Source organism: Vulpes lagopus, chromosome 1 (genome assembly GCF_018345385.1).
Source record: "Vulpes lagopus strain Blue_001 chromosome 1, ASM1834538v1, whole genome shotgun sequence".
Classification (NCBI taxonomy): domain Eukaryota; kingdom Metazoa; phylum Chordata; class Mammalia; order Carnivora; family Canidae; genus Vulpes; species Vulpes lagopus.
The window spans coordinates 182,787,361-183,075,718 of record NC_054824.1 but is presented as its reverse complement, the minus strand read 5'-3'; the positions used below and the strand labels follow the sequence as shown (position 1 = coordinate 183,075,718).

Sequence of the window (288,358 nt, the reverse complement as noted above, 5' to 3'; positions counted from 1 at the left end):
TTAAGATGAGTAATTAAAAATTCTAGACCACTAATGCATTGGCTCTGAAAAAAAAAATTTCCCCCCTATTTTTAGAACCAAACCTGCTTTCAGTGTACAATCTGGATTGGCACTTAGATGAGTTTGGGATAAGCAGATAATCAATCACAGCCAGATAATAGACATCAGTGATATTGCTTTGCAAGGTATATGCTCTGATTTATGTGAGTGGATTGTTGTTTATGATACCTTTAAAATATTTGTGATGGAATAAGGCTTTTATAACCAAGCAGCAAAGACAAAGCCATTATTTTATTTATTTATTTATTTATTTATTTATTTATTTATTTAAACAAACCATTTATTCCTTATACTGATTAAATTTGGATGTTTGGTGTGGTCGTCCATAACCATAGTGTATGTAATTCATATACATGAGTGGCTCTCAGGGTGAGCATATTAACCAGTTGGCAACACAGACTTAAGCTGTTGGTTTCAAAACTCATTTTTGAAATGGGTCTGTCATTGAAACCTTTGTGTATCCAGTCTAACGTGGGAGGATTAAAGGCATTATTTTTACTGACAATTTCCTCAACCTATTTTCAAGAGTGAGAGAGTCATTTTAAGTGTCTGCAAATATGTCTCCTCCGTTAGCTGCTTTCATGGGTGTGCCGTGTCAGTGTGCAAATAAATACTTGTATTTAGAAAGTTAACCTATCGTGGTTCCTGCAGCAGCTTATTGCTGCCCTCCAGTTTTATTTCCCCCTTTTATCTCTTGTCCACCGTGGTCCCTAACTTCATGTCACGTGTGTTCCTGCTACTATAGACAGCGAATACCCCTTGTCTGAGCATGCCCTCTTTTCTTGGTACCAAACATGTATGCGTTGTCTTCTCGTGGGCACTGCTTTGTCATCCCCATCCTGCCCAAGGGCCTGCCGATCTGTACTCTGAAGCACGTCACCTCCCACCTTCCAGGAATCCCACGCTGTTTATTTCTCTTCTCTTTTTGTTTATGTATTTATTGTTTAAACTGTTCTGATGTTTGGTTTAATTGATGGGATTTGAGAAAATCTGAGAACCTACTACATGGGTCAGCAGTACTCCTGCAGTCTGCGGTGGGTAACAGGATCTAAAGTATGATTTCCTTTTTCTCAAGCATTGTCACCCTTCTCTTAGATTCTTTCCATCAATTTTTAATCATGCTTAAGTACCTCCAATTAAAAACAAACCTTCACTTGATCCATCATTTCCTTCTGTTTCCCTGCCTCATCAGTCATCTTTCTTTTTTACAGCTAAGTTCCCTTAAAAACTTGGAAAAATTGTCTATTCTGGCAGTCGAGTTCCTCACCTTCTTCTTGCCAGCCCACTCCTACTTCTTTTCCCATCTTTTCTCTGCCTCCTGTATGGGTTGCCCTCTTCCATGTGGTTATGAAACACTGAGATACATCGAGGCTCTGTCCTAGACCTCTTTTCTTCATTCTCTCTGCTGTCTTTAGCCCTACTGGAACAGCAACTGGCTTCTCTCAAGAAAAAACCTGATACTGTTGCCAGGATAAGGAAAATGGACACTGGAAGCAGCTATTAGGTAAGCGAAAAATAAACAACAGAACAAAACAAAAGCAGACTAGAAGTCTATCACAATGAGCACTCTTTTATGATTTATCCTCAAATTTATCATTCCTTCTTTTTTTTTTAGGATTTTATTTTTTTATTTATGAGAGACACAGAGAGAGGCAGAGACACAGGCAGAGGGAGAAGCAGGCTCCATGCAGGGAGCCCGATGCAGGACTTGATCCCAGGACCAGGATCATGAGATCACGAGATCATGACCTGAACCAAAGGCAGAGGCTCAACCACTGAGCCACCCAGGCATCCCCGTCATTCCTGTTCTTTCTCAGCCATCCTGCACCCAACCGTTTTGTGGCCCCTTTCCCACCATCTATTACTTCTGTGCTTTTGAACTACTTAACACACATTTGGAATTTTTGTTTCTCCCCCAAACCTGCTAAATGAAATCCTACCCACTGCCTGAGACCCAGAAGCTATCTTCCTGGAAACCCTAAATTAAACTTCTCCTTCTATGTGTTCTCTTAACTATTTACTTCTCTGTTTGGGCACTGATTACATTCTAATTTATAGTATAGTTACTTCTGTTTTGCAGTCCAGTTCTCCGCTAGAGTGTAAGCTCATTAAATTCTGTGGGGACAAGGACTGTACCCTGTTTACCTTTTTTTTTTTTTTTTTTTTACCCCTCATAGGCTTTAATGTGTCGCCAAGCTCATTAAGTGCTAAGTAATTTTTTTGTTGGTTTGATGATTGTTGTCTTTCCTAGTGAGTCATAAGCAGGCATATTGGAACTTTACAGAATTAAAGAGAGACATAAGGAAAAGATGAAGTTTTATTTTTAATACTCTGTTATTTAAATAACAAAATCAGTCAGAATAGGCATAGATTTTAGATTCCGAGAGCTGCTGTGTTACAAGAGCTCCTTATGTCTCATATTGTTACATAGAGAAGATAGCCTAATACTAAATATTGTGAGTTTTTCCTGTAGTCTGGTTTTATCTCTAATAAATGACCTGCCCTTTGGTTGTTTGTGTTGGTCAGACATGAGCCTCATGTCCTAAACAGATGCAAACAATTTTGGAATAACCTCTTTCAACAACCAACTTCTAGGAAAATAGAATCGCCACTGTGATAATTTGGAAAGAATACTGATGACCTTCAGCTTCAAAACAATGCAATTGCAGCATCTTTCATGTATTATTTATGAGAACACTCATTCTATAAGTCATACGGGGAGGGGCATGGCCCATGTTTATACCCTAGAGGCGCTTGCACTTTCCCAAGGATGGGTTAGGAGAACATCACTGCTCTTATCTTTTTCTAAACACGGTGTAGGTCTGAGGTGAATGTGACCTCAGTTTTTTCTTCTCCAAGACAGTTGTGCTTATAGGATTCTAGAACAATAATTTCAGCAGAAGTAACTTTCCAATCTGAACATAAGACCCTGACAAACACGGGTGCTTCACATTGGGCTGACTCAGCATTACGTCACACAGAAAACTGTTTCTCTGACAATAGCAATGGGGAAGGAATTGATGGAGATAGAGGTCAGGGACACCATGAAGGGTAAGTAAAGTGGCCTCTGTTAGTGGCCCTTAACTCTGTGCGTGGCGAATTTCAATTTCCATGCAGCTCTGGATTTCTTCTTCAGACCTACCTTGTACAGGTCGTATGTCCAGAAATACAGCATTGTCATTTCTCAATCACCTGGCTCCTACAGTCTTTGAGGTTATTTCCTATAAACATTATACCTTCTGCCAAAAACAGAGTAAGACCTTAATATATCATATTTAAGAAACAGAATACACAGAGTCGATTATATTCTGGTTGGTTAAAATGATGTCTGGGAAAGGCAGTATTTTATCCTCATTTATTTTAATGTCTTTGTCTTTTAAGATAACTGACATTCATCACTTTCTTTGCTGCCTTTTTTTTTTTTAATCAACATGTGTTTCTGTGTTGTTTGAGCCAGAAACAGACTTATGTGGGGATGATTCTGTTTTAAAATTATGCTTTTTTAATGTGTAGAGTACTTTCAGAAGAGTATTGCGCAGAAAGGGCAATAATTAGGGCATAATTGTTTTACAAAGAGGATCTCTGCTTTACTAAGTTACCGTGACTTCATTTAAAAAAGAGGCCTACTTACTAGTGGTTGTCTACTCAAATAATTACTTGCTAGACAGCCTGGCTCGAAGAGGATTTTTAGGTTATTCTTTACCAATAGGGTTACCAGGTAAAACACAGACTGCCCAGTTAAATTCAAATTTCAGATAAACAACAAGTAATTTTTTAGTATAATATGTTCCAAATATTGCATGGACATACATATACTAAAAAAGGATTACTTGTTTGTCTGAAATTCAAATTTAAGTGAGTGTCTTGTATTTTCATTTGCTAAGTCTGGCAAACTTACTTGGGTAGCAGAAACCCTTGAAGCATTGATGAACGTTTCATCACAAAATTTCAACTTGTAAACAACCATTCTTTGGGTAACATTTCTCTCTTTTGCATTAAAGGTGATTTATGTTAGACAATACACACAAAAGTTCTTTGTGAATTGAATATATGGGTATGGAAGTATTGTTGATGTGCATTAGAAACAGCATCATTCAAGAATCTACAGGGCATGACAACAAAGGCTTGTGTGGAGAGAGGAAGGTAAGAGGATTTTTTTTTCTTCCGTATCATTTCAGTCTTCCTAAACTGCCATGACTCTGACACAAACTCTCTTAGAGGGACAAATACAGGAAGTAAGTGGTATTGGAGCTAAGTTGAAAACAATTAAAAGGAAAAGAGAAGAAGCAGAGAGAGCCAAGGCACTGCAAAAGGCGACCTGAGTTCAAATTCTACAGGCACAACTCAGAAGCTAACGTTACCTAACTTCTGGTTGTTACTGTTTCTTTTTCTTCTTCTTCAAAAGTCTTTATTTATTTATTCATGAAAGACACAGATACAGGCAGAGGGAGAAGCAACTCCACATGCAGGGAGCCCAATGCAGGTCTTGGTTCCAGGGCCCCAGGATCACGCCCTGAGCCAAAGCCGGGCGCTAACCCGCTGAGCCACCCAGGGACTCCTTCCTGGTTGTAGCTGTTTCTGTTGGCCCTCTAGATACATGGCTTTTTGCCAGAAGCAGCTGAATCCTATCAAGAATAATTATTGGTAAGGAGGTAAGAGAACAACAATGATGAGAAAACAAGGAAGGGGAAGGACAGGAAGGAGGAAGGAGAAAAGAGGATAAAACTTAGAAGTCTTAAAAAATTTCTTAAAAAGTAAGAGGAAATGTAAACAACCATCCTTACTTCCCAACAATAACAAAATCCCAGGGTATTGCTTCACCTTCAAATTCTTTCCCCCAAGTCCTGCTGTGATTAATGCAACACAGTTGCAACTGGTTAAACAATTATTAAAGTTTGTCTAATGAATGGAAATATTCAAAACAATTAAAAGGAGGTTATCCAGCTCCCACATTTCCAGATGAGAAGAGGAGAACTAATATTTTGAAATCTCTAGCTAAGTAACACTGTTTTGGCCAATTGTTTAAATCATTGGTAGATTTTTTTTTTTTCAGTTTTTAATCTTCCAACACTAATACGGTCTCGTTTTTATACCACTTGCTTTGTGAAACATACAATTGATATTTAAAAAGAGCAGTTGTACGTTGTAATAATGTCCTATGGCGACAGATGGTGATTACCCTCACCAATCCCTTTGTTGCACACCTGGAACAATATAATATTGTATGTGGACTATATTTCAGTTAAAAAAAAAAAAAGGGAAAAAACAGAAGGCATTAGCACAAGGCAATCTCCTTTCCTGTGGAGTGGTTAATAAACATACACCTCCAGACCCTAAGATGTAAGAAAATTAAAAGGATCCTGCTTAAAGAATATTAAGGGGTATCATTATTTTTGTATAGAGAACAAAGGAGGTTTTTTCCTAATAGTGGGAAAACTGGACTCGAATCGAGGTGCCCCTGACACCTATATTTTGGGAGAGCCTTATAGATAAATCAGTGAGGTCCCATCACGATTAAATGGTGTTTCACCCAAACGTTGTCGGTGTGTGGCAACGCATCCATCAGTCAGCTCCGGCAGGTAAAAGTCTCTGGGAGCAGGAACAGGCCCCGGGCTGGCTGGTCTGCGGGGGGGGGACCGGCCCAGCCTCGAGCCCCTCCCGGCTGTCCTGGGCTCTTCAGGCCGTGATCGTGGCCCGCGGCCTCCGCAGCCCTCGGTCCGGGCGTCGAGCTCGGGATGCAGATGACGCCAGTGGATCCGCTCGAGCTTCCAAAGAGCTGGTTGAGGCGGGGCCCTCAGCCCTTCCCAGGGGCTCGGGACCCCGCGACCGCCTTGCAGGGGGAGCGGAGGGGAGGGGAGCGGAGGGGAGCGGAGGGGAGGGGCGGGGAGGGGAGCGGAGGGGAGCGGAGGGGCGGGCTGCGCCGAGCGCCCCGACGGCCTGGACGGCCTCGGTTGTTCGGGGGCTGGAGGGGGAGGGGCCGTCCCGGAATCGGCGCTTCTCTTTCATCTCCGGACCGAGAAAGCTGCGCCTCTCCCCGGGAGGCCCTGAGGAAGCCCCCCTGGTCCCCCACGCGAGCCTGGATCTCGCCCTCACCCCGTGGGCCGCGGCCTACGCCGGCACCTGCCAACGTCTCCCGTTGTCGCGGTTCGCATAGAGCGAAGGGATGTTCGTGCTGCGCGCAGGGATGAGCCCAAGGGGCTTCGAGGTGTCTGCATGCGGCCTGGGGGGAATCTCATTATTCTTTGTATTCAATGATTATGAGAAGAGAAGAACTTACCAAGCATTAGTGGAGGTACCAAATATTAAAAAAAAAAACAAAAAATAAAACATTTTCCAAAAATTTTTACGATAGGAACGCGGGGGTGGCTCAGCGATGGGGCAGCCGCCTTGGGCTCAGGGCGTGGTCCTGGGGTCCCCGTCGGGCTCCCCGCCAGCAGCCTGCTTCTCCCCGCCTCCGCCTGTATCTCGGCCCCTCTTTGTGTCTCTCATGAATAAATAAATAAAAATTTTTTATTTTTAAATTTAAAAAAAATTTTTATTTATTTTTTCCAAGTAGGGAAACTATGGCTTTCTTTATTGTTGCTGTTTTTTTTTTTTTATTGGAGTTCAGTTTGCCAACATACAGCATATCACCCAGTGCTCATCCCATCAAGTGCCCCCCTCAGTGCCCGTCACCCAGTCACCCCAACCCTCCACCAACCTCCCTTTCCACTTAAACAAATTTTTATGATAAACTTGCTTTCATGCCCACAAAATTTTAACATCAGGTGTTATAGTTGAAATGCCATTTCTGACTAAGACTTTTTATTTTTTTATTTTTTTATTTTTTTAATTAATTTTTATTGGTGTTCAATTTTGATTAAGACTTTTTAATAATAATTTCTTCAATATATTCATGGTCAAGTTTGACAGTAGACTCTTCCTGCAATTATATGATAAAAAAATTTAATAATAAAATTTATAGCACTTGAATTATGATTGAAATAACAGTTTTTCCTTCTCCTTACAAACGTGATTAATGTTGATGTCTTAGGATAACGTTTCTGTAAAACTTTTTTCTTTTTTTTTTGTTTTTTGTTTTTTTTTGTAAAACTTTTCCTATCGGATATTTCGACATAATAATAAAGTTACATATTACAGGTTGCACTTGCATTGTTAGAGCATGCAGTGGCAAAGGGGCAGAAGTATCTGACTTGTATAATGACAGAGATTTAAGCTGATAAGCCCAGTGTCCTCCAAGAGCCCCCATCCGACCTCCTGAAACCCAAGGGGCTCGTGGAGCTACTTAGAAGAGTTTATGTAGAAGGTTCTGAAGGCGTATTCCTGTCCCTGGTGTTAGGGTTGAAGGTGGTGCTGAGGCGGATAGGGCTTCCAGCAGGCACCCGGAGGGAAGCAGCTTGCGTCTTTGTCACCATGCACATTGGACACATCTGTCCGTTGGTACTGATGTGTTCTGAGTGACCCCTTTAAAAAGCCAAACACCGTCCACAAAATAGCTATATTTATTTTGAAACAATCTAGATAGCTGGCTCCTAGAAATTAATATCCAGGCAGGAGTCCGCCCTTTGACCACGCTTAGTGAGTGATAGAGCAGCAAATGCCACATACAGTCATTTTGCTTGTCCCCTGCAGGGGCTTCTGAGATGTGTCAGCCTCTGAGGATCCCCGCAGGAGGCTGCCTACGGATGGAGGGGATGGCCTGGGGACAAGCCAGTGCAGTCGCCCTGAGTTTCGAGGGGTCTGTATCACTCAGCACAGCCGTGATCCGCTCGCTGTGTACCAGGGTGTTTCGGCACCTCGGTTCGTGAGCCGTCGTGTGGATAATGTTGGAAAAGGACATCCCTGCGTCCCGTTCCCCGTGCCATGTATGTGCCTGACTGAGATGCTCTGGGAAGAGCCCGACTGTGACCAGGAGACCCTGAAATTCTGCACTTCCAGCAAAGGTCTGCGGAAGCCACTTCCCTAGCTGTCTCCCGCAAGGCCACAGGGGTCAGGGCCGGGAAATACCCAACCGTGACCTGCCGAGTGGTGAAAAATGGCATTTGTGCAGGCGGGCCGGCTTCTGGGGTGTGTTGGTCCACAGATGCTGCTCCTGTGGGTGGAAGGAGAAGGTGGAGATGAAGGACTCTGCTTTGAGACAGGAGTGTACACTCCCTGACATTTGAGGTACAGAATCACTCGTGCTGACTTTGACCCTCCCTTCCTTCTTGCTCAGAATTGGGACGTGGCTGTGCCCGCTGCGGCAGCACCTGTACCAGAAAAAGGAAGTCGAAACATTTCTTCTCTCAAGGTCAGGAATAAACTTCCCATCTTTGCTTCTTAGCCCTTTCCTCTTCACTTCTTATAGGGCCTCATTTATTTCTTTTCCACCTTAAGCTTTGAGCGGTTCCCCCTTCTCTGATTTCTTCTTTTCAACCTTGCAGTGTTTTGTTTTGTCTTTATTTTGCTTTTTCTTCCTAAAACAACTCTCTTGTCCTTCCCCTGGCTGCAGTTCAGTTTTTTCCTTTCTCTTCTATTAATGCCTCTGAAGTATGACAAATTTCACTGCGTTTCTCAAACACTTGAATTTGTCTTCTGCTTTAACTGCTGCACTGAACTGATCTCATTATGGTCCCCACTGACCTTCGTGTTGTTAAATGCAGTATACATTTCCCAGCTCTTAGTGATCGCTTTACTGCATATGCTACTGTTAATCATTCCTTCTTGGAGAGATTAAAGAGGTTCAAAAATTCTTTGACACTCCTATCAAGAGATGTTTAATTGCTGTTAAAACTAGTGGTACTTATTAAAACTAGTGGGCCACAGTAAGGCAAAGTAGATGACAGTTGATGTTTATTCCCCGCAGAATTATCTGTATAACTATAACTTTTCATCTCTAACTCAGAAAAAAATAATAGATGCCTGGGAATTATAATGATAATATATTGATAAGGAAATATCAAACCTACGGTGATTTTATGTCTGAGATTTTTTTGGGAAGATTTTATTTCTTTATTTGAGAGAGAGAAAGGGAGCATGAGTAGGGAGAGGGGCAGAGAGAGAGAGAAGCAGGCTCCCCAAGGACCAGGGAGTCCCATGTGGGGCTCCAACCCAGGACCCTGTGATCATGACCTGAGCCAAAGGCAGACGCTCAACCAACTGAGCCACCCGGGTGCCCCCATATCTAAAATATTATTCACAAATGTTACTAGTTCATTATCTGTAATAAGTTATTTCTAGTCCACCTCTCAAGTGGCTCTAGTCATGACACCATGGCTAGGAAAAGTTGCTCTAACCTAACCCTGTGATGAACTGTAACCTGTAGAGCCACTGTGAAGAAATTTTGACCCTCTGACAGTGAAGTCAATGATTATGGACCTTGAAATAGTACTTGCATGTCCAATACATTTTGCTACCTCGTTTCCAATATCAATCACTTTTATTTCTCTTGGGAATCCTCTGGCTGAAGTTCAAGGCCTTTTTCCAATGCCAAAATCTAAAATCTTCATTTCATCAGCTTTGAATGTATTTTTAAAATGTCAGAATGCATTATGACAACTTTATTTATGGGATAAAGCCAGAAAATCCTTTCATTATCTTCCAATACTCAGAAGATATACCGTGTAAAAGAATATCAGAGATGTTTCTCTGGAAATCTTTGTATCATGCTTGGACCTGCCAAAAATTTGCATTATAGTCCCACAGTCTAGATTGGGAGTTGGGGAGAGAGGGATATTAATAGGTGGTGATATAATATAAAAAATCCTGTAATCTGGATCTCTGGGTGGCTCAGCGGTTTGGCGCCTGCCTTCGGTCTAGGGCGTGATCCTAGGGTCCTGGGATTGAGTTCCACGTCAGGCTCCTCCCATGGAGCCTGCTTCTCCCTCTGCCTGTGTCTCTGCCTCTCTTTCTCTGTGTCTCGCATGAATAAATAAATACAATCTTAAAAAAAAAAAAAATCCTGTAATTGAAGCACCATGTAACACTGTTTGAGGAAGTCTTCCCAGAAAGGAGGAACTTTGAGGTGGGCCTTATAGGATGAGCTGGAGTTTGTGAAGGGAAGAAGAAGTCTAAGGGTCTTTCAGTCAGAAGGAAAATTGTGTGAAAGCACTTTGGGGAGTAAGAGGTTTGGGAGAAATGCAAATTGTTCCATACACCTAAGTTAAAAGGAGTATGTGACCGTTTTGGCTGGAGTCTCGCTTACATTTTATTTCTGAGGATACACTGTGGTATCTCTTTCCATCTGCTGCTTTCTGAGAGTTAAATAAACGCTGATCCAAGACAGGCTCTGCACCTAGTAGCTTTCCATACTCTTACAGAGTGGGTTAAGATAAATCTCTAGGATATTTATAGATGATACCTTTAAAGCACTCACAGTATATCGACTAAGACAAACTAGAATCATTCTGTATCTGTTTACTTGTGGTGGACGTGGGGAGGGAACTAAAGCATAGACAGCAGTGAAAGATTTGTTCAGGAGGGTTTAGAGTATTACTCAGGATCCCTGACTTCCAGGAAAGGCCTTGGTTCATACCTACACACCACCCAAGATCTCCAGACACTATTTTCCATAGTATCCAGGTTTATCATCATCTTAAGGGAAAGTACATCAAGAGGGCAACTATCTCTGCCTTACAGACCCTTTTTAGTATGAAAAGAGTCACCACTTGTACCACCCACCAAGAAAGGAAATACTTCATAGCTCAGTCTTGGGTATCTACTGAGCCTCATGCTATACTTAGCACAATCTAAGGGGAATTAGAGATTATATGTTCTGCATCCACTCTAACGAGTGGGTTTTTTTCCCTGCACACCAAGCAATTCTCCAGTACCAGCAAGGTGTCCTACAATTCAACTCAATTTTCACCACCTGAAGACAGTGTCAGATTCCACAGATTAAAGGTTCAGTTCTATGAACTGCATCCCTTCCTCATCCCACACCCCAGACACCACCTGGGCTTCTGACCTACCATCTATAGCTTGGAGGTTTCAAGGACCCCTTCCTTGAGTTTGATTAATTTGGTAGGATGGCTAACAGAACTCAGAGAAACATTTAAATTACTCACAAGTTTTTATTTACTCTACTCGGCAGGTTGTGATAAAAGGATATAATTCAGGAACAGCCAAATGGAAGAGATGCATAGGGAAAGGCATGAGGAAAGAAGGCAGATTTTTCATGCTTTCTCCTGCCACCTCCATATGTTCACCAACCTGGAAGCTCTCTGAATCCAGGTTTTATTACATAGGCATGATTGATCAAATCATTGGCCGTTGGTGATTGAACTCAATCTCTAGCTCATCTACTTTCCCTGGAGGTCCAATCACATGATTGGCTCCAAGAGCTACCAGCCTCCATCCTTAGTTTATCTAGGGACTTTCCAAAAGTTACCTCATTAACATAGTAAAAGACCTTTGCGCTCTTATCACTTCGGGAAATCTAAGTGTTTTAGAAGCTCTGTGCCAGAAACCAGGACAAAGACCAACTATATATTTCTTATTGTGAATCACAATGTCACAGATATCTATAAAACTCTTGGAGTTCACAGTCAAGGTGACAATATGGCCCACTTGGAGCTTAATTACATAGAGTTGGCTCTAAGTCTTAGAATTCTTTGTTTTCCTGAATAATCTCATCCATTCCCATTAGCATTAGCTCAAATTTGTGATGCACTTTGAAAACTCCCAGAACTTTTTTTTTTTTAAGATTTATTTATTTATTCATGAGAGAGAGAGAGAGAGGCAGAGACACAGGCAGAGAGAGAAGCAGGCTCCTCACAGGGAGCCTGATGTGGGACTCGATCCTTGGACCCTGGATCACACCAGAGCCAAAGGCAGACGCTCAACCGTATTTGACAGATTCAAAATCAAATTAGTTTTTTTTTTTTCCTAAAAGCCCATTTTAGATGTTGTTCTATTTAAATATTAGTTAATGGTATTATATGCCATTGAGCAACCAAGGCAGATACCTGGGAGTCATATTTGATTTCTCCCTATCCTTCACACCTTAATATCTGACCTGTCACTAAGTCCTGTTCATTTACTTTTCAAGATAATATTCCATTTTCTTTTGTAGTTCAGTGAGAATGTAGCATTCTACAATTCATATTTATACTTGGGTAGCAATGGGTGGTGGTTTTGGAATATCTATTTGACAATATATATTGGCTCAGTTTCATCCAGGTTCTGTATTAGGTTAACTTAGCTTTTTTTTAAAAATTATTATTATTTTTTTAAATTCAAAAAAATTTTATTTATTTATTTATTTATTTATTTATTTATTTATTTATTATTATTTTTTAACTTAGCTTTTTAAGAGTTCTTTCCTCCATTGATTTCTTCTCAGAAAGCATCTGGGTGGAGGAAAGCTGACTTACCTCACACAATGTGAGACGTATGTATATACGTGTGTGTGCACGTGCACTTGTTTGGGGCAGTGGGGTATGTGTGTGTAGGAGATGAGATCCACATGCCATAATTTGATTTCTTTTTTTTTTTTTAAAGATTTTATTTATTTATTCATGAGAGACATACACCGGCAGAGACACAGGCAGAGGGAAGAGCAGGCTACCTGCAGGGAGCCCGATGTGGGACTATATCCCAGGACCCCTGATCCTGAGCCAAAAGCAGATATTCAACCACTGAGCTACCCAGGCGTCCCCATTATTTGATTCCTTGCAGGTCTCCAGCTGAGATGTCCTTCTGCCTCTCCCTGGGCATTAACCTCTGTCTTCACTGAACCAGTGGCTAAGAAGTCTTAGCTGGTTTTTGATGGTGTTAACATCCACTGTGGCCAACCATAGGCCCCGCCATTATCCTCAGTCCTGAAGTACCTGCTCTTTGTGGCTTCTGCATTTTAACTCCAGGTCCGTGACATTTTAGGGGTCCTCTCAGCATGCCTTTGCCTCCATGGCTGGTGGAAACTTCTGGATCTTTTGTGTACTAAGCTCTATGTTGACTAAACGTATCTTTCTGATCACCTCTTTCTGCCAATGCCATTTCTTTATCTCTACCATGAACTGTAGTGCTCTCAGATCTAGTCACATTTATCTGAATTTTGTATGCATCCCTTTGAGTTCTGAGCTCTCTCTTTTTTTTTTTTTTTTAAGATTTTTTTACTTATTCATGAGAGACACACACAGAGAGAGAGGCAGAGACACAGGCAGAGGGAGAAGCAGGCTCCATGCCGGGATCCCGATGCGGGACTCGATCCCCGGACCCCAGGATCACGCCCTGAGTGGAAGGCAGACACTCAACCTCTGAGCCATTCAGGCGTCCCGAGTTCTGAGCTCTCTGTTCTACCTCTGGAAAGTGAAGGACTTTCTTTTTTTTAACCTCTTTTTGAGCAGGTTATATTTTCTCCATATGGAGGCAGCATTTGACATCCTTTCCTTGGGGCCATAGGGTGCTAGGACTATGGGGGAATATAATTTACAGAGCTAATAGACTACATTTACTATTTTCAGAATAATATTCTTATGCAAAGACTCATTTATACATACATTATTAAAACAAAATTATACTATACATATTTTTCTGAAATTTTATTTTATTTTTAGATCTTGGGATCCCTGGGTGGCGCAGTGGTTTGGCGCCTGCCTTTGGCCCAGGGCGCGATCCTGGAGACCCGGGATCGAATCCCACGTCAGGCTCCCGGTGCATGGAGCCTGCTTCTCCCTCTCCCTCTGCCTGTGTCTCTGCCTCTCTCTCTCTCTCTCTCTCTCTCTCTCTCTCTCTCTGTGACTATCATAAATAAATTAATTAATTTAAAAAAAATATATTTTTAGATCTTATTTATATAAAGAGTTTCTACATCCAACATGGGGCTTGAACTCATGACCCTGAGATCAAGAGTACCATGCTGTTCCAGCCGTGCCAGCCAGGCACCCCTGAAACTTCTCTTTTAACCTAATAATATATTTTGGAATATTTTCCATGCTTAGATATTCAGATGTATCTAGTTCATTTTAATGGATACATAGCACTCTATTTTATGACTATCATAAGTTGTCTGGTTGATGGACATTTAGTTTGTATGCTGTTTTTTTATTATGGATGTTTCTGCAATAGCTATCCTTGTACATTGTGAACAAAAATTTTAATTTTTCTATTTCCTTTATAAATTAGGTGTATTCTTCCCTGCTTAAAATGTTTTTTCTATTTCAAAACCAAAAATGTATTTCTTTTTTACTTTCTTTTATGGCTTTAAATGCTTAATGCATTTGGATTTTATATTTTACATGTTCTGTGATATAGGCAGCATTGCTATTTTCCATGTATTTTAAAATTGTGTATTTTTAAAAGAAAACTGTTTTTTTTTTCCCCCACAGAAAAATTTTCTGGTTGAATTGGTTCCATTGGGAAAAATTTAGGTTGAGGGATGTTCTAATTGACCTCAATTTCACACTCAACATTTCAGTTCAGATTCTTTTGTCTCAGGCTATAATTGCCAATTGTCCTAAGCCTGTCTTTAGAATAAGATGGATATAAATTTCCAGCTCCTCTGTTTGCAATTGTTAGGTGGTTAATTATCCAAATACTCAATCTCCGTTCACAGATCCTCACTGCAAACATGATGGTGTACAAAGTTAGGTCTCTTTAAAATATATGTAGAATCCCAAAGTGAACACCAACAGGTAGAATTTGTGCAGCTCTGTCATCAGGTTAGACATATTTTCAATGATATGTTTGTAATAAAATATAAAAACAGAATTATCAGAGTCTGCATTTTATTTTAAAAAATATTTTATTTATTTATTTTACAGAGAAAGAGTGAGAACACAAGTAGGCAGAGCAGCAGGCAGAGACAGAGGGAGAAGCAGCAGGGAGCAGGGAGCCTGATGTGGGGTTGGATCCTAGGACCCCGGGATATGACTTGAGCCGAAGGCAGACGCTTAACCTCTGGACCACCCAGGAGCCCCGAAAGCCTGCATTTTAGTGATATTTGTGTATACTGGTATTTTTTGCAAAAAGAGCATGTGTTTCTTTTTTTCCTAAGTACCAGTATTCATTTTTTAAGAAATTGGGAAACACAAGACATGTACAGAGAAGAAAATGATTCACTGGCACCTAGAGAAAGTCATGCTTAATGTGTTGGCCTGTTTTTTTCCTCATGTTGTACCTATATAATCCACTCATGTTTCTTTATATAGAGAGCGAAGGAACACCAAATTCATTTTGGCCAAATGCTGAGAGATTGACTATTAAGATCAATATTCAGCGGAACTGAGACCAAAGGCAAATATAACCATCAAAAATGAATTTACTGAGGTAGATTCAAGATGAGGTCAATAAACTGAACTATTACTACAGTTCCATATTCAAATCTTCATAATATAATTTTGGCAGTTTGACATTTTGGTGCAGAAGCGTTACCGTCTACCTAGACATCTTAGTTGCTGGCCTGCTCACGGGCCTCAGACTCCTCTTGTGGCTTCTAAAGAGATGCTCATTTTCAGCTCAGTTCTGTGGGGGACGTGATGTTTGTTCCTAATGGCCATGCTGCCACTAAGGGATTGAATGTTTGCTTCTTTGGAATTGTAACCAACTAAGGTAAAAATTCATCTACTGTTCATATTCTGCCTTTGAAGATTCGATCATTGCTAATTATGCAATTTTATTGAAGCAATTTCACAAATTTAAGTGCTTTGTTCAATTGGAGAAAAAATAATAAAGTATACGTTTTTAATTAAAATTTTTTTGTATACACAAGATTTTTTTTAAAGATTTATTTATTTATTTATTTATTTATTTGAGAGAGAGAGAGAGAGAGCATGAAGTGGGTGAGTGGTGGAGGGAAAGAATCTTCAAGCAGACTCCCTGCCAGGCGCTGATATGGGGCTTGATCTCAGTACCCATGAGACTATGACCTGAGCCGAAATCAAGAGTTGGACGCCCACCCAATCGACACACCCAGGTGCCCCTACACATGATATTTCATATAATCACTTGTGCAACTTTCTTAAGTCTTAGATCTAGAAAAGTGGCAGTAAAGCAATGTCATTGGCTTTCAGTTTAGCAAAATTTTCTTTGACTTTCCATCTGCATCTCAGCTTTCACTGCATCTTTAGTGGAACAGCATGACCTGAAGCTCTTCACAGCAGGTATCATCACGTAATACCTATCCTTCCATGGCAAGCTTCGCCTGAAAAACCACCTTTCCCTGCAAGGAACTACTAGTTGTTGCTAGTGCATCCTGTATATCTGCATATGTTCATCTCTATAAAGTACAATGATAATTAACCCTTTCTTTTGGAAAGCAGTTTAAATGCTTTTCTTTGTTTTTTTTTTTTTTTTTGAAGACATTGAGTAGCTATTAACTCTCATTGTTTGATCATGTTATATGAGTACATGATTAGGCAGTTCTCAAATTTTTTATATGCCATATTGTTGTCTGTGGCTGCAGAAGAATTTTGGATGTGGTCACAGTCTTGCTGCCGATAGGCAGTGTTTTTGTTGTTACGCTCTGCTAGAATGACTTCCTGAGCACACACAACTGAAGGATGTGAACAGAACATGTGACTGGGTTCCTGAACCACTCAGAGGTTTGTCTGTTGTATTGTCAGTGACAACAGCGTGATTTGCCATTCTATAGAGATTCCTTTAGTAAGACTGACCTGAACGGTTGGTGTTCAAGATAGAGAAATTACTTGACGAGAGTAAAACTGAACCCATGTAATTTACCATTAATCTATGGTGCAGACATGTATACAGAATACTCCTGGCTGTTTATTTATTTATTTTTTGTTAAAGATTTTATTTATTTACTCATGAGAGACAGAGAGAGGGAGGCAGAGACACAGGCAGAGGGAGAAGCAGTCTCCATGCAGGGAGCCCGACGTGGGACTCAATCCTGGGACTCCGGGGTCACGCCCTGGGCTGAAGGCAGGCCCTCAACCGCTGAGCCACCCGGGGCATCCCATCCTGGCTATTTCTAAAAGTTTGTATGTCTAATTTAAAACGTGGAAGATGTTTAACAGTATCATTAACCATTTATACCAAGTAGAATATAATTCAGGAAAATATTTTTCAGTAACATAAGTTTTAGAATTCATACCCTGGTCAAATTTCAAAAATCACCCCCCCCTTTTTTTTTATGTCTGAAAAATCATTGACTGTCTCTGGCAAACAATTCAATGGGCCTTTTGTTTAATTATTTTTTTTTTTAAGATTTTATTTATTTATTCCTGAGAAAGACACAGAAAGAGAGGCAGAGACACAGGCAGAGGGAGAAGCAGGTCCATGCAGGGGCCCGATGCTGGACTTGATCCCAAGACCCCAGGATCATGCCCTCAGCCAAAGGCAGATGCTCAACCACTGAGCCACCCAGGTGCCCCCATCTTAATTTATTTCTAACTTTGCTCCTCATTTCCCTTTTCCCTCACTTTACCTGCCCTAGGATTGTGTCTCCCTGCGTAAAGAATTCATGCTTAAGTCATGTTGCAGGCTCTGTTTTCTAGAGAATCTTGGTTAACACATTGGCTGTTTACTTTCTCCTCCCCCCCCCCCTTTTTTTTTTTGAGATTTGCCTATGTGTGGCCTTTGTCCATTTTCCTTCCTGGATATTTATATTTTGTTGAATGATTTGCAAAAGCTCTTTGTTAGATGAAGAGCTAATACCTTTGTCACTTATTTTAAATTTTGTTTTATTATTTTTAAATTAAAAAGTACTTTCAATTTTTATTTTTCTGCACTTTGGCATACATTTTTGTTTTTATAGTTTCTTTATGTTTTAGTTGTGAGCTGTGTCACACATGTAGAAGGATGTCTAAAACAGATCTCTTTTAGATAATATAACAAATAATAAAACAAACCATAGTTACTTCTATTAAGAAACTGGTCATCCACTGCACTACAGAAGTCCCCCACCATGACCTACTTTAATCACATACTTAAAAAAAAATTATTTATTTGAGAGACAGAGAGAGACAGAGAAAGAGAGACAGCCTGAGCAAGCAGAGGGAGAGGCAAAGGGGGGAATCTCAAGCAGACTCCCTGTTGAATGGGGGGCCCACTTGGGGCTCTACCTCACAATCCTGAGATCATGACCTGAAATGAAATCAAGAGTTGGACACTCAACTGACTGAGCCACCCAGCTTCCCCAAATCAGACTTTTTCTTCTTGTAATCATTCTTGTGATTTCTGTTTTTTTGGTACTCTGTGTGTGTGGATGTGCATGTGTGTGTGTGTACATATGTCTCTGTGTGTATCACTATTTTCAACTCCTTACCTCTCATCTTTTCAGTGTTGGCTCCCACTCCTTTCTCATCCACAACAGAATGCCATCTCATGTAAAATGTGGAAATATAAGGTAGACGCAGGAAGACCAGATGGTAGATGATGACTCCATTAACACAGAATTCAAGCTAAAAGGAGAAACGAGCAAGACTGACTGAAGTCATGAAAGTTGAAGAAAACAGTCACTAATATTCGTAAAATGCTGTAGGATCAGTTGTGGCTACAGCTACTGACGTAAGTAGGGAAAGAAATATCAAATCAATCTCCTAAGCACAGCACAGTATTTTGTGGACTGAGAAATAGAGGTAAGATAATGAAAGAAGAATTACCCAGAGACATTCAAATATACATGATATATATATATATAATAAATAGATACATATTCCTCTGTTGCATGCCATCTTTTTAATAGAGTCTAACCCCTTCCCTAGTATAAGGTGAACACAGACATATGAGACTAGAAGTTAAACATGGGGTCATAAAACGAACATTATGTGTTTGGAAGTGACTTTATTCCACTCATAGGCCTAAAAACTTTGGGGCAATATCAATTCCATTGTCAAGGGCCATCATCGATCTTGAACTTTAGGGTATCTTCTTTGTTCTTGACTTCTCTATAAGTGATTTTCTTGTCACTTAGAATATAAAACTCTCAGAGAGAGCTTGTATGTCAGTTTTAGAGTAGGAACTTAAATGAGTTTTGGTTAGCCTAGCTAAAAGTTTGTCAATTTTATTGATACTTTCAAAGAACCAATTTTGTTTTCATTGCCTCTTCTCTATTGTTTTTCTGTTTCCAATTTCATTTATCTCTACCCTAATCTGTGTTATTTCCTTCCTTCTACTTGCTTTGAGTTTAGTTTGCTCTGTATTTCTATTTTCTTAAGGTGGAGTCTTAGATACTGATTTGAGGTATTTTTTTCTCTTCTAATTTTGGTGTTATAGCTAAAAATTTCCCTCTAAGCACTGCTTTACCTCTATCTAATAAATTTGGATATGTTTAAAAATGGCACTTGATAGAACATCTGAATATATAACGCCATTGTCATCTAGCTTCCAGTATTGTTGTGAAGTTCAAAATAATTCATGTGGATCCTCTCTTTTTCTTTTCTTTCTTGCAAGTCTTTTTTTTTTTTTAAGTAGGCTCCATGTGGGGAGCCCCTCTCCAACGTGGGGTTAGAACTTAACCACTCTGAGGTGGAGACCTAAACTATGATCAGGAGGTAGACACTTAACCAACTGAACCACCTAAGTTCCACCCTTGCAAATCTTTTAATTGTCCTCAGAGTTCTGAAGTTGCACACACATATACCACATTATGGCCTGTTTGCATCCATTGTCCTGAATAGGTGATAGCTCCTTTCTTTTTTTTTTTTTTTAAATTTTTATTTTAACTACAATTAGTTAACATACAGTATAATATTAGTTTCAGGTGATTAAACACTTCCATACAATATCCAGTGCTCATCTTGACAAGTGACCTCCTTAATCCCCATCACCTATTTAGCCCATCCTCTCACCTACCTCCCCTCTGGTAACCATCAGTTAGCTCTTTAGAGTTAAGAGTCTGTTTCTTGCTTTGTCCCCCTCTTATTTTTTCCCTCTTTGTTCATTTGTTCTTAAATTCTACGTAGGAATTTAAGATACCATGTGATTTCACATGGCATCTGTCTTTTTCTGACTGACATTTTGCTTAGCATTGTAACTCTCTAGCTACATCCATGTCATTGCAAATGGTAAGATTTCATTATTTTTTAAAAAATATTTAATTTATTTATTCATGAGAGAAACACACACACACACATACAGAGAGAGAGAGAGAGAGATTGAGAGAGAGAGAGAGGCAGAGACACAGGCAGAGGGAGAAGCAGGCTCCCTGTGGGGAGCCCAATACAGAACTTGATCCCCAGACCCGGGATCATGCCCTGAGCTGAAGGCAGATGCTCAACTGCTGAGCCACCCATGTGTCCCTAAGATTTCATTCTTTTTTATGGCTGAATAATATTACATTGTGTGCATGTGTGTCTATGAATGCTTTATCCATTTATTATCAGTCAGTGGATACTTGGGCTGCTTCCATAGTTTGGCTATTGTAAATAATGGTGCAGTAAACACAGAGGTGCATGTATCCCTTTGTTCTTGTATTTGTGAATACCCAGTAGTGCACTTGCTGGATCATAAAGTAGTTGTGGAGCCCATCTTGGGGCCTGATCCTACAACCCTGAGATCATGACTTGAGCCAAAATCAAGACTTGGATGACTGACAGACTGAGTCACCCCTTTATTTTTAAGGTTTTGGGGATCCTCCATACTGCTTTTCACAGTAGCTGCAAGTTTGCATTCCCACCAACAGTGCATAAGGCTCCTTTTCCACATTTTTAGCAACACCTGTTGGTTTTCACATTGTTCATTTTAGTCATTCAGACAGGTATGATATGATATCTCATTGTAGTTTTGACTTGCATTTCTCTGATAATGAGTGATGATGAGCATCTTTCCCTGTGTCTGTTGGCCATCTGGATGTCTTTTTTGGAGAAATGTCTGTTCATGTTTTCTGCCCATTTTAAAAATTGGATTGTTTTTTTGGGTGTTGAGTTTGATAAGTTCTTTATAGATTTTGGATACTAACCCTTTATTGGATATGTCATTTGCAAAAATCTCCCATTCTCTAGGCTGCCTTTAGTTTTGTTGATTGTTTCCTTCATTGTACAGAAGCTTTTTATTTTGATGAAGTCCCAATAACTTATTTCTGCTTTCGTTTTCCTTGCCTAAGGAGATGTGTTTAGAAAGAAGTTGCTATGGCTGATGTCAAAGAAGTTACTGCCTGTGTTCTCTTCTAGTACTTTTTGTTATTTATTTATTTATGATTTTATTTATTCACAAGAGACACAAACACACACACACAGAGATAGAGAGAGAGAGAGGCAGAGACACAGGCAGAGGGAGAAGCAGACTCCCCATGGGGAGCTTGATGTGGGACTCGATCCCGGGACTCCAGAATCATGCCCTGAGCTGAAGGCAGATGCTTAACCAGTGAGCCACCCAGGCATCACACTTCTAGGACTTTAAAAAAATACTTTACTTATTTATTAGAGAGAGAGAGAGAGAGAGAGAGAGAGAGAGAACATGCTCATGTGCTTGGGCAGAGGGGCAGAGGGAGAGGGAGAGAGAGAATCTTAAGCAGACTCCTTGCTGAGCATACAGCTAGATGCAGGGCTCGATCTCAGGACCCTGAGATCATGACCTGAGCTGAAATCAAGAGTTGGATGCTTAACTGAGCCACCCAGGCACCCATCTTCTAGGATTTTTATGGGTTTCTATCTCACATTTAGGTCTTTAATCCATTTTGAATTAATTTTAATGTATAGTGTAAGAAAGTGGTCCAGTTTCATTCTTTTGCATGTTGCTGTCCAGTTTTCCCAACACCATTTGTTGAAGAGACTGTCTTTTTCCCATTAGATATTCTCACCTGATTTGTTGAAGATTTTTAAAAAGATTTATTTATTTATTTTAGAGACAGAGAGAGAGGGAGAGAGGGAGAGAGAAGGCAGTGGGAGACACAGAGGGAAGGTAAGAAAGAGAGAATCCCAAGCAGATTCCATGCCCAGCATGGAGCCTGATATGTTGCTTGATCTCACAACCCTGAGATCATGACCTGAGCCAAAAACGAGTGTGGTGCCAACCTACTGAGCCACCTAGGCACCTCTGTTGAAGATCAATTGACCATATAATAATGGGTTTATTTCTGGGCTTTCTATTCTGTCACACTGATATATGTGTCTATTTTTGTGAGTTGATGGCTTCTTTCAGTCTAGATACCCAAATCCTTCAGTTTTGAAGAATTTTCTTGTACTATATCCATGATGATTTCTTTACCTCCATTTTGTTTTTCTCCATTTCTATAATTCTTATTATTCAGACACCCAATATTTTGGATAAACTATCTTTTAGTTTCCTTAGCTTTTCTTTACATTTTCCACTTTTTTTTGTTCTGCTCTACATACAGCAATATTTCCTTAATTATATTTTTCAGTTCTTCTGTTGTGTTGTTTAGTTTTGCACCCACACTTTTTTTAATTATCAAGAGTTCTTTATCTTTGACCAGTACTGTTCAATAATAATTTCTTATTTCTTCCAGCAATATACTCTCTTATGTCTCTGAAGAAATTTTAATAATTTCTTTGAAATTTTTATTTTGGCACAGTCTAAGTTGCTTTTATTTTTTATTATTTATTTCTTATGCACATGAATGCTCTCTCTCTCTTCTCAGGTTGGACAATTTCTCCTTGGTTATCTAGTGATTTTTGGCTGCTGTTCATATTAAAGAATGAGGTACAAAAGCACTGACTGGAAGCTCTGTGTGCATTGCTGATTCTTGTTACCTGTGCACTTTGTTCTAGGGTGATCTGACTGGGGTTTTTATTTTTATTTTTTTTTTTTTAATTTTTTTTTTTTATTTATTTATGATAGTCACAGAGAGAGAGAGAGAGAGAGAGAGAGAGAGAGAGAGAGAGGCAGAGACACAGGCGGAGGGAGAAGCAGGCTCCATGCACCGGGAGCCTGATGTGGGATTCGATCCCGGGTCTCCAGGATCGTGCCCTGAGCCAAAGGCAGGCGCCAAACCGCTGCGCCACCCAGGGATCCCTGACTGGGGTTTTTAATTGGGTAAGCACTACTATTATTGTCTTTTTTGTTCCTTGGAATGGTCAGAGAATAATTAAATCCTTCTTGTCATGAAAGAGCAATCCTTAACCATTTAATGAATTAGAAAGCAAACTTTTTTCAAGAGAGACTAAATAGTGATATATTGTACAGATTAAATAAAGTATTATCAGTGTAAATAGAATACACTGACATTACACAAGAAGTAGGCTGTATTTGCATGTCATAAATTTCATTGTTCTGACTAAAGCTTAAACACATGTCACTCTGTAGAGTGTATTGCCAAATACTTGACATCAGCACCAGAATTTTGCCATTACACTGCAGCGAATTTTAAGAGGTCCATAACTTAGCTGATACTACTTTTTGGGGGGGGCAATGGATGTTGGGTGCATCATTAGGAATATCAAGTTGTGGGCAGCCCCAGTGGTGCAGCGGTTTAGTGCTGCCTGCAGCCCGGGGCGTGATCCTGGAGACCCGGGATCGAGTTCCGTGTTGGGTTCCCTGCATGGAGCCCACTTCTCCCTCTGCCTGTGTCTCTGTGCCTCTCTCTCTCTCTGTGTGTGTGTGTGTCTCTATGAATAAATAAAATCTTAAAAAAAAAAAGGAATATCAAGTTCTCCCAATGATTTGGAAGGAAAGCCACCAGCAGGAGAGAGAGGTCCAATGGTTCTGGTGTTGGCCATTACCTTAAAAGTCTTTAACTCTGCTGTTTTATGCTTAGGAAAAATAATACTTTGGAAGGAGAAATCAATTTGAGATTTGAGATTGGACTTGGGAAATGGATTAAGCAATTTTCTGGATGTTTGCAAGGATTATTCCTATTTTCATGTTTTTAGAGACTTCCAAAGCAAATGGTTCTATAACTATTCTCAGAAGCATATTGTTGCATAGGGGTTGGGTAGGGAAGTTCTTCCTCCTACTTCACTTTTGTCTCTCTCTTTTCTTTTTTCTTTTTTTTTTTTTAATTTTTATTTATTTATTAGTCTCACACACACACACACAGAGAGAGAGAGAGAGAGAGAGAGAGAGAGAGGCAGAGACACAAGCAGGCTCCATGCACTAGGAGCCCGATGTGGGATTCGATCCCGGGTCTCCAGGATCGCGCCCTGGGCCAAAGGCAGGCGCTAAACCGCTGTGCCACCCAGGGATCCCCGTCTCTCTCTTTTCTTTCTTTCTTTTTTCTTTTTTTAAAGATTATATTTATTTATTCATAAGAGACACAGAGATAAAGAAAGGCAGAGACACAGGCAGGGGGAGAAGCAGGCTCCATGCAGGGAGCCCGAGGTGGGACTCGATCCCAGGTCTCCAGGATCAGGCCCTGCGCTGAAGGTGGCACTAAACTGCTGAATCACCCGGGCTGCCCCATCTCTCTTTTCTTATGTTCTCCATGGGATAAGAATTAGAAGTGTCTCTTGCCAGTGATTCCTCAGTTTTCCTTTTCTTCTGATGTCTAAATTCTGACAAGAAATCTGAGTTGAGTTAATTCCCTTTTAATATTATTAAAATGTAGAAGAAGGTGGCTAAATACTATTTTAGGCTGGATTTTTTTTGTTGTTGTTTGTTTTTACATCAGTGAGGTTATACTAATTTACTTAAAAATATACTTACTTGTGTCTACCAGAAAAATTAAATAAAAGTTAGTATATGTGCTTATGTGCTATATTTGTGACATTTTTCTTGCTGATATTCATTTTGTCATGTCAACAAGCACTAATCTTTATATTTCCAATTCCTGTATCCCCCCCAAAAAATATTAGCTGAGTTACGGGTTGTTTATTGGTATCTTAGTATTCATTCATTTGTTAAATGCCTTGTTTGTTTGTGAAGGCAGAGGTAGGGGATATTAAGATATGCTGCAATGAGGATCCTTGATTCACAGATAATAAAATTTGAGATTTCAGAGAAGAGGGCCTTGAAGGTGGGCTTCTACTGGTTGAGAACATTTTTATGGAAGAGGTATGACTTAAACTAGGTCTTGAAGCAGAGGCAGGATTTAAATGGTTGGAGAGGCAGATGCCAGATCAGGTTTGGAGAGTGGAATGGATTAGAATGAGCTGTATGAGTATGAGTGATGTAGAGTTCATTCTGAAGAGGCGGGAGTTTGTGCTAGAAATACTAAAGTTGGTAAGGGAGGCTGTGGTTAGATTATGAAGGCCTTGAAGATTGCTAAGGATTTGATCTGTGGGGAATGTGTTTTGGGAAAGAGGGTGACCCAATATTTTGAGAAAATGAATCTGATGATCCTTTACAGTATAGCACAGTGGTAAAAAGCATGGGTACAGAATCAGAACCATAGCCTTGACTATTTATTTGCTGTATAAACTTTGGCAAGCAGTTTATCCATTCTGGGCCTTAGTTCTCTCATTAAAGAAATTAACTTATTAATTTTTATTTTTAATTGTGGTGAAAAACACTCTTTCTCCATTTTAAAAATGGAGGCATTAAATAATAATGCCACCTACCTCTAGGGTTATTGAGAGGAGTAAATGAGATGAGGTATGTAAAACATTTGGTACTTTCATAAATGCCTGGTACATAATCTTAGCTAAAAATATTATCTAACAGGGAAGAGACTTATGCCCCCCCCCCATGGTGCCACCCCGGGGGACCTTGCAGCTGACCAGAGAGCAGCACAAGGAATGGCAAGACCATTTTCACCTACTTTACTGGCTCTAAGGACTCTGGAGGGAAGAGCTAGCACCGACCGCATGCAGGCTGAGCCAGTCGTGGGAGAGGGGCTGAAGTATTAGTGAAGGATGTGTGTTCATCTACTGATGAAAAACCGTATTGGAAAAGATCCAAATAATGACTTCAGAAAAACCTTGAAAGTAACCACAGTGCCTTCCCTACTTAAATATGGAACGCCTCAAAACTGGTCGAATCTGAGTGTCTTCCGGCCAATCTGGTGGAAATGTTATTCTCTAAAGATTAACATTTGCTGATAGCAGTTGTGTCGTGATTTCCTGATTTGCTCTGGGATAAAAGAAACTGCTTGCTTGCTTTGAGTTCATGTTAGCAATAAATAAGTACATAATAATGTAAAAAAAAAAAAAGGTAGGTCCAAATAGAAAGTGCTATTGAGTGCTCATGAACCTTCAGCAAAAATAAAAGGGAAGAGAGGCTAGGGACGGTGAGAGAGGGGAAACTGACAGTAATTGAATTGTGAGTTGCTCAGGCGTTTTTTCCCCTGTAAATATTGCCACGGTTATTTTTTGTCAAACTGTATTACAGCTGGCCCTTCAATAAGGTGTGTGTGTGTGTGTGTGGTTGGGGGGGGCATTTCGGGGCACTCCTCCCTCAGGTTAGAAATCTGGGTATAGGGCAGCCAGGGTGGCTCAGCAGTTTAGCCTGCCTTCAGCCCAGGGCATGATCCTGGAGACCTGGGATTGAGTCCCATGTCGGGCTCCCTGCATGGAGCCTGCTTCTCCCTCTGCCTCTCTCTCTCTCTCTCTCTCTCTCTCTCTCTCTCTGTGTGTGTCTCATGAATAAATAAATAAAATCTTAAAAAAAAATCTGGGTATAAATTTTGACTCCCCCAAAACTTAACTCCTAATAGCCTACTGTTGACTCGAAGCCTTGTTGATAACATAAGCAGTCAATTAACACATATTTTATGTTATATGTATTGTATGCTTTAATCTTACAACAGAGTAAGTTAGAGAAAATTATGTTATTAAGAAAATTATAAGGGGGAGGTGCCTGCATGGCTCAGCTGGTTAAAGATCAAACTCTTGGTTTCCACCAAGGTCATGATCTCAGGGTGGTGAGATCCAGTCACTGCAGGCTCCCCACTCAGTGGGGAGTCTGCTTGAAATTCTTTTCCTCTCCTTCTGCCCATCACACTTGTGCTCTTTCTCTCTCTCTCGAATAAATAAATAAGTAAAATCTTTTTTTAAATAAAGATTTTATTTATTTATTTATTTATTTATGACGGGGGGGGGGGGCAGAGACGCAGGCAGAGGGAGAAGCAGGCTAGGCTCCATGCAAAGAGCCTCATGTGAGACTTGATCCCAGGACTCCAGGATCACACCCTGAGCCAAAGGCTGATGCTCAACCACTGAGCCACCCAGGGGTCCCTAAATAAGTAAAATCTTAAAAAAAAAAAAGTGCCAGAAAAAAATAAAATTATAAGGAAGAGGAAAAATATACTGACAGTGGTGTACTATAAAAAAAAAATTAATGTACAGGCAGATCCACAGGGTCTGTCTCCTGCCTCAGTAGTGTATGGAGGGAATGGATCCAGGGACTCAGCTTCTTCCAGCTTCCCACCACCCTCCCAACTTCTTTTCCAGTTGAAACCTTCACCACCATCTATTTACCATCTTCTATGTCCGAGGCCAGCCAGCACGTTTCTTGTGTTTATTAGCACCTTATTGCTGATCAACCGTGAGCTCTCAGATTCATCAGAATTACTCCACGGAGGTGGAGGCTCCTGGACCTACCACCTGGTCAGAGTGCTTGAGAGGGGCCTGGGCACCTACCTCTCTCTGGGTTCCATGCCCTCCACCCCCAAGGATGTGGCTCTGGAGGGCATGGTTCACATTTTCTGCCAGAGGGCATCTGGCTTGTGGATGCCCAACTGGCGCCTCGCTGTGCCCTCCTCCAGGACAGACAGAAACCCTGGTGGTCACTTCTAACTCACTTGCTGCTCTTTCCTTCCCACACTTCTCTGTGTTGTCTTTAGTGTATATTTTCTCTGTCTCTCATCTTTCTTCCCTGGTATACAACAAAATCAAGGATTCTCTAGCCCGTGGTGCACCGCCTCCTGAAGAGCTGAGATTTTTTAAAAGATTTTATTTATTTATTCATGACAGACACAGAAAGAGAGAGAGAGGCAGAGACACAGGCAGAGGGAGAAGCAGGCTCCATGCAGGGAGCCCGATGCGGGACTCGATCCCGGGTCTCCAGGATCACACCCCAGGCCGAAGGCGACGCTAAACCACTGGGCCACCTGGGCTGCCCAAGAGCTGAGATTTTGAGCGGTAACTGTGAAGGTGGTAATTGCAATTTAGTAGAGCTGTGTGTATGGGGAGGCGGTATCTACTGTTTCTCTTGGATCTCGAACCAAAGAATAATTTCCTTTGGAACATGTTGATAGTTTGCACTTTGGCTTCTGATTATGTAGAATATTTTGGTTATGGCGAGATGAGAGAGAGGTAAGAATCTAACTGTAACGTGATCAAGTCGGTTTTAGATGAAGCCTAGAAGAGTTAATGAGTTGTACTTCACAGAAGAATTTCTAGGTAGGAGGGCCTTTGTCTTTCAGGTGTGCATTAACATGGGCCAGGGTAGGCCTGGTGTATAGTGTAAAGGGCATTAGTGGGATAGGTAGAATTAGAAAGAACAGTGACCCGAATTTATTTATTTATTTAAAGATTTTATTTATTTATTCGTGAGAGACACGGAGAGAGGCAGAGACACAGGCAGAGGGACAAGCAGGCCCCATGCAGGGAGCCGGATGTGGGACTCGATCCTGGGACCCCGGGGTCACGCCCTGGGCCGAAGGCAGGTGCTAAATCACTGAGCCCCTGAGCCACCCAGGGATCCCTGAGACTTGAAATCTGTTTTTCTTCCCATTCCACTGCTTTACCATGATCTATCCTGAGGAAGATCAAATGAAATTGGAACCTGAGTGATTTTCAGCTGGTGATGGTTGAGTCAGAAGCAGTACGGAGGTTTATTTTGCTCAGCGAACAATTTATAGATAACACACATTAAATATGTAAACAAGACCTGAGGGTAGGATGAAATTTTTAAGTTGTTCAACAGAATACATGGTTTGAGGCACTTAAAAAAAATCCACTAAGCACTGCTTAAAACACGATTTATATGTGGATAATTGATGTGCTAATTGCAATTTGAAATCTCATTAAACTAATTTCCAAACATCTCTACTGGGTGATTTTTTTTCTCTAGTTTATGTTGTTTGTACTTGAAAGGAATGAAGCTGTATTTCAAGAATGTTTATAATTCAGATGCTTCACAAATTCCAATTGTTTTCATCATTAATTAGTGATGATTGATGGTTTATTTCTACCTTGTTTCAAGAAACTCCTAAAAGAAGGATTTCTATAGAAGATCTGTTGATATCTCCCTAAACACACACACACACACACACACACACACATAAAATTTACTTTCAGGCAAATATATATAAGTATATATATGTACACATAAATATAAATTTAAATATGTGTGTAGGTGTATATATGTGTATAAATATATATATATATGTATTTATGGTTGGGCATTTCCAAGTTTCTGTCTGCTAAGAATTCCTCTCTGCTTTTTAAACTTTGAAAACAGGCTTAAAATTTGTAAAAAGACAGAACATTATTTTTAGTAGGCTGGATTATTTTTTTTTCCACTCCTTCACTCCCTATAGTTATGGATTATACATCTAAGCCTTTACTGTGTGGCCTTGCAGTCTCTCCTTTTAGAAGAGGAAGAGCATACATATTTTTTTTTATCTCATCGATTTACTTTGGAAAACGGAATCTTATTTTTTATTGAAACATAATTCATTTACTATAAACTTCACCATTGTAGAGTGTAGAGTTCTGTTTTCAGCATATTCACAAAATTGTGCAGCCGTTGCCATTATCTAATTCTGGGACATTTTCATCACCCCCGGAGGAACCATATGCCACTTAGCAGTCTCTCCCTGAACTCCATACAGCCACTAATCTACTTTCTGTGTTTATGGATTTGCCTATTCTGGACATGTCATATAGAATTTAGAGTCATGCATTATGTGATCTTTGATATCTGGATTCTTTCACTTAGTACAATTTCTTTTAAAGATTTTATTATTAGAGAGAGAAAGCATGTGCACATGAGTGGAGGGGCAGGCACAAAGGGAGAGAGAGAGAAAGAGAGAGAGAGAGAGAGAATCCCAAGCAGAGTCCTTGCTGAGTGCAGAGCTTGATGTGGGGCTCCATCTCACAACCCTGACATCATGTCCTGAGCTGAAAATCAAGAGTTAAACCTTTAATTGAGCCACCCAGGGGCCCCTCACTCAATAGAATGTTTTAAAGACTTATCTAGGCTACAGCATGTACCAGGACTTCATTTCTTTTTATGGTCAAATAATATTCCTTTGTATGGATATACCACATTTTTTTATTCATGCATCAGTTAATGGACATTTCAGTTGTTTCCACTACTTGTCTATTATGAATAATGCTGTTAAGAAGTTCATGTACAAGTTTTCATTTTACATATTTATTTATATATTTATTATTACTTTTTAAAGTATTTTATTTATTTATGCATGAGAGACACACACAGAGAGGTAGAGACATAGGCAGAAGGAGAAGCAGGCTCCCCGCAGGGGACTTGATTCCAGGACGCCAGGATCATGCCCTGAGCCAAAGGCAGATGCACATCCACTGAGCCACCCAGGCATCTCATGTACAAGTTTATTTTTTTTAGGTACAAATTTTTATATGCGCAAATGGTTTTAATTCATATGCATAGGAATAGCATTGAGGAATAAGATATCTCTATTTTAGAGAACTGTCAATCTGTTTTTTTTTTTTATAGCAGATGCACCATTTTATGTTCCATCAGTAATGCATGGATTCCAGTTCCTCCAAATCTTTGCCAACATTGTTATTGTCATTTTGATTATAGCCATTCTAGTGAGTGTGAAGTTGTATCTTCTTGTGGTTTTGATTTTCATTTCCCTAATGGCTAATGATGTTGAACATCTTTTCATGTCGTGGTCAGTGAAATTTCAATGGCTGTGATGTGAGCAAAGGTTTTAAATCTTCCTGTGTGATTTGACTTGGCTTCTTGTGCTTCTACCAGCTAACACAAGAACATGCCCCGGGTAGCTGCTGATCCAAAGAGCATGAGGAGACATTAGAAGTAGACCAAACCCAGTTCACAGTCTGCAGCCAAGAGGAGCTAAGCCCTACACTCTTGAGCAAGACTACGGGTAATCTCTATTTGTTAAGGCATGTCCATTTTTTAAAGCAAATTATGTATACTACCTATACTAGCAGAAAAAGAATTACCTTTACTTAAACACTATAATGAAATATAATAAGTTAGGTAGCAGGTCATAAACTTCTATGTTGAATCTATTCTAAAAGTTAAAAATCAGGGGACTTTGGTCCACTCTACCATCCTAGAATGATAGAGCCACAAGGAGATTTTGTAACTATATAGTCCGGGCAGCCCAGGTGGCTCAGCGGTTTAGCGCCGCCTTTGGCCCAGGGCCTGATCCTACATCCGGTGCCCTGCGTGGGGCCTGCTTCCCCCTCTGCCTGTGTCTCTGCCTCTCTCTCTCTCTCTCTCTGTGTCTCTCATGAATAAGTAAAATCTTAAAAGAGAGAGAGAGATTCCTTAAAAATCAAAGCGAGTTTAAATATTTGCCCCCATGAGGGTAGGACTGCCTCTGCTTTTTCATGGCTGTATCCCTGGTGTGCACCACTGGTACATAATAGGGGCTCAGGAGGTATTTCTTAAATGAGCAAATACATTTAATTTGCACATAATTTAAATTTATATTTTATTAGCTTTCCCCTCCGGCAGCAAGAAAAATCAGAATGCGAAATAACTGACAGGGAGGGAGAAAACATGGGGAAGGCATCCTTAGGTAGAGCTACAGGAAGTGGATGCAGAGATAGGGGGCGGGTAAGTACACAGGGGCCTTCTCATCCCTCTGCTCTTCCCCCACGAGGAGAAGGCGCAGAGGGAGCGGCGGGGCTGTTTACCAGCTTTCCACTGTGCTGGCCGGTGCAGCCTCTCAGGCCCATGCAGTGGCCGCCACTCCGGCCAGGCTCCCTGCCTGCTCTAGGCCCCGTGGCCATGCACAGCAGCCTCTGCCCTTTCTCTCTGCTTTTTATTTTATTTTTATTTTTAAAGACTTATTTATTTATTTATGATAGACATAGAGAGAGAGAGGCAGAGACACAGGAGGAGAGAGAAGCAGGCTCCATGCCAGGAGCCCGACGCGGGACTTGATCCCGGGACTCCTGGATCGCGCCCTGGGCCAAAGGCAGGTGCTATACCGCTGAGCCACCCAGGGATCCCCTCTCTCTGCTTTTTAGACACTCGTCCCCATCCCTAGGTGGGGGGTGGGGGCAGGAGTCAGCGGCTGCACGGCGCTGCCCTGCAGGTTGGGTACAAGTCACTCGTCCTCAGTGTCTCCACTAACGTGGAAATGGAACTCCTGTGTCACCTAAAGAAATCATAAGCACTAAACATCTGCAAGGTTTAATGAGCGACTCTAGAAAGTAGGAAGTTTAGAAATGCAAGACTTTATTCTGGTTATCACCCAGTGGCTTTAAGCCCAAGGTCTCTTGCTTCCATTTCAAGTTTCTCTTGTAGTCAAACCTGTAATTGTCTCGAGCAAAAGTTTTTACTTCCCCACCTTTTTAAAAAGGGTTTTATTTATTTGCATGAGAGAGAGAGAGAGAGAGAGAGGGAGAGAGAGAGCGCCCGCAAAGAGTAAGGGTGAGAGGGAGAAGCAGACTCTCCGCTGAGCAGAGCCTGGCGTGGGCTCCATCGATCCCAGGACCCTGAGATCAACCCACTGGGCCACCCAGGTGCCCCTCCCCCACCTTTTTAAAGACCATGAAATCTTTGATTCAAACAAATTTCCTGTGAAAACTCCATGTATGCGCCCCGGGAGTAGGGGTGTCTGGTGCTCTCCACGAACCCAGCAATGTCACTGTTTGCAGCAATTCAGGCCAGCGCAGTACATGGCGATGAATTAGCTAAGACAGGTGCAACACAGTTATTTCCTCAACAATTACATTGTGGGTGCCTCAGAAAATGACTGCTTAGCCGGATGCTCATTTCAAACAGTATTAGGGAAAGGAAATAAAATGGAATCAAATATTGAGAACAAGGGAAGCTATTTGTGCTTCGATTTCTGAAATACTGGTTTTTGTTTTTCCCCGCCCTGGGGATTTTAATCTGGCCACAGGCAGAAGGTGGTCATTAGTGAGAGATGGTATCTTCTTTTTTAAATGCTCTGCTACGCTGTATGTACATGGTCGTAATTGGCTCTCGAATGCTCACTGTGCACAGAAATAAGGAGGATGAAAGTGGGTCCCGGACAGCACCAGCTTCGGTAAAGGTCACGCTGCAGAAGCAGCCCAGGCCGCCATAGGAGGAGCAAGAGTTCAGGGGTAGAAGACTGGTCTGTGTGCTGGTTGCAAGAGCTAAGGCTTATCTCTTGGCCTTTGGGACCTTCAGCTTTCTAGGTGAAAGATGGGGACACTAATCCTTGTTCTGCCTTCTTCATGGGGGATTTCTTCCAGGAAGAAGCAGGAACCTCAGGGAACCTGTTTCCTTTGAGCATCTAGTAAAAACTTGTACTCTCTTGTCAGTGACCTTCATTACCCGGTAACCTAGGGCAGGGGCTCAAGTCACATAATGAACATAAGAGTATTTCAGCACGTTGGAAACAAACATGAGCTTTTCTTATGTTAGCATTTCAAAAATACCTGTGGATGAGGTGCAATTTTTTTTTTTTTCTAAGGTGCACTGTGTATATTAGACTGTCTTAGGCCCCTTGGGGAAGAATGAGACCAGTAGATCGTGCATTTGGGAGGCAAATGATCAAACGAACCCATGAATTGAAAAGGGCATTATTAGCTGCGTTGGTTTGTTGAGCATCTTCATTGCGTCGGGCACGGAGACAAGGGATCTCCATGACCCCTTGCTAGGTAGGTGGTCTCTTGTTACAGGGGAGGAAGCTTAGGAGCTGGGAGTTTACAATAAGTTGCACCAGGTCATGCAGCTTCGGAGGGTCGGAGCCAGTACTCAGACCTCTCCCTCTTCCTCCCTTTTTCCCCCCACCCTTCTCTTCATCTTCCTTTTGCTTGCCCATCCCCTTTCTTTCCTCCTTCTCCACACACACACACACACAGACACACACACACAGACACACACACACACGCCCATCCCATATTTAAAACTAAGCACAGATTCTATTATTAGCCAATTGGATTAGTTTTCCAGTTACTTTATAGGAGTCATACCTTAGTGTTTTAATCTCCATGTTTTTAATATTTTAAAATAGATTATCAACTTCCAAATAAGACATCTTAAAAGCACAGGTTGTTGGAGCTGACATCAAATCTATACTTTAAAAAAATACGACCGGTGGAGTAAACTAAGCCTGTTTCTCTCAGTGTTATATTAAATCTCTGAAAATTGGGTTTTTCATGTAGTAGAAAGTCCCCTTAGAGAAAAAAGCATTTCAGTTGTTACTAAAACTTGGTGTGACAGCCATTAGGTTTGTTACTCTTACTGAGAGCATTACTCATAGCAGTAGGGGTAGAGCTTTCTTTAACCACGCATAACGAACACGTTCAATACAGATATCCTCTGCGAATTCCATCTCAGCTTTATACGTAGCCAATGTGATGTAGTAGATTTAGCGTTCCTAGGTTGCTTTATAACTTGGTGTGGGGAATAAGGTACGTGGTAAAGGTGAGAATTTTTAGCAAATACCACGTCTGAATCTCCTCAATTTCTCTATGGGGAACACATGTATGTTGACGTAAACGGGGCTGCTAATTATCTAACTAGAAGTATCATGTGTTTAGTGGGCAGTCTGTCATGAGCAAGTCCCAAATATACATGAAAAAGAGTAACTTTTCAGATAATCCTTTGGAATATCTAAACAAAAATACATATTTTGAGTAGCACAGATTGGAACAGTGCATGAAAACTTATGCGTATCTCACTGTCACACCAAGGGACATGCACCATTTTTCAAATCAAGATTCATGGGTTCAGGTTCTTGGGGTGCCTCGGTGGCTCAGTCGGTTAAGTGTCTACCTTCAGCTGAGGTTGTGATCCCAGGGTCTTGGGATGGAGTCCCACATCGGGCTCCCTGCTCAGTGGGGAGTCTGCTTCTCTTTCTCTCTCTGCCATTCCCCCTGCTCATGATCGCTCTTTCTCGCTTACTCTCACAAATAAATAAATACAATCCTTTTTTTGTTTTTAAAGATTTTATTTATTCATGAGAGACACAGAGAGAGAGAGAGAGAGAGAGAGAGAGAGGCAGAGACACAGGCAGAGGGAGAAGCAGGCTCCATGCAGGGAGCCTGACACGGGACTCGATCCCGGGTCTCCAGGATCAGGCCCTGGGCTGAAGGCAGCACTAAACCGCTGAGCCACTCAGGGTGCCCAAATAAACAAATTCTTAAAAAAAAAAAAAAAAGGATCCATGGTTTTTTCCCTTAAGGTTCAAGGAGAGAGTAATTACTTGTCAAATAGGGGCTTGGAGGGTTACTTTCATATCCTAAAACATTTAAATTTATATTAAAATTCTATATATGAAGTATTCTTTTTTTATTTTTACTTTTTTAAAGACTTTAATTATTTATTCACGAGAGACAGAGAGAGAGAGAGGCAGAGACACAGGCAGAGGGAGGAGCAGGCTCCAGGCAGAGAGCCTGACGTGGGATTTGATCCTGGGTCTCTAGGATCAGGCCCTGGACTGAAGGTGGCACTAAACCTCCGAGCCACCCGGGCTGCCCTAGAATATTTTTTATTCTAAGTTCTGTGCACCTGGGGAATATTTTTTTTATAAGTTTATTAATTTTTTTTAAAAGTAATCTCTGTACCCTACAAAGGGCTCGAACTCACGACCTGGAGATTGAGAGTCACATACTCTTCCGACTGAGCCAGCTAGGTGCCACTGATGGAGGAATACTAATTTGGAATTACTATATTCAATGTTGAAGTGTGTTTTGGAACATTAAAAAAGTTCATGTGTAATTTTCATCTAACGATATGTTGAAATGTTTGCCAAGGATTGAGTTTACTGCACATCACTGATAAGAATACTTGAAGAAAATACTTCAAAATTAATTGTACAGACTGTGATTGATTTAAACATTTTTCATTGCATCCTCAAAATAAATGCTTTTATTTTGTTTCTCACGTGTAAGTGGCCAATAAAAGTTTATCTTGAGGTGTCCGTCTGAGTAACAGAGACACACACTCCTCTTATGAAAAATGTTTAGAAGAATAGACTGAGGTCAAGTTTTTCATTAGCTTGAGCTTCTGGGTTTCTTTTTTTCTCCCCAGTTTTATTGAGATATGATTGACAAAGAATGTGTATATTTAAGGTGTACAGCGTGTTGATTCGGCACACTTACATGCTGCAGAATGATTATCTCCATAGCACTTAGTTAATACCTTAATCACATCAAATAATTACCATTTCTTTTTTGTGGTGACAACACTGAAGATCTACTTTCTTGCAACTTTCAAGTATATAATACAATTTTATTAACTATAATCACCATAGTGAACATTAGATCTCCAGAACTTATTTGTTGTATAGCTGGGAATTTGTACTCTTTGACCCAACATCTCTCCATTTCCCCCATCCCCAAGTTTCTGGCAACCACTCTTCTCGTCTCTGTTTCTACGAGTTTGGCTTTTTTTTAGATTCCACATATAAGTGAGATCATACAGTATTTATCTTTCTCCATCTGACTTAGTTGACTTAGCATAATGCCTTCAAGGATCCTCCATGTGGTCACAAGTGACAAGATTTCTTCCTTTGTAATGGCTGAATAGCATTGAATATTTAACATAACGTGTTTATATATTTAATGTTATTAAACATATATTATTAACATACAATATATATTTAATATAATATTAAGTGTTTATACATGTCTTGGCTTTAGTGAATAATGCCACCATAAACAGGGGAGTGCAGATATCTCATCAAGATTCTGTCTTCATTTCTGTTGGATGTATACTTAAAAGTGGGATTACTGGATCCTATGCTAGTTCTATTTCTTGAGGAGCCTCCCATACATTTTTCCACAGTGGCTGCACCAATTCACATTCCTACCAACAATGCACGAGGGTTCCCTCTTCTCCACATCCTCAATAACACTTGTTATCTCTTGTCTTTTTGATAATCAACAGTCTAACAGGTATGAGGTGATATCTTGTGGTTTTGCTTTGCATTTGCCTGATGACTAGTAACATTGAGAGCCTTGTCATGTACCTGTTGGCTTTTTTGTAGGTTTCTGGAAAAATGTCTGTTCCGTTCCTCTGCCTATTTTTTAATCAGAGTGTTTTTTTTTTTTTTTGCTACTAGGTCCTATGAATTCCTTATAGATTTTAGATATTAAGTCATTATCAGATATATGGTTTGTAAAATGGTTGCCTTTCAATTTTTTGATGGTCTTCTTTGCTGTGCAGAAGTTTTTTAGTTTGATGAAGTCCCATTCGTTTATTTTTGCTTTTGTTGCCTCTGCTTTTGTTGTTAAATTAAAAAATCGTTTCCAAGATTGATGTCAAGTAGCTTATTGACTACATTTTCTTCTACATTTTCTCCACTGCCTACGAGTTTTCATGGATTCACGTCTTATGTTCAAGTGTCTAATCCATTTTGAGTTGATTTTTGTGCATGATGTAGGAGTCCAGTTTCATTCTTTTGAATATGGCTTACCATTTTTTCCAGCATCATTATCCTTTCCCCACTGTATATTGTTGGTTCCTTTATCATAAATTAATTGACCATATATGTGTGGTTTATTTCTGAGCTCTCTTTTCTATTCTGTTAGTCTGTGTATCTGTTTTTAAGCCAATACCACACTGTGTTGGTGACTGTAGCTTTGTAATATGGTTTGAAATTAGGACATTTGCTATGTCCAACTTTGATCTATCTATCTTTCTTTCTTTCTTTCTTTCTTTCTTTCTTTCTTTCTTTCTTTCTTTCTTTCTTCTCTTCTCTTCTCTTCTCTTCTCTTCTCTTCTCTTCTCTTCTCTTCTCTTCTCTTTCTTTTCTTTTCTTTTAGATTATTTTAGAGTGAGAGCGTGTATGCATATATGAGCATGCAAGTGTGGGGAGGAACAGAAGGAGAGAATCTCAAGCAGGTTACCTGCTGAGTGTGGAGCATGACCCAGAGCTTGACCTCACAACCCATGAAATCATGACCTGAGTTGAAACCAAGAGTCAGACGCTTAATCTACTGAGTCACCCAGGTGCCCCCTGGCTTTGTTCTTTCTTCAGATTGCTTTGGCTATTCAGGTTTTTTGTGGTTCTGTACACATTTTAGGATTGTTTGTTCTATTTTTGAGGAAAAAAGGCATTGGGATTTTTATGGGAATTGCATTGAATCTGTAGATTGCTTTGGACAGTATGGGCATTTTAACACTATCAGTTCTTTTAATCCACAAACATGGAATATGTTTCCATTATTTGTGTCTCCTTCAATTTCTTTCGTCAGCATTGTATAGTTTTCAGTGTATAGATTTTTCACCTCTTTGGTTAAATTTATCCCCAAGTGTTTTATTCCTTTTTTTTTAAAATTATTCTTTTTGATGCTATTGTAAATTGGGTTGTTTCTTAATTTCTCTTCTGATGGATTATTAGTGAATAGAACGCAACTGATTTTTGTATATTGATTTAATTTCCTGCAACGTCATTAAATTTGTTTATTCTGACAGTTTTTTGGTGGAGTCTTTAGGATTTTTTTTTTTTTTTTTAGTTAATTCTGTGCCCAACATGAGGCTTGAATTCACAACCCCAAGATCAAGAGTCACATGCTCTATTGACTGAGCCTTCCAGGTGCCCCTAGGGTTTTTTTTTTTTTTGTATAATTTTTCAGATATAATTGCTCATGATTGTACTTATGATCATATATATTTTTGTGATAACTACTGGAATATCTCCTTTTTCACTTATAATTTTATTTATTTGAATTCTTTTTGCCCTTGATTAACCTAGCTAAAGGTTTATGTATTTTGTTTATCTTTTTTTTTTAAGATTTTATTTATTTTCATTAGAGACACAGAGAGAGAGGCACAGACACGGGCAGAGAGAGAAGCAGGCTCTTTGTTGGGAGCCCGATACGGGACTCGATCCCAGGACCCCTGGATCATGCCCTGAGCCGAAGGTGAACCCTCAACCACTGAGCCACCCAGGTGCCCCTATTTTATCTTTTCAAAAAAACAGATTTCAGTTTCATTAACCTTTTCTGTTGTCTTTTTAATATTTATTTAATTTATTTCCACTCTGTTCTTTGTTTTTTTTTTTTTTTCTTCCTTCAGCTAATCTTGGGCTTAGTTTGCTCTTATTTTTCTGGTCTCCTTTAGTTGTTTGAGATTTTTCTTTTTTCTTTTTTTTAAAATATATTTTTCAAAGACTCCATATATTTATTTGAAAGAGTGAAAGAGAGCAGGCACAAGTAGGGAACAGCAGAGAGAGAGAGAGAGGGAGAAGCAAGCTACCCCTGAGCAACGAGCCCGATGTGGGGTTCAATCCCAAGACCCTGAGATCATGACTTGAGCTGAAGGATGCTTAACTGACTTAGCCATCCAGGCACCCTCTTTCTTTTTTCTTAGTGTAGATGTGTATCACTTTAAACTTTCCTCTTCACATTGCTTTTACTGTATCCCATAAGTTTTAGTGTATTGTTTCCATTTTCTTTTTTTTTTTTTATTGTTTTCATTTTCGTTTGTCTCAAGATATTTTAAAAAATATTTTATTTATTTATTTGAGAGAGACAGAGTGCAAGAGAGAGCAGGAGTGGCATGAGCAGCAGAGAGAGAAGCAGACTCCCTTCAGAGGAGGGATCCTGATGCTCCATCCTGGGACTCCGGGATCATGATCTGAGCTGAAGGAAGACACTTAACCACCTGAGCCACCCAGATGCCCCTCAAGATATTTTTTTATTTCTTTTTTGATTTCTTCTTTGACCCATTGGTTGTTCAAAAGCCTGTTGTTTAATTTTCACATGCTTGTGAATTGTTCAGTTTTATCCTTTTAATTAATTTCCGGTTTTATACTATTGTGATTGGAAAGGATGCCTGGTATGAGTGAAAATGATACTCTGTGCAAATGGAAACCAAAAGAAAGCAGGGGTAACTGTACTTATATCGGACAGAATAGACTTTAAGCCAAAGACTGTGCAAAAGACAAAAAAGGTTGTCTTATAATGCTAAAGAGACCAACCCAATCCAACAAGAGGGTATCACATTTGTAAATGTTTATGCATCCAACATAGAAGCACCTAAAAATATAAAGGAAATATAAACAGATTTGAATGGGGGAATGCATAGAAATACAGTACTAGTAGGGTAATTCAATACCTCACTTTCAACAATGGATAAATCATCCAGTTAGAAAATCGATAAGGAAACATTGGACTTAAATGACATGTTAGACTAGGTATGCTTAACAGTTATTTACAGACATTCCGTCTAACAGCAACAGAATACAGTCTTCTCAAACACACAAGGAACATTCTCTACGATAGATCATGTTAGACCACAAAACAAGCCTTAATAAGTTTATGAAGTTTTTTTTTTTTTAAGATTTCATTTATTTCTTCATGAGGGACAGAGAGAGACACAGGGACACAGGCAGAGGGAGAAGCAGGCTCCCTCCGGGGAACCGATGCGGGACTCGATCCCGGGATCCCAGGGTCACGCCCTGGGCAGAAGGCAGATGCTCAACCACTGAACCACCCAGGCGTCCCAGAACTTTTCAAGTTCTTTATCTGCCAAATTTGGTTTCCTGAAATGGTCATTGCTAATATTTGGTTAGTGCTTACTCTGTATGTGTATGCTTATTATCTACATGCTACATGTGAATTGTCTTTCTGAATCCTCACCACCCCAGGAGGGATTTGGTGTAATTATTTCCACTTTACAGATGAGAAAACCCAAAGATTATCAGGCTGGTAGAGATAGGAATCTGGAATTGAACCTAGTATTCTGACACCATAGCCCATGCTCTTAGCCATATTATTATCTATGATGTAAGGTAGAATTGAGGAATGGACTAGGAATAGACTAATATTTACTCCTGCTTCTCATCCTTTCCTAAGTCAGTATTGGCTCATGTTCTTTTTAAAGGTTTTTTTTTATGATTTTATTTATTTATTCATGAGAGACATGGAGTGAGAGGCAGAGACACAGGCAGAGGGATAGGCAGGCTCCATGTAGGGAGCCTGATGTGGGACTCGATCCCGGGTCTCCAGGATCACACCCAGAGCCGAAGCCACCCAGGCGTCCCAGCTCATGTTCTTTTCAATTCTTTGTTATTCTCCTTAAGGTTTTCTATCTCATGGGATGTCATATAAATGTCTCCTCCAATGTAGAATATTGCTGGGGTAGGGTTCTCTTTTGGGCAGTCCCAAAGTGATGGTTTCTATGAAGGGATGACGATTTTCCCTGACATAATCCTGTGGTGTCCCTGGTGGATGGGGCACAGATCCTTGCCCCCTTAGTTGTGCTCCTATGTGAGAGAAAAGCAAGAGGATGGCTGCCAACCAGGCACTGTTTCTGGACAAGTGTCACTTGATAGTTCTGCAGGGTGGAGAAAGGGGCAAGTGTGGGGCCTATCAGGGGTAGAGGGAAGGAAGCAGGCTAGTACATTTCTATAGAAGTAGAATCAGCCGAGGGCTGATAGTCTTTGGCAGCAGGAAATTGGGTATTATTTCTGGAGAACACTTCCTGTCCCCAAAGGAAGAATTTATCCACTTTGCACATTTTCCTAGTTACACCAGGGGCTTCCTAAGAAAAAAAAAAAATACTGTTGTGGCTTCATGTCTCTCTGTTCAGCCAGGGGTCTGTGATAACTATTTTCCAGGAAGTCCTCTGGGGGAACTCACAGGACAGGAGAGAGGAGATTTATCTTTGATGGAGACGAACATTTTCACTCTCTTCCCTATTTATCACCCCCCATTCCACTGATTTGTCTTTAAGCTAATTAGCTTACTAATTTTTTTTAACTGTCATTTACTGAAATTCTGTAGGTTTTAGCCACATAGAATTCAGAAGGTCCCAGTGTGGGCTGGGAAGTTCTGGTCAGTCCGCCCAGCCCCAAGCTTATCCCTTCTACCTGAGGGACCTTTGAGGGGTGATGGTGATAGGATTACCAGTGAGACCCCTGCATGGTTCAGGCTGGTGAGCTTGCACTCAGATACTCAGTGCGCTTGCTCCTTGAGAACCAGATCTTACATTTTTCTGCCTCCTTGATATTGTACTCTGGTCCCTTTGATCAGATACCCCTTTTCCCATCTGAAATACAGCAAAGCCCCAGTTCTCATCATTTCTAGGAATAGTATTGCTGATGTAACTATCTGGGAGATTCCATTGACCATTAATTTTTTTTGGATATCGACTTTTGGGCTGAATTGTGCCATCCAAAGTTCATAAACACTACACACTGTACCGGCCTAGCTCCCTCCAAGCCCTTGTGGAAAGTTCTGCACCAAGTGCTTGATCCAAAGCAAGGAGTGTGGTACAAAGTCAGGGTGGTAGTATAAGGCATCACATTTTATGTATTAAAATCAACTCTTTGAAATAACATTTAAATCTTAATAGGAGTATTTTTATACTACTACAAAACATGCTTTTAAAAAGGAATATGTAACCTCATTTATTCTTTGCAGACTTATTTTATTCACCTCCTTCTTTTTCTTTGTTGTAAACAACCGTTTCTCCTTAGTCGCTCATACAGACAGATGGTCTCAGTTATGTACAGTGGCTGCCATCCTCTGTGTTGCTATGCAACAAAATGCATCCTATCTGCGTCCTTTCTCTGTTGTATCCCGTTTCCGTTCAACAACTCAAAATAACTAGCCGCGTGCTTCAACATGCTACTTCCTCCTTTCTACAGAGTTGAATATCTATCAAGTATCTTCCTGGGCTTCCTATCTCTTCCTGTTACAGCCTTGAAAAAAATGTGTTTGCCCCAAATTGATTTTCCTCATCACTTCCTATTTACATCAACCCACTCAGTGCGAAGGCAGGCAAAACATACAGCAGTGAGTCATGCAGCTGTTGGCCCATAGGGGGGAAAAAAACCGGGTCAGCCAATTGTGTGATGTTTGAAAGCAAGATTTTTTTTATTGTGGTCAGGTGTGGGGTTCCTTCCTGTTTGTTCTTTTTATCATGGTGTTTCCCAGCAGACACTAGAAAGTTAAAAAAAAAAAATTAAAAACCAACTGAACAAATATCAAAGCTCGTATCTGGGCTTAAGAAAGAGGATGATAAGCTTGGCAATTCTTACAAAATAAGAGGCGAGCAGGAGACATGAAAGTGTTCTGCATTTTGAAGATAGGAGTTCAGAATTAAAAGAGAAGCCCATGCCAAAAACCAGAAACAAAAAGTCTTTTTTAAAGATGGTAGGTCATGTTGGGGTTCTCTTTCTCTTTTTTGTTTAAGCACTAGGAAATTAGACTCATTTATGGATTCTTTCAAAACTCATTTCATGCCCCCTTAATTCATGCCATTTTTCTTATTCCTAGCAGTCACAAAACTCAAATAATTAGACTAATGTTGACCTAACTAAGAAATCAGTGGATGTGGAATGGGAGAGCTGGTAACATTGAGGTTGGGGCAGTTGGGGAGAATATATTCATCACTCCTTGCTCTTTAGTGATTCCAAATTCCACTATAGGAAGGAAAATCTAATGTCAAGTGGAAAAGCATGCATGTATTTGAAGGCTCAGAGAACACATGTGATTCACATTAGTGTTATCTTTCTTAATTTTAAAAACGAAGGTGCTACAACCTCGCATGATTTAAGTGAAGTGTAAAACATAATAGAATTATGATGCAGTACAATTACTATAAATTCAACAAAAACATTTCAGTTACCTTAAATTTATGTGAAATTGTGCAAAATGTTCCCTTCAGAGGTGAGCACATTGATCTTTTTTTCTGGGACCTTTTGGTTTCTCAGTCAAGTATTCTCTGGGGAGTCATTGTAAATTTCCTTTTGCACTGGCGGGGGGTGGATGCACTTTTCTTCAATCCTCATTGTTTTTCATGCCTGTCTTTACTACATTTATGTTGGCCTCTTGCCTGAAGAAGATTCTAACGGCATACACTGATAATTATCAGAACAGATGATTATTGTGGCCAGGTCTCCCACCACACTGTTCATGTGGATACTCAGAACACTGAGAATTATTGTTCAGGTCTTGACCACAATCGAAGCTAAGTAACCATGAGGATCTAAGTGTCATAGCACTACTCATTTGAGGTTATGGTGGTTTTTTTTTTTTATAGGACCTTATCAATATCGCCACAACCCCATAGGTCCCCTTTGAATATTCTGGCTATGTTATGCGTGTGAACAGAATAAAGTGAAGCACCGGCCTTACGTAGTGACAGTGTCAGGTTGGACCCAATGGAGAACAGTGGAAGAGGGCTATATCTGTGCCTTGAATATAGATTGTTAATGATGTTAATGTTCATGGGTGGGGGTGGGATTCTGAAGTCATTTGCTAGACAGATGGTGGTCATATAAAAAAGGAAAAGGAGGGCACCTGGGTGGCTCAGTTGGTTAAGCATCTGACTTCAGCTCAGGTCATGACCTCTCAGGGTCCTGGGATCGAGCCCCACATCTGGCTCCCTGCTCAGTGGGGAGTCTGCTTGCCCCTCTCCTGGTAATGTGGATATGTTAAGTTCATGTATACATATATATATGTATTTGTGTGTATATATATGCATTTAAGATATGTATATGTGTATACATATGAGTATGTGTGTATATATATATATATATATGTATTTATGTGACAAGTAGGTAATAAAAATGATTACAACCGGGATCCCTGGGTGGCGTAGCGGTTTAGCGCCTGACTTTGGCCCAAGGTGCGATCCTGGAGACCCGGGATCGAATCCCACATCGGGCTCCTGGTGCATGGAGCCTGCTTCTCCCTCTGCCTATGTCTCTGCCTCTCTCTCTCTCTCTGTGTGACTATCATAAATAAATAAAAATTAAAAAAAAACTTAAAAAATGATTACAACCACTCAAAATAATTTTAGCTCATTCTTTCAACATGTGCATCAAGTACTACCTTTCATTCCAAATTTATTTTATCTGTGTTTTATTTTTTTTTAAGTAATTTCTACATCCAGTGTGGGGCTCAAACTCAGTACCCAAAGATCAAGAATTGCATGCCCTTCAGACTGAGCCAGCCAAGGTGCCCCTGTTTTATCTATGGTCTTAAAAAAAGTTAGGTAAAATAACTCTTCTCTACTAGATATTTATAATATTCAAAAATTTGTTTAAACGGTTATAATACTATAATTTCATCAGATGTCCAGATTATTATTACTATTTTTTAAAAATTCTGTGCTTGAGAGAATCTCCTGTCCTGTGGTTCATATCATACTCAGGAAGAGTAAATAATAGAATCAAGTAAAAAGAAGCTCCCTTGTACTTCATTTTGTTTTGAGGGCTCAGGAACATTCAGTTCACCTTCCATCATTCCTTTTAGAATATTTCATTGTATCATTTAAAACTATGAGTCTTAAAAATCGTTTCCATCTTGACCATGGTGCACATTCCAGGAAAGATAGGCCATGGAGTGCAAGTCCTCATCTCCCCCAGGCAGAACTGGCATTGGGCACATGAGGGGAGCAGTGAGGAGCAGTAGCTCATTGACTTGGAGTAAAGCAGCCTAAGTTATGTTAACCTTCTAGCATCGCCGTGGTGACTGAGTGTCCCCAGAATTCATGGAAGCAGGCATAGGGATTAATATCGCAGAGAATATTTCTTTCCTCATTTAAATAATAAGTTTTGTTTTTTCTTTTAATACTGGAGTAAAACATGTTTATTGTAGAGATTTTTGAAAAGCCACAGGGTGAGAAACACTTTTTGTAGATTATCACCAGTAACCTTGGAATGTATTTTCTTTTCCCTCTGATTTTCCTTCCTTTGGCGTATGATTGTTCTGCATGTGTTTTTCTAGTTTTTTCCCCCCTACTTATGAATGGTTTTTCCATGTCATTAAATATTTTGAATTCTGATTGATAATAGCTGCATATTCCATATAGAAATAACTTTGGTTACTTAATAACTTTATTTAATAGCTTTATTACTACCAAGAGTAAATTCATTTTTCTTTTAAAAATAGCTCAAAATTTTATTATGAAATAATACAGAATAGTGAGAAGGGTGCATTTTGTATCTGGTACCTACCCACCTCTCTGATACCTCATTTTATCGTGGCACACAGCACATAGAACACCCTCACAATGGTAGTCTATTCAGGCTCACCTCTTGTAGAATGATCTGACACTTAAAACTTAAACCTTTCTATTTTTTTTTAAAGATTTATTTATTTATTCATGAGAGACACAGAGAGAAAGAGGTAGAGACATAGGCAGAGGGAGAAGCAAGATGTGGGATTTGATCCCAGAACCTGGGGTCACACCCTGAACCAGAGGCAGACGCTTAACCACTGAGCCACCAAGGCGTCCCAAAACTTAAACCTTTCTTTTGAACTCAGTTGAGGCTTTTATTTTAGGAGTATCTTTAGAAATTCTATTCTTTTTTTTTCTTTTTTTTTAATTTTAATTTATTTATGATAGTCACAGAGAGAGAGAGAGAGAGAGAGAGGCAGAGACATAGGCAGAAGGAGAAGCAGGCTCCATGCACTGGGAGCCTGACGTGGGATTTGATCCCAGGTCTCCAGGATCGCGCCCTGGGCCAAAGGCAGGCGCCAAACTGCTGCGCCACCCAGGGATCCCCTAGAAATTCTATTCTTTCCTAGATATTTGCACTTCAAAGAGGATCCGGAAAATGTAGATAAGCAAATCTCTTATAGAATTTTGTTTAGTGCATCCTGAGTCTGTATGTGGCATCTTTTGGAGAAGATATACTCCTCTGTCAGTATATTTGTGGCTGGTTCTGCCTTGGGATCATAATTGTTTCCCAGTTATTTTATAATTTTGGCACCTGTCTTCCCAGTATCAGTTGTCAGTTTTTATAGTTTTTTTTTTTTTTTTTTGCGGGGCGGGTGGGGATGGGGATGGAAAGTGGGGGAAGGAGAGAGAGAATCTTAAGCAGGCTTCACACCCAGCATGAAGCCTGACATGATGCTGGACCTCACAACTCTGAGATCGTGACCTGAGCTGAAATCAAGAGTTGGACACTTAACCGATTGAGCCACCCAGGTGCCCTGTCAGTTTTTAAAATAAAAGTCCAGGGAAGAAAACTTCTCTTGTTTCTGCTCAAAAGTTAGCCCAATTCTTGGCATGTTGCTAATAATAATAATAATAATAATAATAATAATAATAATAATAATAATTTTAAAAGCAGTTTACTTAATCAGAGTGGTCAGACGGGACACTGATATCTTAAGATCATGGGATGCAGTTAGTCTCAGCAATGAAGGGATGTTTCTTTTTTTTTTTTTCAGCTGAGAAGATTTATTTTTGTTTTAATTTTTTTTAAATTTAAATTCAATTTGCCAACATACAGTATAACACCCAGTGCTAATAATTCCATCAGGTGCTCTCCTTATGCCCATCACCCAGTCACCTCATCCCCCCAGCCTCCTCCCTTTCTGCAACCCTTTTTTTGTTTCCCAGAGTTAGGAGTCTCTCATGGTTTGTCTTCTTTTCTACTTTTTTGAAGGGATATTTCTTATACAACTATTCCCAGGACAGAAGTCATACGGAAGATGGCTAAAAGAAAAATGAATATTTTTACATCATGAGAAAGAGATTGGGTGCTATTCAGCAGAATAATTAAGCTTATGTCTAGGGTTAGAACATTTTGAGTACATTAAGTAAATTTTGAGATAACGTACCTCAGAGTCATAACGGTGTCAGAATTTTTAACTAGTATTGGCATTCTTTTCTGTTGAACCATATCCAGCTAAACAGATAGTAGTGGTCATCAGAGACGCGTTTCCCTGAGTGGGAAGATGAATAATGCTCTCTTTTAAGTAATGCAGATAGGAACAAGCTCTGAGGCTACATGCCTTTGCCATTACTCTTCCTCTCTTTAATGTATTTTTTGTCTTCTTCTAATGAACTCTTACTTATCCTTCATGATTCAATGCAAATATTGTTTCAGACACTTACTGATGCCCCTAGCCTAACTCTACACATCCTAAAACTTGTACTTCAGTGCTTTTACAACTGTTCTATGTTTGCAAATATTTAGTTATCACAGATAAGCATTATGCCATCATTGAATGTCCGCTCATCTCCATTATCCTTGAATTTGTCAAGTATGGGACCATATTCTATTTTCCTTTGCATTCTGGGGACTTATCACGACCCATTGCTCATATGGTATGTGATAAATTTTATCAGGTAAATGAAGAATTACCCACAAATCATGTTGCAAGTTATTGACAAAGCTCATAAAACCACGTACAGCGATGTGTTTTCTTATGCTATCTTTTTTTTGGCTATCTTGATCAAATGCACAGACAAATTGGGGAATTAAGCCTCAGCCCATGACATCTACAAGGCCCTGTTTCCCTTGTGGTCTTTTCTTTGCTAAGATTATCCACCTCAAGCCGTAAGGGCCAATATCTTTTTTCTGACTGTACTTGAGTACATTCCTATCACAGAAGACTTTTCTCTTTGGTTCCCTCTGTCTGGAATAATTTTCCTCCAGCTATTTGCATGGCTCAGCTCATCACTTCATTATGTCTTATATCCTCCAAGGCCACCCTGTTTAAAAGACCAAACTTCTCAACTCCATCACTTTATCCTAATTTATATTTCACACTGAACACTATTTGACATTATAATACACATTTTAAAACTTACATATTTCTTGTTGTTATCATCCCCTAGAATATAAACTCCTCAAGGGCATGGACTTTATTTTATTCATTGCTCTATGCCCAGAACCCAGTACAATGTGTGTTTATCCAGCTTGTAAGTAAATATTTGTTGAAGGTTTGAACTTCTCTGCTCTGAGAACTGGGCTGATAGTTTAGATGTGCTGAGAGTTTGCATTGGTATGCAAGAGAAACAGTTTTTCTTAATAAGAAAAATCAGAATTATGGATCAACCATTGAACCTTGTTTGATATACGCTAACCCACCAATATATTAAGCTGTCTGCTGTTGACAGTTTGCTTTGTAGCCAAAGTGGTCTGTTTTTGGCTTAACTTACTGTTTGTAGATGTAACTATTATTCTTTTTTTTTAATGTTTTAAAAATATTTATTTTTTTTAGAGAGGGAGAACATATGTGTGCACAAATAGGTGGAGTGGTAGGAGGAGGGAGAGGGAGAAGCAGGTTTCCCTGCTAAGCAGAGAGCCCCACTCAGGGCTTGATCCCAGCTGGGACCCTGGGATCATGACCTTAGCTGAAGGCAGATGCTTAACTGACTGAGCCACCCAGGATCCCGTGTGATTATTCTTTTGAAACTATCAATGTGTTCTAGGATCTGATAGCACTCTCCAGGATAGAAAAAGCTCTAGGCCTCTAACAGGACATTTACAATACAAGTGAAGGAATTTCTTATTATAGAATAAAAATAATAGAAATAGAAATTTCAATATTTCTCATTAAAAATCCTATTGAAAAAAAACTTTTATCCCACAAATATTTTCAGGGATTTTTGACTGCAGCACAGAAGCAATTAATTCAATGGCAGAAGAATAAACTTTTATTTTAATTTAAAGATTTTATTTATTTATTCATGAGAGACACACACAGAGAGAGAGAAAGACACAGGCAGAGAGAGAAGCAGGCTCCATGCAGGGAGCCCGACGTGGGACTCGATCCAGGGTCTCCAGGACCACACCCCGGGCCAAAAGCTGTGCTAAACTGCTGAGCCACCTGGGCTGCCCAAGAATAAACCTTTTAACAAGTGGTACTGGGGCAATTGGAACTCCATAAGCAAATAAATGAACCTCAGACTGAACCTCATTCACTCAAATGTATCATGCAAAACAGAAAATGTGAATCTATCAGACTTTCAGAAAAAAAAAGTAGGAGAAAAATCTTTGAGACCAAGGGCTAGGCAAAGAGTTTATAGACTTGACACCAAAAGAATGATCAATAAACAAAAATATTGAAAAATTATACCTCATCAGAATGAAAAAAACTTTTGCTCTGTAAAAGATTGACTCTATGACAAGGATGAAAAGGTCAACTACAGGTTGGGAGAAAACATTTGCAAATCATATATCTGGTAAGTGCCTTTTATATAGGCTAGTCCTAGTAAAGGATTCTCAAAATTCAACAGTAAAAAAAACTTTATGATTCCAATTAGAAAATAGACAAAGATATGAACAGGCATTTCACTGAAGAGATATATGGATGTCACATGACAAATTGTGTAATATCATTGGTTATCAGGGAAATGAAAATTGAAATCACTGTAAGATATCATTACACAATGATCAAAATGGCTAAAATAAAATGTAGTGACCATACCAAATACTGAGGAGGATGTAGAGGAACTGGATCATTCATACATTGCTAATAGGAATGTCAAATGTTACATCTACTCTGGAAAATAGTTTGGCAGCTTTTTTTGTTTTTATTATTTAAGTAAACCCTACCCCCAATGTCGGGTGGGAACTCGAGACTCCAAGACCAAGAGTCATATGCTCTATAAACGGAGCCAGCTAGGTGCCCTATAGTTTGACAACCTTTAAAAGAACTACTTTTGCACTTATCAGACAACCCAGCAGTTTCACTCTTGAGCATTTAATCCAGAGGAACAATAACAACAAACCTTACATTTATGCACAAATCTGTCTGTAAATATTCATAGCAGGTTGACTTATAATAGCCCCAAACTGAAAATAACCGAATGTCCTTCAGCAGGTCAATAGTTAAACCAACTGGGGTAGTACCACCACACCATGCGGTACGACTCAGCAATAAAAAGGAGTAAACCAGTGATACGTACAATAACTTGGATGGATCTCAAGGGGATTTTTCTGAATAAAAAAAGATTGCATACTGTATGATTCTGTGTATTTAACAGTATTGAAATGACAAAATTGTAGAGATGGAGAACAGATTAGTGGTTGTCAGAAATTAAGGAAGGGTAGGTGAGGTGGGGGTCATTGCAGCTATGAAGGAAATGGAGCCTTAATCCGATGGAGCAGCTCTGTATCTTGATTGTGGAAGTGATTACATGAATTTACACATATGATAAAACTGCTTATAACTAGACACACAAGAGTGTACATAAAATTGGTGAAATCAGAATAAACTGGTGAGTTCAGTGGAGGATAAGAATGTCAAAGAGCATAATTATTATTTTTAAAGAGCATTTTTAAAAATTTAGATATAATGGACTGAAGACAGAGGAATTAGCTTATCAGTTAATATATTAAGGTGTTACAGAGACAGAGAAATACATGCGCATCTTTGCAAAATGGTACCTGCTTATAAAAAAGGGACATTTCTTAATAGCTTGTTGTAGTAGTTTCCTAGGGCTGCTGCAGCAAATCGCCACAAACTGAGTGGTTTAAAACAACAAAATTTTATTCTTTCACAGTTCTCGAGGCTCATAGTTTGAAACCAAGGCGCTGGCAGGGCAATGCCCCATCTAAAGGGTCTGAGGGAGGTGCCTGTAGTAGCTTCTGGTCCTTGCTGGCATTCTTTGGTCTCTCTGCCTTTCCTTTTACAAAAACACCAATCATTGGATTGGGGCTCACCCTAATCTATTACGATCTCTTCCTAATTTGATTATATCTGCAAAGACCCTGTCTCCAAATAAGGTCACAGTTAGAGGTACTAGGGTTTGGGACTTGAATATGTTTTTTTTGAGGGTACAATTCAACCCACAATGGCTGTTATTGTTTTCTTTAGGAGGATAATGAAGGATACAATCTTGTACCAATCTTGAAACAATACGAACGTATTAGCCGTGGCCAGTTTATTATCTGAGAAAATATGTATGTCTCTCCACATGGAAAGTATTGGTGACCACTTGCTGGGTTTTGGGGGAGTAGTAGGACAAACTACTGTTCACATCCCATCCTTTTATTGTTAGGACTCTCCCTCTTGTCTGCTGTAATACCTTTGACCCACTTCGTACAGCCTGTTAGTAAGAGTCAAAAGACCAGCATTTCTGTGATTCAAATTTAGCAACTTAGTTTGTCCCAAAGAATTTCTCCCTTTGTAGGCATGTGTGGATGTGACACTAGCTATTATCACTGGTGACTTTGCTTTTTGAGTCAATATAGACATTCATTTTATGTGAACTTCATTTATAAGGTGAAAAATGGGGATGCAACATGTTTTATACCGCAGTGCTTTTAACTGGGGCAGGAAATCAAATCAAGAGTCCGAAGCACATTCCTTCTGGAAAATCTGTTAAAGGAAGGAAGTTCCCTGAGGGATTTTTAATCCTCTTGCACAGGACTTTGTTTTTTTGAGGGTCATTCAAAAACAAATCTGTACAAAGTGCCCTATAGGGCACTCAGGACATATTTGGGGAAAATTTATAATGCTACAGCATTATGATGCAAAATGCCCTTGTCATGCTAAAAGATATAGGATTTGCTGTCCTAGTTGAGTAAGAGAAGAGTAGCATTAAGAAAGAGCAGGTGTGCTCAGAGTTTCCGGCTTATTAGAAAGAGTTCACAGGGGCAGGGAACAGCTTACTTCAAAAGTTTTGCAAACAGGAGTAACCCTGAGGAAACAAATGAGGATGGAGTAAGGCGATAGGGTTTTTTTTTTTTCCTTTTCTTTTTGTCAAGGAACATTTTTTAGTTGTTATATTTCAGGAACCCAGGAACCCAAGAGGTTGAGTCCCTGCTGGCTTTCCTGTTGATCCTTAGCGGCCTGTGTGGTGAATGCATTCCTCACATCACAGGAAAGACTTTGGAGCCGTGGTGGAAATATTAGCAGAGCTGACAGTTCTGTGAGATTCTGAGATAGGAAACTTCAAGCTGCTACCGCAGCTCACCTCCTTAACCCAAAGAAATAGGTTCTACTAGTTGGCTCAGGTGGTTAGTATGTGGTACCAATGAGACGGAGTTGTTGGGTTCGTTCTCACCAAAGGTCTCACTCTCCCCCTGGGGCTTGGCCACTGGCTTCTCTCCATAGTCCGTCCAGTCATTCTGTGTTTTCAAAGGATCACAGGGTGTTTCCTTGCAGAGCATAGCTGGATGGTGCAGCTACATGACGGAATTGTAGTGGGGTTTGGTTATTGTACGGACTTTAATGGGCCGCGAATATAAATGGAATTACGGACAGTGCCTGACAATTTCCAGTATTAAAAGTCTGTCCAAAAAGTATGGAGTATTTTCTTTATGAGATCTCTTTATAATTAATGAAAACTTTCTGCTCTTGGCTCAAGATTTAAGCATCTCATTTTTGTTTTCATTATTTATTATTATTATTTTTAAGCATTCCATTTTAAAAATCTTCATTCAGTGAGTTCCAGATATAGGTCTATTGTTCACATGTATGAAAATGAAAAAAAAAGTTATGAATGAATACGCTTGCTCTTGAATATAAGCAGTGCTTCTCTATTAGGTGGGAGAGAGGAGGAAAAGGTGGAGAACCAGAGTCCTTATCAAGAGCAGGGTAGGCTGGTCATACCCGGCTCCCCAAGGAGTCAGGCCCAGCTCCTCCTCCTAGGTGCTTACTCCGATAATCACATGTTGTCCTGTGGAGTCACCATTATTCACAGAAATCTGTTAAACCCCTTTACTTTATGGGGAAGGAAAAAAGGTTGAGATCATATACCCATTTTAGTCCACATTCCTTCTAAGAGAACAGAATCCTGACCTTTTCCCCCATCTGGAATTGGTTTCACATCCTGGTAGGGCAAAGCATTGCATTTTACCCATTAAGGATATATTTTCATTACAATTGCATAACAACAATACTAATTAATTAGTGTTAACAAAACATTTTTACCAGCTAGGGTTCTTCTAAACCGTCTCCTTTTTATGGAGTGAGCATTCACTTTAACAACGATTGGTCAAAATTTGAATCACAAATGGAGGCACAGACTCCTGCCCACTCTCTGTCCTTCAGTTGGACTCTGGGAAACAGTACTTTCTTCTCTCTCCCAAAGATTTGTGATGGCTTACTTATAGCTTAAAGTCAACAGTCCAATATATTGCCTCTTTTATTCTGTTTTTTTTTTTCATTCACATTATAAAATTCAAATACATAAATTGTTGGATAGACTTATAGGCTTTGTTTTTTTTTGAGCCAGAATGCCTTCTTGAGGCAATATTCTCCCTGACAGCAGCAACATCCTTCCTATCTCTCACAGTCCCTAGGTTAATACCTTGAAATATCTGGCACTTATGGATTATTTTGGGTAAATAAGTCCTTGGGAGGCTGGTGGAACTGAGGATGAGGGTTTCCCAAATTTGTGAGGATCTTCAAGTGAGTGAACTGTAATAATGTTAGCATCCATTTCATTTTTTTTTAAGATTTTATTTATTTATTCACAAGACACACACACACACACACACACACACACACACACGAGAGAGAGAGAGAGAGAGAGAGAGAGAGAGAGAGAGAGAGAGAGATAGAAGGCAGAGACACAGGCAGAGGCAGAAGCAGGCTCCATGCAGGGAGCCCGACGTGGGACTCGATCCCGGGACTCCAGGATCATGCCCTGGGCCAAAGGCAGGTGCTAAACCGCTGAGGCACCCAGGGATCTCCAGCATCCATTTCATTTGTTCAAATTATTTATAGAGCATGTCCTAGACATTTTGCTAGGAAACCACAGTCACATACTTACAATATGCCACCAATGTCACTAGGGACTATATAACACTCCTTGGGCAAGAGGCAGGAAAAGGACAGGGCAACAGGGCAAAGAACACCCCAGAGAAAGGTGAGTAAGCTTCAAAGTGGATAGTGATGGAGATAATGATACTTGAATTTTTTTTTAAGATTTTATTTATTCATGAGAGACAGAGAGAGGGGGGCACAGACATAGGCAGAGGGAGAAGCAGGCTCCCTGCAGGGAGCCTGATGTGGAACTCGATCCCAGGACCCTGGGTCACGACCTGAGCCAAACGCAGAGGCTCAACCACTGAGCCACCCAGGCGTCCTTGATAATTGAATTTGAGGGGAATATCACTCTATCAGTCATAGTGTCAGGACGAGCTGGAGTAAGTCGTCTGTTCTATAGGCAGATTGAGGCTTGAGAACTAAGTTGAGTTCAGTTATTGAAGATAAAGAAACTCCCCCTTCTGCACACCTAAGTTATAGTGAGCATACTTTGGCCTCTTTACTACGGACATGATGCTTTCAAAAGTTAACTTGGACTCCTGTGAACAGAACAGGACAGCAAGAGTGAAAATAGGAAGACAATTACGGGGACCCAACATGGTGGTTTGAACCAAAGAGGGTAACCGTAGAGAGAGAGAAGTGGATGGATTCAGGATCTATTTTGGAGATAAAGCAGGCAGGATTCACTGTTGGATTGAGTGGATGTAGGGAGCAAGAGAAGGAGTAGACTTAAAGGGGCCTTCGGGGTCGGTCTTTGGAGCAAAGGGGTAATATTGCCTTATACTATTATTACAAGGGGAGGGGCAAGTCATGGTGGAAGGGACATGGCATCTCTGAGGAACTACAGGCAGAAATCTGACTGGATGATAGAAATGCGGGGGAGAGGTAGCTTGAAAGTGTGGTTACAGTTGGACCATCAGGGCTTGTCTTTATTCCCAAGGGAAGCGAAATCTTTCTTCCTTTAATTCTCTGTGCTCCCTCTCCCTTCGGATGATTAGATATAATTAGAGTCTTGCTTCTATGGTGTTTCTCCTGAAGCTAAAAGTTTTCTGTTCAAGGATATTAAACAATTGTATTGCCCCTCTAATTAAAAAAAGTTAAATTATGTTATCCTATTCAATCCTTTTGACCAAACTAAAGAAAAAACCCAGAAAGGGATTATTATTTTTTAAAAAAATATTTTATTTATTTATTCATGAGAGACACAGAGAGAGGGGCAGAGACCCAGGCAGAGGGAGAAGCAGGCTCCCTGTGGGGAGCCCAATGTGGGACTTGATCCCAGGACTCCAGGATCACGACCCGAGCCAAAGGTAGATGCTCAACCACTGAGCCACCCAGGCGTCCCTTATTATTATTAATTAATTAATAATTGAGACAACAGTGTCCAACATAGCTACATGATATACCCACATTCATACCGAAAGTGGCAGTGTCCTGCTAGATGCCATACCTCCCTGTTGCTTGCTATAGTATAGTGGGTAGCTATTACCAAGGAATGAATGAAGAAAGGGCCTACTTTGCCTCAGATGAAGAGACTAAAAGGACACCTGGTAGAAACCTTCAACAATTTGGAGGGCTCTTACCCATAAACTGCCGTTGTCATCTGTTGCTCTTAAGAGCACAACTAGACTCAGACCAGGCAGGTCAACACAATGAGATCTGTGATTTGAGAGAGAGATTGGTCAGCTTATATAAGAGGTCATGGGGTCTCATATGGGGACAGCAGTTAGGAATGAAGAGAGGGCACAGAGGGAAGGAACATTGAAGAGGCAGCCCCAAGGCTTTGTACATGATGACCTGAGGCACGCAACTGTGAGGGGGTGATAATGTGGGTTTCTGGCTTGTTCCCTGGCTAATTAAATGCTGATGGCATCCGTCAGGTGTAGGAAGTATCAAGTGTATACTTATCTCACCCCAATTGCGAAAATAAGTATATACTATCACACTAGCCATTTTCTCAAGATTTACAAATTTCATTCTCATTAATTTGTTTATTTTTCAAAGATACGATTCGGAAATAATGGTGCATGTCTTGAAAACAAAGATTCCTTTCTATTACTGATATATTAGGGTGACAACAAGCGTATATAGTTCTAATTCTTTTTTCCCTGGACCATTCAATTTACCCCTTTTAAAACAATAGCATTCGTAATTCGTTACCAGGACTGTTATGTATGACTGTGTTTCACATTTAATATTTGACAGCACGTGGCGCTTTAAACAGGTACAGATTAGTACTGATGTTATATGCCTTATGAACAGAATTTGAGTTCTCTTCATTTGCCTACACATCTACATACCACTAAGATCGATGGCTAATTACAGTGGTTGGCTGGCTCCATTACAATGTCAATAACAAAGTTAGTGCCCCTTATGGAACACTTCAATATAATTGACATCTGTTTTAAAATCTGGTAGAGTAAACTTCCCTTACTCTTCTATTTATGTTTGTGTTGGAAAATAATCAGGGAGATCTTGAAAACAGACCATATGTTCAATGACAATAAATGCTTCAAATAGTCTCTTTGGACACATACTTCATTTGGAGCACAGCAAATGATTAATGCAGATTCTTTTACAATTTCCATGTGGATAAAAGGATTTGAGACACACTTTCTTCTCACCTCAAGTGCGTTGTTGACTGACATGCACTTCTGTTGTTTATTACTACATAAAATAAAAGAGCAGGACATATGTTTGCTGAGATAGCAGTCACAGAGGGGCGAGGCAGCAGGTCAAGAGCTGATTAAGATTTATTTCCTCTGCATACTTGCTGCACAATTATTCTTGTACTTATTTGGTTGTTTAGAGGAAGAGAACTTAAGACTCTTCCTGGAATGGTCTCTTTGCCCCAAACATTCAGAGTTCAAGAAAATATGCAGTAAAAAATGTCTGAGAAAGGAAAAATGTTTAACAACAGCAATTGTAGTCAGTAAATGATTCCTACTACTAATGATGAGAGTAATGGCAAGACTTTAAAGACAGAAGATTAACAAAGCTGGTTTCATAGGATGTCTGCTTGTTTAGTCCTTTATTCTCCATTTGCATGTTAAAGATCTCACGGCAATAACATATTTTCTGACATCCTTTCATCTCTTGGGTTTGTTAAAATAGTTGCCTTTTAATATTTAAAAATATTTTTATAATATTCTGAAATATCAGCCTAGTAGATTTTTTCCATACCTTATTTTTTTCTTTTTTTTTCCATACCTTATTTTATATCATATTTACTATCTTGAATTTCTTCTCAGAGGGAGTTGACTCATTTTCTGTGGGTGTCAATTTGCTAATCTGTATGACAGAAATCTTAATATTTCCCTTACAGGGACGGTATGAGCACAGAATGCAAGAATGGTGTGCCAGTGCTTGGCATAGAACGGTTTTTAAGTTAAAAGTTTTTCTCCTTCCCTTCTCATTTTGCTTATTTATTTTGTATTTCCTTTCTTCATTCTTCCCTAGTTGTAAATCTTAAATCCATTATTTTCTAATGATACTATCTTTCTCAGGTTTAAATGGTGACCATGGATTTATCTCAGTCAAAATGAAGAGTAGTGGTTCTTTTTGTGGAATGATTGGTAGAAGGAAAAGACGGAGGGAGGGTCAGAGGAAGAGAGGAAGACTTAAAAGGGAAGAGCTTCTCTTTATTAACAATAGTGATAGTTCAGTTTTGTGTTTTGTTTCATATTTTTCTATTACTTAATAAAAAATAGACTTGGTGAAATATAGTTTAACATTCTAGAAGGTAAAATTCTACAAATAAAATGGTGTTCCATATTGAATTAATGTCCAGTTCTTTTTAAAAAATCTACTCTGCAATTATTGTGATCCAGGCATAGACTTATCATGTGTATCTAAAATGTAATTAAAAAAAAATAAACTCATTATTTTTGAGATAATTGTAGATTCATATGCCATTGTAAGAGATGATGTAAAGAGAGCCTGTGTACCCCTTTACCCAATTTCCCCAAATTGGAACATCTTGCACAACTCCAGTACAAAATCCCAACCAGGATATTCATATTGACGGAATCAAGATAGACAACATTTTCATCAACACAGGGATCTCTCTTGTGGTCCTTTAATAGCCATACTCATGTCTGTTTCATTCCTCCTTCCTTAACCCCTGGCAACCACTAATCTATTCTCCATTTATATGATTCTATAATTCCAAGAATATTATACAAATGGAATCATACAGTATGTAACCTTTTGGGATCGGCTTTTTTCACTTAGCATAATTCTCTGGAGATTCATCCAGGTTATTGAGTGTGTCAACAGTTCATTCCCTTTTATTGCTAAGTCGTGTTCCATTGACTGTACCACAGTTGTTAAACCATTCACCCATTGTAAGACATCTGTTTGTTTTTTTCCCCCTACTGTTCTGCTATCATGAATCAAGTTGCCATAAACAGTATAGGTCCTCCTGGACTCATGATAGGGTTATGTTCCGATCAACCCCTAGTAAGTTGAAAATACTGTAAGTTAAACATGCATTTAAAAAATACGTTTAATATACCTAATCTACCAAACATTATAGCTTAACCTAGCCTAATTTACTTTTATTTTTTTAAAGATTTAATTTATTCGTGAAAGACTGAGAGAGAGAGAGAGAGAGAGAGAGAGAGAGGCAGAGACACAGGCAGAGGGAGAAGCAGGCTCCATGCAGGGAGCCTGATGTGGGACTCGATCCCTGGTCTCCAGGATCAGGCCCTCGCTGAAGGCGATGCTAAACCACTGAGCCACCAGGCTGCCCATCCTAACCTACTTTAATGTGCTCAAGAACACACACACACACACACACACACACACACACACACACACATATATATAGCCTACAGTTGGGCAAAGTAATTTAACACAAAGGCTATTTTATAATAAAGTGTTGAGTATCTCTTGTAATTTATTGAAAACTGTATCTAAAGTGAAAAGCAGAATGGTTGTAAGCATATTAAAAATATGTTTTTTAGGTTGTTTACCTACGTGGTTGCATGGATGACTGGGAGCTGTGGCTCCCTGCCCTGGCTCAGCATCACCAGAGAGTTAGACTGCATATCAGGAGATGGGAAAAGATTAAAATTCAAAATTTGAAGTATGATTTCTACCGAATGCATATAACTTTGATACCCTCATAAAACTGAAAAACTGTAGTTGAACCGTCATAAGTTGGTCACTGTTAGTAGTATTTTGTGTGAATATAAGTTTTCATTTCTCTGTGATAAATGCCCAAGAGTACAAATCCAGGGATTATATTGTAGTTTCATGTTTGTTTTTAAAGGATCTACCAAAAAAAAAATAAATAAAAAAAATAAAGGATCTACCATTTTCTAGAATTGCTGTACCATTTTATATTCTCACCAGCATCTAGCATGTGATGATGTTACTTTTTTATTTTGGCTGTTCTGATAGAAGTATAGTGATACCTCATTATGGTTTTAATTACCTTTCCCCTACATCTAATTATGTGATGTGCTTATATGCCATTTGTAAATCCTCTTCTGTTCTATATTTAGCCTTCAAACCTATTAACATATTATGTCTCTTTAGATCTTTAAAAATTTCTTTTATCAGTGTTGGGTAGCTTTTAGAATACAAGATCTTTTTTTTTTTTTAAGATTTTATTTATTTATTCATGAGAGACAGAGGGTGAGGAGAGAGAGAGAGAGAAAGAGAGAGGCAGAGGCACAGAGACATAGCAGAGGGAGAAGCAGGCTCCATGCAGCCCGATGTGGGACTTGATCCTGGAGTTCCGGGATCACACTCTGAACCAAAGGCAGATGCTCAACTGCTGAGCCACCCAGATATTCCAGAATACAAGATCTTGGTCTTGGTAATCATTCTAAAATGTGTATGTATAACTAGTCATCGTCATGTTGTACACTTTTACTTTTAAAGATTTATTTATTTATTGAGAGAGAGAATGTGTGCACATGTGCTGGGAGGGTTGGATGGGGCAGAGGGAGAGAGAATCTCAAGCAGACTCTCTGCTGGGCATGGAGCTTGCAATGAGGCCGGATCTCATGACCCTGAGATTATGACCTGAGCCAAAATCATTTGGATGCTCATCTGACATAGCCACCTAGATGCCCCATATTGTATGCCTTTAAATATAGAGAATTATACTTATCAATTAGTCTACAATAAACTTAAAAATATGTATATAACTCCTGTATCTGTTTTGTGATTTTTACATCCAAGTATTTAATTATTTAATTTCTTTTTTTCTAAGTACTTAATTTCTTTCTTTTTCTTTCTTCTTTTTGTTTTTGTTTTTGTTTTGTTTTTGTTTGTTTTGTTTTTTTTTGTAACAGAAATGGTATTGTATTTTTAAGCTAGATACATGTGTTCATTGCTAGGGTATTGGAATACCATTTTTTTAAAAGATTTCATTTATTTATTCATGAGGGACAGAGAGAGAGAGAGAGAGAGAGAGGCAGAGACACAGGCTGAGGGAGAAGTAGGCTCCATGCAGGGAGCCCGATGTGGGACTCGATCCTGGGTCTCCAGGACCGAAGGTGGCACTAAACTGCTGAGCCACCCAGGCTGCCCCTTGAAATACCATTAGTTGTGTGTTTGTCTTGTATCCTGAAACCTTGCCAAATTCACTTAGTTTTAGGAGTTTTATTATAGATTCAAGATTTTCTACATAGATGATCATATTATCTTCAAATAGGGATGATTTCATTTCTTTCTTTTTGATCTGTTTGTCTTTTATTTTCCCTCATTACCATCTTGCCAGTGGCAAGCTCTGTATTAAGTAAAAGTAACAAGTGTGGACATTCTTGGGTTGTTCCCAGTTGTAGGAGCAAAGTGTTTAGTCTTTACCATTAAGTAAAATGTTGACTGTAGTTTTTTTTTGTAGATACTGTTTATTAAGTTAAGGAAGTTCTGCTATCTTTTCTGAGAATTTTTATCATGACTGGATGGGGAATTTTATGAGATTTTTTTTCTTCATTGATATGATCATGTGATTTTTTTCTTAGCTTGTTAATATGTGGATTTTATTAGTTGATTTTTGGATATTGAACCAGCCTTGCATCCCTGGGAATAGATCCCACTTGGTCATGATAAGTATTCTTTTTATGTATTACTGAATTTTTTAAAAAATATTTTCTTAAGGAATTTTACATCTCTACTGTATTGTCTTACCTAGTTTCAGGATCAGGACAATACTAGCTTTATGAAATTATTTGAGAAGTATTCTCTCTTCTGCTACTTTGTGAATACTGGGTAAGATTGGTGTTAATTCTTTACACATTTGGTAGAATTCTCCAGTGAAACCCTCTGTATTTAGAGATTTCTCTTTTTGGGAGTTTTAAAATTATAAATTAAATTTCCCTAATAGTTACAGAACTATTCAAATGGTTTATTTCACGTTGGATATTCATTATAGTTTATGTCTTTTGAGGAATGGGTCTATTCTGTCTCGGTTGCTAACCGTATGTGTGTAGAGTTGTTTGTGGTAGTCTATTATCTTTAGGTGTCCTCTCACCTGTTTTATTTCTAATATTGTTCTCTCTCTCTTTTTTTGCTCTCTTTGTTTATGTCAGTTTTGCTAGAAGTTTGTCAATTGTATTGATCTTTTCAAAGAACCAGCTCTTTGTTTCATTGGTTTTCTTTATTGTTTTTCTGTTTTCAATTTCATTGATTTATGCTCTTTATTATTTTTCTCCATCTGTTTGCTTTGGGTTATTTTACTCTTCTTTTTCTAGGTTCTTGAGATGGAAGCTTGGATTATTGATTTGAGACTTTTTTTTTAATGTATGCTTACTTATTTTTTCTTCATTCAGTTTTAGATTTCCTGGTTCTTGGTTCTTTTTTATTAAAACCTGGACATTTTGGATATTAAGCTCCAAAATTCAAGATCTTATTTAAACTTTTTGTTATAATTGGATTTCTCTGATAATACTTATCAGAGGAAAGAGAGACATTGCCTCCATACTGCTAGGTTAAAGAGGAAATCTAGTTTTCCATTTGGCCTCTATTGACAAGAGATGTCAAGGGAGTCTGCACTTTGCTGATTGGGAGTGGAAATTTTTTTTTAAGATTTTTTTTTTTAAATTAAGTAATCTCTACACCAAATGTGGGGTTTGAAGTTGCATTCTCTACCCACTGATCCAGCCAGCAACTCTGGGAGTAGAACTCTGAAAGGCCTTAACTGATACCTCCCTGACTAGGAGGAATAGGAGTTCCTTATTACTGTTCCACTCTCCACTCTGCCTCCACTGACAGCATGGGAGGGGTTTGACCTCCTTACTTCTTGTCAATGACAAAAGTCCTGACTCTTCACTAGACTTCCTCTAACAAGCATTGAGGAGGAGGATGCTTCATTGCTACCAACCAGAGATGGAAGTCTATGTAACCATGTAGTCTCCATGGACTCCTTGGGTGGGGGGTTCATTTTTGGAAGGTGGGACAAAATGTCTCAGCTTCCTATTTGGTCTTTTCTGACATTCCTGAAGGCATGTTGTTGCATCTTGGTACAGGCTTTGAGATTGCACTCTGGGTTCCCCACTTGGCCTTTGCTGTTATGGGTGGGACCAAGGTTTTTCCAGTGGTATTTGACTAGAATAGAGTGATTATTGTCTAAAAGTTTATTTGTTTGTTTGTTTTGTCTTGCTAGACTGACCCTCTTCTGGACGTTTGGCTAGAGGGAGCAGGATTTTCTTTCCTTTTGGGGGGCAAGGATCCTGCATTGGCATGTGCAGATTGCTGGCTTCTTTAGCAAGTCTGGAATTATATAAGACAAAAAGACAATTCAGGAAAGTCACCACTGTGTTCTTGGGTTCTGTGTTCCTTCACTGGTTTGCCTGACTCTTCTCTCCATCTTTCAGCTTTATGTTTATTTTATAAAATGTCCAGGATTTGTAGTTTAACTTAGTGAGAAGAATAGGGAAAAATAGATCTACTCCATCTTCCCAGAAGTTGAAGTTTCCTAAAATAGAAGTCAAAGTACACATATTCACTTGATTTTGTTTAGAGCCTCCCTTAGATGGCTAGGCAGAAATTCCAAACATTGCAATCCATATATATTTTTTAAAGATTTTATTTATTTATTCATGAAAGCCACAGAGAAAGAGGCAGAGACATAGAGGGAGAAGCAGGGTCCCTGTAGTTGGGACCCTGGGATCACAACCTGACCCAAAGGTAGATGCTCAACTCCTGAGCCACCCAGGTGCCCCACAATTCATCTTTTGACCTTCTCCTTTTCCCCTGACATGTTTTTTTTTTTAAAGAACACATTCATTTGAAGTTAACTAAAGACAAAGTTATAGTACAGCTTATAGATGTTCTTATTATATTTTAGATTGGCTCTGAATTCTTCAGTATAATACTTGTTAATTATTAGTTAATTCTGTTAGGGAGGATGGTATTATAAGTAATAACATGGATTTTTACCTGTTGGTAATATTTAAGATTATTTTGCATCTAAACATTATTGAAGTTGCTCACAAGGGACAATTAATTTAATATTGACACAATCTTAAATAAATTGAAGAGGCATAAATCAGAGTAATGAGATTCAAAAAACTGTTAATATTAATGGGGAAACCTTTTGGGAAGCATAGTATGAAATCAAAGAAACTAGGAATCCTAGATGTAAATGATGAAACTAGTTAATGATTAAAAATTTGGTTATTTTTGTTTTAATTTCTTTTCAAGTCAGGCTATTCTATGTCCTTAAAAAAATGCAAGTCTTTATAACTATAATCAGAAAATGGGATGCAGAATTCTCAGAAATTAAAAAAAAAGGATTGACATCTGTAGAGAATACATCTGTCTTTTGGTTTTGTATATAAGGAATCAAGACAGCGCTAAACTTTATTTATGAAATAAATATGTGAGCTGTTTCCTAAATAACAAGTTCATAAATATTTATTAATAAGTAGTGGATGTATGTCAGAACACACAAATGCACATATATACTGCTGTGTTTAAGGGGTTTGGCAATTTATTAATCTCTGATTTTATTTTATTATTATTTGTATTATTTTTAAGAAAGATTTTATTTGACGGAGAGATAGATCCAGAGAGCACAAGTTGGGGGGAATGGCGGAGGGGGAGGGAGAAGCAGGCTCCTCCCTGAGCAAGGAGCCCGACATTGGGCTCAGTCTCCACAGGTCCTAGGATCATGACCTGAGTCAAAGGCAGATGCCAAACCAACTGAGCCACCCAGGCACCTAAGAGGGGGTTATTTTTAAACATAGAACAGGACTAATTGGATCTATGGCTCCTGGTCTAATTATTTTTGATAAGCATATGTGATCACTGAAACCAACTTATGAGCTTAAAAATAAACATTTAACTCTTTGTTTTAAAATCTTGATTTCTACAGCCTTCTAAACATATTGTGACATCTTAGAAGCTACTTAATGAGGTGCTTCCTGACCTTTCTGTGTGGCAGATATCCCTTTGCTCCTATGTCTCACACTCCTAGCTTTAATCATTCCCTTCAGATTTTCTGACTCTTCAGTAATTCCACAACCTTTCTCCAAGCAATGTATACATCACTCTTCCTCATCTTTTTATATCAGCCTATGTATCTTTCTAAGGCATAATTTAAATTCATCATTTATTTAAATTTATTTTTGTTCCCTACTATCGGGTAGGGAATGTGAGGGATCTATAAATAGTAGACTGAATGGACTCCTGCCTGGAAGTAACTGTCACTCATGCAGAATAAGTCATGTACACAGATTGTTGTCATACCAACTTGAAACAGTGTGGAAGTTTTTACTTACTGTAGAGGCAATGAAATCAGAGACATTGAAAGAGGGAGCGATCTCCTCCAGGTAAGGGCTAGAAAGGCCACTTGGTAGGCAAGGGGGGCCATTTGAGTTGGGTTTTGAAGCTGGAGTCAAATACAGATTTGATTGAGAACTGTTTCAGGTGATGAAAGAAAAGCAACAAAGTGATGAAATGAGCTGTTGAACAAAACAGACAAAACTCCAGGTGAGAATTGTTTATGTTTCACATATATTTTGAGAGTAGTGCTGTCATGGCTTACCACAGTTTTGAATGTGAGAGGAGAAAGAAAGAGAGCAAAGATGATGCCAAGGGTTTTGGCCTGAGTTGTTGGAAAGCAGGAAATGGGGAAGGCTGCAGGAGGAGTAGGTTTTAGGGGTTTTAGATTGGGAGTTCATTTTTGCATACATTGAGTTTGGGAGTGACTGTGAGTTATCTCAGTGGAGATGTGCATAGTGTAGAGAGTTGGATATCTGAATGTGAAATTGAGGAAGAAGAGCTAGACTGGAGATAGATATTTTTGAATCTCTGGAATTAAGATGATATTTTATAGTCATTGGATTGCACAAGTGTAAAGCAAGAGAGTGTGAGTAGATAAAGTGAAGAGGACCAAAGTTAACAGCAAAGCTTGCATTCGCTAGATGTAGAGAGTGTTGGTGCCTCAACAAAAATAGAAAACCCAGGAAGGTAGGTGGTGAATATAATTTGGGATATTTGAATTTGGACTTGATCGTTGGAGATCTCTGTACAATGGTGAGCATATAAGCCTGGAACTTGAGAGAGGAGGAAGATCTGCTGAGAGATGAAGGCAAGTCAGTGATAAGCTTATCAAGGGAAAGAATGGAGAAGGAGGCCAAGGGTCCTAGCAGATATTCCATAGAAATAGCTGAATGAGTCCAGGCTAGTTTGGGAATAACAGAGAGGCCATCAAGGGGCTGATGTAGTATGTAAATAAGTAAGAAGTTGGAAACTTTGACTGTGGAGGAAACTAAGTCCTGTTGGCAAGTAAATTGCTCAGGGACTCACCATAAGCCAATGGTGTTACAATTCAATCTCAGTTTTATGTGCTTCCAAAATCTGTTCTCTTTCCTCTACAACACAAAGGCTTTGCTAATTCATTCCTCTTATTCTATAGAAGAGTTAACTAATAAGGTCATACAGTTAGGTAGCATTTGAGATGGTTATAGAACCAGGTTCTCTGATTCTCTTGTGTTGTCTTCACCATAACAGAATTTTAATAAAATCTCAGCTGAGATATAATCCAATAATATGTGTGCTTCATAGTCCCCCAACTGTTTATACTGTTTATAATAAAACGCAGTAGGCTGTTTCAAATTTTACTAAATTCAACTTTAGCTGTTGGAATTCTAGATTAAGGCCAAGTATTCTGCAGATGCTTAGAATTCCCTAAGAAGACAACTGGACATGTCAAGTAAATTTATGAAAATCACTGAGTCATTTTCTTAACCTAAGTACATTGATAAATTTATTTATGATTGCATTATTAGCAGCCACTAGTGTGTTGAACAATGACGATAGACTTTCACAGTACTGCTCTTTTCAGCAATAAAATTGGTAGTGTTGTTGAGGTTTCACTTTTCACCTTTGACAGCTTCACAGGGAATATTCTCAGAAGTCACAGGCATCAGCTTTCCCATTGGCTGTGCTATTACTGGAGGAACTGACTTAGGCTACTTCTATATAAACCCACAGAAAAGCTGCTTTAACAGATTTACAGTGTATTGCCTAGGTCTCCAGTCAGTGAATCAGGAAGTGAGACTCTTACTGTTAACAATCTAATAGGGCCCTCAAAAACCATTAAAGTGGAGAGTTGATATAGCATCCATATATTTCAAGAAATACATACTTTGGTTTGAAATACTTAGTTGAGAGTTTCCCTTTAAAACTTACTGAAAGTGGTCTCAGTTTTGCTTTGCCAAATAATCTATTTTATGGCAGTCTATTTCCATATTTTTTTTGCAAGAGCTTCAAATTTATCATATACTCTATATTTCTAATCTCCACAACACTATTTGGAGCCTTGGAGTCCTGCACTATTACTGGGCTTATGTATTGCCTCATGGGAAAAACTCAGAGGAGTCATTCCTTAGCTTGGATAGAAACCATTTCCATTGCTACTTGCTCATTGTTTATCTGAATGTGTTTGCTATCTGGCTTTGTGGATTTATCCATACCCTAGAAAATACTTGGTTTTCTAGATATCTTCATATCTGTAAAAGATATGGGAATATAGGGATGTACATATAGAACATATATTTAATTACCCTGTACCTGTATAACTTATGCACAAGTCTCCTGCTACCCCCTGCCATGTTGAATATATTGACAATTATATGTCTGTCTACAAACTTCCCTCCCACTTAAAACATCTCAGTGAAGAGGGGCATTGTATACTTTCTAGAGAAACTCAACAGTTTTGCTTCAGTTCGAGCATAAAAGAGTTTAAAAGTTTCTCTTATTTTTTTGTCCATGAGCTTAAAGAGATTAAACCAGTGATTTTCCTTGGACAGTATGTTTCACTTTCAGAAAGCTAGGACAGTAGGGAATTGTCTTTGTCTCTCTTATTTTATAATGATCAGTTTTATTTTTATTTTTTATTTTTTTTTTAAAGATTTATTTATTTACTCAGAGAGAGAGAGAGAAAGGCAGAGACACAGGCAGAGGGAGAAGCAGGCTCCATACAGGAAGCCCGATGTGGTACTCGATCCCGGGTCCCCAGGATCACACCCCAGGCTGCAGGAGGCGCCAAACCGCTGCACCACCAGGGCTGCCCTAATGATCAGTTTTAAAATTTGAACCAGAAATGAACCTTCTTTGCTTTGTATCATTTATTTTTTAATATAAAAAAATCCAGAATAACCTATATATAGATATAATATGCAACTGTGTGCAATACAATTTACTTGAAAAAAAATCTTTTAAAAAAATTAAATTCAATTAATTAACATATAGGATATTCCTAGTCTCAGAGATAGGGTTCAGTAATTCATCAGTCTTATATAATACCCAGTGCTCATTACATCTTGTATCCTCCTTAAAGTCCATCACCCGTCCCCCTCCCCCTTTGGAAAAACATTTTATTTTTATTTTTTATTTTATTTATTTTTCGTTTTTTTTTTTGAAAAACATTTTAAAAAGCACACTTTTTATTTATTTAATCTAAAACATACTTCATTGATAAGTTCACTGTTGTCTCAAATCAAGCATCAATTCAAGCAATAAAATTACTTCTTCTTCGTCAACAAATATATCACTGATAGCAAGAATGACAACTACCAAGTGTTATAAACAGGAGCTTATTTATAGAACAATTCAGTTAAAGAAAATTATTCTTTTAGATTGATTGGGAATTGAGCCTTGATAATTTTAAGACAGAATATCTCTTGTATAAACATATTTTTAAATAATAATTTATTTATTTATTTATTTATTTATTTATTTATTTATTTATTTATTTAAGATTTTATTTATTTATTCGTGAGAGACACACACACACAGAGAGGCAGAGACACAGGCAGAGGGAGAAGCAGGCTCCCTGCAGGAAGCCCGACGTGGGACTCGATCCTGGGACCCCGGGGTCATGCCCTGAGCTGAAGGCAGACAATCAATTGCTGGGCTACCTGGGTGCCCCAAGAAATCCTTTTTTTAAAGAAATAATTTTTATTTTTTTTCCTTTTTTATCATTATTTTATTATTATTTTTTTATTGGAGTTCAGTTTGCCAACATATAGCATAACACCCAGTGGTCATCCCGCCAAGTGCCCCCCTCATTGCCCGTCACCCAGTCACCCCAACCCCCCGCCTACCTCCCCTTCACTACCCCTGTTTATTTCCCAGAGTTAGGAGTCTCTCATGTTCTTTCTCCCTCTCTGGTATTTCCCACTTATTTTCTCTCCTTTCCCTTTATTCCCTTTCACTAGTTTTTATATTCCCCAAATAAATGAGACCATATAATGTTTGTCCTTTTCTGATTGACTTACTTCACTCAGCATAATACCCTCCAGTTCTATCCACGTCAAAGCAAATGGTGGTATTTGTGGTGTCTAGTGGCTGAGGAATATTCCATTGTATACACAGACCCCATCTTCTTTATCCATCATCTTTTGATGGACACTGAGGCTCCTTCCACAGTGTGGCTATTGTGGACATTGCTGCTATAAACATTGGGGTGCAGGTCTCCTGTCATTTCAATGCATCTGTATCTTTGGGGTAAATCCCCAGCCGTGCAATTGCTGGGTCGTAGGGCAGGTCTATTTTTAACTCTTTGAGGAACCTCCACACAGTTCTCCAGAGTGGCTGCACCAGTTCACATTCCCACCAACAGTGTAAGAGGGTTCCCTTTTCTCCGCATCCTCTCCAACATTTGTTGTTTCCTGCCTTGTTAATTTTCCCCATTCTCACTGGTGTGAGGTGGGATCTCATGGTGGTTTTGATTTGTATTTCCCTGACGGCAAGTGATGCGGAGCATTTTCTCATGTTGGCCATGTCTATGTCTTCTTTGGTGAAATTTCTGTTCGTGTCTTTTGCCCATTTCATGATTGGATTGCTTGTTTCTTTGCTGTTGAGTTTAATAAGTTCTTTATAGATCTTGGAAACTAGCCCTTTATCTGATAGATCATTTGCAATTATCTTCCCCCATTCTGTAGGTTGTCTTAGTTTTGTTGACTGTTTCTTTTGCTGTGCAAAAGTTTCTCATCTTTTTTTTTTAAATTAATTTTTATTGGTGTTCAATTTACCAACATACAGAAAAATACCCAGTGCTCATCCCGTCAAGTGTCCGCCTCAGTGCCCGTCACCCATTCCCCTCCACCCCCCGCCCTCCTCCCCATCCACCACCCCCAGTTCGCTTCCCAGAGTTAGGAGTCTTTATGTTCTGTCTCCCTTCCCGATATTTCCCAACACCTCCTTTCCCTTCCTTTATATTCCCTTTCACCATTTTTCATATTCCCCAAATGAATGAGAACATACACTGTTTGTCCTTCTCCGATTGACTTATTTCACTCAGCATAATACCCTCCAGGTCCATCCACGTTGAAGCAAATGGTGGGTATTTGTTGTTTCTAATTGCTGAGTAATATTCCATTGTATACATAAACCACAGCTTCTTTATCCATCATCTTTCGATGGACACCGAGGCTCCTTCCACAGTTTGGCTATTGTGGACAAGTTTCTCATCTTGATGATGTCCCAATAATTCATTTTTGCTTATGTTTCTCTTGCCTTCATGGATGTATCTTGCAAGAAGTTGCTGTGGCCAAGTTCAAAAAGGGCGTTGCCTGTGTTCTCCTCTAGGATTTTGATGGAATCTTGTCTCACATTTAGATCTTTCATCCATGTTGAGTTTATCTTTGTGTATATGGTGTGAGAGAGTGGTCTAGTTTCATTCTTCTGCATGTGGATGTCCATTTTTCCCAGCACCATTTATTGAAGAGACTGTCTTTTTTCCAGTGGATAGTCTTTCCTGCTTTGTCAAATATTAGTTGACCATAAAGTTGAGGATCCACTTCTGGATTTTCTATTCTGTTCCATTGATCTATGTGTCTGTTTTTGTGCCAGTACCACACTGTCTTGATGACCACAGCTTTGTAGTACAGACTGAAATCTGGCGTTGTGATGCCCCCAGCTATGGTTTTCTTTTTTAAAATTCCCCTGGCTATTCGGGGTCTTTTCTGATTCCCCACAAATCGTAAGATAATTTGTTCCAACTCTCTGAAGAAAGTCCATGGTATTTTGATAGGGATTGCATTAAACGTGTAAATTGCTCTGGGTAACATTGACATTTTCACAATATTAATTCTTCCAATCCATGAGCATGGAGTATTTTTCCATCTCTTTGTGTCTTCCTCAATTTCTTTCAGAAGTGTTCTGTAGTTTTTAGGGTATAGATCCTTTAAGCTCTTTGGTTAGGTTTATTCCTAGGTATCTTATGCTTTTGGGTGCAATTGTAAATGGGATTGACTCCTTAATTTCTCTTTCTTCAGTCTCATTGTTAGTGTCTGGAAATGCCACTGGTGTCTGGGCATTGATTTTGTATCCTGCCACACTGCCAAATTGCTGTATGAGTTCTAGAAATCTTGGGGTAGAGTCTTTTGGGTTTTCTACGTACACCATCATGTCATCTGCAATGAGGGAGAGTTTGATTTCTTCTTTGCCAATTTGAATGCCTTTTATTTCTTTTTGTTGCCTGCTTGCTGAGGCTAGGACTTCTAGTACTATGTTGAATAGCAGTGGTGAGAGTGGAAATCCCTGTCGTGTTCCTGATTTTAGGGGAAAGGCTCCCAGTGTTTCCCCATTGAGAATGATATTTGCTGTGGGCTTTCTGTAGGTGGCTTTTAAGATGTTGAGGAATGTTCCCTCTATCCCTACACTCTGAAGAGTTTTGATCAGGAATTAATGCTGTATTTTGTCAAATGCTTTCTCTGCATCTATTGAGAGGATCATATGGTTCTTGTTTTTTCTCTTGCTGATATGATCAATCACATTGATTGCTTTACGAGTGTTGAACCAGCCTTGCATCCCGGGGATAAATCCCACTTGGTCATGGTGAATAACCTTCTTAATGTATTGTTGGATCCTATTGGCTAGTATCTTTTTGAGAATTTTTGCATCTGTGTTCATCAGGGATTCTGGTCTATAATTCTCCTTTTTGGTGGGGTCTTTAGTTTCGGAATTAAGGTGATGCTGGCCTCATAGAACGAGTTTGGAAGTACTCCATCTCTTTCTATCTTTCTGAACAGCTTTAGTAGAATAGGTATGGTTTCTTCTTTAAACGTTTGATAGAATTCCCCTGGGAAGCCATCTGGCCCTGGACTTTTGTGTCTTGGGAGGTTTTTGATGACTGCTTCAAATCCTCCCTGGTTATTGGCCTGTTCAGGTTTTCTATTTCTTCCTGTTCCAATTTTGGTAGTTTGTGGTTTTCCAGAAATGCGCCCATTTCTTCTAGATTGCCTAATTTATTGGCGTATAGCTGCTCATAATAAATTTTTAAAATCGTTTGTATTTCCTTGGTATTGGTGGTGATCTCTCCTTTCTCATTCATGATTTTATTAATTTGAGTCTTTTCTCTCTTCTTTTTTATAAGGCTGGCTAATGGTTTATCTCTCATTAATTCTTTCAAAGAACCAGCTACTGGTTTTGTGGATCTGTTCCACAGTTCTTCTGGTCTCGATTTCATTGAGTTCTGCTTGAATCTTTATTAATTCTCTTCTTCTGCTGGGGGTGGGGTCTATTTGCTGTTTTTTTCTCCAGCTCCTTTAGGTGCAAGGTTAGCTTTTGTATTTGAGTTCTTTCCAGTTTTTGGATGGATGGTTGTATTGCGATGTATTTCCCCCTCAGGACTGCTTTTGCTGTATCCCAAAGATTTTCAATGGTTGTATCTTCATTCTCATTAGTTTCCATGAATCTTTTTAATTGTTCTCTAATTTCCTGGTTGACCCTTTCATCTTTTAGCAGGATGGTCCTTAATCTCCACGTGTTTGAAATCCTTCCAGACTTCTTGTGATTGAGTTCTAGTTTCAAAGCATTATGGTCTGAAAATATGCAGGGTAAGATCCCAATTTTTGGTATTGGTTAAGACCTGATTTGTGACCCAGTATGTGGTCTTTTCTGGAGAATGTTCCATGTGCACTTGAGAACAATGTGTATTCAGTTGCGTTTGGATGTAAAGTTCTGTAAATATCTGTGAAATCCATCTGGTCCAGTGTATCACTTAAAGCTCGTTTCTTTGGAGATGTTGTGCTTAGAATATTATAGAAAGTGCTGTGTTAAAGTCACCAAGTATAAGTGTATTATTATCTAAGTATGTCTTAACTTTGGTTATTTTTTTTTAACTTTGGTTATTAATTGATTGATATACTTGGCAGCTCCCACATTTGGTGCATAAATATTCATTATTGTTAGGTCCTCTTGTTGGATATATCCTTTAAGTATGATATAGTGTCCCTCTTCATCTCTTACTACAGTCTCTGGGATAAACTTTAATTTATCTGATATAAGGATGGCTACCCCTGCTTTCTTTTGAGGACCATTTGAATGGTAAATGGTTCCCCAACCTTTTATTTTCAGAATGTAGGTGTCCTTACATCTAAAATGAATCTCTTGTAGATAGCAAATAGATGGGTCTTGCTTTTTTATCCAGTCTGAAACCCTGTGCCTTTTGATGGGGTCATTAAGCCCATTCTTGTTCAGAGTTATTATTGAAAGATAGGAATTTAGTGTCATCATGATACATATTCGGTCCCTGTTTTTGTGGATTGTTTCCTTGGACTTCCTGTTTCTTTTACAGAGTCCCCCTTAATATTTCTTGCAGAGCTGGTATGGTGGTCACATATTCTAAAGAAATAATTTTTAATGCCCGCCAGTTACATCAGTCAAACCCTTTAAATAGAGAGGAGGGACACAGTATGGTCCTCAGTGATACCCAACAGTCCTACTTCATTGAATTTCCTCTTGGTCTTTGTGTGTTGACTAGCTTATTCTGCTCACCTTCCCTCATCTTATATTCCTATCCAATCCATCATTCAAATCTCCTTCATTAGGTTTACTCGGGCCTTCTCAACTGGTTGTAATTTGTACTATCTTTCTTTTTAGTCCCTAAAATATTTCCCTTGTAGTCCTGAATGGAAGAAGATAAGGAAAAATTAGAAAGCTATTGTCACAATCCAGGTAAATGATACGGTAGTTTGGATTAGGGAATTAACAGTAGAGATAAAAAGAATAGATAGTTTTGCGAAGGATTTTCGAGATAGAATTTACGTAGATTGCATGTGAAGAATAAAGAAAATAATAACTCCCAGATTTCTGACCTCTGAGATTACATGAAAGGCAGTACCATTTTCTAAATTAAGGAAGGTTGATGAAGACAAGTTTGGGTGGAAATTGTGTTAGGTTTGGGATTCCTATAAGAAAACTATGTTAGTTTGGAAGGCTAACTGCCTTTTTCACTGGAAATTAGATTTAAAAAATGTGTATTAGCCTAAAGAGTAATTTTTTTTCACATTTAACACATGGGTAAATAGAAAGACAGTGTTCTTTTATGTACTGGTTCAGAGATCCAGGCTGACAAAACTTTGCCATTCTCAACATGTCACATGACTCCCACATGACTTGGGAGGTTTTTATGGACCAGGAAGGAAATTATACACCAATTACTTCTGCTTATATTTCATTAAAACACAGTCAGATGGCTACATCTGCCTAGGAAACATGGTCTAGTTTTATGTCCACATATGATTTGATGAGCAGGAAATGTCACCACATCCAATTAGAGACTTCAAGTAGGCAGGTGGAAATTAAGTCTAGAGCTCAGGGAAGTCTATACTGGAGATGTAAGTTTTGGAAATATATAACATAAAATAATATCTAAACGTATGAGACAGGGAGAGAGTCATCTGTAGACATGGCCTAGAATCAAGTGATCCCTGACATTTGTGGCCAAGTATTATTAAAGAGTAAATCCACAAGAGACAAAGTAGAATTAGATGCGGGCTAACACACCACCATCTGGTGGAGGAGAACATTAGTCTTCCCACTCTGAGCCCTAACAACCCATGGGGGTGGTCAGTACCCTTGGCAGGAAGAAGGAAGACGTTTTGATATAGCTTTTACCCTGAGGACCAGAGAGACCAGTCTGGAGCTGTGGAAGACGAGAAGGAAATTGGACTGGACTGTTGAATTGTGTATTTCTACTCTTTAAGATCTGAAAAGAGAGGGAAGGAGGACAGGTGGGCCTATTTCTGAGTCATTCATTTTAGCTTTAGGCACTTGTGCAAGTTACTTAGACTCCCTATTTGCTCATTTGTAAAATGGAGATAATTATCATACCTTTTACCTAGGGTTTGGGAATTCAGTGAGATGAGGCACCTGAAACATAAGCACAGTGACTATCACATAGGCAGGGCTCAATGTGGTCTTAGTTCTTTTTATTTCAATATCTTTGAGAAGCATCTATATATTTGTAAATGGCTATGTATTATCACTGGTATTCAACAAATGGTAAGTATAGATGTAGTAAAGTCAGAGCAAATCTTAATGCCATTGGGAGATTATAAAGATAAACCTTCAAATAAATGTTATGTGAAGAACATTGTAGTCTTAGGGATAAACAAATATCCCTAAAAACAAATATTTTTAGGGATAAAAAAATATATCAGTATACCAAGACACTCAGGTAAAATTTTAAGCCACTTGGCAAAATCATTTCATAATTTCTTTAATTTAGTGTTTTGTAAGCGGATTTACAACAAAAGACATTTTTTTTGGTTAAAATCTTATAGCAGTAGAAATTGTAGACATTTCATATTTTTCTTACGTTAAAAAATTCTGTAGTTAATTCTTATTCAGGTATAACTGACAGGTATACATCAATACTATTTTCAGTTCTCAAATCAATAGCCTGGATGTTTTTTGGAAAAAAAAAAGTCTAATTAGTTTCACTGAGGGGTTTCCTTCTAACACAGGGGAAAAGCTCACTGCTCCTGAGGTATTGACTGGGATAGAAACCCTTTTTAACGGCCCCCTAAGAGGTCAATTTAAGGGCTCTGGGCAATATGTGGGAACTAAAGTAGCTGTAAAGACAAGTTCTGTTCTTTTGCCCAGCTCAGTTAGTACCATTTTGTTTACCTTTGGTAGAAAATATGCTTTTCACTTTGGGTGCTAGTTTTTTACAAGTGGGATGTTGTTGCCCAAGTAGACATGAATCATCCATGAGCAGAACAAAAAATGTCTCAATATAAGTCCTGGGCCATTATTAGTTCTTTGGATATATTCTATTGCATACATTCCTCTTAAAATATCTTTCCCTGTCATTTTCACGTATCAACCATATACTTCTCTTTCAAGATCCAACTCAAATGTCACTTTCTCTTTGACTCTTTTTTTCTCCTGTCAGACTAGCCTTCTCTATTTTGCTACTAGACTATTTTGTGCTTGTTGAGACTAGCACTTTCCCCAGTGCATTGCAAATATTTCTTTGTGTGTGCGCCTGTGCCTCACTGGGTTATGGACTCCTTGAGGACCTGGTGCATATCATATTTAACTTTGAATCTTCAGAACTTAACACAGTACCTGGCACATATTTATCCAGTAAAAATCTTTATGTGAAACATCTTTATCTCAACACGTAGATTTTTGTTGAAGGCCATCAGGTCTCAATGCTATCATACACTGAGAACAGTAGTTCTCAGCTGGAAGTGATTTTTGTATTCCCTACATCTCCCCCATCCCAGGGATATTCGGCTCTGGCTATAGACATTTTCAGTGGTCACAACAGAGGAGGAGAGATGGTGCTACTGGAATCTAGTGGTAGAGGCCAGGGATGTTGTTAAACATCCTACCATACCCAGGACAGCTCCCCACCCCATTCCCTAAATATCAATTGTGCTCAAGATGAGAAATCCTGTTCTAGAAGAAAAGAAGCCTATATAATCACATTTTCTATTAAAACTGTAGTGATAAAAAAACCAAATACAAAAACCAAAAACCAAAAAACCCATAGTGATCTACATAGTATCAATGACTATTTATAAACTGCTACTGCCAAGCAGTATCTCCAGCCCAAATGTGTATATTCTATGCTCCTGACCCATACCTATCTTTCCACTTTTTTCCTTCTCTTCCTCCCTCCTTTCCTTCTCTGCTTTGTTTTCTTTTTTCTTTCTCTCTCTTTCTTACCATATTTGCTCATCATCTCTACCTGCATGTCTCAAGTCACTTCAAACACACATCAAAAATAAAAGTTTTCATTTTCCTAAGACATTCCTTGTTAGCTGTATAAATTCTCCTAATTAGTGCTCTTTCTCTCAACTTAGCTACGTAAGCTAGAAAACTTACATTCAACTTCTGCATAAAATTAGATCTTTTAATAAATCCTAAGTCTTCTCTTCTGTCCAGGTCCTTATCACCCTCTTGTCTTGGCAGCTGCGGAGTCTCCTAATTGACCTCCCTGACCCTCTACATCCCCTTTCACATTACTACAAGAATACACTGTTTTAAGGAATTGCTTCTTCATGATTATAAGATTAATGGGCAATCATTGTAACAATTTGGAGATACCAAAAACAATAAAGAGGAAAATGTAATTCATTTTTTGGGGTAATACAACCTAGTACATTTCTTTTAGTTTCCTCTTCTATGTAAATATTCTGTATTTCTTACACTAAATTGGAAATACATAAAATATATAATATATAATTATAATGTCTTTTTTCACTTTTGTTAAAAATTCTCATATCATTAAATATTATTGAATATATTTGGAGGTATGTGTCTATTTGAACTTTGTTCTTATTATCCAGGAAATCACTTGGATTGGGCTTTTCTGTCTGAGAAAGACTGTGTATAGTAAATGAGGTCTATGTCCATGCCTAATAGTATTGTAGTAGATGTAGCACCCTAGAATAATGTCGTATATTGAATAATATTGATTGGATGGGCTCCTCTGGCCCAGAGGCAGTGGCCTGTAGCATTTTCTAGATTTACGTACATGCAGATCTACGTTTGCCTTATATAATAAGTTTCATGATAGTGTAGGTAAAAAATGGTCAAATGTCAGCAATTTCATACACTATAACCTCTCTATGAGGCTGAGCTTGGAAGTGGTACAGCCCAAGCTTCCAGGATGTCTGATGGGGACCCTTACTTCTTTTAGCCTTATCATTTGTACCTGTGACCTTCTGATAAGGTCTTTTGGGGGACTTAGCATTTAGCACTCTATCTAAAATGTTCAGTGATTTCCTTCTAAATCTTCTTGATTAGAAAACCTTCTTTAATTTGCCAATGTGGTGTCTATGTCTAGTTTTTCATCTTGAGATGACTATTGACATTTGTCATCTTTCATATTTTCCTTATTTTTGCTCAGCTCCTTCTGTCAAGGGATGTCTCAGTTGCTTCCACATATCTCTTCAGTACTGGTGCATACTATGTTTTGTTATGGCAATGTGAGGTGGATGTGTCCTGCCCATGGGTAATGTGAGGATGATCGATATCATGTCATACCACTGATTCCCTTTTTTTTTTAATTTAAAAAAATTTTCACATCAATTCTTGTTACAAGTGGTGATGAGGAGCTCCACGTCAGTCTGGTGCTTCAAGCATTGAGCATAACTCAGGCTCCCCACCTTGCATGGATCCCTTTCATCTTTTCTTTATATGAAGTCAAATATAGTTGAGTTTTGCCTTTTCTGAAAACCAAATCTGAAAATTATACTGTTTTAATGAGACAATTGTACCTTTGGGGGGTTACTAGTGTGTTTTATCTTTTACCATTTTATATTATGTGTTTTTAATGGCTTCCTTGGTTTTTCTTTTACTTTTTTTTTTTTTTTTTAAGATTTTATTTATTCATGCAAGACACGGAGAGGCAGAGACACAGGCAGAGGGAGAAGTAGGCTCCCTGCATGGAGCCCGATGTGGGGCTCGATCCCAGGACCCCAGGATCATGACTTGAACCAAGGGCAAATAGATGTTCAACCACTGAGCCACCCAGGCACCCCGGGTTTTCTTTTACTGTGTAAATTTGTTTTGTATTTGGTTTTTCCCCACTCTGAACCTTTGAGTGCAAGAAATTTTTGAGCCTGAACCATGCATTGCTCACCAGAGGTCTTTTTTTTGGCCTTGCTTATATGGCATTCTTATTTATGGTAAGTTCACTTCCCAGGATCTGACATTGCCACACCATCCACCTACCATCTCTGTCCTGTAGTTTTCTGGGAGTTTTCATTCTAAGATAAAAAGAAAGGTAATAAAGGCTGGATGACAGTTTTCAGACTGGTTCAGATTGTAGATATTTGAGATAGGGAACAGAATTTGCAAGAGGGATTAAATACCTATTTAAAACATTTCAAGAAGGTGTGCTTGATTTTATCCTGAAAACCAAGGAATCTGTTAGGGGATTCTAAGCAGGGAAAATGCATCGTTCAAATTGGCGCATTAGCGGGTGCCTCTATTGCCTGGCCTGAGTGACAGATATTCATTGTTCTCCTCCAAAGTGTGTGTGGCGTGTGCAGTAGTGATAGAGGGAATCTAAGTAATTCTAAGGATTTTTGTGCTTTTTAATGTTTTATTGATATAGATATCTAAAGGCAATTTTCTATTCCCTGACTTCCCCACTTTTTAAAGTTTACAGAATGCTTTTTAGATATTTTCCATCTGTTCTACCAGAAATTTCTGAATTTCATGTCAAGTTCTATTAAATGTATCTGAAGAAGTCATTTAACATATAAAAGAAGAAGAAAAAAGTTAGCCTCCCATGTTCTTCAGCTTGGGTATGTGTCTTAGACATACTAATGAAATGGATAGAAATTTATGAGTAGTCTATTAAGATAGCCTATTAAACAATATGTTGTACATCCATAGTTTATTGACATTTGATGTTTATAAGGAGGCTCCCAAGCCTCCATAAAACTCTTAAGTTATTTCTGAATCATCAGAGAAAAATTATTATTTTCAATTTATTTTTGTGTATGTTATAGTGTGTTTTAAATTTTAAAAATATTTGTGATCTTTGCCTGTAAATGTAATTCTATATTTAGTAGATTTTTTTTTTGATGAACTAGAATATCTTCATGGGAATTAGTCTCCCTTCCCAAGTTTTACAGTTTTATCCTCATTATAAACTCTCTATACTCTGTTTTGGGTCAGAGCTATTTCAACATGTGCCTCTTCTCCTTGATTTATTATTATTATTTAAATTTATTATTTATGTAATTAATTAATTTGCTCTTTACCTTACTATTTTTTACTTTACTATTTATTTTAGTTTATTTATTGTAGCAAGATAGTGGATGACCTGTTCTATTAATGGAATTGCAAAATCCTCTCCTTCCCCATCCACCTCTATCCCCTGTGTTCCTGGTTCCTAGTGTCTGCCTGTATGGAATATTCAGAAAAACTGTGGAAAGGTTCTAAAGTTCCATTCAAGTATTCTCACAACTGTATTGCTGGTTTCTGAAATATTACAAGCAGAACTTTGTTGCTTTAGCATTGATTCAAATGTAAGTGCATATGTATCTGAGAAGGATTATGCTTTAAGGTACTAGGGTCTTTTGCAGTCCACTATGAATAAAGGAGCAAAGCATATCTTTTATAGCATGGAGAAGAAAAAGCCCAATTAGGGGCAGAGATCTAGATGCCAGGGGTACCCAGGAAAAGCTTCTCCACCATGGCATTGTGGCCCAAATCTTGGTGTGCTCTCTGGTAATGAACTATCACCAGGGAATGAAAAACCTATGCAAAGATTCACTAATTCTAAACTTCTCCCATCTGGCTGAAATCACTCTAGTTTGTAATTTAAATTCATTGTACTTGTTAGTGGAAGCAAAAGACAACTTGATCAAGGGTTCAGTGATGTCATGGCTTTCCTCCTCACATCTCTTTTTTAGGGGAATTTTATATTAATTCCATTAACCTTTAATCTGTTACCCAGACTTTTAATTATTGCTCTGTTCTCTCAAGGCTTTTCTCAAAGATTTCTACAACCTCCAGGGCTCAAATGGAATGATGCCCTGGTGAATGAGCATCAGGTAAACTCTGTTTTCAGTGGGGTGTGATTTCACACTCTTTCTTGTACTCTTGTCTATATAGTTCATATTTGAAGCCTTGTAATCCCTTATATAACATTGTCTTGGCGACTGTACTTTTTCCGAATTTCATGTTTCAGATACAGAACTCAACTTTGTCACATGGTGTTTTACACAGCATACTTTAAAGGCCATCTTGCCTAAGGCCTGCAATGATGTTATCAAGACCCTTATAGAAGCAGGGGAATAGGGATAATTAATTTCTTTTTTGGAGATTCATAAAAAGTCCAGTATCTACTAGAAAATTACAATGAGCCCAACACAGCAGAGAATTGCAGTAAATTCCTATGTTCTTCATATTCATAGTGATCTGGTAAAACCAACCTGCTTATATATCAACATGCTTCTCTGTAAAATTAGGTTAATGATATTTGACTTCTCTTGGCCCCACTTTGGGATTTATGAAAAGTAAAGAAATAGAAAACATGACTGTAAAATATTTTGAGCTGAAAAATATCATGTGTAATTGTTGGTTTATCTGAAGTTAATGTTGGTATCACTAAATTTGTCAAAATAACTTCTGTCATCCTTTCTTCATTCCTGTCTTCATACTTGTCCCATAAACATGCATGTAGTACAACATGTACCAGGTACGTGTCTGCGTATTACATTGATAAATAAGATGGTGAGATCCTTGCTGTCATGGAGTTTACATTCTAGTGTGCCTGAGTGTGTGTATTTGTTTGAGGAGAGACAATAATAGGTACGTAAATGAATATAGAAGCGAGTACACATTGTAAACATTCCTGAGTAGGAAATAGAGTGATGTAATAGAAAATAGCCGGGGGTGCAGAAAAGGCTGATGTAGCTGAAGAGTGGTAGGTCAAGTGGTGGGTGGAAGACGGTGAGGAAGAGGCTCTATCCTATAGAGTAAGGTTGTTTTTATTTTAGGAGCAATGGGAAGCACTCAAATGTGAAGAGTATCTTGAGCTGATTTAAATTTTAGAAAAATCACTATAGTTGCTCTTTGGAGGATCCAGATGCTTTTTGGAGGTGAAGGTGGAAGCAGGGAGCCCAGCCAGGAGGCTATTGCAATTATTCAGATGGGAGGCAATGATGGCTTGAACTGGGGTGATGGTCCAGAGGAATATAGAGATGAGAAGACACATTCCAGGTATATAGTGAAAATAGAACCAGCAAATCTTAGTGAGGGATTTCGCTTGGGGGATGAGGAAAAGGACATCAGGGATAAGTCCTGTATTTTTAGCTTGAGGATGATGGTGTCTTTTATTGAGCTACGAACATGTTTGAAGGGGGGATCAGCAGTCTTTTCAGGTTTTTGTTTTTGTTTCTGTTTTATATTTGAGAAGCCAAATAGTAGTAGGTATCCAAAGGGAGAGGTCGAGTAGGTTCTTACACATTTAGGTTTGTTTCACAAGGGCAAGGTCAGCTCTGGAGATATCTAGGAGATGTTAATATACAGGTGTGTTTATTTATTTATTAAAGATTTTATTTATTTATTCAATTGAGATTGAGGCAGAGACACAGGCAGAGGAAGAAGCAGGTTCCATGCAGGGAGCCTGACGTGGGACTCGATCCTGTGTCTCCAGGATCACACCCCAGGCCAAAGGTAGTGCTAAACTGCTGGGCCACCGGGGCTGCCCTATATAGGTGTGTTTAAAGCAGAAGATTGGATAAGATTCTCCAAGGATAATGTACAGAGCAAAGATAGTAAAGGTTAAAGCTGAGCTGGCAAGGAGGGGAGCACTTCTATATTTGTCAGTCAACTGGAATAGAGGTCAGCAAACCACAGCCTGTGGACCAAATCCAGCCTGCGGCCTGTTTGTGCATGGCTACCAGCTAAGAAAGGTTTTTATATTTTGAATAGGTTGTAAGGAAAATAAGAGAAGAATACACGAGATTGCATGTGGCTCACAAAGCCTGAAATATTTATGATCTAGCCTTTTAGAGAAAAAGTTTGCAAAAGTTAAAGAATCTGAAGCCAGTAAGGGAAACTGAGAAGAAATGTGCAGAAATGTAGGGGGGAAATCAGAAGAGTGTGATGTCATGGACATCACAAGATGACAAGAGAGTGTTTGAAAAAATTTTCTGAGAGGCTACTAAACTGAGGACAAAGAATGACCTGAGTATCGGAGATGATCTCATTAGTTAAGGAAGGCAACATTAGTGTCAATAACAAACCACACCAATATTTCAATGGCTTTGCCACAATACAAGGTTATTTTTCATTAGTGCAATTTTCAGTTGACCAGAGGTGCAGAGGTAATATGCTCTGTTCCATATATCTAAATGGGGACACAAATCCTTTTCTCCTGTGGCTCTGTAATACTTTTGGGCTCTGAAATATGAAGCTAGATCCATCAGGTCTGCAGATGGAGAGAGAGGAGGGATAACATGTAAGAACTTTTTGATGGGCCACATCACTTTTGCTCACGTTTGGTTGGTTAGAGCTTAATTGTATGACTCTGCTCAATGGCAAAGGAGGCTGGAAACTGTTGCTTAGCTATCACTTGGATCATGAAGTGGGATGGTAGATGGAGAGGAATGTAGGGTCAAGAGAAGTTTCCCATGAAGGAAGCCTTGTGTTGTAGTAGTAATAACAGTAAGGGTAATGGTGATGAGGATACTAACAGCCATCGGTTTTTGAGTACTTACTATGTACCAGACATGGTTCTAAATACTTTTCCTGTGTTAACCCATTTAATCCCTGCAATATTCTTAGTAGGTGTTCTTGTTATTCCTATTTTAACAGATGAGGAAGCCAAAGAAGAGCCAGGTTAAATAATTAGCCCAACATCACATAGTTGTCAACAGAGCCAGCAATAAAATTAACGTGATTCCTGAGTTAATGTTAGCTATAATGCTTGGTAGGGAGAGCACCACTTTTAGAATCAAATGGACTTGGATTTGAATTCTTAACCTGTTTCTTTTTTAAAAAATTTAAATTTTCTATTTTTATTTATTTATTTTATTTATTTATTATTTTTTATGGTTAAAATTTTTTTTTCAAATTATTTAGATTTATCACTCAGTTTAGATGAGTCCAGTCTGATCAAGGTGTTGACCTTGGCAGCATCAATGTCATAGAGCTTCTTCACAGCCTGTTTGATCTGGTGCTTTTTGGCTCTGACATCCACAATGAACACAAGTGTGTTGTCTTTTATTTTCTTCATGGCTGACTCAGTAGTCAGGGGGAACTTGATGATGCCATAGTGATCAAGCTTATTTCTCCTGGGGGCGCTCTTTCGAGGATATTTGGGCTGTCTTCGGAGATGCAGGGTCTTGGGTCGTCGGAATGTAGGTGACATATGGATCTTTTTTTGTGACTGTGCACACCTTTCAGCACCGCTTTCTTAGCTTTCAAAGCCTTTGCGTTGGCTTCAGCTTTGGGAGGGGCAGGGGCTTCTTTCTTCACCTTCGGCGTCATCTTCGTGAAAGGTAAATTTTTTATTTTTAAAGATTTTATTTATTTATTAGAGAGAGAGAGAGCATGAGTGGGGGTAGGAGTAGAGGGAGGGGGACAAATGGACTCCACGTTGAGCGTGGACCTCAAAGTGGGGCTTGATCTCATGATCCTTAGATAATGGCCTGAGCCAAAATGAAGAGTCAGATGCTTAACTGACAGAGCCACCCAGACACCCTTTGACCCCTTTCTCAACAGCTATATGACCTTGGGAAGTCATATAACTTCTCAGCTTTCTTATCAATATAAAGAAGATAATGACTAGTATAGAATTATTTTAAATGTTAAATAATATATGTAAAGCCCATAGTATTATGCCAATATTTACTAGACATATAATAGATGGTGACTTAATATACTAATTATGAAAGATATGTCTGAATAGATTTTTTTCATTGTACATATTTCTTCTTCACTTTCTAAAAAATTTAGAAAACTTGCTCCTGTTTATAGTCCAGTAGATATGAGTGAAAATATCATTATGTATAAGTCTTTTATAAGTATTTTAAGTATTTACAGGTATTCTCAAGCATTGAAAATCAAGTTGTATATGATTTTAAATGTATATACTACTTTATAAGCTCTGTAACACCTTAGGGGAAACCTTCACAATACAACCTGCTGTCCGATAGCAAATTGATGTTCTGTGCTTTTATTGTCATTTATCCCCTTATCTTGAATAAATGTGCCTTGTTTAAAAAATTCTAGAGTGGAGGGATAATCTGTTAAAAGACCTTTCACATTCAAAAGGTCACTTGCATTTTATAAATACAAATAAACGGATATATCATCTAGTCAGAAAGATATTTCACCTATCAAACCAGGGCCTCTGTCCAGAGAAATGTGAAACCTCCTAAATTCTCTGAACTTTTTAGAGCAAGAGAAAGAAAGCAGATAATGCTATAACTGGTTGGGAGTGTTGTCAGCTAGTAACACTTGCCAGGTAGCAAAGCTATCTTTGCCACTTTAAAATTTCTAAAAGAAAAAAAAATGTCTACCACATTTGGAAGCGGTTTTAAGTAGTTTTTCATTGGTGGGATTTGTGTGAACAGAGTATGTCTTAAATCTAAGACAGATTCATTCCTGAAAGTGAAAGACCTCACTATAAGGCAGTTATAAGATATGGGCCCCACGGACAGGGTTCCAGGTACTATACAATTTTACATTAGAGACTCTAAGCCATTAATGGCTTTCCTCTGGAAGAAGCTGTCTTCTGGGTTCTAACTCCTTAAAGAATTAACATGTCTTAAGAAGAGATACATGGAAACATTCACCTGGCTCTGTTCTCCTGCTCCTTTTGGGAATTCCAGACCAACTTCAGTCTTTTCACAGCTGTACCAGTGATGTGCAGGCTGATAAGGGCTGATTAGAGTCCTCGGGGGCACTTAGAGCATGTGCCGCTTGGGATTACATGGCCCCAGAGCCAAAGACTTTGCAGCATAGCTATTGGTAAAGAGCTGTGGATTCAGATAATTTTCTAGTGATCTTATCATTTACCAGAGGCAAACTTATTGAATCTCTTTCAGCTTCACTGTCCTCTTTGCAAAGTGTGGCTATTTATGCCTCTGACATAGAGTGGCTATGAGGGTAAATGAAACAATGAAGGTAAGGTGCATTGCACCATTTCTGGCAGGGAAGTCCACCAAAGATGGAAACCATTATGACTACTACTTAGGCGTTAGTAAGCAGTCTACTCTGATAGATCTGGGACTTGGGTACTGCTAAGGTGATTCTCAATCTTGGAGACCAAATGAGAGAAAAGAGTTAAGACAAAAACTGGATACTTCCTGCTCCGAATTCTCTAGCTCAAGCACAGCCTTTTAGGGGGTTGGGTCTGAATGGGAAATCCAGAGAGGGGAGTCAGCCTAGGGGCTCTAATATGATCCTGGGTAGGAAAAAAATGCTCACAAGGTAAAAACTGAATTCCAACAGATGTGGAATTGGAGAGAATCAAAGGCCCTGTCAAGACATGGGATGGGGACTGGTGGATCATTCCAGTCTGTGGCCAATTGGGTGGAGAGTTTTTCTTCAGGCATAGAGAGTGGGACAGCAATGACAGGTGGGAAGCAGAACAAGAGAGGCAGGAGGTAGGTGAGCTCAGAGTAGAGGAAGAGGGTCTGAAAGGGAGGGAGAATTTAGGACCTGGGGAAAATCAAGCCGTGTGGATCCTTGGTTAATGCTCTTTAGTCACAGAGATGGGGAACTATGGGCAAGGTCTGATCCACAGATCAGAGAGATAGGGTCCCCAAAGCTGACATTTAGGCTAATGCAGTCAAGCCTCTAAAGGCAGAAATGCTGTGGGATGGGGACAAGGATGGTGTCACTAGCTAAGGGAGAGGGGAGATTGGGAGAGAGTAGGACCTATAGTGATCAGACTCTGGGAGGGTTACCTTATGTTTGCTCTTGTTCATTGTTAAGATGTGTCCTGAGGATGGGGCTGGGCTGAGCCTGTGCTTGGGGTAGGAATTTGTGATTTATGAATCACATAATTGTGAGATTCATAATTGTGAATGATGAGGGCAAGGCCCTCACAACTACTGGGTGATCTTTGTAAGAATGCAAATTTGATCCTAGTTCTCCTCCTCATAAAGCCATTTAGTGGCTCCCGTTGTCTGTGGGATAGAGTCCAACTTGCTTAGACTGGCATTAAAGGCCTGCTGCGATGGAGCTCCAGCCTCCTTCCCAGGTTCGACATTTCCCCCTCAGATATACTCTGCTCCCCACCCTTGCAAAGCTACTCATCCTTTCCCAAACATGGCTCTGCCAGACTCTCATGCCGTGTGACCTCCCATTGTCTATAAATCCTACTTGAATTAAAGTGTAATCTTATGAAGAAAGCAAATTATAAGAAAAATAAAGCGGTAGAAATCCAACTGGTGTTTTGAATTTATTTCTTGAATAGTAAATCTGTAAACGCAAGTACTTAAAACGTATCCTTCTTCTTGGTGAGGTCTTAAAGAGATCCTGTCTCCCCGCCTTCGAGCCAGATACCCTCCTTGGTGTTTCTGCAGAATCCTCTGCACATCTGTTATGGCATTTGTCACACTATGGGATGCTTTTGTTTTCTTCTTCATCCTCGTAATCCTGATGCTAAGCACAGCATTTAACATGTAGGTCCCCATTTCTGAAGTATGGAGTGACTATTGGAGCAGCTGTGAGCATCCTTCCCTCCACACTTCTGTTGTGCATTGCACATGCCCTTTTGTAACCCTCCTCTGATTTGCACAGATCACCGGTTTCCACGAGAATGTCATCTTTTAACTATAAGCTCAGCGAGGCCAGGAGCTGTAATTTTTCTCTCTGTATTCCTTGCACCTGGCACACAGAAGATGCTCAAACAGTATTTGCTGATTGAAAGAATTCGAGTAACTTTCAAAAGACAAGTGACCTCTGTGCAGAACCTGTAAAGATTATGTTCCAAAATTGTTACTGTCCATTAAAAGCAAGTAGTCCCAGAAGATTTCTAGCTGCATAAAGGTTTTCCCATTATTCTTTAATTGGTGCCCCGTAGCTGAAACTCCTGTTGTTTTGTCTATGTCCCTGTACAATAGATATGGATTCTCTTCTGGGTCTCCCTGAAGTGAATAGCAGTGTGTAAACATCCTATAGCTTCAATATATTGATTGAAAAACTGGGTACTTTATATAACTTCTATCTTTCTTACTACTCCTATTATCTTAAGGGTTATATTTATATGCAGGTTATGTGTGTAAAAGTTCTGAATGGCACTATGCTTGAGTGGGGATGGGAAAGAAATTTCTTAGCTCTCCTGGAATTAATTCTAAAGAAACTGTATTGTAGTGCTATAGATAATTAAATAGTATTATGTTTTAGTCAGCATCTTGACTCTGGGGGGAGAAAAAAACTTTACACTGTAAGTTAAAAGTATTCTAAACATAAAAATACTGAGAAAAATTCTCAAGTTCACCTTCAGAAAATTTACATAGAAGATTTTAGTGGCGTTTTCGTCTTTCATTGGTATGTAACAATTTTTTAATGAATAAAAGCAAGACAATTATTAAACATCCAGAAGGAGCTTGTTTCTATTAACTCAAGGAAAACCATTCAGCTTTGACTTACAAAGTATGTCTTTATGTTGACATACTTTTAGTCATTTTTAAAGTTGAAATTCCTTGAAATATTTTGAAAAGTACATTCTCACAAAGGAGAATTATAAAATAATTAAAGCAGTGGAAATGCAGCAATTGTTTTAAATTTGTTCCTCGCATATGAAATATGAAAATATAAGTGCTTTAGCACATTTGAATTTTTAACAAATTTATACAGCAAAAACAGAGTGATTGCCTTCAAGTAATGGAAAAAATTTAGAGATAAATAAAAGCAAACAGCTGTTATATCCTGTATAAAAAAAAAACAAACCTCTCTCTGTATTACAGTATCACAGTGCTATTAGTATATTCTTTTAAAATTTGGACCAAAGACAATGAGATTGTGGAATTAATATATTTTATGCTACTAATATTTTTGTGTATAAGAAACTTGTCTATTGGAGTGCATGCAGCAGTGGAGGAAAGATATCTTGAGCAGGGTGGGTAACAGATGTTGATGGTGATCAGTGATAGATGAGTTTCAGGTCACTGAGGCACAGGCCGGAAACTTCAGGGTGGCCTCTTTGATGAAATCCCAAGGGGCGTGGAAGAGGGAGAAGGGAAGAGTGGGTCCCCCACTCAACCTCTGCAGTGTTGATTGGCCAATCAGGAAACCATGTAATCCAATATATCTTTAAGACAATCTCTGAGTAACTTTAGATGTGATTAAAAGAGATCTTTATATTAAGGGAGATAAATGAAGCAAAACCCTGTTTACTTGGATGATCATTTCTTATTACACATCTGTTTAGCTCCCCTGTACATTGCTTGCAACATCCTACAACTCTATTATGTTGCCTACAGGGAACAGAGGATGAGAAATGAAAATTTTTGCTTTGTGTCTAAAAAAATGCCATACAATTAGTTTAGAAGTGACAAAATCAGCTGCTTGGTGGATTGTTTTGTCTGTGTCAAGGACCTCAAAGTGCTGTCTATCCACAGGTGGTCCACAGGATGGTAAAGCCCAAGGGAAAGAAGCCAGAAGTATGACCAGGCAGTCCTAGTGGTTGTAAAGGTAAGGCAATGAATTCATGAATATTCACATATTCAGAATGAATTTCCTGGCCAGAGAGGAGAAAATTCTGGAGATGGACATTCTGCATTTACTAGGGTAGGTCTGTGTCTCTTGACCCCTCATTTTTTCCCTTTGTTCCTTTAAAATTTCTCCCATTGATAAATCAAGGTGAAGGGGGAGAGCATAAGATATCATGAAAATATTATTTATAGGCCATTTTATTTCACACACACAATTTTTAGGTTCAAAAGAGACATAGAGAATGAAGAGGAAGAAACATTGGTTTATGTAACTCCGGAAAAGTTGGTAACTTCAGAGCCGCATAGGAAAATAAGATCCCTAGTTCTCATTTTGGATTTCAAAAAATTTTCAACAGTAATTGTTACGAGCTTCTAGTAAGTCCCATTTTATGTCTAAAGGTAAATCCTGCTTGTGGAGTCTGGTTTCCAGAATTCTTAATCAGTTTTTATCACTAATGAGATATATGTTTTTCGGAAAGTCTTTTTTTATTCCGACATTTACTTTCTTCATTTTCAAAATTAGATGGTGTACTAAATAATTTCTAAGGTCTCTTCGACCTCTTGACAGTCTCTTGATATAAGAACTTTTGACTAAATTGAATTTCCTTCCTTTTCCCTGTTGGTCTCATCAATGTGCAAAGAAAAGATTTTAGTATCTAGTGGATAGCGAAACAAGACCCTTTGAAGACAAAACAAGTCACAAGACTGGAAACTCCTCCATAACAGATTGTCTACACAGAGTTGCTTCAGTTGTTTTGAATAACTTGATCTCTCAATGAATTAGTAGCCTTCTAATTCATGATGGAGAGGTTGGGAAATAAAGACCCTGATATTTAATTAAGCTGACCAGTCATGGTGCTGGTGGAATGTCTGACGAGACCCTATGGAATCTGATTTCAGTTAATGCCACATTCTGGTTTTATTTATCAAGCTCTGTCTGGAAGTGGCTCTCTAGGCCAGAAGCTATCAAACACATTCTCTGTTGGGAGCAAGGAGGAGTTCCCCTACATTTTCCCTCTTGACGGTACCTCTCTATGGCTTAACCTCAGCCAGTCAAAACACCGATCGATGTCACCGTGACAGATATTTTTTCTACCGTTATAGTGTCTGTAAATCAAACACCATCCGGGTATAAGGGAAGATATCATGACACTACATCATCCTTTGCAATTCCACCAGTGTCAAAGAACAATAAGCATTACTTTAAAGGAAAATATTTTTTGAAAATAAATTGACGCAATATTTCAAAAAGTTGAATTTCGTAGTGCAAAATATGGTTGGAAATATGGTTCTTGGTTCGCTGCTGGAATGCACGTCCTTTTCTTTTCTTATCTTTTTTTTTTTGGTTGTAAATGAGCGTGGGAACGGGGATAGTACCCAAGTAACAAACTGAAGATGCCATAGGGAAGACAAAGAAGAAAAAAAAGATGTTTCTCCCCTGCTTACCAACTAGTAGGAGAAATAAGATGTGATCTGAATAATTCTAATCCAAGACAAAGAGTGATGTGATAGGAGACTCCAAGCTGTCTGAGCTAGCCTCCAGGAGAGACAGAAAACGGAAGAAGCTGGGATTGGCAGAGAAGAAGGGAAGGACTTCTTCCTCCCAGGGATGAAGAGGACTTTGGGTGGTAATTGTGGCTTGAAAACAGAATTTTCATACAAAAGACTCTTGAAAAGAGCATGAATGACCAGAAAGGCCTGGAGAGGGGCTGGAGTGAAGACAGGGAGGCCGTTCATCTTCCCCGGGTGGGAGAGAACATGAGCTGAGCTGTTCAGAGCCCACTCTGGTGACTTGTATCTAGGGCAGGAGGGATCTGCAGAGAGAGACACAGTCATCGGCAAGCTGGCGTGTCGTGCTGCCATCCTAACACAAGTCAGGGAGCGGGGGGTTGTGGTCATCAGGTGGCTGTGGGTTATCCTGAGGTGCTAGTGAGCTGGGGAGCTTCCTTTTCCTCCTGGCTTCACCTCAGGGCTGGCATGGCACAGCATATTGCTGGAAAGCCTGTTTGACTGGGTTCAAGTCCCAGCTCTGCCATTTACTAGTCATGCAACCGTTGAGCAAGTTTTACGATGACTCTCTGCCTCAGTTTTACCATCTCTAAAATGGGCATAATGACTTGTACCTGCCTGGGAAGGTGGCTGTGACTAAGCAAGCCCCTGCTGGCGGAGCCTTCTGAGTGGTGCCCTGCACTGTGGAGCTGACTGTGAGACCTCACCATGTGGCCTGCCGTTGCATTTTGGGTGCGACTTCCCTGCCCCTCCTCGCTTCAGTTGCCTGCAGCCCACGAGAGGTGTAGGTGACAAAACTCGAGCTCCGCATTCATAAGGTATTTGAGTAACTGCTCAAAATACTTTGATGTTCACAGAAAAACACTTTGCCTGGGGTCATTGCTCACGTTGGGACAATGAACTCTCTTAGGGCACGGCCAGGAAAACCCCTTCTGTGAACCACAGAAAGACCTAGGATCATTTAAGTATCCCCGATTTGTGAGGAAGTACAGAGCCTTATATTAAAAAAGAAGAAGAAGAATCTATTAGAGTCTGCGAGAAAGCTGATTACAGATGAGGGCAGAGAAGAGAACGTTAAGAAGATTAAGAGGGCCCTGCCCAGGCCCCCTTTCCCACAGGGATATTCTAATGCCGACACCATCCCAATCAGTAGTACCCAAAGGCGATGCTCACACCTCTCTGTGCCTCTCCTGCTAAACAGTGAACTCAGGCTTTGGCCAAAGGTAACAATAAATATTAAAACCTTTATTATCAATGTTTGATAGCAGCATGAAACATTTATATTTATGTATTATTTCGTTTGCTGCAAAGATGCAGGTGGTTTTAAAGATGCTACCGCTAGGCCATCTTTAAAAAGAAGATCTAATTATCTTCCTACCCATTTGCCTTTGTTTGAGGCGAGCAGAGCGCATTAGACAAAGAAAACCCATGCTGCAAGGAGGGCTGGGGTAATGCTGCCTTACAGCTGCATCATTTGTTCTGAATCAAGGTCGACAGTCTAGAGGCTGTTGCGTTTTGCCTGTTTCTTAATTTTCTATTTAACTTCCTTCACAATCTTTCTGTGATTTAGAAGCAAATGCATGAAGACATTTTGGCAATTACAAAAGCCATTTTCAAACGATGGAAAGCGCTAACACGAGCTAAGACATTAAGAATTCCTTTGGCGTGGATGTGGTGAGACCTCGTGTCCCATGTAGCCGTCTTTGTGCAACACAAAACGAAGGGAAACCGAGCCCTCCACCTGCCACCCTTGTCCGTATCAACATAATTACGCCAGTCATTTAACATAGTTTCTTATGAAAGATGTTGGACATACACGAATGTTTTAAAAATGTGTGTTGTGATGGAGTTAGAAAAAGAAAATCCCACTTATATTTTTAATCCTAAATCCCTAACTGGCCCAAAGAGGTGGTCGGACCTTAGGAAGAACATCGGTTTTAGCGAACCAGGGTTTGAATTCCCACCCTCCCACTCACCGCCTGGGTGATCCTGGGTATGATGTTTTCTCAGACTTAGTTCCTCTGTCCATAGGACAGAGATGATGACATCTACCTTCCTGGACATTTGTGAAAATGAAATAAAATGATATTTATAGAGATTCTTAGCAGGATGTTTGGCACAGAGGAGTCTTGTTTCATAGTAGGAGTTTTGCCAGTATTAATAATACTTCATTTCCTTTCTAGGTTTAGAGGTGAAAATAATTGTGTTTTTTTTCTCTACGTGTATTTTTTCAGGTTACTTTAAAGTTGCATTTTTTTATATGTTAAAGAGTTTCTGTCTTCTGAGAAGTGTTTGTTTTTTTATTTTTTATTTATTTTTTAGATTTTTGTTTATTTATTCATGAGAGACACACACAGAGAGAGAAACAGAGACACAGGCAGAGGGAGAAGCAGGCTCCACGTGGGGAGCCCAATGTGGGACTCGATCCCCAGGACTCCAGCATCAGGCCCTGAGCCGGAAGGCAGACGCTTAACCGCTGAGCCACCCAGGCGTCCCTTAAAAGTGTTTAACTATTTCTAAGTGCAAAATTTACTATAGCCTTCTCTGAATTCCACTCTTTTTTGAAGATGTAGCTTTGCAGATCTACACAGAGACAACAGCTTGTATGTATAGGTGGCATGTGATTTCTGACCAGTTCTTCTTGTATATGTGTTAAATATTTTTATTCTTACCTGGCTATGCTTTAGTTAAAGTAGCTATGGACAGATTTTAGATATCAGCTCTAATCTGCTTAATAATCTCTCCTACTGGGTGTCTGGAGGTCTGACACAATGTAAACCATACACTTAATAAATAATTAAGTACGTATCTTTAAAGGAGCTGAAAATAACACCCCTGATAATGACTTCTCAAAGTACAAAGGACCATTCAACCATCTAGTTGAAACACATGTTAATTAAAAATTGAAAGTCATAAGTAATTGAATATTGATTTAATGTTTCTACCCTGCAGGGCAAGTTGAGGAATTCTGGCAAATTTATATAGGAAGGAAGCTTTCTGCAGGCATCCCAGGGGAGGAACATGTCTCTAGAAAGCCCCTGTTGAACTGAATTTTGTGGGTGGTTCTCAAGCCCTCATCCAATGGCTTTTCTTAGATTTTCCCTCTTTATGCAGCCTTGGTATTGTCATTGTATGGAGTGCTCGGTGAGATAGATCACATGCTTATTCAAGGAGGGCAGCCTGAGGATGCTGGAAGGTTGTGGATGGGATATCAACAGAGTGAGATGGTCAAGAGTTAAGTGAGCAGCATTTCTATTACATGGGACAGTTTATTATTATGCTCACTGAAACAGAAAGAATATAATTTAAACAATTTCAGTTATAAAGAAGATGTGTTCAGCATTTCAAATTTGGAAAAATAAAAAAAAACATACAAAAAATCACTTATAATCTTATTATCCAGTAGCAGTGTCTGCTAATGTCTTGGTAAACTTCTTTCTAGTCTTTTTTTTTTTTTTCTTTTCCTTTGATAATGTTGAGAGAAGAAGACATGAAAAGGAGAAATGAGAAGAAAACTAATGAATAGAGCCAGATGAGTGATTCTTTTTTTAACAATTTTTTAAATTTAAATTCAATTTGCCGACATATAGTATATCACCCAGTGCAGATGAGTGATTCTTGTATTTGACAAAATAATCCCAAGGATATGGAAATTAGTGTTCTATTCTCTATTTACACAATACTTTTCATCTTAAACCAAAAAAATGTATCTGTGAGTTATTTGTTTTTTCACATATGTGAGCAAGGGACATGTATTATCATCTGCTCTTTTCTTCCTTTTTTTTTTTTACAACAGGTGTCCCATGAATAGAAACTTCATCTCATGATTCACACCTCAGAATTCTATATTGCTTTCTAAATCTTATTTGTTTTTTCTGGAAATAGTACCATAAAAGGAGTGATGCCATTTTTTAAAACAGCTGAACATTAGGGATGAATTACAGAACAAGTATTATATAGCATCATGAAAATTCATTTTTTTTTCATCATGAAAATTCAACTGCTTTTGATGATTGGAAAATTGAGTGTCAATAGAATTTTGCATAATTTAATACTCAGGGATATCAAATGGATATGTTTATTAATTATTTGCTTATAAAACAACTCTATAGAAGAGGGGGAAGATATTGAAATAGTACTGTATGTTTTATATTTTCTCTTATTTATTCCAGATTTTGAATTCTGTGGAAAAAAAGGAAAAAAGAAGGTGTTTGTTTTGATACATCATAGGGCTGACCCATTGGATAAAAAAAAAAAAAATCATCTCTTTTAAATAAAACTGGTGTGATAAGAATTAAAACTCATTAAAATGGGAAATTAAGTCTTCTCAGTCTTAAGTGAATTTCTCACATATTTTAGGCTACTGGGGATTTTCTAGTTGCTCATAACTTTACCTATTAAAATTTTAACACCCCACATCAATATATTTTACAAGCTATGTAGAATTTAGAGCACATCCTTTGGTGTCTTCTTTTGAAGGCGATGTGCTTTCTAGCTTAGGTAAACCATGCCTAAGCTTCTCATTAAGCAAATCCTCAGAACTCATAAATTTGATCTGAACCACAAAAGAGAGATCATCTTCAGAACTGGAATTTTACCAGACCCTTGACATACTAAAAGCCAAACATGGCTTGTTTTACAGTAAAAATAAAATTCAAAGTGATAAATTGTTTTACTTGTAGGATTATTTAGAATCTTGTGTAGGTTAGGCTTAACAAAAGCCCCAAATTATTTAGATTAAAGCACATCAAAATTTTCAATTATTTCATCCCGATCTTCTGGCACTGATGTAGATGAGGAAGTATGAGTTCAAAAGATTTTCTTTTTCTCTTTGTTATTTATGCATTTATGTCATCGGATGTTTACCAATTCCATACTTTCAGGAAAATTTCCTGATTCATCACTTATATATAACACCCAATGCTTTTATCTATCTATTTATCTATCTATCTATCTATCAATCTATCTATCTATTTATCTATCTATCATCTATCTATCTATTTACTTAAGAATTTTATTTATTTATTCATGAGAGACACAGAGAGAGCGAGAGAGAGAAGCAGAGACACAGGCAGAGGGAGAAGCAGGCTCCATGCAGGGAGCCTGATGTGGGACTTGATCCCCGGTCTCCAGGACCACGCCCTGGGCTGAAGGCAGATGCTAAACCACTGAGCGGGTGGGCTGCCGCACCCAATGCTTTTTAAATTAACAACTAAATAACAGATATTTGTTAAATACTTGGTTATGTGCAAGGTATTGTGATAAGTACTACAGCGAGTAAAAAGTAAATAGAGGTTAGCTTTTTGGGGAACTTAATGATTGCCGAGGAGCATGAGACATTCGAATAGGAAATTATTAGAGACAAAGCAGTTTATGGTAGAATTATCAAATAAACTTTTGAGAAGAATGGTAATTGCAAATAACTAATAAGATATAGGAATTATTTATCTCACTAGTGAAGTTTTATTATTTATTTTAAAAACAAATAATGAAAACCAGTATAGTTAATAACTGTAGGTAGCAAAAACTTTGTGTGTATGTGTGTACACATTTACATATGTAGAGTTTTCTCTGCTATCAGAAAATACAGTGTTCCTATGAAACTTATGTGAGCTCAAATGGCATAAATCTAAGAAGCAATTACCACTAATTTACGTGGAAAAATTTTTGAGCATTCCCAGACCCCAAAAATAACCTGTCTTAGACTTTTCTGATACCTTAGGACACATCTTGCTAACGGATGCACAAAATAAATCAGGATGAAGTGCAGATGCTCACAGTGTTCAAAGCTATGGTGGCTTGATGCTAACAGACTGAGTGTAGTTCCGGGGGTAGAAGCTTGGTGGGACCACTCTTGATAATAGGAGTGCACGCTGCCTCATCTAAACAGATGGCCAGTGCTATTTTCACTTTCTTTTCATCAAAAGAGAAAATTATCCTCAGATTTCTTTTTGCAAAAACAAGTTCTAATGCAGGTCTTTTCTAGAAGCAAACTGCCATAGGGTGAACTTTCCAAAAGTGGGGATTCCTGCACCTAGTAGTAGGAAGGGATAGGTAAATATATGCATATATATGAGAATATATCTATATATAAGGTATCAATAAGTAAAAGGAAGAGTGAATCAGAAGAAAAAAATTTACATTGTTTGGCATTGTTCATGAAAATTCAGTTAGACATGAACTCTGAAAATATAGAAGAGGCTCAAATGAAAGATCAGTTGTGTAAAGTATACAGAAATTAGGTAAGAAAAGATTTTGCATGAATCTGAAAACTCTGTAGTAAGACTTCTATGCAATGTGTACATCGTAATCTGTTCAGGCTGCTAAAACAGAATACTAGAGACCAAATGACTTATAAACAACAGAAATTTATTTCGCAGAGTTCTGTAGGCTGGCAAGTTCAAGATCAAGTCACAGGCAAATTTGGTGTCTCTGATAACAGCCAGCTTCCTGGTTCACAGGCAGGTCCTCACATGGTGAGTCCTCACCTTCTGAGTCCTCACATGGTGGAAGGGGAAGGGAGCTCTCCGGTTTCTCTTATAAGGGCACCGATGCCATCCATAAGGACCCCACTCCGATGACTTAATCACCTCCGAAACACCCCACCTCAAAGGACCATCACACTGTGGGTTAGGTTTCAACATGTGAATTTTGGGGAGACATAAATATTTAAATGATGGTGGTGCCTATGATAAAAATTAAGTGTGTGCCTGCCAGCTCCACTGCCGGCATGGAGAGCAAATGCCCATAATACTCAGTAAGAGACAAAGAGTGGAAAGTGATGAGAGAGGAGGCAGAGGTCAAGATCTCTAGACGAGGTCTAGAGATTAATGCCAAGAAGTTTTTTCTGGAGAAAATAGTGGAAAGTGACTAAATATGTCTGAAACTTAAGCCAGTATGTTAACCTATTTTGGTCAATAACTTATTATTTAAGTGATAAGAAAATAACCTACTCTTTAATTAGAATGTTAAATTAGAAAGTGCTTTAAATGCATACGAGGGTAATAAGTGATCTGTAAAAAATCAAGGTGCTCTCAGCTTTATCTCCTGTGATATGAAAGATCAGAAGATAGTGTAATAGCGTCTGCAGTTTTGAGGGAAAAAGACTCTGACTTTGAAATGTTGTATCCAGACACATAATTCATGTTCACGTGTTCCAAATTCTATTCTTCTTACTATTTTGAAAAAAAAAATCGCTTACATCTGTCACCAGGTAGATGAAGCAGAATTAAGAGTTCAAGGATGGAGTCTTTGTACTGTAAAAGAAATGGCAGTGAATATCAAAAACATTCACATAGAGAATTTAGAATAAATTTATAACTTTTGGGGATAAGTTCAATGCCAATACAAATGCAACTTTTAAAGAAAAGATGCAAAATGTAACAATTATTTTGTGGCAATAACCTGGGGACTGGCGGAGGTGGAGGTGAGTGGGAGGAAACCAGTCTGGTTCTGAGAGCTCATCAAAGTCTTATGTGAGGGAGACGCAGCTGATAGCCAACAAAGCACAATTCATATGGCAAAAGGTAGGAAAAGAAGTCAGAGAAGAATAAATACAGAGTAAAAGCAAGTGTTTTAGTAATCAACAATACAGGAGTTAAAATTCAAATTCATAGAGAAAATTTCTCAGATAAGGCTCAAAAAAATCCCAGAGTATATTATTTATAATTTCTACAGAAGGGTTCAATTAAATGATGAAAGAAATTCATTATAAAAAGAGATGGCCATGATAGCTTTGGATTTATTAAAATGTGAGACAAACAGAATAGAACTGGATGAAGATGATTAGTATTTATTGGTAAAATACAAGATTCACAAGCATGATACAATTTACGTTCAAGTACAAGAAAAATTTAAAATATAAAACCAGATTATTGTTGGAGACATCACTTTTCTTAGCTTTGGATAAATCAGATAGCCAAAACATCAATTGGAATAAAGAAAATATGAAAAATATAGTCATTACAGTTGAGTATTCCATGGGACATTTTACATATATTTTCCCAAATGCTTATTTGGCAAAAGAGGAAGTTAAAGCCACAATGACCAGTTTTAAAAACATAAAAAAATGTTTGTCATCACTAATGGATTTTTTGCCACAAAGTGGTAGAGAAAAATTGATTTATAAATGATTTAAAAATAAAAAGAAATAATGAAAATACATCAACTACACATTCAACACAAAATATTAGAAAACAAATAATAAAGGAAACCTTAGGAAAAAAGGAGAAGCCATAACAGAAGCATGGATAGAATAACATATCAGAAACAGGAATGCAGAGACTTGAAAAATCAGTCTAAGACTTGGTTATTTGCAAAAATGTTGAGAAAATTCTGGCTTCTATTTAACAACAAGGGAAAACAATATTAAATGAAAGTATACATGAGAAAAAGTGTTGAACAGCACACAGAGAGGCAAAAGAGTATTTGCAATTGAACACTGTAGAGAAGTTCATGGTAATCCACTTGAAAATAATCGAAGAAATTCTTATACACTTACTACAAATTCTTGTAATCAAGAGGTAAAAGTCTTGAAGAGACTAATAACATGAGAGAAACTTAAACTGTTATTACTATTTTGAATAAACAAGGTTGAGGGCCTAATGTTTTCTTTCTAGTGACTTGTTTATTTTTTTTTAAGAACTCTGGAAAATTATGAAAATCTTAATTTTTAAAATGTAAGCATGATATAAAACTTTTCAAAGGACACAAAAAAGGAAAATGACAACCAATTTTGCAGATTTTATTTTTGAATGTAGATACAAAAAAATTTCAAAGTTACACTAACATAAGAAGAACAACTAATCTATAGCAAAGAGAATTTATATTTATTATCAGGGAGTCTATTACAGGTATCATCAAATATGTGAAAAAAGATCTTCACAAAAGATGCCAAGGTGGTATTAACAGCATTCTATATTGATTCTTTATGATGATAAACTATTACCAGAAGTATTCTTCTTTGGTCCGATTAAAATAAAATATCTGGAACCAACAGTCAACATTCTACTTAACAGAAACATTAGAACTATTTCAACTAAAATTAGGAACAAGGATGGATGGTAATGATTATTGTTATTTAATATTATCCTAGAAATTCTAGCCATTTCAATAAGCATGAAGAAATTATTAAGAGTTATAAGCTATTAAAAAAGAAGAAAAAATACACTTACTTTCAGATTATTTTTATGGTCCCTCCAAAAATATTCAAGACAATCAACTGAAATAGCCATTAGGAAAAACTATTGGTAATGTGGCTAATTAGCTAATCATCAAAACCAATAATTTTTCTATAAACCTATATAACAAATTAGAAATATGATGAATAAAATGTCTTCCTGGTAGACACAATACTGAGTAAAAATGGCTATCATTTATTTAAAATATATCTATATTTTATTTAAAAATAAAAAACATCACTCTTGAAATTATAAACCCAAAAGACAAATAAAAATTAGGAAATCATTTATCACTGGTGTTGGAGAGACCAAGGGTTAATATATTAAACATAAAAAGACCTCATCAAAATGGATTAGCAAAAACACGAGATCCCCGAAATGAAAAAAAGAAAATGGGCAAAAGATATGGTTAGGCAAGGCACAGTAGGAAATAATCACCTGGAAGTAAACTAAGAAATATATTCAGCACAAAGAGGTATAAACTTAATCATATGCCTTTTCTATTTATTAGTTTGGCAAATATGAGAAAAAAAAGTGATATTTGATGTTAGCAGGCATTCAGAGAAATGTACTCTTCTAGGGCTGGTGCGCATGTAAATTGGTATAATCTTCCTGGTGGTAACATGGCATGAAAATAGTTCTGACCCTTTGATTCACTAATTCCTCTCGTAAGATATTATCCTAGAGAAATAATCATAGCTGTAGACAAAAATTTATATGGCCTAATATATAATATTAATAAAATTGAAGATGAGAGAAAAGCATAAGTTTTAGAGTGTATATATAATGGAATATTGTGTGGTCATTAATACTAATGTTATTAAACTATATTTAAGCAGATGGAAAAATGCTTACAAAGTTAAAGAAAAGGAAGGAAACTTAAACAGGCATAAAATGATACTAATTGTAAGTCTCTGTGTATATCTATGTAAATATGTGTTTACATAAAGAAAAAATAGTAGGAAATAAAATGTCAATAGTATATGTCTCATGGTAGCATTTCTTATATCTTTATACTTTACTTTACTTAAAAAATTTCTACATTCCAGATGGTTCTGTATACTACAATTTCATCTAGGTAAATTGTGAGTGCTTAGTGTGAATAATGTATAAAAATAAAGAGTTGTGTTAAGGCCGTAGGCTCATGGGATTCATTATTACTTTAAATAATTTTAATATGCTATTTTTAAATTTAAGAAAATGTGAATTTATGGAGAGTGGAAGACAAAGATACTTTAATATTTCTGAATCCTCTAATGGATATATTTTTTTTTGTTGGAAAACTATCATAAGATAAAATCCAGGCAAACACATAATAAATGTGGCTCCTACAATTGTATTTTTGCTTGCCTGGGTTTAGGAATAAGTTTCAAAAATTTTGAATCATATTTCGCCTGAAAGATCTTTGGATAGCTGCTATACATCTTTAAGTTGACATGTACAATTTTGTTTTACATTAGTGGCTGACATAGAATAGTAGCAATTTCTGATGAATTATAGATGTTTAAAACTTTATGTTGGTTAGATTACTTTCTAAATGTATTCAATGGAATCAAAACAGCTTAGCCCTAGTCTTGCTATGTGGCCCATGGACCATGGAGTTATGAAGATTGTTTCAGGTTATCTGCCAGATTAATGATATTTTCATAAAGATAATAGACACTTATTTGCCTTTCCCACCAGGTTAGCCTTTATACTGAGGATGCAAAAGCAATGGTGGATAAAACTGCTGGCATTTTAGCAAGAACCCAAGATAGGCGCTCAACTATAGTTATTAGTGAGTGTATACCTCCTTTCCACAAAATCATGATTTAAAAAAAATGCCAGTTGCATTTAAGAATGTTTTTTAATTTTATTAATTTTTGACCCTTGAGTCTACATATTTTTGATATTCTGTGTGCCAACATGGGAACACACACAGTTATTTTAAGAAAAAGCATTTTGCAATTATTTCAGTGGGTAACTAAATCAATTACTTTTTTTTTTTTTTTTTATCATGAACCACATTTTACCTGAAGGAGCTATTGACGGAAAAACTATGGTTCTTCAGACTCGGATGTTTGTTAGACATTTTTTGAAAAATGAGCCAAGTGAGTCTATCATGTCAAGAAAGACAACTGATAGTACTTGTCAGAGATACAAGTAAAGTTTTCAAACAAAATGTAGATTTTGGAAAATTTGTGTTTGCTACTGGGAACATGGCAGCTTCCCAAAATGTCAAGTCTTTTCTGGAGACCAGTGGCGATAGCTAATGTGAATTTTTGATATTGCATAATGAAATGTCTCAAACCCCTGGAAAATCTGCTTACCTAGGTGAATACTTATTTTCTAAATTACCAGTGTAAAATGTTCCAAAATCATGCACAGGAGAAACACCATTCAAAGCCCAAGATAGGTCAATGGTATTTAACAGAATATGAAGACTTCACTGATGCTTTCAGATTCACATTGCAACTAACCTTTAAGGAACTACCACTTGTTGAGTTTTGGTGTAGTGTCAAAAAAGAATATCTGCAATGATATTAAAAGGTTAATTAAAATACTCTCTCCTTTTCCAGTTACATATCTTTGAGAGACTAATTTTTCTTCATTTATTTTAACCAAATGGATTTTCAAATAGGTTAAATGCAGAAGCAGATATGAGAATGCAGTTGTCTTCTAAGCCAGATGTTAAAGATACTTGCAAAAATGTAATAGAATCACCCTTCTTACTAACTTGTTTTGTTTTTGAGAAATGTGGTTATTTTTCATAAGACATGAAAAATATGTTAACATGAATGACTTTATTATTTTTAAATGAATTTTAAAACTTATAATAAACAGCTTGCATTTTGAAAATGTTAATAAAATTATTAAAATAATAAACTCATTCATGTTACCATATTTTTAAACACCTTCTGGGTTGAAACATTACTATTATTAGTGCATGACTGAGTAAAACAATAAATAATCAATAAATACATCTCACATTTTGGTAAATACTAAACATCAAAAGTAAAATTTTATTGAAATAGTATCTCTTCAGATGATGGATGTGGTTTTCTCCTTCAATTAGTTCATGTGTCTTATAAATAAATACCACATTTGCTAGTTGAGACAAGATTCAATAAAAACTAACCTTAAAGGAAGAGAAGTTATTGGACTATTAATAAGTGCAGTGCCTACAAAAATTGCCTTGGTGATTAAATTTTAAGAGCAATCATAACATTTGGATCCACAACATCTTCCTATTGAGTTCATTTAAATTCAATAAATGAATTGGAAGAGTAAATAGGTTTCAGAGAAATGGTTGATGGCAAACTGGAGACAATCCCAAGGAGGAGAAATGAATATAGCACTATGATACCCAATATTCTTTTGGAAAAGTAATGAACATGTTTCTTTTATGAGTTTGAATACATGGCCAAGGAAATATAACCATCAGTTACCTTTGACATATGTTATTTCTACCCAAGATGTAGTGTTGAACTGTCAAAGGTCAATGTGAAACTTTTTACCGCCTCGAAATCATACAAAATACACAACTGAAAAGCAGGCTCATGTCTTGATTAACAGAGGCTTAGTAGACATACATATTTCATATTGTCCCTTTGCCACCTCAAAGAATTCATACAGTGTAGCATAATAAGATTCAGAAAGGGCAAGAAGTGTCTTTCTTTTGTAAAGGGGGTAAAGGGCAATTGTGCAAGGAAGATGGGAAAGGAGGATAGGTGAGGTGCCCTGACCAGGATTCACTCTTAAGCAGATCAGTTTAGGAAAGTATATATGGAACACGTGGGTCTGGAAATGGATTACCATAAAACTAAAATAAATAGCTACATCATTCTTTTAAATGTATCCTATGGAATCTAAATATCAGAGCAATTTGCTACTCATTATCATTCGTTTTACAAAATACATGGAAAAGCTCTTCTTTTATAGTTGAAATTTATCATTTCATTTCTCAATTAAATTCATATTTTATCCTTTACGCTTGAAAGCTTTTTACTAATCACTCTGCAATGCAAGTGCCGTCCACTGGGGAGTACCTGGACTCTGTGTTTGAAGATCTCTGTCTAAGAAATTCACCATAGGAATGTGAGCTACATCTAGTGAGACATCTAGTTCTCTTGATGCCTTCTTTAAGGCTGCCAAACATTGCAATGGGATTCGTTAATTTTGCTTTTAGTTTTGGTGGGTTTCCTACTTAAGAATGAAGGTCGACTTAGGACTACTTACACTTTCTGCAAATTCCCTTGACTCTGATTTCTATTTCAAATATTAAAGGCAAAGGTTTTTTTTTTTTCTCTTCCTCCGTTTTCCATAACTTTAAGGAAAGGAGGGAGGTATTGACTCAAGTTATCTGTAGACTGATCTTAGCATGAATATAAGAGGTTCATGCTTTTGAGCTTCTTTTGATCTTAATCCCAAATGCCTCCCTATCCAGAGCGTTGGTGCCTAAAGTTCTCTCCCAAAGGATGCTTTGCCTTAGACTGGCAGTCTTGTTGCTTTTTTCTTTACCAGTGAAGTGATAGGGTCAAAAAACCCAGGATGGCTGGTTGTAAAAGAAGTATTGAAGGAAGATAGCAACTTAGAGAAGAAGAGGGAGCTGGAGTTCTTAAGAATGGAGAGGAGGCTCTTTTGAAGTTCTAAGACCAATTCCAACATCTGTGTCACCAGGTAGTTCTCAGACACCTAGCAAGGTATCCTAGAATTCAACTTAGTTCAGACACTGCCTACTAGAGATAGCATTAGATCCTGCAGGTTGAGGGTTCAGTCTTTGAAGACTGGCCCCCCACCCACAGACACCTCAGAGAGCAGTCAAAAGCCCAGGTTGTCAACTGTACTTTTGATAAACTGGCTATAAATCAGAGGTTCCTATAATCCCCCTCTTTGTGTTCGATTACTAGAGTGGCTCATAGAACTCAGAAAAACATTTTACATACTGGAGCACTGGTTTATAATAAAAGGATATAACTTAGGAATGGCCAGATGGAAGGGACACACAGAGCCGGGTATGGGGAAAAGGGCAGGGCTGCCATGCCCTCTCTGAGTGTGCCAATGTCCCTAAATCTCCATGTGTTCAATAATCCAGAAGCTCTCTGATCCCTAGTCCTTTTGGATTTTTATTAAGAGGCATCATTACTTAGGCATGATTGATTAAACTAATGGCCATTGATGATTGATTCAAGCTTCAGCCCCTCTCCTATCCCTGGAGGTCAGGGGAATGGGACTGGGACATGGTTGATTCCCCTGGCAATAAGCCTTCATTCCTTAGGTGAAGTCCAAAAGTCACCTCATTAGCATAATGATAGATATCTTTATGGCTTTCATAAGGAAATTCCAAGGATATTAAGAGCTATGAGCCAGGAACTGTGGAGAAGACCAAATATATATGAAATATCTGAATGACGAAATATATATATTTTTATAAATCACAATGCCTCATAGACCAAACATAAAGCAACCTGACTTCATGATTTTGCCTCAGACTAACTATGAAAATATTATAAATTAGAAAGACTAGTGTTAGAGTCAAAGTTCCATCAAGGAGGATAGTGCAGAGAGGAAATTTTGGATGGGATTCCTAATATCTGAGTTAAACTCATTAGTCAATGCACTCGAGCAGCCTTATATTTATATTAAGGGAGTTTTGAATGTCTTATGTCTTATAACAAGGCTTTCTGAGAGGACTCTGTGGATTGTGTTTAGAGACAAAACCGATTTGACCATTTTAACTTAATTGAAGAGTTTCCCATCTCAATTGACTTGCTACCTATTAAAAGATAGAAATGTTAGTACAGGATGTCAATGTTTAGTAATGATTTTCCTCTGAGGGCTGCATTTTCGTGTGTTCCAGTCATTTTTATTGCGTACATGAAAAAGCTATGCCACATGGCTTATATATATATACAGGTGTTGCTTTGAAGGCAAGCGCACATCCTCACCTGATAAGCCTATGTTGGAATTTATTTAATTCATAGTACAGAGACTGGTGACCAGAAAAGACTGTCAGATTCACACGTCTCTATGGAGATTCGTTTAAGTGAACTGGGTCACACATGAATTAATTTTTAGGGAATGTTTTGAAATATTAAGATTATAGGAGGGAAGTTAAGGAAGTCCTTAACCCAGGAAGTCCTGGGTTTGAATTTTGACTATGCCACTTGCTTTGGACTTTGAACAGATTAACTTAGTTTCCTTTTGACTCAGTTTCTGTATCTGTAGAGTGGGGGGATATTAGAGATCCCTCAAAGAGATGTTATAAATGTTAAATGACATAATACAAATGAAGTGTCTGAGATACTGAGTGTTCAGTATACATTGCCTAAATTGTTTTTATTTATAAATTAAGAATTTGAAACAAATTGCTTATTTTTTTTTGCAGTAATTTGGAGTATATCCCCCAAGTAATGCTGGAGATAGATATATTCAAACATCTTATCTTTTCAGTTGATGCCAAGGGTAAAGAAATGCATATATATTATGTCTAAGTAAATGGGTCAGCATAAACTAGAGGCTCCGTTAAGCTCAATGAGCTGATATGTATTAACCTGATTATGACGATGTAGTTGCCGTGTGGGAACAAGGCCAGGATTCATGGAGACAAAATTAAGTCTTAAGGTACCAGGCTTTCAACTCACACAGAGTGAAAACCTCCCCGTTACATTAATGCCTAATGTTTTTTTTTTTTTCCAATTTAATACAGATCCATCTCTTTTTATTTTTTTTATATGAGCGGGGGAGAATATTATAATCATTCTTTATAGAACACTACATTGTAAAGACTTTTTATAAATGTCCACAGGCGTCCTTAGCTGAGAATGAATCTATTTGAATAAAACCAGTAATCTGAAGGTAATTAAAGTAGTTTTGTAAGGTGCAATAAACATCCATTGTTGGGTCTACAGAGCATTAGTTTATGCTATTGTGAAGAAGATGTCTTTTTAGGTCCTGAGCTGTTTTGAAAAATTTCAGAGGCCACAAGTCTGAAAAAAAAACAAGGACAAGATAATGACTGGAGACACAATTAATCCTGGTGCCTCTGTATGGTACAAACTGTTACAACAAGCAAAGAAAAAACTGGGCAAGGGTTATAGAAAGAGAAGTTAATGCATAGTCTTTTTTTTTTTTTTAAATAAAAGCTTCTATGTAGAGGACTAAACGGGTGGAATGAACAATAGCTGAGAAATTAAAATAGCATAAGATAATAAATACATTGTGTTATAAAGGAGGAAAATGAATTTATGTTTGCAGAAAATATGAAATATAATTTGTGTCCATGTGTATGTGACAACAAGATCAAATTTAGGTAAATACTCTTGTTTCTTTAGGCATGACCTCAGTTGGTGTCAAGATTTCAAAAGCCCATGTAATACGTCACACATTCCTGACTCAAAATCCTCGCCTCCCATGTAAAGGGGTTGCACGTTACAAGGAGCCTGGAAGAAACGGCCGGGGCACACTCTGAAGGTCAGCTCTTATCTAGCAGCAACTTTTTACTTTTAACTCTTTTTAGACTTCCTTCACAATGGCCTATGTTTATGAGGGTGAACAAGAAAAAAGCAAGACGCTTTCTGGGTCTGACTCCTACCCTGGTGGCCTCTAGATCGGATTTCCCGATTTTGGAAATTAAATATACCCTTTAAATATGAAATAGTTGGGCAGCCTGGGTGGCTCAGCGGTTGAGCGCCTGCCTTTGGCCGAGGGCCTGATCCTGGAGTCCTGGGATTGGGATTGGGATCGAGTCCCACATCGGGCTCCCTGCATGGAGCCTGCTTCTCCCTCTGCCTGTGTCTCTGCCTCTGTCTCTCTCTCTCTCCGTCTCTCTCTCTCTCTCTCTGTCTCTCGTGAATAAATAAATAAAATATTTTTTTTTAAAAAAATATGAAATAGTTAACTTCACCACCCTGAAGCTGAATGCTCACGCAGGGAACTTTCAGCTTCTCTGCTGCCCACCCCCTTCCTCCCAAAACAGATTCAGTCAGCGTTTTAGGAAAACCTCATTTTTTATCTGTGACTGTTTCATGTGGGATTTAAAATAAAACAACGGAGTATTCAGTTAGCCCCAGTGACCTCTTCTAGATTCCAGGGTGGGCTTTCAATGTGTGCAATTATTTGAACTCCTCCTAACTTCAGACAAGTAAGAAGTGTCTTCCTGCTTCTGCATCAAGTTGGGAGAAAGGCAGTTGGCTGGAGCCGAGCTCAGTTAAAACAACCCTTCTCTGAGTTGTGTAAAGTACATGTACTAACCCAAATCAAGTATTTTCCCCTCATTCTCACCAGTCACGTGCTAAGTTTTACACATGGAGACAATTGCGTCAATCCACAGATCTTGGGGCATATCTTTTCATATCTATCTGCAGCCACTATTCCTTTTAGGTTGGACACAGAATGGCCCCTGAAGAATCAAGCATTGATCTTCAGGAAAACCAGGATGCCTCACCTGCATACCTATGGCTTGAACGTACCATTCACATCATATACTGAAATCCGTTGTGCATGTAATAACCATATTTTTCCAAATGAGTCTCTGGCTTCTCAGTCATATTTTTCATCAAAATAGCAGTGGTTCTGGGCTAAAATTCTAATGTTTGCATTCCCTTGGAAGAGGGCTGCCAAATTTAGCAAAAGGCAAACAACAAACAGCAAATGAAGTAGGATGCCCAGTTAAATTTGAATATCAAGTAAATCTTGTTTTTTTTTTAATATAAGAGTGTATGATACAATCATAAGGACATGCTTATACTAAAAAAAATATTCACTGTTTATCTGAAATTCATATTTAACCAAGCATCCTGTATTTTATTTGGCAACTCGATCTTGGAACCATGATGGATTACAGTTAGGAAAGATGGTCTCTATTTCACAACTGAAGAAATTGAGGCATAAGGGGCAAAAAACCCCTTTACTTCAATATCCCAGAGAGTTGCTGCATTTGGTCACTTCATGCTGTATGGCACCCTTCAGGCACAGTTGAGAGGAGGCAAGGCTGCCATGGGCATTTTCTCATGCTCTTATTCTTTTTGATTTTTCCGTTCTTGACTGCCATACCTGCCACAAAAAATACATATTAGGATAACTGCCAGCCGAGAAAGCTCTATTATATTATTGTGCCATTGTGGGTAAATTATTGACTTACTGTCTTATTTACTTTTTTCTCATGAAATGAAAGCATATTGGTGGAATTTCAGGCATCAGTTTGTGGTAAATGAGAGAAAAAAGTTGAGGTTGTGATGTGGATTCTTAAAATATTATTACATTGGGCCAAATTTCAGTATCCTACGTATCAATGCTATAAACCTGCAGCTGATGTCTGTTTAAAAAGTCACTTGGCAAACCTAATAATCTAACAATGTGTAGATAAATGGCAAGTTTATTTTAATTTTTTTAATTAATTTTTATTGGTGTTCAATTTACCAACATACAGAAAAACACCCAGTGCTCATCCCGTCAAGTGTCCACCTCAGTGCCCGTCACCCATTCCCCTCCAACACCCGCCCTCCTCCCCTTCCACCACCCCTAGTTCATTTCCCCGAGTTAGGAGTCTAAATGGCAAGTTTATACCTCTTCCCCCAGTAACTCTGGGATAGGGGATTCAGAATATATACTTTACCTCCAATATTGTTTTATAAGATTTCTTGAATACAACAAATTTGAAAGAATTATACACTTGAGTAGCAATATACCTTCCACCTAGAGTCTACGAGGAACATTTACTATATTTACTTTATTGTGTCTGTCTTTCCATCCCTTTCTCCATCTATCAACTCATCTTTGATGCATTTCAAAGTAAGTTAACATTCGTGTACTTCATGCCTAAACATGTCAGCAGGTATATCATCAACTAGAACGCATGTATTTATTATTTTTAAGGTAAAAATTACATATAGTGAAAGGCACAAATCTTAAGTGAACCATTTGTTACATTTTGATAAATATACACACCCATGCAACCTCTGGGTGACACAGATTATGTCTGTGTAAGATACAGAACATTATCATCACAGTAGAACATCTCTTTAGGGCTCATTCCAGGATAAGTGATTACTGTTCTGACTTTTTTCATTATAGATTAGTTTTGCCTGTTTAGAACTTCATGGAAAGAAAACCACCCAATATATATTCTTGTGTGATACTTCTTTTGCTCAGCATGGTTTTGAGATTTATCCGTGTTGTTGGCTGTATCAGCTGTTTGTTTCTTTTTATTGATGAGTAGCATTTCATTCTATGAATATACCACAGATTGGTTAGCCATCCCTCTGTTGAGGAATACCTGGGATGTTTCCAATTCCTGGTTATTATAAATCCTCTAGTATATGTCTTATGGACATGTTTCCTCCCCCTCCCCCTTCTAATTCCTCCCACCTCCCACCTCTGGAATAAACAGGAATGGCGGCAACCAGGTTTGGGAAGCATTTTGCTAGCCTATGCCATTTTGAAAAATATTGGTCATCATATTGATTACCGACTGGCTTTCATAGGTAAATGTTTCTAGTTTGCAAATCTAGATTGTCTTTAATTTTTCTCTTAGCTTCTTACTTTGCTCTTAGATCTCAAAGGATCTAGATCTTCTCTAAATTGTTGAGACCAGTCAAGGGCATTATTGAACCCTGAAACTTGCTTAGAATAAGTCTTCATTCTGTTCTGGATGTGGAACACTTCTGGTAGGGTCTTTCTCAGAATCATGTTATAGCATGAGGATGAACGTATCATTGACTTACTTTCATATTCACTGAGCATGTGTTGAGTGGAAGCCATATGCTGTTCCCTGGGAATATAAAGATGATAAAGCTTGGTCCCTGATTCAAAGAGCTCAAGATCTATAGAGATAGACTAGAAAAATGGCCATTTCAGTACAAAGTGGTAAATATTTTGATAGGGATATTCACAGGGTGCTGTGGGAGGACCTTGAAAATGAACTTGACCTAGGGTAGGGCGCATCAAGAAAGAGTTTCCAGGGGATCCCTGGGTGGCGCAGCGGTTTGGCGCCTGCCTTTGGCCCAGGGCGCGATCCTGGAGACCCAGGATCGAATCCCACATCAGGCTCCTGGTGCATGGAGCCTGCTTCTCCCTCCGCCTGTGTCTCTGCCTCTCTCTCTCTCTCTCTATGACTATCATAAATAAATAAAAATTTCAAAAAAAATAGTTTATTTAAAAAAAAAAAAGAAAGAGTTTCCAGAGGATATGAAGACCAAGTTATGTTATGATGGACCCAGGAGCAGTTAAATAGCAGATAGTAAAGGGAATGAATGTGTTTCAGGCACTGGGACTATGATGAAGTAAGTGTTAGGGGCAAGGAGACAGTGAGTTGCTTTGAAAGTTCAATGCCAATAGGTGAGGGTAAAGAAAAAGGAGGCAGTACTTTTAGATGGGCTTTTAGGTTAAGTTAAGGGTGACTGGGACACCTGGGTGCCTCAGTGGTTGAGCGTCTGCCTTTGGCCCAGGTCGTGATCCCATGGTCCTGGAATCGAATCTCATATCGGGCTCCCTGCAGGGAGCCTGCTTCTCCCTCTGCCTGTGTCTCTGCCTCTCTCTCTATGTCTCTCATGAATAAATAAATAAAATCTTAAAAAAGGATTAAAGAATGTTAAGGATGACTTTATATTCTGAAAAGTTTGTGGACCCATCTGTCTCTATGTAAGGAGTAGGTCATAGACCACCGGTTATTTCTGTACCCATTTTGATAAACTGAAAAAGAGCCTCAATTCAGTGGCTCCAGTATGTGTTCACTCTTCAAAATAATGTTCACGAGTGTAAGATGTCTTACTGGTAAGGCTGCATGAGATTTTCTTTCTTTCTTTCTTTCTTTCTTTCTTTCTTTCTTTCTTTCTTTCTTTTTTTTAAACTCAGTATCAGGCTGTACTTGAAGGGAAATTTCAGGATCTTTGCTACAACTGGGTAACTGCTGACCCCAGCATCCTTAAATTAACCTCTCAGGAAATGCAAGATTTATAAGTTGTGGGCTTTTTTTTTTCTTTTGAAAAAAGGTCTTAATAATTCAAAGAACTTTTTAATGATTTTAAAAGTGCATGTTAAATACTTGATGGATTGGATCAATTCAGTCTTTGTAGTGCTGTGTGTTGACATCCTCCTCTCTACATATGGAAATTCGACAGATGTACAGAAATGCTACACAGGATGGGATGTTTCTTTATGACATTTCCTTGTGCATTTCGTTGGAGAAAAGAAATGTGTATATGCGCTTTATAGTTAGTCATTAACTATAAAAACAAGCTTATTCACAAACCTGCTTTGATCTGAATTTCCTGTGATTTATCTTTGGTGTCTTAGCATGTACTGAACTCCTGATTGTTATTAACTCCCCAAATATTTACATCACTCCAGATAATCAATGCTTATCACAGTCAATACAGATGTTACAAGATCCTGGAAGAAAGATAGTGTCAGCATAACATTTTAATTATGATAGCATGTGCTTTTCAACTGTATCTTTTGTTTACCGCATCAGCTAACACAGCTACTGCGTCTACCTAATACACAGAAAGTATTAAAATGGTAGAACTTGTAAATTATAGCTTTTGCACCAAGTGCTTACCCTTGAAGCAATGGTGTGCAAATGCTTGAAGGTATTAACACTTGTTTAATTAATTTAAATCATGCTGCTAAGACCATATTTTCGCTTTCTGTTCCCCTGAGCTTGCACTCTCTGCATGGTTGCTCAACTGTTAGGTAAAACAAATTTGCTTGTGGATGTTAAATGATACAAAATATCTGACTTGACTAGCGTTTCACTTCTGTTAGTGAAATCACAAGATGGACTACTGTGAGGAAAAAATAATTTCACTTTATTTTATCTGTTTGGCAAAATTCTGCTTGAATTGTACATTTCGTTTTCAGGCATCGTGCTTCAGTTTTTACTCTTGAGAGCGACGTGCTGCCAAGTTCTGTGAGACCCGTGATATATATTTCTCCGACCTCCCCCCCCCCCCCCCCCCCCCCCCCGCCCCCAGAGCTTCACAGCCACCACTCCTGCAGAGGGCAAACCTGCATTTTGGAGAATGGATGAGCAGAATCAGGTGGCTGGTGCAACACCGTCCAGGGGTTCCACTGTCACCACCGTCCTCGTAAATGGTGCAGGTCTGCCAAGCTAGGGCCACCTTCGCTCTTCCTGGAAGAGCTGCGGTTTTATATCAAGCATCTGTGCCAAAGCTAATGGCATGAAAGCTGTGCTGTGTGGAGGGTTCCCAGTGGACGGGTGGGCCTCACGCAGCTCCATCAGAGCATCTTCACCTGAAAGCTAGATGCAGGGGGCAGTGAGAACTTGCTGATGGTTGAAAGTTGAAGGTCTGGCTTCTTTTACTTGTATTTTACGATGAATACTTGCTCTGATAAAATGAAATGCCTGTGCCCTTTGCCCTTTCTCAGGTATGAGGCTGGGCAAACTGCATCTTCTATAAATAAGAGATATCACAGGGACTCAGTCTTTAAAATGAAACACCAGGGGAAATATATGGTAATATCAAAGCTCAAGTTTTAATGGGAAGCCTGTGATGATAGCTAAGAATCTCCCCCGTCCTCAGCCCCTTATTTTTGTATCCACTGAAATAAGGGCTTAAAGAAAGATGCTGTCTCTAGAAAGGAAGGGCCTCTGTACCGGGGAAGACTGTGAGATATATTCTGCTTTCTAGGCCTCCTGTCCTCTCCAAGGACCTAACTTGGTCACACTCTCTCAACTAAATGTGTTTGTGGATAATTTCCTTTTGTCAGGTCAAGATGCTGAATATGTGGATCTTTTCTTTTTTAAGATTTTATTTATTTATTCATGAGAAACACAGAAGAGAGAGAGAGAGGCAGAGATACAGGCAGAGACACAGAAGAGAGAGAGAGGCAGAGACACAGGCAGAGGGAGAAGCAGGCTCCATGCAGGGAGCCCGACGTGGGACTCGATCCCAGGACCCTGCTCTGAGCCAAAAGCAGACGCTCAACCACTGATCCACCCAGGCATTCCATGTTGGATCTTTTTGCAAGGAGACAAAGATCGTGATATTGGGGGCCCTTGGGGACTAGTGCAAGAAGATCAGGAGTTAGTGGAGGGTATCACAATAGGCCTCTACTGTAAAGGCAATGCAGAGAACATAAATCCACGCTAGCTTCTTCCTTATGGAAAAGTCCTATCACAGTAGTGCAAGAAATCCTGTGCTGAGAGGCCATGAAGACAGGTGTTGGCACCTTACATTCTTGAAGGAGCTTGAGAATTTTATCAAACTCATGCCTTTGACAAAGTACAACTAAATAGAAGCCATTGTGGAAAAAAATGGGTATAACATTTACTTAAATTTAAAATAAAAATAAGCAAAGTAGAAGCCTCTAGGGAGACAATAACATGCTCCACAGACTCTCCATTCTATCCCATAACCTACCATCATCACTAGGTTCCTTTGATTATTATTATTATTGGGGTTTTTTTTTTGTTCCTTTGATTATTTTACCCAAGCCAGAATATTGCACTTTGTTTCTGAGAGTTTTGCCTTTGGTTCAGCCATTCATTAGTCACTATTTTTTGAGCTTCCACAGCTCAAATTTATGAACAAATAAAGAGATAATGATAAAGTGAGGGAAATGGAATAACAGAGGTGTACATTAGACATTACTGAGATAGAGGTTGGGCCTCAAGTCCCACTGGGAGCAGGAGAAGTTGGTCAAGAAAAGCTTCCTAGAGGTTGGTTGGTTTTGCTGGAGTATGAAGAGATAGATTGATGAGGGGAGAGAGGTAAGACTGCTTTGTGGACGGGACGTCTTGCAGTGTAAGGGCTTTCCCAATAACATCAATTCATAGTATTTTTTCTAGATTTATTTTTATTTATTTATTTTAAAAGATTTTATTTATTTATTCATGACAGACATAGAGAGAGAGAGAGAGAGAGAGAGAGAGAGAGGCAGAGACATAGGCAGAGGGAGAAATAGGCTCAATGCAGGGAATCTGACATAGGACTCGATCCCGGGTCTCCAGGATCACACCCTGAGCAGAAAGCAGTGCTAAACTGCTGAGTCACCGGGGCTGCCCAATTTTTCTAGATTTAAAACTACAATGTACTTACATTTGAAAGAATTCTATACATAATAGAATGGAAGACAAGAGTTGCAATCACTTGATGGGATTGAATTTCAAATATGTTAAGTAGCAAAGATTTTTTTGGATCACTCTTCACTAAGTAGAACTACATTACCATATACCTTAAAGTCTCATGCATTGCCTCTATATAGAAGAGTGATTCACCAATCACCAATCGTCAATGTGTGAATCAGTTTTTTAAGTGAATCAAGTAATTTACATATGCCCTGTTTTTCTTTCATGATTATTTTGAAATAATCGTAATAGTTATCAGGATTTACTAAATTTTTATTATTTTGGACTATATGAGCTTGTAATTAACATTATTACTTGGGGTAATTATAACAATTTAATAATATTATCATGGGGTAATTCTTAAAATGAATAAAACTGATAATAACAAATTAACTGAAAATAGTTTACATATTAATTTAAAACCATTACTATTGCATTTATTAAAATTAGATCTTTCAGGGCATGGATTCCAAAGATACAAACCATGTTCTTCCAAATGATGAATTTGCATTTCTTTGGAATATTTCATACTGTAAACTTTTCTCCAAGTCAAACTTATTTTTCAATTTACAATACTTTATTTATTTCTCTTTTGAAGTATTTAAGTTTTCTGTATTACATATGGAATAGATGTTGTCTATATGCTGTAAACCTCCAGGTTTAGAGAAATCAAATACGGGGTTGTGGGGACAGTCCCTTCGGCCTTACGTGGTGCAACTCCAGGGGGCACCATATACTAAATAGAACTTGAAAGGCAACCAATTTTTGGAATTGTGCAAAGTGGCTGCCCTGGGGGCTGGGATGTGGGGCGTGGGGAAGGATGTTTTCTAAAAACTAAACACCCTCGCTGAACCAACTGGGTATTTAATCGATAGGTTTTCCCAGATTCTTTCTGAAGAAACCCTAGATAAAAGGGATGTTTAAAAGTGTTTTTAGGGATCCCTGGGTGGCGCAGCGGTTTGGCGCCTGCCTTTGGCTCAGGGCGCGATCCTGGAGACCCGGGATCGAATCCCACATCAGGCTCCCGGTGCATGGAGCCTGCTTCTCCCTCCGCCTGTGTCTCTGCCTCTCTCTCTCTCTCTGTGACTATCATAAAAAAAAAAAAAAAAAAAAGTGTTTTTAAACCCAAAGTTTCTCTAGTTTAAGTTTGAGAAATCCTGGGGTAAACAAGTTTTTCACTGTAGGATCTCCCATAGTTTTAAAAATGCTAGTGTGCTCTGTGAACCTATAAGTGAAGATTATAATAGGTATTATTCCTAAGCTTATTTGATCATGGAAATGTTTATTGGCTGATTTTGTGGTACTAATGTTTAAGGTCTTATCTATCTGGTGTTTGGTCATCACAGAGCATCAGAATGACACTCAATTTCCATGGCTCCGAAAGAATAGGCAAGGAATATAGAGTGGGAGACAATTCTGAGTAAGAACAAGGGAAGAATGCTCAAGTTCTCTAAATTGTAAAAGGAAAATGGGCATTTGACTATTTTGTTCTCAACTCTTTTAAATCCTGCCTTCCTTAATGATGCTATATTGTCTATAAAGATACATATACATGTGATATGATATATATTATATTGATATATTCACACCTGTTAAAGGATAATAATAAATCTGAATAAATGTAAAATCCAGTGTGCTGTTAACTAAAATATAAATTTTACATTAAGATACACACACAAAGGAATATATGTGAATTGTAGATAATTTGGGTTAATATAATACTTTTGTTTGTAGTATTCAGATCAAAGACCTCTTTTGTTCCTTTCCCTCCTGTTTGGTCACAGTAAGTATCCTCAATTGTTTAAGAAACAAAATGACTTGAAAATGATTTAGGAAACATGGGTCTTCAGTTCCCAAGCTTTGGTTTGTTAAATGAAATGTCCACGCAGCCAGTCGTTTTTGTCACATGGCCAGTCTCGAATCAGAGTGCAGTGGCTCTACATGTGGAGAACAGTCCCAGGCTGCTCAGTCAACCATGGTGGCTTCGACTTGAGACTTTCTATTTCACATCAGATTATAACTTTTTTTTTTTTGAGTGGCTAAGAGTGAAGTTTTGTTTTGAACAATCAATAGATACCTCAGTTCTCCAATTCCGTGATCTGCTCACTCGTGTAAAGAAATCATTATTTTATGATTGCATACTTTCATTTTTGTTCACTCAGTGATTATGGTTAGTTAAGGATAAAGCCGTTTATCACTTGAAATGCCACATGTATTTAACAATTTTCTGGATTGTTTTCCTTTGACATTGTGAAAGGGAACCCACATTTTTAAAAATCACACTCCAAACTATTATAAAAATGAAGTGTTAGAAATCAATTCAAATGTTAAATACAAAGGACATCCTTGGCTCATTAAGTAAAAATATCTCATTTAATGAGCAGGAAAGCACTGGAGCACACTGAACCCTGACACAAAGCAAATTATTTAAGTGATAAATTATACTTTATGGGGAGTGTAAAAGTTAATAATACTCAGGGGCACGGTAATAAATGCAGAGGTGTAACTGACTTCATCGACTGCTTTACTTACAAACATGCCATATGTACTTAGTTACTTGGGATGATCATAAAAAGAAAGGATCGGCACTACCCAAAGATTCCTAAAGTGATCTTAGTATGATTGTTTTTTAGTTGCATCCCCGACATTGTATTATTTCAAGAGGTCCTTTCTCCTTTTGTTCCTGTCATTTGCAACATTCTGCTTCCTTCATTTTTGTTTTCACTTTTGGTCAAGTATTTGACCTTGTAGCAGTTAAAGCTGCAGCCTGCTCCTTATCTCTTGGCAGGCCTCATAAAATCAGCCATGCATTCATCCTCCTGGTGGCCCACAAATGACCTCAGACCACACTTCAAGAGGACCAACATGTCGTATGAAGAAATGGGTGGGTTAGCTTTTGTATTGGCACCACCCTGGCTCTTTCCTAAGCAAACATTTCTCGGTAGTGTTGACTAGATCTATAAACAAATGTGGACAATAACCTCCGTCCATGCTTTGCTCAGATGCGCAGAGTTGTGTTTGCCAGAGCTATCTCCACACCAGAGGAGAGGAGACGAGGGAAGAGTGGCTGCACTTGTCCGGATGATTAGGGCAGATTGAGGGTGAAGTGCAAGGAAAGGAGCTGCTTTTTTTTTTTTTTTTTTAATTTAAATGATACCTGTGTTTTTTTCTCTTTTGAAATGAAATTTGTTCCACAATTCTTTTTCTTGACCCCTGCCTGGTTTTGGGTCTGAGCAAATCCAAATGCCATATAATTTTGTTTATGTAGAGGTAGATTCTAGGTGATGTAGCTTACTGATGCTGTATGAGGGCTTTTTATTCCCCCTGGATGTGGAAAAATAATATAGTTTAGAATCCTTGTTCAAAGTTGATTTTAGGGGCAGCCCGGGTGGCTCAGTGGTTTAGCGCTGCCTTGAGCCCAGGACCTGATCCTGGAGACCTGGGATTGAGTCCCACGTCGGGCTCCCTGCATGGAGCCTGCTTCTCCCTCTGCCTGTGTCTCTGCCTCTCTCTCCCTCTCTCTCTCTCTCTCTCTCTGTGTGTGTGTGTCTCATGAATAAATAAATAAAATCTTTAAAAAAAACCAAAAAGCTGATTTTAGTTTGTAAGACCACTTTGAGGTGAGTTGCAGGATAAGTAGAGAATTCCCTTAATGCCAGAGCACATATGACTTACAGTGGTGTTTCACACTTCTGAACCTTTGCATATTCTTTTTCTTCCCACTGAAACAATTGGATTTATTAAGACATATATGAGCTTTGGAGACCAGGCCATTGAAGACCTAGCACCAATCTCATGTGCCTTTGCATATTCTATATTCTCTGCCTGGTTGCTTTTTCCTCTTGTCCATTCGGCAAGGCCAACTGGGTTTCAAACCCGGCTCAGAAATGGATTCCTCCAACTACTCTCTTCCTTTCTCTCTTCAGGTTAATTAATTTTTTTTTCTAGGTTACTTTTTAAAAAAAGATTTTATTTCTTTATTTGAGAGAGAGAGAGAGAGAGAGCACGAGCGGTGGGGAGAGCAGGGACAGAAGGAGAGGGAGAAGCAGGCTCCTCCCCTGAGCAGGGAGCCCAGGACCCTGGCATCATGACCTGAGCCAAAGGCAGGTGCTTAACTGACTGAGCCACCCAGGCGCCCGCGTTCTATGCTACTTTTAAAAAACATGTTTATGTTACTGTATTTTCTTCTTGTATAATAACTATTCATATTTTCTATTATGCTTTAAGATCCACAAATATAGAAACCCTGCCTTGGTCGCCATTGCATATCTAACACGTAGACAGATAGTGGCCCATAATGATGGAAGCAAGGATGAAAGGAGGAAGAGAAGGAAGGAAAGAAAACCTTTGTTATTACATATGGCATCCTTGTTCAGCTATTCTTTTAGAAAAAGATTTCCCTTCCTTAGGACTGGTAGAGCTTTGAGCCAGGGTACAAGGCTTGACTAGTGGAGAACTGGTTGGATTTTAGTCCTTGCTCTTTGTCTCTTAAGACCGAGGAAAATAGGAATAAAGAGAGGGGCTGGTTCAGTCAGTAGAGTGTGCAACTCTTGATCTTAAAGTTGTGAGATTGAGCCCTACATTGGGTGTAGAGATTACTTAATAAAATCTTAGAGAGAGAGAAAGAGAAAAGGAGAGACAAAGGAGAGAATGAGAGATAGGGAGATGTGTCTCTCTTCACTCCTATACTGTGTACTCCCTAAGGGGCAAAGACTATGTGTCTTCACATTTGAGTTTGAGAGCCTTGCACATAGTAACACTTTATACATATTTGTAGGATTGAATTGGATTATTGATATTTGAGATTGTGTGAGGGTGCTTTATATGTAGCATGGAACTGAAAGAGGAAGGATTATGAAGAAAATGGAGAAAGGTTAGCATGGCAGTTGGAGGAGAGTTTGGGCAACTATGATAACTGTTGGTCACCTCTGGAAGGCTGAGTTGAGTGGCCGAGCCCTACTTATGATAAATGCCAACAATTGCTGCCTTTTTGCAGAATAAGATCATTAATTTTTTTTCAGATTGTTTCTAGAGGTTGAAATTATTATTTATATTTTTAAGATCAAAGAAGACCATCTATAAACAAATTGGAGAACTAATAGATAAGATATTAATTGGTTATCCTATGATGATGAGTCTCATTGATGACTGTGTTCACACTTTGGGTATTTACTACCTGAAATTGGATTTATTATTTAAGTATTTTCAAAGTGTCTTTCTTGGTTGGTCTGCATTATAATCATCTTTAAAAGTAAATATAGATAGAGTTCTTTTTGAATCATTTGATCCTTTGAAAGTAAAGGATCACCTGGTTGCCAGTCACCTATCACCTGGGTGCCAGTCCCATTTCTGCTACTTAATGGGGGTGACTTTGGGCAATTTAACTCCCTCAACATATGCTTTATTCAAACCTAAAATATGTATGGCCTCTACCTAAGAGGTTATGTGGTCTAGATAAGATAATGTTTGTAGTGTGCTTAGCATAGAGCTTGATGTTACTAATATTATTATTATCACAGCTTAAATGACAAAATATTTTGTAAATACTTTTTTTTCATATGTATACTTTTTGTTTTTGCCTATACTATCTATTTTACTTTGGAAAACTACCTCTCTCTTACTCTCAGTTCATGGGGTGTCTGTGGAGGTAATGGTATCCCTTGGCTACAGTGGTAGACACTTTCCAAAGCCAATTCAGTTGGAGCTAATGAGTATCAGCGTGGAACTGGTGTATGAGGTGTTTCTTTAGCTAGAATTGCTAACTCAAGCTGCTGGTGAGCATTTTTTCACTTCACATGGAGGACCTGGCTGGAATAATTGCCTTTGCAAAAGATGGCAGAGCCACGTGTTTGCAGAGAGAGAGAATGAGGTAGGTAGGTAGATAGATAGACAGATTCTAGTTGATATTGTTTGAGCGGCTGGATCCAGACCTAACTGTAGCTAGAGCTAGAAGCTAGAATTATCTCTGGACTTTTTAATATGTGAACTTTGATTATGCAAGTTTGAGTTAGTTTTTTTTTTTTTTTGATTTGCAGATGAAAGAGTCCCAAGTAATTGTAATATGATTATGGTCAGTCACAGTGGAGTATTCATGGAAATGGCCTCCTTCCCCCTCTATGCTTGTGACTGTGGGATTCTTGACCTCTTCCTACTTAATGTCAATGTACCCATTTTTATTATCCCCCTTCTAGTTAGGTTAGAGTTAGAATCCGTAATGAAAATGAAATTTAGTATTATCGGTGATGATTCATCTAGAATAAGGCATTAGCAATTAGAGGGTTGTTATTTAAAAAAATATATATATATGTTTTAAATAACATAATATGTGCTTACCAGACTTGTTCAGGGAATCTTCTCCAGGGAAGGGACTGTGTCTCACTTATTTTCGTACACCCTGCCTTGGGAGCAGTCCTACCAGTTCACAGGTGGTCACTGAACATTCATTGATTTCAATACACTTTGACTACATCAGATGTGGAAGATAGGCCCCTCCCTTTTCTTCTCCCATCCTCCTCTGTCCCTTCCTCTCTATTTCCTCCCTCCTTTATAAGAAAAATTTAAAAAATACTAAAAAGTACAAAGAATTGTAGAAGAAGCATCCATGTTTTAACCTCACATTAACAGCAATTAATATTTTGCCTTTATTTTTTCAGGTCTTTAATATTCCATTTGACCTTTTCCAACCTTTTCTCTTATCACCTCTTCTGGATAACCATTATTGGTTTTGTGTGTGCCTTTCCAGTTATTTTCTGTAACATTATACACCTGTGTGCTTCCATTAATGACATACAGTATATCACTGTTTTATGTGTGCTTAGTAAATTTAATTAATGATATAGGGCTGTGTACATACTGTCCAGTACATCCTTTTCAATTAACATGCTTTTGTGATATGTCCACTTTGATTCCTTTTAAGTACAGTCTAATAGTTCATTGAATTAGTTTATTACATTTAACTTATCTTTTGAGGAACATGTAATGTCTTTTTATGGTAGGGATATATTATAAAACCTGCTTTTACAAGCAAAATCTTATGTTTGAAATTCATAATAATTTCAATGTAAATTTTTGAATTGAAGCATTTCAGAAGCAATTATAAAAACTAAAATAAACAGAAATTCCATATGATCAATTTCACCAAAGACAGATTTTCTTACTCTGTTTTCATATATTAACTGTCTGTACTGATACAGGTATATATTTATATTTTCTTTTTAAAAATGTTTATCTCTGAAAAGAATTTCATCATCATTTGCTCTGGCCCTTTGTTGTTCTTTGAACACTCCAGGCACTCCTATCCCAGAACCTTTGCATCTGCTCTCTCCTATGCTGGCAACACTTCCCCAGACTTCACATGGCTTTGTCCTCATCTTCTTAAGGTCTCTGTTCATATGTCATCATCTCAGTGAGGTTTACTCTGTCCCATTTAAAATCACATACTTGGAGCACCTGGATGGTTCCATTGGTTGGGCATCCCACTTTTGATTTCAGCGCAGGTCATGATCTCAGGGTTGTGAGATCTCTCCCGCTTAAGATTCTCTCTCTCCCTCAGCCCTTCCCCCAGCTCAAAACCCGCCTCCCCGCGCTCTTTACCTTCTTGTTGGCATTCTCAACTCCTGTTTTTTGCTGAAATTTTCTCTATAACATTTAATCCTTTTCTCCCATACTATATATTCTAATCTTGTTTATTGTTTATCTTCTTAAAGAGGCAGAGCTCCATGAAAGTAGGGAGTCTGGGACTCAGAAGAGAAATCTGGGTTGGAAATACACATTTAGAAGTTATTGTAGTATCTCTAGTGAATGAAAAGAGGCCTTTGAATTAGGTGAACTCTAACAGTTAATGGAGGAGGAGAAAACAAAGGAGTGTAGAGAATATAAGCTGAAGGGTTAAGAGGAAAGCTATGAGGATGTGATGTCAAGATCCAAAAGAAATCGTGTTCAGAGGAGAAGGGAACAATTAGCCATCAGCTGCTGTCGAGAATGCAACTTTCTCCATTTGGCACAAAGCGGTTGTAAATCAGGAATCTGTTGTGCATGACAGCATAGAGGCCATTAGCCGTCTACAGATGATCCCTAACTTACGATGGTTCGGCAATTTCTCAACTTTACAATGGTGCAAAAGGGATATGCATTCAGTAGAAACCGTACTTTGAATTTTGCTCTATTCTTGGGCTAGCAATACATGGTAAGACCCTCTTTCGTGATGCTGGGCACTGGCAGCAAGTCACAGCCCTCAGGTAGCCACGCAATCACAAGAGTAAACAGTTGACACACAGTCATTCTGTACCCATACAACCCTCTGTTTTTCACTTTCAGAACAGTATTCAATAAATTACACGATCTAGTCAACACTTTATTATCAAATAGGCTTTGTGTTAATGATTGTGCCAACTGTCAGCTGATGTAAGTGATGAACATATTTAATGTAGGCTAGGCTAAGCTATGATGAAGGTTCAGTGTATACGTGCATTTTTGACATAGATATTTTTAGCTTATGATGGATTTATGGGGACAAAGTCCAATTATAAGTTAAGGAACATCTGTAGAGGATGCTGTTGCATACTGTCCAGGTTCCTTTTACCCGGCCATTGCATCTATACTCCTGATACTATGAGATGAGTGCTAAGGACCCACAATAGACCCCTTCTCCAAAGAATTGCCCTTGTCCAAATGGAGGCATTTGCATTCCCCACCTCTACCTCGATGGTGTGTTTGTAAATCTTTAACACTCAGCTCTCTGGAAAAGAAATGTATGCCCTTATCTGTCTGTGTCTATCTCTACTTTTATTATAGTTTTACTGGTATGAAAGATGTATGTTATGCAGTAATAGTAAAATATCTAATACTCTTTAAATTTAGTATAGCTAGTTGATTCTTATGGAATGCTTTCCTTTTTTTCTTCTTTCTCTCTTTTATTTTAAAACATTTTATTTATTTATTCATAGAGACACAGAGAGAGAGAGAGAGGCAGAGACACAGGCAGAGGGAGAAGCAGGCTCCATGTAGGGAGCCTGACGTGGGACTCGATCCTGGGTCTTTGGGATCATGCCTTGGACTGAAGGCAGTGCTAAACCGCTGAGCCACCTGGGATGCCCGTCTTTTCCTTCTTTCTCTTATTCTTTCTTTCTTCTTTTTTTCCCCCTAAACTCTTGTATGCATAGCCAACCTAGGTATTCAACTGGCTAACCAATGTAGTTATGTAAATGCTGGTTGATATTTGCGTTTATGTTAATGAGTAGTTTGGAAATGAAGCAGCAAGGATGTGTGTCAGAATTTCACTCATTTATCAATGACACAACTTCTTTGCTGAATCACATAATACTTTTCAGATACTCCAAGAGTATTTGGTTAATTTGTTTATTCACAATGTAATGGCTACTTCATTAATATTTTCTCCATCATCTTTTTTTAAAAGATTTTTATTTATTTATTCGAGAGAGAGAGAGAGAGAGAGAGAGAGAGAGAGGCAGAGACACAGGCAGAGGGTGAAGCAGGCTCCATGCAGGGAGCCCGACGTGGGACCCGATCTCCGGTCTCCAGGATCACGCCCGGAGTCGAAGGCAGGTGCTAAACCGCTGAGCCACACAGGGATCCCCTCCATCATCTTTTTAAAAGTACTTGATCAAGAAGTAAATTGAAGCCCCAATTCATACTGTTTGTCAATTTATTATTTTTTTAAAGATTTTATTTATTTACTCATGAGAGACACACAGAGAGAGGCAGAGGCACAGGCAGAGGGAGAAGCAGGCTCCCTGCAGGGAGCACGGTGTGGAACTCGATCCCAGGACCTGGGATCACAACCTGAGCCAGAGGCAGATGTTCAACCGCTGAGCCACCCAGGCGTCCTGTGTCTGTCAATTTCTATCTAAATACTCATATTATGGCTGATTTCAAGTTACCACTGTGATGTCACGAATCTGAAATTGGAAAGAGATGCTCATTAATAAACCATTATATAATATTTCTGCCCACAGCATATAATAGATGTAATTGACTTCAGGAACATGGATAAATATAAAATCACCTGAAGTGATTCATTTTGAGTATTTTATTACCTTTGTTTTTAACATACTTTAATTGTAAATTTATATAATTTACTTTCTAATAGTAGCTGTGTTTAACAACCAGCTTACAAAATTTTGAGAAATTTAAAAATTGGTCCTCACCAGCCATACAAGCCAGCTTCAGTGTACCATCCCAGATTCCACTCTCTATGCAGCCTACCACCACCACTGACTGACATGAAGGTAGAGAAGCCCATCTCTTTTGCCTCTGTGGGGCAATTCACAGGACTCCCTGTGGATTTGGCTCAAGCTAGTCTCCAGTTGAGATGACATTCTTGTTTAGACTTTTTCCCCTCTGCCCAATTATACCTCTCTCATTCCCTTTCTCTGAGAGCATCCCATGAATAAATCATTGGCACAAGAATTCCCATCTCGGGATCTGCTTCTGGGGAATCCACCTAAGACATTGTCTTATTAAGAATATGTGTGGTAGGGCTAAAACCTAATTGAGAAGAGTGAGGAGTGAATTGTAAAGTGAGGAAATGGGGACAGCCCTTGTACACAGATTGAGAAGAGCAATAATGAGTGAGAAAATGAGTGGAAAGTGAGTGTACAACAAAGCGCATTGACATTGCTGGACCATGAAGTGGGAACCAGGATGGGAGAAGAGGAGGCACTGGAATCAGTTCTTCCACTTTCTTCTCCCAGCATTTTATTCTCTTTCTCAGTGTCATAGCATTTATCTCATTTTTTTCTTTTCTTTCTTTTCTTTTCTTTTCTTTTCTTTTCTTTTTTTTCTTTTCTTTTCTTTTCTTTTCTTTTCTTTTCTTTTCTTTTCTTTCTTTCTTTCTTTCTTTCTTTCTTTCTTTCTTTCTTTCTTTCTTTCTTTCTATTCATTCATGACAGAGAGAGAGAGGCAGAGACACAGTCAGAGGGAGAAGCAGGCTCCATGCAGGGAGCCCGATGCAGGACTCGATCCCGGGTCTCCAGGATCACACCCTGAACCGAAGGCCGTGCTAAACCACTGAGCCACGCGGGCTGCCCCTTTATTCCATTTTCTAATTATATTTTCACGTATGTGTTTGTAAACAGTAACTGGCTTTCCCCCATAGATTGAGAGGTCTTTGAGTACAGGGATCTTCTCTGTTTCATTCTCCATTGAGCAGCCAGTGCCTGATGTAGTGGTTCTCCCAGAATATTTATTGGAAGAGTAAGTGAATGAATGAATGAATAAATGGCACACAAATGGACAGATGGGGTAGCACAAATTTGTATATTTTTGGTTTAACATATTCAAAGTGAGTTCTTCTAATTAAAGGAAATTAAAAATGAGAAGAATTGTCTTTTATATTTGCCACATATTTACCTTTTTGGGCACCTTTGATTCTTTTGTGTAGATCCAAGTTTATATCACGTGTTCTTTTCCTTCTAGCTAAAGAACTGTCTTTAGCATTTCTTATAGTACAGGTTGGCTGGTAGCCGATTCTCTCAGCTTTTACTGATCTGAGGACATTGTTTTTTAATTGTTTAATAAGAAAATTCATACACAGCGTATGTTTTCATTTTTGTTGTTAAACCTGTAAATGTGAATTATAAAAGTAAAGATTTCACTTCCAAATGTAACTGTAGGTATCTTCAGATGAGGGGATTATAACTGATTTTTTCCTTTGTTTTGCTCATCTAAATTGTCTCATTTGGTCATATTTTTCTTTTTTATTGTGGTAAAATATATGTACAATGTTTACCATTTTAATAATTCAGTGGCATCAAATATAGTCACAATGTTGTGTAACATCACCCACTATCTAAACTCAAACCATTTTGTCATCCCCAACAAAATCTCTGTACATGTTAAATAATAACTTCCCCTCTATTCTTCCCGCAATCCCTGGTAACCTCAATTCTACTTTCTATGTCCAAGAACTTGCCTATTCTAGGTACCTCATGTAAGTGGAATCATATGGTATTTGTCCTTCTGTATTTGACTTATTTTATTAAGCATAATATTCTCAAGACTCATCCATGTTGTAGCACATATCAAAATTTCATTCCTTTTTATGGCCAAATAATATTCCATTGTATATATAGAAGAATTTTGTTTATCCTTTCATCTGTCGATTGACAATTGGGTTGTTTTACCTTTTGGCTTTGGTGGATAATGCTTTGGGTACAAACACCTGTTTGTGTCTGCTTCCAATTCATTTGGATATATGCTGAGTCATATGGTAATTCTATGTTTAACCTTTTGAGAAACTGCAAACTGTTGTCTGTAGCAGCTATACCATTTTGTATTCCCACTAGCAATGCACAGGATTCCAGTATCTTCATATCCTTGCCTACACGTGTTGTTTTCTGGTTTTAAAAAGTTATAGCCGTCCTAGGAGGTGTGAAATGGTATCTCATTATGGTTTTGACTTATATTCTCTTAATGATGAATGATGTTGATTACCTCTTAATGTATGTATTGATCATTTGCATATCTTCTTTGGAGAAATGTTTATTCAGGTCCTTTGCCTATTTTTGAATTGGGTTGTTTTGTTTCGTTGAGTTTTAAGATTTCTTTATGTGTTGATATTAATTTCTTATCAGCCATATGATCTGCAAATATTTTCTCCTGTTCAGTGGGTTATTCTTTTACTTTCTTGGTAGTATCTCTCAGTACATAAAAGGTTTTAATTTTGATGAAATTCAATTTATCTATTTTATTGTTTGCTGACTGTGCTTTCGGTGTTATATTCATGAAATCACTGTCAAATGTAATGTCATGAAGATTTTTACCATGCCCTTCATTTTTGAAGGATATGTTTTCTGGATATAGAATAGTAAGTTGATTTTTTAAAAATTCAGTACTTTAAAGATGCCATTTCATTATCCTCTAGTTTGCATTGTTTCTGACAAGAAATGTGAGGTTATTATGATCTTTGTTTTCTTGTATGTTCCTGTTTTTAAGATTCTGTCCTCTCACTGATTTTCAGCTATTTGACTCTGATGTACCTTGGTGTTGTTTTCTTTTGGAGTTCATTGAGTTTCTTGGTTTTGTGGATTTGCAGTTCATCAAATTTGTAAAAAACATTCTGCCACTATTTCATCAAATATATTTTTTTGTTCTCCTCCTTTCTCTGGGACTCCAATTACCTATTTGTGAGACCACTTAATGTAATCCCACATATTATTTATTAAGGCTTTGTTACTTTTTTTTCCAGTCTTCTTTCTTTCTCTGTTTCAGTTTGGATAGAATTTACTACTATTTCATTCTATGCCAATTGTTCGCTGAGGAAAGTCTTAAGTCTTGATTTTACCCATGATTAGAAGGCAGAAATCTCAGATTTTATTGACAGTGCTCTTCTTTTTGGAAGTATGTATGTATGTATGTAGTTTAAGTAGCCCAGCATGAGCCCAATGCAGAGCTGAACTCATGATCCTGAGATCAAGACCTGAACTGAGATTCCCCGAGATCCTTCAGATCCTTAAAGCTGGATAGATGTAGATTTAAATGATATACACATCACTTAATAGCTGTGTAACTTTGGGAAAATTATACTGTAAACATCAGTTTTCTATTCTATTAATAGGACTTATTCTACCTACTTTACAGGATTACTGTGAAATGCATACTAGGTGTTTAGTAAATGCTAGCTGTCTTCTGCTCACTCTTAAATTGTTCAGTCTGGTTATGCCAACAGCTATGCTTTCATTTGGTTTTATGGACCAGTAGGTACTTTAATAAGCCTGTCCTCTCAGTTCCCTTGATCACATATCGACTTATCTTTCTGCAAATTTTACAATTCCTTTGTGATTCCACTGAGTTTGTTAGAAAAGTAGACATAGCATTTTACAAAATTAATTTAGTTAAGCAAGGAGAGAGAGAGAGAGAGAGAAATCACCTAAGTTTAAGGATCCCATTTAGAGACGATAGAGCCCAGAAAACCTAGGAAGGTCCTTTATTTACTCTGTTTGCCTCTTTATATTTCTAAGTTTTCTCACTGCATAAATGTTACTACTTTCATATCCATGGTTCTCTAACCAGGTGCTGAGAATGGCAGCAAAAATAAGATAAAACAAGATAATTTAGTTGTTTCACGATCCCTAAGAAATTCAGGCTATGAGAAGCTGGAAGAGCAGGACTTGCAGCATTACTCAGCAAAGAATGAAAGTAACTTACTGCCATAAAATGGATGAGGCTAAATACCTGGAGATGCTGAGCTGAGATTATGATTTCAAAGACCCTCTGTAGTAATGCTGACCACTAAAACTTTCTGTGAGGATTGGCATGTTCTGAATCTGCACTCTTCACTATGGTGGCCGTTAGCCAGCCACAGGTAGCTTTTGAGCACTTGAAATATGGCTATGGTGACTGAGGAACTAAAATTTTAATTTTATCATTTTAATTAATTTAAATTTAAATATTCATGTGTAGCTAGTGGCTACCATATTGGACAATGTAGTTCTATAGCAATCCTATTTTCATTATATGAAGAACTTGCAATAAATCAATATATTTACAGATGGTCTTATCAACTTTCTATTGTAGATGTGAAAATGCTAGATGTGGGAAAGTTATTTGGACAGGCAGGCTATAAAACAAGAAAGAATGTGTTGGATATTGCATGTGCTGGAGTCCTTTGATATACCTAGAGGCCCTTGAGTTAGAGTAAGGACTCATGTCATGTTGGTCTGACCCATGGAGTAATGGGTATCTGAACTTTTAAGGTATAATTTTTAGAACTTTAGAACTTTTAGAACTTTATTTTTTACTCTGCCAGTAGTATGGACACCACTGCCCTGTCCTACTTTTTCAACCTAAAATAAGTCCTTTCAGGCTAAATGAAGGTGTTGTATTAGATTGTATTACCTTTAAAAGAAGTTCTTGTTACTACATTCTTCTTAAATATCAATTCTCAAAATAACTTCAATCACATATTTAAGTAGAATTGAATAATACTTACGGTCAATTTCACGTGTATTATCTCCTTTATTCCTGTCATTGGCCTTGTGAGTCAAACAGAGTGGGCATTATTATTTCTGCTATATAGACGTGACTACTGTGGCTTCAGAGAAGCTCGGTGACTTGCTCTCGGTCATCCAGGAGTTGAACCAAAACAGTTTTACTCGTCGTTTATTCTTGCCCTCATTTGCTAGCTGTACTAGTTCATGAGGCCAGTTGGCTTTTTAAATTGATGACTGGTTTTTCAGTATCTTCAAAACAACATGACTTCAGGCTTGTGTGGCCTCACCCTTATAATTTCTGTGCTTCAAGAGGAAGACAGCTTCGATTCATGTCAGTTGTTTAAAATTAATGGTACACTCATATTTTATTTAATAAATATTAATGGTTGGATTTGGCAGAGGGCAAGGGGCTATTTTAGACCTTTCCTGTAAAGAAGATCATTATCACACCCCCAAATTTGATTTCTAGAGTGCTTATTTATCAATATTTATTAGATGCCTTGGTTACTCCTAATTATCCTTCCCAGGTCGTGGTACAGAACTCCTTTCAGGCAGTGTTACCTCGGCTAAGTGTATTCGAGCGCACTTACTTAGCAGTTCTGTCCTTCAGCAGAGATTTGTTCTATCTTTGAGATAAAACTGGGTTGTTGTCGTTTTTGTCAGTACACGATACAACAGAAATCCTAAATCAATAACACTTTTTATTCCTATGCAATTGATGCAGAACAGCCTTCTTCACATTGAGGTTTAATGTGTTGTAAATTAATTATCTGGAATGAATACGGGGTCAATGGACCTTGGTATGACCAGGACGTAATGTTAAAGTGTTCCATTTCCTCTTCCACTCCTCAGCATTCTTACTCTGTCTTTTGTGTACGCCTGTTATGCCATCTTCTGTGGTAAGCTCCCTTAAGAGTAGTTAATGCCCCTCTAGGGATTGATCGATAGAAAAAAATTTGCTTTACCATAAATTTGCTAAACTATTTTCTGCCTTCCAGGCAAAAACGGGACATTTTTATTTGTAATACATATAGTGGTACTTAAAAAGAGAAAAGAACATTTAATTGGAATTTGAAATTGCCAAATTCAAACTATCACATATTTTCCCTTAATTCAGAGTGATATCTGAAAGATTTGTGCAAATACATGTGGGTTTCATCGTCTACCAGTCTCTGTTGGAAATGAGAACAATTGTTTATTTTCCAGAATTCAGTTCAGGAAAAGATAACTTTATCCGTCCCATAGTCTAAATGTGGATATGATGGCAGCCCCATTTCAAATGATAGAAAATCAGGCACAGTGAAGTAGATTTTTCCATCAGAAGCACAGCAATTAAAAGGCAGGAATTCACTAAGTTTTAAAGTACTCAATTTTCTATTTTCTTTAAAATAAGAATGAGAGAGGCAAACTCCATTATAGTTTCGAGGGTAGCTCTGCTATTAGTAGCTATAGAAACAAGGTAACCAGGTAGTGAATAAGAGAAAAAGAGGGAGAGAGGGAGGGAGGGAGAAATAGAATGTGAATAGGGCAAATAAAACCACCAACCTAGCCGTAACACTTGAATACTAATATCGTGATTTAGGAACAGGTGAATTGGGAAGTAGATTAGCCAATATCTTGGCTAGTTTATCAGCATGAACACTTCATTGTTAACGCCTGGTTTCTCTGACACTTGGGCATACAGTGCAGCATCCAAGCAAAACAAATACAACCATCTTCAAAGGAGAAGTAGTAGTAAAGAATAGGGATATAAATATACAACGCCAAATTGCAGGAAGCACACTGGGGTCGGCTTCATGATTTTTTGCAGAAGCCCTTTCCCTTCTGTCAGGTTAAGGGATGGAGAGTGGAACCAAATCTGCTTTACTTCCCTTGACAACGAGGTCAACACCACTTGTAAATGTGACCTCCTCCCATTGCAGCTGTAAAGTGTCAAAGGTGGGGAGCTCAGTGGGGACACGGATTTCCTACAAGACAGCACATTTTCCAAACTCCGACTTGCCACATGCCTGGTGGAAATGCCTCTGATCTTAGTTTAAGTTCTCCGGGGATGTTTTCAGCTTAGACTTTATCCTCACATCTGTCCTGGATCAGCAGACCGCATTACATTGTCGCTTGATCTTTAGAAACAAACACCCTAACAACCAAGCTGGATGCCCTACGCGGGCAGCTTTTTGAGTCCACAGAGTGTGTTTCCTTGCTAGTTAAGAGCCTCAGAGGGCCGTGCAGGTACGGAATCTAGCCTCCGTGCTTCTGTTTCAGAGAATCTATTACGGGATATCCCGATAGATACCCCAAATGGAGGTAACTGCTAAAACCTAAGCTTCAGTGAAAGGGAGGCATATGCTTCCAGCGTGTCATCATCCTGAGCTACTAAACAGGATAGCAAGGAGGTCAGTGTGTGCCAAATACGGAAGCAACCAAAGGATTTCAGGTTTTCAGAGTGAAATCATATATATTCCTTCTAAGAGGCAGTGTCATAAACGGGTTAAGAGCAGGGGTTGGCACACTACAGCCACAGGCCCAATCTCGTCATCCACTTGCCTTTTTTTCTGGTAAAGAAAGCTTTATTGGTATAGTCAGGCCTATTTACATCTTTATGACTGCTTACCCCCCTGGATGGTGGATGGAATAGCTGTGACAGAGGCTGTACGGCCTGCAGAGTTGAAAATATTTACTATCTGGCTCTTGATGAAAAAAGTCTGCCAACTCCTTGTAAAGAGTGTGGGCTTTTGAGGTCCACTGTCTGGAAAATGAATCCTGGCTTCAGTATATACTGGCTGTGGTGCCTAGAGCAGATATTCTTTATGTTTCAGTCCCCTAGCCTATAAAATGGGCATCCCAATAGCAGTCTCCTTTTGGGTTGCTGGGGAGATTATATGACTTAATGAATATTATCTTAGGGATCCACCTGGCTTGGAGTAACCAATCCTATGCTACCGCTCACCTTTTCTTAAACTACTCTGAAAGCGTTCTAGATCTCTACTAAAATTATTTTTGCTGTCTATTGGGCACAGGACAATTTTATATTTTTAGGAACATTAAGTTTGTAGGCATCAAGACTCTTATTTCTTAAAAAACATGCACATAAGCAGCCTACTCTTATTAGAAGAAGTTATAAAAACTTTGGTCACCTATGGGATTTTTCACTTATTTAAAATTTCTAGCATTGTTCAGATTTTGGCACCAAATGTGGTTCACAAAGAACTCCAATCATTTGTTCTTAGAATACCCCAGTAAGATGGGCAGAAGCAAATCTTTTTTTTTTTTTTTTTTTTTAAGATTTTTATATATAGACTCATGAGAGACACACACAGAGAGAGGCAGAGACACAGAGGGAGAAGCAGGCCTCCTGTGAGGAGCCTGATGTGGGACTTGATCCCAGGGCCCCAGGATTATGCCCTGGGCCAAAGGCAGATGGTCAGCCACAGAGCCACGCAGGTAGCTCTGGCAGAAACAAATCTAAACCATTCTACCTGGCGAAGGTATAAGATGAAACCGATGGAAGAAATGTAGATAGCTCATTCTGAGAGACCCAAGCCCATGCCTTTGAACCCTTAACCTTGTGTCCTCAGATTAGGAATCCACATCATATTGCACTGGAGACCAAGGAGTCACGGGGAATTATTCTCTTTGGTCCCTGGCTGGTTGTACCAGGAAATGTTGCCAGATCAGCAGAGTATGTGTCCCATGGCTCGATATCCCTTTCCTCTGTCTGGTGCCTCCTTTCCTCGTTGTCTTTGGCTGTTCACGAGTCCCTATGTATTACGCTCTTCAGGTCAGACTGCTTCCAAAGTGACTCATGTTCCAAATGATCTTCTCCTTCTCACTCCATAGTCCCTGAGCAAAACTCCCAGTTTGGGACCCATCTATAGCAAGCCAGAAATGGAGCTGATCAAAGTGACTTCTCAAGGAATATTTATATTTCAAAAGGAGAATATTTTATAAACTAGCTAGTGAGGTGTTTCTGAGCAGTGGGATCTTCCCCATGCTTGTTGCTTTCTCTAGTTGAAATCCTTCTTTCCTCGATGCCTTTGGTTGGCAGTTTAGCACCCCGACTTCTGAAAGAATGCCAAGTCTTACACTAGGCCAGATTATATTATCCTATTATGCCAAAGCACCACTTGTAAAGAAGATGCTCCCTGTGTAATAATGGGTTGAATGTGATGGTGTAGTACCTCTAATGAGTGCTCCTTCAAACCCCCAAATGGCACCAGACTGTGCATAGCGTGTCTTAAATACATCAGCCTGGAAATTGGGGAGTTTCATGTAAAGAGCTGCAAAGCAATCAAGTATATACTGAGTTCCCTCTTTGTTCCCCTCCCAGTCAGGAAATTGCATGTTTGGTGGAGAATTTAGAGTATAGTTCCTACTGGGCATCTGGAATTTGTGACTCTTTCATAAGTATTGCACTTTATCCTATCACTCTTTAAACTCTGTTGCTGGGTGTTAAGGAAGGTACTTGTTATGATGAGCCCTGGGTGTGTATGTTGAATCACTGAATGCTACTCCTGACTCCAAAGTTATACTATTTGTTAACTAATAGGATTTAAATACAAATTTGAAAAATAACTCCTAACTCTGTTGAGACACTTTCAGGTCATTTCAACTCATCTGGAGTTTGAAAGACTCTCTATAACCCTTTTCATAAGGTATCTTAGATGGTGCCAGGTACACTATTTTGTTTACTTCACCTGTGTCTAATAACATCAATATATACTGGTTAATTGTATTAGAACTCTGTATTTACAGAGCTCTTTTCTTCCTTAGAGTCTAACTTATTTTCCCAAAGGTTACTGCATTTTCACTTAGAGCACCAATGTAAGTTAGAGGGCAATTTCCATTATTTCATTATTTTAGAAGAAGGCTTGGAGTCAAAGTGACTGACTTCTCCAAGGTCAGCCACTCTTCAGATATGGACCTGGGATGATAACTCAGGCTCCTTCCAGCCCCAGCCAGTTCCCCTTTGTAGACCACACTACTTTAATGGCGTGTTGTGTTGGACTGCTACTATGGCACCATACTGAGGGTTTGTGTTGTGAAGTGTCTTTTAAAGAAATTGTTTAGCTTGGCAACTAAGCCTTTTGGCTTAGTTTGCAGAGGAACCGACCTTACATTGAATGTCTTCCTATGATGAGCGTGAAGGCCTACCACACAGGGGAGCTCTTTCATTCTTACTTACCAACTCTGAGCAAGACTCAGACAGGTTTGCTTCTGCGTGGAAGAACTTCTTTCTTCACCTGCTACATAAAATAAGCACAGTGACATCAGTTTTAGAGATGAGCACAAGATGCCTACATTTAAGACGAGAGGCATATAAACTAGGCATGAGTTACTTAGGTAATAAAATACAGATATTTGATTTTTAAAATTATAAAAAAGTAAGGTTTGTGTTTGTTTTTTTTTTTTTTTGGAAACCAATACCTAGGAAGGAGCCACAGCTATTGAGAAGACAGCATTCTGAGACAGTAGGGGGCTCCTCTCTGCTACTTATACCATCAGCTAAGAATTTTCATTTCAAAGGGAATTGGTTTTACTTTTGGATGAAGGTCATAACCCCTTTAACACTTGTTCTTTGTCTTGTACCCCACCATGTGCCATCTTGAAGTGATGCTGGGAACAAGGTCATTTCTTGGGTTGGTTGCATTGTGGCTGCTTGTTGGTTTGTGTGGATCTAGCTTCTGCACCTGGAGTGAGAATAGTGTTTGACAGCTTCATTGATATTCTCTCGTTGAATCCATGGAGATCAGAGCTCCTCTTGGGTCTAGTTCGTATAAGTCAGCAACTATATAAATGTTCAGTGAAAATGAAAATATCTTCAAATGCCCCATAGAGAAAAGAAGAGCTTTGATGGGTAGTTCAAATTGGTTCTTTCCGTAATTTACTTTTTTTCATTTTCATTAGTGTCATTCTTACTTTTTTTTTGGTTCATTTTTTTTAAAGGTTTTATTTATTTATTCATCACACACACACACACACACACACACAGAGGCAGAGACACAGGTAGAGGGAGAAGCAGGCTCCATGCAAGGAGCCTGATGGGGCACTTGATCCTGGGACTCTAGGATTACGCCCTGAGCCAAAGGCAAGCACTAAACTGCTGAGCCATCCAGGGATCCCCCTGTCATTCTTACTTTTGACATGCTTCCTTAATGATGAAATTTATTATAACATTGTGTTATAAGCAAGATATTTCAAGTTAACAAGATATATGATACAGGAAGAATTGACATTGAAACAGGAAGCAAAGTAAATGGAAGAAATTACATATTTAAAACACTCCATAAATGGGATGGTCTGTTCCTGAATAATTGAAAGTGATGTATTGGACAAAACCTTTGGAGGTCATGGAACATTACATTTAAAGTAAACATTTTAGGAACGCTGGGTGGCTCAGCATTGGGTGTCTGCCTTTGGCTCACAGTGTGATCCTGGAGTCCCGGGATCAAGTCCCAGATGGGGCTCCCTGCATGGTGCCTACCTCTCCCTCTGCCTATGCCTCTGCCTCTCTCTCTTCTCTGTGTCTCTCATGAATAAATAAATAAATAAAATAAAGTAAAATTTTTAAAGAAAAAGAAGGATGCTATAATTTTTGAGAATTATTTTATTATTTGTATTTTACAGGTGAGGAAAGTGAAATTTTGAGGGGTTACTAAATAGCTTAACTAAGGTCACAAAGCTACCTAGTGGAAGAGCTGGGATTCAGGAAAAAGTCTCTTTGGCTCCAAAAACTCACTTTTTTAGTGGTGCCTTCAGGAAGGGTGGGAGAGAGAGAGCACCTAACAAAGAACAGGATACATTATAGGGTGAGATAGAGGGGATAAACCAGTTCAAGAGACCATGGGAAGTAGGCTTCCTGAAGGCAGAAACTCAAAGTCTCTTGGAACTTTTGCAACTCTCCCCTTTGCCTTGCTCCCAACCCAGTAAAATTGCAAGTTATTTACAAATGCAGTAGAAATATCTTAGCTACTTAAGAAGAAAACTAATTTTAAGGATGTCTATTACACTAAGAAAATTAATAGCACTTATTTTTCTCTGTTTTGCATGATTACTCAAATGGAACTAAGGCATTATGTATATATTTCACACTTTTCACTCTCTCTTCCCCTCCATTAAGTACTTAGTATCCCAAGATGCAGTATTATTAAATACATCAGTATAATTCCTTTAGACAGTTTACATAATTAATTTACATCATAGAACATACAGAGTATAGTCTATTCTTCCCTTCAAATAACCAGTCTACATTTTATGTTATGTGAAGAGAAAAAAAATCAATAATTTCCTTTATTTATCTGAGCTTCCCAGATGAAGGCAGTCTTAGTAAAAAATATATGTGTGAACTGGTAAATTCATCAACTTGATCACAAGTCTTTATTAATTGATACTGTGACTGCAAACTGTTTTTTTTTTTTATAAAGGAATCAGCTTTCCTAAATTCTATTCTAATGCTAATAGCAAATAATATCATTGCTATAGCTGGGCTTGTGTTATCTTCAATTCCATAAAATGTCTCAGTAAGTTAGCTTAATTGTTAATAAATCCAAATTTAAATTATCCTATCAGAATGATTTATTAATTTAGATAGAAATTTAATTTTGCAATATTTCTTACATGAACCATTTAATATCTAGATTGTCTCATGAACCATTCAATATCCAAGTCATTTTAGAAGGGAGCCATAAACAAAATATGCAGTAACTTGGGCTTATCTCAGCTTATATTTAGGATGAATGAAAAAGTAGTGATGTTTGCAGATGATGGGACCTATCTGCATTTATTGTATTCAGTACAAGAGAGACAGTCTGCCCATGCTAGATCTGGAGGGGAAATTGTTAAAGGAGTAAGTTCTAGAGAACAATCTAGGTGCATGTGTTACAGTTCAAAAATAGGGAAACAAAAGAGAAGGGAAAAAAATTCACCTGCAGTAGATCTGTATGGAAGGAAGACTCTGACAGGTGCTACAGGCCTGCCTATAACCCAGGCCTGGACTCCTTAGTCACTCTGATTGGGAATGTATGAGCTGAACTGTATCCCTCCAGATTCATATGTTCAAGTACAAATACTCTCTAGTACCTCAGAATGTGACTGTTTGGAGATAGGGCCTTTAAAGAGTTAACTGAGGAAAAAATGAGGTCTTAATTCAATACGGCTGGTGTCCTAATAAGAGATTAGGCACAGACAATATAGTCATAGAGGGTGACCACCTTAAGACACAGTGAGAAGGCAGCCATCTATCTGCATGCTGAGAAGAGAGCTTTCGGAAGAAACCAAATCTGCTGACACCTTGATCTTCGACTTCCAGCCTCCAGAATTGTGATAAAATTAACCTCTAGTGTTTAAGGCCCTAGGCCTGTGGTCCTTTGTTATGGCAGCCCTAGCAGAATAACACAGGAAACATCATTGGAGATGGCTGGAGAAGCTAGGCAACGGGGCCAAGGAGATGTGGGCTCAGTGGGAAAACGGCCCACTTTGGAATTTTTATTTTTTTAAATGCCTATCAATTTTAGTATTTACAGCAGAGTGAGTAAACTCATACCTCTGAGAAAGGGAGATGAAATTCTTTGACTTTTCTGCTATCCCAGAGTCTTCTTTTGAGCTCTTTCTTTTTCATTATCTTTCCCTTCCGCGTGTCTTTTTGCTACATCCTTTCCCAGGTAGGCTCCTGCCTACCAGTTACTATCCAGTTAACAAAGCTGTGCAGTATGTTCCAAAGTCTGTGGTGTATTGGTGAGCTTTGATTCATTCTGCACCCTGCTTAGAGTGAAGCATATCTTTGCTGCTTAGTGAACTCTTCTCTTGACAGTGAGTTTCCATATGTCATGTTACATATTTTCCGTAAGTCCTGTATTTCATATTTCACACAGATAACAGGATGAGAGCTAGCAAGATCTGAGCAAGGTGACCAGTGGAAAAATAGGGAAGAATGTTTCAGCCCTAAGGAGGATCTAGGGTGTTTTCTAGTGAAGCCAGTGCTTCCTGAGTCCTTATTATAAAAGGCCCAGGGGTCACAGGGAGGGTGTGGGTGATAACAGTAGGTGATGTGGCTACATCTCTGGGCAAAGATCTATGCAATAGTAAAGAGAGTTTTTCAAAAAAAAAAAAAAGAGATTACTTTTTGGGGGTGTTTAAGCTCTTTTATTTAATAAAAATTAAATGTTTAACTATGGTAAAAATGAAATAACATAAAATTTATTCTCTCAACCAATTTTAAGTGTTCAAGTCAATAGTGTTAAGTATAGTCACATTGCGCCTAAGTTCTTAAATAATGAGTCATATGGTAAAAATTCCACATTGTTACATGATTTTTGGCACAGACGATCAAAGATAGTCATTGGATTTTTATTTTAGAAGTAATATAAAAATAGTCAAAAACATTCTAATGTGAAATTGATTTAATTGTACAGGAGTCCACAAACATATCATCTACTAGGAATAGGCTCTGTTTCAGATACTGCGGATTCGCAGTGAACAAGATAGACCAGAGCCTGTTTTTACTGAGCTCACATTTCTAGGGTGTGATGGGATGACGAGAAGGTTCTCAAGAACTGCAAAGGGTTGGAGATGTTACCATACTTGCAAGCCAACAAGTTAGCCTGCTACAATTTCATGACTCCTGGGTTAGAGTCAAAGGACAGTTTATTATTCATATCAATAGAAGTACCAGATAACCACTGTTTTTCTTGTGCTGGTTCCCAGACACCTCTGTGCCCACAGGGCAATGTGAAGAGGGCCAGGAACTACCCGCACGTACAATGAGTTATCTTACAGGAGAGGGACCTTAAATTTGGGGAATCCGCATCTTTTCTAGTGGGCAGTAAGCACGCCTGTTCTTGGCTTCACTGGGGGAGACACTATTTCGTTCTTTCTGTCTGTAAGCAAATCTTCCTTTTGCCCTGAAGGGAAGCACTGTCTCTGATTTCATACGTTACTTGTTATGCAAACATTCTTGGAAAGATCATCCAGAAGAAAGGAAGCAATGCTTCTTTTGTAAGATGTGCAGAAGCATGAGGGACCTAAGGAGGATTGTCTCCAGCAGTAGGTAGGGTGGAGATATTGATATTTATACTGAAATCTCTATACAAACAGGAAGGAGTCAACTCAGGTAAATTTACATCTGCAGTGGTGGTTCCCAGCATTGGTGCCAGCAGTCCTGTGAGAGAATGAACTTTATATTACCTGGTGGAGTGACCCCGTGCCACATAACCAGTGTGGATCAGGACTTCTATTTCCACTGCCCCTCACTTGCTGTGTCACTTGGGCTGATTGCATAGCTTCTATAAATCCATTTCCTATAACGTAGAAATAATAAAAGCTACCTTTTAGAGTTAGTGGAAGAGTAAGTGAATAATGTTTGTAAAATACTTAGCATAAAGTCTGAATATAATAAACATTCAATAAATGGTATATTTTTATTTACTGAGGGCGTTCTAGGTGTCCATAGGCTTTACTTACATCATTTAATTTAATCCTCATAACAACACTGCAATGTAGCTATTACTGTCCTCATTTTGTAGATTAGAAAGTGAAGACTCAGATTTATCTGAGGTTACCAGTTAGTAAATGCTACAGCCAAATCCCAACACAGGTCAGTCACTGTCAAAGCCCACACCATTCACTACCCAATAGAGTTTGGTACTCAGTGCCTGTACTCTCCAGGAAAATTTCCCAGCTCTAAATCTACCTCTGCCATTTATTATCTGTGTGATTTTGAATAAAATCCTTCATGTAAAATATGGGAAGGATAATAGTATCTTTAGGTAATATGGTTATGAGGGTTACATGAAATGACACCTACATAATCCTTGACAAATAGTAATGAAAACTTACATTTATTGATATTACTAATATTGGTTTTTATTGCTGTTGCCATGACGATAATATGGTGGCAACATTATTTATTCCAGATGGTCCTTTCCTTCTTGGAAACTTGGGTCTCAACATTCAGCCTCTGCGATAAAAGTTACTTGTTAGCTGTACATTAGAATGGTTTTGAGGAACAATGAATACATGGATTATAAAGTAGGGTAAGGGCTTGATACATAACCTCAGATTTGATTAGAAGAAAGAGGAAAACATAATGTTTTATCAGTATAAAGGCAAAATTGCTTTTCTATTCCATCTTCCATTTCTCCCATAATTTTGGTAAATTATACAGAACTGTAATTGACCCAAACAAATGGATAAAATGTCACTTTATTTGCTTTAGCTCATTATATACATTTGCTCTATGGATTAACTTACCTTACATACATTTCACACAGCATTTAACATTTATTTTGGTGAAAAAAAGTGCTAGTAATAAGACTTCTCATTAATGTGTACTAGTGAGTATTTGTCAGTGAAGTAAACCATTTAATTATTAATTTCAATAAAGAGTAGCATTGAGGACAAGTCAGTAGGACAAAGAAAAATTATCTTCCTTACTCTTTTTTTTAAATAAAGATTTTATTTATGTGTTTGAGAGAGAGAGAGAGAGAGAGAAAGAGTAGGGGCAGAGCGAGAGGGGAAGCAGACTCCCCATTGAGCAGGGAGCCCTATGTTGGGGCTCCATCCCAGGACCCTAGGATCATGACCCGAGCCAAGACAGATGCTCAACTGACCAAGCCACCCAGGTGCCCCTATCTTCCTCACTCTTTTTTTTTTATGGTTAATTTATATTTAGATTTATCACCAGCTGGACTCAGTTTAGATGATTCCAATTTTGTTGGCATCATCCAAAGCATCATAGTCAGGAGCCAGTCGAACATACGCTTTCTTGTCTCCATCAGGCCCGATCAAGGTGTTGACCTTGGCCACATCAGTATCATAGAGCTTCTTCACAGCCTGTTTGATCTGGTGCTTATTGGCCTTGACATCCACAATGAACACAAGTGTGCTGTTGTCTTCTATTTTCTTCTTGGCTGACTCAATAGTCAGGGGGAACTTGATGATGGCAGAGTGATCAAGCTTGTTTCTCCTGGGGGTGCTCTTTCAAGGATATTTTGGCTGCCTTTGGAGATGCAGGGTCTTGGGTCGTCGGAATGTAGGTGACGTGTAGATCTTCATTTTTTTGTGATGGTGCACACCTTTCAGCACCGCTTTCTTAGCTTTCAAAGCCTTTGCTTTGGCTTCGGCTTTGGGAGGGCTTCCTTCTTTGCCTTTGGCGCCATCTTCGTGAAGAGGTCTTCCTCACTCTTTAGCTTCCAGAGATATATTGCTATAGGAAAGGATTATGACAGATGTCAAAAGCAATATGGTCTAGCGGGAAAGACCACACACCCAGAAGCCAGCCTTACCTGGGTTTGCATCCCAGCTCTGGTGCTCACTGGTTGTGTGAACATGGTAAGCCTCCTAATCTATAGGAGGTTCATCTCCTTTTTGGGAAAATAAGGATAATAAAAAAAAATATATCTTATGGAGCCGTTAGGTCGGCGGGGTGAGCTTATAGGTATATGAAGTGCTGAGAAGAGCCCCTGGTTCACAGTAATGTTATACAAGAGTTAGCTGTGGCTACTTCCTCTCAGCCACCTGGCACGTGACTCATCTATACCATTGTCCTCAATCCTCATGTGCAGAGACGTTGGGGCCCCTGATTCTGAGACATGGCTGCAGGAGACCCTACAATAGTGCCGTCAGTACCATGACTCAAATCATTGGTTAGACTGAAATGTGTGTGTTTTGTTTTGTTTTGTTTTAGATTTTATTTATTTATTCATGAGAGACTCACACACAGTGAGAGGTAGAGACACAGGCAGAGGGAGAAGCAGGCTCCATGCAGGGAGCCAGATGCGGGACTTGATCTTGGGACCCCAGGATCACGCCCTGGACCGAAGGCAGGTGCCCAACTGCTGAGCCACCTAGGGATCCCTTAGACTGAAATGTTTTGATCGGGTTTGTGAGATCTGGTATTGCTGAATGCTTTGTGAAGATACACTAAAGAAATGTCTTCAAATTACGTTCTCCTTTCCAAGTATTCCTTGTCAATATGCACGAGTATTTCTGACTTTCACAGCATTTACCATGTTGCCAATTAAATTGTTCATGTTGATGCTAGACTATTTTAGCTGAACTAAGGATTCAGTTTTAAAGCAATTTATAGCATTGTACTTAATGCTGGTCAATTGCCTTTTTATTAGTTTCCTAAATCTGATAGCACACATATTAAATTCCAGGGCCGCAGAAATTTGAAGCTGAATGTTCTTTATCGTCTAAACTGTTTGGCTAGTCTTGCATATTTGTTTAATAAAAAATGTCTTCTGATGCCTGAGAACCTCTCCCAGTCTCTCTAGCATGCTGTGCCATCTGTCCACCTCTGGTTGCCCTGTCCTTGCTGTTTTCCTCCTCCCCATGCTGTTTTCCATTCTTTAAGCCTCCTTTAAATTTAGCTAGATTTACTCTCAGTGCACCTTAGCTATTTTTGACCTTCTCTAGAGAGTTATTGGGAAATTTCTCACTATCTTATTCTCTGAGTTAATGGTGGCAAAACAACACATGATGAGATGAGCACTGGGTGTTATACTATATGTTGGCAAATTGAATTTAAATAAAATATTTAAAAAACAGTGGAAAAACATAACTCCATTAATTTTCTTAAATTCCTTTTTCTTAGAAGGGAAGTAAGTGATTGCACTTCAACAACAATAAAAGGACATTTGTAAGGAAAAATAACGGAAAGGCTAAAAACTTGTTGAAAACCACATTCTTTAAGAAATAGCAGTAGTAATAGTGCAACATTAGGAGAACACTGATGAAGAAAAAAATTAAGGCAAAGGGGTACTTTCTCTTTTTTTCTGACCATTTTAATGATGAACCTTTGAGATGAGCTAATGTATCTCTAAGTGCTAACTGTCTGAAGCACTCCCTCCCTCCCAAAAAGACATTGATCTTGCCCCTAGGGCACTCATGCTAAATGGAAATTGTGGGGAAATATTCTTTACTGTTACCCTCCTGGGAAAGGCTGGTGCTAAACCACAAAGAAAGACAACTGACCATTCTTAAAAATCCCAGAAATGAAAAAGAGTTTAATATTGTATTTATAAAATATAATTTTCCCAATTCCCGCCCCCCCAGACTGCTACACTCATTTATTTTTTATTTTTGTTTTTTGCTACACTCATTTAAATAATTTACACGTTTTCTAGAATCTCCTAAGACCTGTACCTGCTGTTTCGATGCTTTCTTTTTAATAGCAATAAGCTTGTGAAGGATCGAAGCCCCTTGAAGAGTTTCAGGCTGTGCCAAAAATCCTAATCATGTGTTGGCTGACTACATACATTTGTTGAATTTGTGGCCCACAGTAGCGTGAAATAAGAAGCAAAAGCCTGTGTAGTCATTCCGCGTCTCTTGACCAGATACACTACTAGTTCCTTGGGTCAGTTAGAACAATTATGAAAACGCCCAGCAGTCAGACAAACAATTTTCTGCTAGCATAAAATTTTAAAAGAAGGCTGGCGACCCACTCTGGAAGGCCTTCAGTAGCTGGCCCCCAGATGGTAGATAGTGCGGGACAGAGGGAAGGCTTGGCATTGCCTTCAATTGCTTTTAGCCACAGCTATGAGCAAGGGGAGTCCGTTACCAAAGAAGGAACCTGAAAGACTCAGGAATATAATGGGTGAGGAAAGCCTGCACTTAGGAGGCCAGAGCAGCACTGAGTGGTTGCACCCAGGTGCCAGCCTACCAGTAGGCCTTCCAGGGAGCTTACTGTAGAGCCGTAACACGATAGCTTAACATGCCCAACATCGCAAATACGGGCACGTTTTAAAACCAGGCGCAGAGGAAGAAAACATGTCAGAGCAGAGCGGTGTTATTTTTAATGGAGCACGTGTTTGTCTTGTAAGTGTGTCCTGAAGAGGGGAGCAGGTGTCTGGTTCCTGGTCACTGCTTCTGATGCACAGCGAGAGGCGGCCACTGGGTCTCCCACAGCTACTCACCATCTCTGATAATGCAGATGAAATGATACCCGTCCAGGGTACATGCACAACACTATCCTTCCTCAATATTTGTGTACAGTTGTTTTGAAAGTAAACTGTCCTCGGGGTGTAGATTTATGAGCAGTCTTTGGGGTTGAGCCAGGTCCTGTTAGGCAAAGATTAACAGCCCAATAAATAGAACCCGTGCACTGCTGTAAGATTAACACAAGGAAATGGCAAAGTTGATCTAAGGTCTACTCCTAAGGAAAAGATGTGCCCCACCCCTTTTTTTTTTGTGGAGAGTAAGAACACGGATTTGTCAATAGTAAATGAATAACCCTCGTGTTAGAGAGTTGTCAATATGAGAGACTCCATTTCCCATGTTCAGAAATAAAGCTACCTATTATTTTGGTAAGAAATGCCTAAATTGAAATTCTAAAGGGCATTATGAACTTGAATTAAAAAGGTAATGGATTTTTTAATAAGTTCTGGGTCAAGATGTATTATCAAACTATTTTCCATAGGGCATAGAATATACCATCTATCCTTTTTAATAATACCAGATCTAGCCTTACTTCCAGAAGCCAGCTGAGGCTGCCTGTCTATTGTAGTCTCTCCCACCATCCCTAACAATGAACAAATAACTGAAAGACTATGAAACATTTTAAATAGAACTGTCTCCTAGAGAAACTGTTACTGGCAGACACAGGCCTGATCTGGACCTGGGTAACTTGCTTTGGGAAAGAGAAGATCAATACAGTTTGGGAGTAAGTAGAAGAGGGAAATATGAAGATGGATTAAGTCAATCATAAAGCACATGATCTATGCCCTGACATGCAGCCTTATTCTCTGAATGCTCTGATTTGGGATCATGCAGAGGATAATTCTCTGTGCTTTGAAATTCAAAGGCTTTTAAAAAACTATTTTAATTATACAAACCATTTATTAGTAATGAAAGTACTATGTCTGCAAATCCTTAAAGACTGCGAAGAACTTAACCAAGCATTTGGAAAGTGGTCTGCATATTCTAAGGCGTAGATGAGCTTTCCTCTTCTCTGACATACAGTTTAGACTCAAAAAAGCTTTCAGCCATTCCTTCTGTTGCTCTTAGCTGTCTGACTCTGCTATACTCTATACCCCTTCCTCTTGATCGTGTGCTCTGTTAGAGAACTCCCTTGCACCCACCCGGAAGCCTTTCTTGCATTACTGCTTGGTACTGGGTCCATGGACACTCCTATATGTGGCAATGGAGGAGAAGAGGAAGGTAAACCTCAGGACCTACACGATAGCTGAACTCACCAGAATGAAATGTTCATATATTCTCAGTGAAAAAGTAAATTATTAGCAGTTAATAAATGCACAGAAAAAAAATTGCTTCATGGCATGTTTAGATACCCTGTGGTTGGGAGTGAATTAGCATGCAGTAGTGTTGTGATCTTCATAGCTGCATTCATTTTGCATGGTTTCTGATTAGTGCAGGAATTTACTTTATAATGTGATTTAATATTGGAAGCATAAGTTCATTGTTACAAATTGTCTTCTGTTTTCTATATTTCCCTAAAATGAAGCTCTCGGTAAGATAAAAGAACGCCTGCCTCTTTCATCACGGACATGTAGAGAGAGAGTGGATCTGGAAAACAAATTTATACTTTTTCTGGAAATGGGAATCACTCATAAAACACTTAATGAGTTCAAGGTCCCCTTGTTGCCATTGTGCCTCCTATTCATATGGACTGTGAACAACCCAGAGGTAGTCGGACTAGTGGCATGTTATTGGATGACTCTGCTTCAAATTTGAAGAATTTATGAAAACTCTGAGTGCCAGACAAAAATAGACATTAAAAGGGTGAGATTAATATTCAGCAATCACAATGTATAATTAAAGAGAAAATGAAACGAACTGTTTATGCAGGCATAGTGAGTTGCTTTAATATCACAATAGACCTGAAAGTCTGTGGCAAGTTTTAAAGATTTTGCTCAGAAGTGTAGAGCCCCTCTGAGGTGCTCTCACAAGTTATAACCCCCATCAACATTTTTATGCGTGTCGTGAACTTGTTTACCAGCTGCACGTATGTACGATGTTCAGATGTCTCCTGGTGCTGCTTGTCTCCCTCTGTGCATCTTTGTGCACTATACATCCTCATTAATTTTGGAAGGAATTTTTAAAGAGTGTTCAACTAACACTTCTAATTAGTAACCGATTTATTTTTTTTAGGTGTCGGAGTGCAAAGCTCATTGAAACAACCCCCAGATGGTTGGATTTTACTCTAAAAACAATTCCTGATAAGAAAAAGACTAACTGATGTTTCGATGTCTCAGTGAGTCTTCCAACTCGGTTAAAATTCTCTCCCTGCTGTCTAAACTCTGTTCTCCATCTCTAAACTTTAGACCTGCGGCAAACCGACCAGCTTCACTTTGTCTAAAAGACCATCAATCTGCATTTTATTGTCAGAGTCGTAGCCTGGCTGAATTTGTATTGACATCCCCCCACCCCGCCCCCTCTACCAGATGGACTCTGTGATGATTTTGCAGGGCAGGGGTTGGGGGCGCTCTGTAGGGTGGATACTGTGTATAGGATGCTGGTGAGAAAAGAGATGAGCAAGCACATAGGCAACAAAGGGGGATGATTACCAATCACCTATATGTTTTAGGAGGGCATCCTGGAATTTAGAGGGGAGGTTTAACAACTGGATTTCTTGGTCCACGTAGGCAAGGAAGGCTGTCAGGGAGGGAATTATTAGAGTATAGGGGGGTCAAAGAGGAGTGAGAGTTAAGAGATGAATAGTTGAGAGCAAGGCAGTGAATCAGAAGTTGCCTTGATGCCGCTATTCTTTTCTCTCCGCTAAGGAAAGGGGCATCTTTTTATTTTCAAGTCTTCCTGCTGCTAAGGGCATACTGACCTCTAGGTGTCTACTTTGGGATACCTATTCCCAAACTGCCTATCATCTCTTCACTCTTAGGCTCAGCACCAGGTCCTGGAGAACAAGATGTGAGGTTCTCACCCTTTTGGCTCTTCTGTTACCTCTGCTCCCTAGAACCATGGCTGCCCAGTATACTCTGCCTCCTTATCCTTTTTTTAAAAAGATATTTTTAAAAGATATTTATTTATTTATTTATTTATTTATTTATTTATTTATTTATTTATTTATTTATGAGAGAGAGAGAGAGAGACCACAGGCAGAGGGAGAAGCAGGCTCTATGCAGGGAGCCCGACATGGGACTTGATTCCGGGTCTCCAGGATCATGCCCTGGGCTGAAGGCAGCGCTAAACCGCTGAGCCACCTGGGCTGCCCTCTGCCTCCTTATCAACCACAACCAAAGCACCTTCCATTTGATAGTTATATGGGTAATACTTCTGCTCTACCTCAAAAAAGACTAACTAACATGAAAAAAAAAAAGGTATGCTAACATGAAAACAAAAAAGTGCAAGTTGTCAGGAAAATTTGAGGAGCCAAAAATCCTCCCCATTCCAGGTAAAGAATATTTTAATACAGGACTCGATAAAATAATGCCATTTTCTCATTCTTTTGTTTCCTAAATTTTAGTCATTCCCATACAATATTCAGTATTTTTGCCCTAAATCTATTACCTATTACTTATTTAATATTATTTTAAACTGACTTTTAAAGTTTGCATGGATTTTAATGAAAAGGAAACTTTAAATCACTCCCATAAATGGAAAACCAATGTTGTTTTCCTTAAGTAGAAGATATTACAGTCAATAGAGTAACACATGCCATTGAAATTTAACTAGTTTAATGTGACATGCTCAGGGCTTTGAGCCTGAGGTTTATTCTTTTTATTAAAAAGGAGTATTAGTAAGAGTTAGAGAGGAATTCAGGTAGTATTAGAACCAAATTGAGAAATTCCCCTTGATTTTACCCACAAGCAGCAGTAGAAAAGATTTAAAAAGGGAATATTCCTCTTAATACTAAGTTCTATATTTGATTTTCTGTCCATATATCGTTTAAAAAAGGATGAGATTAATATTCAGCAATTACAGTACATAATTAAAGAGAAAAATGAAATAAACTGTTTCTGCAGGCACAGTCTGCCCCGCACTGATCATCCCCACAAGACTCTAAGTGATACGATTTTCAAGTTAGAAATGGAAGAACAAAATCTAGGGTGTTCTAGCGAAGATCTCACCCCTTCACATTAGCCCCATCCTCAGTTGGAGAGAAGGTTCAGAGAGAAGTAACTCTCTCATTCTTTTGTGTGTGTTATTTCAGCTGTTTCTGAGCAAATTGGAGACCCTGGAAAACTGACGAGAAGATAGGGAACATAGGGGATGCAACACTCAAAACTCAGGGAAATGTGTTGTGCGCCTATTAAACATGAGATCTTTCAGTTCTAATGTGAGGTTAGCTCTATGTGAAGTTCTTTGTATTGATTTGTAAGTTGTGGAAATAACTTGTCTTTCCCTCTTGAAATCCCACAAAAATCAGTTGGTTAAAATACAGATCATGTTCTAAAAGACAGTTTATAGGGATATAAAATGCTGGGACAACCAGAAATCCCACATTTTAGATGTCAGGGCATTTGATCCATTTCTGTGAAGCCCTTTGACTGATTGAATGTCTAACCTTGTAAATTTAAGTGCCTTTTACTCTGGAGATCTGTAGTTCTTCTTTCAAAAAATCTTTTTTAAAGAAATTGAGAATTCTCTGAGTTGCTTGACCCCAGTTGAAGTCCATGGGGCAATCCAGGTCCTAGCCTTCACTCTATAAATGTTAAATTTATAACAACTTTCCGTCATGGGTGCGACTATGAATAGTACGATTTGGGGATCGTGAATTTATGAATGAACAGGCAGCTTTGAACTCCTGACGGGAGCAAGCACCATATGCCATTCAAAGGTAATTTTCCTTAGATTTACATTTCATTTATTCATCCTGTGCCTCTAATGCCAAGTGCTGTGTCAGGTCTTGAAAGGAAACATAACAGTGAATAGCAGTCCAGAGAAAGAACGATAAAGCTGACAAATGGTAGCCTCTTCAATAAATCACAGGTTCCACGGAGAGAAGTTGACTGTCAAGCCTACACATTAGAAAAAGAAATGTAAGAGGAGGAAAAGAAAACAATAGAAAGAAACTTGCAATGACTCAGTGAATGAGAAAAGTCCATCACAGGGAATCCTGAAAATACAATAACAATTATCATCAAATTTTATGAAGCAAAACTTTAAGAAATGTTTGCTTAACAGGTCTGAAAAAAATAAGATTGGAAATTATTATGTATAGTGAAGAGAAAAGAGACAATGTCAGTCTAGGTCTCAAAAATGTCAAGGTTGGGCATTTTCAAACGAGGTGGAATTGAAGTATGAAGTTGATGTGTACAAGGGTGGCTAAAGAGGTGGGAGGCAAGAAGGTCCCAATACATGCATATTCAAAGAGTGACGAGTTACATTTTCTTGTTCCGTTTTGCTTTAGGAAAATTCCCACCTTGTCCAGGTTTTGTGGTGTTTGATGTTTAAAGATTTAGGGACACCTGGGTGACACAGTGGTTGAGCGTCTGCCTTCAGCTCAGGGCATGATCCTGGGGTCCTGGGATGAGTCCCAAATCGGGCTCCCCACAGGGAACCTGCTTCTCCCTTCTCCCTCTGCCTATGTTACTGCCTCTCTCTGTGTCTCTCATGAATAAGTAAAATCTTAAAAAAAGATTAAAGATTTAGTGCAGCTTTCTTTAAGAGGAAAAATTCAAATATTATAAATAGAAAATTAAGCACGGGACGTTAGATGTTGTCCTTGACATTAAGGAGCCCTGTTATGTAAGCTTCATTAACCTCACAGTACATCTGTCTCTGGTCCCCTTTGGAGACTGGTACCCTATGTGACCGGGAAGATAAGGTGGACTTTGGGCTGCGGCATGGGGCAGGTGGCCTATGATTCATCTTCTTGCATGAGGTGACTTGGGTCAGTGTATCCTCAGCATTAGAATGGTAAACAAGAGAGAGCTGTGAACCTGGAGTGGGCTTAGAAGATAAAGGAGTTATTTCTGGTGGAAGTAGTGATTATTGTACTTCAGAAGTGCACAGGGATCAGTGAAGCCCCTCCTTTGTCTCATTTGAGTGGCCAGATGTACTAGAGAGTGTGCTGAGTACTTGGGATACAAAGTAGAATAAATACTGAATGAGACTTGGTTTTGGGGGATGGAAGGGGTGGGACACTGGGAGGAGAGAGCCAGAAGGAACCTAGAGTACCCCACCCCAGGAGGGATGGAGCCTTAAATTCATCCATTTTATTTATTTATTTATTTATTTATTTATTTATTTATTTATTTAATAATAAACTTATTTTTTATTGCTGTTCAATTTGCCAACATACAGAATAACACCCAGTGCTCATCCTGTCAAGTGCCCCCCTCAGTGCCCGTCACCCTAGTCACCCCCATCCCCCATCCCTCCTCCCCTTCTACCACCCTAGTTCGTTTCCCAGAGTTAGGAGTCTTTAAGTTCTGTCTCCCTTTTTGATATTTCCTACCCATTTCTTCTCCTTTCCTTTCTATTCCCTTTCACTATTATTTATATTCCCCAAATGAATGAGAACATATAATGATTGTCCTTCTCCAACTGACTAACTTCACTCAGCGTAATACCCTCCAGTTCCATCCATGTTGAAGCAAATGGTGGTATTTGTCATTTCTAATGGCTGAGGAATATTCCATTGTATACATAAACCACAGATTCTTGATCCATTCATCTTTCGATGGACACCGAGGCTCCTTCCACAGTTTGGCTATTGTGGCCATTGCTGCTAGAAACATCGGGGTGCAGGTGTCCCAGCATTTCACTGCATCTGTATCTTTGGGGTAAATCCCCAGGAGTGCAATTGCTGGGTCGTAGGGCAGGTCTATTTTTAACTCTTTGAGGAACCTCCACACAGTTTTCCAGAGTGGCTGCACCAGTTCACATTCGCACCAACAGTGCAGGAGGGTTCCCTTTTCTCTGCATCCTCTCCAACAACCTACAGAATGGGAGAAGATATTTGCAAATGACGTATCAGATAAAGGGCTAGTTTCCAAGATCTATAAAGAACTTATTAAACTCAACACCAAATAAACAAACAATCCAATCATGAAATGGGCAAAAGACATGAACAGAAATCTCACAGAGGATGACATAGACATGGCCAACACGCACATGAGAAAATGCTCTACATCACTTGCCATCAGGGAAATACACATCAAAACCACAATGAGATCCCACCTCACACCAGTGAGAATGGGGAAGATTAACAAGGCAGGAAACCACAAATTCATCCATTTAATAAACATTTATCGGCTGTTGTATTGTTGTAGGAGCTCGGGATTCAGCAACAAAGAAAACAGCCCCAAAGCCCAGTCACATGGTATTTTTATTCTAGTGGAGAGAAAAGGGCAGTAGACAAGTATAAACGATAGATAGAGACACAGATATGGATAGATACAGATGTTTACATATACGGGCAAATGCTGGTAAGGGCTACGGAGTAAAGTAGAATAGGTTGTGGGGGAAGAGTCAGGGGTGTGTGTGTGTGTGTGTGTGTATGTGTAGGGAGCTATTGGCTCTCCTATGTAGAATGGCCAAGAAAGAGGGCCATGATAAGATGGGATTTGAAAAGGAATAAGAAGTGAGGAAGAGAGAACGATGGGAAGAACCTTGTAGGCAGAGGGAATAGCAAGTGCACACATCCTGAGGCAGAAGGGTGCTTGGTATGTCTGAGAAACAGGAGGGAGGTCAGTGGGGTTGAAGTGAAGTACGCAGTGGGGAAGAGAGAGGAGGAGATAAGGTCAGAGGGGTTGCAGGAGCCAATCCAAGAATGCCTGGAGGTCATGGTAGATGCTCGGGTCTTTTCTCTAAGTGGGGTGGGGAGCCACTGGAGGGAGTCCTGTGATCTGACTTCTGCTCTGAAAGCTTCACTCTGCTGTGTGAAGACTCTTCTTTAGAAGGGCAAGCCTGGAAGCCAAGAGTTCAGTTGGGAGCCTGCTGGAGTTATCTGGGTGGGAGGTGACAATTGCAGTAGGTTGGCAGCTCTGGGAGGTGGGAAGTGGTTTCTTTCTTTCTTTCTTTCTTTCTTTCTTTCTTTCTTTCTTTCTTTCTTTCTTTCTTCTTTCTTTCAAGATTTATTTATTTAAGAGAACAGGAGAGAGAGCAGAGAGGGGAGAGGCAAAAGGAGAGAATCTCAAGCAGATTCACCACTGAGTGCAGAGCCCGACACGAGGCTCAATCCCAGGACTCATGAGAAACCGACTGAGCCACTGAGGCGCCCCTGACGTGGTTGGCTTCCGATGACTCATCCAAGAAGAAGCTAGCAGAATATCCTTGCAGAGTGGATAATGCCACCAGAGGCAACGTTTCAGACCGAGCAACTAGAAGTTGCTCATGTGATGAGATGGAGAGAGCAATGCAGGAGGAACAGCTTGGGAGGAGGTGGTGGGATGTTTGTACTGAGCGGCAGCTTGACGTTTCCAACAGACCTTGAATTGGGAATTTGGGAATAAAAGTGGGCAACTGGATGCGAATTTGGAATTCAGGGCAGTGGTTGAGGCTAGAGATAAATATTTGGCAGTCGGGGAGCATACGGATGGTACTTAAATCTGTGAGATTAGACACAAAAACCTAGGGAATAAATATAATAGAGAAAAAAAATACATATGATGCATCTTTCCCTGAACCTTTGCTTGTAATTGTCATTGAACTTCTAGAGGTGAGGTTGGGCGTTTTCCTCTCCGTATAAATATCTATGACATGTGACTCACCCCCGTCAATGTTTCATACAAGGCTTTCCACAATCTGACTCGTAGCTGCTCACTTCCCCAGGTTTGGTTGCAGCAAATGGCAAAAGTAACCCGCAGTTTGGTGCCTCTGTGTGTATCTTTGCTCGTGCATTTCTTTGTGAAATGCCCACTCTGCTCCCAATCCCGGCTTCTCTGTCTCTGCCTGTTGTCGTCTGCCTGCGTGTCTGTCTCTGTCTCTTACACACGTACACACACATAACTCCCCCCCAATACCCACTTCTGGGTGATTTTACTCATTTGTAAAACTTTGACGAAGTACCACGTCCTCCGCGAAGTCTTCGCCTCAGCCCATCCCCAGATGATGTGCCCCCTCGTCCTGTGTTGGAAATAATTAATTTTCTTAGCCCATTGCATTATAATTATTGTCTCTTACCATTTGCCCGATTCTTGCTACAGAGAATACTCAAAGTATTTGTGAAAATGAACCAAAAGACTAAAAGAAAAGGTAAGAGAAAAGTGGCGAGTGAGCTAAATCTCTTGATCCCACTGCAGCAGAACAAAAGCAAAATCAAGCCCCAATTCAGTCACAAACTACGAGCTAAGTCCTTCCACGTCTTACACAGTGTTCTGTGCCCAGCACGATCTTAATGAATGTGAAATAACAGACCTTTAGTGATCGATCGATAGAAAAGAGGAAACAAATAGGAAAATAAATCTTTGTAGGAAGGAGGAGGAAAAGGGGAAAAGGGGAAAGAGGGGGGTGGTTCTATTCCGAGGACAAACTGGAATCTTCCTAACTGCAATCCATCTCTCATTTGACTAATGAGAGTGAGTCTCCTGACTAAAGGAATTGATAGTCTCGACGGGGGGCTTGAAAATAACTTACAAATATAAAGCTGTTTGAGTCAAAGAGGTAATTAATGGTTTTTTTAAACAAACCTTGTGAGTTCTTTAAAATTCACTAACCCAATCAAATAACGAATTTCATAATTTTGAAATCGTTTTGAAAGAGTTGCTCTTTACAAAGAAATCTTAAAAACTTCGATTCTGTTAGTACCTACTTTACAAAAGCCGTCATCTGTAAACTGCAGATAGACTAGATGTTGGTTGGATAATATCGTGTACACTGGTTGGTTTCTTTTCTTTTTTTTTCATGAAATTTCAAAAGTGAGCCTTTTTATTTATTTATTTATTTAATTTTTAATGTATTATTTTTTTATAAATTCATTTTTTATTGGTGTTCAATTTGCCAACATATAGACTAGCACCCAGTGCTCATCCCGTCAAGTGCCCCCCTCAGTGCCCATCACCCAGTCACCCCCACCCACCCCCTCCTCCCCTTCCACCACCCCTAGTTCGTTTCCCAGAGTTAGGAGTCTCTCATGTCCTGTCTCCCTCCCTGATATTTCCCACTCATTTTTTCTCCTTTCCCCTTTATTCCCTTTCACTATTTTTTATATTCCCCAAATGAATGAGACCATATAATGTTTGTCCTTCTCTGATTGACTGACTTCACTCAGCATCATACCCTCCAGGTCCATCCAGGGTCGAAGCAAATGGTGGTTGTTTTCTGATGCAAAATGGCTTTGACATCTTTTATCTATTACGTCACTCAATTGAAATTCCTTAGGAGTGGGAACTTCATGTTGCTGTATGTCCTAATGCATGCTACGTTGAAATTTGGGAATGGAATTGCATGATTTCAACACATTCTTGGCTTCTTTGTAGAACATACACGCCGTTCCATAGTAATGTGTTCCCATAAGAGTACAGTCATGATTTATTGGCATTTTCAAGCTGCATGTGCTTTATCTCATCTCATCCTTACTGGATCCTATTTCATCAGTTGACAAGAAGCAGACATTATGGAACTTTAAGCAATTTGCCCAGGCTTAGAAACCAACTTTGTCCAATAAAAAAGCCTAAACTTTTTCTTTAACTACGCCTCGACACATTTACTCAAAACCTAAGATCATGTCTACCTGTCCCGCATCTATGCAAGAATTCCATTAGTTAGAAAACCATAACTATGTAAGTATATTTGAAAATGTTGATTAAAATGTCAGTCAAGATTTTTAATTATCTAACAAAAGCGATACATTGAAGTTATTACCTCAAATGCATATTAAATTTACAAGGATCACAAAAAAGCAGTTACAGTTGAATAAAGAAAATATTTACTTCAGATAGTTTACTAAGTAATAGAGTGTCATATCTGTTTAACAACTAGGAGTATAAATTATGTAAATATATAATACGAATATGAAAATATGCAGGTTTGGTAGCACATTTCATCTCTGAGAAATACAAATTAATAAAGAATAAAATCCTAATCTAATGTTTTCTTTTAGGCTGTCAGGTTTCTAATGGTTTATTATTCGCCTCTCACCACCCAGGAAATACATCCAGTGCTTCTATTGTGATGAACTATAAAGTTGAGAAGGATGTGCTTTTGCTCAAGCTTGCCTGCGATGTCTTTCCAGCATAGTCCACTTAAAAAACGTTTCCATATTTAAAAAAATTCAGCTGGTGACCCATAAATTTTTATCTGAAGGCCAGCACTCTGTCTTCAGTTCTCATTTCAGATATTACGTTGGTCACCGGTCATCTCTATTTGAGTTTTTCTGGGTCATCTCCACTCACCATGAGATACTTTTTAAATGACCCCATAAGAACAGTGAGTGGATTATTCTCTTTTTGGTACCTCCACTGTAACTTTGTATAAACTTCTGGAACACTGTCTATGATGTTTATTCAAGGTTTACAAATATTTGGCACACAGATCACCAGCCCTTTTTTTTATGGAATCTTATTATATTCATAATAGCTATTATTATTAATACTTTCTGAACTTCTGTGCATATGGTTAGGCAACTAGTGCCAAGATATGGGAAATGATTGGTCATAGAAAACCTATTTGCGATTCCTGCAAATATAAATGTTTATGTCATTTTTAGGAACATGTTATGTTAGTTTCTGACGGCACTGGTAGGTAAATTATGAATCGATGAGTGAATGCATTTACAAAATCATATATATTAATAAACGAGTCACACCATTTTCTTGCATAAGGTTTTGGTGGCAAAACAGTTACTTTAGGGAACTCAAAATTGGCCTCTAGCTTCTACATGGAAGAGTTCATAATTGATGACAGCCAGCCTAACAATTCAGCCCATTTCTTCAGCACTGAATCAATTAACCAAAGTTTAATGCCAAAAAGTTTCTCTCCTGTGAGTCAAGGGAAAAGATGCACAATAACTACCTATGACAAGTATGCAATATTAATTGTGTAGTTAATTAATTTTTAATACCATGCCAGTTTAATTAGTTACTGAAGAGTGGTGGCTGCCTCATACAGCTGGAGCTTGCATATGATGTAGGTGTGAAAGCTTATACTGCAATAGGGGTTATAACCTCACATGCAGTTGAAGATTTATGAACCTTACATGATACTTTAAACAGTCCTCTCAAGCCAAATTATAATTATTAAGCAGTTAAAATTTTAATTACATGATATATTTCCTTTTATAAAGAGAGATGTTATCTAAGAGATTTTTGAGTGCTGGAGGCTAATAGGATCAGTCCCTTTATGGAATTTTGTTTTTCCATGAACTACAAACATATAAAAAAAAAATCGTGTCTTTGAAAGAGAAAAAAATAATTAATCATCAATCATTGAATTGCTTTGGTCTTCATATCCAGAGAACAATCTCGGTTCTGTCCTGGAAAGTCCTGAGTTCATTTTATTTATTTGTCTAAATGTTTCGAGATGATAGAGTTGGTAACTCCTCTGTCTCTATTATTTCCTGTTTCCTATGTTATGGAGCCTCTATATCATTCTGTAGAGTCAGGTGGAAGGGAAAAAGGAAGCATTGTTAAACTGACTTTAAAAAAAGCAAGAGAAAAAGAACTCTTCCACTTTTTATGTTTAAAAGAGAAATTTGAGAATAGACTTCAAACATAACTTTTTGCAGCATTTTTGTAATTATGCTCTTAGAATATATGATGTGTTTTTATTTTTATAATTAACAGGAAATACATGTTATACATTAAATGTGACACAAGAGATATGAATTATGCAGGCAACTCGGTATGTGCTGATGAGCACAAAGCCCAAGGCACGTTCAGTCGAGTTTCTATGAAGATCTATAATGAGTTTCAAGTACATCATTTCCTGATGGAGGATAAGAAAACATCCATCAATGCAAATTTTTGCACATTTTTTCAGCTTTTATGAATACTTTACAACTTCTAAAAAGAGTGAATTTCCAGAGTGCAACTTGAGCAAATTCTATGAGTAATTTTATATTATGCTGTTGAGGCTCAGTGGAAACCTTGAAGACGTGTCCATATATACGCACATATATTTAAACTTATTTTAGAGTGTTATAAATGGAGGAGGCTAGTGTAGTACAGTTTCATGCGGTACAGTGTAATATCTAGTTAATTTCTAAGCCTACGATATTAGCTTATGTTGGAAATAAACAAATTAGTAGCATGCAACACAAAGCAAACAAATATTTGCAAATGAAACTGCTTTAAATTCAAAATTAAGGCTCTCATATACATATGCAGAGTGAACAAGCATATTTTTATCCTTTTAATTCTTTTGAAAGACTTGTGATTCCTGTGAATATCTTAAAGTCCATGTTAGATTGCATTTTTATTTTCTGTTAGGACAGCGTTTAAACATATACTAATGAGGAGTAAAGGAAAATGCTTAGGGAGTTTAACTGTGTTGAATTTAAATGAATACCAAAAATTACAGCGCCATGAGGTCCTTGGAGATATTTTATAGAATAACGTATAGTTATTGTATACGAAAGTCCAATAAGAGAACAGTCTCCTAATTGGTTCCCTTAACACGTCTCTCCCCCCACAGTCCATTTTCCACAATAAAGAGTTATCATCCTGAAAGGCTAATCTGATCACATGGCTTCCCTGTTTAAAGACCTCTGTTGGCTTCCTGGTGCCTGGAGGATGAAGGCTAATCTCCCTAGCCTGGCCCCAGCCTGCTCCTCCAGCCTCATTTCCTGGCAGCCTCCCCCACACACCTTAACCTCTGGTCCCTGAACTGTAGAGGTGGGGGCCTCGGAGGTTGGACTGGAGCCTCTGGGGCAGGAAAGAAGCCTCGTGGACACCACCTGACCTGTGCTTCTCCGCTCGAGATGACTTGTCACCTCTTTTCTATCCAGGATGATGGGCAGTTCTATCATCCACCGCTTTTACGCCGTTTACTTTTTTTTTTTTTTCATTTCGCCTATTCTCTTTTCTCTGATGGAGATATTAGAAAGCAACAAGCAGTCGAAAATTCTTACAACATAGTGCAAATATAAAGTGAAAATAGACGTTTGCTTCCTTCCCTTGCTATAAATTCCCTCCCGGGTGTGGAAAGTGACAGTCACCAATTCCATATGCTCACAGAGGAAGGACGCATTGCCACAAGGAGAATGGCCAGAAAGCCCCTTGACCTGCTGAGTCAGGATTGTCCCAGGTTCCCGGGCACAGAATATCCCCAGTTGTTCATAGTGAGTTTGGCATGCATGGCCTCAGTGCACATTTGTTAACAGAATGGATTTAATCGACAGTTACATTTCAGTAGTCAGTAGGCTGAAGGAAGCAAAATCACTTTAATGAAACTACATATAAATTTGTTTCGAATACTATGAAATATTTCTTTTTCTACCGATGTGTTAACACCTGTCATGACAAGGAATTGGTTTTTTTTTTTTTTTTTTTTGGTGTAAGGGAAAAAAGAATGCAGGCCGAGTGCTTGTTTATTAGTAAGAGCTGCAAATTAGTAAGGGCCCAATTGTACAAGGTGGTTTATCGACCTCTTCTTTTACCTGTTTCCACACAACCTCAAAAGTTGGTACAGGTCACCTGGGTGGCTTCGTGGTTGAGCGTCTGCCTTCAGCTCAGGGCGTGATCCTGGGGTCCTGGAATCGAGTCCCATGTCAGGCTCCCTGCATGGAGCCTGCTTCTCTCTTTGCCTGTGTCTCTGCCTCTCTCTCTCTCTCTCTGTGTGTGTGTGTGTCTTGTGAATAAATAAATAAAATCTTTTAAAAAATTGGTATTATGACCCTTGTTTTTACACTGAAGGACCAAGCAACCTAGCCCAAAGCTCTCAGATAACAAGCCTGAAGTTGAATGCAATATTTATCCGATTCAAAGGAAATGATCTACTACACTACACAGACTATTTATAGAGACCAGAGGCTTAAAAAAAATTCCTCTCCGGTTCAGGAAGTCATTGATCTGAGACCCCTTACCAAAAATGCATTTTTCTCAATTCCCTGAAGTGTAACTTTAGGGACCGGTATTTCAGTTGTGAAGTAGGCAGGGGGGAAATAGATGATCTCCTATGTAATCTGAGCCCATTGCTCTTAGGCCTTTATGGGTTCATTTGCAGATTCAAAAAGGAAAATATTCTTAATATCTTAAAGTATTTTATAATTCTTGTAGTAAGAAGAAATAATACAAAAAGACATTCAGTATTGAACGATATACTTGAATAGGCGCTAGCACCGTCACGTTCCCATTTAAGTTTCATTGTTGATGTAAGGAATAATCGCTTCAAAAACTGTTAAACCAAAACTATGGCACAGCATAAAAGAGCTTGTACATCAAGCACTTAGTCGAAAGTTATATTATGCTAACAAGCTGAAGAGCTTGTCAACATCTCCTGGGTTAAGTGTGCCTCTTCTTTGATCATCCAAAAAGGTTTCCAACACTGTAGGTGGCCCTAATTAACAGGGAACTGTGATCTTCTCTTACTGCTAGATTTCACAAGTCAGGCAATATTACTACATTCTATTAATGCTTACTAATATTGTCCTATTCAAATCCCAATATCTCCCCAGATATACAACTGATTATAAATGTGCGTCTTGTTTTAATAGTATCTTTCAAGAGAAAGTTTGATGCTTCTTATCTCAATATCCTCAGGGTTCCTGTAGTCAATTATATTTTCTCATTATGGACTAAGAATGCCCCACACTCGGAAAATGCGCCATATCTGAATAATCCACATCTGAATTCTACCCTTGATTGAATTTACATGATCTTCCCAGGGCGGGAGGAGGGGGAGATGAGGATGTGTGTGTGTGTGTGTGTGTGTGTGTGTGTGTATGGTGTGGTTTCATCTGCATTTTAATCCTTCTATTTTAGTAGCCACAAGGAAAGATGCTAGTTGCTGTAAATATATTAATCTCTTTTAATAGTTAATCCAACCCTGTGAAGTAGATATTCTGATGTTCATTTTATTTTTTTAAGAGTTTATTTATTTATTCATGAGAGACACAGAGAGAGGCAGAGATACAGGCAGAGGGAGAAGCAGGCTCCATGAAGGGAGCCCGACGTGGGACTCGATCCTGGGTCTCCAGGATCAGGCCCTGGACCAAAGGCAGGTGCTAAACCGCTGAGCCTCCCAGGGATCCCCTGATGTTCATTTTAGAGATTAAGAGACACAAACCCAGTCTGTGGAAAGGTGACAGACTAAACAGGTGCATCTACTTTTATTTCTTTTGAAACTGCAGTGAAAATACAGTATAGAGATTTAACAAATACATGTATTTAACTATAACCAGGATGGAGAAAATGGGACAAAGTCGAACATGTCAATGCTAGAAAGCAGATGGTTGAGTGATAACTGACTTGACAGACCTGAAAATGCCAAACCCTACTCAAAATGTGGAACAGTCAGACCCGATGCGATGTAGAATCCTTAAAAGGTCAGAAATGTTCAGTACGAGGTACTTCAAGAAGCGAGAGTAAAAGGGCATAGGGAACTAATGTAAGAATTTACTGAAAATCTTCAGGAAACAGCTAGATGCTCAGATACGCTTCTGCTGGGTGCCTGTTGATTTTCAACTTCTTTGCGTTGAGGCCTAGCTAATGGAGAGGGTGAGATCACATGTACTCGGGGGACCCTGGTGACAGCTGAGGGGGTGCTTACTGTGCTCCTCATCCCAAGGGGTCCGGTGAACCTACACATCTGAATACTGACCCTCCCCAGCCCTGTTTTGGATTCCAGAACACCAGGCAGGAAGTTGAGACAGGCTTCCGTGGGGAATCAGAGCGGCGAGAGAGGGGAGCCCTAAAGACTCTCCATCAGAAGATGCCCCGGAAAGGGTCCAGCTGGTCACCCTTGAGCCAGGCTTCTAGATTGCAAGTAGCACCTCTACACAGGGCTTACTGATCCTCTACACTTTATTTTAGACTTTATTGTGAAAATTAGCACATACATAGTAGAAGCCATAAAACATACAAACAGCTGAAATAATTATGATAAAACAAACACTCCCCAACGCATTGTCTGCATCCTAAAGCTCCCTCATGGTTTCTTCCTAATCCTACTACACTCCTTTCTGCTAAAGGTAACCACAACTCTGCCTTTTATGGTAAGAGCTTATTTGCCTTTTTTTCTTCAACCAACTGAATATGGATCTTTAAACACCATGATATAATGTTCCCTTTACTGAGCTTTGTATAAATGGAATTATAGAGTATATATTATTTTGTGTTTGGCTTTAGTGTGAGATTCATTCATGAATGTTGCTAGGTTTGTTCATTATTATTTCTGCGTAGTATCCTAATATATATCAATATACCAGAATTTATCTATTATGCTGTGGATGGATGGGTGCTAAGGTTGTTTCTAGTTTGAAACTACTATGAATATTATGTTGCTGTTATATTCCTATGCAGTCTTCGACTATGTATGCATATGCATTTCCTTAGAGAAAGGGCTAGCAAGCTTTTTCTATAAAGGGTCAGATAGTAAATATTTTAGTTTTTTTTTTTTCCTTTTTTTTTTTAGGTCATATGATCTCTGTCACAACTACCAAAATCTGTGAGAAATCACCTATGAACATAATACGTAAATGAATATGTACACTGTGTTCCAATAAACCTTTATTTTTATAGAGCCTTATAGCGCTGACCTTCATTTTAGGGTTTTTTTTTAAATTTTTTTTTTAAATTTTTATTTATTTATGATAGTCACACAGAGAGAGAGAGAGGCAGAGACACAGGCAGAGGGAGAAGCAGGCTCCATGAACTTGGAGCCCGATGTTGGATTCGATCCCGGGTCTCCAGGATCGCGCCCTGGGCCAAAGGCAGGTGCCTAACCGCTGCGCCACCCAGGGATCCCCATTTTAGGGTATATACTAGGAGTAGAGTTGCTGGTTATAAGGTAAACGTATCTTTAGCTTAAATAACATCAAGCTGGTTTTCGGAGTAGTTGCCTCAATTTATATTCCCACAAGCGAAGTATGAAAGTAATCATTGCTCAACATTTTATACTTCAAGTCCTAGTATTGTCAGACATGTCGGTTTTGGCCATTACGGTGGACTTGTTGGTGGTCATTCAGTATGACTTTAAGTCTAGATTCCCTGATCTGTTTTGAAGTTTTCATGTCAATTGAATTTTCAATTCAATTCAATTCAATTCAATTCAATTCAATTCAATTGGTTTTCGTTTTTCCTTTTGGGAAGTGCTTGACTGAGTGCTATGGTCTGAATGTTTGTGTTCCCTTCAAATTCATATTTTGAAATCCTAACCTCTAAAGGGGATGGTATTAGTAGATGGGGCCTTTGAGAGGTGGTTCGATCATGAGAGTGGAGCCCCTATGAATGCGATGAATGCTTTTATAAAAGAGATCCTATGTAGTGTACAGCACAGGGGGCAGCCCAGGTGGCTCAGCAGTTTAGCACCGCCTTCAGCCCAGGGCCTGATCCTGGAGGATATAAGGATATAAGGATATAAGATAAATAAAATCTTTAAAAAAAAGAAAGAAAGAAAGAAAATACAGTCAATAATTGTCATAACTTTGTATGCTGACTAGATGGTAACTAGACATTGTGGAGATCGTTTCATAATGTATAAAAATATTGAATTACTGTGATGTACACCTGAAAGGAGTAGGATATTTTATGCCAGTTATATTTCTTTTTTTTTTTTTAAATTTTATTTATTTTACGCAGAGAGAGAGAGGCAGAGAGAAAGAGAGAGACAGAGACACAGGTAGAGTGAGAAGCAGGCTTCATGCAGGGAGCCCAATGAGGGACTCGATCCCAGGACCCCTGAATCATGACCTGAGCCAAAGGCAGACGCTCAACCACTGAGCCACCCAGGCATTCCTATGCTAGCTATATTTCAATAAAATAGAGAGAGAGAGAGAGATAGAGAGAGAGAGAGAGAAACCCACAGAGCTCTTTAGCTCTAGACACAGAGAGGACACACCAAGAATGTGTAGGCTGTGAACCAGGAAGTCAGTCCTCACCAGGACGAGACCATGCTGACACCTTGAGCTTGGACATTCAGGCTCCAGAACAAGTGAGCAATACACTCCTGTTGTTTATAATCAACACTCAAATGTCTGGTATTTTGTATAGCAGCACAAACAAACTAAGACACCAGGGATTCACCCCCTATCTTATTCAGAGTTTCTATAATTTTCTTTTTGATTTGTTTTTTTAAAATAAATTTATTTTTTATTGGTGTTCAATTTACCAACATGCAGAATAACACCCAGTGCTCATCCCATCAAGTGCCCCCCTCAGTGCCCGTCACCCATTCACCTCCACCCCCCGGCCTCCTCCCCTTCCATCACCCCTAGTTCATTTCCCAGAGTTAGGAGTCTTTATGTTCTGTCTCCCTTTCTGATATTTCCCACACATTTCTTCTCCCTTCCCTTATATTCCCTTTCACTATTATTTATATTCCCCAAATGAATGAGAACATATAATGTTTGTCCTTCCCTGATTGACTTACTTCACTCAACATCATACCCTCCAGTTCCATCCACGTTGAAGCAAATGGTGGGTATTTGCTGTTTCTAATGGCTGAGGGATATTCCACTGTATACATAAACCACATCTTCTTTATCCATCATCTTTCGATGGACACCGAGGCTCCTTCCACAGTTTGGCTATTGTTTCTTTTCGATTTGTAAAACTTATGTAAATAATTCTGGAATGGGCCTTTAAAAAATTTATTTGTATTATAAATGCCTGCCCCACCTCATGGTGGGTTTTTACTCTCTTTTAATAGAATAAATTTTTAAAAAATGAATACATATTCTTTACTCAATTGATGTCATTTGTCAAATTTCCTTTAACACTGGTATTTTTGAATCCCATTGAAAAGAAATCTTTGCTGAGTCCAAAATCTCCCCATACTAAACACTTGTTTTACTCTTGGAATTTATGTCTATAATCCATTTGAAATTGTGTTTTAAAACATATGTGCTTAGCTGTTAAGTTAGCTGTCAAGTTTTAATTGTTCTCCATGTGAAATTTAATTGACCCGGCACCACTAATTGAAGACATCACTCTTTCCACACTGCTCTGCAATATTAATTTTATAAGTATTCATTTATATATGTGAGTGGGGGTGGTCCGTGTCTGGTTTCTTGGTTGTTCCATTGGTCTTTTTGTCCTTGCCCCCGTACCATGCTGCCTGCGTACTACTGCATTGTAAGTCTCACTTTCTCGCGACCTGGTAGGACATGTCATCTCGACCTTGTGTTCCATTCCTGCAACCTAGATAAACTGTCGCACTCATTTCGCTGCCCACTCTGTTATGACCTACCCTTCTGACAATTGGAAGTTGGCCATGATAAACTGAGAAAGGGGAAATATCTGCCTCCCTCCCTCTGGACTCTTGCTGCATGTCTGGTTCTTGGCCCATGCTACACCTTTGCAGGAGCCCCTGAATGTGCTGAAGTCCTTTCTTCCCAGATCTTACAGCCTTGCCCACAGGTTTCTCTTGGGCTGCACCAGAGAGCCTTTCCACGTATCCTCTCCTTGGGACCTGTACTCCTATTAATCGTGCCCTTACCTGGTGTAGCTGGCTTGAGCTTGCTACTCGAGTTTTATAATCATTCCCTTTCACTTTCATTACGATGCAGACATTGTTCAGTATAATCAAATTATTAATAATTACTGACTCCTCTGGCCCTTTTGGCCCACCTCATACGTGGGCAGAGAAGTCTTCCATAGTTGGAGGGACCACCTGAGGCATGGAATAGTATTGGTACTGGGGAAGTCAGTGAGAAGACATCGAAAGGCCCAATGAATAAATAAATCTTTAAAAAAAATTAAACTCCCCCCCCCCCCCATTTTTTGGTAAAGGTTGTATTTATTTACTCATGAGAGATGCAGAGAGAAGCAGAGACACAGGCAGAGGGAGAAGCAGACTCTGTGGGGAGCCCGATGCGGGACTCTATCCCAGGACCCCGGGATCACACCCTGAGCCGAAGGCAGATGATCAACCGCCGAGCCACCCAGGTGCCCCTCATTTTTCCCCCACTGAAGGTAGATCTGCAGCTACATGGTTGCTCGCCATCCAGAGCCCCACTCCTCATAGCTCACTTCCTGGCAGATGGCCTTCAGCAGTGACCATTCTTTGCTCAGCTCCAGAGTTTTGCTTCCCCGCCTTGTCAGATGTGATCCTGGGAAGTTGCTTCCACCAGTCCCCCCAAATTCACATTCAAGGACAGGGCTTGTTGGAGTCACTGTTTAGCCTTGATCACTTGCTTTGACAACTATGCTCTGTAGGCTTTCTCCAGAATCTGCAGCCACAGATATCTTTTCCTGGTATCTTCCCACATGTCTGTTAAGTCTTTGCTGACTTTCCTCAGATATTGTGGTTTGAGGTTGCAGCATCTCATCATTTCACCAATGATGGCATTAACATTGCAGTTTCTTATTTTTGTTATTGTTTTAGGGTGATTACGAAAGGAAGAGGGAGCATAGATGTCTTTTTTCTGCTATTTCAAAGACAGAAACTGATAGTTTCTTAGAGGATAGAGTCTGCTAGTCTTGTCCCTCTCTGTCTCACAGATATGTTGTCTTCGCTCTAGTTCAGCAGTGTTCAATACATCTTGTGTGATGATGGAAATGTTCTGTATATGTGCTGTCCTCTAAGATAGCTGACAGTCACATGTGGCTACCAAACACTTGAAATGTGGCTAGCATGACTGAAGAATAGAATTTGAAATCTTATTTAAATTAATTTATTTAAAATTAAACAGCCTAACCCTAGTTCTTTTTTTCTTTAAATGGGTATGTACTTTTAGAAGGCATATCTTTCCAGGTTTTATTTTTTTCTTTTGCCTGCTATAGCCCTTCACTATAGCAAAGATCATGGAATCCCCAACTGCTTGAAAGTAAAAAAGCAAAATGTTAGGATTTTTTTTTAGAAGGTAGACTAATATCTTAGAAATCTTATCCTCCATTAGCTGGCATCTACCTCTCCTCTTTCAATGGAGCCAAAGGCCAAGAGTTGGAGGCATCCATCAGCTTATCTGGAAGCAGATATATGGCGTGTTTTAGCCTCAGCTCCCATCTTTGGTACCTAAGGCAATACCAGGGCAGCTTTCTTTGGAATTTCTAATTAAATATGAAGAAAAAAAAATCATGGCTGGGTTCCTTGGTTTAAGTGGCATAAAACAAGGGGGAGGTAAGATATGGAATTAAGCGTGTTCTTACTTCTGGGGAGTGGATGACTCACAAACCTCCAAGCCTTGTCCGCCATTTATATCTCCAGTGTCTTTTTGCAACTTTCCTTTTTGTTCTTTATGTTCTGGACTCCTCTCAGACGCCAAGAACATGCTACGTCCCTGCTCACATTGTTCCCTCTGTTGAGAATCCCCACCATTCCTTTGCCATTGTTCACTTTTAACCTCTACTCATTCTTCAGGTTAAGAGTAGTTTCCTCAGGGAAGCCTTCTTTGACTCTTTCGTCTAGGTCAGCTGCACCTTGATGAGTGAAGTGATTTAGATATATGCCCCAGAAAGGTCACTATTTTTTTAGAATTAGAGCCACAGGTGGGAACACATCGGCTCCCACTCTCCATCTCTGAGATGCATAGATGTACATGGTGCTTATCATTTTAAGGTGCTTGAAGGAATGGTTCCAGTTTCAGAGTGGTCCTCCAGAAGCATGGGATGAAACTTCCTATTTGCATCCTACACTGTAAACTATTGACTTGATGCAAACAAATCATACAAGTCCTCCTCTCATGTATCAGTAAAACATTGAGCCCTCTGGGTGATTTGCAGCTGAACCCCTAGACTTTTTAGTTGTAATTTAAAAAAATGGTTATTTTCATTCACAGAACTCACAGGGTTTTAAACATGGACCTTTTGTTTTTATTTTTGTTTTTTTTAGAAATGCAGGGTGGAATCATAAAAAAAATCATAGCAAAATAGAAGAGGGGAAAGGTAGTGGTTTTACCTAATGAATAAAGTTACTTTCCAGTTTGCCAGTTTGCTGATCTACAAAGTACATTCATTGTTCTCTACCAATTTAGTGCTTCGCAATTAATGGAGGTAGGGCTGGATAGTGGATGAACTGAAAGAAAGGCAATGAAGAAAAGGGAAAATAAGAGAGAAAGATTGGCTTAAGATAGAGTGAAGGAAATCCCTAAGACTAATTTTCTCAATACAAGAGAGCTTGTAAAAGCAATTTCCCCCTTTCAAAAAGTACACTGATTATGCTGAGTCAGGCAAATGCTCCGTTAATATCTAAGCTGTTTTGTTCTGTTGTCTGGGAGGCTCATAGTATTATTCATTGACAAAGGGGACTTACCAAATAACATGACTTCTTTGAGTTTCCCAATGTACCTGGAGAGAATCGTTCATTAACAAGGACTAGTGTGAAAGGCCACTAATTGTTACTTCCTAATTGGAGTTAACTCAGGCCACATCAGGCGAAATGAGGATAATCAGGGGGCAGCTGGGATATTAGGCTATTTCTAAATGTTGTGAGTCAAATCAAGCCTTATTTTTCTTTATGGACTCCATTTAATTTAAAATTTTTAAGTGCACTAAGATTTCCTACACTTTGTTTGTACAATTATTTGTCTTAATTCACCAGGAACAGATCCACAAAAAAGATTCAAAATGTCAATAACGTTGTCAACCCATAAGTGTGGAATTCTCAACTCCTTCATGTAGATGGTGAGGAAAGTAGGACAGGCACAGGTACCTATTTTCAGGTGGCAACATGGTCTGAGATTCCTTATAGATGACTAATATTAATCGGTCATGTAATTGTTCCAAAGTAGCCTGAAAATAAAATGAAATTCAGATGAAGTCATTATGCAGGCCTAACAGCCTTCTGAGAGTCTAGGCCTGAGGCTAAGAAAATAAAAATGGATCTTATTTGTATTTAACCAACAAATGAATTAATTAGCTCCTTAAAAAGCTTTAAAAATGTCATATTTAAGTAGCCTTGCTCAGTTAGAATTGAAGAGAGTATTTTTGTAAGTCAATCACAATCAATATCCAGTGAAAGTGGAGGTATGTATCATACACATGGAATTTTTTTTGTATTTCTTTCTTTTCACCTGCCTGAGCACTTGCTGTCCTACATTCTTCAGTGAAGGATACATAATCCTTAATCTAAAGAGTGTTTTTTCTTTTTTTGGGTGATCGATGGCTCTTCATTTGATGGCCTTGGTAGAGCGGTAATAGAAAAGACCCAACGTTGGTGATCTCAAAGTAGTGGGAAAACTCACAGACTCATAGGAGTGGCCTCCAAGAGTTCCTTGGTCTGACCCAGAAATATGAACTTGGTCATTTATTGTCACAGGCACAGTGTCACTAACATGCGTCAATAAGACAGCATACCCACAAGGTAGAAATTCTGTTTTAATTGTGAGTTTTGCTACAAGCGTAGAGAATGATACTCAAAGTAATGAAAAGTAATGAGCTGTAAACCAAAGATTTTGTTCTTATGTTGAACTAAAGTTTACATGAAGCCTAACATATTTAATGAAATGTATAAACACCTTATAAATAAGCATAGATTGAAAGCTTTGTGCATCCCACCTTAGAATCTGAGAGGCTGGCTGTGTTCAGATAATCCAGCCTTCTCTTAGGCCCAGAGAAGATAACCTTTTTGCCTGAGAACATACAACTAGTAAAGATTCACACTTCTTTTCTTGAGTTTGGAAATAAACGTTTTTAATTAGTATATAAGACTTTTCCCCTTTGGATGGGATAGTGAAAGAGAATTTCTATAATTCTTCTAAAGTCTAACAAAATTATAGTAGTTTTATGTAAATTTTTATTGAGCAACTTTCCCTTCATAATCAACAAAATTCTCCAAATAACCTGTTTTGTTTCATCCTCACTTTTTTAAAAAAGATTTTATTTATTAATTAATGAGACACAGAGAGGGAGGCAGAGACACAGGCAGAGGGAGAAGCGGGCTCCCCGTGGGGAGCCCAATATGGGACTTGATCCTGGGACCTTGGGGTCCCACCCTGGCCCGAAGGCAGATGCTCAACTGCTGAGCTACCCAGGTGTCCGTGTATCCTCACTTTTACCATTACTACCACTCAGGTACACTCAAATGTATTTTATTTTGGTAAAATATTTTTATTCCTTGTTTACTGCAGTGAACAAGTTTCACTGGTTACTTTCACCTCAACCTTCCCCCCCCCCTTTTTTTTAACAACTTAAGATGTAAATTCTTTTTTTCTTTCAGCGTTCAAACTCTATCTTAGAAATCTCCTCATGAGAGCCTCAGCTCCAAATGAGAAGTTTTTTGAACAGATCTCATGCTCCCCTTTTTTCTCTTTACCTTAATCTTTTCTTAGAAGAGATTTATTTACTTGAGAGAGAGAGAGAGAGAGAGAGCAAGCGTGTGCCAGTACATGAGGGGAGGGACAGAGGGAGAAGGACCAAAAATGCTAAGCAGACGCCCCGCTGAGTGTGGGGCCCTATGTGGCGCTCAGTCCCAGGACCTCGAGATCATGACCTGAGCCTAAATCAGGAGCTGGTGGCTTAACTGACTGTGTCACCCAGGCACCTTCTCTCACCTTGATCTATAGATTTTTCAGGATGCTGATGTATTTGAAGTAGAGGAAGAGTGGCATGGTGCGGTGTGAAGTCATGCAGCTGGGAGGTTACCTCCGAGAGACTCTGAAGCAGGGGAAGAAGAAAGACCCCAGGCATGGATGAAACCAGCAGAGCAGGGAGCCAACACGAAACAGGGTTGCTGGGCAAAGTGGGGCCTGACCACGAGATGGGAGCAAGGAGTTCAGGTTTGTTCCAGGAAGGGATTTAGGGAGACTCATTTTATGATTCAGCTTCTTTGGTTCTCCCGAAGAAGCAAAGTGCAAATGCTTTTGGTTTGTGGAGTCAGGAAAGAATGCCTCGCTCCTCAGTGGAGCTAGTCTCTCCCAGCATCGCCCTCCCGCATCCCAGATCCTTTTAAGAGAACACAAAGCTTTCGTACCATAAAATTACAAGTCTTAACCCACTTGGAAGAGTTAACATCTCGGTATAAAGGGATATGGGCGGGAAGGTAAGTATGGGTATCAGATCCTTTCTGGTTTTGAGAGAAGCAAGGCTTTCTGAGAAGGAAAAGTGCAAGTGTTGTTCCAGGGGACTGGGACAAAAAAAGCTAAGACTGGTTATTGAAGATGAAACCCTTGTTTTATGATTTGCTTGTGGGGGTGGGAAGAGGCTGAAGTATTTTTTTTTTAAGATTTATTCATTTTAGAGGGAGAGCAAGAGAGTGAGAGACAGAGTGAGAGGGGAAACAGAGGCAGAAGGAGAGAGTGAGAGTCTCCAGCAGGCTCCCCGCTGAGCACATGCCCCGATGTGGGGCTTGATCTCGTCACCCGGAGATTATGACCTGAGTCAGAGGCTGATCCAGTGGAGCCTCCCAGGTGCCCCCCAAATATTTCTTTCATACCACCTCTGATCACTAATTCATTTTCCTCTAGAGATGTGCCCCCTCCCCCCAAAAAAGAAAGAAAAGAAAACCTTTTCTGCTGTAAATGATACACACACATTCTAGCTATTTGATTGTTGGTTCATAGGATATAACTGACAGAATGGCTTGAGATTTAGGATCTGTGTTACCTGAAGTCAAGCGTAGATGGTCAGTCTGGTTTTTGGTGTGGGTTCCCAGCCAGAGATGGCAGGGCCAAATAGTGCTGGCATCTAAGGGGGCGATAGATAAAGAAACCACTTGTATCTTTTTGTTATGACTTGCCTGGTTTGCTTTCTGCTTGAGAATGACATTTTGAGGTTCCTTGGGAAATTTCATACCGTTGTGTTTTTTGTTTTGTTTGTTTTGCAATTACTTAGGATGTGCAAACATCAGACAGGAGCGGGTCCCTCTGTCTCCTGATGGTAGCACATCCCGGGCAGCCAGTCAGAGCGCTGTGACTATTGTGGCGTCACCGTCACATCCCACTTTAAACAGCTTCTTTTTCCCTTCCACAGGATTGGAAAGGAACCCGAATTGAATACTTCGGCCACCGCAAGCGGGAAGTGGTAAATTAAGAAAAATAAATCATGATGATAATGAATTTATTCGGCTGTAAGCCTAGCTCTGGAGAGAGTTGTCCAAGTTATGGAGTGCCTAACGAGATTAGTGCAAATACCTAAGACTTTGTGATTTATTTAAAAATGTTTAGCTTTTTATTTTGGAATAATTTTAGATGTACAAGAATGTGGCAAAAATGGTACAAAGAATTCCTGTATGTCCTTCGCTTGTCTTCTCAAAATCACATAATTCATATTGATTTCATTTTAATTAGTCATCTTCAGATTTTATTGAGATTTGCTGATTGTCTCAGGTCCAGCATCCAGTCCAGGATTGTACTTCACATGTAGTTGCTGGCTAATGACTTTTAAAGATTGCTGTACCACCTACACTTTTTTTTTTTTAAAGCAATTAGGAACCTTTAGTATAATGATGTCATAATTATAAGACTAGCTCAGTAAAAATGTCCAAGCCCATTGATTATGAATTGGAATAATTGCTCTGATGTACTTATTCCAGGTAGAATGGAAAGTAAAAAGTCAAAAATTTCCCAAGCACATTTACTTCTCACCCATTTTAAATGGGAAGTGTTATTATAGTCTTAGAAGCATTTTGGCAGGCCAGCACTTCCCATGGTCATCTGGGTCAGAAGCCAAATTAGAATTGTCTCTTATTTTTAATCCATTCTGATATGAGTTCCAATATCATCACCTGACTTCCATCTTTAGCCACATTTAGCCAGAATTTATCCAAAGAGCTTTTTAATCATTTTGTGTTTCGACATATCAACTGTTGAAATTCTCACCTTCAATCAATGTAGTTGGAATTTTTTGATGCCAATTTTTGTGAATAATACTGGGTAATTAATATTTTGGGAAGTGGATGAATGGTTCCAGCCTCAAAGAGCTTAACTCTTATAGAAAAAGTACACATTTTTCTAAAAACTTATGAAGGTGTGTATATTAGGGTACTCCAGGGGAACCTGGAGATGCTGGCCTGCGTCTTCTTTAGGTCCTTCCTCTTGTACTTCTTGACAGTGTGGATGTTTCTGAGGAACTTGGGGTGTACCCCTTTAAAAGACTCCTATCTTTGTGATTGGGGTTTCTTGACACCATTTCTGTGTCATTTTGGGGACTGGTTGTGTGTGGCGAGGTTCTTGGATTTGGCACTGAAGCCCATGGCTCCTGAAGGGGCTGGGACTGGAAGAGAAAAAAATAAATGAATATTGTTGATGAATGAATGATTGAGTGAATGATGACTATTATACCACTAATGTAAATGATGAGTTAAATGGTTTAATGAGTTGATTGCTTAACATACTTTCTCCCAATTGCTTTTTCCAGCATCTAGAAAGCATCTTCCCTTTTGTTACCTTTCTTCTCTTCTTAGCATATGCTATCTAGAATAGTTGACAGGACACCTGGGTGGCTCAGTGGTTGAGCCTCTGCCATCTGCTCCAGGCGTGATCCTGGAGTCCTGGGATCGAGTCCCACATCGGGCTCCCTGCAGGGAGCCTGCTTCTCCCTCTGCCTGTGTCTCTGCCTCTCTCTGTGTGTCTCTCATGAATAAATAAGTTAAAATCTTAAAAAAAAAAAAAGAATAATTGACAAAATAGCTTACATGTTGCCACCCCACTGTCAACCTAGACAGATTCTTCTTCCTGTTTCCATCTTTTAGTGGGCATTGAAGATTGAGGATTTATTATCATTTGAAGACTTTGCTAGGGAAGAGCTTAGTTTAAAATCTCTAAATTATTATAAGGAGACGGTAATTTTGCAAAAATGACATCTGAGCAAATTTTCTCCATCCTTGGCATAATAGTTGCTATTTATTGAACTCCTACAGCATGTCAGGTGATTTCATTTTTATTTATTTCACAAATTTTTATTGAGCATGTACCATATGCCAAATACTGCTTGGAGAGCCAGGGTGTTTTAGTGTAGTAAAAAAAAAAAATGGACAAAAAGGTACACATGTCACGTATTTTGTAGTACGGGTTGGTTTGAGACCTATAATAAGAGTCACGTGATCCTTACAACAGCTCTTCAAGATGGGTCTTATTTTCCCTGTTTTACATAGAAAATAAAGAAGCATAGAGAGGTGAAGTCACTCATTCATGATCTCATGGTTATGAGTTTCAAACTGAGATTTGGGTGCAACTATCTTCCTCCATAGCTAATATATACTTTTGTGGTTCCATGTGCCTCCTTATTAGTATGACATTGTGGAGAAGCTTGGGATTGAAGGATAGAAGACATGAGGGTAAATTCCAGGTGAGTAACTCAGCTCAGTATGGCTTTGGCTGTATTTCGCAGACATCTCTGAATCTCAGTTCCCCCAGCTAGGTAGTAGCGAGACTCTGACTGGCAGCATTATCGTGAAGAGGAAATAAAATATTCTAGATGAAAACCCTTAGCACAGTTTGTGGCACAAAGTAGACGTCCAGCAAATGTTAGTTTCGTCTGCATCACAAGTAAAAAGAATATTCTAATTCTTTCCCACCATATTTAACATTCCTTTTTAAGGGTATAATAAAGTGAATTATTTCCAGCATCTGTATGATGAATCAAATTTTGCAGGTACTCTCGTCGTATTTTATTTTTGGAATAACTCCTGAGTTTACAGGTTGAATCAATGAAGGAACTCAGCGGGAGGGTGGGGAGATGGTGAAAATGTTAGAGAGATTGATTCAGCTTCCCAAGGCAATGGGGTAGCTGTCTCCTAAGTGATCTATGTCCTTACAGTGGCTCTTGGATGGACCCGAGGCTGTTGTTTGCCAAATGGGCCCCCATCCCGCTCCCCCACCCAGGAGCCTCCCTCCAGAACCTTCTGTTCCCCCTTTGCTGACTGTCTTCTCCGCCACAGCACCTGCCCCCACTGATATTTATATGGTGCCTTTGCCCCAACGACTGCCGTGGTCGCTGTTACTGCCCATCCCTGAAGCGTTGCTGAAAAATGCAAAAACATCATTCTGGGAGTCAGAATAACCATGTGACCTTGGGAACATTACTTAGTGCCTCCAGATTCTTATTTTCTGAAAAAACAAGATTAGAGAAGATGATTTCCTCAGATTTTCCCCAGTACTCTTCAATGATTCACCTTCTCTCATATCTTCTTCTTGCCTCTTGTGCATTTTGTTCATTCTCCTACCTGCTTTAAGCTCCGCTGGGGAGAAAAAGTGCTTTCATAAGACTAGGAACTGGGTCGGTAACAGCTTTTTCTTCTTCTCCCAGAGCAAGCGGGCCCATCTGCGTGTTAGAGAACATCCTCCTTCCCTGGTCAGGTCCTCCCTATTTGTGGAAGCTTTGCTTTTCAACGTCCACTATTGCTAGGTGTGTAGAGTTTGATTAGCCACAGAGAGGTTCTTTTTTGGGTGTTGGATAATTTTCTGTTTTTCTGAAGCCTCGGGGTCCTATAAAATTACTCTCTGGAAGGAATATGGCTTCACTATAACGACAACAAACAATACTTTTCAAAACAGTTTTCATATATTTCATTCTACTTTACAAAATGAAAGGTTACTCGCAGGAAAAAAAGAAGAAAGGATGAACACAATACATTCTGTACAGAATTACAAAGGTATTTTTCTCAAGCTTCTCTGGAGGAATTTTATTTTATTTTATTTTAAATTTTTATTTTTTGATAGTCACACAGAGAGAGAGAGAGAGAGGCAGAGACACAGGCAGAGGGAGAAGCAGGCTCCATGCACCGGGAGCCCGACGTGGGATTCGATCCCAGGTCTCCAGGATCGCGCCCTGGGCCAAAGGCAGGCGCCAAACCTCTGCACCACCCAGGGTTCCCCTCTGGAGGAATTTTAAAGTTGCTAGTGGGATCTTCTTACTCCCGAAGTGGCTAACGTGGCTCAGAAACTGGACTCAACTGAATTTTTAAAATGCAAATAAGTGTTTTTTTATTTTTATTTTTTAAGTGGACCGTATAGGACATTTAAAGTGTGATCTCATTTATGGTGTATTATATATTTTTTCCATCATGTACTAGCACAGCTTAATTTTTTTAAAGATTGGCATCTTAAATGCATGCAAGCAGACTTGACTAATAAAGGCCAGAGTGTCTGTCTCCTGCAGTAAGCACATCGGGGTTGACAAAAGGATCTCAACTGTCAAGGATCATTTAAAACCAATGAATTAAAAATCAAGAGGTCAGGGAGAGCCGTACGGAGATGATAAGGCTCTCTGTATTTGTCTTAGCAAGAGAAGTATTAAACCCGAGCGATTTTCTTCTTCATTCTCCACCCCACCCCACCCCCACCCCCGCCTGCACCAGGGAGAAATGTGAAACTCAATTTTACCCTTGGTTGAGAAGGTGCTAATTTGTCTGACAAGTTGTTGGAATCTGAGGATGCTCAAGGTATCCTTGATGTCTCGAACCTTCATGCCGAGTGAAGCATGCTTCTAATGTGTCAGTGTTTAGGAGATATTCTATATCTCATTAGGTAAGAACAATATAAACCACATGCATGCAGATGGGGCAGGAACTTGTCCCCTGTCGAAGGGAAAAACCTTCAACTTGTTAAAACCAAGGCATTTTTGGAATCACTCCCATCCGAGTAAATATTTGATCAGAGACTAACTATTCTTTTATATCCTAGAGGATTTAAATGAACTTTCTCTCCATTTGCTGCCTATTTCACGAGAGAGGCAAGTCTTCAAATCTTTCCCTTTATCGATTGCGATATCAGTGAGTATTTATCAAGAAGGCTCCTAAGAGAGGCGGCAATGTGAATATGAAAACTTTAATTCCTTTTCTTTTTAATTGTGTATTCATTGATTTTTCCCCCTATATTTTCTAAAGCCAAGAATTAGCTATGTTAGTGACCTTTTGCATGTTAACTAAATCCTAGTGGGTAAACTGATGCATTATTAAGAGAAAAGCCCTGTTGGCAAAAAAGACTTTTCCTAGCACGTAATTCACCCCAAGCCGCATGACTGATAACAACAGCTAACGCGGAATTTAACTCTTATTGTGGGCAAGGCACTTTTCTAAGTGTTTTTACTTATATTTACTTGAGTAACCCTCATAATAACCATGTGAGGTGGGCACTATTATTTTAGCTCATAGAAGTAGAAAAATGATGACAAAAGTTGCACCACTATAAGGTAATGGAGTCCAATTCAAACCTGGAAGGTCTGGCTGAGAGTCCATCTCCTACCTCCGATGCTATGCTGCTTTTCCTCCTACGTAGAGCCTCCACGGAGGAGTGATAGAGTATGTGGGGTAGGACTGCCTTGTGCAGTGAAGGGAAAATGTCATGTAGCCAATAAAGCCTTCCACAGGATCTACCTACGGCTGTTTTTTAAAAGGTAAAATTACGAAATAAACTTTAATATTTTCAACAACATTTACCTGCTATGTTTAACTGGCATTATATATTATATAAAGACTGAGCTCCCGAGGCACTCCTTCTAACATAATCAGAGCTCTTACATGTTGTTGAGTCCCTACTATGTGTGAGATATTATAAATGCATAATACCTTTGAAATAACTTATAGAATAACTTATACAATAAATTATTATTTATATTTCGGCATCAAAGAATATGAGATTCAGGGAGGCGAGTAAAGGGCTGGCTGTTTCTCAATATTCACTCTTTCCCACTTCACCAGGAATAAATCCTCCTGACTATTAGATGTTAAAAGAATACCTGGAATGAAGAGTATTTTTAAGTGTTTCTTGCAGCTCAGTGTTAGCATATAATTAAATTCTGGCCAGTAAGATGTGGGCAATTATGTGTGTCTTTTGAAAAGTGTCCTTAAAAGTGTCCTCTACTCCTGCCCCTATACTACTTCTTTCTGCTGGCAGGAACATAGATATGATGGCTGGTGCTCCAACAGCCTTTTTAGATTGTGAGGAGAAATCGTTGCTAAGAATTGAAATGTCCTGACACTGTTGATTCTACTCTGGACCACTGCTACATCAGTGCTTCTCAAACTCTCCTGTGCATCCAGATCATGTAGGGGTCTTATTAAAATGTAGAGTCTGATTCAGTATGTCTGGGGTGGGGCCTCAGAATTTGCAATGCTTTTTTAAAATTAGTTTTTTATTTTAATTCTAGTGTTGATAACATACATTGTTACATCAGTTGCAGTGTAGTGATTCCACACTTCCATACATCACCGGGTGCTCATCATAACAAGTGCCCTCCTTAATCCCCACCACCTATTTAATCCATCCCCCATCCACCTCCTCTCTGGGAACCATCAGTTTGTTTTCTATAGTTAAGAGTCTGTTTCTTGATTTGTCTCTCTCTCTCTTTTTTTCCTTTGCTCATTTGTTTTGTATCTTAAATTTCACATTGGAGTGAAATCATATTTGTCAGAGAAATCTGACTGACTTGTTTTGCTTAGCATTATACTCTCTAGATCCATCCATGTTGTTGCAAATGGCAAGATTTCATTCTTTTTTATTGCTGAGTAATATTCCAGTGTGTGTGTGTGTGTGTGTGTGTGTGTGTGTGTGGAAATACAGATGGATAAAGAAGATGTCATAATGTGACATATACACACACACACACATATATTTATCTATTTACCTATGGATTGGCACTTGTGCTTCTTCCCTATTTGGCCATCATAAATAATGCTGCTATAAAATAAAGGGATGCAGGCAGACTGGGTGGCTCAGTGGTTTAGCTCTGCCTTCAGCCCAGGGCATGATCCTGGGGACCCAGGATCGAGTCCCATGTCGGGCTCCCTGCATGGAGCCTGCTTCTCCCTCCGCTTGTGTCTCTCCCTCTCTCTCTCTCTGTCTCTCATGAATAAATAAATAAAATCTTAAAAAAATACAGGGATGCCTGTATCCATTTGAATTCAGATTTTGCATTTCTAGTAAGATCCCAGGTGATGCTAATGCTGCTTGCTGGTCCATGAGCTACACTTGGATTAGTAAGGTCGTAAGAGATAGTATCAGAATTAGTACCTGGGATTTTCAGATACCAAAACCCATGCTCCTTCCTTTAGGTCTGCAGCCTCCTTTAATATTTTCCCATTTATAATTCCTTCATATGTCCAAACTCTCATGACCATAAGATAATTATATCAGTGCCTTCATGACCTGTCTCCTTAGCAACTTCAGGATACAATGTAGATTCCTCACGTAAAACATAATTGTTTGATGCGGGTGAGGTTGGCATGGAGTGAAACTAAAGGGAAGATGGCAGTGTTCACATATTAATTTCAGTTTATTCAGTGATTCAGTTGAGTAGTTAGTTGAGTTATGGATGATTTTCAAGAGGACTAATGTCATATTGAGTTGATAGGAATATTCAGATCATAGGAGAAAACAGAGGTGCTCAACTTTGATTGCAAATCAGACTTTGCTGGGGAATCCCTAGGACTCCGGTTGCCCAGGCTGGAAGCCAGGCCAGATGGAACAGAAGCTTTGGGGTGGGTACCAGGCATCAGTCTCCTCAGTCTCTTCAGGTAAGCTCAAGGTATAACCACACTTGCAAACCACTGACCTAAATGGGTGCTTTCTTGGAAAATTCTATACCTCTTTCAAAAATCCTTCAGCCATTACAATAAACATCAAATGATTTTCTTGGAGTTTCTTGTGTCTGAATCAAGAGTCACAGCACAATTACTTGAATATTTTGGTGTCGAAGTGTATATTTACTATGAAAGTGTAAGAAGTCATTTGCTAAGGTATTCCCTAAGTTCAAGAGATCCTACGTAATGATCTAAAAGATTCAGTATAAACCAGGAACGTCTCCTCAGACTTTAAATAATTATTCAAACCACTATTCCTGAAAACTTTGCCTTCCTTATATATGTGCAGAGCACATTTTTATACACATGTACTAGTTATCATCCTTTTGCCCTCCAGGTGCCCTTTCACCCTCCTTCACCCTGCTGACTTACATGGACTACTTCCATGGTGCCCATGCCCTCTGTCTTCCAGTTGGCTTAGACCAGTGGGAAATCCCATCCACCCACTCTAAGATTTGAAGGAAAATGAGACAGCTCTTCGTTTGGCTCCGTTCAAGGTTTTCTCAAACTGGCTGTTTCCTTCCACTGAACATCATTGCTGCCTACAGGGTCACCTTCTCTACTGGTTCTATCATTTGGGGTCCTCTCCTCATGCCTCTAAGCTGAGGGGCAAAAGACTCCATGGCTCCTGGTCCCAGGTTCCTCCTGCATTATCCCTGGTGCTTACTCTCTACTCCACCCACAACTTTATATGATCTCTATGAAAACAAATTCGACTCAAATCATCCTGTTATGACTGTGCTGTTTGTTTCATTGGGACCTTGGTTAAGGTGCTTGATAAATACCGAGGTGAGAAAATCTGCCTGGAGGTCATGCCAGTGACAGAGGCAGTAACCAGAAGACCCTGGAGTGTTGCGTCATTCTACCAGACACTAGAGCCCAGGTCTGATGTGGAAGTACGTGTAACAGTTTTTAAGGGCATGTTTGCCTCAGTTCTTACTGGTGAATTACAAGTTAACTTCTGCGGCCCATTTATTATTTTATCATTTAAGATCATTAATGTAAAGATCCATGAGTATCAAAATCTACATGGCATGGCTTTTATTTATTACTTCTCTCGGTTACAGTTCCCTCTGGAGTATTTGCTATTCCTAGTATTTGCCCTGTATTTTTCTCCATCCATCTCTTAGCACGCTCTCTTACCTCCTCTTGGAATTCAAGGTCTAGATCAAGGACACCTGGGTGGCTCAGTCAGGTGAGCGTCCAACTCTTGGTTTCGCCTCAGGTCATGATCTCCTGGGTCGTGGGTTTGAGCCTGGGGTGGAGCTTCATGCTTTGGGCTCTGTGCTGAGCGGGGAGTCTGCTTGAAGATTCTCTCCCACTGCCCCTCTCCCCATCCACGCTTGCTCTCCCTCCGAAAGAAAGAAAGAAGGGAAAGAAGGAAGGGAGGACGGAAGCAAGGAATAAATCTTTTAAGACAATCATTTAAGGTCTAGATCAAATGCCCTCTGGCATGTTTTCCCTGATTTTTCTCATCAGTTTTGATGAAATCTAGCTCATGATCCCTATGTCTTTGGTGCTTTCCGCTTTACTTTATTCCTCACATTCATTCCTTTGAGCGCTGGCTGTCCTTGACCAAGCAACTATGTTTTCCTCTGTTTTGTTTTTCTTATCTATAAGGTGGGAATAACAATAGCGCCTACCTTGGTGAGTTACTAGGTTTGTATTCGATAAGGTAGGCAAGGCATTTCAATTAGTGTCTGGCACATAATGAGCAATAAATATTAGCTGTTTTATGATACTTATGCCCTCGTAATGAAACTATTTGGCGCGTGCTACTTTTCTGCAATATATTTATGGGACAGTGACAGTGTCACCTTTGTATCCCTGGCATGGCACAGAGTTGATGGGTGGGTAGTTGGTTAGTTCGTTTGAATACGTGTTCATTTAATGAAAAGAAGGGAAAATGGCACAGCGGTTAAACGCCGGCTCTGAGACGTATTTCCTGGGTGAGAACTCTGGTTTTCTAGCACTGAGTGTTTGTGTGGCTCTGAGCAAAGTATTTAATCTCATTTTGCCTCAGCCATCCCCTCAATGAATGAGAGACTAGAATTTTACCTCCTAGGATTGTTAAGACTTAAATGAGATAATTCTGTAAATTACCTCGCACCAGGCCTAGAACGGGGTAAGTAAGGATGCAGTAAATAAAAGTATTCTTAAAGGAATCGTAAGATTAGAAAGAAAGCAATCCAGGGAGAGAATCACATGTGAAGCAAAAATGCTGTGGTTTAATGATTATTGTTTTAAAAGTATAATGCAGGGAAAACAATTGCAGTGAAAAAAAATATATATTCCTGATAGATAAGGAAAGCATTTTGAGGTTGAGAGTTATGTCAGGACAGGGTATCCTTGTATAAAACTGCTCTAGTGATGTGAAAAAGATTCATATAGTCTATCTCTTGCCAAAGGGTATGTCAAATATGAGATTTACACTTCCTAAGTGTTGTGGATTGTGATACGTGCCATTTATTTGCGTGTCAGTAACTCTATATTCATTCCTATAGAGGACCCATTCACTTCTCGCTGACCTCCTCTTTCCACTCTCGTACATTCCTCATTACATACCAGATGTGTACTCTGATGTATGGCCAAAAATCTAGGTGAATCAAGAGTGGCGGTATAGAGTAGACAGCAGCCGTGTCTTGCAGTGATTCATTCTAATTACACCAAAATCTAACTAATGGAGAAGTCAGTGCAGTTGGAAGAGAAAGAGGAATGTGGCTTCTCTTTCTGCCTTTTCCTTTCCAGAGACTGACCCTCGTGAACTGTTGGAACTTGATAGCCATAATCAATAGCTTGTAAAACAATAAGGTCAGCATTGTAAAGATTCAGATTTTCTGCTTCCAAATGTAATGGAAACAAGACTGGTGTGCTGAGCCATTGAGGTGAGTCTGACCTTAGCTGACTGACTCTGATAAAAGACCCAGAGCAGAGGAAGAGATAAAAGAATAACACAGGGAAGACCTGGTTGTAAATATAATATCAGCACCATCCTTGTTTCTACTCTGGGAACATGCTGAATTGTTATTTTGCTATTATTTTAAAGGTAGAAGGTCCCAGTTCTAGTAAAAGAGTAGATTATTTCAGGAGGCTCAGGAATGGGGGGCCTAGATACGTTCTCCTGAAGGTGGCTCCATCAGTGTGTTTCAGCTGCCTTTACATGAGTTTGAGTTAATTCCATGAATTCACTCACATTTCCTAAGTACTAAGTTTACCTACAATTACTTTTTTTTTCCAAGATTTTATTTATTTATTAGAGACACACAGAGGCAGAGACACAGGCAGAGGGAGAAGCAGGCTCCACGATGTGGGACTGGATCCTGGGTCTCCAGGATCATGCCCTGGGCCCAAGGCGGCGCCAAACCGCTAAGCCACTGGGGCTGCCCTACAATTACTTTTTAAAGACAAGGGATTAGGATTGTTTATCTCAGAATTCTGACTGGAAGTGGTAGTGGTTCAGGGGTCAGATATGTCTACATTAAAAGTGCATACTGAAGGAGCATTGTAGGTCTGCAGATTTCTGAATCAGGCTGCTCTTGATATAGCAGCTATTTCCAGTGTATTTCTGCAAAAACATTTTAGAATTTGATTACAAAATATGGAGGAAAGAGATAGCCTTGTGGGCTAACTAAATGCTTGTCTCCAAGTTAAGAGGTTGTTTCAATCACAGGGCAGATACGTATGAGCTGAGATTTGAGTCCTATCTTAGCTACTGTCAGGAAAAAAAAGAAACAATTTCTTATATTAAAAAGATCTTTATAAGTTTTCTGAAAATGTATCAGTGGCTTAAAAGTCAAATAACCACCACCAGTTTTACTTCTGGTGATTGAAGTGTAAGGATTTAAACATCTGTAGAGTAAATTTCTCCTTCCAATAAATGTGACTTTAAAAATTAGAAGGAAAAGGTCTTCTTAGCACGTGTCATGTGTTTGTCGAAGATAGATCATTCGAGCGTTCAAGATGCTCAGCGAAACGAAGAGGTTCAGGGATAGCCATTTAGAGATATGGGGCCACTGAGGGTATAACCATCAGCCCAGGGAACAGAAGCTCTTACTTAGGTGAAAGACAAGCAGGTGGCAAATGATACAAAATGGACTCTTGCATTGAATACACTTTGAGTTGAGTTTATAGTAAAGTCTTGCTCAGTATTCCCCGATTGGAGTTTATTTTCCAGTCAACTGTCCTCTGCTCTACCAGCTGAGCTCTTGAAGGGTGCACTGTCCTGCTTTCTAGATTCTTATGTAGACATCCTTTCTTTCCAAAGGAGGCGAAATAGGAGTCACTAAAAAGAGGTACTTTGTGATGCTCACTGATGGGGAACTGTCAAAGCTAAGGCATTAAAACATTTGTGATATCATCGAAATGATAAATGTCACCAACATCACCTCGCACTGTGCCTTTCTCATAATCGCTATTAAGAACCTTGTGGGAATGCTGCAGCTCGTAAGAGCTAGACAGTTCTAATTTTGGAGATTTGAAAAATGCTGCTTTGCCCAATTATTATAATGTGAATTTGGAATGGGTATTTTTCAATGATATCTCTTCACTGAACCAAATACAGGTATCCTCCACTTTTTGAAAGTTCATTATCAGACCACTCCATTTTTATGAACGACCTGTGTTAGCATTTGGTTTTGGTTACCAAAAGGAATCCTGAGAGGTTTTTTACTTCTACCAAAAAAAAAAAAAAAAAAAAAAAGGTGAAAAGCAGAAAATAGTTCAGGGTCTGTTTTACAGGGAGATCTTGTAGGGATGAGCTGTAAGAATAGCCTCCCCACGTTTCTGCCCCGGAAACTACACTTCTACTCCCTAGACTTTTTCAGCTTACCAAAAATGGTTTTGTAGGGATGCTCTACTTTCAGATAGCTGAGGGGGACCTGTGTCACATTTTGAGGAGCCAGAGGAAGTTTTGGTTAGTGACCCTCATCAATACCTGGGGGAGTAATTGAAGGGGAAGTGAGGAGACGTACTGGTCATTTCATACATTACATAACAGTGTAAATACCAGAAGAGTGAGCTCCAGGATATCTGTAGATCAGCTCAGAGATGCCACTTCCTAAGGAGGTTTTGTTGAACTACAGCAGAGACTGATTTAAATGTTTAAGAAAGTGAGGTAAAGATCCTACTAGAATAAAGACCACCCAGAGAGCTGGACCACAAAGTCATTAGCATAATTTTTATTAACTGTCTGTCATAGCAGTTCACATCCTCGCTACTAGGTGATCTTGAACATTCACAGGAAATTGAATCCTGGGAATTATATAATATTCTGAGGATTTAGCTAAAGATACCCAGGATACCAAAATATTTGCAGTAGTACTTGTATTTGCTCATATAAGTACAAGATAGACACTGATTGTAATATGTTAATAATTTCATTATGTTGTCTCTTAAGGACCTTTATCAGATGTCTTGAGACTTCCACGCATTTATCAAGATCATAAGATCTCAACAATGATGTTGAAAGCTGCCTTGCAGAAGTGCAGTGTGACTTCTCCAAACACAAGCTTGCCCTCGATTCCCTAATGTAAGGAGCAAAAAGCCCTTTGAGAAGAAATACAAAGAATCCCCATCCAAAGTATTTATACCGTTAGAAAAGTCTGATTTTAGGAAACTCTTGAAGGATTTCCCAAGGTTTTGTCCACTCTTCTTGAGGTGCTGGAGGTTTCTGGGAGAGAGTCTGTATCATTTTCTTTGATTTTGGCCACTGTACCAATTCACTGAGATGGAAATATTTCCCTTATTTTTCAGGAAAAAAAATAATAGAAAAACTTGATTACCAAATCAAACAAGCTTTCCTCAGCACAGCTGTATGCATCACTGTGCCAATTGTGCTGGTTCTGAAGTCTAGTGAATATTATGGTAAAACTAAGGGCAGATTCGATATGGGTCTGTTTTCACTTTTTATTTTAAAATAATTTTAATGTTATAGAAAGGTTGAAAAATAGCATAGAGTTTATGTATATCTTTCATCCAGACTCTTATAATATTATCATCTCATGTAAGTAGAGTGAGGTTACAGAAAATTACCCTTCACACAATACTAAACTACAGATTTTATTTAAATTTTCCACTTTTGTCTGTGCCAGGATCCAATGTAGGATCTCCAACGCTTTAAGTTGTGCTTCCTTATCTCCTACAATCTATAACAACTTCTCAGTCTTTGTGTTTCATGACCTTGACACTTTTGAAAAGTACTGCTTAGTTATTATGTACAATATATCTCAATTTGGGTGTTCCTGGTGTTACCCATAATTAGATTAAGGTTATGCATTTTTGGTAAGAATACCAAAATGTGATGTGCCCTTCTCAGTGAATCTCTCAGGAAGTACACGATGTTGATATGTCTTATTACTGGTGATGTTCATTTGTTATAGTTTGTATTCCATTTTGGATTTCTCCCATTTCCTGGTTATTTTCTAATTTACATACAGTAAAAAAGTCACTGTTTGTATCGTACACTTCAGTGTTTTTTGACAAATTCAGAGTTATGTTTCCATCACTATAGTGATGATACAGAACATTTTTATTTTCCCTATCTCTCATTTTGCCTCTTTGCAGTGAATCCCTCCCCACATTTCACTGCCAACCACCGATTTGTTTTTAGTTTTCCTATACTTTTGCCTTAGTAAAATGCTTTTAAGATTCATTCTTTTTTTTTTTTCATGAATCAAGGTTGCTACACTTTATTGCTGAATAACATTCCACTGTATAGAGGTAACGCAGTTGGCTTATACATTCAGTTGAAGAACATCTATTTTTGATAATTGTGAATAAAGCTGCTATAAACATCTGCATGTTAGGTATATATCAAGGTTTATTTCTTTCTCATAAGGATGCCCAATTTTTTCAGAACTGTAGAATTCCCTTTGCCCTTCTCTAAAAATTCAGTTGACTCTACCTGTACGGGTCTGTTTCTGGACTCCTATCCATCACTGTGTCTGTCTTTTCAATGATACCACATGGTTTTTTTCACTATCACTTTATGCTAAGTATTGAATTTGGGTAGTGGGAGTCTCAACTTTGCTCTTTCTCTCTCTCTCTCTCTCTTTAAAAGATTTTATTTATTTATTCATGAGAGAGAGGGGGAGAGAGAGAGAGAGAGAGAGAGAGAGAGAGAGAGGCAGAGACAGGCTCCATGCAGGGAGCCTGACGTGGGACTCCTGGGACCCTGGGGTCACGCCCTGGGCCAAAGGCACAGGCCAAACCTCTGAACCACCCAGGCGTCCCAACTTTGCTCTTTCTCAAAGTTGTTTTGACCACTCTGGTTCCTTTGTCTTTCCATAATACATTTAAAAATCAGTGTGACAATCTTTAGTCCCCTCCTCCCCCCAACAAATGAACAAACAAGCAAGCCCAGCTTGCTTACATTTTATTTGTGAATGTAACAAATTTATAGATTAATTTCGAGCCTTTACAATATTGTCTTTACAATAGCATCCAAATTTATGATACAATATTATGTAATATTATAGTATTATGTAGTTAAAATACGATTACAACACACTTGCTGTATAATGCAACAATTACAATTAACAATTACAATATTGTACAATATTACAGTGCTATATAGTATTTCATTACAATATTGGTTCTTCCAGTCCATGAACAGATACATGTCTCTGTATCTGTTTACATCTTCTTGGTTTATTTTATCAGTGTTTTGTAATATTCAGCATACAGATCCTGTATATATTCTGTTAGATTTGTATATTAATATTTCATTTCTTTCTTTTTTGTTTTTTGGTGCTCTTGTAAATGACACTTAAAAGAAGAAATAAAACTGTTTCTATTAGTAGAAAACGTGACTGTCAATAAAGAAAATTCCAAATAATCTATAAGACCTTCTTGAACTAATAAGAGAGTTTATCTAAGTCACAAAACACAAGGCCAACATACAAAAATTAACTGCATTTCTGCATAACAATGAATACTTAGAATACAAATTTATTTTTTAAAGTGTCACTTTAAATGAATCACTTGAATGCCTTTTTTTCTCTTTTCCTTTTTTTTTTTTTTTTTAAACTTGGTTGGAATTTCTACTATTAGATTCAATAGGAGTTGTGAGAAAGGGCACCTCTTGTCCCTATCTTGGGGGTGGGGAGCATTTAGTCTTTTGACATTAGTTGTAGATTTTTTATAAAAATTCCTGTATCAAGTTAAGGAAATTCTCTTCTATTCCTAGTTTGCTGAGAATTTTTATAATACATGGGTATTAAATTTTGTCAAATGCTTTTTCTGTATTGAGATTATCACACATCTTTTTTTCTTTACTGTATAACGCAGTATACAGTAATCTATGTAATATGAATTACATAGATTAATTTTTGAATGTTGATGATGCCTTGAATTCCTGGGATGAACTTGCTTAGTTGCTACTTATTGTCCTTTTTCTATATTGCTGGTTTTGATTTGGCAATATTTGGTTGACCATTTTGCATGTATGCTCACGAGGGATATTAGCCTATAGTGTATGTGTGTGTGTGTGTGTGTGTGTGTGTGTATGTGTGTGTGTATATATAAATATATATATATATAATGCTTTGGTTTGGTTGTGGTAAATGTTATGCAGAATTGTTCCTATTTTTTTTTCCTTAAATATTTGGTACAATCTACCAGTGGAATTGTCTGGACTTGGAAATTTCTGTATTGGAAAGTGTTAAACTACGAATTAAATTTCATATATATTATTTGTATGTATATATTCAGATTATCTATGTCTTCTGGAGTAATCTTGGTAGTTTTTGACTTTCAAGGAATTGATCGTTTCCACCTAAATCATTGAATTTTTTAATATAAATTTTTTTTTGTAATATTTCCTCATTAACCTTGGGATATGTCAAGATCTGTAGTGATGCCCTTTTTTTTTTTTTTTTCATTCCTGATTTGGTCATTTGGTATTCTCTGGTTTTTCTTTGTAGTTCGTCCAGAAGTTTCTCAATTTTATTACTCTTTTTAAAGGACAAACTTTGGTTTTATTGGCCTCTTGTATTGTTTTTCTGTTTTCAATTTAATTAATTTTTACTTGTTTCTATATTATTTGCTTCCTTCTGCTTTCCTTGGAATTAATTTGCTTTTCTTTCTCTAGTTTCTTAAGGGAGAAAATTAATTACTAATTTGGGGACTTTTTTTCCACATAGGTATTTGATGGCTAAATAAAATTTGATGGATAAATAAAATCGTTTCTAATCTCTTAGCTGCACACTACACATTTTTATTTGTTGCATTTTTATTTTTATTCAGGTAAAATATGTTGTTTCTCTTGAGGTATCTTTGATGCATGGGTTATTTAGAAGTGTGTTATTTATTTTCCAAAACTTTAGGGTTTTCTAGTTTTCTTTCTGTTATTGAGTTTTAGTTTATTTCATGTATATATATATTTGTGTGTGTGTGTGTGTGCGCCCATATATATGTGTGTGTGTGTACACACCCTATATGTACACACATACATATATTTTTTACACAACAGGGTGGGTCATAATATATCCATTGTCATGGAGATGCGTAGAGATCTCTATCAGTCTGTTAAGTAACTACATTGTATTCTATTGTATAGATAAGACCTTATTTAAATATTGAATCCACTGTTGATGGAATTTAAGGTGTTCAGTTTTCAACTATTAACAATTATGCTGCAGCAATCTTGAATTATAATACATATTTAATACATATTTGTATTCCTTTAATTGTTTATTTTTTTAAAGATAGAAAGAAAGAACGTGGGTGCACACAAGTGGGGTGGGGAGGAGCTGCAGGAGAGAAAGAGGGAGAATCTTAAGCAGGCTCCATGCTCAGCGTGGGGCACAACACGGGACTCTATCTCACCACCCTGAGCTGAAATCATGTGTTGGATGTGTAACTGACTGAGCTACCCAGGCGCCCCTATATTTGGAAGGAAGTTTTAAACAGGATAAAATTTTAAAGTAAAATTATTAAGGAATAGGGTATGCATAGTTTGAATGTTGACGGATATTTCCACGTATCTCCCCAGAAAGGTCATACTAGTGTCCATTACCACTGGGAGTGTATGGGAGTGCCTGTTTTTACTCCATACCATTTCCAAATACTGTTCCCCCCTGGAGTGTATTCTCTGAGCAATAGGATGCTGCTAAGACTTTGTATATTGTTATGGATATGATGAATTCAGTGTTTGGGCATAACAGCTTGGCATTAGCATTAAGAGAATGGATGGAGATGAGTGAATTTTGATGCATGGAGACAAATGTCATAATCCAGCCTTGAGGATTTGAGAGCCAGCACCAAGCTAGTTGGATTGCAGTAGGAGTGTAGAGAAGGGATTAACGTTTCAAAGAAACTGAAATGGGACTTACTAGTGCTTGAATGTAAGGACCGAATTTGGATTCAGAAGACTAGGATTTGAGTCTCAGAGATTCCATTGTTACCAACTTAGTGACCTTGATTAATTTTTCCATTTCATTTTCCTTATCTCTAGCAGGTTTACTGCAAGGATTAAGCAAGGGAATTTATATGATAGTCTTAAAAACTTTAATATCTGATGGAAATGTCAGATAAATGTAAAAACATGTGAGATGTGATGGGAAGGAGAGGAAAGATTGAATAATAGTTCCCGTATTTCAGCCAGGTGGTCCAAGAAGTGAAGAGACACTGGTGGAAGGAGATGATTGAAAGGGTCAGATTTGGAACTGTTGTGTTTGGGGTAACTACAGAGCTTCCACATTCAAATAGCCAAGTTATGGGTACAACTGAATTAGGATTAAGGAGATAAAGATTTGAGGGGCACTGAAGGGCTCAGGGTGTGATCCAGGGGTCCTGGGATCAAGTCCCACATCGGGCTCCCTGCAAGGAGTCTGCTTCTCTCTCTGCCTGTGTCTCTGCCCCACCCCCGTGTCTCTCATGAACAAATAAATGAAATCTTTAAAAAAAAGGGGGGGGGGAAAGGAGATAAAGAGTTGAAATGAATTTCCTCTGAGAAGGACTAGAGGTTGGCTCTCTGACCACACAGTTCCTCCTCCAGTCTTTTGGCTGCACATAACTAATAGGTTGAACATCCTTCACTGGGTCCCTCTTCTTCCAGAAAGGGCTGAAGTGGCCTATGGTGATCTCGTGTTAATTGGAATCTGGCTTGTTAGTAGGATCTTTCAAACATATTGTGCTTGGGATCATGTTTGGAGGCTAAAACTCAAGTTCGTATGCTTGGAAAAAGGCATCGTCTGTTTTAGCATGACTTCTCCATTGAGGAGAGGATTATAGAAAAGATACTAACTGATGTCATGAGAATTAAATCTAAATATAATGGAATTGCTTGCCTTTTAGGTGAGAGACCCCCAGTCAGTAATAATGAAAACGATACCACTTTTGTCCTCAGCAAGCTTAAATCTGATAGGAAGAGGATTGATGTCTAAATTTAATAAAAATATCGCTGGTGTCTTGTTAGGTTTGTGTATTGACACAGTGGAGAAAGGAGAGGCAAAGAAGGGAGTAGTCAATTCTACATCCCAGCGGGAGGAAGGCAAATATTTCAGAATCTGGGGGGATGTTGATTGAGCTGTGACTTGAAAGATAGTGTTTGTGGGTGTACAAGGCAGGACACTTAGGGAAGAGAGTATGGATCTTCTGTCGATTGTGTGGATGGGAGATTTTTGAATCCACGGTTCAAAAATTTATTCAGGATAACATTTGTTAAGTGTCTGCTACATGTCAAACAGTTCTAGACTCCAGGAACAGAAGAGTGAGTGAATAAATGAATGGGTCAAAACACAGCCACTCTCATTGAAATGTGGAAATATCCGTCAACATTCAAACTATGCATATCATATTCCTTAATAATTTTACTTTAAAATTTTATCCTGTTTAAAACTTCCTTCCAAATATAGGGGCCCAGTGTGATGGCACCTGCAAGAGGATCACCGTGCCTGGAGCTCAGGGAGTGATGAGATGGGGCAAGGTTGCGTTGGAAGGGCCACGTTGGGGCTGTGCCCTGGCCGGGATGGCGATCTCCTCGGCCTTTGCCCCAATTCTGTCAACTTTAGTCTTGGTTCTCATTCATTTGAATAATGTGCTCTGCTTCATCCAAATGATGTGCAGCTGCTCTGTGCCCCCACCTGTACCGCTCAGTCCTAAACCTGAGATGATTCGGTGAGATTTGATCATGATTTTGAAAGATGATATCATCGGTTCATATTGACCTTGCTGTGGTATAATGATTGTCATGCCCGAAGTTTATTTTGATATGTTGGGTCAAGTGAAGTCTTCTGAGCTTTTGTATTAACAGATTGAAAAGAAGCAGGGAAAGAAAAAAAAATAACAAAAACGTATTTTAACTCCTGGAGAAGAATAAATATGTGCCCCTTCTCTTGAGCACAGTATACTATGACTTATGTGCTACTGCAACCTAATGAAGCCTGAAGTGATTCGAAATCCGGCCTGCTGCATAATCATTCAGACAGATCACCTGTTTGCGGGGGTGCCTGAAGCCCAGCAGGCTCCCAGAGGAAAGAGAACTAACTGTTCCAGTCTTCAGCATCTCCAGTCATGACCTGGCAGTTGGGCTGCTTGCAGCCGCTCTAGTGCCTCAATTGCAGGCCTCCCCTCGATTAAATGATTTGCTTTTTTCCTCATTATTTGTGTTCCTTTACTGTACTCTTCTTTGTCTTTGCTCTCAGTTATCTTGCCATGAGAATAATTTGCTTATTAACCCGTGAGGACAAGTTTGTCATGCCTTATCTTTCCATCCGAAGGAAATGTCACTTGTGGCTTGTGCAAATTATTTTGACTTCATGACATCCTAAAAACATATATTTGATGTTGGGATATAGTCTGATGTCCCACAAATACAGACACCCTTTCTTTTAAAACATTTTATTTAAATATAACAAGGGCATAGAATATATTTTATCTTTAGATCACCAAGAAGCACAAAACCTTCTCTCTTCATGCAAAGTCTTTAAACATAGTAGCTTCTCCTGACCTGGGTTCTAGACCACACTTGCATCTTTTAAGTGGACATAGTCATTTCCCCAGAGTATGCATTTTCTAAAGGTAGGCTTGGTGGCAGCTCCTTCTCTCGCGCCTTGCGTAGTTCCGGCCTGGGGCGTGGAGGGGCCACCAGCATTCTGTATGGTGCACAGCACTGTGTACACAGAAGGCCTTCCTCCTGTCATCTGAGACCCTGTACCCTGCCTCCTCTTGTCCCTGATACCAGCACCTCTGTGTCACTGCTCGACATCACTCCGTCCATCTGTCTGTCTTAACTCCACACGGTAGATGCACAATGGTTTTTGCCGAATACCTTCAGAGGAGATGGCTATGCTATTAGAAGGTGTGTGCAGATGTACTGTAGACTCCAGGTGGTGAGGTCAGCTGTCTCCATTGCGTGAGTTCAGAATCCCTCCAAAGTGCCAAAACCCACCCCTTTAAGATGATCCTGGCTTCACATTCTCAGGTCTTTTCTAAAAACATCCTATTTCTGTTCCATTTTGTTTGTATTTCTTTTTCACGCTCATCTGACATACCATATTCTTTCTTTTTTTCCACTTATTAAATTCATTTATTTATTGTTAGCCTTGGACTGAGGGTTTGTCTTTTCACTCTTCTGTTCCTTGAGTCTAGAACTGTGTTTGACATGTAGCAGACACTTAACAAATGTATCCTGAATAAATGAATGAGTAAAAACACAGCCACTCTCTTTTTCATTCTCTGTCTGCTTTCTTCTTTTCTCCATGGACTGGCTTTTTTTTTTTTGTTTGTTTTTTTTTAGTCCTATGTTTTCAGGGCACAAATGCACCAATCCAGTTTCCACATCATAGCCTCAAACACATTCCCAGTCTGAGTTACTGCTGTTTCTCAGTCTCTATCCTAAATTCCCAGGCGAAGAGATAAAATTGATGCTGCTTGCATCAGGAATGTGCCCTGGTCCAACTGGTCATGGACAAGCTGTTAGGGACATAAAGAAGCTGCTAAGATTGTTTCTAGGATCCACTTTTCTGGGGATGAAAGGAAATTCCAAGAAAGAAAAAATAACTGCATTGAATGGGTAGCAGGTATTTCAGTGATTCACAAATTCTGATGAATGCTTCTCAAATCATTTAAAATTTCCTAAATATTTTAAATGAGCTTGCAAAAGGGTATTGTACGAGCTCCACCTGCCATAACAAAATACCATAGACTGGGTGGCTTAAACAACAGAAATCTATTTTCTCACAGTTCTGGAGGCTGGAAGTCTGAGTTCAGGGTGCAGGGATGGTTGGGTTCTAATGAGAGCTCTTGCTGGCTTGCAGATGACCGCCTCTCTGCACATGGCAGAGGGAGATGGAGACGCAGAGCCAGCTCTCTGGTAAGGGGCACTTAACCTGAGGGCCCACTCACATGACCTGCCTAAACCTAGTTGTCTCCCAAACGTCAAATTGGGGTACCTGGGTGGCTCCATCGGTTAATCGTCTGACTTTGGCTTACATCATGATCTAGGGGTCCTGGGATCCAACCCAGATAGGACTCCCTGCTCAGCGGGGAGTCTGCTTGTCCCTCTTCTTCTGCCCTTCCCCCACACGTGTGCACACATACTTGCATGCTCTCTCTCAAATTAAAAAAAAGGCCAAATACTCTCACATTAGGCATTAGGACTTCAACAAGTGAATTTTGGGGGGTGGGGGTGGGGCACTATTCAGTCCATAGCAGGTGTTTTATTAATCTTTGTAACCTCAGCATGTAGCAAAGTTCTCAGGAGCGAATTTTATGGTTTGAATTATCTTAATGCGTTGTCTAATGGTCTTAGGTGCTTTAATGCCTTTGTTCCATTGGTGATGGGCAAATGGTAAAAGTAGAAGTTTTGGGGGTGTTGGGTGGCTCAGTCAGTTAAATGTCTAACTTTGGCTCCAGGCATGTCTAACTTTGGCTCCGGGTCCTGAGATTGAGTCCTGCAGCAGGCTCCACGCTCAGCGAGGAGTCTGCTTCTCTCTCTCTCTGCCTCTGCCTCTGCCCCTCTTCCTGCTTATGCAGGCACGTGCTCTTTCTTTCTCTTTCAAATAAATAAATAAATAAATAAATCTTTAAAAAAATGGGAGATTTTGGTTATTTGATAACCATGTAGTGAAAAAGAAGAATAAATTAGGGCCTTTATGGGCAGATATTTTAAAAGGTGGTAACGGTGGAGAAAGGATTTAGAATTTTGCTTAGGAAAGAGCAATCCTGTGTGAAAGTGTATGAACATAACTTGGGGAACTACTATTCCTGATGCACCTCTAAGCAGGGGCTTGACTTCAGGATAATAGCTCACAAATGTCCCTTGCTGTTTGACAATGTTAATGGACAGGAAGCGAGTAATGATTTATAAAGTGATGCTGGCGCTGTAGTTAACGCGTCGCCCTGACCACGGTAAAAGGTGCAGAAGGAAGCAGCAGTGGCAGCTCACAGAGGAGGGAAGGGGCTTTCCTCCGTCGTCAGTTCCTATCTCACACATTGTTCAGTGTCTAAGCTCCCCTCAGCTCTTTTTTTCTGACAACGCAGAGCCTGAGGATGACCTCTGAGGAAGGTTGCAGATAAAATACAGGATGCTCAGTCGAATTTGAATTTCAGAGAGATGAAGAATAATTTTCCAGTATGAGTTTCACACACTGCATGGGGTAAATGCACACTGAGAATTATCTAAAACGTTAATTTGACTAGTGTCTCGTGTTTTTATTTGCTAAATCTGGCAACGTCACATATAGCCCCCTTGTCTCATGAGAGGTTATCAGAAAGTTCCTCGAGTTTATTCCTAGCGACCAGGGTGGAGTCAGGGGAGGGGGAGGAAGGACAGACCTGTCAGAGAAAATAGGCTTAACGCCTGGTGCAGGTGGAAAAATCTCTGTTGTTCTTAAATGCTCTGAGTTGGTATTTGATAGCTTAAAAGAGTAACGCTATTTATGGGGCTGTGTTGGGAATGTACGGACTTAAAAAAAATTTCACTGCACATTTAGAGGAGGAAAATTCTAAATCATAGAATCACGCAGCCAGATGGAACTAGATCATAGTTTAATCCTCCTCATTTTACAGAAGAGGAATTGAAATGACACAGTGGAAATAGAGTCTTGAAGTCAGACCTGAAAAGTGCAGGTTAGTTCACTTAATAACTGGGGGAAATGGGCAGGTGACCCAGGCTACCGCAGCTTTAGTTCCCCACTCCGGGCAAAGTGGAAGTGGTGCTACCTGCCTCGCAGGGTTCCAGGGGGGCCCGACCGAGTCAGTGTCACGGCCCCAGAAGAGTGACTGAGTGCGAGGAGATGATAGTTGTTGGACTCAGTTTATTGTCAAAGTAGGGAGCAGAGTAATTTGCTTCTGCGGGATAAACCATTGGCTTTAACGCTGGCTGGCCCCATTAGCCAAAAAATGTGGGGAAGAGGAAATAAATGATGTTCATCTAAAAACAAACAGCAACAACCAGGATGCCTGGGTGGTGCAGTTGGTTGAGCATCCGTCTCTCGAGTTCGGCTGGGGTCAGGATCTCAGGGTGGCGGGTCGCAGCCCCTGGTGGGGCCCCGCGCTCAGTCGGGGCATCTGCTCCAGGGGTCTCTCCTTCTGCCCCCGCCCACTCAGGCCAGCCTGCATGTGCGCCGGGCAGGCTCTCTGAAATAAATGAGTCTAAAAAAAAAAAAAAAAAAAAGCAACTCATCCACCAAAGCAGAACAAACTAGAGTGTCCCTCTCCCTGGGATTGGAAAGAGGGGCTCTGCCTAAGAAAAGTGGGCACTTTTTGTGAAGCCGAGGATCTCCTTCGGTAATGAATTCTTCCTCGAGCCCCCAAGCTTTCATTCTCTCCAACATGAGATATGTGTTTATCCTATCGTGTGAGTTATTTTCCCCAAACCGCTCATTTTTGCATCCCACGAGGTGGTGGTTCTCCAAATACGGTCCCTCAGCCTGGGGGGCAACAGTGGGCACCTTGTGCTGTGAATCCTCAGAAGCCCACGCAGGCCTGTGGAGTGGGGCAGTCTGGGGGTAGGGTCTGGCCATCTGTGTTTTCACACTGTCTTCGTGATTCTGACGCAGACCAGGGCCTGGGAACCGCCACCCTACAGCTTTGACCTGCCCCCCGCCCCCCCAAGCCCTAAGGTCTGTCCGCATCTTTGATAGTGGCAGAATGAGGCCTGTCTGCACTTTTGCCCGTGACACCTAATTACAATTCGAGGACACCCAGGAGTATGGGGAGTCAAACAACAATATGGGAAGGAGGACGTCGATATCCATTAAGCATGTGGTTTGGGCCAGGCTTGCACTAGACGTTTTGTAGCCCTCATCCCGCCTCCTGCTCCCAGCAGCTCTCTGCACTTGGTACTATCCCACCACTTGGTGAATAATGAAGCTGAAGTTCACGCAGGTCAAGAAATTGGTCCAAGCCCCACAGAGCTCCAAGGTGGTAGGGCGAGTAGAGCTCGAAAGCCCAGTTTGACTTTCGACCTTACAAAGATATGCAACAGGGCCCAGCTTTTCTACCGGGAACTCTGTGAGATTGGAGGGACCCAAGACTTGTAATGAGGGGAACGTGGAGCTGAGACGTTTCTCAAGCCTGCTAAGAGGCAAGGGGAGCTACAGGTTGGAGGAGGCAGCTGTTAGGGGAGCCACAGCTGCCAGTGATCCTGCATCCACGCTCGGGGTGGGGGGCACGGGGAGACGCTAGCCACACACACATTTCTCACAGCCAAGTTTAAAACAATTTAAATGAAGCAAAGTATTCGATTAGAGATGCTTGAGGAAACCGGGCACGTATCATCTGTGTCAGCAGTGCAGGAGAAGAAGATATTTAGCCTTTGCAAGCTGTGGCCACTTGAGCGCCGGACGATGAGGTTGCCTCACGGAAGAGCCGAAGAACACGTCCAATACCTTGGAGAGATTAATTTCCCTGGGGGGTGGGGGGGGGGAGGAAAAAATAATAAAACAAAGGAAGATCCTCTGATTACATTTAAATATTTCCTTGCCAATGCTTGAGGGAATTCTAGCATTCCTCGCCTGCAGAGGAAAAGCTTTTGTGCCTGGGAAAAAGGTGATTAGGGCACCTTGCCTGGGAGGATCGCCATGAAGAAGGGGGTGGAAGGGAGGAAGGGGTGTTTCAATAGTGGCACAGGTGCAACAGTTTGGAGTGAGTGATGGCCTTACAAATGACCCTGGCACGGAGCAGAGGAAACCCAAGGAGAAGATTAATCGAATTACAGCTACAGTGTGTGTGCATTTTATTTCTGCTTGTGCCGTCTAAATGGATTGTGGGGCTGGCTCACCAGCTGGGGTAAGGTCAGAATATTGAGGAAATGGGAGGGGATATAGATGGACAATCTTCCGGATGGGGAACAATCATTTGGTTGTTTGCTTTAGGGTGAAACCTTTTTTGGGGTCTGAGCAAAACTCAGTTTTTAATCTTCTTTGTCTGAAAGCAATCTCATTATTTTTCACACCAGGGTATGATCAGTATTTGAGAAGTATATCTTCCAGTTTAAGGCAATTTGGATAAAGAGTAACATATTTGTCAAAAAGATATATTTATTTATTAGAGAGAGAGAACAAGCAGGGGGAGAGGGAGAGGCAAACAGACACTCCACTGATGCAGAGCCTGATGCAGGGCTCAATCTCACCACCCTGAGATTATGGCCTGAGCCGAAATCCAGAGTCAGACCTCAACTGGCTGAGCCACCCCGGCGCCCTAACATATCGGTTTTATAACGCAATTTTTCATTTTCTAAGAGAATTGACAGGATTTTTTTTCTTTAGGGCCTTAAAAATGTCATTTGTTTTAAGAAAAATTAATATCCAGACACTTTTTTTTTTCTGAAGCAATAAATATTGCTAAAAATGTTTTCTTTGTGAACAGATTTTACGGACTGTAAAAAATTTTCGATTTTATCAATACGATTTCATATTTCCTTAGGATGTTAATCAAATTAAGTGTTACGAACCAGTTGATACTCAAATATTTGCCTCCTCTCTTAAAAGCATTAGTTTATTTGTAGTAGTTAAAAGTTTACACTGTTCAGTTGCTCAGTGATTTACATGGGTATTTAATTATCTATTTAATTCCGCTCATGTAGTATCTCGTGTCCACGTATCCTGCTGCTTTTCAAATTATTTTAATGCTTTCTTCAGTGTTCTTTTGGATAACTTAGCAAGATGCAACCTCATGTATCTTGAGGTCTAGCAGACTTTGTTCTCATTCAGGAAATGTATATTAAGTGTCCCCCCTCAAAAAAAAAAGTAGAGAGAAAAAAAAAAGTAGAGAGGTACTATGAAACAAGCACAAAAAAATGCATGTGGTAGGATGGGTAGCAACATAGTTGTTATTATTTTTTTTTAATAAACTTTTGAAAGGAAAAGTCAGAATTCAAATCCAGACTTCATATCTCACCCCCCAGGTGACCCTGGGTAAATAGTTAAATTCTGACACTCAGTTTCTTCACCTGTAGAACTGAGGCCATCAAAATATCTTACAGTGCCGTTGTGAGCATTAACTGAGGTCGTGTATGCCTCGCACCTGGAAAGTTTCTTGCACAAAGTAGAGCTTCCACCAAGGCCATGCTCCCCACTCGTTTTCATGCTTTAAAAACTGTTTAAAGAGAAGTTAGGGTATATTGGAAAGACTACTAGTCTGGGCATCTAACGGCCGAGGGTCTAATCTAGGTATGTGATCCTAGACAAGTCATGTCAACGTCTCTGAAATGTGGTTAATTTGTGCCTCCCGTGTCCCCAGTCTGCCTTCTGAGAGTCGCACTTGCCCAGGCGCTGTCCTTCCCAGTTGCGTTGACCTCCTTCGTGGTTGCTAATGTTTGGGTCGGCTGTGATCTGGTTCGCTGCTCAGCGGTCTCCCTCTCCCAGTCACTGTGCATTTATATGAACTCCAGAGTATGTGTTTCATTGTGCCTTAGCTGACCCACACTCGGGGATCACAGGGAGAGGTGTATCTGCCCTGCCTGTTTAATAGGGTTGCTGTGAGGAGTTAATAAAATAAGTGAAAGCCAGTCGCAAAGTGGAGAGTGTGAGACAAATGTTCATTAAACTCTGTACCTTTATTCCTAGAGCCCCGAATGCTTTGTCCTTCCTTTCAAAAAGCTTAAATTACCTTGTGTGTTTGACTTCATTTAGTCTTACCACATCCCTTTAAAGTAAAGGGCTAATTGCTTGGTTTAATAAACTTCTCCCTTCTGACAGTCTATTAGCTAGTTTCTCCTCTATAAATTGTGCAAAGTGACAGCAGGATGGGCTTTGAGGTTTTGCAGGGTTTTCTACTTAAAATCTTTCCTGGGGAGTCTAGCGTCACACGTATAAACGAAGGAGGGGATGGCTTTTCATTTAAGTTCTCTCCTTATGCAGTTGGCAACGTACTTTGATAAGGTTTTTGAAGAAATAAAAATAAAATTAATTAACAACGCTCTGGAACTGTTTTCTGAGCAATATATTCCTTAGGTTTGGGGATCCTTGGGGGGGTGCTCAGCGGTTTAGCGCCTGCCTTTGGCCCAGGGCACGATCCTGGAGCCCCAGGATCGAGTCCCACATCGGGCTCCCGACATGGAGCCTGCCTCTCCCTCTGCCTGTGTCTCTGCCTCTCTCTCTCTCTCTCTCTCTCTCTGTCTATCATAAATAAATAAAACCTTAAAAAATATATATATTCCTTAGGTTCATTCAGGCCTCCACAATCCTAAAATAGTAATGGAAGAAAGGGGTGCTCGCCATGTGCCTAGAACTGCAATTCTGAGTTAACATTACGATCATCCTGCCATTGAGGACACATGGGGGAATCTGGATTCCTGCTCAGCACAGCATTATGTTTCATTTATAGTCCTATTTATGTAGTAACTCCACTATTGCCGTATGGTGACGACAATAACCCTTCCAGTGATTTTGTTTACTATTAAAACCTTATGTGATTTAATTCATCACTGTCCTCTACTAGGCTTCACATTCTTTCAGAGCAGACTGCATCCTCCTGTTTCCTAACTTCATCCCCAGTGCACAGCCTGCTGCTCCCCATAGGGTAGGCAGACAAAGATTTGCTGAAAAGCTGAATGAATACATGGTCTTTATTAACGCAGTGCCTGGAAATGGGCTGATACCCAGATTGAGGGTGTGTGTTTGGATCTACACATCTTGGAATTCCACGCTCCATTTCCTGTTCCTCTCAGCCTGTGTGATGCCCAGATTGTATGCTGCTTGGATTCTCAGTTACGGAATCAAGCGTTGGAGAGTTCGTCGGCATAGCCCTGAAGGCCTTGCATGCTGCCCCTCGCATGCCCCTGACCATGAATTTATCTGCCCTGGGATTTGTCATCTCCTAACTAATACTTTTTCACAGAGGATCATGCGTGGTGTGGGAGTGCAGGAATGGAGGTGGAGATGAGTTGGAGTTGGGGAAGGCGAGATGGGAGTGGAGGCGACACCCAGAGTTCTCTGGGAAAGAAGTCCCTGACTTGCATCGGAGATGAGGGTGGGGAGAATGATAAACTTCCAGACCATAAAAGCCGGGGATCAGGGTTATTGGTGAGCAATGTAACTGATAACATGTAGTTGCATTTTTCTGTCTTCAAGAACAGCTAACGCGTTATAGCTAGTCATCAGAAAGACTTTTCCATTGTTTTGAGGAAAAGAACATTTTTGCATCATAGAGTCACAAAACTGTAGAACTGGAAGGAAAATTTGAAACTGCCTAATTCGGTCTAATTACACTGTTGATGAAATCAAGACTTTCCCAAAGATCTTCATGTGCCTTACTTTTATTTTGCCTCCCGCATTTACTTAGGAATTGTGTGGAACACTTGGTATCATGGAGAGATGGCTTATACAGTGAGGACTTCACACACAGTCCATGGTGACCAGGAACGTGCTGAACTGGACGGAGACGATATGATAATTGGGTGAGCAGTCATTTTACTACCTTCCCAGAAACAGTAAGCACCTTATATGCTGCTTTTCTATGAGAATATTTAAGAACTTAGAAACCTCACTCAAATACTATTTACCAAGGACATCAGGTGTCTGAAAGAACAGAACTGATTTGTGATTTCTTTTTTCTTTTTTTTTTTTGGTGGCAACAACCCAAGGTGTTTTGTCTTCTTAAGTCCACTTCCCCCGAGGATGTTTTATTTTCATTATAATCAGCATTTTTTTGGGGGTGGGGTGTGGGGTAAGTGGGGAGGGTGCTCTTTGAAATATTCTAAATGTCACATATATAAATATTGTGCTTTCTGATTCCTTGTTTCCACAAGCTAAGCCCTTGTGAAACCTTATTCTCTGAAAACATTAGCACATCACTCTTTCTTGTAAACTGATTTGGATCACCTCAGGCGTCCCCCATAGGGGGGACAATCCCATAGGATTGTCCTCAACTAACAAGGGCGCTTCAGAAAGGAGCCCGCATTGCACTGATGGCTAACGTCCTCACTAGAGCAAGACAGCAGCTCTGCTGGGCACAAGGCTTTAGTCTACAACCTATAAAAATCTTGGCCCCTCTGTGGTATATTCATACCGAATCAGGGAGAGATTTAATAGAATTTCTGTTTGTGTCGATCAGGATTAAGAATGTAAATTGATGCTAACTGCATGACTGACATCTAGTGGATATACGCCAGTGGTGCTGTTTACAACCAGGTTTCCTTTTTCTCCCCCTCCTTGGAGTATTATTTATATGGGGGAAAATCACCTTTGAAGAAATCAGTGTCTTCAATCCAAAGTTCTAACACTTGATGTTACCAAAATATTAGGAACGGGAAACTCTGTAAATGAAGGATACGCGCTTTATGGAGCCTTGAAAGAATATATAATAGGTTGGAGTGAAAATAAAACCACAAATCAAAATCTAGGTTTACTTAGTTTGATGGAAAAGGTTGAAATACATTGACCTGAGAGTACAAACTTGCAAAATATGTCAGTATCCCCAATGAGCTGGAATGCTTATTACTTTTTACCTGTGATTTCTTTTTCGATATTCACTTACCCGCATGAGAGATACATTGAAAAAGGCCTGATATTCTGATATGAAATATCACTTGTGGTTGTATAAACATGTTGAACTTTTGCTACTGTTCTAAGGCTCATAAATTGGTAATTGACAAGTAGAATGGACTTTCAGTTATTCATTTGGGCTTTTTTTTGACTACCAAAAAATTTTTATTGGCCGTTATTAAAAATATGCTAAAGAATCGACCATGCCAATAGGAAATTTTAAGCACGAAATGTTTTAGAGGAAACATGCCTGTTTTGTATATAACTAAGGTATTGGAATCAGATGACTGTAGAAAGACAATGCAGATTAAAAGCCTAATCTTTAGGAAAAAGTCCTAGACCTTCTTATTTAAGTAGTTGTAGGACAATGTCCAGAATGCTGTTCTTGGCAAAAGCAGTTTTTAATTGCTAGGAATAAAATATTTTTTGATGTGCAATCTTGAGGATTTTTAAAATGAAAGTATCCTTGCAGAAGTTTTCTTTGGAAGAAATTACTTTCGTCCTCATTCTGTTCCCTCTGTGAAGGTGTATGAAATTTCAAGCAAAGGTGGAGTATTGTTTTAAAGGGTGTCTTGTCAGGGAAAGCCGCCCAGCTGTGTAAGCGGCGTTGTATCGGATACTCGTGTACCATATAATGGTATCTCGTAGGGGAAATCCTGCTGCTCATGATGCAGGCAGATGGCCCATGTTTGTCTTTATAAGTAGATCAGAGAGACCTATTCCTGATCCTTTAGATCACTGTTTACTCTAGGAATGGTTAGAGTGGACCTGTCATGGTGGAAATTACGCCAGCAGGTGTAAAGAAGTGGCAAATGTCCAGAGAATTTTTACAAGCAGTTTCACACTGACGGGAAAGGAAAAGACTATGTTTGTAAATTGTGTATTTTGTATACATCCCTACGTTGATTACTAAAAAAAAAAAAAAACAAAAAACTTCCTTGTTGATGATGATGTGACAAAGCTGATGATTAGTATAGTGAAATTACAAAATGAGGCCATTATTTTCCCTCTTTTTTCTTAAATTTAAATTTTAGGTAGTTAATATACAATGCAATGTTGGTTTCTCGGGTCGAATCCAATGACTCATCACTGACATACAACACCCAGTGCTCATCATAACAGGTGCCCTCCTTAGTGCCCATCACCCATCCAGCCCATCTCCCTCCCACCCACCTCCCTCTGTCAACCCTCAGTTTGTTCTCAATCATCAAGAGTCTCTTATGGCTTGTGTCAGTTTCTCTTTTTTTTCCCGCTGATTTTAAAATTGAGATATAATTTACACATGTAGTGTTGAGATATAATTTACACATGCAGTATAATCGACATGTCGTGTTACAGTTAAAGGAATTTTAACAAATGGATACACCTGTGTAATCCACGCCTCATATCAAGATTCGCAATATTTTCAGCTCCCCAGAAAGTTTCATCAAGTCTCTTCCCAGGCAAACTCTGCATCTCCCACCCCTTTCTTTTACCCCAGCCTCCTAGGCAACTACTATTTTAATTTCTTCTATCATGTGTTGCCTGTTGTGAAATTTAATGCGAATGGATTGACAGGAATTAGTTTTCTTTTCCTTCAGTGTGATTATGTTGTTCAACTGAAATAGTTCAGTTGAATTTAATTGTTTATGTCTGAATTTAGTTTTATGGTTTTTTCTTTTCGTTCAATACTTGTTTCAAATATGTAGTAGAACCTTAATAGGCTTACATATATTTTTGGAAACACAGAAGTGCCTCTCCTATACTTCACCTGTTCCCTGCTACCCACCACCTTTTGTAAGTAACAACCTCCTTGTTTTCTGGTTTATCCTTCCTGGGTTTCTGTTTTGCCATTTTTCCTACCTGGTGTTTCTTCAGGTGTAGACTTCTAATTTATATATTTATAAAATAATTTCCATTTCTTTACTGAGAAATCACGTAATTTCACTTAGTGTGTCTGTATTTCCCTTTAAGTCCCGAAAAGTATTAGTAACAGTCTTTTCAATTTCTTATCTGCCAAAAAAAAAAAATAAAAATAAAGATAAATTTCTTATCTGCCAATTCCAACAGCTCTGTCATCTATGGATCAGTTTCTATGGAATGTTTTCTTTCCTGGCACGGGCTGTCATTCTGTGTTTCTTTACACATCCAATCATTTTTTTAGTGGTGCTGGAAAAGCATGGCTATAACGTTGCTGAGAGTTTGAGTTTTACAGCGTAGCGTACGGTTAGAGAGTGTCGAGTTCTGCTCTGGCAGGTAGTTAATTCATGGGTAGATTAGCACGGCCCTTTTGAGATTTGTTTTTAACCTTTGTTACAGTTAGTGCAGAGAAGTCTTTTCTCTAGGGTTAGAGCAGCCTTACTCCTAATACCTGGGAGTTTTGGAGTTTCCTTTGAATGCCTGGAATGAGAGCTTGCCAGTCTGGCAGGTTAGAAATCCTGTCTCCCAGTACTGTGTAGGCTTCAGACGTACCATTTAGTTCACAGCTCCCACAGGTGTTTTTCTCCTGGGCCTTGCCAATTCCTGGAACTCCTTCTTTATCTAGGTCCTTTGCTTGCATACTAGGCTCTGTGAATGCCCTGTTTCTGCAGCCCTACTACTCTCTGCCTCTTCAGTTTAGCAAAACCACCACGTTTTTGTGGGTCTCCACCTCTCTGTGCCACACTCTAGAATGTTTCTTTGGGCAGAAGGCAAATGTGGGTTTCAACTTGTGTGTATATTTTCCTTCTTTCCACTATTGAAATTCTCTGCTGTTGGTTGTCCAGCATCTGGAAAGAGTTGCTTCATGTATTTTCTCCAGTTTCACTGTTGTTTGTGGCAGGAAGGCTAGTCTGTACTTACTTATTCCATCATGGCTATAAGCAGAAATTCCTAGCCACTATTTTTAATTATGAAATGTCCACGTCACTAGGAATTTTAGTAATAGTGTATCTCCATTTCAGTATTGCTTGCTTTAGCCTTCCTGTGACTACTTGTTATTTGACAGTGGAAGTAAACAAGCAAACACTGGAGATGCAAAGGTTTCCAAATTTCCAAACAACTAAATACTTGGCACATGTATGTACAATCTCAGGAAGTGACAACAGTGAAACTTGACATTCTTATTGAAAAAAATGACACAAAGGTATTTCATGATGAACTTTCTTTTCATGTATCTCTTGGCATTTTATAATTGTAAGATTCTTAGATTTAGTATATTGGAAAGAAAATGAAGGTAGGATGGTTGCATATGATGCAAACCTTGTAAGTGGAATTTTAATTGAAATTTCCTAGTTGTGTGCTTGTTTCAGTAGGAATGTAGTATTAGGAATGCTTTTACTTCTTGAAAACCTGTGGCTAATTAATAATATATTATTATTTTTTCTTCTGTAAAAGCAAACAAGAATGTTTTGCTTGAAATAACATGTAAAAAACCTTCGCTTGAAATAAGATGTAAACAATCTTGTTTTTGTCATTTATGAGTATTATAACACATATTTATTATTTTGCTTTGATTGGTTATATGGCTATATGGCATATTGAATTTACATTGGAGCATGGAATATAAATAGAGGTGAAGTTGTGAGGTGAGAAGTAGTAAAAATGATAGTCTAGGTGGATAGAGCAGCATGAGCAGGAAGACTGGCAAGACCTGAGAGTATAGGAGACTCAGTAAGGAAGCCAGGAGGACAAAGCATGGAGCCTGAGCATACCACAAGGCCAAGGCATAGTCCTTTCTTGAATATTTATTGACTATCAGTTGGACCAAGCAATGGGTAGATCTCTGGCTTCAGTTCTGGCCTCCAAGGAGCTTATGGTCTATTGGAGAGACAGACATAAAACAAATCTTTTAAATAAAATTATCAAAATAAGTTTTATTATGTCAGAGGTTAGCTTTTATGTACAGAAAGAACTGTTTAAGTTTTTATTAAAATTAAGATGGTTTCCTTGAGAGTTTAACTTACAAAGCCTGATAATCTATTTTATAATCTCCTTGTACATTTTTATTATATCTATTTGAATATCTTAGCTAAGCAGATTAAATCTCCTTAAAAATGTATCTCTTTTAGGAATCTGTGGAATTCCCTGAAATATTTTAAAATCATTTATAAAATTAATATAAATATATAATCTGAGTAATAAAAACCTTTAAAGTACTTTAAACAACTCTTCACAATCTAGTCAATTAGAAAATAAAGAAAATAAAATTAAAATAAAATTAAAAGGATTGATTTGATTCTATTAACAAACTTAACCTAGTTCCTGAACATATTTTAGTTTAAAAATTATTACTTTAAACTTACTTAAATTAAAAACACTAGATTAATTTGTCATATTCTCTAATAGATCATACCTTTTAAATATTACAAATATTTCAACATATACAGATTTTCCTCAATTTAGCACAAAATAATTTGTAATATGGGAGTCCTTTGTGTCACAATTTTTTATTTATTTCTAAGTCTGCCCAGACACTTACCTACTAAGAGAAACAGATTTATTGTTATAGATGTGCTTGGGTTGATAGGTCAATATTTCATGACTATAACATGGTTATCACCTTTGGTGGGTTGAATGTTTCTGGATCTGGGATTTGAGTTTGTGAAGGAAGATCTGGCTACTGATTTATATTGAGCACAAGATAGACACAAGGAGCAATTTTGTAGTTGCTATTTCAAGAGGAAACTCTAAGTCTATAGCCTTCAGGATGAGATTCCTTTTGCAAACCCATAGTCACTAGATTTTATCCTTTTATCAAACATTTTCTAACCTACTATAACTTTAATCACTTGCATGGGTGAGATTCTAATGCTCATACTCATTTTCTATCACTACTTGATTGGATTCTTCTAGGCTATTTATTGTCTGATTCTTTTTCTGATTATTGGCTGTAGCTCTAAGCTCTTTTAATAATGGCATTGTTGAAAAAATCAAAATAGAGATGTGTAGAGTGTTGGGAACATATGAAAGAAAGTTTACTTTCTAGGTTAATATCTTTTCTCTCTGATCTCTTGAAACCTATGCTTACTTCTATTTTCATACTTCTTAAAAGATACTCTCTTACTTTATTATTTTTTTCTGGTAGAACCTGTTAGCTTTCTGAGATATTGGGTTGTGCCTTCTTTTAGGTTACATCTCTAGGACCTAGCACACTGCTGGCACAAAATGGGTACTTTATTTGTTGAATAATGTCTTTAATATTTATTTTATTCTTAAAAAGATTTTATTTTTTATTTATTTATGAGAAACATACAGAGAGAGGCAAAGACATAGGCCCTGCCCTCTGATGACCATCTGTTTGTTCTCTACAGTTAAGGCTTCTCAGTTTCTGATCCTTCTCAGGTTTCAGTTTTGATATAAAATGGGAATAAATTCTCATGATGCTGTTGTGGGGATGAAGGGAAGTAATCTATGCTTTCTGGGTATAGTAAACTACACTGGGAGGACATGCGTTTTGACTGAGAGAGAGGACAGGTGAATGGTTGTGGAACTTGGGAAAGAGGAAGCTGATCCCTTCTTCCTTTTTCTCATATAATCTGGCCCTTAACATCACTGTATGCTAACGAAGTCCACACTAGTATGCTAATAAATAATACATAAAGCACAGGCCTCAATTATGATATTTGTTGGTAGGCCTGAAATTATAAGTACTATTTAGAAATTATTTCTAGAGGAAAATATTTTTTTAAGTTATAACCACATCACACGTGGACCTTGGGAGTGAGACTAGTTTATCCGTTGAAGACTCCTTGCATTGGCTTATCAGGTTGCAATCCTCTTTTCCACCTTAGAGTACAGAAGTAATTCCCATTTCATTAAACTTTGAGTGTGTGTATGTGTGTGTTTGTGTATGTGTGTAGAAATGCAGAACAGAGGATGAAAATTCCCAGTGAAGAATAGAGTGTTTGAGAATCATAATTCATATGTAAAATAAGGAAGAAGCACATGGAATTCAAGAGCCAGGAATATTTCTCTAAACTTTTCTGAAGGTAAAAAATAAATTATATTAAAAATGAATTACATTAAAACGAAGCATGATGTTGAAGCCTTTGTAATTTTTACAGTGATGAAATTTGGAGCTGGTTTTTAAAAAGCTATTCAAAAAAACTTTTAGAAACTTCCAAATATCTTTGTATTTATAGAAGTCTATTTCCTTGATACTAAGCTTAAGTCAAAATGAGTGTCTTTTCTATAACTTTCCTTCACTTGTCTCACCTCCACTTTGACTCACAATGATTTGGGCAGTGGAGGAAGAGTTCAAAGCTAAACTGCAACCATTTCAAACTCAGAGAATCCAGGTACTTTAGTTTTTGCAGATATTAACAATTTTATAAATTTGAAAAAATTTCCTGTAAATTATGTATTTTCCTTTTTCTGAAGTCAAATGTAGCACCAGAACCATGCTGCACAAGGATCTGCTGATGTTGTGGGGGAAACCAGCCATGCTTATGTATCTGCTAAATTGAGGATACAGTGAGAGCTGAGTATAAACAGATTAGTTACAAACCTAGTTTTTGATAAATTACCTGAGAGTTCGAACAATTATTTATTAATTTTACTTTATAACATTTATTAAAAACAGTATTGAGGAATGAGAAATGTAAAAACAGTATTTGAGGAATGAGGGGGAAACAACTCACTAAAATAATTTATTTTGGGTCTGTTATTTGTACTTCTCGAAAGCAATCAGGACCATGACAGTGGGTTTTCTGTCCCCCTCTCCTCACCTCACTCCAGTTTTGGGTTCCTCAAGGCAGAGCAAACACTAAGAGTGTTGGCTGTGGCAGTGTTCTCCACTGGCAGCTTTCCTTTGGTCAGTTACTGATTAATTTATTCCTAGTGAACAATCAAGTCAGCATTGGGTGTGGAAAATATTTGCAGCTACTGGTAAGATCAACTAGGCCCCCAATTCCTCTGAAATATATTGTATAATTAAAACAATTAAATGGCTCTCTACTCATCTGAACACACAGAGCCCCCTCCTTTTTATCTGAAGTTCCCATTCCCCTTAACTGAAATAGTCCTTTCCCTGGTTCTCACCCCTGGTTACTTATTTAAATCCCTTTGGGGAGCTTTTAATGCTCTCCATGCCCAGGCTACGACCTAAACCAATTAGATCTCTGGGTATGAGTTTTGTTTTTATTTTGTTAAACTTTGAGTCTTTTCAAAGTGCAGCCACTTCAGAGAAGCCATTACTCTAAAGTCTCAGCTGATGCTAGGAGGATTGTTCCAGGCTGAATTGTGTCCTCCCCAAATGTGTATGTTGAAACCCTAACCCCCATTACCTCAGAATGTGACTAAATTTGAAGATAGGTCTTTAAAGAGTTAATTAAATTAAAATGAAGTAATTAGGATGGGCCCCAATCCAATACAAATGGATATATATGAAGAGGAAATTAGGACACAGACCCACACAAAAGGAAAAGAGAGTGTGAAGCCATGGGGAGAAGATGACCACCTATAAGCCAAGGGGAGAAGTGTCTGAAGAAATTCACCCTGCTGATGTCGGGATCTCAGACTTCCAGTCCCCAGAACTGTGAGCAAATAAATACCCAATCTGTGGCACTTTATTTTGGCAACACTAACAAACAAATACAAGGATCAAAATGATCATAGGGGTTAAACAGAGAAAGAAGAAAAAGAAGAGTCAGAAGAGGAAGAAAGGAAGAGGAAGAAGAAGAAATCCCCATGAAAATGAAATTGTCTGCATGGAATTTGTTGATCAGAACTGCCCTGCTGTGTGGAGATGTCTCCTGGGGGCTTCTGTGATGAAGCAATATAACTGAGAGCAAATATCTTGGGACCTAGACCTTTGCCTGATGATTATTGTAGAGACAGAAGGAAGAGTGAATGTGTTCTACTGACTGGCTTGGCTAGAGGACTTTCCAGATACACACTTAACCCAATGGTTTATCAACATTTAGCCACCAAACTGGTCTTGCAGTTTTGTTCTGTGATGCTTTCCATATGAAATTGCATTACAATAAACTCTTCAAGGAAGGAAACCATATCTTACTCATTTTTATGACTTACTAAGTGGCACATAGCAGGCACTCAAAAATGCTTGTTGAACGAACACAGTGATTTATTAGTCGGTGAATAACCCACTGTATTGAATCTAAATTATTTTAATTGGTTTTCAAAATACTTTTCTATCCATCCTCTTCAAAATACATCTTTTCTTCTACTTGCTGAAACAGGACAGTGTCCCGCAAGTGACTTGTCTATTGTTCATACTATGTATTGGCTTAATGTATTGTCTCCCTTGAGTTTCCCTTCTTTTGTTTTTCAAACTTCATTTCTCATGTGTACGTGGCTATAAACCATGGATCCCAGTCTACACTCAGCAGACATTTGTTGTATGCCAGGCACTATGTTAGATACCAGCGGTACCCAGACAGATTCAACAAGGTTTTCTGTCTTCCAGGGCCTTGCTCTCAAGCTAGGGAGAAAGACAGGGGAATAGTTAAAATACAACAGGCAGTATGTAACAGTAGAAGTAGAAAACAGGTGCTAGTAGATAATAGGGAAATAGAACTTAGATTTATATGGGGGCTTTATGGCGAGCAGACAATACAAAAAGTGAATTAAATTTATTCTAGAAGGTTATTTGGGAATTACACAGGTGAAGAAAGTGTGTAGGATGAATGCAGAAAAGGAAATAGTCCAGATTAAAGCCTGGAGACCTGAGGCTTTGGAGACTCTTTAGCAAGTGTATATCTTTGTTACTGAATCAGCTTCTGTGGTCTTGAAACCAAGGAACGAACACCATAACCCTTGACTCACATGGCTTAGGAAAAGAGAAGATTCTTATATCCTTGGTTACATAGAGTACCCCCGATACGAAAGGAAAGAAGTGGTAGGAAAGAAATCTGGGATGATACCATTTCTTGGTATGGTCTCCAGGTGACATCAGTAGCCCACGCAAGTTCTCTCTTTGGGCCTGCCTCTTGTGTTTCCGTATTTACAAAGCACTTTTACATCCATTGTCTCTTTTGAGAGTCACAATAACCCTCTGAGAAAAATACCAGCAAGTGATATTCTTCCCATCCTGAGGCCAAGGAAACTAAGGTTTAGTATGTGTGAGTCATTTGAACAAATTCACCCAGATTGAAGGTTGCAGACATAAGGATCCACAGCCAGGTTCTCTGACTCCGCAATCTAGGCTCTTTTCCTTATATCTTTCTTCTATAAGATATGCAGACAGTTTTAGAAGGAAAGGGAATGTGAGACGGGCCACTTGGAAGTGTAGGAATTCCACATGTGCAACATTTAGGGAGCGATGTCACCTGAAATGATTCCAGGGAGGTACAGTAAGAACAGTTCATCATTCCCTTAACAGGGAATATGTAAATTGTCACTCTATCTCACGGGTCCTTTATTTCAGATATTTTAGCTTAGACCACATGTACATGTTCTTCAGTGCCACAGAAGCCCTGAGGTGACAAATTACACAACACGGAGGGTGGTAAAGCGTGGTTAAGAGCAGGGGCCCTTGAGCTGGTTTTGGGTTCACATCCTGGTCCCCCTGTTGACAGCTTAGGAAGTTACCTAAATTCCCCGAGTGCCTGTTTCCTTCACCGATACCGTACGGATAATGAACTGAGCTTTCTCCCAGGGTTTTGAAGATTCAATGAGTCAACATGTGTGAAATACTTAGAACAAACAGTTCCTGGCAAATAATGACTAAATGCCAGCAATCATTATTGTTACTTGTCTCCTCCTCAATCTGTGGGAGTGAAGTGACAAATCTCTTGTGCCTCAACAATCTTGTTTCTATGTCGGTTGATTTGGCTTGATGCCAAATGTCACCTCACCCTCTCAACGTATAAGGGCAGTTTATCCTGGAGAGTTTTGAAATACTTTCTTGTGTTGGTAGAGACCTATTGCCTTAGGGAACATTTGAATTTGACTTCTGTAGCAAATCCCAAGTTAGAATGACTTTCTTCCAAAGTTTCAGAATTGTCTCTTAAGTGTATTCATTGAATAACAATCCTAATATTTAGAGTCAATTTTTGTAAATGAAATCTTAACGTGGAGAACATTTAAAGCAGGAAATATTTTGTGAAGGTACACGTGAGGGCCTGTCAGAAATGAATATTAGGTGATGGCAATGATGAGTTTAATTTTATATACTTTATTACTTGGACTATACAATAAGTTTATGCCTTAAAACAGTAATTGACTTCTTCAAAAGGTTATGTCTTTATAAATTGATGTAAATTTTTTTTCTTTTATTAAGAGCAGAATCAGAACTTTTTTTTTTTTTTGTACTATGCCAGTCTTGTCATCTGGAAAACATATGATGTTTATATAGTTTCCAAAGATACATGTGATTTAGTTAGGTGCCCAGAGACCTCCACATGAATTGTTAATTTCATATTGCCTACAACAGCCATCCCCCCTCAATGTTTGCAGAGTTTATAGGAGATCAGTTACAAATGTGATTATACCAGCCATTCCTCAGACCTGACACCAGTTTCAAATTAAAAACTGACAGGCCTCACCTGCTCCTGGGTTCACCCACAGGTCACCTTCTTGTCACTTCAGCTCTCCCCCCATTAAAATGACATCTGTGTTCATAAAGGGACCGAGAGGGGCTGTGAGTTGTTAGAATTGTTGAGGAATAAGAATAAGGTGTCGTCTGCCCAGATAATATAGTGTTCAACTTTGGCCTTTGAGGGGACAGGAGGCCAGCAACACCCGACGGTGTTTCCAAATACAAGAACAGAGGCCCAGAGAGGTCACCCATTGCTCCTCATACAACCCATGGAATAGAACAAACATGGCAATTTAAAGAATATGTATTCACATCAATAAGAGGAAAGAGGCAAATAGAAATAGTGATTTAATATTCTTCCCAGATATCTAAAATATTCTCCAAGGTGTTTTATTAAATTTTACCTGAGGAACAAAAATATTGATTTATTTTTTTCTTTTAGGAAGTGTAAGAAAACAATTAGAACAGTACAAATGTAAACTAAGTGAAAAAATGTTTGAATTATCTATATATGGCCTTTGCCTCATATAATTTGCCATGTGTTAGTCATAGTGCTTGTATAAAACGTTATATTATCTTTTTATGAAATATAAAATGCTTGAGATCTTATTTCAATTAAGATTGCCCACTTGGGGCACCTGGGTGGCTCAGTGGTTGAGCGTCTGCCTTTGGCGTGGCCTGGGGGCATGATCCTGGGGTCCTGGGATTGAGTCCTGCATGGGGCTCCCTGCAGGGAGCCTGTATCTCCCTTTGGCTGTGTCTCTGCCTCTCTGTGTCTCTCAGGAATAAATAAATAAAAATCTTAAAAAAATACTTTACATTATTAAACAAATATGCTTCACTTAAAGAATCAAGGAAAAAGATAATTTTTAAAGAGAAAGCTAGATGATAAAACATTGTAAATAATGTCTTAGTTCTGTATCTGATTTTGAGACAGTGCTATGCCTCGTGGGCACTTAATAATGTCTAGAGGAGGTATTTGGTAATTTGAAAAAGTAACAGGTCTGAAAAATTATTATATCAAAAATTATGATTATGAAAGCAATTATTATTACTGTAAGTTAAGTGTCTTAGATTTTTGAAAACAATTATTTGTAAAGCCTTTAAAAAATATATTAACAATTTTTAGCTATATCTGCTTCCAGGGTATGAGGAGCCCAAAGTGGTTCCTTTGTGTCCTGCTGCAAGCATTGTGAATGATTCAAGCTCACTGGTACACTGTGCCCAGCTGGGGAGGAGGCCGGGGATGATGAGGTTAAGGCAAAAGAGAAACACCAGTGCCCCTACACAAATATTTAAAATGTCCATTTTACACATGGAATTATACAAATAAGCTTTATTCATCTTCAATTTCTTCGTGTTTATTGACCCCTTTCCCACATGTAGGCAGCAGTGTATGATAGCTTGGTGGTTAGGTGTGCTGCTACGAGAGCTGGGCTGCCTGGGGGTTGATCCCCAGTGATGCGATTTACTACCTGGGTATTTTAGTCCATTTGGGTTGCTATGACAAAAATTTCATAGACTGGGTGGCATAAACATCAAACATTTATCTCTCCTATTTCTGGAGGCTAGAATGTCCAATATCAGGTGTGGAAGATTTGGTGTCTGGTGACGGCTGTTTCCTGGGTCATAGACCACTATCTCTGGGTCACAGAGATGGCTCTCTGATTGTCAATAGTGGAAGAGTGAGGGAGCTCTGTGAGGTCTCTTTTATAAGGGCACTAATTCCATTCTTCTATAAGGGTTCCACCCTCATGGGTTAATCAGCTCCCAGAGGCCTTACTTCCTAATATCCTGATATTGGAAGATAGGATTTCAACATAAGAGTTTAGGGGACATGCAAACATTCAGTCTTGAACACTGGGTGACCTTGGGCCACATTTTAAGACACTTTGTGTGTTAGTCTCCTCATCAGTAGAATAGGACAATAGTAATACCTACCTCATCCAATGGAACTAAATTAATTGATACTATATATAAAGCACTTAGTATACTGGTTGGGTGTATTAAGTGCTACATCAGTGTTTTTTCAGCTCAAATAATTGTAAACTGAGAATAATTGCATACTTAATAGGCATATTCTAAAGAGCTGCTGTAGGAATTAAGAAGTTAATCGTAAACTCATATACTTATTTGATAGCATGATTATTGCTATATCATGATGATGATGTATAAAATATAATCCTGGGCTGGCTGCAAGGGGAATAGTTTCTGTGTTCAAGGAGACCATCCTCTAGCAGGTGTAATATGGTCACTCATGTACTTCTCTTGTCCAAGACAGACAATGAAAGTACTGGGCTCTAGGAAGTCTTAGAACTGTGAGGTTTCCTGGAATCAGGATTAAGAAAGATTGAGAGAAAGATTAAGAAAAGATTTACAGTGGGAAGTGGGCATTTGAGGTGTGTCTTAAAATATAGTTAGATTTTGGGATGAAATCTTGCAGACAGTAGAACTGTCCCTTGAACAATGTGTGTGTGAAGGCTCTGACCTCCCCTCACCACACGCTGTTGAAACTCATGTAACAACTTCTGACTTCCCCCAAATACTTCACTAATAGCCTACTGTTGACTGGAACTGCAAGCCTTACTGATAACATAGTTGATTAATACATATTTTGTATGTTCTATGTATTGTATGCTGTATTCTTAAATAAGCCAGAGAAAAGAAAATGTTATTAAGAAAATCACAAGGAAAAGAGAACACACTTATGATACTCTACTGTATTTGCTGAAAAAAATCTGTCTATAAGTGGACTTGCACAGTTTAAACCTGTGTTGTCCAAGAGTCAACTGTATTTCATTTTAGGAGGGCCATACACACAAGTACACATGTGTTGTGAACTAGATTTTAGTAATAATGAAGAGTTACTGATATTTGTTTAAGATTAAGGATTGTTTTGGTTACATTTAAAATTAGAGAGGGAATCTGGTTATGTACACAGAGGCTTATATAGTTTATACCAGCTGAGTTACACAGCACCCAGGATAGGGACTCCACTACTTACTGGCTGTCTATAATAATGTTAGAGTAGTAAAAACTGATTTAATAATGACAATGATTGTTTATGGTTTTCTTACTAAAGAGTGTTATCAACCATACGTGCATTATTTCATTTAATTCCTATTAATACCATAAAAGTGGATAGTGTAATTGTCTAAATTTTACAGTTGCGGAAAGTTATTCGGAGGTGATGTGACTTGTCCAGGTCACAAAACTAGTAAGCCGCGTCTTTTTAACTGGAGGCCAAGCTACTGATAGCTGAATAGGCTGTGTCATAAAACGTGTTAAGCTCTAAAAACATGGTAGCAGGGGTGGTAGTGCTGAGTAGAAAGACATGGTGTTCATACATAGATTTAAATAATATTAAAAGGAAATGGAAATTTAAACAAATATTTGTTTTTTTCTTTTAAAAGATTTTGTTTATTTATTCATGAGACACACACACACACACACACACACACACACACACACACAGGCAGAGGGAGAAGCAGGCTCCATGCGGGGAGGCCAGTGTGGGACTCGATCCCGGGTCTCCAGGATCACGCCCTGGGCCAGAGGCATCACTAAACCGCTGAGCCACCCGGGCTGCCCCACAAATACTTGTTTGGTGGCCAGAAGGGATGAGGTAGTGACAGGGTTACTGGAATACAGTTTTCTGGGATGCTAGCGTGCTAGCGATGCTGGTTTTTTTTTTTTTTTTCCTTGATCGGAAGATGTTACATCAGTGTGTTCATGGTTTGTTATTCATGAAGCTGTACACTTAAGATTCATACCTTTCCTGGATGGAGGTTACAATTTAATTAACAGCTTTATAAAACATGTTCAACATCTAGGTTTGTTAAAGAGGTCTACTGAGATGAGTTAAGGAATAGAATAAAAAAAATCCCTCAAGTATGTGCATGCAATTTGTGGCCAGCAGGAGTGTCTCCTCCATCTCTACGTACTCTCCTATCCCTGCCCCTGTCTACTGGAAAGGACTTCTAGGGACTGCATCATGAGGTCCTGGGATACAAAGTAGAAATGAGAAATAATATAAAAAGGCACATGGACTCCAGGTAAAGATGACTCCGAAATGGAAAATAGCTCTCTCACAATTATGCTAAGTATCTGCATAGATAGTCTAGAATTCTATCAAACATACAGCTAATTGATTACTTTTAGGTTATTTGAAGACAATCAATTACTTGATGTCTAATTTGTAGGCAGATATATGACAAATTATATAAAAGCGATTGAATCATATAAGTTCAGGTATGTAGAATAAAATGGCTCTTTTTATGAATTATATCACTGGAGAGCATATTACCATCATGGAGTCGTTGTTGTGTCCAGTTCCCACTGGGTTCCCAAGTGGAAGTGAAGAAAAGATAAGCAAAATACCACCCTACATTTAGAATTCTATAAAATTAAATAATTTTATCTTGTTATTATAAAGTTAAATACCCATGTTTCTCTTACTGTAACTTTTCTGGAGGAATTCAGTGAGACTCATTAGAAGAGCAATGGAATATTTGGAAACTTCTTTATTCCTGAGCTAAAATTTTCTCATTATTTTGACTTTTGATGTCATCATATATCATAAGGGTATTAATCAATTAGAAATTTGAAGAAAATCCATTTTCCCTTAAAAACTATTTTTTTTATAATATGCTGAAAATCAAAAGGAACAAACACTTGAGATCCTGTGATCTCCAGAAATGTCTCTTGATGGCTTTGTTTATTGGCTTATAGGATAAATTTGGCATCTCAATGTCCCTTTAACATTGATAGAAAGTGGAGATTATAGTTTTCATTAACGTATACAGTATTATTACTTAATTTTAAACCATTCTGGATTCTCCGATTCAAACCCATAGATTCTCCGTGAAGAATGACCAAACTGGAAATCCTTTTAGTTATCTTACCTGTGTATTCTGAGGTTTCTAGCACATACTAAGGAGGAATGACAACTCCTCATATTTGTTCTTCATATCTGTGTATATCTAATGTTCTTTTTGACGTATTACTTGAATATTTTATTTTTTTCTACCTAATGTTGCTTGAGGGCAAAATGATGGCATGTGGGTATTTTTTTGAATCACTGTGGTGCTAAAGGTGCTATATTTAGTAGGAAAGTATCAACCATGAACTCTCTTCCCTCTTTAGTCAGGAGTACTTTGTATAAAAAATAGAATTAGGGTAGAGAGATATCCCTCTTTTCCAGATTGCAGGAGGCGATGTTGTTGCCTATCTATCTGCTATGTAATCCAATATATTTACTAAGTGCTAAATGTTTGTTCAGTAGTGATTGGCCGGTTGACTATAATAAGTATGCATGTGTGTTTATGTGAGCGTTCAATATGCTTGGTCAGTTTCTTAATATTTAACTATATAAAAAAATGCAGGCTAAGATCACGTTGACTTCAGATCAGAAGTGAAACAGCAAATGAAATAGTTTTGGAATTTGGAGGCAGGAAGTCTAGGTTTACATTTTGTTTTTACCATTTACTATGTTAATGGTACTCTTTACTATGTTAATCTCTTTAAAATTTTAAAAGTGGAAATGGTATAAATTGTCTCTCACACAGTTTAAGTGAGAATCAAATGAGATAATTTAGAACTATGATTCATAGAATGTATTCTACAAAGATTCTTTCCTGCAGTTCACAAGAAGGGGTCTTCATGTACCTGCAGGATGAGCATTCACGTTAAAAAGTTCTTTCAAATTCCATTTTAGGATCAGTCTATCCATTGTGTTTCACCTCATTCTATGCTTCTAACAAACTCTTCAACATATCAGACATGTATCATCTTTGACCCATATGTTGTTACTGCTAAAGGAATTCAATAAAATATTGATTATCATCTGGAAGGGCATTGGAGTGTAAAACCCAAACAAATACTGTAGCCCTGCTCTTTGAGAAACTGTACAGTATAATATACTGTGTGCATACTGGTGATTCATTCCAAGAAAATCGGAAGAGAGTTGAATTGTTTCAAAGAAGTGTAACTAGAAACATGTATAGGGAGGGAAGTGGTTTTTCTTCTACAGATATACTGTAGAGATGATGGGGAAAGATAAAGTCTGAGCAAGATGTGACAGGTAGACAATTACAAAGAAATATGTGTCTAAGATGAAATATTAAAAATCTAAAGCGAACAGGGACTGGCAACCTACAGCCTGTATGCTAAAACCAGCCTACCATCTGTTTTTTTCTCCCAGTCTATGAGCTAAGAATAGTTTTTACATTTTTTAAATAGTCAAAAAAATTTAAAAAGAATACTGTTTAGTTTCATGTGAAAAATTATATGAAATTCAGATTTCAGTGCCCATAAATAAAGTTTTATTGGAATGTAGCCATGCTCATTCATTTACATACTGTCTATGGTAGAGTGGAGTGCTTACAACAGAGAACATGTGGCCGACAAAGCACAAAATATTTACTATCTGGCCCTTTATAGAAAAAGTTCACTGGTGCCTAATTTAAAGCCCATTGTTCAGGTCATAGGAAGGCAGTATAATTACGCACATAACACAGCGCACTTATGGAAATCATTTTCCTTCATATATCTAGCTTCTGAAAATGTTTGAAGCTTTAAAATTGTTTTAGGTACATATTGCATTTGAATTAGGCTTTAATACAATCACCTCTGCAAAGCTTTACTCTGACAAGGAAATAACACTTCTCTCTAAAACTCAAAGCACGTTTTAACTCTTATAGTATCACTGTATTTGCTTTGACTAATGTTATCACTTGTGCACATCTAAATTTCTCAGCTAGATTATAATATTGAGAAACAAGAATGGTTGTTTTTCATCCTATTTTCTCCCTTGTCATCTAGCATGTTGTTTTGTCCAGAGTGGTGGTCAGTGTTTGTTGAATGAATCTCAGTGATCTGATTAACTACATTTAAAAAAAAGGTTTTATTTAGGGGCACCTGGGTACCTCAGTTGCGTTGAGCATCTGCCTTTGGCTCAGGTTGTGATCCTAGGGTCTTGGGATCAGCTCTGCCTTGGGCTCATGCTCGGTGGGGAGCCTACTTCTCCCTCTGCCCCCTGCTCACACTGTCTCTCGCCAAAATCTTTTTATTTTATTTATTTATTTGAGAGAATGAGCATGCACTCAGTGCACATTTATGAGTGGAGTGGTGGGGGAGAGGGAGAGGGAAGGAGAGAGAGATAATTGCAAGCGTACTGTCCACTGAGCACAGAGCCTGATGCAGGGATTGATCCCCTGACCCTGAGATCATGGCCTGAGCCGAAATCAAGAGTTGGACACTTTTTTTTTTTTGATCTGAGAGACGAGCTTTATAAGAGTTGGACACTTAACCAACTGAGCCATCCAGGTGCCCCCTGATTAACTACATTTTTTTTTTTTGATTAACTACATTTTTAAAGAAAATTCATTCTTAGGGAGTTACTTTTTGAGATATACTTTCAAGATAACACAAAAGCTACCTTGTACATTGTTGTTGCTGAGAATACAGAGTTGAGTAATGTCCTTTAAAAGGAAGCTTTGTATCTTGTGCCATTTTGATTAAAATATTACTATTTAGATAGTAACTGTCCTCTTGATCCAAGCAGTAGCTCACTGAAGTATTCTTTCTTTGGCTTACTAAATGTTTTCTTTTTTATTTCTTCTCTTCTTTTCTGCATAGATATTCCCTTCTAAAGGCCATCTGAGTGATAAGTGATTGGATTTCATTTTTTGTTTTCATTAAAAACAATAAAGATATTGCTTTCATTATTGATCTTCATTCATTTCCTATATTATGAATTGATATAGCGTTTTTATACCCTGGCCACGATTTTTTTCATCTCTCATGTGAATTAGGAAAAAAATATGATTTCAATCTGAAAGGTAATTTTTTATATCCAATTTTTTGTACTTTATCTGGGCATCCTTCTCTTTATTACTTTCTCTTTTGTTTTCCTGAAGCATTTCCTATCCTATTCCTTCCTCTTTGATAACCTTCCTTCTCCACTGCAAATGGAAACTTCAGGGTACACTCAAAAAATGAGAAATTCACTATCTAAATCCAAAGAAATTTTGTACAGTCTGAGTAATCAATAACTGAATAGATGAGGATAAATTAAATCAAAATAAACTGAGGATAGAGCTGTGTATGCAATTCAGTGTTTGAAGAAAAGGATCTTTTCAAGGTTTGTAAAACCATGCTTGGCAGGGGGAAAAATAACAAAAATAGATTTACTGAGGGCAACACTTTAAAAAAATGATTTGGGTATTGATCATTTTTAATCTTTTGCCCTGAACAACTGGGAGATGTATTAGAGCTAGAGCCTGCAATGAAAAGCAGGTCTGTTCTTTAACCTGCCCCAATTCACTTAGACATATTTTATATCTCAGGGGATTTGGCCACAAAGTCCATTAGAGCTTTGGAGGCAGTCAGGTCAAATCAATTGTCCACACTGCAGACAGGGTACCCATCATTTACGGTAATTCACCCCCGTCATGGTAGAGGAGAGGAAAGGTTAAAAGCTGTATTGCCATGAGCACATCTCATCTATCTTTCAGTATATTGGTAATACCCAAACATTCCTTGCTTAAGGAACAGGATGTACAACTTCAAATTAAGTTGGATTTAGGGGTCCTGTGGGCAGTCCACGAAATTCTGTTAATGATGTTTTAGAGAGTGCAAAAAAAAAAAAAAAAAAACCCTGCTTGTAAGTAGAAATGAGGAAATATCATGTTCCTGAACAAACCTGAATAATTTTTCATGCTTGATGAGATGTATGCAAAGTATATGGAGTGCTTAGTAATGAAGTCTTGAGAGATTCAGAATGGTTTGAGTAACTGATTTCCCTGCCCCCACCCCCACTCCAGATTCCACTTCACATTTAGTTATGTGGAGAGAAGAGACTTATAAATCTATCATCTACATTTGAAGCATAAAGACGGGTCCTAAAGAAGGAGGAAGAGATTGAATAAAAGGGTCACTTAAAAAAATCAGTGATTTCTATATTTTCAGGAAGGAAAAAACCTCCTGTTTTAAGGATGACATGCTGAAAATATATCAAATAATATTTTATGGTGGGCATCAACACGGTACAAACGCGTTCCTGATGTTTTGTTAATCGGGAGAATTGACTTCAATTACAAACCCAGTCCTGCTTTCCTGTGGCATCAGTGGCTTCTTACTTAGTCTGTGGCTGGGGGCAAATAAAATCAGGTGTACCTATTCTGGAATTTTAAGTGAGGTGCAGAGCTGTTTGCTGCTTTGCAGAATGGGGAGGTGTGAATTAAAGTGTATGTGAAAAGAATTAGCCTTTGATTCTTCCTTTTTACCTTAGGGTTTTATTTGCTTGGTTTCTCCCTTGAAACCAAGGGAGTTGGTTATATATATATATATATTTTTTTTCATTATACATATATATATGTATATATATGTTTTCATTAAAAACAATAAAAATATTGCTTTCATTATTGATCTTCATTCATTTCCTATATTATTAATTGATATAGCGTTTTTATACCCTGGCCACGATTTTTTTCATCTCTCATGTGAATTAGAAAAAAATATGAATATATATATATATATATATATATATATATACACACATTTTTTAAACATAGACTTCCTCATGGAAAGCAAATAATTTTAGAGAAGATCATATCTTCAGTGGAGAAAAGAATAGGATGTGAGTGAGATTCAGTTTTGTTTGGGAGTGCGCCTAAGACTAGTCAAGCAAGTGTTGAAAATCTGTATAATCCATGCAGCAAATCTTTCTCAACCTTTTATATATGCTTATTTCTATTTAAAGATAGATGCAAAGAAACCGCATCTATAGAAAGACTATGAGGTAGTTTTCCTGTAGTAGAACTGTTTTGTGATAGTTTAGATTTTAAAAAAAATGGATCCATTTTACTGTAAATGATAAAGCAAAACCCACCTATAACTATTTCTGTAATTTCTTTCAGTACCACTTGTCTGCGACATTGCCACATATCAGGACTTCTTTTGTTTTTTTCTGTTAACTCCTGGTTTCCTCTATCTTCAAGGCTTCCAGTGTTTTCTGAAGGCACAGGATGAACGGAAGGGATGTGGCATGCAAAGAAAGAACAAAGACCCATAAAAAAGAAAACAGCGTACTATCACCTCAGCTGCCCAAAGACCACATCTTCAAATAACCAATAACTGCAGCCCCAAGCCCTAGTTAGGTGGCAGTGATAGTTGCAAGTCAGGCATACATTTTCCACAGGTTCCAGAATATAATAATGATTTAAGATACCTGCTTCAGCTATTCCATTTATAAATATGCTGGTACATATCAAATTAGTAGAATTTCAAAACCACTGCTTGGAGAAATTGTTCTGAATTTAGGTTTGGAGGATGGGAAATATACAAATTTATTTCAGCTCTCAAACATACAAATTCATTTCAGTTCTCGAATCAGAAAATGGTTAATGCATCTTCAGACAAAAAGAATTCTTTGAAACTTGCATCTGGTCTAAAGTTTTGAGAGCCAAATTTCTGCCTAGTGCAATTTGCAATGGATGAAACAGTTCTGGCAATAATTGAGTCCTCAGTGGAAATGGTGACTTGATAGACTTTGAACAAAGCAGGGTTGCAGAATAGAGCTTTTCTCAAATAATTTGTTGTTTGAGGAGTGTCTCTAGTCTGTACATTTTAGAAAACCCAAAATAATGGTTTCAGTTGGCCAAAGTGTCTGTTACTAGTTATGTCCTTATTTATGGCCTAGGATAAGAAGTCTCTTCTGGGAAATTTAAGCAAATGATTAGACAAAGGATAACACATATTTTTCTCAGATGAGTTGAGAAAAGTGAGAAAATGAAATGAATGATTTTAAAAATTTCTAGTTAGCTCTGTGTTTTCATTTTGGGCAACTTTCTATCTTAACACTTTCAGAAAACTAACTAGGAAGGCAGAAGGCTAATGATAAAATTCAAATCCTACTTGTGATTATTTATTTATCTGTACTTAATGAAATAAAGCACTTCCAGCTTGGACAAAGTGGTAGAAATGTCTGAAAATTGGCTTGGCTTCCTGGGTGAATGGGAAACTATTTCTAAGGACTTGGACTGATTTATTAAGAAAGGTGTGCTTTGGCAATACATTGTAATAGTGAAATTGATATTTATCGAATTGAGAAGAGTAGCCAGCATATTGAATGGATGAGACTATTAATGTGTATGTCTGATATTTTATTCTCAGTTTCCCCATTTTCAGGTAAGCTCCATGAGAAAAGGCACTTTGCTCTTCCTAGCTATGTCCCCAGCACCTAGACAGAGACTGACATGCACCAGGTACTCAGAAATATTTATTAAATAAGTAAATGGATCAATGCATGAATAAATTTATTTTTTATTTTTATTAAAACAACACTATGCAGCTTGATTGCCCACTTTATTAAGTACATTTGGCCCTGAATAACTTGGCTATTTCCAAATATCAAACCTGCTATTAATAAATACTGTAAACAATATGCTACATTGAGCGGAAGTTTAATTTATTATAATTATGCCCTGGAAACAAAGGAACTGTAGAAAGACAGTGCATGCATGGGAATAAATTACAACTTAAAAAATGTTGCTTTGGGGCAGCCCCGGGGGCTCAGCGGTTTAGTGCCACCTTCGGCCCGGGGTGGGATCCTGGAGGCCCAGGATCGAGTCCCACGTCGGGCTCCCTGCATGGAGCCTGCTTCTCCCTCTGCCTGTGTCTCTGCCTCTCTCTCTCTCTCTGCCTCTCATAAATAAATAAAATCTTTTAAAAAACCGTTGCTTTGAAGTTTTAATTATAAAATTAACCATTGTATCTTAGAATTTGATGAGACCTCCATGTATAATTTAGAGGAGGATTCTTTCTAATTAAGTGCCTCTTCCTACACAATTATTTCTTCCTATGATCCACCAAATAAATTCTAATCCAGTAAGGTTAAGAAGATGATGGCCAGGGAACCCATGAGAGAGAGGACATAATCCTCACTCCCAATTTCTAGTCAAAGGACTTGTCAGAGAATGTCCACATGTGTCTTTTCCTGCATGTGTCATTCCTCCTCACCCCTCATAGCTCTGCTTTCTTTAACTAGATTCACAGAAGCCCCTCCACCCTTACCCCCTCTGGCTCATCCTGCATCGCACATACCCTCACCTACAATGGCCCATCCTGTGTCCCTCCTCCCCTCAACCAATGTAACTCCTCCTGTGTCCCTCCTTCCTTCACCTATCACCTCTTTTGTGTCCCCACATCACCACTCACCATGTCTTGTTTCCCCATATTCCAACCCGCCATGCTTATCCTGTGCCCTGTTGTGAACCAAAATTAACCAAAACAATGAGTCTTCCAATGGTTTTAGCCCTCAATCTGTAGCACTGTTCACACAGCTTTATCTTTTGCATCAGCTAGTTGTGAGCACCCAGGCTCTGCGTTCTGACATCCTGTGTATCAGATTTGAGCTTCTGTTAAATTATTTAATGACTTAAGCAAATGGGTGATATCATGAAGGAGAAAATTTATTTTGATGAGTTCAAAGTGAGGTTCATTCTGGGAGGAAGGATATAGGAATTAAAGGCAAGGTTATTTAGGACAAGCCTAAGATGAGATTAGAGAGGGAAAATACTTATCTTGAACCCATTTTTCAATAACTCGAGGCAAAATTTATAAGAGCTAAAATTTTAAGAATTCTGAAAGAAGACAGGAGTAAATCTTCATAAACTGGTATTTCACAAAAGATTCTCAAGTATGACACCATAAACACGCAACAACAACAACAAAAAAGATATATGTATATATTAGACTTCATCAAGATTAAAAACTTTTGTGCTTCAGAGTACACTGTCAAGAAAGTGAAAAGATGAGGCAAACAAGATGTTGTCAAGGTGACAGAACAGGAGAGCCTAGCCCGTATCTATCCTTTTTTTTTTTTTTTTCTCTTTTTGGAGATCCTACTTTTAATTTGAAATTTTTTAAGATTTTTTTTTTATAATTTATTTTTTATTGGTGTTCAATTTGCCAACATACAGAATAACACCCAGTGCTTATCCCGTCAAGTGCCCCCCTCAGTGCCCGTCACCCATTCCCCCCCACCCCCCCACCCTCCTCCCCTTCCACAACCCCTAGTTTGTTTCCCAGAGTTAGGAGTCTTCATGTTCTGTCTCCCTTTCTGATATTTCCCACACACTTCTTCTCCCTTCCCTTCTATTCCCTTTCACTATTATTTATATTCCCCAAATGAATGAGAACATATAATGTTTGTCCTTCCCTGATTGACTTACTTCACTCAGCATCATACCCTCCAGTTCCATCCACATTGAAGCAAATGGTGGGTATTCGTCGTTTCTAATGGCTGAGGAATATTCCATTGTATACATAAACCACATCTTCTTTATCCATTCATCTTTCGATGGACACCGAGGCTCCTTCCACAGTTTGGCTATTGTGGACATTGCTGCTAGAAACATCGGGGTGCAGGTGTCCCGGCATTTCATTGCATCTGTATCTTTGGGGTAAATCCCCAGCAGTGCAATTGCTGGGTCGTAGGGCAGATCTATTTTTAACTCTTTGAGGAACCTCCACACAGTTTTCCAGAGTGGCTGCACCATTTCACATTCTATCCTCCAGCAAAGGTCAACAATGAGACAACTACCTAAACAAAACAAAACAAAACAAAACACACCCAGCTCTGAGAGACCTCAGGAGTCCATTTTAAAAAAAGTTAAGCAGCACAGTGGGACAAAAAAACCCAAGAATAACTGCACAAAAAGGAAGAAAGAGCAGCTTCATTTGGCTTCAACATCCCATCCCCGAGGCCAGCAGTGCTTGGAACCATGAGGGAACTCCCCAGCTTGAAAGAGTTCCCCTCACTAAGAAAGGAGAAGGGGATGAGTGACCAGCTTCCTCAGTCTTTCTGGGTTTGATTTCCCTTCACCCAGAGAGCAGAGCTGAGATAGCAGAGTGCCTAGGAAAAAGAAAGTCAGGGGCTACCAGTATCAGCCATGCAGTGGGAACTGTCACAGTTCACAGTGACCTACCCCGGAGAGGACACCAGCAGCTCTCACCACTGAAGAAACCAGTGGCCAGCACAGCCATTGGCCCCCTCCTGCAGATTTCACTGGTTTTCGCCTTCCAGATTTTTGTGCTTGTCGATGCCAGTCACCTGGATTGCCAGTCTCCCTACTCCCCAGCCCTACTCACCATCATTGGAGTGTACCAGCAGCCAGGCTTGGCTTCTGCAGTTGTACAAATGCAGGATGCTAATGTAGACTGCTGACCTCTACTGCTGTGCACACGCCTGGGCAAGCCCCCCGAGCTGTGCACTGGGACTCCACCAGTCTGAATCCTATAACCAGCTGCCACTGCCATGTGTATGCGTATGGAGAGATGCAGCAGTCACAGAAGTACATGTAAACAGTCAAGACCCCCATAACTACTTTTGGGTCCAGATACAGCCCTGTCTCCTATCACTGGCTTGCATTGCTGGGCTCACTAGCACCTACTTCCAACTGTATATTTGTACCCTGCTGTCCTTACTCCTGTCAATGGCTTCCCCTGCCATGTTTGTGCCTATAATGAGACCCTGCAGCCATAGGAGTAAACACCAATAGCCAGGGCCTCTGGAGCTGCCAGTGCATTTACAGTTGTTCCTGACCCCTGTTGCTGGCCTTAGCTGTAGTCACTACGTGTATGTGTCTGCAGCTGACTCCTGTCACTACACAAACACCTATAGCCAGTGCCCTCAGCTGAGTGTGGGCATACCGCTGGCCCTGGTCACCACCATTGCCTGCCTTGGTTTGTAGCTGCTAGACCTAAAGGCATTGCTGAGCGTGGAATAGGCCTTGCAATCATGGTGGACCCCCTATAATGCTTACCAAAGAAGTAAATTCTATAAAACATTTAAGGAAGAATTAATGCTATTTTTCCTCAAATTTTCAAAAAGTTAAAGAGAAGGGAACTCCCAAACTTATTTTATGAAGCCAGCATCACAATAATACCAAGGACAGATAAGGGCACTCTTAGATAAGAAAACTATAGGCCAATATTCTTGATGAATATAGATGTAAAAATTCTCAACAAAATACTAACAAACTGAATTCAACAGAACATTAAAAGATCATACACTGTGGTCAAATGGGATTTATCTTTGGGATGCAAGGATGGTTCAATATACACAAACAAAAATTGTAGGAACATCTAAATAGTTGTAGGAAATGCATTTGTCAAACTTCCCCATCCATTCATGATAAAAATTCTCATGAAACTGAATAAAGGAGGAATATACTTCAACATAATAAAGGCTGTATATGACATCCCCACAGCTAACCTCATATTAAATGGTGAAAGTTTGAAAAAGAAGTGGGAGATATTCAAATTGGAAAGGAAGAAGTAAAATTGTCTCTGTTTGCTGATGACAAGATTATATATGTGGAAAATCTCAAAGACTACACCAAAAAACTGTTAGACCTAATAAGCAAATTCAGTAAAAGCTTCGGGATACAAAGTCAACATACAAAAAATCAGTTGTGTTTCTGTACACTCACAGTGACACACCTGAAAAAGAAATATGAAAACAATTCCATTTACAATAGCATCAAAATGAAAAATACATTTAGGAATTATCCAAAGAAGTGAAAGATCTGTACGTGGAAAACTGTAAGATATTGATGTAAGAAATTTAAGAGACACAAATAAATGGAAAGATGTCTCATGTTTATGGATTATAAGAGTGAATACTGTTAAAATGTCAATACGTCCAAAGTCATCTATAGATTCAAAGCAATCCCTGTTAAAATTCTAATGGCATTTTTCACAAAAATAGAAAAAAAATTCTAAAATTTATATGGAACCACAATAGACCTCAAATAGTCAAAGAAATCTTGAGAAAGAACAAAGCTGGAGGCATCATGCTTTCTGATTTTAAACTATATTATAAGTAATAATAATCACAACAGCATGGTACTGGAAATAAAATAGGTAGACCAATGGAGCAGGATAGAGATCCCAGAAAGAACTCACACATAGATGGTTATTAATATTTGATATGCAGCCAAGAATACTTAATAAGTAAGATGTTGGGAGAACTGGATACCCAAATGCAAAAATATGAAATTAGACCCTTATCTTACAACATTTACAAAAACTAAGTCAAAATACATTAAGTATTTAGACATAAGAGCTGACATAGTAAAACTCCTAGAAGGAAACAGGGGAAAAGCGTTTTCTTTTTTTAAAATTTTATTTATTCATGAGAGAGAGAGAGAGAGAGAGAGAGAGAGAGGCAGAGACAGCAGAGTGAGAAGCAGGCTTCATGCAGGAAGCCTGTCATGGGACTTGATCCCAGGTCTCCAAGATCATGCCCTGGGGTGAAGGCGGTGCTAAACTGCTGAGCCACCCAGGCTGCCCAGGGGAAAAGCTTTTTGATATTGGTTTTGGCAATGATTATTTGGATATGACACTAAAAGTAGAAACAAAAGCACAATCAACAGGTGGGACTATGTCAAACTAAAATGCTTCTGCATAGCAAAAGAAATAATCAACAAAAAAACAGCCTATTGAATGGGAGAAGATATTTGTAAACCATAGATCGGGTAAGAAGTTAATGTCCAAAATCTATAAGGAACGCCTACAACTCAATAGCAAAACCTCCAAATAATCCAATTTAAAAATAGTCAACGACCTGAATAGATTTTTTTTCCCAAAGATGTACAAATGATCAAGAAGTAAGTGAAAAGATGCTCAACATCACTAATCATCAGAGAAGTGCAAATCAAAACCACTATGAGATACCGCCTCACATGTGTTAGAATGGCTTTAATAATAATAAAAAAAAGAAAGGCTTTAATAAAAAAAGACAAGAGATAACAAATATTGGTGAGAATGTGGAGAAAAGAGAACCTTTGTACACTGTAGATGGGAATGCAAATTGGTGTAACTACTATGAACAGTATGGAGGGTCCTCAAAAAATTAAAAATTAAACCACGATACAATCAAGCAATCCCACTTTAGAATATATTTCCAAAGGAAATGAAATCGCTATATTGGAGAGATAGCTGCATTCCCATGTTCTTTGCAGCGTTATTCACAAGAAGATGTGGAAACAACCTAAGTGCTCATCAATAAATGAGTAGGTAAAAAAAATGTGATATATATGAACAATGCAATATTATTCAGTCATAAAGATGAAGGAAATTCTTAGCAACAACATGGATAAACCCGAGGGCATTTTGCTAGTGAAATAAGTTAAATGGAGGAAGATAAATGCTATATGACCTTACATGTGGATTCTAGAAGTGTAAAGCTGAGAATCAGAGAATAAATTGATGGCTGCGAGGGATTGGGGAAAGTGGGGAGACGTTGATTAAAGGTACAAACTTTCAGTTATCAGATGAGTAAGTTCTGGAGATTTAGGGTACAGGGTGGAGACTGTAGTTAAGAATACTGTATTATTTGCTTGAAAGTTGCTGTGAGAGATGATCTTAAATGCTCTCATCTTAACAAATTGTGGTAATTAGATGGATGAAGGATGTATTAAATAATATGCGGTGAATATTTCACTATATATATGCCTATCAGATCATCACCTTGTATACTGTACTTACACAATGTTATGTGAAATATTGCAAAAGAGCTGGAAAAAAAGGTGAAAAAACAATAATACAAAATTTGCAAATCATGTATCTTAGAAGGATGTTGTATTTAGAAATACAAAGAACTCTTTCCACTCAATAATAAAATGACAAGCCAATTAAAAATAGTCAAATTATCTGAAGAGATATTTCTCCAAAGAAGATATACAAATGGCCAATAAGTACATCAAGAGATGTTTGATGTTATTAATCATCAGGAAAATGCAAATCAAAACCATAATGAGATACCATTTCACACCCACTAGGATGGCTAACACACAAAAAAATCAGATAATAAGTTTTAATGAAGGTGTAGAGAATATACAATGGTGCAGCTGTTTTGGAGAACAGTCTGGCACTTCCTCAATTAAAAATTGAAGATCTAGTTTTCATATATGATCCAGCAACTCCACTCAAGGTATGTGGTCAAGAGGAATGAAAACATATGTCTACACAAAATCTTGTAAATGAATGTTTGTAGCAACATCATTCGTTATAACCAAAAAATAGAAACAACCCAAATGTCCGTCAATGGATGAATAGGGAAATGAAATGTATATCCAAACAAAGGAATATCATTTAGCCACACAAAGGAATGGAGTACTGATACATGCTACCTCTTGGATGAACCTCAAAAACATCATGTCAAGTGGAAAAAAAAGAGTCACAAAGTCCTTATATCATGATTCCATTCACATGAAACTCCAGTACATAAATCTATGTAGATAGAAAGTAAATTAGTTGGGGCAGCCTGAGTGGCTCAGTGGTTTAGCCCCGCCTTCAGCCCAGGGCCTGATCCTGGAGACTCGGGATCGAGTCCCAGGTCGGGCTCCCCGTATGGAGCCTGCTTCTCCCTCTGCCTGTGTTTCTGCCTCTCTCTCTCTCTCTCTCTAATAAATAAATAAAATCTTTTTTTAAAAAAGTAAATTAGTAATTTCTTAGGGCTGGGGAGGGAAGAAGAATAGGAGTTTATAGCTAATGTATACACATTTCTTTAAAATAAAAATATTCAAAAATTGACCTTAGTGGTGTTTGCACATATCTGTGAATATACTAAAATTCACTGAGTTACACATTTTGTCTGGTTTTTTTTTGAGTTACGCGTTTTGAATGAATTGTATGACATATGAATTATATCTCAATAAAGCTGTTAAAAAATTCTGAGCAAGTAGTAAAGACCCATTCTTCCATGGACGAGCATTGATGATTTTATACTGAGTTTAATTATTAAATGGAATCACCTAAAATAAGATTTTAGTTCAATTTTATTAAAATTTAGTTCATTTTTTTTTTCCTGTGTGGTTTAAACACGAATCAAAAACCTCTGGAGGGCTTTGTACATTTCTGGCAGCAGCTCTGTTGGCAGTTACCTTCCTGACATCACTAATTCTACTAATTCTACATTTTCTCAAAGATAACTTGAAACAGAACAATCTTTTTCAGAAACCTTAATAAGATTGCCACCAAGATATCCTTTGACATTTTGCTAAATGATCAAGTATTTTCCTGATAAAGCTTATCAGTGATGCTAGTTTAGTTAGCATCATTAACTAGATGCTATAGGGAGCGAGAGCTGGCATGATTCAGAGGATTTTATGTAGTTTAAAGAAATTTCTACCAAAGTATGGATTCCCCCTAGAGATAGGATTACATGCTCTTGGTCATTTTGACAGTAGCAAGCAATATGTCCATATAGTGTGACATTTTTAACATCTAAGTGTGCCTTCCCTGTCATAGCACTATGCTCAGTAGTACAGGAATATAAAAAATAATAGGTTTCATAGTAACACACACATGCCACACATATTTAGCCATTGACAACAATAGCAATGATAGAACGACTCAATAATGTACATTGGTAGTGTACAAGAGCATAACTGCATATGGAGTTAGAAGATCTATATGCATATTTATGTATAAGGGATATGCAGAGATGACGTCAGGAAGGGCCCCTTGGAGTTCAGAGTTAGACAGAGTTGTGAAAGAAAGGAAGAATAATGTCATTTATCAACCAGGGATTCATGTTTATCTATATTGAACTAATGAGAATTCCTTCTCAGCTCAACTGAATTGCCTAGAGAAACCACTAGAGAGGTATACACATCTCTCTCTTTTTGACAGGATGGTCTCTTCATTTCCCATTTAACTTAAAAATGAGAACCTGGGGACGGGTACGTATAGGGGTAGAGATGAACAACTGGATATCCCTGCGGTAGGAGGGAGAAGCAAGCAAAGTACTTAGGGTTTCAATTGCATTTGTTTGTCAGAGCAGATCATTTATTGTAACTAAGCTCTTCTTCCTTAATGAAGGGCAATCATATTCATGTGGAAACAATTACATATTATATACTTATTGTAGTTTTCTTCTTGTATTTTGTAGCTGGGATATAGACATAGCCCAATTTGGCGTGTGCTACTTGCCGTTAAGAGATGACATCTTACTTCAACAGTCATGCTTTTTTACCATGGGAGTGCATTATATTTATAAACTTCCTAATTCTTTTGCCTTCCTTTCCTCTTGGCCTGAGCTTGAACTTCATCAATTAATCTAGAAGTCCTGAGCATATAATTTTATTTTATTATTTTATTTTTTAACTTTAAATTCTCGTTAGTTTACCATACAGTGCAATATTGGTGTCTGGAGTAGAATTCAGTGACTCATCACCTACATACGACACCCAGTGCTCATCACACCAAGTGTCCGTTCTCTACCCTCTTCTCTCCATCAACCTTCAGGTGGTTCTCTGTCGTTAAGAGTCTCCTAGCTTGTTTTCTTCTCTCCTTTTTTTCTTTTCCCCCTTCTCATATGTTCATCTATTTTCTTTTGGATTTCACATATCAGTGAGGTCCTATGATATTTGTCTTTCTTGGACTGACTTGTTTCACTTTGCAACATATTCTCTAGCTCCATCCACATCATTGCAAATGGAAAGATTTCATTCTTTTTGATGGCTGAGTAATATTACAGTGTGTGTGTGTGTGTGTGTGTGTGTGTGTGTGTGTGTACGTACACACATCTTCTTTATCCATTCACCAGTCCATGGATGTTTGGGCTCTTTCCCTAGTTTGATTATTGTTGATGATGCTGCTCTAAACATTCCCCTTCAAATCTGTGTTTTTGTATCCTTTGGGTATATACCCAGTAGTATAATTGCTTAGGTCATAAGGTAGTTCTATTTTTAACTTTTTGAAGAACCTTAGAATTGTTCTTCAGAGTGGTTCCACCAGTTTGCATCTCCACTGACAGTGCAGGAAGATTCCTCCTTCCCTACATCCTTGTCAACACCCGTTGTTTCCTGTGTTGTTAATTTTAGCCCTTCTGAGAGGTATGAGGTGGTATCTTATCGTGGTTTTGATATGTATTTCCCAGGTGATGAGTGATGTTGAGCATCTTTTCATGTGTCTGTTGGCCATCTGGATGTCTTCTTTAGAAAAGTAGATATTCATGTCTTCCGTCCATTTTTTAACTGGGTTGTTTATTTTTTGGGTGTTGAGTTTTATAAGTTCTTTATAGATTTTGGATACTAGCCCTTTATCAGATATGTTGTTTGCAAATATCTTCTCCCATTATGTAGGCTGCCTTTTAGTTTTGTTAATCATTTCCTTTGCTATACAGCTTTTTATCTTGATCAATTTCCAATAGTTCATTTTTGCTTTTGCTCCTCTTGCCCTCCAGTGACGTGTCTAGTAAGCAGTTGCTGTGGCTGAGGTCAGAGAGGTTTCTGCCTGTGTTCTCCAGGATTTTGATGGTTTCCTGTCTCATATTTAGGCCTTTTATCCATGTTGAGTGTATTTTTGTGTATGGTGTAAGAAGGTGGTCCAGTTTCATTCTTCTGCGTGTTGTTGTCCAGTTTTCCTGGCACCATTTGTCGAAGAAACATCCTTTATTCCATTGAATACTTTTTCATGCTTTGTCGGAGATTAGTTGACCAAATAGCTGTGAGTCCCTTTCTGGGTTCTCTATTGTATTTTATTGATCTATGTGTCTATTTTTGTGCCAGTACCATACTGTCTTGATGGCCATAGCTTTGTAATATAGCTTTAAATCTGGAATTGCAATGCTTCCAGTTTTGTTTTTCTTTTTCAGAATTGCTTTAGCTATTTGGGGTCTATTGTGGTTCCATACAAATTTTAGGATTGTTTGTTCTAACTCTGAAAAATGCTGGTGGTATTTTGACAGGGATTGCATTAAATGTAGATTGCTTTGGGTAGGATAGACATTTGACAATGTTTGTTCTTCCAATCCCAAGCATGGAAAGCTTTTCCATTTCTTTGTGTCCTCTTCAATTACTTTCATTAGTGTTCTGTAGTTTTCATAATAAAGATCTTTTACCTCTTCAGTTACCTTATTGTTTTTGGTGCAATTGCAAATGGAACTGATTCCTTGATTTCTTTTTCTGCTTCTTCATTATTGATATATAGAAATGGAGCATCATCGTCTGCACATTGATTTTGTAGCCTATAGCTTTGATGAATTTGTGTATTAGTTCTGGCAATTTTTTGGTAGAGTCTTTTGGGTTTTCTACATAGAGTATCATGTTGTCCACAAATGGTGAGTGTTTGACTTCTTCCTTGCTGATTTGGATGCCTTTTATTTCTTTTTGTTGTCTGATTTCTGAGGCTCCGGCCTTCAGTACTATGTTAAAAAGTGATGGTGTGAGTGGACGTTCCTGTCTGTTCCTGACCATAAGGGAAAGGATCTCATTTTTTTCATATTGAAGATGATATCAGCTGTGGGTCTTTCATATATAGCCTTTATGATGTTGAGGTATGTTCCATCTATCCTTACTTTGCTGAGGGTTTTTAGCAAGAAAGGATGCTGTATTTTCTCAAATGCTTTTTCTGCATCTATTGACAGGATTATATGGCTCTTATCCTTTCTTTTTTAAGGTGGTGTAACACGTTGGTTGATTTACAAATATTCATCCACACCTGCAGCCCAGGAATAAATCCGACTCGATGGTGGGATAATTCACTTAATGCAATGTTGAATTCAATTTGCTAGTATTCTACTGAGAATTTTTGCATCCGTGTTCATCAGGGATATTGGCCTAGAATTCCTCCTTTCAGTGAGATCTTTATCTGGTTTTAGAATCAAGGTAATGCTGACCTTGTAGAATGAGTTTGGAAGTTTTCCCTCCATTTCTATTTTTTGGAACAGTTTGAGAATAGATATTAAACTCTTCTTTGAACGTCTGGTAGAATTTCCCTGGGAAGCCATCTGGCCCAGGACTTTTGTTTGTTGGAAGAGTTTTGATTACTGCTTTAATTTCTTTGCTGGCTATTGGACTGTTCAAAATTTTTATTTCTTCCTGTTTCAGTTTTGGTGGTTTGTAGGTTTCTGGGAATTTGTCCATTTCTTCCAGGTTGCCCAGTTTGTTGGCATATAATTTTTCATAGTATTATAATTATTTGTATTTGTGTGTTGTTGGTTGTGATCTCTACTCTTTCATTTGTGATTTTATCTATTCAGATCTTTCTCCTTTCTTTTTGATAAGTCTGGCTAGGAGTTTATCAACTTCTTTATTTCTTTCAAAGAATCAGCTCCTAGTTTTGTTGATATGTTCTAATGTTTTTTTTTTTAATTGTATATCATTTCTGCTCTAAGCCTTATTATTTCCTTTCTTCTGCTGATTCTCAGTTTTATTTGCTATTCTTTCTCCAGCTCTTTTAATGTAAGGTTAGGTTGTATATTTGAGACTTTTCTTGATTCTTAAGGTAGGTCTGTATTGCTTTCTACTTCTCTCTTAGGACTGCCTTTGCTGCATCAGAAAGATTTTAAACTGTTGTGTTTTCGCTTTCATGTGTTTCCATGTATTTAAAAAATGTATTCCTTGATTTCCTGGTTAACCCATTCATTCTTTAGTAGGATGTTATTTAACCTCCATGTGTTTGTAGTCTTTCCAGTTTTTCTTTTTTTGTGGTTGACTTCAAGTTTCATAGCATTGTGGTCTGAAAATATGCATGGTATGATCTCGATCTTTTTGTACTTGTTAAGGGCTGATTTATTACCTAGTATGTGATCTATTCTGGAGAATGTTCCATGTGTACTCAAAAAGAATGTATATTCTGCTGCTGTAGGATGAAATGTTCTGAATATATCTGCTAAGTATATTTGGTCCAATGTGTCATTCAAAGCCATTGTTGCCTTGTAAATTTTCTGCTTAGATGATCTGTCTATTGATTTTAGTGAGGTCTTAAAGTCCCCCACTATTATTGTATTATTATTAATGAATTTCTTTATGTTTATTATTAATTGATTTATATATTTGGGTGCTCATAAGTTGGGGGCATAAGTATTTAGGATTGTTAGATCTTCTTATCACAGTCTTTATTTTAAAATCTAGCTTGTCTGATATGAGTATGGCAACTCCGTCTTTCTTTTGACATCCATTAGCATGATAGTTCTCCATCCCCTCGCTTTCAATCTGCAGGTGTCTTTAGGTCTAAAATGAGTCTCTAATAGGTAGCATATAGATAGATCTTGTTTTTTTTTTTTTTAACCCATTCTGATACCCTATATCTTTTGATTGGAGCATTTAGTCCATTTACATTCAGAGTGATTATTGAAAGATGTGAATTTAGTGTCATTGTGTTACCTGTAGAGTCAATGTTTCTGGTGATGATCTCTGATCCTTTCTAGTCTTTGTTGCCTTTAGTCTTTTTTTCCTCACTCAGAGATCCCTCCTTAAAATTTCTTGCAGGGCTGGTTTAGTGGTCACAAACAGCTTTAGTTTTGGTTTGTCTGGGAAGCTCTATCTCTCCTTCTATTCTGACTGACAGCCTTGTGGGATAAAGAATTTTTGACTGAGTATTTTTCCCATTCAGCACATTGAATATTTCCCACCACTTCTTCTGGCCTACGAAATTTCTGTGGACAAATCTGCTGTAAACCTGATTTGTCTTGCCTTGTAGGTTAAGGACTTCTTTTTTTTGTCCTTGCTGCTTTCAGGATGCTTTCCTTGCTATGTATTTTATGAATTTGATTATGATATGCCTTAGCAATTGTCAGCTTTTGACAAATTTAATGGGAGTTCTCTGTGCTTCTTGGAATTTGTGGTCTGTGACCTTTCCCAGATTAGGGAAGTTTTCAGCTATAATTTGTTCAAATAAACCTTCTTCCCCTTTTTCTTTTTTGGAGTCCTATGATATGAATGTTATTATGTTTTAATAAGTCACTGAGTTCCCTACGTCTGTCTTCATGATCCATTACTTTTCTTTCCCTCTTCTTTTCAGCTTCATTATTTTCCATAATTTTATCTTTTATATCACTGATTTGTTCCTCTGCTTTGCCCATTTTTATGGGCTCTACTTGGGATTGCATCTCAGTTACAGCATTTTCAATTTCAGCCTGACTAGATTTTAGTTCTTTTATCTCTGCAGTAAGGGATTCTCTAGTGTCTTCTGTGCTTTCTTTCAAGCCCAGCTAGTATTCTTATAATTGTTGTTTTAAATTCTAGTTCAGACAATTTGCTTATACCTGTATTGATTAAATTCCTGGCCATGAGTTCTACCTCCTGTTCTTTCCTCTGGGGTGAATTTTGTCCAGAAAAGAAAAAAGAGAAACAATAACAACAACAACAAAACAAAACAAAAAACAAAGATACCCCCTCCCGTAGAAAAAAACCAACAACCAAAAAACTAGATCCTGGGTGTGTTTTTGTTTGCTTTAAAAAGAATCTAGTTCCTCCCCACCCCCCAAAAAATAACAAATAAAATAAAAATAAAAAGTATATAGTATATCTGTAAATAAAAATATTAAAAATTTAAAAAAAGGAATTGAAATAAAATAAATTGAAATAAAATAAATAATAAAAAAATGAAAAATAAAAGTAAAAAGGAAGCTAGATACTATTTCTTTTAGAGCTGAAGCTTTGTGGCATTCTATGATTAGTGTACTTGGTATAAGCCAGTTGTTTGTGCTGGTGTTCTGGGGGTGAGACCTGTTGCGCAGATTCTCAGGTGAACTTGCCCTAATTGAAATGCATCTTGAAGGTCAGGGGCCAGGGCTTGGTGTAAACAGCTCTGGCGTCCACTAGGTGGTGATGTTTTGCTCCCTGAAGGCTTTCAGTGCTGATGGGTGGGTGGTACTCTGCTCTCTAGCCCCATACTCTTTAGTGAGCCCTCACAGAAGAGCAATCAATTTCATGTGTTGGGGGTTTCAATCAGAACCCTGTGTTCACCTAGCCTATGTCTGAGGTTTTGTTTATTTGTTTTCTAAATCTTAGGCATGTGACTGAGTTTCAAAACTCCAAATTTATGGACTCCATGGTGCAGACCTGCACTGCTCCTCTGGGGTGGGGTCTCACCAAGCTTTTGGTGTTTTTCAGGCCAGTCCCAGGAAAGCAGTCACATGACCACATAGCAGTTTGCACTGTATGGCAACAAAGAGCAGAAAGTCAGCACCAAGACTTGTTGTTCTCAGCTGGCTTCCTTGCTCCTATGCCTGGGAACAGTACTGTTCTTTTTGTGACCCACGTGATCCTCAGACCATGCTGTGACACCTGGTATTCCACCCTGCTTCAGCACCTGAGCACATTTAAGCCAGGCATGTGCCCCATGGGAGCAGATTTCTAGAAGCTCAGATTTTGCACTTTGCTGCTTATAATACTTTGTGGTAGTCTCCATAAGCAGGCTCCATCCCTGCTGCCATGTCCACAGCTAAATCACCCCCAAGTCAACTTCAGCACCTCCTACCTTTCAAAAGGTGGTCACTTTTCTACTTGTGGACTTGCAGTTTTTGTTCTCTCAGACTTCCCATTGATTTCTTGGGTGTTCAGAATGATTTGATAACTATCTAATCTTGTTGAGGTGCGAGATAAACTTAGGGTCTCCTTACTCTTCCACCATCTTAACTCCTCCCTAATGAGACTATAATTTTAAAGGTAATTTGTTGTACACACATGCTTTTAAAAAATGATTAGCAGACAGACTTTAAGATTTTCTTCTGTTTAAGAAAAAGCTTATTAAAGTTATCTTAATCCTATTTTAGTGTTTCTGCCAAACTGTAAAAGTTGGAAGTTGGTATTATGCTGTGATTGACCTTGTTAAAGAAGGTGGTAGATGTATACTGTAGAAATTCCGTAGACTTTTTTTTTTTTAAAGATTTACTTATTTATTTTAGAGAGAGAAAGAGAACAAGTGGGGAGGAACAGAGTGAGAGGGACATGCAGACTCTGCACTGAGCATGGAACCTGACATGGGGTTTGATCCCATAACCCTGAGATAACTGCTCCAGTGGAAACCAAGAGTTGGAGGCTCAACCGACTGAGCCATCCTGGCACCCCTTCCTTAGACTTTTATAAGGTGTTTTGTTTCATCAAAACAAGGCTAAGGATTTTTATAAACTTATGCAGAATGCCTTTGGTTCAAAGGCATGATTATGTTGTTGGAATATTTATGTAGCTCACAATACTGATTGGTATTTTATTAATTTGGAAGTAACATTCTCCAACTCCATATTGATGACTAATTTTAGCATCACAACTTTAATCATTGGGTCTTTGTAGAGGATCTTGTAATCATTGGGTCCATATATAAACATATTCTACATGTAGTTATAGTAAAAATAGCTATTTTATATTCTACTTATAGTAATATCTTAGATGCATATGATTTAATATGAGGCAGAATGTATTGTGATGTGATAGAAACATGGTATTTAGCATCTGAAAGATTGTATTTGCTTATCATTTTGCCACTTATTATGTAAGTCACTTAAATTTGCTGAATCTCTCTAAAATGAAGATAATAAAATCAAACTCTCGTGGAGATTAAATGAAATTATATATAGTAAAATACCAGTATAATGCCTGGAAGTGATAGATGCTCACTACAGGTTTTTTTTTTTATGTTAAAATTTAAATGAAGAGTCAATCCCATTTACAATTGCACCCAAAAGCATAAGATACCTAGGAATAAACCTAACCAAAGAGGTAAAGGATCTATACCCTAAAAACTATAGAACAGTTCTAAAAGAAATTGAGGAAGACATAAAGAGATGGAAAAATATTCCATGCTCATGGATTGGAAGAATTAATATTGTGAAAATGTCAATGCTACCTAGGGCAATTTACACATTTAATGCAATCCCTATCAAAATACCATGGACTTTCTTCAGAGAGTTGGAACAAATCATCTTAAGATTTGTGTGGAATCAGAAAAGACCCTAAATAGCCAGGGGAATATTGAAAAAGAAAACCAGAGCCAGGGGCATCACAATGCCAGATTTCAGGTTGTACTACAAAGCTGTGATCATCAAGATAGTGTGGTACTGGCACAAAAATAGACACATAGATCAATGGAACTGAATAGAGAACCCAGAAATGGGCCCTCAACTCTATGGTCAACTAATATTCGACAAAGCAGGAAAAACTATCCACTGGAAAAAGGACAGTCTCTTCAATAAATGGTGCTGGGAAAACTGGACATCCACATGCAGAAGAATGAAACTGGACTATTCTCTTACACTATACACAAAGATAAACTCAACATGGATGAAAGATCTAAATGTGAGACAAGAATACGTGAAAATCCTAGAGGAGAACACAGGCAACACCCTTTTTGAACTTGGCCACAGCAACTTCTTGCAAGATACATCTATGAAGGCAAGGGAAACAAAATGAATTATTGGGACTTCATCAAGATCAAAAGCTTCTGCACAGCAAAAGAAACAGTCAACAAAACTAAAAGACAACGTACAGAATGGAAGATGATATTTGCAAATGACCTATCAGATAAAGGGCTAGTATCCAAAAACCTATAAAGAATTTATTAAACTCAACAGCAAAGAAGCAAGCAATCCAATCATGAAATGGGCAAAAGATATGAACAGAAATCTCACAGAGGAAGACATGGACATGGCTAACAAGCATATGAGAAAATGCTCCGCATCACTGGCCATCAGGGAAATACAAATCAAAACCACCATGAGATACCACCTCACACCAATGAGAAGGGTGAAAATTAACAAGACAGGAAACAGCAAATGTTGGAGAGGATGCGGAGAAAAGGGAACCCTCTTGCTCTGTTGGTGGGAATCTGAACTGGTGCAGCCACTCTGGAAAACTGTATGGAGGTCCCTCAAGGAGTTAAAAATAGTGCTGCCCTATGACCCAGCAATTGCACTGCTGGGGATTTACCCCAAAGATACAGATGTGGTGAAATGGCAGGACACCTGCACCCCGATGTTTCTAGCAGCAATGTCCACAATAGCCACACTGTGGAAGGAGCCTTGGTGTCCATTGAAAGATGATGGATAAAGAAGCTGTGGTTTATGTATACAATGGAATATTCCTCAGCCATTAGAAACGACAAATACCCACCATTTGCTTCAACATGGATGGAACTGGAGGGTATTATGCTGAGTGAAGTAAGTCAATCGGAGAAGGACAAACATTATAGGGTCTCATTCATTTGGGGAATATAAAAAATAGTGAAAGGGATCATAGGGGAAAGGAGAGACAATGAGTGGGAAATATCAGAAAGGGAGACAGAACGTGAGAGACTCCTAACTCTGGGAAATGAACAAGCGATAGTGGAAGGGGAGGTGGTTGGGGGTTGGGGTGACTGGGTGATGGGCACTGAGGGGGGCAACTGGATGGGATGAACACTGGGTGTTATGCTATATGTTGGCAAATTGAACTCCAGTAAAAAAATATATACAAAAAATAAAATAAAATAAAATTTAAATGAGATATCTTATTTATTGGGACCTATGAATTCCTGGCAAGGAATTTTACATTTAATTTTTTTTAGTTTAAAATATAACATAGAGGAACTAAAGAGGCATAATCTAGATAGCCTAGAATTACCACACAGTTTTAGTGCCCAGGCTAGCATTTGTGTTTATAATTATATTTATGCTAAATGAAGTTCAAGTCACATTATGGCACAGTATAAGAAGGAGGAATCCAAAATATAAATATTCTGTTTTGAGGATATAGTGGGAGAAATTATAAGAAGAACTTTATTTATACTCAATTTTAAAAATGCTATTTTCTGATTTTTTAAAAAACAGTCATGTCAAAAGTAGGACTCTTTTCAGCAACATTTACAAGACTTGAAAACTAACATCAAATAGTATTTTCTCATTCTCAAACTCCATTAATAATCAGATAACCACTTAACATATTTTAATAAAATAAAATGGTAACTTTATAATCAAATAAGATGTATTTACAATATTAACTGATCCTTCGTTAAAACTTCATTTGTACTATTCTGTATAATTTACATATATGAATATCTTGAAAATTATGAATATAATTTTGCCTTGCTGAAGGCATTCTTCTGATTAGGAGTTGATTCAAATCTGTTACAAAGGATTATAAAGAAAAAGAATTAGGTAATAGTTAGTTGCTACTCTCAAGGAAATTATAATTTTGCATCAGAGCGGTGCCGGTGCAGACTACAGTAGTACCTTGAAGAAAGGACACCTGAATTTCTTCAGCTCATTTTTTAGCTTGCCATCTGCGAGGCCATGGCATTTTATAAAAGGGAGGTCTCCTGAGAAAGGAGAGAGAGGGAAACTCACTTTTTTCCTGAGAAGAAAGAGCTGGGTAGGAAAACAAGAGATGCAACATGCATTCTGATTTCTAAAGTCAGGGAGGATGTTGTTTAAATGAAGGAGGGCAACTTAGTGGGTGGTGCTTTTGCATTCACTTTGCATTTGGGAGTGTGGGAGGTGTTTGTTGTGAATGACACTTCACAGCAACAAGGGATAGTCACGTCAAAATAGACTTGCTGGCAGAGTCTGGTCGGGAAGGGGGATGCACTGGGACTTTATGCTTCCCATACCACACTTGGACACTGTGTGTGCAAAGGACTGGTGTTTCTGGTGGGGAATCTTGACAGAGACATCAGGGGCAGCCATAGTGGGGTGAGGGAACTTTGTAATGAGGACAGTGGAACACACAACTTAGTACGTGACCAGGAGAAAACTGAAGTTAAAGTCAGACCCCAGTGGGGTTTATGGAAGTAGCTAAGGTCAGCCAGGACATTCCTCTGGAATTTGTCCAAGCCTGGAGAGAGAACAGAATGCCAACTGCGAACTTGGCAGCATGTCAGCAGGATGTCCAGTCACCGGAAGAGGTTGAAGAAAATACAGGGGTACTACATGAATAAAGAGGCCTGGGCTCCCATAATCAATGCCAAAATATCATATACACCTCTTTTCTCCTAAATCCAGATATGGCAGTAGGGAAAAACTGGGGGGTAGAAGAGAGAAGAGAGGCTATCTGACTGATGAGCATTTTTATCCCTAAGAGGTAGAGTCCAGTACTGGAAAGGACTGTCTGAGTCATTGGATCATACTAAGCTTTAAACTGGATTGGACTTCTGGTTAACTTTTTTCTGCTAAACAGAGATTACTGATGTGTTGTTGGTGGATCTTATATGGAAGATCAGATCCCACAAAGTGAACGAATTAGTCTTTTCTAAGAACACGAGCACTGTAGTGTGAGTTAAATTTGTAACTGTGATATAATTGCCATCACAGAGAGACATGCAGAGTACTGAAGAGCAAAGATGTTTGTGACAGACCTGGATTCAAATTTAAGCTTTGGCACTTAGTGGTCATGTGTCTGTGGCCAGGCTACTCCTCCATTCTAAGCCTGACTGCCCTCATCTTTAGAATGAATGATTATCGGGGATCCCTGGGTGGCTCAGTGGTTTAGTGCCTGCTTTCGGCCCAGGACATGATCCTGGAATCCTGGGATCGAGTCACACATCAGGCTCCTGGCATGGAGCCTACTTCTCCCTCTGCCTGCGTCTCTGCTTCTCTCTCTCTCTCTCTGTCTCTCATGAATAACTAAATAAATTCTTTAAAAAAATAGAATGAATGATTATGAAAATTACATGAGAAAATGTTCAGAAAGCGTGAAAAGCTTATAATGTCTGGCACATAGCACACATTTAAGAGTCAATAGTTAATGGATCTGTATGTCTGCGAAGACACTGATCACTTGATTTGAAAATTCAGAGACCTAGATTTCATTTTGACTTACTCTATCCTACGGCAGTTTCCTTAGGGTAGCTTATGTAATCTTTCTGCTACTTATTAGACATTTGACCCTGAATAAGACACAAGGTTTTTTTTGTCTCTCAGTTTTCTCATCTATAAATATGAGTTACATTCTTCTTTACCATGCATGCCACAGTTTTGCTATGAGAATGAACTGAGCCAATGGGTGTAACATGCTTAGAACATTGTACGACCAAATGTTCACAAACTTTTGGCTAACATTATTGTCATCATTTTGAAGCTTTTCCAATGACTTCTATGTGCAGGATCACCTGTTTCGCTGTTGATGTGCAGAGTGAGCTGACTTTGAGTAAAGAGTATCAGATATAGAAACATTCTATAATTTCCTCATGAACCATCTATTTTAATCTATTTTCAACATCTATTATGCAGACAGCTAGAAAATATAAAAACATTTTTTGCCAATCCCTTTTAAACAGCCTTATTAAAGTATAATTAATGTAAATAAACCAAACGTAAAGTATACAATTGAGAAGTTTTGACATATGTATACATTTATAAAATCATCACTACCATTAATATAATTCACATATTCATCACCCACAAATTTTCTTTGTCCTCCTTTACATCCCTGCACATTGTTCCCTGTCCTCCTACAATTACTAAAGTGCTTTTTCTATCAATTACTTTAACATTTGTTAGAATTTTATATAAAAAAGTATGCACTGTGTTATGTCTTTCTTCTTTCACTTAACATGATTATTTTTCTCTTCACCCCTGTTGTAGCATGGATTGCAGGGTATGTACATGATTAACTCTAAGAAGTTGCCTGTGGTGCCAAAGTATGTGCCGTTTTACTTTCCTATCAGCAGTGTAAGAGAATTCCAGTTCCTCTACATTCTTGCCAATGTGTGGTATAGTCAGTCTTTTAATTCTAGCCACTTGAACTGGTATTTATGTTTCTGTTTTCATATTTATAATCTTACCAGTCCTCAAAATTACTATGTAGTTGTAACTAATTGTGTTTTTTTAAATTTGCATTTCCTTAATAACTAATGATGTTAAGTATCCTTTCACAGTTTATTTGCCATTCATATATCTTCTTTGGTGAAGTATCTGTTAAAAATTATTTCCTATTTTTGGATTGAAGATCTAAATATGAGACCTAAAACCATAAAAATCCTAGAAGAGAAGACAGGCAGAAGAGAAGTTGCTGTTGGCTGTAGCAACTTTCTTCTACATATATCTCCTGAGGCAAAGGAAATAAAAGCCAAAGTAAACTGTTGGGACTGCATCAAAATAAAAAGCTGCTGCGGAGTGAAGGAAACAATCAACAAAACTGAAAGGTAACCTATGGGATTGGAAAAGATATTTGCAAGTGACATCTTCAATAAAGGAATAGTATCCAAAATATATAAAGAACTAATATAACTCAAGACCCCCCCCAACTGATCCAATTAAAAAATGGACAGAAGATAGGAACATTTCTCCAAAGAAGACATACACATGGCCAACAGACACCTGAAAAGATGTTCACCATCACTTACTAACAGGGAAATGCAAATCAAAACTACAGTGAGAGATCACCTCACGCCTGTCATAATGGCTGAAATCAACAGCATAAGAAATAACAGGTGTTGGTGAGGATGTGGAGAAAAAAGAACCCTGTGCACTACTGGTGGGAATGCAAACTGGTATAGCCACTGTGAAACACAGTTTGGAGGTGCTTGAAAAAAATAAAAATAGAAGTACCCTATGATCCAGCAATTGCAGTGCTAGCTAATTATCCACAAAATACAAAAGTACTAATTCAAAGAGATAACTGCATCCCAATGTTTATAGCAGCATTATTTACAACGGCCAAGTGTCCATTGATTGATAAATGGATAAAGAATGGATATATATCCCATATATATATAATAGAATATTATTCAGTCATAAAAAGAATGAAATCTTGCCATTTGCAATGACATTGATGGAGCTAGAGAAAGATGTGCTAAGTGAAATCAGTCAAAGAAAGGGAAATACTATATGTGGAATTTCAGAAAAAAACCCCAAATGAGCAAAGGAATAAAAAAGAGGGAGACAAATCAAGAAACAGACTCTTAGTTATAGAGAACAAATAGATGGTTACCAGAAGGGAGGTGAGTTGCAGGGGATGGGTTAAATAGGTGATGGGGGTTAAGGAGTGCACTTGTGAAGTGTGACGAGCACTGGGGTTGTATGGAAGTGTTGAATCACTATATTATACACTTGAAACTAATATAATACTCTATGTTAACTCACCGGAATTAAAATAAACATTTAAACATTTTTTCTCATTTAAAAAATTGTCTGTTTTGTTATTGTTACTGACTTTTGAGAATCTTTTATATGTTCTAAATACAAATGTTTTATTTGATATATGATTTGTAACTATTTTTGCCCTGGTTAGTTTTATCAATTTTGCACATTTTCTCAAAGAATAGCTTTTGGGTTCATTAATTTTCTCTATTATATATTTATATTGTATTTTATTCATTTCTGCTCATATGTATTATTTATGTTCATTTGAATCTAGTTAAATATTACAGTTTTGTAGCCTACGTTTGAATTAAAAAAAATCCAGTGGACCTACAGAATACCCAGGTGTTATTATTATTTTTAAATTTCATTTATTTATTCATGAGAGACAGAGAGAGAGAGAGAGAGAGAAAGAGAGAGGTAGAGACACAGGCAGAGGGAGAAGCAGGCTCCATGCAGGGAGCCTGGTAAGCCATATTTTACTTTCAAGTATTTTACAGATTAATTTATTAAAATATCATAGATACTGTTTCATTTGAAATGATGTTATTATTGGTGTTGAACTGAACTTAGTTTACCCATGTTACAAGACTGTTTTCCCTCCTCTTCATGTACTGTTAATTAGCCTCTAGTTTATTGCCAGCCTTGTAATATTACATTTCAGTTCCCATTCTTAAATACATAGATCAGAAATTTTGCTGTTCTGTTATATCCGGGAGAGTGTCTGTGCTTACTTGCTAACCTAACCTTTGGTTTTCCCATGCAAAGTTTAGCTCACATTGACATTTGTTAGTGTGACAAAAGAAAGCAAGTATTGCTCTGACATGTGCTATCTACTAAATAAGGCATATCTGGGCGTTAGAAAAAGAAATTTAAAAGCCATCCATATTCTGAAGCACGGAAATGATACGTTAGTGGGGTGGTCTTCATCATTTAAGTAAGTAGTAGAGGTTAACTTATCTGACTTCTACATTATATTGATCCTTTCTCCCCTGGGAGGAGCCGTGTTGATTTTTAGTGGTTGTGATACTTGAGGTGGGGAGCCTGTGGAGAGAAGGAGAGGGTGAATGAAAATGAGACCATAAAGACTAAATAACTAATTACCGCGTACATGGGGCTGACAAGCCTGTATGATACACAAATCTTTGTTCTCAACCAAAGTGCTTCATTTATAATGGAGATTACGGTAAGAACAAAATGAAGTTGTCTAAAGGAAAATGATGTCTCAGGAGTCTTTATACTGGTTTGGCCACAAGTTAATAATGTGGCCAGCACTTAATAGTGAATTGCAAGACTGCATTATCTTTTAACAGATGCCACTCATGTGCAATCCAAACAGGTCAATTACTGGCAAATCTCTGATGATCTCAGTACACCAAGATAGAGCCAAAGAAAATGCCCAGATGCATAGACACATGAGAGCTGAAATAGGGTACAAACCAATTTACAGAATTGGAAGTTAACCCTTAGAGGAATAAAACCAGCCTACTACATATTCATTTCTATCTTATTAATTATTTATGTAGGATGTGAGCTTGTCACTTGAAGCAAAATTTTACAAACCAGTAAGTGTACACATTTAAAATTCCCTTTTCCTACAGGAAATGATATATTCTTAAGAGGGAGGGAGGGACAAAAAGGTATAAATATTTGACGTCTCTCCTTCTCTTTAGATTCATTGTTATTGGCAACTATGGTTAAGTTAACACTACAAGTTTCTGGACAAGCCCAACAATCCTGTAGTAAACACAGTAAGAGTCTATTCATCTCTCATAAATGCGTATGTCTAAGTCTCATTAATATTAATGCCACTGCATACAAGCATTGAGGCGATAATAGACTTCCATTAAAATCCATTTGTATTCATGAGTTTTTTTAAAAGGTTACTCTTCAATCATTTCTTCTAAAAATGTGAGTCAATGATCTTCTTCACTTCAAAGATATTTCAAATATAGCTGACTAAATACAATAAGAACCCAATTAAAGTTTATTTGCAACAAATTTCCATGGAAAACTTGACAGTAAATGACTCATTTTTTTTCTCTCTAAAATCCCTTTCATTTGCTGTATTAATTTGTATATATAGTACATTAAACAGAAGGCATCAGATGATTCCTGTTTTCTGCTTCTGTTAGTCTTTGTAATCTGAATTGGACAGATTGACAGCTGGCAATTTGCCTATAACTAAGTCCATCAACTGAACTTCTAACACTGGTAAAGCCAACTCAAGCCAGATACTCCATATTGTTAATTATAGAAGACATCTTAGTATTCTGGAAATCATATAGGAATGATAGGACACTGAAGGCTAGGAACCTTTGATAAATCTCATGATTAGAAAGTAAGCATTCTATTTGTTAAGGAATTTATCCTTGTGCTAGTCACAACTGATTCCATAGAAACACCAGTACTGAAAAAGAGGGTTATGAGAAGGGACAGCCAGTGGAAGCAGACAGTTTGTATTTTAAGGAGGAGCAAGGCAGTGGGGATGGAGAAAGGAGGAGGGATGATGGCTAAGCTCGCTCTTTTAGTCCCCTTGATAAATCTCTTCTGGATTTTCTTATTAAAGTAATACTTTATGTTTTTAGAGCACAACCTACCATACTTGCAGAACCCAAGTTAAAAGGCAGTTCAAACATTCTGAAAGCAGAACACATTAAATGAATGAGGGAGCCTATTTTTCAATATTTCTTTCTCATCAAAAGAACTAAATTGAAACATTCAATTCACGGAAATATTAATGTGTTTTTTCCTTGGGCAGCACATAGCTGAGCTTTGATTAGGGAAACAAGTATAAGTGAGATAGTCTGAGTCCTCAGAGATTTGTAATCTACATAAACCACTGTTGCTGAGACCATGCCCAAACCATGCCAAACTGCAAGGTGTGTTCCCTGCAACTATAATTTATAGCCTAAGTTGGGTAGCTTTGATGAGGCCAAAATAAAATGCCTGGGAATACATTTGACCAAGGAGGTAAAAGACCTGTACACTGAAAACTATAAAGTGTTGATAAGGGGTAGCCCCGGTGGTGCAGCAGTTTAGTGCCGCCTGCAGCCCAGGGCCTGACCCTGGAAACCTGGATCCTGCATGGGGCCTGGGGCCTGCTTCTCCCTCTGCCTGTGTCTCTGCCTGTCTCTCTCTCTGTGTCTCTATGAATAAATAAATTTAAAAAAATAAAGTATTGATAAAAGAAATTGAAGAAGACACAGATGGAAAGATATATCATGCTCATGGATTAGAAGAGTTAGTATTGTTGAAGTCCATTGTTACTCAAAGCAATCTATAGATCCAGTGGAATATCTGTCAAAAAACCAATGGGATTTCTCACAGAAATACAACAAAGAAAATTAAAATTTGTATGGAATGACAAAGGACCCCCAATAACTAAAAAATAACAAGGGGGGAAAATAACAAGAAAAAAATCTGAAAACCAAAAAAAAAAAAAAAAAGCTGGAGGCTTCACACTCCCTGATTTCACACTCTATTACAAAGCTATAGTTATCAAAACATGATGGTATTGGTATAAGAACAGATTCACCAATCAATGGAACAGAATTGAGAGCCCAGAAATAAACCCATACTTACACGATCAATTAACCTACAGCAAAAGAGACAAGAATATACAAGGGGGAAAGGACAGTGTCTTACATAAATGGTTCTGGAAAAACTGGACAGCCATAAGCAAAAAGATGAAATTACACTACTGTCTTATACCATACACAAAAATTGACTCAACATGTATGAAAGACTCAAATGTAAGACCTGAAACCACAAAATTCCTAGGAAAAAAAAACATAGGAGATGAGCTCCCTAAAATAAGCCTTGCACCTGAAAAGAGTTTTGCACCTGAAAAGGGCAAGAAAAGCAAAAATACATAAATGGGATCACATCAAACTGAAAAACTTCTGTACAGCAAAGGAAACCATCAATAAAACTAAAAGGCAACCTACCGAATGGGAGAAAATATTTGCAAATCATGTATCTGTTAAAGGGTTGGTATCCAAAATATATGAAGAACTCCTATAACTCAGTAGCATTAAAATAAACCCCACCAAACCATCTGTTTAAAAAATGGGCAGAGGAATGAATTAAGCATTTTTTTCCAAAGAAGACACAGAGGCACATGAAAAGATGTTCAACATCAGTAATCATCAAGGAAATACAAATCAGACTCATAGTGAGATACCACCTCAGACCTGCTAGAATGGCTATTATTAAAAAGACAAGAAATAACAAGTGTTGGCAAAGATGTGGAGAAAAGGGGACTCTCATGCACTGTTAGTAGGAATGTAAATTCATGTAGCAATTGTTGAAAATAGTATGGATGTTCCTCAAAAAATTAAGAAGAGAAATAACATATAATCCAGCAATTTCACTTCTGGATATATATATAAAGGAAACAAACACAAATTTGGAAGGATCTATGCACCCCCTTAGGTTCATTGTGGCATTATGTACAATAGCCAAGATGTGGAAACCACCTAAGGATCCATGGATGACTGAATGGATAATGGAAAACATGCACATGCACACACACACACACACACACACACACACACCGACCCAGAATCTCACAATGGAATAGTACTCAGCCATAAAAATGAAGGAAATCTTGCCATTTACAACAATATGGATGGATCTTGAGGGAATTATGCTAAGTCAGAGAAAGACAAATACTGTATGGGTTTACTTATATATGGAATCTAAAACAAATAACGAAGACAAAACTCATAGGTACAACAACAGAAGAGTGTTTACTAGAGGGAAGGGGGATTGTTAGTGGGAGACAGAGGTGAAGGAGGTCAAGAGGTATAAGCTTCCAGTTGTAAAATAAGTCATGGGGATATGATATGCAGCATAGCGACTCTAGTCAACAATATTGTAGTGCATACTTAAAAATTGCCAAGGGACTAAATTCTAAAAATTCTCCTCACAGAAAAAAAAATTAATTTTGCGTGGTATGGATGGTAACTAGACTTATGGTAATCATTTCAGAGTTTATACAAATATCAAATCATTATTCTGTACACCTGAAGCTAATATAATGTTATATGTCCATTATTCTTCAGTAAAAAGAATAAAAAACAAAAAGCATATGAAGTTTTATTGTCAAGGGAACGATTTAGATCATTGTAAAAACCATTCACAAGTGAAAGTGTCTTAAATAAAACCAAAACAAAACAATACGAATCCAAATATTTTGTAATAAGTGTAATTTTTTTGCAAGCTCTGTAGTAAATTATGGTCTAATAGTCTAATAGCAATTTTAGTTTGAATATTTAATACATAATAAACATATACTCCAGAAGAAGTATATCTTCGTTTTTTTATTACACATAACATTTTTGATTCTTTTTGAGAAGTGTGTGAGATTTATCATCAATACATAATATTTTTCTACTTTTAAAAAATTCTTTACCAAATGCAAAAACGGATCAAGAAAATGTATTGGATGTTGCCTTATGTAATATAAAGAGCATACTATAGTATAAAGAACACTGGGCTTTTGGGTCTTATTTGTCTCTGCTACTAGAAAATTCACTATCAGAGAGTCTCTTCCTCTTATATGAGCTTTAGTTTTCTCATCTATAAAATCCAAATGTGTAGTGTAGAGTGTTGCTGCTCAGCATGTTTTGTGGACCAGCAGCACTGGCATCACCTGGGAGCTTGTTAGAAATGTAGATTCTTTGCTCCCATCCTGGGTCTATTGAATCAGAATTTGCATTTTAATAAAATCCCCAGGTAATTCATATGCTCATTATAGGATGAGAGACCCTGGGCTGGAAGAGCTTGAATATTGTTACAGTTCTAATATGTGAAAATATATAAATCAGGGACGTGACATTTTACATAGAAGAATCCATATATTTTAAAGTGATGGAGAGTGTTCTAAAAGATACAGCAGGAATTTGGCATCGTATAGATGTAAATTGCTCCCAGGACAACCAGTTATTCCCTGTATGATCTTGGTAACTTACTTAATTTTTATTTTTTCTTGTACGAAATGAGGATAGTAATATCTATTTCACTGGGATGATGTATTAAATGAAACAAGACTGTGGAGTATAAATGGAGTTCAGTAAGTGTTAGTTTTTCATTCATTTTTCTCCCTGCCATCCCTCGCCGTACCAGTCCCCAACTTGAGTTAGCCACAAAGAGGTCAAGATGAATAAATTAAACTCTGTTGGAAAGTCCGTCAATAACATGTTCATCTTTGCAATCTCAGTTGAGCAGTGCTGGCTAATTTTCTGTTCTTTAAAGTTGCCATTCCAAACCTTTCTCCCTGTCTTCACATACAGAACATCACCTCTTTCTGTCATATTTCAGGCTTCTGTGAGGTCAGCTCTGTGATCTGCAGTGGGGCCGAGGGGAGGCAGAGTGATGTAAAGACCTTCATGGACAGGAAAATGGAATATCAACCTCAAACGTGTGTATACCATCCCATCAAATTCAGGCAAATAGCGAGCGGGCATCTCAGGGTGGGGAGACATGTTGGAGACAGGGGAAAATTATATCATGGCGCTCAAAATTGAGAATTCATGATCTTGCCACAGAACAGGGACCAGGTCTCTTTGTTTCATTGATAGAAACACAATGCCTGGGATTTAACATGTACCCAACAAATAAATTTCTAGATGAGTTAATCAGACAAAAACTGAAGAGCAGACCCGCTAATAGGAAAAGCTGAAAGTAGATAAGGTTTGTTCTTGGGTAATAAGACCCAGAGGATATGGAAGAGGAGCTGGAAGAAACCAAGACAGTGCCTAGAGCTGGTAAAGGTGCAGGGTCTTAGCCAAGACACCAAAAGCAAAGATGAAGGCAGAAAAGATGGAAATGAGATCTTTGGCCTCAGGCCCAGGAAGGTCAAAGGTGCCAATTATCAAAATCTGGCTTCACATCAGTAGAAGGTCAGTGGCAGGAAGCATTTGGATGCTTCCAAGAAGGCCGTAAAGACAGAGGAAGCACTAAGACAGAGGAAGACTAAAAGGAGCCGCCCTAGTGGGACTTGGGATTTGGTTTAGTTGGGTGCAGTAAGACCTGCAAACAGAGGAGTCCTGAAGTCATTGTCATGAAGGAAGAGGTTTAACTGTCTCGCTTCCATTCCGCCAGGAGTCGAGGAGCGCCTCACACTGAGAAGGGGAATCAGAAAGACTTTTTAGCTTTGTTAACCACAGACACACATCTCTCCCAAATAATTAACTTCTTGTTCCAACAACGGTGAATACTTAATTCTTTTCCCACTAGTTTAAACTGTTGCCTTTGTCACATAGGAAGCATTGATATGTTATTTGGGCCATTAGTTCTTAGGGTTTTTGGCTGCAGATGTTTTTGCCCTCTTAACACTATTTAGGAATCTCGAAGATCTTTGGTTTATGTGAGTTATATCTATTGATACTTATAATATTAGTAATTAGAACTAAGAACTATTTAAAATATTTTTAATTCATTAAGAGTAATAATAAAGCTATTCCATATTAATATACATAACATTTTAATGAAAAAATAAATGCTTTCCTATCAAAAGTAGTGAGAAAAAAGATGGCACTGTTTCACCGTCTTTGCAAATCGCTTAGTGTCTGGCTTCATAGAAGAGAGCTGAATTGTCATATCTGCTTTTTCAGCCAATCTGTTGTGATGACTTATTTTCCTTGAGGAAAACGAAAAAAAAAATCTAGTCTTAACGTAGATGTGTAGTTGGGAAAGACAGGACCTTGTAGACCTCTAAGAGGGTCTCAAGAAGCCCCAAGCGTCCTTGGATCACATAATAAGAACTATTGAGCTTTGTATTCTTTTTTATTTACCTCCTGAACTATTATCTTGTTGTTTTAATTTAGTGTATGTTTACAATATGTTTAAGATTCTAGACTAAAATTTCCTTTTCCCTCCAAAGTTTTGTGCCTTTCACACTTTTTTTTTCAGTTAAACTTCAAAATAATTTTATTAGATTTAAAAACCATTCTGTCAGAATTTTAATTGGATTTATATTATTTATAAAGGGCTTTGGAGAGAATCGACATCTTCGCAACATAGATGTTCCTCTTCGATATTACCCCAACAGCTGAGAACGTGGGGAAAGTTTTTTGACTCATTAATGGAATAGGGTTAATACAGTGTTATCTACCTTCAGCATAAAGTAGTGAAATTCCACATCTCTGGATGAAAACCTTACGAGGATAATGAGAGTCATTCATCCTAGTGACTATTTTCCTGGTATAACATCAAATGGTAACGGGTTCTTTCAGCCTATTGAATCTGGTTATTTGTTTCTTTCTAAACTTCCTCAAAGTATTGTCTTCATTCTATGGTCAGAATTTGAGGGGGCTTATTTGAAACTTGCAAAATATAAAGCTTCCAAACCAACGATAGTGTGCTATGTAGAAATGGATCTTTTTTTTTTTTTTTAAGATTTCATTTTTCACTCATGAGAGACACAGAGATAGAGGGACACAGGCAGAGGGAGAAGCAGGCTCCATGTAGGGAACCCAATGTGACCCTGGGGTCACGCCCTGAGCAGAAGGCAGAGGCTCAACCATTGAGCCACCCAGGCGTCCCAAGGAAGGGATCTTAAGTGGGAAGCAATACCCGGAGATTCTGGATTCTAATCTTGGCTGTAACTATCATTCCCTGTGGATTTGGCATTCACCTTGATCTCTCTGATGTTTCATTTTGCCATTTCCAAAATAGGAAAACTGAAACTCATCCTCCTTATTTCAGAGGATTGAGAGGCAAGTAAACTGTAGCAATATGCTTTGTTAAGTCACTATAAAATGCATGATGTTATGTAATGCTGGAATAGTAGAGTTGTAGAGCCAGGCCAGGACCACAGAGATGAACTACTCCACCAGTCCTCGGGGCCCTATGTGTTTCCCAAAGCCAGGGCTTGGAATTAGGGGCCCGAGTAGGAAGAGAAGTGAAAGGGTGGGGGACTCTGCCCATTTTGCTGTGTTAGATTTATGCCTTATGTTTTTTTTTTTTTCCTCTCCCCTCAAAGGAAAGATGCAGGATGCCCAGGTGGCTCAGTGGTTGAGCATCTGCTTTTGTCTCAGGTCATGACCCTGGGGTCCTGGGATGGAGTCCCACATCGGGCTCCCCACAGGGAGCCTGCTTCTCCCTCTGCCTGTGTCTCTGCCTCTCTCTCTCTCTCTCTCTCTGTGTGTGTGTGTCTCATGAATGATTAGATAGACTCTGGCCTGCTCTCCTCTGCCTCTCTCTCTCTCTCTCTCTCTCTCTCTGTGTGTGTGTGTCTCTCATGAATGGATAGATAGAATCTTTGAAAAAAAAATTAGTTATCTTTGGCTTTCAATCTGGAAAACTGATTTTCCATTGAGTGGTAGCCGAGTATAGACATACTCTTTGTAAACAATTTTTTAAAAAAGACTTTATTTATTTATTCATGAGAACGAGAGAGAGAGAGAGAGAGAGAGGCAGAGACACAGGCAGAGGGAGAAGCAGGCTCCGATGCGGGACTCGATCCCGGGACTCCAGGATCAAGCCCTGGGCCAAAGGCAGGCGCTAAACCACTGAGCCACCCAGCAATCCCCTAGACATACTCTTTGTAAATAAGGTCAAGTTTAGACACACAATATAGAAGCTATTTAGTCTGTCAAAACTATCTTCATCTTAGAACTAAATAATATTTATACACAATAATTCATAAATGCTCATTACACGAAAACAGAAAACTTATCTACTTAGAGAAAATATAAATCTATTTAAATGAGTTGTATCTTACTATAGGGCATAAAGGAAAATACACTGGAAAGAGGAAATATCAGATGCTTCCACTGAAGTCTCACCCAGCTCCTGGAAAAGTGTCAGTCAATCTTCTGTGCATCATGTCTGTCTGACACCAAATATTCAGGTTCTCTACATATCAAGGTATTAGCACAGAGGTAAGAAGTTTAGGTGAATATTTTTTATTTGCTCTGGTTTTTCTTTAGATAATCTGCTCTATGGGCACAGATGAGTGAATGATTATTATTGGATCAAATTTTGTTGAACTAAAAAACTGCATAGTAAGTTATTTTTCTACCATTTCTTGATTTTATGGCACAATACAATTTAAACCAGAATATTATATGTACTCTGGATTGCAGGAAGACAAAGGTGGCTTCTTCTTGGGGACAGAGGTAGCGTGTAGCCACTGTCTGGCTCGTTCCTTTTGGGATGATATTGAGCACATAAGAGCAATGGGCCAAGAGCAGATATGCCCGTCCTGCAGAAGCATCTTTCATCACAGGGAGCTTTTAGAGGCATAGTCGAGTGTATAAGACCCTATTTCCTTGTCCCACTATGGGACGCTTCCTGGTTCTCTGGCAGGGCTGGATATTAGACTATAGGAGAGGAATTCTCGCTCTGGGGCTAAGGGTCTTTCCAGCTTCTTGATATTGGAGGGTCTGGCCCTTCCTCCTGTGCAATCAGGGACTAGGATACTATAACATATAAAGGAAATTGTTTTATTTTGATGATTTACTTAAATAAGTAAAATATTTACAGTTTCTTAATATTCTATAAGGTAGTGGATAGCAATGTTTAAATTTACTGTTAAATTTTTGGCATGGTCTTAAGTACATACTCCTGAATTCCAGAAGGGTAGAAAAGTCACAACCTTGTGTAGCAATGTTTACAGTTCGGGTTTACGAAGTAAACTTTGCATAGAGCAATGAAACTGCACGTGAGAAGGTGTTGTACGTTTATGCAGGCAATATGCTTCCTCACTAATGGGTCTTTGTTATAGAAAATAGTTTGTACTGGATGTTGAGCCCTTTTTAAAACAGGAAAATGTATGTCTCATTTTACACAGACTGTTTTTAATTATAATTCGACAAAAGAAATAACCACATTACCTGTTTGATTTGCCAGAACCTTATCTAGCACCACCTGTTGAGCCCAAGGCACTCAAATACTGACATATTGCAGAGAACAAAATTATGTAGCTGGCACACTAACTAGCATTGATGCCAACAAAAGCATAATATAGCCTTTGTACTCGAAATAAAACAAAAATGCATTAAGCTACCAACGGTAAAGGTTTAAGAAAGCAGCATTTAGTTATATACAAACAGATCCTTCTAACAAAGAAATATCATGAAAAATGGTCTTAGAGTTTAAAGGCCAAAGTTTGTATATGGTCCATACTGGTAACTATCATGGGCTTAAAAAAAAAAACAACAGAATTTCATGGTACAGTTGATTTATATTAAACATGACAAGGGATGCCCAATTTGTTTTTATGAACTGATGAGTTCAATCGAGTAACCTTTGCAGTGTGAGAAAATAGTACAATGCATTTTCATATAAACCGGCAAGACATAAAGCTATAGTTATTAGTTTGTGAATGTATAATTCGTTGCATTCAAGTTTATGGAGAGGGTATTGCCTTTGAGAGCTCACCTGCTTTTGCCTTTGTACATGTGTTAACTGACACAAAGGTTGTGCCGAAGTATGCAGTCAAGACCTAAAGGGATGTATAGGTGTTTCCCCTGTTTTGAGACAAAGGAATATAAAAGGCCAGTTTGGAAGACTGACATTAGTAGAAACAAAATGTAAAATGTTTGAAAGTATTAATGACTTTACCTGTTCAGTGTTGAGTCCTTACTTGAGGATAAACATTGTACTTCATAAACATTATTTCATTATCCTTTCGAAAAACCCTAAAAGTAGGTATCATTGTTCATATTTTACAGATGAAGATTTTGAGGCTTTGAGAGGTTAATTAACTCGTCTAAATTTACTTATAAGTGAACACAGGACCATCTGGTCCCAAAGCAAATGTTCTGAATCTTTGTACTGTAGATATCTATGAAGTTATCATTTCCTAAAAAAGGATCTGTGCATTTGCGGATTAGGATGCCCAGGTCAACCAGTGTGACCACAGTATTGTTCCATGACTGAGATGTCACTAAAGAAGCAACTTGATTATATAAAAATGTAACTAACTATCTGATGAAGGGATAAATGTATAAAAGGGCAACACTCTTAAGTAGAGATTAAATGAAAAAGAAGGGATGCATGGGGTAGTAAATAGTGTTCAGGTGAGTACAGCAGAGAAGATGTCCTTCTAGTTCCGAATGGCTCATATTGATTACTGGAGCAAAAATATCCCAAGGGTGAAGAGAAGCAATCCAATTCACATATCCTTCCTTCACTGACAGTTTAATTCCTATATTCTGATTCTGGGCTTTTCCAGCAAACCTCTGACCTGTAATTTAGTCTCTGAAGTGAATTGATCCACCAAGAAGGAACACCCGAGGCAAATGGCCAAAAGGCCGTGAATCTAACATTATTTCTTTTATTGTAATTTAATAACTGGCGTTTTGGCTTATAAAACAGACTCCTTCAATTTGTTTGCCTAAATAAATTTCTCTGAGTTTAACTGGTTGGATGCGATAATAAAAGATCGTTTCTGAATCTGAAAAGCTGAGAACCGGGATCAGAACCTGGTACCCGCTGAGAGAACACCTACGGGACATGCTCTCTGAGACCTTTCCCTCTTCAAGATAGCTCCTTTATTACATGAACAAAATCTTTAGGTTTCTTTATGCTTTATGCTTCTCAGTTCCAGTCTCTCACTTGCATAGAGGAAGAAAGGTACAACGGTTTATCCAATTAAATAAATGACATGGAGCTCTGTGCTTGTCCTTTTATATCTTTCCTGATTTTTAGTTATACCTTAGTTACAGATATTTGGTACTTATATAGTGCAGTTGTCTTTCACTCTGTAATGAGCAGTTATAGTTTCACAGACAAAGGTACCAGAGCCTTTCCAAGTCTGCTAAAGATGTCACAGTATGTCATTTATTGTTTTGTTATTTTTCAGTCAATGGGACCCTAAACGAGATTACTAAAAAGTGTATTAAAAAAAAGTGTATTAAGTTCTAACAATGTGACTATATACCTATTGTGATAGGTAATTTTGGAAAGTAGGTGCCAAGCCCTTTTTAAAGTGTTATGTACTAAACTTTCATAGTTGTTATAAATGGCAAAACTGATGGTCAGATAGTTCATACCATTTTTCTGTGTTCTAATGGACCCAATGCTTGGTTTAATGTTTGCTGCCATTGTCTTAAAATTCTTAATAGTTTTAAATCATGCATAACTTAAATGTAATTTATAATTATTACAACCCAGCCAATAATTGGCAAAGCCTCAGTTTGTCTTATCTTCAAAGCTTACATTTTTTCCTGAAGCAATGGATTAAAAAAAAAACAAACACCCACAGTTTTTGTAAAGAAGTGTATAAACAATCCAAACTGGCTTCCCCGAGTAGGGATTCTCCAACTTGTTACGTGATCTTCAGAACTAAAGAGACTTCTTTGCAAATTAATTTGGGGAATCAAAGGTCCAACAGACCCATTGGTACCATATTTTAGGTGTAACTAGTGAGTATACTCTTAAATGTTTCACAGTTAGCAATGGGGGGAGGTCCTGATTTGTTAAATTTGCCAATTTCCCTGGTAATTGCAAAGGTTGAAGCCTTGGGAAAGATGTGTACAGTTGGCTTTTACTAGCTGTGTGAGTCAGCTTCTATATGTACTGCTTATAATATAATATAACATAACACTTTTATCCTGAATGTTGAATATCCTTTCCCTATAACAGACAGTAAGTAAGATGTAAATATCTTTTCCTTGGTGGGGAGGTGTAGTTGATAGAGACAAAAGGGGTTTTATGTTTTTCTGCGGCTACTTCATTGCTAACTTTCTTCGCTCATTGTTGTATTGATTGGGGCATGTCGGTTTTTGGTTTGTTTGTTAATTTTTTTGTTGTCTTCTTTTTCATTTCTCTTAAAACCACCAGCAGGCATGTTGGTCTAGGATCATTTTGTAGAAACGAAGTCATTAAAAAAAAAATTCTTGCACAGAAAGCGTACCAGCTCTAGGGCATCTTATTTATTAGCATTCTTTCATTTATTTTGTCTTTAGATCTTTAAAAACTTTTGTTTTTGGATTTAAAAACATTATCATGGTTCACTGTTAACTGGCTGTGTGAGCATTGAAACATTGCTGAACCTCTTGGGGAACTCAGTAACCCTATAACTGAATTGCCTGTGGTTCTATTACATACTAAGAATATAAGAAAGGATTCGCTGAACTAAAAACTTTGGGCACAATAAAATAACTAAGCATTGTAGTTCTATAATATTTGATTCCTGAATATTCTATTCTGTCTTTTTGGATCTCTCAAAATCTCAGGGTAAACCAGGCTTTCTCAGTCTCAGTACTATTGACATTTTGGGCCAGATGACTTTTTGTTGGAAGGGCTTTCCTGCACATTTGTAGAGTGTTTAGCAGTATCCTTGACCTTTATTCAGTGGACATCAGTAGCAGCCTCCAGGATACAACAACCAAAAATGTCTCAGACATTCCAAATCTTCCCTGGATGGTGGTGGTGAGAGAACAAAAATCACTCTGGGTTGAAAACCACTGATTTAAACTGTATGGATATAATGGATTTGTTGTGATTTAATGATGATTTCCATTGCTTTTTCTTTCTATCTTTTTTTCTTTAATTTAGATTTTAGGTAGTTACTGTACAGTGCAATATTGGATTCTGGAATAGAATTCAGTGATTCATCACATACATACAATACCCAGTATCATAAAAGTACCCTCCTTAAGATCTGTCACCATCTAGCCCATCCTCCACCTCCCTCCATCAACCCCCAGTTTGCTCTCTATCATTAAGAGTCTCTTATGGCTTATTTCCCTCTCTTCTTTTTTAATTTTACCCCATCCCATGTGTTCATCTGTTTTATTTCTTAAATTCCACATCTGGGTGAGATCATATGGTATTTATCTTTTTCTGACTGACTTACTTCACTTAGCATAACACATTCTAGCTCCATCCATGTCATTACAAATGGCAAGATTTCATTCTTTTTGATGGCTGAGTAATATTGCATTATATAAACACACCACATCTTTATCCATCATCAGTCGATGGACATTTGGGCTCTGTCCATAGTTTGGCTATTGTTGATAATACTGCTATAAACATTGAGGTGCATGTACCCCTTTGAATATGTATTTTTGCATCCTTTGAGTAAATACCTAATAGTACAATTCCTGGATTGCAGGGTATTTCTATTTTTAACATTTTGAGGAACCTCCAAATAGTTCTTCAGAGTGGCCGCACAAGTTTGCATTCTCACCAGCAGTGCAAGAGGGTTCCCGTTTCTCCACATCCTCACCAACACCTGTTGTTTCTAGAGTTGTTAATTTTAGCCATCCTGACAGGTGTGAGGTGGTATCTCATGTGGTTTTGATTTGTATTTCCCTGATGATGAGTGACATTGAGCATCTTTTTGTGTCTGTTATCTATCTAGATGTCTTTTTTGGAAAAGCATCTATTCATGTCTTCTATTTTTTTTTAAAGATTTTATTTATTTATTCATGATAGACATGGAGAGAGAAGGAGAGAGAGGCAGAGACACAGGCAGAGGGGGAAGCAGGCTCCATGCCAGGAGCCTGATACGGGACTCAATCCTGGGACTCCAGGATCATGCTCTGGGCCAAAGGCAGGTGCTAAACTGCTAAGCCACCCAGGGATCCCCTCTTCTTTCCATTTGTTAACTGAGTTATTTGGTTTTTTGGGTGTTAAGTTTGATAAGTTCTTTGTAGATTTTGGATACTAACTCTTTATCAGATATGTTGTTTGCAAATATCTTCTCCCATTTCTTAGGCTGCCTTTTAGTTTTGTTGATCATTTTCTTTGCTGTGCAGAAGCTTTTTATTTTGATGAAGTACCAATAGTTCATTTTTGTCTGTTATTTTTTTAGTTCACCAAGGATTATGTTGTTGAGTCCATTCTGAGTGGAGCCCATTTTGTTAGCATGCATTTACTGAACACGTATTATGGGTCAGGCACAGTTTTAGCTGCCTACCATCCATTACTAATCAAACCAGATGAAGATCCCTGCCTTCATGGAACTTACATTCTAGAGAGGCAATAGAGACTATACATAATAAACATAAGAGTTAATTCTCGACATTTCTAGTTGATTTTAGAAGATGGTAAGTACTAGGGAAAAGAAGAAAATAGAGTTAAGTAAATTAGATAAGGAGAATAGCAGGGAAGGGGTATAGGTTACAAGTTTCAATAGAGTAGTGAGGGGAAGGCCTCAATAAGGTGATATTTGGGTAAGGACTTGAAGTTGGTGATAGCCGAGGAAGAACATTTCAGAAGGAGAGGACAGCTAGTGCAAAAGTTTTAAGGTAGGAACATGCCTGGACTTTAGAACAGTAAGAAGTTCAGTGTGGCTGAAGCAGAGTAAATGAAGGAAGATGGTGGGGGAGGTAAATGGGTCAAGGGGCCAGGACACATAGGACCTGGTAGCCTAGGAATGACATGATGTGACTTAATTTTTAATGTAACCATCTGACTGTTCTGCTGAGATTGGGCCTTTGGGGGTGGTAGTGGTATAGGCTAGAAGCAAGGAGACCTGTCAGGAATCTATTGAAATAATTTGGGAGACAGATGATGGTAATTTGGGTCAGTGGGGTAGTATTAGAAGTAGTGAGAAGGGACTGGCTTTTGGATATATTTGAAGGGTAAGACAAAATTTCTTGAGAGCTGGATGTAGAATGTGAGATATAGAGGAGACAAGAATGACTATAGAATTTCAACACTAACAACCAAAAACTTTTGAGTTGCCATCAATGTAAATGGTGAGAAGTGTAGGTGGGATAAATTGGTGATTGAATTGATCTGTTTATTGAATAAACAAATGGAGATTTTAGGTAGGCAATTGTATAGTTATTTGGGAAAGGGTTGGTTGGGGCTAGAGATATGAATTTTGGAGTTATTGGCATATAGGTGGTATTTGAGATCATATCTGAATGGGATCTCCAAAGAAGTTATTATAAAAAAAAAGACAAAGTGGAAATCTGTGTGACACTCCAGCATTATATGGTAAGGAAGGAGAAGGAAGAAAAACTAACAAAAAACATTGAGAAGGAATGAGTGTTGTGATAGGAGAAACCTGGGGAACTATGATTTCCTGGAAACCAGCGTGTAGAAATGAGGGAGGATCAGCTGTGTCAAGTACCACTGCTAAATCCAAAACATAAGAACCAAGAGTTGACCATTGGGTATTTATTAGTGGAGGTGATTGGTGACCTTGATAAGAGTGATAGGAATAAAAGTGATACAAGACTGAGTGGAGTGGATTTAAGAGAAAATGGAGGTGAGAAACTGGAGATAGCATATACAGATCACTCTTGCAAGGAATTTTACTATAGGAGGAGAAAAAAATGCAAAATAGAAACTAGTGGGAAAAGTTGAAATTAGAGAGTTTTCTTTTAAATATGGGAAGAAATTAAGAAAGATGTTTTTTATCCAGATGAGAAAGATCCAGCAGAGAGCAAGAATTGATGACATAGAAAGGGGTATGGAGAATTGTTCTAGTGATGTCCTTAAGTGGGTGGGAGGGGTGGGATTTGGGTACAAGTGGAGAGGCCGGCTCTAGAGGAGCTACGATATGTATTTGACAGATAAAGAAACAGCATGGAGAGATTGAGAAAGAAGAGTAAGTTTTGTGTTATTTACTAAATAGAAAATACAATATACCATGATATTTTATATGGGAAGAAGTTATTTCTAAATAATATTCTAGATGTTAGTGGCATTGACTGATTTGTTCTTGAATACATCAGTATAGACAATTATAGAAGCTTCCTCCTATCTTACTATAAATAATGTAAGTGGACAGTGAAATATGCAATGCTATATTGGCTAAAGTGATCCAATTTTATAACTTCATCTTCATTTTAATTAAATTCTTTCTTCTTTCTCTTAAGGATACTGTAGATGAAATGTCCTTTGAGAGTATAATGTTTCTGTTAAGACTGTGTTGGAGAATAATGGATAAAATGTATTTTTACCTTAATTCATTACAATCGAAAATTTGTATATAATTTTCCATTATAAAGTAGTCTATTTCTCCAATAAATTTTCATTTTTCCCTTTCATGGCTGGGTACTATTTTATTTGCCAAATGACAGGTTGGTGTAGTAATGTAGAATGTAGATCTGTAGACAGATCTTTTTTTTTTTTTTTTTTTTGTAGACAGATCTTTAAATTATCTTTTTATAAAAAAATAACTTTTCTGATTTTTAAAAAAGATTTTATTTATTCATGAGAGACACAGAGAGAAAGAGAGAGAGGCAGAGACACAGACAGAGGGAGAAGCAGGCTCCTCACAGGGAGCCTGATGTGGGACTCGATCCTGGGATCCCAGGATCACACTCCGAGCCAAAGGCAGATGCCCAACTACTGAGCCACCCAGGCGTCCCTATCTTTAAATTTTCAAAGCAGCAGGAGGCTTTTTTTTTTTTTTGAAAACTTTAATTGAAACCCCAGTATATAGAACAGATAATGATGCTATTTCTTTTGGACAAATACCTTTTTAGAAGTTGAAATTGATAACATTTATTTCATAAGAATCAAATGATGAGATTTTTTTTGTGATCACACAGATTGAATTTAGTAGCTAAGGATGACAGTTGCTCTCTATCAAGTATCACCAACTTCTTGATTTCTGTGTTTTGTTTTAGTTAAACTATATCCAGAAAATCATGAATAATACAGAGAAGTAATTGCAAAGGATAACATTATTTAAACAGCTCACTTTATAATCTCAGGATAATTGAAAAGCATATAGAATACTTCAAGTATTATAAATGAATAAAAAAGAATCACTTCTCAAAAAGAATCACTAATCTCTAATAACTAATTCAATTCCTTTAAGAAAACAGACATTCAGAATACAAAATGTTTAATAACCACCTCTATTAGTTGTAATATAGTTACTACCAGACTTTCTCTATATTAACTTCTTATTTCACAATTGACTACATATCATGATAGGCCAACATATCTAACACATGTTCTTGAGTTCTGTTTGGCATTTAATTAAGTACATGTAACACATGTGTCCTATTTGTGGAATTTGTGAAAGCATGAGCATGCTGAATCTAAATTCAACAAAAGATCAAGATAGGAAAAAAAAAAACACCCTTCTAATCATCAGCAGATTTATAAAAAGTTTAAATGTATGCAAAGAGATGGTAGGAGAAAATTTATTCTGAGGAGGACACAAAAATGAATGGATCTAACTGTATAGCCAACAGAAGATGGTGTTCATCATGTCAAAGTTTGATTTATAACACTTAAAGATGAAGTTTGTACCTAAAATTTGCAGAACTCCTGAAACATGTCTTTGGAATACTAAGGTTCTGGAGAACACAATTTGAAAACCGCTCATTTTATGGAAAGAGCAAGAGATACAACATATTAGTGCCTGCCCAGGAATCCTGACTTATTCATGCACTAGCCATATGAATTTAGGGCATGTGATGTAAACTTACAGAGCCTTGGATTTCTCATATGCAATGTAGGGATTGTGACTATTGGCCATGCCTAGTTTTTTTGCTAACATGTTTTTTTTTTTTTTTTTTGCAATATGTTAAAGTATCAAGTATCTGATACACTATCTGGTATAGAGAAGACATGCATCAAATGCTATTTACATCTAAACCTAATGTCTTGAAAAATAAAAAGTAGTCTCTTAATCCTTAGAAAAACAGAAAGAAAAGAGAAAAAAATATAGTCTGGGAGAGGGAGAGAGATTATGGTTTGATTTAAGGGGGAAAAAAAGTAATTTCATCACAAACAGTGATTTCCTAACAAAGAGAATAGTGAATGCATGGGATAAAATGCTTACCTTTGGAACTGAATGGAAATGTTTGCAATCTAGATTGAATGTTCTGAAACATTAAGTAATATGTATCTAATTTTATAAATCAGCTATTCCATTTTTGGAGTCAAAAATATATATTTTTTCAATGTTCTGTTCAGCTCCCAGTAAGTATTAGGTTTCATAAAAGTAGACAACAGAGTATAAAACTGCACTGAAAAGATGCATCACCATAATGCAGTTTTTCTGATGAACAACTAACCCTTTGTGGTCTGGAAGGGCTGAAGAGCCTTAGAAGTGCCGTCTTCTCGTGGGCAGGCCCACCCTGTGTCAGTCAGTTATTATTCTCAAGCTGGGGCGGCATACCCAGAACTCTCTCACTGTAGATCAGGTAAAAATACCCTCTTGCCGCAGGTCTAAATGAATCAACATCCCCTGAATGGACTCTTCTTCAAGTATAAGAGCCAGAAATATCCATGGTTTAGTGACTTTCAATTATTTAAACCCATGAGCCAACTCAGTGATACAAAATATTACATATTAGTGGTTTCAGAACTTGGCTGCATACCAGTATCTCTAAGGGATCTTGTTTAGGAGACAAGTTCACCCCCAGAAATGCTGACTCAGGTACAACCAATTGACTTTGCTCTTTGAAGAATGTAGAGTCCCTTGTAAACAAGCTTACTGTAAATGACACTGACGTACACAAAACTGCTTTACTTCTAAGGAAAATATGCTCCTTCTACAGGTCCCCAGGAGATGTGGATTTAGAATGGAGTTTAATTTATTCAACTCCTCTCTGTATTCACACTGTCTCAGCTCCTTGGGCAGCCCCAGATGGCCTCCCATTGAGTAGGTTAAAAAACACCCTATTTTAGATTCTTTCCATCTTGTTTTCCTGCAAGGGTCCTTTACCCCCCCCCCCCCTTTTTTTTTATCACTGCTCCTAGAAACCCTTGGCTTTTTCTCCTAGGTCTTCTGCTGGAACTTCTAGGCTTTGGAGTAAAGGTGGGATGCTGAAAGATGTGCCCTAGGTCTTGTTGATAAAGCATCTGCAAGAAAATCGGACCTTATCCTTCTGTCAAAATTGGGCTCTTTTCATGTATTCCGTGAATCTTACTATGTCAAAGAATCCCGAGTCTCACTAGTCTGTGTCTTTATTCCCCTAATTTTTATATATCTACTGCTCAGAAGGAGGAAGGAGGGGCAAGAAGAAAACAATCTTGCCCCCTTTAATTAAACATTCTTCCTGAAATTGCTTTTAATTTTCATATTTTTATGTATTTTTAAAATTATGAAGTCTTTTAAACATAAGAAAAATATTGGGGAATAACTTGATGTATATCTACCCTGTCGAAGAGTAGATATCAAAATTTTGCTATAGTTGAATTCTTATATATGGTTGGTGGGGGTGTAAATGTATATAGTCATTTTAGTAAATTATTTGACAGTATCTACTAAAGGTGATCATGTTGTACGATTCAGAAATTCTATTCCTAAGTATATACCCAACAGAAATGTAGTTATGTACATTAACAAGCATGAACAAAAATACTTATATAGTATTTTATAATACTATAGTAAAGGTCATAACCAGAAACCATCTAAATGTCCATTAAAAGAAGAAATTATGAATTGTGGTATATTCATACAATGGAGCACTAAGTAATAATGATAATAACAGGCTACTGCTGGACTCACAATATGAGTGAATCACTCAGATATAATATTGTATTTAGTGAGTAAAGTCAGAAACAACAGCTGTAAGTTGTGTGATTCCCTTTATATAAACATCAGGCAATATTTAGTGATGGAAGTTAAAAAATAGTTAATCTTCTGGAGTATTCAGGATGTTCTAGATCTTGATGTGAGGGATGTTTCCATGGGTGTCTATTCACTGTGCAAAGAGATATCATTGATCTATACACTTGAAATTTGTGTACTTTATATTATATAGGTTATGCTTCAATTTAAAAGTTCACAAAAAAGGAAGAAAATAGGTGAATGACTTCTGGCTTCCAAATTATAAAGTGTCAAAAGGGTAAATAGGGAAAAATACAAACTTATCTACATTATAATAAAACATTTTTTAAAGATTTATCTATTTATTTTAGAGAGAGAGAGAGTGGTGGGGGGAGGGACAGAGGGAGATGGGGAGAGAGTCTTGAGGAGACTTTGCTGAGCACAGAGCCCTACATGGGGCTCAATCTCCCAACCTTGAGATCATAACCGGAGCTAAAACCAAGAGTCAGATGCTTAACTGACTGTGCCACTCAGGTACCCTCGTTATAATAAAATTTAAAAACATTAATTACACTGAGAAACTTCTATTAACTTCAAAGAGAAAGAGCTGATTATGAACAAAGAGACAAGGATAACAAGGAAACTGCAGGCTTCTCAACAACACTGAAAGCAAAGAGAAACAGGAATATTTTAAAGCCATAAAGTAAATGGGGAAAAAACCCACACTGTGCCTATAATTATTTTATTTATTTTTAAATATTTTATTTATCTGAGAGTAAGAAAGAGAGAGAGAGAGAGAAAGAGAGAGAGTGCACAAGCATGGGGGAGCAGTAGATGGGGAGGGAGAAGCAGACTCCCCCTGGAGCAGGGAGCCCAAGTAAGGCTCAGTCCTAGGACCCTGGGATCATGACCTGAGCCAAAAGCAGTTCTTAATGACTGAGCCACCCTGACCCCCTATAATTTTAGATCTAGCCAAATTTTCATTTGATGTGAGGCTACTATATATTGAGTTTCTTCAGCCTTAGTATTTCTACCTTTCCTTAATTTTTGAAAAATTCTGAGCCAACATGTCTTCAGTCATTGCCTCTTTTGGATTCTCTTAATTTGCTCTATCTGGAACACCTCTGAAATTTATGGTAGAATTTCTTCTATCATCCGTGTCTCAACCTCATTTTCATCTTTTCTTCACTTATCTCTGGCTGCATTCTGAGTATTTCTCCAAATCTGGCTACTAGTTCACTAATTTTCTTTTGTATCTGATTGGTCTTCCATTTAGAGATTTTTCAATTTCGTTGATTATGTTTTAGTTCTAGAAGTGTATTTTGTTCTTTTCCACAGTGCTAGTTCCTTTCCTGAATGTCTTGTTCTTTTACTTCCTTTCCCCTCCTTTAACTATTTATTCATCGTTATGGATTGAATTAAGACTTTCCCCTGCTCAAGAAAATCATACATTGAAGTCCTAATCTACTCCAGAATGTGACTGGATCTGAAAATAGGGTCTTTAAAGATATAATTAAGTGAAAATGAGATCATTAGAGTGAATCCAAATATGACGGGTATCCTTATAAGAAGAGGAGATTAGGACATAAAGATACACACTGGAAAGACCATGTGAAGACACAGGGAGAAGGTGGCCATCTGTCCGCCAGGAGCCAAGCCTCAGAGGAAACTAATCTTGCTGACGCTCTGATCTTGGACTTCTCGCCTTCAGAACTGTGAGAAAATAAATTTCTGTTGTTGAAGTCACTCAGGCTGTGATATTTTGCTGTGGCGGTCCTAGTAAACTAATATAATGTGGTTTTTTAAAAAAATTTCCTGCTTGTAATTTCTGATAACTTTTACTCAAATTTCGTGTTATGTTACATTCCATTATGTTATGTTTTCTTTCTTTCTTTCTTTTTTTTTTCTTTTCTTTTCTTTTCTTTTCTTTTTTTCTTTTCTTTCTTTTCTTTTCTTTTCTTTTCTTTTCTTTTCTTTTCTTTTCTTTTCTTTTCTTTTCTTTTCTTTTTTTCTTTCTTTGTAATGTGAGCTCATCTTAGAGTTTTCTTTTCCTATAGGGATCACGTGTGGCCTAGGTAGTGTTCCTATCTTTCCAGAGTAAATTTGAGTTTGCTTTGTTAGGTAGTCCAAGGGTCTCAATGGATAAAGAACATTCTTAATAGTAATTGTTCTACTTTGGGATTCTAAAGCTTTGTAGTTGTATACGATATGCCAGGTGGAATTTGTAGAGGTACTTACAGTGGTCATTCCTAAGGAGAATCCTCCTTCTGCCCCGCCCCCCCATCAAAACAGTCAAGTATGAGCTTTTTTTTCTCTTTGTGCTGGTGGCAAACCTTTTTCTAGCCCCATTTTCCCAGAGGGTGCAGATCTAGGATTCTCATTTAATTCCGACTGTTTCAACTGGTTCTGAAAAAGCGTATCTACTCCTATGAGACAAGCACCAGCCATTTCTCTCTCCCTGCTCCCTGCCCTACCTTAGGCAGATACAGAGATAGCTTAGGTACATTTCCTTGTTTCCAGTTCCCTCTTCAATTCAGAGTTGGGTATTTCCTTTTCTTTTTTGGATATTTCATATATACATTAAAATTAAATATTTTCATAATTTATGAATATTTATTGTAAGAGAAGTTCAGATCATATTACTCTTACTCTTCTATCTTGATATAACCAGAAGATTCTTCTTGAGAGCTCGAATGCTAGAGGAAATTCAGCCATAAGAGTTTTTTTTTTTTTTTTTTGTTTTGTTTTTAAGCTGTAAGAGTTTAGTTTTGTTTACAGTTCATGATCTTCAGGGCAAATAGGATAACTTAAGATTGTTTCAATTCCAGTACTTTTTGTATTTTCTTCTTTTTTTTAACTGACCTGGTTCTTACAATATATGTCCCAATCCATATTAGTAAGCACATACGAGGTTTGGATTGAAGTGTCCCAAAGCTTTGCCCTTTTCCTTCAGATTCTATTCCAAGAGAAATTTTAACCATTTGATCTTTGCATGGGAAAAAAAAAAAAAAGGAAAAATCTGCTGAGCCCAATATTTGCCACATTTATTAAACTTGGAACAATACATTAGCCTCTGTTGATATTAAAAAATCCTAGAATTACTGCTTTCAAAGTTTATTTATTCTTCAGAAATTTTCAAAACTTATTATTTTTTTATTTATATCCTTTTTTTCCCCTTTCACTTACTAATATCTCAAACTTCTCAGGCCATGGTCCATTTTATTTTCCTCTATTAATCACTTTTGTAGCATTATCAAAATTAGTATCACCTCAGAATATAATTTGTAAGTGTTTATTCCTCTTTCCAAATAATTAATTAGCATGCTACACAAAACAAGGAGTACCCCTGGCTTCTGTGCCATCCCATTAAATATCTTCTCTCAGTTCAGGATGCTGATATTTTCGTTATTTGCTATTTCAATCTCAGTGACAGGTTACTTAATCAAATCAATTTTAAAACGCTTTCTTGGAGGGCTTTATAAGGCAGGGTTTCAAATGTCCTAGTAAGACTTGCAGCTACTGAATTGGTTACTGGTATTGTTTTTCCCTAAGTTAAAGCCTATGGCCATTTAGTCAATTTTGTAGTCAGAATTTCATTGCACTTTCCAGTTTTTCATTCATCTTTTTGTTCAAGGTTTTGCTGTATTTTTAAAAAATGAAAATTCCTTTTGGAGAATCTGGAAATTTACGAGGGCAAGCAAATTATATATATGTGAAGGTTAATGAGAGCTCTACCGAAACAGTATAAGAGATGGTTAGTGAGGTTTTATGGCCAATATAAAAGTAAAATTCGTAAATAAATTGATCTTACCCCAGCCATCTATATCCATTTAGATATGGCGTGGGCATATAAATAAGGATGAATCACATAGCAAAGCACTGAGCCAAGAATCTTACCATGTAATATGATTAACCCATTTCTCCCTTTCTCACCTCCACTCCAGTTCTCTTCCAGGGTTCTCTTAGCTAATGTTCTTGTGATACGCACAAAGGGGAGAACTTCTGACTGCTTACTATGTACTGTGCTGTGGATTCAGGTGAATAAGACATACCCACGTTGAGCCAACAATTACTTCTCAGTCCTTGAACTTCCTGGCATCTCAGCAACTTTTCACACTGTTGACCATTCCTTCCACCTAGGCATACTTTGAATCGTTGGCTTCTACACACCATTCTTGCTTTGTGTCTTACATACACAGTGGTTCTTTCTTGGTCTTTCTTCCTAATGCCTCCTCTTTTCCCCTGCCATTTTATGTTGAAGTGCTGTGGAGCTTAGACCCTGACCGTCCTCTTTTTCTTACATGTACTGTCTTGGTGATCCCATCAAGTTGATGCCAACTTCTTCTTCTTTTTCTCTTTCTCTCTCTTTTTTTTTTTTTTTTTTCAGTTGCTCAAGCCAAAGGTCATGCAGTTATACTGCTCTCCTTCCCTCACACTACACATCAATCTGTTAGGGAATCCTTTGTGTTTTATTTACAAGTATAAATTGTCTCGTTACTTCTACCACTACCGCCTTGCTTTGAGTTAGCCTTATGTCTATTCTTACTACATTAGCCTTCTAATAGGGATTCTTGTCTCTATCTTGTCAGTTTAACCTTAAATTAGGTGTCAGAATACATTTCTTTAAATTATTATGTCATTCCTTTGCTCAAGGTCCTGCAATGCAGCTTATTTCGCTTAGGGGAAAAGCCCAAATCTTATAACAGCCTAAAGGAACTCATGATCTTAAACCCATTATACCTCAGTGGCTTTCTTCCCCTGCTACTCTCTCCTTACTCCCATTGCTTTAGTTACACTGGCCAACTTGCTGTTCTTCAAAGAACTAGGCAACTCCCACCTAAGTGCTTTGTACGAGCTAGTCTATGCCTGGAATGCTCTTCCTCTTGAATTCCTCTTTGGGATCCTCATGTCTTTGTTCGCATATCACCTTATCAATGATCCCACCACTGACCACACTATCCAATACTGCCCTGACCCCCAACACCTGCATGCATCCCTACTCAATTTGTTTTTGCTTCCTTTTACTAAAGGTACACTTTAATTATATTTAAAAAGTGGTGTAGCCTTTGTCTCTTTCCACTAGAATGTAAGTTCCTTTATGGCAAAAAAATTATTTTGTACTCTAAGGTATCCTAAGAACCAAGAACATTCTCAGAGCATAAAAGATACTTAGTAGGTATTAATGAAATGAAACAATAGTCTATGAAGAGAGATAGAAAAAAATTAAGATTATTGCAATATATTGTAATAAATTCTGAGATTGGTATGTATTAGGTGCCAAAGAAGAACAGAAAGGGACATCTAGTCTGTTCTGGGGATTCAGGGAATAACTGGAACAGAATATTGAAATATTGGTAGGTTTTAGCCATTGGAAGAGTTCTTGGTGGAGAAAATAGAAAGTGCAGAGACACTTAAAAATGTAAAGTTGTGCATTGAATGATGAGGTTTGGACAAAGATGTTAGTTTAGTTTTGGAATGTTACTGTAGAGGTGCCTGGTGAACATTTACATGAATGAGATCAACGAACAGAGAGATCACTGGTCTAAAAACAAGCACCATGGGTGGCTAGGTAGAATTTAGCATCAGAGAGATGAAGAACTTCCTCTGATTATTTTAAAGTTATTCTTAATAATCCCCACCCACAAAAGCAAACAAACCAAAACACAACAGCTTTGCGAGCTTGTTCTATACACAACCAGCCAATCTTCCTTGATAGTAAATTCACAAAACTGAGCATATATAAAGAGTTAGTGGTTGTAATTTTAGAAAGTTACATCAAAGCTTATTTGCTACAGATTTATTACTATACATAATCGTTTCTTTGTTGTATAATTATATGCATGATAAATTGCCCATACAAATTACTTTAATTAGATAAATTTTACACAGTCCAATCTTAATTTGTGTTTTCTTTTCAAACTTTTGCTCTCTGAAGTCTATATCAATTTTCATGGTAACTCATGCTATCGGATTGCTACTATTCCACTGCTGCTCCAAATCACCTTCCCCATCCCTATCCACATAGATACTGGTACACAAAGATCCAGGATCTTATTTCCTAGAGCCTAGGTGTCTCATTCATCCATGGCTATGGACTAAATTGTGTCCCCTTACATTTATATGTTGAAGCCCTATCCCCCAGTGTGACTATCTTTTGAAATAAAGCCTTGAGGAAGATAACTAAGGTCAAATGGGGTCATAAGAATGGGGCCCTAATCCAACAGGGCTGATGTCCTTATAAGAAGAGGGAGAGACATAAAAAAAACTCTCTGCTCATGCACAGAAAAGAGATCATGTGCAGATACAGTGAGAAGGTGGCCATCTACAACTTAGGAAGAGATATTTCATCAGAAACTGAATCTGCCAGGATCTCAAAAACTGTGAGAAAATACATTTTTGTTGTCAAAGCCATCCCATCCCTTATATTTTGTTATGACAGTGTAACCAGAATAATATACCTTCTTATGCTACTCAGTTCCCACATGCCCGCTGGTGTTCCATAGTTAAGTTTTTTCATGTTGGTTATAAATTCCCACTCATTCGTTTTTTCATTAAACAATTTGTTTAACAGATATTTGTTGAGTATCAGTTATGAGCCAAGTGTTGTACTGCAAGTTTGGGAGACAGAGGAGAAAAGCAGAGGCAGACCCTTGTCCTGATGGAATTTATAGTCAGTAGAGGAGAAGATAATAAAAGAAGTAGACAAACAGATCTTGATTCAACTTATAATTCATTATTTGAAGGGATTGTACAGATTGAAATGCTAAAAAATAATAGGGTGGGTAGGAGTTTAAGAGAATGTGATTCTCAAACGAAAACGGTTGGGGAAGACCTTTCAAAAATGTGACAGAGCCTGCGATGCAAGGAAGTGTGGGGGGAAAGCTTTGGTAGGGAAACACATTTCAGCTCCGTTTGAAAACCTGAAAAGAGGCCATAGTAGGGGAAGAGTAGATAGATGGGAAGAGAGTAGATCTTGTGGAAGCAGATTCAATTTTATTCTTAAAAAGCAGGTTCAGTTTTATTCTTGAAATATTGGGAAGCCATTCTAGTGTTTTAAGGAAAAGAAAATATTATTGATGATTTCAAAATATGCCTCTGGCTGCTGTCAGAAAAACTTTTGAAGATGAGTGTAAGTGATGGCAGAGGGGTCTTAGGTCACCACTCCAGTGCTCCAGGAAAGAGGTAACTATGGCTTGTTCTAGGATGATGGCAGGGAAGATGGAGAAATGGAGGAGTCCCACCAGTTTTTAATACAGCAGGAATTCTGAACCATAATGCTGTGGGGTTGTCAGTTTATATGCTGTGCTTCAAGAACAGTGGAAGTCAAGATGAGACTGCAGGACAGATGTTGAGTAACAGGTAAAGGAAGAGAGAATAGGGGCACCTGGATGGCTCAGTCAATTAAATGTCCAACTCTTGGTTTCGGCTCAGGTCATGATCTCAGAGTCCTGGGATTTAGCTCCTTGTCAGGCTCCATCCTCCATGCCCAGTATGGGGTCTGTTTCTCTCCCTTAAATAAATAAATTAAATCTTAAGAGAGAGAGAGAGAGAGAGAGAGAGAGAGAGAGAGAGAGAGAGAGAGAGAATAGCTTGGGTCCCTGGCTTATGTAGTTGTTTTTCCCTTCCATAAATATTAATTGAATGCTTAAATATAAATGAACACTAGTCAGGGTGCGAGGGCTGCAACCATGTAAGGGATAGATCTGATTGGTGCCTTCTTGAAATTTGTAGTACACTGGAGAACAGGCAAGTAAACAGAGACTTATAGTATGATGGTGGTAATGGAACTTTATGTAGATCTTACAAGGGCAAGAATAAATTGTAAGCAGTAAAATTTTTTAAAAGATTTTATTTATTTGATAGAGAGAGAGTGTGAGAGAGCACAAGTAGGGGATGTGGCAAAGGGAGAGGGAGAAGCAGGTTCCCTGCTGAGCAGAGAGCCCAACACTCCGGCTGGATCCCAGGACCCTGGGATCAAGTCATAAGCCAAAGGCAGATGCTTAACTGCTTAACTGGCTGCACCACCCAGGTGCCTCATTAGTAGTAAAATTGAAACTAAGTCAAGGATGATTAGAAGTAAAAGGATTTAATGCTAAATTATGGAAAGGGCTTCAGTGTAAAGAAAGATGGGAGAGAAGAGGGGCAGGCATCCTCTCAGGCTTCCTATAGGCACAGTGACAGCAGCTGCCATTCCCGCCATCAAAAAAGCCCTAAATGGCACAGTCAGTGAATCTTAGGAACTGCTCAGCCTTCCCAACTCAGAAAACCGATCTACCCTTTAGTGAACTGCCTACTAACAGTGTTAAAAGCCTTCCCTTCTGTAATTAGAAACAATAAAGTGTCAATGGGTAATTATGATATACACATAAAGAATGAGTATGAAAAATACCAGTTGTTCCTATTTTGACAAGGAAATTGTAGAAGGGGACGTGGATGAAACTTAAAAAAATATGTAAAAGAGAAGCTAGAGACACTTTACTGGGCCAATAATTTTTTCAATTTGACGTTAACAGATGATGCTCTTATGGCTTTGAATTTACAATTTCGTTCTAGTGGCAGGACCTTTCCTTGCTCAGTGACCAAGACCCATCTTCCTTATATCCTGGGACTCGGAAGCAAGATTTTGTTTTTATTTTTTATTTTTTATTTATTTTTTTAATGATGGTAAGGCAATTAAACATGAAATCTATCTTCTTAACAAATGTTTAGGTAAAATACAGTATTGATAGGTACAGGCATGATATTGTATGGATCTCTAGAACTTAACTTACCTTGGATAGTTGAGACTTTATGCCCATTGAATAGAAACTAAGGAGAGAGTTCTTTGGCTCCTCTCCTTGGTTCCCCAATTTGATAAGCTCCCAGGACTCTAGGACCTCCCAGACTCAGGCTCAGTTCTATGTTTGCTGATCATCCCATACAGTCATATTAACTAGATTTCCTCTGCCATACACTTTTGAAAACAATTGGGTTCCTGCTCTGTTCAATGGGTACGTCTAATCTCTGGATCCTGGCTCCATTCTGCTGGTCCATCCTGCTGTGCACCTAGAAGCACAGTAATATAAATCTTATACTTGATTTTAAGAAAACCTTCTCATTCATTGTCACAGGTAGAACTAAAGCTGAGCAGTAAGTGGGAGAAACTGTTATCCAGAGAGGGAGTTAAAAATACACATCTAACAAAAATACTCAGGTTGGGTAAGGAGCCAAGCATTCCCAAATTTATTCTGTCTTCCTACACTTCTATCACTATTTTTATCTTTGTTCTCCCAATCATCACTCCATTAGACCTTAACAGATTTCTTTTTCTTTCCTTTAGATAGAATAGGAATTCATTTGGGTAAAGATGTAAAAGGTGAATTTATAAAATAAGATCTTTTTTTCTTTGTGAATTTTTATTTATTTATTTTTTTATTTATGATAGTCACACACAGAGAGAGAGAGAGGCAGAGACATAGGCAGAGGGAGAAGCAGGCTCCATGCACCAGGAGCCCAACGTGGGATTTGATCCCGGGTCTCCAGGATCGCGCCCTGGGCCAAAGGCAGGCGCTAAACCACTGCGCCACCCAGGGATCCCTCTTTGTGAATTTTTAATATAGTTGTTTATTTTCCTTTTCAAGTCTGTTCTTTCAATGTCCCAAGCCATAGATGACTCCAATAATCTAGAAGTTTTACTATGATGAAAAAAGTTCTTATGGACATACACTAAACTAGAATTCAAAATATAAGATCATTTTTCTATTCTGTTTTTTATTAACCCTGCCTTTACAATGTATTTTAACCTCATTTTTCCATAGATAAAGTGGAGAAAATACTAACTTGGACACTGTGAGGATAATTTGGTAATGTCTAAAAAATTTTACAGTTTGCCACATAAAATTACTATTAACATCTTAAACATATTTTAATAAAAAGAAATGGATATTTTTGAACATCTATTTTTCACTTGGTCTGTCAAAAATCGCCACATATCATATCCACAAATAACCTTATTAAAAAAAATCATTGGAATTGCTGTGAGATTACTGAAGAGTAGTTGTGTGACAAAATTGTGTGCTAAGTATGAACATGTTTTCAATTTGAAACTGGCCTGGAAAATGACATTAGTGACACTTCCAGTGGCCTAAAATATTTCATCAACTTTAGGTATAACTAGATTTTACAAAGTCTCCTGAGTCTGCCAAGAAATACAAGGGAGGAACAATTAATAGAATTGCAAATCCAAGGTAATTTGCTAATTTTAGTGTCTAAGTAAATTTCTCAAGTTTCTTAATAGAAAAAAATATTTTAAAGGCACTGAAATAAGCTCGCATGAGGATCATAAAGTATAGGTAAAAGTAGTTTGTGGGACAATATTTGCCTAATAAGTTACATGCATTTGGGTTTTATTGTGGAATTTCATTGATGTAAATTTTATGTCATATTAGAGATGGAGAGATCCTACTGTCTTAACATGCTCCTATTGTAATCCAAATCCCTATAAAGGTGGCTATATTTAACTGAATTGTGCATGTGTTTTTATGTCATTTACAAATATATATGTATGGGGTTAAGGAACATTATGATACTAGGAAGAATAAGTTGGATATTTCAGGGTAGGCTTCATAGGTCTGCTGGCTCATTTTGTGATTGTTGGGATGAGTTAGGATGAGGATCATATGGAGAAATTGGTTTGTCACCATCCAGGGTGAGGTCTCAGAAGCTCTATATTATTCACTCATCTAGAGATTATCAGTCTCTGAGGGATTGAGTCATGCTTTGCCAACAAAGAAAAGATAGTTATAAATGCTGATATACTAATATCCTCTCTGTTTTCCTTGCATGGAATTACATAATAATTTGGAAACTAAAGCAAGGGAAAACTTCTCCAGAAATGAGATTTGCTAAGTATTGGAATGTATGACTAAGGGAGGCCATCTGGATGTCCTTCCTGGATATCTTTTTAAAATGGGAACAGGATTAATTATCTAGGGTGATTGTGGATAGGCCGTTGCCTACAGGAGAATGGATTTTAAATGCTGTTCTGTGGGAATTCCTATGGGGCATCATTGTGGATGGCATCTATTGATGCCTGTCCATGTCTTTTTAAAATTTTTTTTTATTAAAGATTTAGTTTATTTATCCATGAGAGACACACACAGAGAGAGGCAGAGACACAGGCAGAGGGAGAAGCAGGCTCCATGCACCGGGAGCCTGACGTGGGATTCGATCCCGGGTCTCCAGGATCAGGGCCTGGGCTGAAGGCGGCACTAAACTGCTGAGCCACCGGGGCTGCCCCCTGTCCATGTTTTTATTATTGCTCCCCCAATCATTACTCTAGTTGATCTTAATATTTATTTATTTTTCTTGCCTTCAGGTAATATGGGAGTTTATTTGAATGAAGATTTAAAAGACATATTCATAATATAAAACCTGATTTTTCTTTACTGTATTTTTAGGTTTTTAAAATACAGGTCTTTGTTTTTACTCGCCAAGTTTGCTCTTTCAGTAACTCAAACCATAGACACAGTCTGGGAAAGCCCCTTGTAGATGTTGTGAATCATTGAAGGCATGGCATTGTGTTTTCATGTTTATTTAGTGCCCTCATTACAAATCAGAGCAATGGGTCACATGCTGTCAATAAAATTTGATTAAATTAAAATAAACTAATAATTTGTTCTTTTTACGATGTCATCATGAAAAGGAGTTTCAATTACTTTTATAAAAGTCACTTTCTTATAGAACCGTGAAATTCACAATCCCCATTAATTGAATTTGTTATCCTTTCAAGAGCCATATGAGTATCTTGGCATTTTTATCCACTGTTTCATGAATCCTCTTTCATCTATTACTTGATTTATAATGAGATTACAGAATCTCCAGATGCTTTAATAAATATCTGTTCTTCCTACACAAGTTAGAATTATTAGTTTAGCTGCTGGAGATTTAATATATTTTATGTGTATTTTAAAGACAAGATGAATGAAATAAGTTTTGTGTGGAACGGTAAAAGGCTATACTTAACAAGTTTATCAAGTATTTTTTTAAAGTAAACATTTAATTTTTGAAGTATTTGTTATTTATTTTTGTCGGAGTATGGTTGACACATGATGTTGCATTAGTTTCAGGTGCATAGCACAGTGATTCAACAAGTTTAGATGTAGGCTCTGCTCAGCACAAGTGCAGCTCCCGTCTGTCACCCTACAACGCCTTACAGTGCCACTGACTCTGTTCCCTGTGCTGTGCCTGTTATCCCCGTGACTTAATCATTCCACAACTGGAAGCCTAAACCTCCCTCTCCTCTTATCCTAATTAGCCCAGCCCTCAACCTCTCTCCCCTCTGGCTACCATCAGTTGTTCTATGTATTTATCGGCCTGTTTCCACTTTTTGTTTATTCATTTGTTTATTTTTGACTAATTTTAGATTCACAAAAATATTACAGAGAAGGTACAGAGAGTTCCCAGATACCCTTCATCCAGTTTTCTTGGTTGACATGTGGTGCTTTTGGAAAAATTAAGAAACCAACCTTTGTGTATTACTATTCACGAAACTCTAGACCATATTCAAGTTCCTCCATTTTTTTTCATGAATATATATATTTTTTCCTATTCCATGATTTGATCTAGGTTACGACGTTGCACTTAGACAAATTTTTATTGAAGTAGAATGTTAGCATTAGGAACAAATGTCAATCTTCTATGAAGAACATATTGCATGTCTGCAATCCCAGATTCAAGTCAAGGTGGAGAAGGAACACTGGTTCCAGTGAGCGAGCGCTTGCAAGAACCACTCTACCGTCCTTTAGGTAATTTTCAAGCCTTTCTCTGGCTTTCCTCATTTCATGCAGGTAAGTGGGAATGAAGAAGAAACTGCACACATGACTGACTCTGCCCTGAACACTATCCTACTTCTGCCTTCTCTAATAACCCAGTAAATGTTCCAGCATTTTAAATTCTTTTTTCAATCACCTGTCCTCTGTAATCTGTAGTCTTCACAAGGTTCTTACTGGAGTCTCAGTGGACTGCTCTAAAAGGGCATTAAACCAGTCCCCTGTGAAACAAGGTGCAAGATTCGCATGCTACTCTTTTGTACTGGAAAACTTTTATTGGGGAATGGAGTTCGGTAATGGCTTTCTTTTAAAAAAAAATCTATTCTGGAGGATTGCTAAAACATTTTCTTTCATGGCCGCTGTACTATATACTGATATAAACATGATTTTCTTCTCCTAAAATATTTTCTGGAAAGGCTGTAACTCCTTGGCATTCTGGAAAAGTGTCAAGGCCATCTGACAGTTGTGTGAGAAACTTTCTTGTACTGGGTTTTGGAGAAAGGACTGATCCATTACAAAGTTTTAAACTGAGGTGACAGTGGAACTTTGCAACTTTGCAAAAAGAATTCCTTTGCAAGCTATTAGAGTACATCATTAGAAGCTGTTATTTTACTTTTGAGCTTGATTTTCTGATAAATAAACCTGCAGGTTTAAATCAAAGGATGTAAAGGCAGGCTTTTTAGCATATAAATATAAAAATACATTTAAAAAGCCTAAATGAATAGTATTTGAATTGACTAGGCAGTTTTATCAAATGAGAATTAACCCTATTTTCACTATGATCATAGCAGAAAGCTTGTGTAATGTATATACTACTTTTGAATGATTTAACAGCTCTCCTTTAGAGATCTTGACTATAGATGTTTGGAAATAATAACATTATTCTCACATATTAGGATATGCATTGAAATAAAAGTTGGAGATTTTATAAGAATATACTCTGCATATGTTGTGTTTCTATAAGAACTTTAATTTCATGCATTTTAGAGATATTATGATATAACCTTGTCTTACTGAATTCATGTTGAGTTATGTGTCAGCTATTTCAAATCTAGTTTGCTCTTGGTCTTTTTAGTGTCCACATTAGCAGCTTATTTTGAGTTGCTGTCAGCTTGGATTTTGGGTTGTTCTATATTCTGAAACCAGCCCCTGTATTTGGCCTAACGTTATAGAGAGCCCTGGCTCAGAGTCATAAAAGTTTTGCTTCCTTGGTAATTATTTTCCAGTATCCTGCCTAGGTCTTTGACATTTTGTTGCTAAGGCTCAGAACCTGAGTAACTGCTCCCTCTTGCCTAAAACCTACATTCATCGACAATTGGCAAATTCTGGCCTGAGAGACCAGCTTACCCTTCTTCCATATACTGAACTAATTGAGCCATACCCCTTGCTGGCCTAAATCTGTGATACTACACTGTCCTCTGGATTGTAATCTCTTGATTCATATTTCTGAAAAAACAAAAACAAACAAACAAAACAAAGCAAGTTGGGCTCCTGACCTTGCCTCTCTTAGTTCTCTTATATCTTTTTTTGTTCAATTACTACACTCCTATTGTGAGTCAGGAATTGGGTAGATGCTGTGGTGAATAACAAAAAAGATCCAGTTCCTGCATTCTTACAGCCCTGGCTAGTGGAAATAAAGGACGTGCAAACAGATTATTTCTTGAATGTGTAGCGAGAGCTCAGGAAATTTTCCTGGACTCAAGCTGAGTCTTGAAGGATGAGTCAAACTAACCAGACTTTGGGATCCTCCTAGCTGTCGGTGGCATGCAAAGACATAAACTAATATATTAGGCCTAGAATAAAAAATATTGTTACTACTGGAGTGAATTTAAAAGCTTTTTTGCTACCTCCTTTATCAGAATGTGGGAGAGTCGTTGTAGAGAAATCAATATGGCAGGGCTTCAGTGAGGTTAAGTCAATACCAGATCAAGGGATTTAGCAACTAGAAAGTACTGAACTGTCTTGAATCATGGCTTAATTAATTTGCTGTGTACCAGGTGATAACTCTGGAGAAACAAGAATTATCTTAGACAGTTTTGTTCTTCATTATGGTGCCAACTCACTGATTTAATCAAGATTCACCTAATATTTATAAGGGTTTGCTATGATCTCAGATCTCATCATTAATACATGTACAGAATGAAAGTAGTTGGTCCTTCCAGTTATTGAAACTATAACCTACAGCAGCGTAGGCTAATCAAGACTTTGGAATGAATTAGCTTCTATTCATTGATAGGATTTTTCTTGAGTTGAACACAAGGAGAGAGGTAAATAAGACCTTGCCGCTGCTTTCAGAAATATCGCTGAAATAATAGAAGATTATGTAAGTAATGTCATTTAGTGCCAAATCATGTAGTTCGGTTGAACTTGTAGTTCAAGTATGTAATGGAAAATCTTCTAGCTGGAGTTGTGTGATATTCTCTCTGGGTCACTTGCCATTGTGGTGGGTTCCAGCCACCTCATCTGTAAGATATAAAGTTTGATTGATATTCACGGTCTTTTCCAGCTTTAAAATGCAAGGATTTTTAGAAAATCTGTTCAAGAATTCCAGTCTTAGATCTAGATATTCCAGGGTGTAGGGAGACCTTGGGTCTGCAAGGGGAGCCATCTGCTCTAGCACCTCTCTTTTCGAATGTTGGTAATGAGCATGTGGTTTTATATCACTTTTGACATGGAGAAGGACAGAGAAGACAAAAGAGAAACACTGTATATGTGAGTCAGCTGTACAGGTGGGATGTTCTTTGTGTTCAGATGTAGATGATTAAACAGATTTCCCAGTATGGCTAATTATCATGAATCTCTATATAAGGATCCTCCCCCTCTTATATTTTTCTGTCCCTCTTCTCTTTTATACCCATTCCCTACTTCTATTCTCCTCTACTCCTCCATAGACAACCTTCAAGAGTGTTTAATGTGGATATTTTTGCAATCATTTTTCCCAAATATATATTGTGGTTCCGTGTGCTTGTATTTTTCAGTCATGCAGATAGAGCTGCATTATTTATTTCATTCAGTTTCTTATTGCCCCTGTACACATATGTACAAGATCCACTTATGTTAGTATATGTACTTCTAATCTGTTGCTTAAATCAATGCATTCATGCAGCATATTTTTCCCATTCACTCTGCAGCGATAGATACTGAAATTGCCATCAACTGTGTGCCTCTCAATTTATGTGGAGAATCTGTCCTCATACAGGCCCTTTTAGGGACCTGTGTGAGGGTTTCTTTGGGTTATATGTGTATTCATGTGATACATCTATCTATCTATATATGTAGGTATATCTAGTATATATACTAGATATATATAGTTGTATACACAAAGCCACATATGTAAGTGATGGGTTGTAAGGAATGTGTTTATGTAATTTGCTAAAGTATTCCCAGATTGTTCTCTATAAAAGTTATACCATTCTGCACTCTCCACAGCAGAGCATGAGGATCCCCATGCCTCCGTGCCCCTGTCTTTACTTAGCATTGTTAGCTCTCTGTCTTTGCCAACCTCATAGATGTAAAGTGCTTTTTCATTATTTTTGTGGCCTGGTCAACAAGGGCCCTGACAGAGAAGTGACAATAGCTAACCTGGCTGCCTCTGGTTCTAATTTTTATGAAGATGACTCTTTTCTTTTCTTCTTTTACTTTGTGTCCTTTAGAGAAGGATATGGTAGTGGGAGGATTCTCCTTCTCTTTGAAAGCTGACTTCATATTACTATGGTTTGCAGAGCATGGCTAGAGATGGCCTAGCCATCTCCATGTGGCTGAACCATCACAGGCCACTCTTTGCCAGGCTTGTGTCACTTCAGTAATATGGTCTCCATAAAGCCTAGATGGCTGGCCAACTGTCTTCTGGGGACTTAGGCTAATAGTCAGAGGCAGAAATTTGAGGAAGCCTTGTCCTTGAGCTTGGACTTCTCTGCAATAAACCTCTGTTCTGTGTGTCTCTTGACGCAGCTTAACTGCTTCCAGCAGTAGGTACTTCTGCCTCCAGCGTATTTTCTATGCTAAAGGCACCCTCAGGTGGATAGTGTTGATTGGATGGGGATTCCTGAGTGAAACAATCTGGTTATTATCTGAAGTCAGGGCAACAATGGCTCCCTTCTATTTCATTATGAAAAAAATTAGACAAAAAAGAAGGAGCAAATAGAATTGAGGATGGAGAAGTGTTTGGGGAAATGGAAATTGACTCTGGAATAATATGATTTGATACTTGGAATTCCTAGGGAATCAAGCTTCATGAACATGAGTTTGGATTATCACAAATTGTGAAAGAAAACTATTAAGATTTCCATAGAGGAATGGGAATTCATCTCTTCTCTATTTTAGATTGGAACTATTTTCTGTTTATTTTGCTTTTGTGATCCAGAGGTTTCAGAAGACTTGATGTGACCATTGGAAATATGTGAGTGTAGAGTTGGTCCTTAACTATTGTCAAAATCAATCCTGTGGTCAACTTTTAGAAATTATAATGCCTTGTAATTATTCTCTAATTATTGCAGACACTGTGGCTAGATAAGCATGATACAGCATATTCATTAATGGGAAGCTCAAAGGTGAGCTCACAATTACTGTCCTTCACAGATCATCCACAGATAAATGGATTCAGTAATTTGATTAATTCTAGCTGATATTTGAAATGTTGTCCATTTATCCCCTTTTTCCTACCCAATATAGAATAGAGTTTCTCTTAGGTAAAAGCCTAATGTTTTCTGGGCAGGCTATGTACTACCTGCTTCTCTTCCTGACAAGAGCCCATTGTGCTGTGCTATTGCCCTGCTATGTTCAGGCAGGGAAAGGCTTTTTTTGCAAGATCCACCTACATTTCTGTAGAGAAGTGAGGGATTGATGTTATGATTAAGAGAAGGCAAAATTGCTTTTGGGGCTAAATTAGCTTATGCTGCCAGATACAATTCTGTGTATTTATATAGCTACTTCCCTTACCCTTTATCCTCTAAAGCCCCTTGCCCTTGCTTTCTCTATCAAATAAAAACAGTAACATCTGTTTCATACTTTAGAGTTGATACAAGTCATTTCATGTGCAATATCTCATTTAATTTCAACCACTCTTGACATGTCCATGAACATATCTAAACAATTAAAATGTTTCAGGATTAAAGATGAAGAGTTCAGTCACCCCAAGTTTTATTGACTAGATGACAAACATATGGCGGCCAGGACTAACCCTTGGAAAAATTAGAAAGTGGACACGGTTTGTCTTCTGCATTCTCCCACCTTATTCCGTGCTTCTTTTCTGGACACAACCAAATCTTCCTGCTGGCCTACTAATGCAAAGAGCTCTCACTTGGCCTCTGATGAACCAGGGTTTGCTCTGTGAGGAGCCTCTGCAAGGCAGCCTGCTTCCCATTTAGTTTCTTTCCCTTCTAGTCATCGAAGGGTGTATGCCTTACATTTTCTCTTCTTAATCTCTTCCCGGCTTATGGCTTATTGCAGTGAACTTTCGGAGGGGTATTTGCATCTTGCATGAGAAATCCCAGAGATGATGTCTTAACCCAAAGAAATAAACAAGGAATGGTAGATTTTCATACGTAATGACAGATATAACTTGTTCTTCTTGGAAAAAGAGAGAGTCTTCAACTCACAGGAGGCAGGTGAGTATGAATGGCGCACAATACAAGGCAAGTCCTTTCGTGAAGGCACAGTATTTATAAAAGTCAGTTGAATCTTTACTTTTCACATACAGCTTTCACATACATACATACAGCTTTCAATATAATATAGATTTATATTACATACTTGTTATTATCATTTTCACCTTTAAGAAAAAAACTCCCAAGATATACTCTGACCACTGAAGAGCTCATCACCATTGGCAAGCAAGTATTTAAAAGGTGCTCAGGGAGATGATAATGGTAAATATGGAATACTAGGTCTTCTCCACTTAATAAGGCTGAGTTGATCATAGAAGTAAAAGGTACTTACATTTAAAAACTCTCCTCAAAATAAAATAGAAAAGAAACTTTCATGTTGTTGAAGTTAATTGAGGAGAACATACATATCCCCTAGTACAAATTCTCTTTGCAGATGAGGAGACTGAGACATAGGACTTGGCCTCTTGCCTGTTAGCACAGGCCCTGTGATTGGAATCTGGGTCTCTACTCCACACATGAACCTCTTCTGCAGTAAAGTTTTGCTGCCCATCCTCAACTGTAATAGTAACTTGAGATGAAGAGTGGACAGTCTCCCCCAGACCTGCTCACCTACCCCCGGCTCTGGATTGTCTACACCCTATTTTGGTTTTCAGTCTACACTGCCTCCATTATCTCTTCTTGAACCACTACAATTTGCTTCCTGCCTTATAACTAGTACATGTTATTTGAAGTAGACACTGTGTGTAATCCCCTCCTCATACTGAGGATAAAACAGAGCCCTTCACACATAGAAGGAACCTAATGTACACTCTATATGCACATGTTTTATAATAAAACTAAGATATCCCTGAGTCAGTTAACTCCATAAAGGCAGAGACCACGTTTTATGCTTATAAGCTCACTACTATATCCCTAGGTGCTAGTGTTAAATGACTAGTGTGGAATGAATAATAAATAACTAGATGAATAAAGCAGATATTTAAGCTATCACTGTTTTTCTAATAATTTGGAACTGTTCAATATTTAAAAATATGGTCGTTCATCATTCACTTAGTGGTGTTTGGTAGAAGCAAATTTTGTATTGGTTAAAATTACATAATTCTATATTGAAAGCAAGGATTTTATTATGTGCACTGAGGGTCACGTCACAGTTTATTTCAAATTGCCTTTTATATCCTCTTTTCCCCTGTTCTTATAATTGGACAGCAGAAGTCACATTCATACAGATAGATGCAATTTATTTGGATGAATTGAAAGTTCTTCTTCAAAATAGATTTCAGCGTTCTTTCTGGTTTTCATGTCAACCCAATGGTTCACACTTTTGTTATTATTCTCTTTCTAGTTTCTGTTCAGACCTAGGTAACTTCTTGGGAGGCATGTTAACAGGTTTAAAAGATAGATGACAATATAAATCACTCATTCTCTGTGAAAAGCACTATTCTATCATGCTTTATTTTGCTCAGGACTCAGCTGACTGCTACTGCTGACTTTAGGAAACTGTCAGCTGGCTGATTGCTGGATGAGTTAGAATTTTAGCTCTTCTAGTTAGGTGCTGGGCAGGGGAGATGCCTCTTACTGACTTTGGACGAGAGTCTTCATCTTTGTTGGCCTTTGTTTATTTCACCCAGAAATTTGGGAGAGTAACACAGTTCCTGCAGTGTTGTTGCAAGGAAGAGGTTAAGTGCATTCATGCCTACCTTTGTGCTTACACCAACCAGTAGGTGCTCACTGGGTGCTCAATATACAGTAATCCTCATCACCACGACTAAAGGGAAAAAGGCTCAGGATTCATTTAGCAGGAATTTCTTGAATCTGATGAAGTGGTTTGTTTTCCTAACTCAGA

General features: G+C 38.4%; 1 long non-coding RNA gene and 1 pseudogene across 2 annotated transcripts; one reads left to right on the top strand and one right to left on the bottom strand.

Moving 5' to 3' along the window:
* The first annotated feature begins 65,089 nt into the window (after positions 1 to 65,089).
* LOC121496578 lies at positions 65,090 to 224,467 on the top strand. Of its 2 annotated transcripts, XR_005989274.1 has the most exons (6): positions 65,090 to 65,179; positions 89,204 to 89,276; positions 107,298 to 107,436; positions 171,870 to 171,920; positions 201,148 to 201,262; positions 222,810 to 224,467. It is a non-coding gene; the product is annotated as an uncharacterized LOC121496578 (long non-coding RNA). The 2 variants fall into 2 exon arrangements; XR_005989275.1 differs by lacking the exon at positions 171,870 to 171,920.
* LOC121496570 lies at positions 141,688 to 142,157 on the bottom strand (annotated as a pseudogene).
* Positions 224,468 to 288,358: the final 63,891 nt, after the last annotated feature.